This window comes from Falco peregrinus, chromosome 3, assembly GCF_023634155.1.
Source record: "Falco peregrinus isolate bFalPer1 chromosome 3, bFalPer1.pri, whole genome shotgun sequence".
NCBI classification, from domain to species: Eukaryota; Metazoa; Chordata; class Aves; order Falconiformes; family Falconidae; genus Falco; species Falco peregrinus.
Genome location: NC_073723.1, coordinates 37,092,184 through 37,328,290, shown reverse-complemented (window position 1 = coordinate 37,328,290; position 236,107 = coordinate 37,092,184). Strand labels below are relative to the sequence as shown.

Below are 236,107 nucleotides of genomic sequence, written 5' to 3'. Positions count from 1 at the left end.
GTAATATGGCATCACTTAGCTTAACAGAGATATCTCATGATTGTACTACAGCATAATATGCCTCTAATGAAAGTACTGGCTCTGGCTGTAATAATAGCTGTTTACATGTTAATGATTTCCAAGCTTATTAAAAGTTAATGTGCACATTCGCACTCCCTTTGTGTATATGGCTTTCCAACACAGCAGAAGTGTTTCAGATGCTTCTTTGCCTCAAACTATAGCAATCCATTTGTATTTCAAAAAAAGAAGTGTCTCTCTATAAAGACGTATGAGACAATTTGAATGATAAGTATATATGAGCATATGTATCTTCCTCCAGAAGTTCTAGAAAAAGCTGTGAAGGTGAATTACAGTGGCAGCTTTGCGGTTCATCTTGCGTAATTATTGTCTAACTTCTTTCAACAAATCCACTGGGAGCTATGTGTGCACTAGCCACAGAAAAACATCTGGCTTTCTGTGGCACTGCCTTAACTGGTCTATACTGATTAATTTCTGGTGGAGTTTTCTTATGATACATACTTTTCCCAAACATTTTATACGGTCCATCTCTCATTAAGTATTTTCATTTTTAATGTAGTTATTTACTGACCTGTTTGACATTTTGTTCCATTCAGCTTCTGCTACATTATTCTGTGATCCTGACTGCAGGCAAAGTCTGCCTGACATCACATTGGGGAAATAATTCCTTTTGCTTCAAAAAGCAGGGATTCTTCCATAATGCTCAGGGAGGCACTACTCTGTAACCACCTCGCTTGCTGGTCCCAGAACTTCCATCAGGGACGATCAGTCAGTCAGCGATGCAGCTGCCAGCAGCAACAAGCACTAGCAATGGCTAACAAACAGTAGTATGGGTGTGCTTTAGTTTGCCTCACTGGAGCAGGTGGATACATTGCAGCATGCATTTTGCTGGACCACCCCTAATCCTGCCTTGGCTAGCTCTGCTTTCCTTTTTTTTTTTTTTCTTTTTCATTTTTCTCTCCTTTTCTTCTTTTTTTCTGATGTGCCTGCAAGGAAAGAATAAATTTATTGATTTATTTTCTTTAGTCTCTGAATATTTTCCCTCTTGTCCATGAATGCCAGCTTTTTATCACTAGAGGCAAGATCCCCTCTGCCGCTACGTCCTCCCAGACGGATGCTATGCTTCAGTACCTTGCCTTCCAAAAAAGTCTAGCGTCAATAGGAAGCAAAGAAACCCTCAATTTTCTGCACATTTGACCTTCAGAGTTTTTTAAACACAACCTGCTCGAGCGGTTGTTCATTTTTAACTTTTTAGTGTGCAAAAAATATATTTGTTTTAGTATTCAAACCAGCATGTGCATGAACCACGCGTGTGTGTTCCACTTCTCTCATAATCCCAGGCATTTGAGCCCCTGCCAACTTCTTTATTTGGGGACCTGCCTTCTCCACACCCCCTTTGTAAACTTTGCATTTGTTTTGCTTTATAGTGATCATTGAAGTTCTCACTCCAGCTGGGAGGACAGCCAGGCACCTTCAAGAACAAGGGAATGATTGACAATATTAGGCAGAAAATTGTCTACCAGACGCTGCTCAAAAGGAGAGGTGGCAACCTTCCGACCCCCTTCTCAGTAAGCGAAATTGTCGCTTCTGTGACATGCCTCTGCCTCACTCATCAACTGAGTGGGGAGCACAAGGTCACTTCTGCATCTGACTTGTGCAGTGAAATGCCACCCTGCAGACAGGGCTATGCCTTCTGCTTGAAGGAGGTTCCAGCAACAACCATGCATTGGAATGAAGCAGCAAAATTCATCAGTCATTACGCATTACTCTTTTCAGTTACTGCTCTGAAACATTTACTAGTTCTGAATACCCTTACTGGTATGGAAAGGAATTCTGGATAGTTCATCCTTGGACTGTGAGAGAATGAACATCAACCAGAACTGCATGGCTTTTTTAAAACCCCTCCCTAAAGTTTTTGCTGTTGTCAATTATTAATTTCACGCAATTTACATGTTTATGTCTCTTAAAAGGCTTTGTTTCCCAGAAAAAAAGGTCACCTCATTGGACTTTCATGCCAGAACTAATACAAAGATTACAGTTCCCTTTTTTCAAATTAACTAGCTTGAGGAAGACAAAGGGATGAATTTGCAAAAAGTAAGACTAAACTTTTCCTAAAGTGACCACAAAGGGGGAAGGGGGGAAGAGAGAAAACACTTTTTCTTAACAAAAGCAGCACAGGCCAAAAAAAACCCAAACCCAACCAGCCTACACTGAGGGCAGAAACAGAAAACATAGGCCTGTGTAATGCATATGTTTGAGCATATAGTAGAAATAATTATATATACACAGTTGAGGTAATTTTTACACAAAAAACCGTTTGGGGGAGTTTGTGATCACTCATGCATAGTAACAACAATGTGTGTGAATAACAACCCCTAAAATGACACTGGAATTAAAGGGAGGATTTGGAAAAGGAAAGATGATAATTGAAATTATTTTAAGTGTATTCATTCACTGTCTTAATTTAGGTGGAAATTCCCATGTAAGTTAGATTATGCTTATATTAAGAAATCTGCCAGACTGGCATGTCACCTTGCTCTTTCTCAGTGAAGTGTCAAAGAACTCAGCTTGATTCTGAGAGTCAAGGCTGAATTTGCAGAAGTAACAATTACAAAGAAAATAACCAGCTGTTCCTTTCAAAATGAAAAAATCAGATCACACACTCGGGAAAATTATATTTTATAAATATTACAGGACCATATAAAACACTACTTAGAGTCTCACTTTTTACATGCAAACTCCACTGCAAATTTTGTAGAACTGAAATAAAAACAAAAAAACCTGTCAGCCAGCAATGAAATTATATACTCCAATAAATTAAGCAATGGATACAATTTTATTTTGATCATCTTGCTACCAATTATAAGATAGTATAGGTTTATTTACATAAATTCTTGGTGTTGGAGATTAATACCCTGCTTTGAAATGGGCAGTCACATATTTTTGGCTTGCATACCACACGCTGACATTAACCCTAAAGGCACTCGAAGCAAATACCACCGTAACCAAAATTTAAGGGAAACACCAGACAGCCAGATAACTTGGGACCACGCACACCTCACAGGTTCCTTCATTAACCAGCTGAAAGCCAGGCCGCTAGCTTGAGATGTAGGAGCCATTTTCTGTGTTGTACGAGTTCCTATTTTCTAGTGAGTAGAGGGTTCATTAAAGCTGATTTTTGGTTTGGGGTGGGGGGTTTTTTTGTTTTTTTTTTTTTTTTTCTTCAGGGAAGCTCCCTGATGGCAGTTTCTATGGAGGTGCTCCTTCCAGTCAAGTCCTTAGGGGTCTTCAGAAAACCTGAAAGTTTTGATTAGTTTTCGCTAATAGAAAAGGGTGAAAGAGACAACTTATAGACTGTTCATTCCGCTTTTCTGTCCTCCCTCGGGAACGAGCTGCCCTGTTCTCCACAGAAGGAAACGCGGCAGACCCCCTCCCACCTCCCACCCCGCTCTCCTCCATAAAAAATCCCAAAGACACACAGAGGCACAGGCACACGCACGCCCTGGAGCCGGAGAGGCACAAATAAAGCGGCCTCGCTCGGTAAAACAGACGATCCCGCTCCGGGAACATGCCCTTTGCCGTCACACCGAAGACGAGCTGAGGCAGGCGCCGGCGGAGCTGCCCGTCCGCCCTCGCCACGCAGCCCTCCCGCAGCGCGGCCGGGCGGGCTCCCGCCGCGCTCGCTCCATGCTCCCGCCCGCGATCCTGTTCAGCTTTTGCCGCCGATTTCTCCTCCTGCCGGCAGAGCGCGGCCCGTAAACCTGTGCGGCCCTGTCAGCGGGGTCCGCCATGCCCGCCCTCCGCAGCGCGGCCCAGCTGCCGCCGGCGGGGCGCGGGGCGATCGTTACGCAGCAACGCGGGGAGGGATGGGGGGCCCCGCGGTGAGGGGCAGGCGGGGGAACGGCGGCCGCGCTGCCCGGGGCCGCGGGCTGGGGCGGGGGGGAGGGCGGGCAGCGCCCTGTCGCGGGCGCCGGGACGGCCCTGGCGGCGCCCGTACGCTCGAAAGAGGAGGCTGTAGGGCCCGCGCTCCCGGGGGTGCTGTCCCGCCGGTACGCGCCCCTGCGAGCTCCCGGGCGGCGGCGGACGCGGCTGGGGGCCCGAGCTCGGCCCGCCTCTGGTAGGCGCGTTTGCCTTGTGGGGGACGGTCTGTGCTATGATCAGTGTTACAGTGGGTTATAAACAAACATTTCAAAGCCCCGATCACTGAAATCGGAGGATTGTGTAAGACTTCAGCTTCCCTAAAAGAAAAAAAACAACCCACGCCAAAACCCACACATAAAACCTTTATAATCTTCCTCCAGGGGGGAAGGGGTGGGGGGTGGGAAATTACATTTGGAAATGTGAAACAAGTAGGGCAGCTCAGAAATCGGCAAATACATAAACGGACCCAAACGTGGCTCAATCACACCTCATGACTGTTGAGCTAAAATTGATGAACTGGGAGCCTGTGAGTTGGATTACATCGGGGCAGTTTGTGCTCAAGCAGTTACCTGTCGAACAGGCATAACACGCATGCAAGCATGTCATGTAAAACACAGTGTGGGTTTGGGGCAGAACACACAGTACAAAACACAAAGTCACAACTCATTGCTGTGGCACGTTCTGTTCTCCAAGTCAGCACCCCCCAGGAAACAGCAGAAGCTTTTCAAATACTAAACCTGATTTATTTCTCTGGCTGGTGATTAGGGCTTTGCCTTTGTTTTGAAAGGGAAGATCTAGTAAAACTGAAAAACTGCCTTTTGAAGTGGCAGTATTTCAGCCATCTTCTTGTGATTATGTTTTAAAGTGTAATGTTTTGTCTTGACTTTCTAAATTATTTTAATTAAATTTTTGGTTTCTAAATGGTTGGGTTTCCTTTGGAAACAGTAGAGCTTGTTCTGCTTTGCTGGGCTCCTTCAGTAGAAGTGTGTTGTATTTTAATCTGTGGTTTGTGTAAGCAAAATGAAAACCTTGTGGGTACTGAAAATGTTACTAAATACAAAGGGTTCTTTTCCGGTGTTTATAGAACAAACTTACTTGTGTATAAACTTTTTTTTTGTTTTAAATATGAATGAACTTATACAGCAGGCTTTGTTGTGGGAGGAATGGAGCAGCAGGGGAGAGGGGAGCACAGGCAGAAGCCAACCCCAGTCCTCCTGGAGGCTTTCCCTACTCTTGGCGTTAAAGATATTTCGTGAAAAGGTGCTAACACAATGCACAAGTCTGGTGTAGGTGTCGTGATAATGAGTTTCACTTGAACTACAGTTTAATGGAACATCTACTGCCTTGTCTGAGTTAGTCATTTGGAACATGTTACTCAGATAAACACAGTCTCAAAACGGAAAACAAAGGCAGAGTGAAGCAGCTCAGGGAAACACAACACAGAGGAGGAAAAGGCACAGCAGAGGATGGCTATAGTCACAGAGGAAGGACAGCAAAGGAGGTTGGGGGTGGGGGGGCAGGGGGTAGAATGGCAACCCGAGAGTTGCCCCGGAGCTAGTGAATGATAGCAGAGATACTGATGAAACCAAGCATTTTGTTTCCAATATTTATTTCCCCACAGTTTTCCCTTGAATGCAACTCTTCTTCACAGGCAGTTTACTGGAACAGGGGAGAAGAGAAGTAGGTAATCAAACTGACATTACAGCCTTGTGAAAGAGGCTTGGGATAACTACATGATGCAGGTAAGTGTCCTGAAGATACTTGATACAGCTGTTGTTAAAAATTTGGACCATTTTCTTTCTGTGTGTCTGTTCCTGTGATCACATTGCCTCTTGTGCTGCTCACAAGTTTGTCTGTCTGCAAAACCCAAACTTAGGAGACTTGGGACATAGATTACTGTTTTCCGACGTAGTAGGTTATGTAGCATGGAGTTCTTTTTACAGAATAACAGACACCAATTTTAGAGGAGAATTAACCTCTTCTGCCACAGAGCATTATGTGAGCAGCCTGTCACATGAATTATTATTTTGAATATTTTAAGTTTAATAACTAAAGTGTAGCATAGCTTTTTCAAAAAGGAGATTAGTTAACGAACACCATCTATCCCTGCTAGTTATCCACAAGTAGATTACAGAGAATGATACTCCGTTTGAACATGCATTTTGCAAATGTACTCCTCGATTGTACTCTTTTATTTTGCAAATTGCAGACATTGAGATGAAGGGTCTATAATTTCATAGCTTGCCTTTCTCTTGGAACACTGGTGCTGCACTGGCACACATCCACTTTGCTGTGACTTCATTTGAATACAGCGAATTCTTTATTATGATTAACAATGGTTTGCTCTCTGGTCTGCTTGGAATCTCAGTCTGCTCATGGAGATTAGTGGGTTTTGAGCAATGCCAACTCACTAAATATCTCTGCTTCACTGAACTCAAAGACATTTGTGACAATGGATTTAGTAGTCATTTTCATGTGTATTCTTGCCTTCGAATGGATAATACCTTAGTAGTTCTGCTTTCCATTGCTGTTTGATTCTCCATCTCATTCAAAAGGGTTTAAATTCAGAACTTCTCTTTCCTCATGTGTTGCTTCTTTGAAATACATAAACACATTTGTTTGTGGTTTTAATCCTTGAATGCAACTCTCCTTCACCTCTTTGATTTTATTTTGGGTGAATACATTGTAAATGTGTATGTATTATGTCACTGTTCACAGTAGAAATAAAAACCCCCTTCTCTTTCAATGCAAGATTAACAGAAACTGTTCTTCATTTGAGAAGACAGAGGCCAGTGGTGTCCCAGTTACATGTCCTGATGTGGCCATATGTCTAATTTGGCCACAAGAATTAGGGAATGGGCGATAGTAAAACCTTAGGTAACATCAGATCAGCAGCCCCTTTTATTTTTTCACGCCAGTGTCTCCATTAAGCTCTTCACCAGTTAGCAGGTAAACACATACAGACCTCATTTAGCTGTTAAGTCTGACTGAAGTATTTGTGACAAGTATGCTTTTTAAACTGGGATCATTTCTCTTCAAATCATGTTCAGTATTGTTTTCTTGTAAACATTTCTCTCAGTTCCACTGCAACATAACAAAATAATCATCTTCCTGCCCCAGACACTTACCTCACCTTTGTCTGAGTTATTCAGAAAGAGAGCTATTAGAAATAGATGGATATTTATTTTTTATTATGCAATTACAAAATACATGCAGTGAAATCTAGAAATATTAGACATTCATCATCTTAATTTCTAATTTTCCAATTAAGGTCATGGGCATGAGCCACATTGTATGTTGCCACTTACAGAGGCTTTCTCTTGTACTTGTAGTCCCTAGTCTTTTCTAGGGACTCCTGGCCACTACAACATTTGGGTTTAAAAGCTCTTCTTGCCCCTAGGTTTAAGATATATACCTTTTCTAAAATGAAGATACTTAACAGGTAAAGTGCTCTTGTGTAGTCAGAGCTCAGTGGTTCTAAATAGCTTGCATTTAAAAACAAACCATTAGCAAACTCATCCCTGTTCTATACTACTCACTGCAAAACAGCCACACAGGTATGATTTTCTGATGGGTAATGATGGGATGGGATGGGATGGGATGGTGGTATAGGTACAAAAGGTGTTCCATTTGTGTGTTTATCTTACTTCAGCTGGAGCAGGGCATCATCGTTATCATCACCTAAATGATGAAAATGTGTTCATTTAGAGAAATCTCTCATGGAAACAGGGCCTTATGTTGCTCATTTATTTCAATGAATAGAACTAGGCAGTAAACCCAGAAGTTAAGCTTTTTTGAAGGTGTATTTACAATCTGGGTTTTATTTGCATTCATGTTAGTAAGAAATAAAATGTGGCTAAACAATATCTTATGTTTATCACATTACTTCTGTCAATGAATATATTGAACACAACTGCGTATAATAATGCATGATCCTGGAGTAACAAGTTTTAAATTTTTTTCCAAGAGAGGTGATCAGCCTCTTTCTTCTTTCTGAAATTTTATTAAGACAAGGAGCATTATTTTATCTTGATGTATGAGACAAAAAATTTGTTTTAGAAAACAGACCCCAAAAGCCTTGCATTGCTGCCAGCTAGACTTCTCTTTTAATTGCTCCAGGAGAACAGCAATTAATCTCCAAAGCTGGGTTTGATTTCAGAAAATGGATGAGCACAGTGAATTCCTTATTAAACTAAATACATTTACTAAACCAACTTTCTCAAAAGAATAAAAGCAATATTGTTCAGAGCTCCTAGTTCACAGAAAATCCAGATCCACCAACACAGGCAGAAAATAGGTGAGAGAAGTAAAAAGTATTAATGCTGAAAAAACCCCAAATAGGCCTTAATGGTACCTTCTCTATAGGGAAGTTGCTCTCAGTTCAGGATTTGGCTGTTGTACTCCCAATCCATGTGCAGTAAAGGATATAATTTATTTATAGTATTTCAGAGGCTTCTATGCAAATCTGTGAAGATCTGCCCTACTCACTATCTACCTGCATTCCAGAGGCCTGTACTGCCTCCTGAGGTACAATTTCCCACTGATGAGTGCAGTGGATCAGCCAGGGCATTTGCTTCTGTATGTAACGCATGCTCTGACATCAGTACCACAAAACCAAAGGTGGTGGCATAAAAATCTTGCAAGAAAGCTATGTCAGTGCTACACTACACTCGCAGCAATAAGCCACAAATAACATGTTCACAAGTAACAGCCTGTCTGGAAGAATTGCTGTCACTTCTCTCTTGCTCCAAGTGCCAGATCAGCCTGAGCTGTGAGCCACTGATCACTTCCACCTGGTACTCATGATGTTGGGTGGGAAAGATACCATAGCTTTGGGCTGTTAAATCTAGGGCAAGGTTCCACTAAAGACAGTGCCTGAACTGCCACCCAGCTATGTGAGGTTGCCTGTGCATCATTACTTGCTCAGAGATGTAGTAAATCTTGCTCAGAGAGATTGTATCATTATAAAGCGTTAAAAAATTATTGGGTTTTGGTTTTGCACTCAAATAGGCATTTTACTGCAGTGTGACCCTGGTCTTTGCCACTCAAGCAGCCACCTCCAGCTCTTCTTAACAGACCCAGCATTTCTACAAACCTGTTTTGGGCTGTGCTCCACTGGGATCTCACCACCTTTACAGATTTACATAGCTTCTGACACAAGTCACATTGTAGCTAAAACATCTTCTAGCTGTCAGCATTCCCACCCCAGGTAAAAAAAACCACAGACCTCTACTATGCTCCAGCCACCTTGATACTGGTGCGCTGCCCTGGCCTGAAGATTTCAGCAATGGCAAGAAATATAATTATTTTGGTGCATTTGTTCCCTCAAAGCATAATTAAGCCATGAGTCTTGCATGTAGACGTGTACCAACAGGGGCTGGGCCTGTTGAAATTTTTCCATTGATCAAGCTTGAATTCCATTCAGAGTTAAAATCAGGGAAGCAGCTTCCAATCATGTACTGAATATTTGCTTGATAATGAAGGATTTAAAAACCTGTCCATGAGACTTGGTAGCACTAGATGAAGCCAGAAGGATTGTTACTGAATCTGCCCCAAATTCCCACTGTTGAAAAAGAGCAAGGTGATTGAATAAAGGGGACGATTTTCCAGTTTGCCTGTCAGCAATTATGAGGAACAGAAGGTAATGGGGAAGAAACTAAAGGCTTTATTTGGGGGCCAGAGCTAAAAAAACCCAGTGCATGGTTCATCACAGGGCTAATACTGTATAATGATTGATGATTCTGTAATCGAAGCCCACACAGAGAGAAACAGGCTGTAAATTAAATGATGGAGTATTTCACAAATGGCTTGGAATTGTAATGCAATGATCAAGAACTTACAGAGAAAGACTTTATGCCCTTTTCTTAACAAGCTGCAGCATTTCTAACAGAAATAACTAGGGTTCAGACAATGCATTTATTTGAATGAAGGATTGATTTTGACAATATAAAATAGCCTGTAATCTGTGTGTCACATGCAGATTTCTACTGACACACAACCTCATGGTCTAGTGCACCAGCACTGACAGCAAATTAGTCTCAGTTTTACTGGATTCTTTAACCACACCAAGTGGTACTTGGAGAAATAAAGTTCTTTTACAATGTCACTGCTAGATAAGTAGCTATTACAACTGAAAAATTGGAGAATGATTTGGTGGTAGACTTAAAATCAATGTCTCACTGTATTTAAAAGTCTCTTTTTTTTAGACTTAGTAGAAAAGAAAAAGGGAAAGAGGTGGAGGAGTAATCCATTTCTCTTTCCCTTTTGACATCCTCAGTTTGGCAAGCCAATGGCTTCCTTGAGCAATTCACTGCAATTCCATACTGAAAAGCTTTCTCTCTAGAAGAAAAGCATCCCCCTTAGTTTTCCACAGAAGTGGAAAAGTACATATTGAAAGTAAATTACAGCATGCATTTGGGGAGATGAGTAGAATTATGGTTAGGAAACTGGACTAACGTGAGCAAACATGTGCCAGAGAGTCCATGCTGATTTGAGCTAAAGAAAACATCTCTTCTTTTGGTCTGTTAGCTGTATCCAGCACATGGGCAGATCAGCCATGCAGTACACATAATGTCGCTGACACCTCTGGGAAACACAGGGTTTGTTGCAGCCTTCCAGAAAATTTGAGATGTCTGTGAAGTTTTGAATTTTATCTTGCCTGTGTACCACATAGCATATGTACATATTCTGTTTAGGAAATCCCACTGGCAGCAGCCCTAATTCTTTCTAACATTAAGTGTCACAGTGCAGCTGACCTCTTTCTTGAGGCAATCTAAGATGCACTACAACTGTCAGTTCTCAGGGGTTCTGGACATAATTTTTCACCAGCTCATCAGAAAACTGGACAGTGTTATTAACCATCTGTTATGGTTTAACCCTGGCCGGCAACCAAGTACCACACAGCCATTCGCTCACTGCCCCCCTCACCCAGAGGGATGGGGAGGAGAATTGGAAAGGAACGTAAAACTCGAGGGTTCAGATAAGAACAATTTAGTAGGTAAAGCAAAAGCCACTCATGCAAGCAAAGCAAAACAGGGAATTAGTTTACTACTTTGCATCGGCAGGCAGGTGCTCAGCCATCTCCAGGAAAGCCGGGCTCCATCTCACGTAATGATTACTCAGGAAGACAAACACCATAATACCAGATGTCCCCCACTTTCTTCTTCCCCCAGCTTATATACTCAGCATGATGCCATATAGTATGGAATATCCCTTTGGCTAGTTCGGGTCACCTGTCCTGGCTGTGTCCCCTCCCAGTGTCCCGTGCCCCTCCAGTCCTCTTGCTGGCAGGGCCTGGGAAACTGAAAAGTCCTTGACTTAGTATAAACATGACCGAGCAACAACTAACACCACCAGTGTGCTGTCAGCATCGTTCTCATGCCAAATCCAAGACACAGCACTGCACCAGCTAGTAAGAAGAGAATGAACCCTATCCCAGCTGAAACCAGGACACCATCTCTTAAGCAATTGGTAAATAGAAAGGGATCTTCCTTTCTGTGCTGGCTTGCGTGATCATACAGTCTACCAAAACACCATTTCTGAGTTACTTGACCATTTTTGGGGCCAGCCTAATTATTTCAGGTTCAGGGGGAGGTAATTCCAGCAACGACTACTTCTGGGCATTCAGAAACTGCTCTCAAAGAAGTCTGAGTGTGCAAGTTGGGGCAGCTCTTGAGGACAGTGGCATCCATCCTAGTGAGATATGTGCAAGCCTTGTTAATACCTTCCTTTGTCATCCTGTTAATAACGACTTGTAAAAAATTCCCTAGCTCTTAGACCACGTGACAGTGTTCTTGTCTGTGGTGGCATATCTGAGTCAGATTTTTCTCCAACACTGAGAAGAAGGTGCGCATGTTTAGCATTTGGAAGAGATGAGACACCCATTTGCAAGAGCTGTGTTTCTTGCATAACTTACACCAGAGTGGTTATGACAACACATGAAAATGTGTCTGTGCGGTAGCCATCAGTGAGGATTCTGGTGGCTGTCCCCAAGCTTGCAGGGATGAGCATGTGAGAACTGTAACTGTGAAAAGGGGCACACAGGAGAATGACACAAGCTCCTGTCTGCTGGCCCCTGATTTTGGTCACAAAGCCAGTAGGGAGAATTTACAGTATAACTGTATGCTTCAGTGCTCTAAGGATTATTTTTTAAAAATGTTTTGTGCAGTGCAACATTTTTATCTTAAATCTCCCTTGTGTTATACGCTTGCATGCACATACCAGATTTCCTGTTGAGATATCCACTAGATAAGAAGAATTAGAGCTGTCACTGGTCAGGATAACACATCCATTAAGTAGCAGCCCTTTTCATGTAGACTGGTTGAGGCTGTCATCTAGACCACAATCTTCTAACTTGAAGATACTTAGCAGTTCATGTGTGGCCCTCTCATGGACAATTTTTCCTTGCATGCTTGTTTTTATCTTTTTCAGTATTACTATATTCAGCTTTGTTGGACCATACAGACACTCACCAGATAATAAGTATGCCACAGAGTTAGGGAAATAAATGCCATGAATGTTCATGAAACAATCAAATGCTCTAATGCACCCAACAGGGACTTAATCGTTAGGTTTTTATAGCAGGATTTGAGAAGCATGTGGTAAACAAAGGATGGGGCCACATGCTAAACAGCAAGCAAAAAATAAAATACTGACTAGCTTCTCATTAAGTGAGTATTGTCCATTCTGTGCACTGGGTCAAACAAAGGGCTAGTGGTTAAAGACAGCATGTGACTTTAATTAAAGACTTTTATATGATATAGGCACACAAGGAGGCCAGATTACCTCAGGCTTCTCCTGACTTGCCAGTGTCCAGCTTAGAATCACTACAATGCTCTTCTGATACAAGGTTGTATGTGATGCCCTCAGTACATGTGGATACCTCAGCAATGTCCTAGCTGGAGTTTTCTGCTAAGAGTGCTTGTAGTAAACTGTTAGGTTTGCTTTGCCTTGGATTTGTTTGTCTGCTCGCTGGTGGCTGAGTGGCTCACCTGGTTGGAGGATTAGGCTACAAGCCATGGGCATGAGTGGGTGGTGAAGAGATGGGAACGATATATGACCCCCAGCACGGCATGTGCAAATGCATGGGATGTGATGGGCAAACCCATTGAGAAAACAGCAACATTGGCATCAGGTGCAACTCACCCTTCCCTTACAGCCTAGGCAGTAGGTTTTCCCAGCCACAGATTGACCCGCTTTGGTACTGTGGTACACAGATTGTCTGTCTTAATTACAGCACCTTCCAGGAGTCATTTTATGTAATGAAAAATGACTAGCAAGGGATGGTTCTAGCCAAGGAATGGTTCTTGCTGTAATTGACTATCACAATGTGTGTGTGTGTGGGAGCAGGAGCATACAGTAATTTGTATGTGCACATTGTGAATCACTTCATTAAGTGCCCTTGGTCTCATCTTGGTCTTTCTGACGCAAGAAGGCAAAGTTCTTCAGTACAGCTTGCTAAGTTAACAAGCACCAACTTCACTGTACTTTGAAGCCCTGATATCAAGAGCATTCCCCATCACTTCACTCGTTGCTTGTTTCTCCAGAGAATCCATATCACAGTGAGGTGTTGTACTTAGCCCTCTCCCAGAAAAGTTTAATAAAAAAGTCGGCAAACTACTGGATTTGTTCTATGACCATAAGGCACTCCCAGGTGTGCATCAGGTCAGTTCCACTTTTGTGAAAAACATGAAAGCACAGCGGTACAAAGCACTTCTATCCCCTATTAGCTCCCAGATGTGGCCAGCCAGGCGTGGCTGCCCACAAAAACAGTTTCCAGCTACTGCAAAGAAAGTAAAAAATCCAGCTAGTGCAAAGAAAGTACTGCAAAAAATCCTCCAGCGCTGAAATCAGTGGTCACAGTCATGTCAGTGGCAACTACAGCTGTGACCGCAGTGAGCTTGGCAGAGCCAGAGTGAAATCTGGGTAATCACCAGAGCCTATCCTAAAGACACTGAAATTAGAGAAATCTTTTCAATTCTAGATTTGCACAAACAAACCAATCTGTTAACACTGAATCCAAGTAGGCACCTACTGTGCTTTTGACTTGTCAAGAGTGTTTCATGCTCTCACGACAGTTTTAGGGCTAGAGACAATTTTGAGGGGGGTTGAGCCAACACTTTTCACACATACTCCGTTTATTTACACTGCAGCTTGTTTTGTACGTTGCCTACAAAATTATTTTTCACAGAAGAAAAGCCTGGCAACATGAGGGAAATTGTTGTAAACAACCAGAGTGAGCACTCCAGCCTGTGTACAATAGACATGCTAGAACTCAAAATAGCACCAGAGGACAAAAAAAAACCCAAAAAAACACCCACTCTTGACAAACAGTAAGAACATTGTTTGTTTTTAAGAAACACTGAGCATTGTTTTCAGCTTCTAGATTAAGCCCAATTGCCAAAAAAGCCTTTGTTGCTGCCTAAACCAAACGCAAGCTGAGAAGCATAGTCAATAATTATTTCACTTAAGAATGTTCCACCAAAAACCTAGGGGCAAGAATGCAAGAACTGAACAGTTCTTTGAAATGAAGAGCCTCATCCTCTCCCTGTCCTTTGTCTTTTTTTCCAGGTGTAGGAACAGCAGCTCTAATGAACAGCAATAGGAACTGAGTTTGAAATGGAGAGCTTTTGGCAGCAGACCTCCCTGCTCTTTTTGAGATCCTTAACGCATGCCAAAGCTTTCCTCTTAACACTTGCCAGGGCTATTGAATGCTGAAGTCACTATTTTGAACTTAAAACCTCCCAGAACTCTGAGACATCTGTACAGAGGATGCTGCCCTGTGTATCTGCCAGAACCCAAGACTGAAACTTTGATCGTAGATTCAACTTTGGAATTTTAGAAGGGAAAATTAAACCTGACCACATTCTGTCTCTTGTCCTTTTCTCTCCCCTCCTGTCTCTTCCACCTCATAAGACACAAACAATAAGAGTTTCTTGTACCGTGCAGTACCAACCTTCTTCCCATTAGGAACAGAAGACTTGGCAATCTCCCTGGATGGCCATGCTGGTCCAAAATTTTCTCTGGGATGCATGCTTTCTTTTGTGCTCAGTGGAGTGAGTGGTACATCCCTTGAACCACAAATATTGCTCACAATAAAATGAGCAGGACCAGAAGCTGTTCACCAGTGACTGTTATTACAAGCGGATATATGTGGTAGAAACAAGTAAGTACACTAAAGCTGTCCAAGACCATGGACTCTGGGGATTGCCTCTCTTCTCATCCTTTTGCTACAGGACCTTTCGTCAGGTACAGAAATGGGTTAGGGAATTATTGACATCTGAATGGCAAGCGTTTTATTTCTGCCCCAACATGGAATTAAACAGCCAAGGTACCTTTCTAGTGCATGAGGAAAGCTACGTGGGTGCCCCAAACCTACATAACAAGGATGACAGCACCCTCAGGAGTGCATTGAGAAGGGAGAACATTTGAAGTCCTGGACCCTGTGGAGACCATTGATGGATTCAGAGCCAGTCACTCCATGGCCATTCAGCTGTCTAGGAAAGGCAAAACGCTTTTTCAGTGTGGTAAGGAAAGGCAAACATACAACAGCAGTTACTGGTTAGGTCTTTGGTGTCAAATCCACAAACTGGATGCAGTAACAGTGGCCCTGTTTCAACAGGAAGGGTGAAGCATTCTCTCATGTCAGGTTAACACAGTGGTTTGAGATCTCTTCTGGAGGCAGGGAGGTGGGTTTAAAGCCTGTTTGCCTGGGAATAGAGCATACAACCTTGCCTAGCATTTAACCAGAAAATGTCCCACCTTCTCTGAATGCGCCTGTGGCAGTTTGTTTTTATGCTGTACTCCCTGATGTTGAGTTGTGTGCTCAGAACATGTCTGCTGGATCAGTGCCCTCAGAATATGATCTGTATAGGCTCTGGATCCCAATGGCACCTACATAATTAAATCAGACACCTATTTACTTGAATTAGATTACTGCTGGGATGGTCTAGTTGTCATGCAAGCACGTGCTTAAAGGACTTGCAGGTCATACAGGGGAGCATGTATTGAATGTACGTATTTCTAGGGTTAACCAAGCAGCTGCTGAACAGTAGTAGGTCTGCATTGCACTTCCAGGTTTTGAGTGATTTTTGGTGTCTTAAGTTATGCTTTGGCTTTAGCCCCAAGCGTAACATCACTGAAGTCTACCAAACTGGATCTCTCAGGCAAAGAACAGGAGCTGCCAGGTTAGCAGTCCGACTCAGTGGATGTGTACTTAAAAAAACCCAATAAATTAAGCAGATGTAGACAAAGTCTGTCTGAAGAAAATTCCTGTAGTTCAGTCACCCACCTCAAACTGTCCTCTCTAGCCGTGAAGACTAAGTGTAGCAGTAGCAATAACTCCTTGTGATGTGATAGCATTCTCATTCTTTTTCCTCTATTGAAAATGTGCTTTACAGAGGAACAGGTGAATTAATTTCACCATGAATGAACTATACTTCAAATGAAACTTTTTGACTTGCCTGGCTTTCAGTGCTGCAGCTTTCTTTTTCCTGAAGTATGAAGATTGCGTGTGCATCACTGGAGACAAGACCCTCAATATGCAGTTTCTGTTGTTAGTTCTAACACACTGGAGGGAAATCTGGACTTCACTGAAATCAGGGAGGGATGTCCTGGCCTGACCAGATTTTAATCTCAAACGAGTTCAAGCACTGCTCTAAATTGACTCTAAATGCAGTCTGTATAACACTTTGCATTCCTCAGTGTACTATAATGGAGATGATACATAGTTTTAAAGCACTGGATTTATGCGGGTTTGCGAAGAGTGCAAGGGTGCACAAATAGAGACATTTTTAACTAAAAGGACATGAGCTCCCCATACAGATGAAGTCATCGTTTCTTAGTCTCTGAATGAGTTCATAGTTGACTTCTCCAGAAGAGACTATGTGCTAAGTATTTCTTCAGGCTAATTTTTTTCATGCTACAAATAGTAGTTGTCATCATCTCACCCAACACACAGGTTTCAAGACACAAACTGTCAGAACAAACTGGAATGGTTTGTGTCTATGAAAGATGACTACCAGGAAATACCTGCTTATCTTAGGTTGGTCCCTGAAAGGGGCTGGCAAACCCATAATATTGTCCTCTGCATTCCTCAGTGACTACCTCAAGCAGCTTGTTCTTGGTACATTACCTGTCTGAGACTCCTTTGAAGGTCCCTAAATCCATTAGTGGTACAGGGCACCCAGACACTTAACTCTTATTTTGTGTTAAGTATCTAGGGCTATAGTATCCTCACAGGTATCCTCCATGCATGTTAAAGTTGTTTTGGTTTTTTTTTTTGAAAGCAAATGGAAAGTTGCTTGACTTGGGTACAAAAAGGAATAATGCGTATTTTGAAAGTTTTTAGATTAATTTAAAATTACTTAATTTGTTAAGAACATGCCTGTACAGCCACCTCAGGTGCAAGAATAGTCATGTTAATTTTAATTTTGTCATACATGTGTCCGAAAGGTGCAGGATAACCCCCAGGCCATCTTCCCTTCATGAACTGGGTTTCTGTTGCTGTGGCACCTCATGGTGGTGTTGCCTCCAGCTGACACATTTCCAGTGGTAGTGTTCTCTGCTTCCACACTCTCTTCTGTGAACCACGCTAAACTGACCACAAACAACTGGAAATCTCACTCAGGATGGGAGGCTCCTCTTTCATTTTTTTGCTGTCTTCCGTTCTCTGACAATTTTCACTAGGCCATTGCTTGGACAATTCAAAGTGGAAAAGTGCATAAGAAAAGCTTTGAAAAGGGAAGTTACACAATATCAAACTTGTGATTCTCTGTCTTCTCCCCTCCCCCTTGACACACATGCACACACATAACTGAACAAATAAAACCACCTAATTACCTCCCTTATGTGTAGTAATTACCTAGTTTGTGGCCAAACCACAGTGCTGGTGCGGACATACCAGTTCCCTCTGCACAGGCTTGCTTGGCTCCAAGGAGGCTCATTATCTGGGGCTTGGTGCTGGACCTGCAGGACCAAGGCTGGAGCTGTGCTGAGGCAGCTCAGAGGACGTTATGCTATGTGCCAGAGACAATTGTATGTTCTGGTAACTTCGGCTGCAAAAGCAAACTGTGTCTGAGCTAGGAGGCTCTCTAGACACCACATGTATTGGAGAGCACTGTAGGTGAGCCTAGGAGGACCTAGTGGAAATTTGGAAGCCATGCAAAAAAATAATCTGTCTAGAGTATCATAAAGATCCTACTACAATGAACAACAGATAATGGACTTTACTCCCACTTATCTCTTTGCACTCATCTACCCAATGAGTATTTTACTTGCAAATTACAAAGGACAGGATCTTTGTCATCTTACCTTTCCACTTAGCAACCTTCATAGTGTCACCCACAGACCTGTCATAGGCATGTGGCAATCAACACCTTTCAATCATGTACTGCACCTTTAAGTATTACCTAGGCTGCAAATTCTGGAGGGAAAGAAATCTCAGATTTACAAATACCTTCACATATTTCCTACAGTTTCTTGCTATTTTTGTGCTTAAAACTCACTGAGACAGTTTCTGTGGGGAAAAGAATCCACATATGATCAAGCAATTAAAGAGGAAGTTATTGAAAATCGGGTCACAATACTACTTTTCCACAAGAATCCCCTTATTTGGTGAATGAGGTGGATGGATGGGATCTGCTTGAAAGAGTCCAATGGGATAAGGCTCTGGAGGGAAGAGGGGCCCAAGAAAGCTGATTGATATTCAAGCCTCACCTCTGCCAAGGTCAAGAGTGGTCTATCTTAAGGAGCAGGAAGTTGAGCAAAAACACCAGGAGGCCTGGCATGGATGAACGAGGAGCACACAAAAGGTCGAAGCAGGGACAGGTAACCTGTGAGGAATACAGAGACACTGTCCAAGCATGCAGAGACCCAGTTGGGAAAGCCAAAGGCTGACTAGAATTAAATCTGGGAGGGATCTCAAAAGCAACAAGAAGGGCTTCTGTAAGTATATCAGTGGCACAAGGAAGATGAGGGCAAATGTGGGCCTTCTGCTGAAGATAGCAGGGGCCCTGGTGACACAGGACATGGAAAAGGCTGAGGTACTGAATGCTTTCTTCACCTCCGTCTTTACCAGTAAGACCAGCCTGTAGCAACCCAAGGACCTGGAGACAGAGGGGAAGTTTGGAGCAAGGAAGATGCGCCCTTGGTGGAAGAGGCTCAGACTACAGAATGCTTAAGCAAACTAGACATCTGCGAGTCCATGGGTCCCAATAGGGTGCACCCAAAGATGCTGAGGGAGCTGGCTGATACCATTGCAAGGCCACTGTTGAGGTGCATGAAGACAGGGGGAAAGCAAATGTCAGTCCTATCTTCAAAAATAACCTGAAGGAGTACCCAGGGAACTACAGGCTGATCAGCCTCACCTTGATCCCTGGGAAGGTGATGGAACAATTAATCCTGGAAATGTCCCCCAAGCACATGAAGGACAGGAAAGTGATTTGGAGTAGTCTGCAGATGACACAAAACTGGGAGGAGTGGCTGATACACCAGACAGGCAGTCATACTGCCACACGGAGAGACCTCAACAGCCTAGAGAAATGAGCCAACAGGAACCTCATGAAGTTCACCAAGGGGAAATGTGAAGTCTGGCTCCTAGGGAGGCACAATCCCAGGCACCATTGTATCCTGGGGCTGCCCTGCTGGAAAACAGCTTGGCAGAAAAGGCACAGGGATCCCAATGGACACCAAGTTGAGCATGAGCCAGAAATTTGTCCATGAAAGGCAGCAAATGGTAGCCTGGGCTGCATTGGACAAACTATTGCCAGCAGGTGAAAGGAGGTGATCCTTCCCCTCCACTCAGCACTGGTGAGACCACACGTGGAGTGCTGGGTCCAGTTCTGGGATCCCCAGAACAGAAGAGACACGGACATACTGAGAGAGTCCAGTGAAGGGCTGCAAAGGTGATGAAAGCACTGTAGCCTTTGTCTTATGAAGGAAGGCTGAGAGAGCTGGGACTGTTCAGCCTGGAGAAGAGAAGGCTCAGGGGGGATCTCGTCAGTGTCTGTAAGTACTTGAAAGGGAGATGCAAAGAAGACACAACTAGGCTTTTTCACTGTTGCCCAGTGACAGGACCAGAGGCATTGGGCATGTGCTAAAACACAGGAGGTTCCCTCTGAACGTCAGGAAACACTTTTCCACTCTGAGGGTGATGGAGCGCTGCCACATGTTGCCCAGGAAGGTTGTGGAGTCTCCATCCTTGGAAATAATCAAAAGCCACTTGGACATGGTCCTGGGCAGCCAGCTCTGGGTGTCCCTGCTTGAGCAGGGGGTTTGGACAGGATGACCCCCAGAGGTCCCTTCCAATCTCAGCCATTCTGTGAATGCACTGTGGGAAGAATTGAACTTGTATGAGCAACTGGAAATTTAGACTTTCCTCATGTTTTAAGTGCTTGAATTTTTGACTTACAGACCTTTTTCATATCAGTTCCTAGGTATTTTAGAGACAAGCTACCAATAACTCTACTCCAGCCCATGACAGCCTCAGCCCTCTAACCCAGAACAGCACAACGATGGTTCTGCTGCTGGGCTGCAAGACTCACTACATTATTTGGAGCAACAGCTGTTTTCTCCCTTCAGATCCCACCCAGACTTCATTTTGCCCAGATCTTTTTTTCTTAATACTTTGCTGCTGAAAATAAGCTGCAGGTGAGAAAGGAAAAGTTCTCTTAATGCTAGTTTGAGTGCTAGCCTTTGAGTATCTGCTGGACAAGGCTTGGCTCTCTGCCATTTGACTTGAGGCACAAGTGCAACTTTAGAAAGTTCAGGTTCAGGGTATTCTTTTGCAGAGTCCCGTAATTTCCCAGAAAAATCAAAGAAGGAAAACAAGGACTTTCTGGATAATCTGGTTTCTGTTGCTTAGCCAAACCCTTACAGAATTTTATTGAACAAAGGAAAACCCCAGTGCTAGCCTTAGTTTTGTCCTTGCTGGATTTCAAAGATTTACTATGTAAATGTGGAGCATATATCTGGTCCTCAAATCAGGTGATAAAAAGCTTTTATATAATAGAAATTGTTCAGAAATCTAAATATACAGATTGCTACCAGATCTTCTTTAATTTTTCTTCACCTTGTGGCAAACTGTAACCGTAATAATAATGATCCTTGTTATTATATTATCCTAATAATCCTTGATTACATTAACTGATGATGGGATTTACATTTCCGTTTCAGTCACATCTGTAAATATGCAGATCTTGACTACTTTGGTCAATAAGCTCTTTAGCAGGGACTATTTCAGAAGTATCTATTGTAGCTCTAATATGCTTTCTAGCACGACGACACACATGGGATTCCTGTTTTCTGCCTGAACTGGCAGATCTCTGTTCTTGCCTATCAGCCTTCCACAAAGGCTGCATGGAAATTCCAGTTGTGAGTTATATGAAGGGTCAATCTCATTTGTGTAATAACCAGCTGAGAAGAAGTAGAGATAAAGTATCACGTCGGCTACAGTGCTAGGAATAACAGCCATTCATGGAAGATCATGTCACTGCAATTTTGGGCTTTTGAAACAAATCTGTCAGACACATTTTCTACCAACTGATGTCAAGCCACTCTTCAGCTCCAACACTTTCTACTTCAATATAATGCTGTGCTCCACGAACACAGGGTGAACTGTGAGTCTTTGAGTGAATATGTACCCAGTTAAAGGTAAATTGACAGTCACACTTCACAGGGAATAATTCCATTTTAAACACCAGGTGTCACTGCAGTATACTCCCGATTGCATACCAAACTCCCGAGTGGTTAAAGCTTTACTTTTAACAGTGTCAAAGATCAGCGGAGAACAAAGATGCTTGCACTTTCTATTCCCAAGTGCGTGCATGCAGCTAAATGATTAGCCAGAATCTGGCCAAATTGTTCAGTATTTCAATCAGCCACATTTATAGTTCTGTGTAGTTGGCCCCGAACCTGAAGCTATCCATTGTAATAGAAATGTTTTATGGCTGATAGCAACTGTTTGGAACAAAGAATGAAAAAAAAAATTAGCATCTGTGGTACAGTTTTCTTGTTGATGATGATGATGATGATGACGATGATGATGATGATGATGATGATGATAATAATAATGACTGCATTTTCCAGAAAAACATCCTGTGTTGGGTAGCATTTAGCAGTAAATTCATAACAAAATTATATCAAATTACATATTTTGCCGCTTCTTGGTCCATGAACAAATGTTCAGTAAAAAAGCAATCTTTTAAACTGTCAGATCCTGAAGGATTTTTCACATGAAATTTTCCTTATATTTCTACATCCCCTATTTGATCTATAGCTTTATACCTTTAAGTATTGAAATATTCTTACCCAGATTGAACAGTAAAAAGCCATCACCTTGACAGAGAACAGATCCTATCTTCCTGTGCCAGTCTCATTTTTTGGGCCTCCCAGCTCAGCATAACTAATCCATGACTGCACTGTGAATTTTCCAGGAAGCTGTTCATCAGTAACTACTTGGTATTAAATGGGTAAAGCTGCTATTCTCTTCTCTGTAATTAAAGATAATGAGGAGGAAGGTGCAATTCATGGAGAATGCGAGTCCCAGCAGGCGAGGTAAGCATTTGCCTCATGCTCCAGTGTACACAGAAGCCTTGTTCCAGTGGCACGCTTAAAAGATGACATTTCCTTGTATTACATGCAGAATCTGTGAGCATCTTCAGCAAAGAAAAAGGAATCGAATGCCATGGCAATTTCAGAAGATAATCCATAAGGCTGGTAATTGCAGCCCTTTAAAAATGCTGAAAGCTACACATCTTTCAAAGGCTCAAATCCAATATTCTTACCTGCATTAAAGACCATGGTGCCACTATATTCATGTGCGTTCCTGCTTAAAATTGGTGCTGTGGTGTGCATGCTTGAATCTTGACAAGATTGTGGCTTTGGGAGGAGTAAGGTGCTATATAACAGAAGGGAGACTTAATAGTTCTTGTCAGGTAATGAAATCAGCACAAAATGCCCAGAACAAACAAAATTCTATCAAGTAATGCAGACTTCAAGACCTTCAGAAGGAGGTGATTACAAGGACTGAATAAAATATTTGTTAAGAAAATAACAAAAAAGAGGCACAGGTTAAAGAAAACCAAACAAAAGACAAAGCTTATTTATTGTGTTTTATTCTGTCTGGATATCGAATTCATATATAGATTTCAATCCAATGAATTTTGCCAGGATTTTTGAATTAATTAATTTCATTGCAGTGTAACATGTTTCCCATTTGACATCACTTACTTGGATTTCCAATGAATTCAAAAGTTATTTGCAAATATATTAGCCAGAGAAAATGGCAGAGCCTTTTTTAAAAGCTTTCAGAGAATACAGTACGGAATCTTAAGATATTTTCCCGCATATAAACAAGTAAATATTGGGATACTACTGTACATAAATAAAACCTGTGTTTTATATTATTGACCTATGTTCTTAGTTTTAGATAACTGCCTCATATGTTTATGTAGCATTTTCCCCCCTGAAATATTTACATAAGACTTGTCTACATTTACAGTAAATAACCATAATTACCTACTGTGCTTTCAGCAGCCAAAAGCTGAATTGGCTAGAAACATCAGATGAGATTCTCAGAACAATGATATGCCTAAATTACATCAGCTCGTGTATACTACTACAAAATGTTGAGAGGAATTTCATGGCATTTTTCAATTTACATAATGCAACTTAGTGTTGGATCTGAACTGCTCTAACGGTAGGATAAGCCCTGCAATTATAGTCAAGCTACAATTTATGGAACATACAATCTGCAAAACTACAGTATTTCAGTGTCCGCAGTGATATTAATAAAACTATATTGATTTCAAACAGGTAGCAAGCCAAATAACCCATCATGTAGCAAACAAGCCTCAGCTAGTGCCATCTCAGAAGTCTGCATGCACCGACTCCAGGTTTATATAGTACAGTCATTTCTTCAAACTGCCCTCACTGCCTACAGATCTGAACTACACAGTATATTTAACTGTATCCACACTAAGATAGCCAGAGACAGTTCTAATCCTCTCTTTTCAGAAGCTCATACTGGGTTGAGGACGTTTTGCAATTGTGCATCAGTAAGCAGAGAATCAACTGTTGTCCAGAAAATAGTTTCTTGCTAGAACCTTATGTAAGTGAACATTGACGGAAAACCATTCCAATAATAAATATTTTTTTCCATTATAAAAAAAATGATAAAATAAATGAAAATGTCTGTCATGACAAATATTTATCCACTATGTTCTAAGTATTCAATGTTCCATGTATTTTATGCTGAAGCTCCTATAGCACCCAATTTAAAGTGACTCCTACTGAGGCATGATTTTAATATTAGCTATTAAAGATAATTATCCATATACCAGACTTTTTTTGTTGCTCCTATGAAAGTAACAGCAATTTGCTAACACAAAAGAAGGAAAATATATTTCACTGAAAATACAAACAAAAATACCTAGCACCAAACCAAACTTCTAAACTCTGTCTTAGGGTCAAATCCTGCACCCTTGTCTCATGCAAATAATTCTATTTAAATAAAGTAATCCAGTTAGGGGTTGTTTTTTGGGTTTTGCGTGGTAGGTTTTTTTTGCAAAAAAACATCTGTGCAAGTCCAGATCTGCACATGGTACTTACATTAGTGCATCTACCTCTGTGCATTTTGGGTTTATGATAGAACAAACCCATGTATTCAGAAATTAATTATTCATTTCATTTCTGTTGATATGGAGGCTTGATAAAAGATTGGCAAACTGCATCATGGTGGGGCAGAGAGGACTTCCCTCTGCCTCTTTGGGCAGGACTGAGAAGAATAAACAATTCCATCCATCTCTTGTGAGATTATCAGCAAACTGTCTTTTAACGGTAACCTCTTCTACTGTAAAATTCTTTCTAAACAGGTAGTCTGTGACATGGGTGAAGTGCTTAGCTATTGTTCCTTTTACCTTTTTTCCCTAACTGCTGCAGTAGGCTATACCGTCTTGCCCCGACAGTAAATGCTCTTTTTCTGGACTTGCAGGAGGGCTCTTTCTTAGCACACTTTCATCTAGAAAGACTAGTCAGACCGAAGAGAAGCAGCTCATATCCCCCTTTCTTAAGTTAAAGGGGTCAAGACTGGGAAGAAAAGGGTCATTCCTAAGTAGACATCACCACAAAGTAGAGACAGGCCCTGCTGGAAATCGTGCAGGTGGTACATGTGGAAACTTAGGAGCCACCAGAGTGATCCAGATGCTCATTCAAAGACTTGTCTGCTGATATGATGTTCTGAGGAGACTGGTTATGTGACCATTCTCAAATAGCCTCAGAGACAAAGACCAAATTCCAGTATCCTCAGACACGTGAGAAGGAAGGTTCTTGAGGTGTTAGGTGTTTTCTTACTAATACATTTAACCATTGTACTAGTTCACCTCTTTTGTACATACATCTTTCCATATCAGATGAGTGCTTGCAAGCTATAGAACTTCTTGCCTTGAAAGTGAAGACCTTCAAAGAAGTCTGCAAGACAGGATGTCATTTCCCCAAAACATCTGACTTGAGTCCAAGCTCCTAAATCTCACAGGCACCTTAAAAATGTTCAATTGAGAAGTGTTATGGGATGTAGTTTCTGTGCCCTCTGAACAGTTTGCATATTTCATCAAGGACAAAAGAGATAGTCATGGTGATGGCTGAACCTGGCAGGGAGGAGCAGTTCCATAAATAACAGGGTAGTCCAAATCCAACCTGTTCTGAAAGTTAAAATGTAAGAGTCTCTTTGTAGACATTAGGAAGTCAAAAAATCAGCACTGTCATTTTGGTTTTTGCTTTCTTAATAAGATTCATAAGGTTTAACCCCCCTCCCCAGTATTACAAGATTAAAATACCAAGAGTTGGTAACATTGTCTTGTAGTGAACAGGAGGCATTCTGAATCTCAAATGAAGCATGTTGAAGTCAAGTGATACATACATACTTTGTAAATCATCTAAACAGACTGTTGCATTATCATAAACGATAAGAAATAACATAGCTGCCTTCTAAACTGAACAAAGAATCTCATTTTGCATTTTCTGTAATAAACATAAGCTAGTTAAAATTAGACAACGAATCTGCAGACAAACCTTGTCAGACTGTGCTCTTATAATAATAAATGAATATCACAAATGAAAGCCAATATTTAGGAATGTGTATGGCAAGACAGTACCACATACAGTAGACAAGTTGCTGTGCAGTGATGGTGAGCATCTTTACCTTTACAGAAACATCTTTATTTTTAGGCACTTTGCTATCATATTTGTAGCGAGTGTCCTTCTCACCAGTTTGAAACTGAAAACCTCCAGAAACAAAGCCTCACAACTTCAAAAAACAGAACTGTAAGTTTTATATTATCTATAGACTGAGCACAGGCCAATGGGTATGTAACACAAAGACAATTAATGCATTTACTATGGAAACTGGGCTGCTGGAGTTAGCTATGTCAGCAAGTCAGACCAAGTAGGGTTACTACATTGTTCTGGTGATTTTACTTACAACACCTGAGCTGAATCATTTAGCCTTGGCTTAAATATATCTACATTGTGTAGACACTCTTGCTGACCTTTGGCTCACATGTAAAGTAAGTTTTATCAATTAATCAATAGGAATCTTGTATTACAAGTAAGCTTTCATGTTTCTGTTGTCCACAGGAAAAGAACAGTGTCTAGTGTATGTGATACCCTCAGGCACCGCTGGAAAATTATCACATAGACAATTAATTTGTTTAATACTTTTGTTGTTTAATAACTTTTGTAAGCCTGGGTTCTTTCATACTGAGCCGACCAAAGGGGTTTATCTCTCCTTAAAGAAAGGGAACCCTGTGTTTTTATCTCTGTGATGTTCCATCCATAGCATTTACCTTTAGCATAATCCTAAACATACATTGCTAGCTAGCAAGGGATATAAAAATACTTTTTTTTTATTCCCCACCCCCACTCCGTGATCTGCTCTAGCAACGTCGTCAGCCATGACCATCCCAAAAGAGATCCTACCAATCAACTTCAGCACCAGGGTATGAAATCATATTAACAGCAATTATGCTCCCTGATCCCAGGAAGAAACCTGCCCTTGAAAATCTTCAGCACAGCACCACAGAGGCATCTGTCAGGCTGAGCATCTTTCTGCATTCTACCGTTTTGCAGTAGACCACACACCAAGTTGCTTGTGAGGCATGTAACAGCCTTAATCAGGCATGTTCCAACCTAAATAAATAACACTCATCTAAAATAACTGGTAGTTTGCCTAACAGCAGTCCCTTATTGGAGTGTGGCCCAAATTAAAATGTTTGTTGCAGAAACAGATTTCTTACAGTCATATTGCAAACAAACGCATATGCACAATAGGAGACAGAGAAAAGTCCTTAAGCCCAGCTCTGTGAGGTTTCCAATCCCACACCGCACAGATGAAAGTCGTTTCTCTAACAACTTTCAAGCCAAGGCACTTGGCCTGAATGGCTCCTTAAACAGCTGTGGCCCAGCCTAGGCTCGTTGCGTGTGGTGACTCCATTCTGGTTGTGCGTGGGATGAACAAGAGACAGGGCAGCCCTGTCAGCCTTCTGTCGTCAGAGTAACACAGTTACCGCTAAGTTCTTGGAAGGAGACAATACTAGAGAGAGCACTCTGTGTCACAGCTTTACACATCAGCTTTCAGAAAGCACATTGACACCATTTATCCAGCATCTTATAAAAGCACCATTGAAAGGTTGAACAGAGAGCACCGCATATACAGTGGACAGGAGCTGTTCAGGGAGCCACGGAGAAGCGCGCAGCCCAGCAGAATCCCTGCAGGATGGATTCCCTGAAGGCACGGTAGAGGAGGGCTTAAAGGACAAGGCAGCTGATCCTCAGCCAGTTGCTACAGTGGGGATGCTCCAGCTCTGGGTGACTCATGAATATGAATCCCCACACCTACTCATCCCTCACCCCATGAATCCTGCTACATGTAAGCAAGCCTGCAACTGATATTAATAGAAAGACTGAAGCAACTAATTGTTCACAGTTGACATGGACAAAGACCACCATCTCCCTGAACGCTCACTGTTGAAAAAACTTAGGTCCTTCAAAAGAAGACTGATAGATAATTCTTATTGCAAAGCTTAGTCATCATAGCTACATTACTGGGCTTTGTAGAGGATGTTTGTGAGACACTATTGCTATTGTAGTGCTAATTGAGGTCCAATACATTTAATGGGTCTCTATAAAGGTGTGTCTAACTTAAGACAAGTGTGTGCTGGGGTTGTCCCTTTATACTTTCGAGTTAAACACAGTATGGAAAAAGAGTATGGAAGTACTAGCTACTTAGTAAAAAAGGCACTATAACTGATCTAACCATGGTAATTAGGTACACGCCTGTGCTACAGCTATCTGTAAAGAATCTATTTCTCTCTGTGACTGAGAAAGCAGTTTTGCACTCATCATGGTAGAAAGAGGTGACTGGTTTACATATGGGGTTAGCACTGGGTTAGGTATGTGGTGAGAACAACTCTCACAGGAGACACAGATTCATGGAAGAGATGTCCAACTGCATTTCCTATTTCTACTGGTTCCCAGAAGGAAATCGGAAAAGACCTTTTCACTAGTGCAGTTATACACACATTAGAGCTTGTCTTGGCCTTACTGTGGCAATTTATAGTTGTGCCAAAAAATGGAGGCAAAGAAATAGACCGTGAAGCTTCCCCAGAAAAGATCACCAGCTAACAACTACTTCATTTTGGATGTTGACATTTCATTTAGGGATATGGAAAAGAAAGAAAGAGGAAAAAAATAGCAACGAAGAGACAAGCAGAAGCAACTCCTTTTTCTTCACACTCGGATTAATCTATTTGGGGATTATTGTTGGAAAAATCTTTCTATCCAATATATTAATGAAAAGGAAGAACAGCCATAAAGGAGCACATCTTACTTCTGGGAAGCACAAACTAGAACAGAAGCTCAATTCTTTGTCAAGAGATGTAATTATTCACTTAAGAATTGTTCAGGAGGGCAACTCCTTTTTGCAGCGCTCAAGAATCCAATGTGCAGGAGTCTCAATGGCTGAGGGCAGGTACACATCCTGCAAGGAGCAATCCAAAATCTGAGCTCTTTCCCTACCAGGCTGAAGGTCTGGTGGATGACAAAAAAGGTTGTGACCAGCCTGAGAGTCATTTAAATGGGAAGGACTGTGCCAGTGCCGCAGGACTGCATAGTACCAGCTCCCAGTGCAAGGTGGTATGAGGCAGGTTAAAAATAGAAGCAAAAGAAAAAAGAGAGGGGATTTCACTGTGGAAAAGAAAAGTCTGGGGGTCTCAAGGAGCAGCTGTTAGAATGGGGGAAAGGAAGGAAGAAAGGAGCTGACTCTCGTGTCCCTTCCTCCAAACCAACATTCTTGATCCTGCTCTGAAAGACCACGATGAGTGACTAGGCAGCTCTCCTCCTTCCTTTGACTTGCTGATCTTCATTGGGGCACTTCTAGAGTGATGTCTGATTTTCTTCTTATGCACTTTAAAATTTCACAGTCAAGAGTTTAGTATTATTTTTTTTTTGTTATCGTTAACTGGCATTAACTCGTATCTTTAAACTGGTCTTGAAATTGAATCCAGTGAACCTGACAAACCTCATGTTGCTACTGTTTCTCCAAAAGCAGTCATCCATGTAATGAGTAAGACAATCCTTAAGGGATAACTACAGCTTGAGATGTATCTGGGAATTTCAGGAGTTGAGGTATGCCTGCCATTAAGTTGCAGGAGTCAGACTAAGGTCTACATATATAAACCTGTACCCCTGAGCAAGGAACAGACAGCAGAGACATGTTTAAATACTTCAGAAATTCTCCGGACTTAGCACAACAGTACTTCTGAAACATGCTGCATCTTATCTTTGGCCTTGAGCAGTGTGAAGTAGAAGGAGAGAACAGTCAAAGGTGAACTTCACGAATTCACATTCAAGGGAACAGAAACAGAAACTTTTTTTGAGAGAAAAACTCCAGAAAGGAAGACTGACATCAGCTATAGAAAGCACTGCAATGAAATGGAAGCAAAGGGTTTGCTGCAGCTGTGGAAGCATGGCAGCATGGTCAAGAACAAGATGGATGTAGACTGGTCTGAATTGCTTCTCCTCAAAGGAACAGAGTTATATATCAAACGTGCTGCGCTGTTGCATGAAATCACGATCCATGAAGTTTGAATCACCCTGCAGGCAGTTTGACTGCACACTTGCACTGCTCCTCAGAGCCACACTACTTACAGGCAAAGCTCCATAAATCTGTACATTTCTTTCAGTTATGAAGTTATTTCTAATAATTGTGTGTAACCAGATCTGTGTTTTTTCTTTACAGTACCAAGTAACGTTGAGCGCTGGCCAGTGATCTGAGAAGAACTCACTCTGGCATATCAAAACTCAGTACCAACTGAGCTGAAACTAAACCTGTTTTGGCTGCTATGCAATAAGCCAACTTCAGTTTATGTACTGTTTATTTAGGATTAAAAATAAACTACTCTTCAAGCACATGCCAGATATTACATATGTGAATGTATTTGAATGTTACCAAGTTTGGACTATAATTTATACTTGGGTACAAATTACAGGTGTATGCTTATATACATAGGGATATATGCACATGTGTACACATAGCAGTGTACAAATGCCCATCACACAATGCCAGTTCTCTACTGTTGGACTATTGTACTATCATACTATTCATTATACTATTCTTGAAGAAAACATAAGTATCAACCCAGTACCTACTAATTTCATCCAAGCACTGTACTTTTTTTTTTTTTTTTAACAGTAACAGAATAACTTGGTATCTTTGAAAAGCTACTGGCTTTCACATTGCTTGTCAGAGCCCCAAGAAGTTCTTGGTTGTCCTTCTGCTCCTTTTAGCAGAGGAACAAGGAGGACCAGCGGCTATACCAGACTAAATCCCACTGTCTCTTCTGCCTCTTTTTTGCCCTTTGGCAGTGTACTCTTAAACAGACTCCGTTTTTTTGAGCTTAAAACCAGCAAGACGTGTTCCACATCCCTGCCCAAGAAGAAGAAGAAGAAGAAAAAAAAGGCAATTGTTCGTTTACATACTTCTGAAATAAGAATTTTTTTTGAAGGAAAACCAAATAAAGCCCAAAGAAAGAATGGGATTCCTCCTGTTACATAAAACAATAAGTTAATCTACAAAAACTCTGAAGATGAAAAATATGTTGTGAAAATAAAAAACATCATCCACTCAACACAGTACATAAATTTTCCTATATAATAAACCAGGCAAACATATTAAAATATTTTAAGTATTAAAAAAGGGCAAAAATCTTCAAAAAATGACTTAACACTATTAAGGTTAGACTGAACGTTATGCCAATGCATTCATTAGCACAACTTCTTGCAACATGACAACTGTCTGATGTGTGTATGCGTAGGTATATGTGTGTGCAAGTGATGGGAATGGAGCAAGAATGCTAAGGGTGTCACTTGCAATTTTGAAGTGGTTTTTCACAGATAATCAGACAAAACCCCTACAAATACCAGTACACTTCTCAAATATTGCAAGTCACATTCTACAGCCCTTGACATTAAAAAAAAAAAGAAAAAGCCAACAGAATTAATTCAAGTACATCTGGAGTAGGTCCCTTGTGACGTACTGTTTGCACTTTAGTTGCAGCGAATGTGGACAGAGCTCCCCAAAAGATATAGAAGTGAGTATGCCTTCCCCAGCCCTGTGTAAGTCTGAGTTGAGGTACAATGATCCATGATTTGCTCAACGATGTGGATGCCCAAACTTGAATGAATAATGATGCTTGAAAAACACTTTGACGCAAATGACATAAAAAAGTCTCTTAAAATGAAAAGCTAGCTTTGTGTAAAGGCAGTCTTTTTGGTATGTAATCCTATTGGGACAACAAGCATGGCACTTCTTCCCAAATTCTGGTCTTCTTGGAGCTAACAATAAAGAAGCCTTTACGTTGTCCTGGTTGTCATTCTGACCTGACACACCCTTTCCTGTGAGCCTCCATCCATCACCCAGAATAACCTAGTGGGTATCACACCCTGGCTGAAATGCATGCTTCTTCTTCACAGCCTTTGTTCTTTACTTAAGCTTGTTCCTCAAAAGGAGAAGCATTCCCCTCTCCATGCTCCATGTGTTCCTCTGAAAATGCCAGCGGAGAAATCTGCATGCTAGAGTAGTTAAAGTCTGGTGAAATCCCTGTGGTGCTGCAAGTCCCCTATGCTCTCATAGTCGTTCTCCCCTGAAAGAGCAGTGTGGTTTGTGTTAGGCACAGACAAGGTCCTGTCTTCTTGGCTCACTGACTGGATAGCTTCATAGTCAGGCTCCAGCTCCCCGTTTGGTCTGTCCGCTGACTGAGGCACAGTGGTAGTATTTACGGTGTTTTCAAAGTCCTTCACACTTGCATAAAGGCCACTGCAAATAGACGGGGACCTCTGAGATGCAATTTCTTGAATACAGGTGTAAGGAGAATCCAGTGCCTTGATGGCCTGTCCCGGCTTACTCACTGATGAGTACATGGCTGAGATCTAGGAAAAGGAGACACCTGCTGAGTATTTCAGCTTGGCATAAAGCTTGTGTGCCAGTTTGTACCCCTTCCACCACAAGGATGTCTGTTACTTAAGAAAGGGCAGGATCTTTTAGTAAAAACATATCCTTTATTAAAAAAAAAATATTTCTTACAAATTATTTCTTTTCTGGCACACATTTATAAATTGATATTCTTTCAAAAAAGAATGCTTTATAAAATGCTTTAAAAAAGAAGTTTATAAATGTAAAAATTCTTTGAACATAAATACCCTGCAGGCAAATTAGACCCAAGACAAAAGGGAATGGTTTTGTGATCAGGAGCTCTTGCAAGTTTTGCTGTGGTCCTGGAGCCAGCTTGGGCTCAATGGTGAGACAGGCATCAAAGGGATGATCAGGCATCACTGTTGTAATGTTGGAGAATGATGCTCTCTGATCCTTGGGTTCTTAAAAATTATTATTTTTAATGGCAGCAGCTACTTTACTGCTTTTGGACACACCTCAGTAGGACAGTACTTATTTATTGTGTTTATAGGCAGAACCAAGGAGCCACCAAGTCATGTGTAAAGAACATGAAAAATCAGGACATAAATGATCCACACCAGAAAACAGCAAATAGTCAGTGCCCATTTTGATACACAAGGTCTGTTCTGTTGACTAAACTTGCCTACAAAGAGGAGCTGCACTGCAGTCACTGTATCTCAGAACTTAAGACTAGAGACTGAAACCTCTCAGCAACTATAAACACAAGAGAGGGAGCCAAAGCCTCACTCCTAGCTCTAAAAATCCCCTCTGAGGCGGTGGTATGCTTAAACAAATGCATGAAGGTGGCCCTTAATGAAGAGGTGAAGGAGAAGCCCCCATGCACACATGTCCCTCCACTCAGGGCTCACTGCGGGGCTGGCACCAAGCACAGGGAGTCACTCTTGACTCCCTCTCCCAGTCCAAGTGGATACCACTCCTTGCACAGGGTAGACAGCTGAATTTCCCAGCACTGCTTCTCTGGTACCTACTACCCTGATTGCAATATAACTCTTCTGTTACATATAAAGTCTTTCCCAAGCATGCAAGGCCACTCTGGATTTGTATCAATCCAATTAAAATAGTAGATTGACATGAAAATGTCCATTACCATTAAGCAATACTGACTGGTGCAGGTGAACCAGATCGCTTCTGTTAATTCTGTATTTTTTAATTTTTTTTTTTTTAATGAAGAGAGACATCCAGTTGCAGATTGCAATTCTTTGTACTGTTTTCAGCCAACCAAACAGAAAATGGCTTTTCTGCTCATCCATACTTGTACCCTTTCTAGCATTAATTACATTAACCCAGCTCAAGGATCAATTTATTCATTAACGTCTGGGAGAGCTCCTCCCAGAGAAAGCATTAGCTCACTCAGCTCATTGCCAAGTTTGTGTTTACTTTTATGTCCGGAGAACATATTTATAAATTGCACGGGTGTATTGGAGATGATCCCAAGCAACCTTATTTCTGTTTTTCTTTGTTTCAGTCTCCTCAATTTATTTGACTAACAGACATTTTAAAGAACAGTTTATGTTCCAGTGCTTTTATTGTGTTTCTGTTTATTTCCCAGTGCCCCAGACACTTTGCATGGGGAAGGTGGAGCATGTTTCAAAGGGCTGCTGATTATTATTCTTAAGTAGAGCTCAGCATCCAAATCAAGAAGCTGCCCGAATGATCAGCTAATTATGGCCTCCCATTATTTTCTGACACCAATTTTTATTTTTTTAACCTATTGTCCTGATACAGCCATGTGCTAGAACACCTCTGATTTTAGGAATGTGGCAGTACAAACTATGTGAAGAGAAACTTCAGCTTTCATTTTCCCTTCAGAGAAATTTCACCTTTCTTATATCCTGCTTAATCATGCAGAGCTTATGCTAATTTCTGCCTGCAAAAAGGTCTCTAGTTAGCTACTGAATTTCATGCAAGAAACTTACCTCATCTTCTGTAAGAGATGGATCTTCCTCTCGAGACTTGTAAGACATCGAACTAAGCCTCTGTAAAAAACAGAAGAAAGAAAGAAAAAAAAAGGCTCATTACCAGTCAACAGTCCAAAACCTGTAATAAACCCCTACTGTTACAATCATTACATTATATTTTACTGTCATTTGCTCACTAGTTCCATTTTACATAGCTAATATCCCTAATATCAAGAGTACATCTCTGGAGATGGTAGCCCTGAGTAGTGCTTTTTAATGTATCTGCTCTTGTCCTGACCTGAAAAGGGTAAAAATAATGTAACGGTTAAACCAAACTCTGCTCTGCTGTATCCCTGCCTTTCCATTTCTAACAAAGCAAGACAGAGTCTGCAAAGGCCTTTGAACAATTAAAAGTCAGCTGTTGTGACACACTAGTTGGCCTTCCACGTGATTTTCAGATACAGTTTTAGATGACAAAAGACCAAAACTCAGCCGGCACCTTCCCAATGATTGTTACCCTTCGTTCCATGGATCCTGGCAGTGCTGCAAGGGAGGCACCGTGCCCTCCTCCCCCCCCCCAAAAGGCAGCAGCTGTGCAGAGGCGCACGGCAGCGCTGCCTTTCCACCGCTCAGACCACAACCGCGGGGAAGACGTACTGCAACCCACCCTGAGATGGGCAGCTCAACCCGCAAAGGTTTGAGTTTTCGGCTCAAATCAGCTGGGTCCAGTTCACATAGCAAAGTTACTAAAGGATGGAGAGCTTGGTTTGGTATCAAATCTAACTTCAAGCATGTAAAGCGTCTCATAGAAATTAGGTCACGAAACATCGGGGATAAAGCATTTTTCTCTTATGAAAAATATCTTAGGGCCTTACATCAATGAAGACCCCCGGTACCTCACAGCAGCCTTGGGATTCCTCCTCCCTGGGGTGAGGCAGCTGTGCTGGACTCCTGGCCCACAGTGATTCAGCGGGAGCTTTTCAGCACTGTTTGTAATGGGCTGTATTTTGGAGTTTCATGCAAATTCTCACCTAAAATGCTTCAGACCTCCTCCAGTGCAGACCAAGGTGAAGAAGCAGAGCTATTTTTAGCATAGTCAATCAAATACTGCTTCCAGGCACGTACTAGACACACAAGACTTCTTTTTTCCACAGAGGCTCACTACAACAGATTCTTTCCTTACTTCCATTTTTCTTGTTTTTTTTACTTCTGGTAAATACCGTGCTTCAAACCCCTGGGACACTTCTAATGAAGAGCTGGACCCAAAGTGCACTGAAGTCTGCCTGCTGCTGCCCAGGGGGCTTCCCTGTCTCACCATCTGGAGAATGTGCTCTTTGCCCTGTGGTTTGTTTACTCACCAAAACCCAGACATTTTTTTAAAAAAAAAGAAAAACAGAGAAAAAGAAGTTGTTCAAACATACTTTGGCCTTTTATTGGATCCGCTTCACTACAGCAGCTCAGTTTAGTCTTTTCTTATTTGCAGGATATTTTTTGTGCTGTTACTAATTTCATCCTCATGCATTAAAACAAACATATGCTTGCAAAATCTTCAGTGAAATTATTTTCTTTCATCACTGTGTCTATAAGCACCACATCAGGACCCCTTTTACAGTTTCCCACTCAAGTACTGACAAATACCCCAGGATGCTGGCAATCCTGTTCTTGTTTTCCTGGGACCTAAGCGTTCTTCTACATGTAAAACCTGTGACACATCAGTTTTGAAGGATATTTTCATCTTGGAAACTGAAAAAAATAGTTGCTCCTAAACATCTTCTACCCAGCAATATTTTAACTTAGGCTTGAAACCTCAACAGCAAAACAAAGAGCATGTGTCCTTATTTGCCTTTCACTTTCCTTTTGTTCCTCAGTAGCACTTGATTTTTTTGCCCCTGGGCTCAGCTTCTGCTCCTGACTCAGGCACCAGAACAAGACGACCATTCTCCTCTGGTGCATCTGTAAGAGATGCTTTGCCCATCCTCAGGCTGAGCAAGTCTGAAATCAGATGGCAGCAGCCAGATGTACACATGGAAAGCATGTCTACCAGTGCTCACTCTGGAAAGACCTGGATGAAAAATGAGATCTGTACTTCCTTTTTTTTTTTTAATTAAAAAGGAAGATCTAAAAAAAATAATCATTCTGCCTCTCCAGTTTTATTTGAAGAACTATGTCCAAGTTTTTTCAGGTGAAAGAGGCCTGTAAAAAGGTGTCTTTCTTCACCAAAACCTTCAAAGGATTTGGTTGGGTCACAGCCAACAACAAATTTAGATAATTAATTTTAACCCTTTTATTGCACGCCTGGATCTTGAAAGGAGACTTTATCCTTTTCTTGCTATTACATAATGGAACAGTCTCTGGCTTTGTCTACCTATTGCTTTCATCCAAGATGAGCGTGCTTCGGGAGCTGGCATGGGCTGGAGGCCATCCTGGCTGTCTCTTTTACAGGGTGAGACTGAAACAGCTGGGACACGGTCTGTTCTCTCCCTGCTGGCCAGCACAAGTCTCAGTTACACAAGCAGCCTCCCTGCCCATCCCTTCTTTGTGCCCTACCAAAGCCTACTTGTAAATTGTAGTGAGAGAGACTCACATGACTTACGCCCAACCTCTCTCTTCATCCCAGGGTCAGGGCAGAAGGTTGCAAAGTCTGGGATATGGATGTCACATTAAACAAGTAAGTAGGCTCACAAGAGAGGAAGCAGAAGGAGACGCCTATGGAGTCTGTTTGACTGCAAGAGCTGTAGCTCTCAAGGACAGGACAGGTGCACACTCCGATGCATAATGCATGTACCTAGCAGCGAACATGGGAACTATCTGATGCTGCCGAAGCTTTAACTCTGGATGGCTTTAGCGCTGAATAAATTTTAATTAGACAAACACCTTTTTTCTGGCACTTAGGGGACTGCATGTGTCATCTCTTGATTAATCCTTCAAAACCTGAACCATTTTAATCAATTCCCACTCCTTGCAGCTACTGACACTGTATACATGGTGTGCTGGGGAGCTATGGAACAGCAAATGCTTTTCCTTTGTATCGGTGCCTGGGACATGCAATGATTTTCTGCAAGCCTTTTCACACCTGGTAGGAAAAAATGTCACTGTTACAGAAAGCTGTTTCTCTAAAAGTTTAATTAGACGTTACATATGGTCTGAATTTGGGAGGGGGGAAGTGTTGGTGGATTACTGATGACAATCACATCTTAATTTTTTACTTAACAAGCTCATTATTTGTAAGAATGTGCACTGAAGAGTCCAGGTAAAGAATTTTTATATTATGAGTAGTCTTCTTCATTTTATTTATTTGACTCTATTGTGCTTTATAGATTACACAGTCAGTCAGTTATTTAACAAGGTATGTTTCTGCCCTCTGCCCAGATTACTGAAATACTTCAAGTAACAGAATAACCAGAAACAAGGAACAGTACCTCGACTCTGCTACGATTTTTCAGGTAAATGTTTACATTGAAATGTCACATCACATCTTAAGGATTTTTTGGAAATTTTCATCAAACCCTAAAATTATTTGATGACTCAGACACCAAAACTATATTAATCTGCTAAAATCACAGTTCTTTCATTCACAATTAATAATAAGTTCTCTAACTAGTTCTGAAAAATGCAAACTCAAGTTTATGAAAACTCTGCAACGACCTGAGAGCATCCTTACAATTAATTCTGGTGAAAAACTAAAAATGGGAAAATAATTTGTTGAAAATGTCATCATTCTTATTTTTCAAGGAGTTCCCCACTAACTTGTTCTGGCCTGGGAGAAAGAATAAGCTGACAAAAACCCATAACTTTTGGCCAAGATTTCAGCAGGTAGAAATTCATTACTCTGTTTACATGTGACATACAGAATCTGACAAATGTAAAAGCCTACACTTGCAATCCCTCTCTCTTCCTGTCCCTCTGTCTTACAGAGAGACATGAGACACGTGCCTTTGAGCAGATGCGTAACACAGCTAAGTCACGGCAGCTCAGCAAAGGAGGCACATCTCAAGTTAGGGCATCCACCAAGAATGCTCCTCTCTTCTTTTTGTAAGTTGAGGTTTCATTAGGAAAAAAAAGGCAGGGGTAGGGTATGATCAAGATATAGATGCTCACAGAGATAGTGGATACCTATTGTAATAGCTCCCACAAGTATAATACCATTAAACAAAGAAGCAGAGGTCTGCTACGCAATTTCTGGATAATATTTGGGAAAAGTCTTACGAAATGCATACTGCAGCAATCCAAAATATAGGCTGCAATAGAGTAAGTACCAGCCTCTCATGCAAAGACTATACTATACATTTTCATATTTCCATAATTTAGAGTCTTGCATCACCCTGAGTGTTGGGGTTTTATGGCATTTTTTTGTTATTAAAAAAAATAATCCTCTACCACCCATATGTTCTCTATCATTATTTGGCTGTTTGATGTGGTCAAATATTTATAGGATTTACCTTCTCTGGTCTACTTGCTCCTTCTGTCACTTCTTCTTCCACTTCTTTTTCTTGCACATTCTCATTTTCATCAAGAAGTTTCATGGGTACTGGAGGGGGAAGCTCATCCTCTACATCTGGTGTGTTCTCAAGAGGGCTCTCTGAATTAGCACTTTGGCGACTTTTTTTATTTCTGTCAACAGACGCATATTCTGCTGATTCAATTCTGCACTCAGGAATCTGATTCTGACCTTCAGAGGTTGTCAGCAAAGCCTTTGATTTGCTGTTACAGCTTCCTTCCATGCCGGCTGCTGCTCCAACATCTTTGATTTCCTTCACAGTTTCATACAAGCAGTCTTCAACTATGTTCTCCTGAGAGGAGCTGTCTTTCAAGACTTCATAAGGCCCTTCCATTCCAAGACCTTGATCATTTTCTGCATTTCTGGCTGAGATTATGGTTTCCATGGTGTTGTTAGGGGGAATACTGGGTAGTTCACGACTCTGGTGACATTTTATAGACTTTCCAAGACTATCCTGTTGATCTAGCAGATCAGATGTCTGTACTTCTTCATAAGGCTGGATACAGGCAGTTGTACTGTCCTCTGAGACTACTAGAGAAAATGATACAGAAGTATTTAAATCAAAGGTGTAACTATATGTTGAGTACTATTTGATACTCTTTGCATCACTTTGGTTTTGTCTCTCATTGGAAGGGATAAATGATACCAATTCCTGGAAATGTCTATTGGTCATCATGCTTTTTGTTTACCAAAAGGTTTCAGCTACAGAGATTTTTGCACTTCACGGTTAAAATATCTTTCTCACAACATCTTAAATACTCCCAAGTATACCCCATGCACCCCCAAGTGAATGTAACAGCATTCACAGTAAGAACAGCGGATGGGTGGGCAGGTGCGGGTATGCATGGATGTTCAGCTGGCTTGTACTCAGTGGCATTGAATGCTTACAGACTGCTCAATAGTCTCAGATGGGGAACACTGGTGGGAGACCTCGAACCAAGTGCCTTTACAAAAAGCCTTGTTAGATCTTCCTCTTTCCATTTTCCTGTCCTTCGGAATCAAAAAGGAATGTGCTCTTGCTTCCTCCCTACCCAGCCCTCACCTTGTTTAACATGCTGGCCAAAATCTTCTCTGAATCACACTTTGCTCAGCCCTGCCGCAGTCAGCCACACCACGTGCTACACCAGAAGCTCCTCACTGGAAGGCTATGCCATGCTTCTCTTAGTCTCGCAGCACATAATGTAGGTTGACAACCTACTAACGAGCCAGCCATATGCACAAAAGAGAAGACTAGACTTCAGAAAGTAGTGTTAGGCAGAACATGTTATTTTAAGTGGATGACGTGTCACTGTCACTAGAGGGTATTAGGGACTGAAATCTATGGGACTTCTCATCTTGCAGTGCACATGTGTGACGTTTGTCTGCATTCAGGGATGTATACGTGAAACCATACAAGCATGTTTCAGGTAGTAAATGGTATGTAACTTTACGTCACATTATTTCTTTGAAAAGACCCTTCTGAACAGCTTTATTTCTCTTAGTACAGTTTTTATGGTACTCTCTCAGCAAAATCAACCCATTCTTCCATTTCCTTCAGTGTGTTTGACCTGATGACATAAGGACTAGCTGAAGCAATCAGTACCCTTGATTCAGTGGTTGTCATGGATGTTGCTTTCTCTTGTGCTCAGGGCACGCGGACTCATGCAGTCAGCACCCGCAGGGAGCTGTACCCTGACAGCAAAACTCGGGATGGAACTGGAGGTGTGAGACAGTAATAGCTGTCTGAATGGCAAATGGGAGAAGAAAAGGAAAACATCCTTCTCCATTCACTTGGCTCCTGCATACAGCTAGGGAGGAATAGCAGACAGGCAAGGTGTCCTACTCACTCCCCGGGATGCCTGGAGACTTTCTGAAGGACATCAGGAACCATCCTGAAGAAGCTGGAACACATTTTCCCTTTCTGGCCCTTGCTTCCAGGAATTTCTGTGCTGTGCAGAGCATGAGAGCATCCACCCCTTTCAGCCTGGGGGGAGATAAATCAGAAGCAATGAGAGCTCGTGTTTCTGTGCACCTGTGGTTATAGGTAGTAGCACAGAGGGGGTTGCTGCAGATAAGGGTTGACATAGATAAACACAATGCTGGCAGGTTGGGAAAAGGAAAAAAATCAACATTTGATGGTGCTGCTTCCATAGCCCTACCCCTGCTCAAAAGGCTAGTAGAAACAGCAAAAAAAGCACTATTAACAGAAAGAATACATAAAGCATAAAGAAGAAATGAAAGCACATCGGTTCCTGTTATTCAGAAGGGTTGTTATGCAGGGTGTAAGCTGTGTAATATCAGATGGCCTGAAAACTGTCTGCTGGTTGACAGCGCACCTTTAGTAGCGGCTTTGACGGCTGCATGTGTGTCGACTCGTGGCAAAGAGAAATGCTTCCCTTCTGCAGGGCTTTGCTCTGCGCTTTGAGTTCCTCCGTTAGCTACACACCGAAACACACAACAAGACAATGGATGGGAGCAGTGATCAGCTGCAAAACCAAAGTTTAAAAATTCCTTTGGATGCTTGTCTCTGAGGGGTAAAGACTGAATAGCTTGGCCTCTGGCTACACAAGGAGATGAGGAGGTGAGCTCTAAGTTGGGAGCGCAGCCCCCAGTGTCGATGCCTAGTGTGGAGACATCAGCTGGCTCCCAGCGGCTCTGAGCTGAGAGCAAGTTTATTTTTAGGTGCAGCTGAGCAAAATATTTTCCATTGGTACTTCACTGCAAATCATTTTGAGCATTCAGCAAAGCAAAGACTAAGGAAAACAAAGGACGCTTATTTATGTTGCCTGTTTTCTAAAATACAAAAATACAAGCAACAGCCTCGCACAGTGCAGGACTATGGTCCAAAGCTGGAGTCCCTGAAGGAGGCCCTGAAATACTTCCACAGCCTCCTGGAGTGCTTTTGAAGCTTTGAAGGTGCAACTGCATCTTCTGGTCACATCCCAGTTCCGTAGCTGGACAAGATTAGGGAATGTCGCAGTCTTTGCCTGATGGCCTGGTCAATCTGCAGCTGTAGCTTGGTGGCCCCGAGGAGGACCTTAGCACCTTCCTGGTGTTGGCTGGCGTGGAGGACTGGGAGCCGGGGTACAGGGCTGTGCCAGAGCATGCCCAGCATGGAAGTGGAGATGCAGCCTAAATGCCAGCTTCTCCATAGGATGTGTTGCTAAATTCCCAGCAAGGCAAATGTGCTTGCTGCATTTTTAACTGGATTATAAATTTTATGTGAATCGTGTCCTGTGCGAAGAGGAGTGACTGCCCCTCCAGAGTGCTGCATGCCTGGCCACTGCCCTGGGATACAGCAGCTGATCTGGTGTCAGACCTCCGGAGGCGAGCAGAGTGAAACGCAGTGTATTCAGGCAAATGGTGTGACTGTGTGCTTGGAAAGCCGATGGCTAGAAAACCAAGACTTGAGGGATCACCGATGTGCAGCTAATGTGCGTGGGAGGTGTGAGCCAGGGGACAGCGCTGCCCGTTCAGCCCACCTGCAGGGGCTGTGCCACTCACCCTCGCCATTGCTGAGTGCCCCGTTCTGGTCGCTGCTTGGAGGGGGCTCTGTAGCCAAACTTGTAATCGAGTGGCTGAACACCTCCTTGTCGGAAGGCTGCAACACAAATTAGTGAGATCTAATCCCTGTTGGATTGGAATAAATGTTTGCATAAATAGATACATGACGAATTTCATTGTCATCTTGGGAGGTCTGACTCACAGGTATTATTGGCAGGAGTCAAATCATACTGACTATACTCAAAGATTTAGGTGCCTGTGTTTACAGATGTTAAAACAAATAGATGCAAGCATGCCCGGAGTGATCTCCCTTCCAACCTTTGTAGTGACAGACATGGCTTTAACCCATGAGAAGACAGCAGCTGACAAAGGCTACACTGCACTTGTGCTGCAGTTGTTGTGAAAGAAAGGTGGGAGATGTGGAGTGCAACGGGGGCAGAAAGAGCACTGAGAAAGTGCAGATTATCAGGGTCTGCACAAGTTATCCTCCTCTTCCTGTTCTGCAACTGTTAAAGTTTCCCTTGGTCAACCACCTCCAAATTCCTGGGCTATTTTCCAATCTGCAGTATTTTGCAAGGAGCTTGGTATAAACCAACCACAAGACAGACATCAGTTGCCAGAAATAAATACTTACCACATTCATCAGATTTTCATGATCACCATTTTGATGTTTGGCCTTCTTTTCCCTTAATGAAAAAGACATACGAACTGTTACTACAGATTATGCTAATGTACAAACGCCAGTCATTAATAGACCTTAGACACCGCAGGGAACAGAACTGTGATTTACAATAATATTGAAAACAGAGTAATTGAAAATTATTGCAGGGACTGGTATGACCTCTGTGTAAGGTCACCATTGAGGCAAGGTGGTGATAAACATACCTGAAGAGGTACAACAAGCACACACACACCTTTTTCTCGTTCAGTGTAAGATCACAGTAAAAAGTAACTGATGATAATAAAAATATTATTATCCTCAATTTAATCATGTCTGAAATGCTCAGAGATACATGAGATAAATGTTTTGGTGACAGGCTGCCTGGGGAGTTCCTTAAACTGTGTCAGGAAAAGGTGTTTACGCTACAAAGAATTAGAAAAGGCCCACAAAATCCAGCCTACTGCCACTCAGGATGCTTCATCTTGGAATTACAGCTCTTAGTCTGAGATACTGTAATAAACTATGAGCTTAAAATAATAGTGTCCTTCCCCTAGATGAAAAGGCAAGCAAAAATGTGAGAAAATACTGACAACATGCAATCCGTGCTTCTAAAGTCTGCAATGCACCACACCTCCCACATTAGCAACTGTTAAAATCCTACCTAACTGGGAAGTAAGAAAAACAGAGCAAGTAAAGATGCAGTGATGCAGAGCAGAGTTAAAGTTTACAAATACTTAATTTCCTCTCTGGAAATTTTTTTGACTGTGACATTTTGGAAAGAGCAGATTTTGTTCAGTTTTCCATGTTCTCAGCCATTTTTGAACAGTAAGTTAGGAAAAAAAATTACATAATTGCATTTACTTGCAAATAACCTGCCCTACAGAATGACCTGAAATAAAAGATACTGTGTCTAGCAACACAAGAATTAGAGCATCACCACATAGTTTCTGGCAATGTATCTGTGTAACTGCAAAGACATACTCAGTGCTTTGACTCTGTTTTAAACACATCTTTCTACAGAAGTTTCAAAGACTGGAGTGTTACAAGACAAAACAAGGTACCTAAATGCAATGTTTGTGGGCTTAAGGATTTTTAAAATAGGTTTAATACTTTAAAATAAATACACACACACCCCCCCACACACCCACCCACCCATATTTCTACTATTTTAACATAGGTATCACAGGAAATTGTGATGAATAGGAAGATACTGAAATGTCACCTAACAGCTTACGAAAGCATTTCTCCTGAATCACATGAAATTACAAGTTCCAACTTACACTTTTTGGGGTTTCAACTAACTTTTGGGGTCTGGTCTTGCCCACGACTATTTGTTGCAATGTGGGCATTGGAGAAATCCTGCTGAAAAGCAAAGAATTCCACTGTAGATGCACCTTATGCCAATATAGTGTATTTTATGGCTACACAGCCTTCCTCAATGCTCTTAATGCTGAATGGCTGAAAGAACATGCTCCTATAGACATAAGGGTCCAAAACAAACATTTTGCTGCTGTACTGAGTTATGGATAGATTTTTTTCCGCCTATAAACTTGGCTGATTGAGCTATGCTGGCAAAATGTAGTGATACGGGCCACAGCAGTCCCACTCCTCGCTGCGAAGGGTCCAACTGGGCTGCCCAGGTGCACGGGCACCGCGGGCTGAGCGCAGGCTGCCCAGCTCCCCTGTGCTATCCGCACGGATGAGCCCCTGTGTCAGCAAGGGGCCTTGAAATGTGAATAAATAAAGTCAGCAGAAGTGCCTGTACTGGTGAAATTAAACCCTCTTACAGAAAAGAAAATAAGGACAAGGAATGAATACAAGACATTAATTAGTATCACGGATTGATTCTTACTCATTTTGGCTTGAATGGCCGGGCCAATTCCCCAGTCTTCAAGAACGGCCAAAGCAAAGCTGAAATACATAGAAATTGTTTTCCTTTCCCTTTTACCTATGCTTTTTTTGTCCTGTTTGGCCCACCTAATTTTCTCAGTTTCAGGTTAGCAGTGTGACCTGCTAACAGTCAGCATCCATCTGTGCTCCAGGCTTCAGCTTAGGAGAAAGCACTTAGCAAACACAACAGTGCTTTTCCTTCACAGCAAAAGAAAAAAAAAAAAAAGATTTTAGAATGGACAGAATTGTTCAAATTCAGGTTTGCTCCAAAAACAGGTTTTGTACTGTACTTTTAAAATTTCTATACCTAAGTTCTTGGTATTTCTTGCTAACTAGTTATGGGTGAAGCTGTTTCAATCCCCGTGCTATTTGACTCAAGAACTGTTACTGCCTGCTGAGCTCCCAAGCCTTACCTGTTGCAGCTGGAGCAGAGGAAGATGAGGAAGGTGAGGAACAAGAGTGTTGTCATGGCTGCCAAACTTCCCCACAGGATGACGTGGACCTGTCCACTGCCTAAGAAACCACCCTCTGGCCCCATGGTACTAGCGGGAGATGGTGTCACTCGGGGCTGAAGAGGTTACTCCTTGGAGAGGGCTGGCATCTGTGCTGTGTGCACCTTCTGTTTCTGCAGAAAGAAAAACACCATTAAAAGTTAATATAAATTTTGAAGATAATGAATCTGACAGCTACAACTCTGGCAGGAGAGATTTTCACATCCAGATCTTACAAAAAAACAGTTTCATGTACAAGCCAGCCAGCCAAAGAGATTTTCAGCTACATTTCTGACAGTGACACAAAACAAACCTTGTCAAATATTAATGCAAGCTGTTACTCATCTACGGTCTCAACACAGATAAAAGGTAACAGTATCTCTGTACTTGTATTTTGAGGAAGAAGTTCATAAATCCACTTTGAGGGGCAGAGTAGTCTATTTTGCAGTGATATCTGTTAACTCCATTGAAAACTGAGCTTTCAAAACCAACTGCAACTTCGGCAAAGTTAACAAGCCAAACAGAGAGATGCAGCAGGTGCCTGCCTCCTTCCCTCTCAACCTTTCCTGCCTGCACGGGATTCAGTGCTTAAAAATGAGCTTGGTAAGTCGTTGAAAGGAATGCCACAAAAACCTTTCTTGCAGCAGATCAGATCTAGTCTTATTTCTTAATGCTTTTTTTCTTAATAGTAAGCCTGGAGAGTAGTAATACTGAACTTTCTTGTTTTGCTTCTCCCCACCCAAGTCTAAGAAAACAACTAATAAGAAAAGGAGACAGAACAATTTTTAACAACTTGAATAAATGCAACTTTTGCTACAGCACAGCAGCCCCTGGAGACACATCCTGGGCAAATGGTATTTACGATATATAAGTTTTTGGTATACAGTATATTCTAAAATTTTATACATATTTTCAATTTAATACACTGTTAACATGGCAAAAATAAAAAAGAAGTCTTTCATTCTGCACTGCTGAAGACATCAATTTCTCCAAAATTTAGGAATAGGTTATGCAAAGTCTATTACAGGGTTTCAGTCAGACTTCAAGATTGATGAATGCTGAAATAGAATACAATGGCTAAGAAATGAGCAGTTGTCTATTGGGAATGAAAAAGTAGCACAAACATAAGACTGAATAACGTCTAAAGCCACTAAGACTTACTTTAATTTCATGCACATATTTTCATATACATATTTTTATATATGAAATATGTATGTACATTTTTCTTTTTTTCAGCAGAAGCACACTTTGTAATAGCAAATTCTATTAGGTACTAGTGTCATATCTGTATCAAAACCCCACCGTATTACCATTTTGTTACTGAAATCTTATGAAAAAAAGGATTAATTTCCAGAAGAAGGCCATTCACATCAAAGGAAATCTGGTGAGTCAGCCGAAGAAACTTAACAAATAAGCTACGTGACTGGGCAGCTTTTACAAGTAGCAGTTCTGTTCCTACATAAAATGGGCTCATTGGTTTCTACCATGCAGGATCAGGCTTCTGGACACCTTCCAAGAAGAACAAATTCTTCCTAATTTATCCATGGTGGATAAAAGCTTTGTTTTTCTTTTAGGTATTAATGGCATTGCAATAACTTGAAATGGGAAGAAACGAACAAAAGATGGAAAAAGTTTCCGATCCTGTAAAGACAAACTTCAAAGTGTAGTTAAATATTTCTCGTTTGGCCAGCTTATAAGAAAGCCAGATAATCTGTAACTTCTCCAAACCCATAAATACACAGGATGGGAAGAGCAGTGTCGTACACCTTGCCAAAGCACATACATGTCTTAGTGGTAGCCTTGAGTACTGACACCAAAGAGCCAGCGCTCCTTGGGGATGACCACTGCTGAGCAATGTGCCTCTGTGGTTATCTTGGTAGAGCTTGAAAAATTAAACATGTAAAAGCAACAGATGGCCACTCTAAAGATGATGTATATTGCAGATGTGAATCTGATACAGCCCTGCCTCATCCCTATTTTAAAGCAAGACTGGAGTTATTTCTGCACCAAGTCACAGCCACATCACTGCCTGTGAAACGGTGAGACCTTAAGAGAAGTGGAATCAGATTTAGTCAGGAGAAAACTTGGTTTAATTCCTGCAAAGACCTGTCTGATGAGGTGCAGGGGCACCATGCACTGGGATGGATCCCTGTAGAAGTGATGGACTGCCCTAATTTAGAAAACACTACAAAGCGCACTGCACTGGCTGCTTAACTAGCTCCAAAGCTTTGTTAAGTGTTTTGAATAGAAAGTATTTTTCTTTCCAACTTTTATTTCTTGTTAATTTTCAAAGGCATTTTCTGCCCTGTTAAAGCTCATAAAAATTATTCCTGAAAGATTTTTTACCTTCTTTTTTCCTATCTTTTTGCCTTTTAAATATTGATTTTCATAGAATAGTCATAGAATCATTCAGGTTGGAAAACACCTTTGAAGTCCAACTGTTAACCCAGGACTGCCAAATCCATCACCAAACCATGTCCCTAAGCACCGCATCCACATGTTTTTTAATTACCTCCAGGGATGGTGATTCCACCAATTCCCTGGGTAGGCTGTTCCAATGCTTGACCAGTGAAGTGAAGAAATTTTTCCAAATATCCAATCTAAACCTCCCCTGGTGTAACTTGAGGCCTTTTCCTCTTGTCCTGTTGCTTGTTATCTGGGAGAAGAGACCAACCCCCACCTGCCTACAGCCTCCTTTCAGGTAGCTGTAGGGAGCGATAAATTCCCCCTGAGTCTCCTCTTCTCCAGACTAAACAACTTCAGGAATTTTCTTCCTTCCTTGGAAAAAAAACCCACCTTTTTTCAGCATTTTTGTTGTCTTCCTTAGTTTTCCCAAGAAATAAAAAGACAGACTGCAAATGAAAATGAAACCTTTTTTTCCTTCCCCCCCCCCCCCTCCAAATAGTGGGAAAATAAAAATATAAGAAAAAGAATAGGGATTGCAAAATATTTTTCTTTTTTCTTAAAACAGAATCACGTTTATTTGTTTTAAAGCAGATACAAAGTTGTCTTGAAAGATATAATTTAAATTATTTCTACTACTAAGTTCCTGATTTTATACGTACTCTGAAGAACAATACTACATGCCTCTCAGAAGACTAAGTAATGTACCAAAAGCTAACATGGAAGGAAAAGTTATTCTTCTATTCTACACATATATTCTTAAGGCTGCTGGCCTTTAAATAATGATAATATTTGAGCTAAGGAAAGCTAAGGATGCATGGGGAGCAGCTTCATGGAAAAGCTGCATCTTTGAAGACTTCAGTACAGAGTTAGGAAGTATTGGGACAAGCAGGAGCAGATGGAGTTGAGATTGAACTTACAAAGGAGTGAGATCAGAGGGAGAGAGATGAGGGAGACCTACATGTGAATGTCAGGAGTGAAGTGTAAGATTGAAGCTAGACATGAGATATCCTGCCAGGCAGAAGCCAAATGGCGTAAAGAGAATGACCAAGGACAGAAGATACATTTAATCTACAGCAAAAGAGCAAGAATTCACATACCAAAGCTGTGACTGTAAATTGAGGGACAGAGGTCAGAAAAGGTTGGAAAAATACAGTGGCACTTGAACCAGGGGAGGCAACTGCTGGAGACACCAGTTACCTGTGCAGGCAGAACAGAGTAATAAATTGGAACAGACTGACGGCAGATGAAGCCCCACATGAAGGAAGCTGAGCAGGCAAGATGTGACCAGTGACTCTTAGCTCCTTGAACAGTGAGAGTTTGGCAAAAGTGCTAGAGGACCTGAAGGTGCTCAGCACACAGGACAATCAGAAATAAATATAATTATAATACAAAAAAAGCATTCCTACATTCACCCTCTGTGAACCCTTCTCATGAAGTGCCATCAGGGGGCTTACTCCTACTGTTTAATCACACAGTCACAGAATGGCCAGGGTTGGAAGGGACCTCTGGAGATCATCTAGTCCAACCCCCTGCTAAAGCAGGTTCCTCTAGAGCAGGCTGCACCTAGAGCATCCAGGTGGGTTTTGAATGTCTCCAGAGAAGGAGACTCCGCAGCCTCCCTGGGCAGCCTGTGCCAGTGCTACATCACCCTCCAAGTAAAGAAGTTCTTCCTCACATCCAGGTGGAGCTTCCTGAGTTGCAGTTTGTGCCTGTTGCCCCTTGTCCTGTCACTGGGTACCACTGAAAAGAGCCTGGCCCTGTCCTCTTGGCACTCACCCTTAAGATATCTGTAGACACTGACGATATCCCCTCCCAGCCTTCTCTTCTCCAGGCTGAACAGGCCCAGCTCTCTCAGCCTTTCCTCAGAAGGGAGATGCTCCAGTCCCCTCATCATCTTCATAACCCTCTACTGGACCCTCTCCAGCAGTTCCCTGTCCCTCCTGAACTGGGGAGCCCAGCACTGGACACAGCACTCCAGATGTGGCCTCACCAGGGCAGAGCAGAGGGGGGAGGATAATGCCTCCCAAACAAGGAGCTGAAATAGTAGTATTCACTCAGGCTGGTGCTATTAACACAGGAGAGCTTCTGAAATACGTGAGGCTGGGTGAGCACCCATCTGCTTCCCTGACCAGCCCTGGACAGAAACCTGGCAGAGAGATGCACTGAAAACAAAACCATCAGGACTCCTTCTGCTTCCACTTGGTGGATGCCTGGACACTAAAACGCCAAATATAATGGATTTTGGAGCAGCCTCAGAGGCTAGCTTTAAAGAGAAGCTTATCTGCAATCATAACTATGGAACAACAAGCAGATAATTTCAAAAAGCTCTCAGACAGCTGAAAGCGTTAACTCCTGCTTGTACAATAAAAAGTGATATTGTGCTGCCCTCTGGTGAATGTCCCCATGCGGGGACAGGGCTTTGCAGCTCTTGCGAGGGTGCTTCAGGGCTGAATGCAAACCCTGCTGCTAACGATGGAGCTTACACGGGGCCTTTCATCTGCTGGGCTTGAAAAAGTCCTGCCTCCACCGCGAAAGACTGCCAGACTTGAATCATTTAACCTTCAGAGAGACATTGCTGAGACAGAATAACAGTCAACTGAAGCTGGGGTTTTTTGGGGGGTTTTTTTTGTTTGTTTTTTTCCCCACGTGATTTATCTTGCAAGATGATTTCTTTCGTTGTACCCTTCCCACAGAAATCTCCACACAAGTTGGTGGTGATGCTGAACTCTAAGGAAGAGTAGTAGAGACATGCTTGGAACACCTGGATAAGAAAACTGGTTATTTCATCTAAGGCAAAATGTAAACGACACTGCGTTCACATTTCAAAACCACAATCAGTTCAGAAAACTAATCCTTACACTGTACAGAATATAATATCTCCTTCTTGTGGGAATTTTCTCTTGCTTTTTAGACATCAATATTTGCCATAAGTGGAACGTATATGACAAATAATGCCTGTAGCTATTTCCTCAAAATTGCACTTAAGTGCCCAATTATGTTTGCGGTTTCAGAAAGACGGGTATTTCATCGCATGACCTGCACTTTCACGGTGAATAATGTGTTATTTTTCCTTGCAGCTGTTGCAGGGATAAAGCAGAGCTGAGGCAGTTCAGCCCGAGTTGGTGATGAGTGGAGTGTATAATGTGCAAGTGCAAATTTGTTGTCAAACAGAAGAATAAAAAACTGTATCTGGGGTGAAGCAGTTCTGGGCCCAAGATATAGGCTGCAATTTTAGGGAGCACATGGAGTGAACATTTTAACTCGTGGGGAAGCTGCTACAAAAGCTTGGACTGAGACCTGAACTCCTTTGAAGCCTAGGAACTGACAGATCCAGTGTGCTTCAGGTCTAGGATCTGACCTGGGTTTTCTGAGCAAAGGAGCTTGCGGTGAAGCGCGTATGGGGTGGACTTTGGAGAGGCAGACACCATGGCCTGGGGAGGCCTAGCAGAAGATGGCTGTGTCCCTCTCCCACCACCTTCCCCCTGCCTTCTGGGTTTACAGCCATTTCATTCATGTCCTGCTGCAAACCACACGTGGCCCATGCTTTCCAGAGGGGAAAGAGCAGGGGAAGCTGGCAGCTTCACCTCTCTGCGTTTCTTAATGAATTATAGATGGAGCCAAGGCAAGAGAAGAAATTGTTCTGACAACTGAGCGACTTTGAATGCGAGAAGCCAAATGTGACAGGACAGGAGAGATTCGGGGAGGGCTGCGGGATCGCGACTCCCTGTCCTGGGCTGTCAGGCTGGATTCGGCTAACAGGCCAGGAGCTTCACGCACTCGCCTCTGCACCGAGCTTCGGTTACAGGGCTCCTTCCTGAGCTGCTTGGTCTCCTGCTGCTCTCTTCTCCTTCCCACCGCTTCTGCTCCCGGTGCCTTCGGTTACCTGCTGCTAAACCGCAAAAGCGATCAGCGAGTTCCCCCAGTTCGGAAGACCCCCTCCACCCCAACAATGCAGACCTGGGAGGGAGAGGGGACACTGGGGAAGAGGCTCGTAATTTTTAAATTAGATTTTTACTGCTCTGGTAGCAAGTCCCTGGAGAGCTGCATTAAACCAAGAAATGATGAAGTACAAGATAAGTGGAACCACAAACTGAGACAGGGGCTGAGAAGTATGAAACTAATGTCCTCTTGTCTACATCCAGCTGCAAGCACTGTCATTCAAACCCAAAACTAGAACAGAAACCCAGGCTACAACAAACAGGCAGCTGCAGAAACAGTCCTGCAGGTGCAAGTAAAACGCCTGGATGTAGATCCTTTTATCTTCTGTTCCTCCAAATTCTAAAAACAGACTTTCTCTATGAAGCTAGCATCCTACAGGAGACCTAATGAGGTCCTGTTACCTTATTCCCTCTCCAGAAAATTTCCTCTGCAACTTCAGACCCAGCTCAGGCATCAGTGGGTGCAGTGTATCTCCAAGTGCCCCAAGACTGAGAGCATCCCTTGTACGTAAAAATCTCAGGTCACCCTAAAGAAAGCACCCGAATGAAGCTAATCTATTAACACAAATCCTGCACCAACAAGAGTTCACATCAAACTACACACTTGATTTAGAGAGGAGGGAGGACGTGGCAGATGTACTTTACTCAGTCTAGAGCTGTATCCATGCCAGGACTGTTCTCTGCGTGCATGCGAATACCATGTCGTTGGCAGGGAAATGCCATTTGTGCTCCTGATGTGAGCTTATAGGTGTAGCACTATGGTGAATTGGGTTAAAATGATCTTAAAGCACCCTTACTTCACCCAAACATCCCTTCTTTAAACCTCTTGATTTTAAATTGAAACTGTTTTCTGACCTTTTCTACCAGATGGCCTCACCATGCTTTAATGGCAGAGCAGCTGGAGGGCAGCTCCTGCATGTCTCCTTTCTGTAGCTTGCCACCGCTGGTGGATTCCCGACAGCATAACCTCATATGGCATTAGACCCAAATTCTGTGACACCATCAGGGCTGCATTTGCCTCTGTGTGGGCAAAATACTTGGGCCACACTTTTCATAGGCTTCTCCTACTGCAGGTTCTGGTTTGAAGCCTGTCTGCAGAAGCTGGTGGGAGTTGTATTCTGAACATTAAGGTTACATCCATAGCAGTAAATTAAACATGTCGGGGATAACTGTGCTGTACTGCAGCCAGTGGTCATGGTACAGCCCAAGCCCATATTGCTAAACCTTATAAACCACAGAATGGTGGTTGTATCCAAACTGTCTGCCAGGAGTGGTCCCTGACCAGAGCTAACTCCCGAGTTGTGATTGGGATTAGTTTGGGAAGGAGCCTTTTGACTGCAGCCAAAATTATGCTTTGGGCTGTTCTAACTTGGCAAAACCAGATTTTTCATATCTCAGACCGAGCATCTGATAACAGTGGGTCCTTTTGTCCTCGATCCCCCTGTGCTAGAGCTCCTTTCTCCTCTCTCAGTACTCCTCCACCACAGGACATGCCCAGCTTTCTACCCACTCCAGCTCCTCTCAGCAGCTCCTTTCTCTCTGCCAGTTGCCAGTTCCGTTTTCTGCCTCAGGCAATCACCTCTGTTTTAGGTGACAAAACTGTATTAAGCTATTAAAATAGCAACAAGCATGCATGAGCACTTAATAAAGTAAGTACAAAGATGTTTAAGTTTTATCAGAGAAAATTCAGATCATTTTCAGGCACTGCTGCATTAAAATAGATGATACTATGGAACAGCCTGAATACATAAATGTTATTCTTGCTTTAAATTGGTGTTAGGTGGAAAAGAACAATTGTAATTAAATGCCTCTGGAGACAACAGGCAACAGGACTGCTGTTTGGACTGAACAGCTTGGCAGAACCTCTCCCAACACCACAATGCCACTAGAATCAAGATTGTGAAGTTTCTCCAAATGCACTGTAAAAAAGTTGTAAGACCAATTCCTGTTACTATTTCTGCATTTGCTTTGCCTTGTTTTGGCTTCTAGCTGTTTATATGTAGATCCAGTACTGAACTACACAAACCCTCACACCAAGGTCACCTTTCTCATGCAGTACCTCCTGCATTTCACTTTTGGGGTTCCTGTACACTAAATCAGCACAAACCCTTTCCTACAACAGATTAAAGCTCTTCTGGTGCCATCGTGTTTTAAGCTGCTTCCGTGGCAGCACTTGTTTAACGAGAACAGTTAAAGACAGACATGCCATATTCTAAGCAGCGAAGAACTGCTGCAGGAGACCAGATGTGCAGATAATTAAGGCCTGGTCCTGGAAGTCTGATGCTGGAAAGAATTACTGACACGGACTGTGCTGCTGTTGCAGGCTGTCAGATGAGCCTTGCAGAGACTGTGCGTGCCATAAGCCTTCAAAACAGTTCATGTTTCTGCTTTGTGAAGCAGCAGAATAATGAGGTTCTGATCTAATTCCCCACTGTATCTACTTTTACAGAAATCATAGCTGGCTTATCAGAGGACGTGTGTGCTCTGTAATGCAAAAACAGATCTAAGACAAAACTGAACAGTCCCAAAACACTGGTCACTTTTAACCCCTTCTAAGTCTTAGCACCTCCTAAAGAGAAACCAAGTCTCTCTGAACCCATCCATCTGTGGCACTGCAGAAAACCTAAAAATGGCTTTTGCAACAGCAGATGCTCATCTACACCACAATCTGCATTCATATCCTATCAGCTCATTCATGCCTTGTCAGACCACATCACCTCCAGGTCAACATATTCAAAGCTGACCTGACTTCTCATTGCACACTTTCCTCTCTGTTCCTACCAGAATTTTAGCAATTCCATATAAGCCTGCATTGCATACTGCCTCTCCTCCTCAGAAAGACATTTGGGAAAGTAGGAAGAATAAGGGAAGCTGTATGAACAATTAAGCATGGGAATTCAAGTACTTGCTTCAAGGTGGCAGAATAGTTTCTATTAAAATGGTGAAGAATTTTAGAAAATAAGAGATGTCACTAGCAAGGTTTTCTAGCAGACTGCAAAACTGGATTTTCAAAGAAAGGCGAGCACAATTGTGTGTGAACATAATATCCCACTGAAACACAGTCTGCATCCTAGGCTTAAAACATATGCATCATCATGTCCCTAACCTGTCACATAGCTAGGACATTTATTCCCCACGTTCACTTTCTGTGTATAAACCCTGTGCTCACAAATCTCTGCCAAAGGTATCTTCCATTATAAATCAGGTCCTGAGCAAACAGGTTTATAAACTAATAACTTAAAGCTCTCTAATTCATCCCACAGTGAGTAAAAATGTTACCCCCCGTTTCACCACCAGCAGTACAAAGCCCCCCAGCGCAAGCAGGGAAACGTGGAGCGCTGCGGACACAGCTTGCAAATGCAGAGCATCGGCTGGGCTTGGCCAGCTGCTGAGGAAGAAACCTATAATGAAGTCTCTGTGAAACAGCTCCTTAGGAACACCACCACATATTTTCCCCAGGCTTTAGCAGCCAAATAATGACTGTCTCAAATGTGACAGCAGAAAAGCTTATCTGATGAGTGACCATGCCAAAGACTACAACTTAATTGTAGCATATTGTGCTCTTTCCCACACCCCCACAATATCCCATATTGCTTTCTGGCTGCAGTGAGGTAATTAGACCACAATTACTGCATACTTTAGAGCATATAGAAATGAAAGCTGTCTTTGTGAAGTGTTTTTCAGCTCTGGCACAACTACTCCTGATAGCTTTGCTTTTCCTGGAACTAGATGCTATTACATATTAAACACAGCCTGTTTATAATTGCTGTTTATGTAATTCTACCATACCAAGTGCCCTTTCAGTCTTTGCAAGTGCAACAACATTTTGAGCAACCCTTTTGCAAACTCAGGTAATAATAACGGAATTAAAGAAATCCCCCCTAGCCTGGGAGGTGGGCACACACAGAGATTGTCTCTTATCTGACCTAAAAGACCTCTAAAATCTGCGGCAATCGTACTTGTTCTCAAACTGGTGTATGAATCAGGCCCATGAAACACAACAGATAGATAATACTTTCCCAGAGCCTACTTCCAGTTTCCAAAAGACCCTGAACTTACAAAAGTACAGAAGATTGCAAAATACGCAGCAGCAAAACACAATGTTCTGATTGTCCCCAAAGAAATGCTGCTGAAGAAGTGGGACTTTTTTTTTTTTAAAAAAAAAAAAGAATCCAAGACTCCTACTTACAGTGGGATTCAACTTCTACATGTTTACATCTCTAAAAACAGGCTTCTATTCACCCAGATGCTGTCTATGGGATCCCACCTGAGAGATCTCATTACAGGAGAAGGCTAAATGACTTCCACTAATATTTAACTTATAGATTGCTAAAATTTTAGCACTTCCAGTGAGATTAATGCTACCTAAAGTGAGAATTTTTAAAAATGCCTTGTATCCAACTGTTACGACATTAGAGCCTTTTAATGTGCCTTGAGTGAGATCCCGCCCCCCCCCCAAATGAAGCACACCTAAATCATTCTAATTTCGAAAAATCTAAGCAGAATAATTTTAAATATAAAAATCCCAGATTACTGAGTGTTGACGCTAGTATAGAATGTATAGACATGAAAGCCTGGAAGACAGGAGTGTTCCAGGGAAGCTAAGTGATGGTCCTTGGAGGCTGAGCACAAATTACATCAGAAGGGCCTGTTATATTTAAGATTAAATAATCTTGAAGCAAAAGGAATTAGTGAGAATTGAGCTGTATAATATCCCACAGCAAGAGAGGCAGCAGTCAGTCATTTAATTTGGTGACAGACCAATTTTAAGAAAACAGTGTTCACCTTATGATGTGTAAAAGTGAGGAGCTATTTCAAGCTCAAATTTGTTGTTACTCTAATTGATTCAATACAGTGATTTTTGCCTTTTTAGCATTTCTGTTTCATCAGGAATGTCAGCTTTTCTTAAATATTTGGTTCATATATGCAGAACCTTCTTCACTGATGGAGATGGTCCCTGTCCTGAAGAGTTCACATTTTACCTAGGTAAGACCAAGGCAGCACATGAGAGAATCCCTGTATAACTAACTTCCCTGTCATGAAAAAAATGTCCGAGACAAAGAAGGATTTGGCAGTTTTTGAAGAGCCCTTTGGTAGAGATGAGAACTGATCCCTTATACCTCGTGTCCCCAGCCAGTGCCACATCTACATGATCTTCCTTTTCTCCTTTGAGTTGGAGACACAGCCATGTGATTCTTGGGAGAAGGAGCTGCCTTAACTTCAGCCATCTAAAAATAACCAAAACTTGCTGCCTGTATGCTCCAAATGGTCAGTAAAGACTATCTTCTGCCTGTGGAGAGAGGAGTACCTTCATGGGTAGAGGAGACCAGGTATGACCTTTACAGCTGGTCATATGTAGACTTCTCTTATAGACCAGTGAACTTTCAGACACCTAGAATTAGGAAAAGGAGATACCTATAAATCACAGACAAAACCAGCGGAGGTTAACGTGTGGTGACCTACTGGAAAAGGTCTTCAGATGCGCCCCTTTGAGCTGGCTTCCTTGGCTGATGCATCAGAACAGAAAATGTAGCTGAGCCTTCGCGCAGTGGGCACAGCACTGGCACACCAGGTCTTTTCACGGCCCCACACTGTTGCCCCGTTTCATTCATGCAATTTCTCTCCAAGACTAGCACAATGATGTCATTCTGTTCTTTCAACTGGAAGCAGAGCTGAGGCAAATGAAACCACCACTTGCTTGTGACAGTCCAGCAGACCCTGTGGCTTCACCTCCCCACTGAGCGCAGGCACTGTCCTGCCTGCCAGCTGGAGCAGCGTGGGGTAGCGAGGCAAAATAAACCCAGCTGTGTTTCCTGCCCCCACACCAACGTCCAGGCATGTGGTGCATTTTATCTGCATGCTTTCCCGCTGTGGAAAAGGAAATATAAAAACTCTGGGCTTGATCCCGATGGACTGAGGTAGCAGAAGCTAATCATGGATCCTGTGGGAACGGTCTATGAGCTGGTTTGCCCCCACGCACACCCAAACCCCTCACTCCCTCATCATGGCACACAGCAAATACAATTATAAGATCTAATGAACTGCAACTAATGTAATTCTGAAAGTCTTCACAGCTAATGAAAACCAGGTCTTCCCCTTCTGGATCTAATTGAGATGTTTGGTTCATACGCTGTGGAAAAGAAATCCTCCACAAAGCTATGTATGAATACTGCATTTATATATCCAGCGAATGCACTTGCCTGTCACGGCTTTGGGGTCTTTCTCCTGACTGCTGGATGTTTAGGAAACTATCTGTAAGGGAAACGGACTTGACAAAATACTTTCTCACACTGTTTCAAGGGATATCTCCAGTCTGAATGTCATCTACTAACCACCTCTTTGCAGTGTGAACTTGGTATAAACGGAACATTTCCTCAGCGTGAATAAATCAGGACCCCTAATAAAAACACACCCCTCTTGCACCCGAGCAAGAATCAGTAGACAGAATTTGGTCTATAGCTTGTAAACTTGAATCTGATGAATAACAAATGACTCAAAAAAATTCCTTTTTTCCCTTTCCTCCAGTCTGTTCTTCTTGCTGCCTGTTGGCATCAGTTTTTCTGCAATTTAAGCCTCACTAACGCTGTGAGACTTCCCTTGCCTCTGTGCTTTCCCACGTTACTATCATTAGTGTTATTTTTAGCAGGAAGCACTACAATATGGGTAGCACTGCAGAGAGAAGGATAAATACATCATGCCTCCTGCAAACAGTTTTGCTACTGCTTTTGAGTTATGAACAGCCAGAGCATGATGACAGAGAAGCAATTGCTGGTAGGCAGGACAAGCAAAGCATCACATCATCTCACACAATCAATAACCAGCCTGGCTTTTCTTCTCCCAGGTTTGGGTTTTGTGCTGACCCACATCATTACTTTTTCCCCACAGAACCTGGTCTTGTTAAGGTTTTGAAGAAAAGACTGGAGTTTGATGAAAACCCATACTGGATACAGGATAACTGTTCTTCAGGGACAGGAGAGACAGTCAAGACAGACCAGGTAAGAAGAAGAACAGTCTTAAACTGGTGATGGATGATGGGAAGAGCTGACAGCGAGCTCGAAGCCTTTGTATGGCTGGCCAGTACTAAGCACGTCTTTCACACAGCAGCTAAGAAGAGTCCTTCAGCTCTGCAGATGTGCCCACAGCAGGCACATGCACACGCACACGCAGACACACACGCACCAGAGATCCGTGCCCACGTCCATGTGCACACATACCACAAAAGCAGCTCTTGCCATCACTCTTGCATGGCCAGGAAGCCTCCACCTCTGTCATCTTGCCTCCTTCTGCCACCCACCCTCTGCCACCCACGACCTGCCGTCAGTTCTCCACCCACCTCGGGGCTTTGTGCTTCCAGCAGGGCACCGCCACCCTTGCCATCAGCCCAGAGTTTCTCACCCTGAGAAATGTTTTTGTTTTAGCACCTCTTCCCCTGTGAATTATTTTTCTGTAAGAGTACACCAACCAAACGTACTCACACAAACTCCTTATAAAATCACCAGTACTGATATCATCACCTATTGATCACTTTGGTCATGGCCTATTAATATTAGGGTGCCCAAGTGGTGCGAAAAGGTAGGGCATGTCAGAAATACAAAGAGCAGATGACAAGAAATACATGACAACACTCTCTCAGAAAGAGAATGAAATGATAGGAATTAATAGGACTGCTTACCTAAAATGTGATAAATAACATTAAGTAACATACAAGACACAAATATATATGTGATAATGAGAAGTCAGCTCAAGCACACATTCAGCTACAATACACCCCCCACACCCCAGCAATTTCAACAGCTACTTACCTTTTACAATTTACCATTACATCACTGCTATAATGCCCTGTTCAGGTCTGATTTTCCTTCACCAAACGCTCTGGATTTCATCTGTTTTATCTTTACCCTTTGAGAAATTTGATGCGCTGACGCTTGCTGTAATATCCTCCTGAACATGGCTCATTTTAAAGGATAACCTAACACTATATGGTAAACAAACCTTTTTTTAACCTTTTCAGTCACTTGGGGAGACAGTTCTATTGTAAAGCAATCAGATTCTGCAGAAGGAAACAGACCTCAAAGAAACCATTCACAAATCGAGAGGGTGACCCATTAGTTATTGAAAGCTGAAACACACGTTAATTTGATGGCAACAACAGTAAATTAATTTTTCCTTTTGTTGAAAGATTTTCTCAACTAGGATGAACAGCTGGCTAACTGCCTGAAGAGCAGAGGTCATCCAGATCTGCATTTACTTAGACACAACATCAAACTGATGCACTACTTTCAGAAAAACAACCATGCTATCCTTTTAGAGGGTCTTTTCTGAAATTACAGCTGACTTGTAACACATGACTGTAGACCTTAATTTTGGGGCAGCGGCTAAACTACTTGCTTTGCTATGTATTTCTGTGAGTTATTCAGTGAACAGAATAAATGGAAGACTGAGTTTGTTGGAAGAAAGCAAAACCAACAGAAATACTCATCACTCTTTTCACTTTGGTTTCACAAGTCAAAAAATAGCAGAAGGGAGCTAACAGATTATTATGTGGGAATGAATGAGAACCAGATCCGTGAGGTAAAATTTATTCTTAGAAAATCCCTCATTTTGAAATAGTTACGCACAGGCATGCACTGACCCAAATAGATCATGGTTCCTATCGTTCCTAGTGCATGCAAACAGATAAGATGCTGACATGCACCAAAAAGGTTTGGGGCAAAAAAGCTAGCAAAATGTGCATGGAAACTGCCAAAAAGAAGAAAAAGTACATCCCCTGGTACACAACTGCTAATAGGCAAAGGCAGCACTGCTGGTGAATGCAGGTGAAGCAAAGGTAAGGAAAAGGCAAAATGATGATGGAAAATTCTAAGGTCAGCCCAAACAGATGAAGAAAACAAGCCAGTTACCACAGAGTACCTACTGCTGTCTCGGAAGAACAGTCATTTGACAGTCATTGACACCCAGCTTATTCCTCTGTGCTGGTGCTGCCCAGCAATCAAGCCTCAGGTTCACTGATTTCCCCCGGTGCAGCTTCTGACTTGGCTTAACTGCCCATGTTGCCAATCTGTGGCTCTGCAGCTGAGGCTGGAGGATTGGGACACCATGGGTCAAATCCACAGTGCTTCTCATCAGCTGAGTTACAGAGCACAGCAGAGCAGCAACATTGGCAGCAGCTACAGTTTTCTCTCCTGTCTTCCTCCTCTCAGCCCTTCCCTAGTTTTTTCATTTCCTGTCAACAAAGTCCCAGGCAGCACTGCAGGCTCAGTGAAACACCACATGTGTGACATGATGGGGTGAAGTCAGCCATCCTTGACGAGATGCATGAGACACCCAAGTGTGCCTATGTGTGAACGACGTGTACGAGCCTCCTGCACTCCCAGGGACTACCAGGCAATGGAGCCTCACAAGGGATGCAGCTGACCAGCCCACGTGGATGCCATCAGTTGCCTAAACACTGGCAGCTAGGACCACTTGAGTTGTCTGAGGACATCCAAGCTATCTGGGTGTCTATGCAGTTGTCCACTGAGATGGACAACTTGATGCAGGAACTGCAGGCGATTTGCGCCCTCTGGAGTGGCAGCTGGAGGCCAAGGGGCACAGCCTATGCCATTTAAAACAGTATTCAATACCCTTTCTTAAGGTAGATGCAACCCGCGTCTGGATGTGGTTGGCAGACATGGCACAGGACCTACAGAAAACTCTCATGCTTCTCAGATAGCTATTAGAGACTACAAAAAATGTCCCAGATGTTCCAGGGCATCTCAAATGGCACCAGCCGCTTCTGCGTGGGCACCTGAAGGTGACTCGGATCGCCACTGACTACAACACAGCCTGACGGTGCCTTGCAGGTACTTGCTTCAATTTAGGAGTTTTCATTTGCACCTGAATCTCATACCAGTAACATCATGTTTAATTGTTACTCAGATACAAGCATCTTTCTCTACATTAATTTCTTACACAAGGCTGAATGTTCTTAGCGCTAAATCCTTCTCAGAAAGCTGTAAAGATTTATGCAGGGATGAAACATTTTAGTCTAATATCAGAACACTTTTCTCCAAGTAGAACAACGCCAGAGCATCACACTCCTTCCAGCTGGAAGGACAAAAGATGAATGTCCAGATTTTCAGAAACATTCACTACCCCAGACCCTATAATGTTTGATTATCTGATGGTGCCTAGAACTGTGGGTAAAGAAGAAGCAAGTAAACCCACATGAAACTAGTAATTGTATGAATATTTAAGACCCCTCTACTGGAGCATCAATGTGTGGACTCATATCAACATGGTGCTAAACATCCCTATGCGCTACAGAATGCATGTGTAAGCATAGGATTAGCAAACAACTGTCGAAAGACCCATATTCTGAAGAAAAAAAAAAGTTCTTCTAAAGTGCTCATTTCCCTGTAATTCTTCCTCATTGCAATTTTATGTTACTGCAAACAGATAGGTATGCAGGGAACTTCTGGCCTAATTCTGTTCCCAGTTCCTCTCATATCGTAACTGCAGGCAGAACCTTGTCTCCTCTGTGGAATTATGTGCAACTCTAGTTTCTTTTTATTTACTGCAACATTAACATACACATATACACATTAAAACAATAAACCTGCATTACAGGCAACTATTTGCCCAACAAATTTACATGAAAGTAGAGCAAATAATAAATTAAATAATAAAATAATTTTTAAAAAATCCAGTTAAAGAGACCAGCAACATTTATAAAGCTACAAGAAGAAATCAGAGACATTAAGAAAAATACAAAAGTATTCTTGTTGCCATCAAAATTCCAGGAATTTCAAAATTTGTCAGTCATGGACTTCTTTTGTAGGCTACTCTTGCTTTAACACTGGTGTGCTGCTATGAAAAAAACAGCTAAGTGTCCTGCAGTTAGTGCAAAACGTTAATTACTATTTTTTGAAAGTAAGTTGAAACTTAAATGTCAGCCTTCAGTGTAAATCTGCTGAGACTGAGTCTCTTCCCAGAGTAAATCTATTACACTTCAGTAAACAGATGGGATATAAATAAAGTAGGAGCTCTGCAGAGTTTAAAACAGTAATTGTCACTGTATTAACAGGCTTATGGCAATGTTACTTAGAAGTATTTGTTCTAAAGTCTCAGCAGGCTCGTCCTGATGCCTGTTGTGTAAAACCATCTGCTGAACAGACAGAATCGATCTCTAAGTGTGTCCTGCTCGGTTTGTAAATTTACCTACTGTGACTAAGTACATAACTCATTATTAAAAACAGTCAGACTGGTCTTTCCTGAGGGTAAACTAGTGTTTCTCATCATCTTTATAAAACCTACACAACAAGAGATAAGGAATAGGTAAGTCATTTAAGTAAGAGCCATTATTTGAAAGACTTTCTCCTGTGGCCTGAATCAACATGCAAACGTGGACTCCCAATCATCTTCACAAGGTAATTATAATTCATAATTGGCACTTCTAAAGCATTTTCACAGAGCTCTGCAAATATTGACTAATTAGCCATACCAGAATCCTGTGGGGTAGGTGAGCAGGTACACTAACTCCCTTTCATATCTCAGCAAATTGCTGGGGAAAAAAAATCCCCAATCCTTGCCTGCCCAAGGGGCTGAGAAGGTGGTGATGGGGGTTCCAGCCCCTTGCCCCCCGCCTAGCCCGTGTTGCTCCCACCACTGATGTGTTACCCACTCCAGAGAGGGGATGTCATGAGCTGTATGTTAGCAGAGCTCTGGAAATAGTGGCCAAACCTCAGTTTGTTATCCAAAGTCCCATTAAACAAAAGGTCTAGATATACAAATGCCAAAATAAAGCCTGAGGATTTGATATAAGTATATGCAGTATTTACATGAGGATGGTAGCCTCTTCTGCTGAGGAGCACTCAAACAATGATGTACTTCACAATTATGGTTTACTCCCAGAAACAAAATATTACACAGGTACTTGTAACTAAATAGTAGAAAAAGAGCTCTTGTATGGAGTTAAGACACTCCTTTACTTAAAATTCAGTTAAATCTTCCCATCCACTGTGTACCCAAAATGAAGGGTGAAGAAAGTGTGGAAGTCCTGTTAGAGCCTCCAAGAGGCTCTACTTTCATCATGTAGTAAAAAAACCACAAGGCAAGCAATATCATTAAACTAGAAGAAGGGTCTAAATATGGAGTGAAGATCCTTGGAGGCCACAGCATCTAGAAAATCAAATATGCCACTGTACATATTCTCCATTAAATACAGATCTTCAATTAAATTGCCCTTAGGATAGCAATGATTAGTCACTGGTGTCTCAGATTTTCTGCTTTAAACCAGCAAAGACAAATGATGGCTTTATTGCAGAGGTTGTTATTTATCACCACACTGGGGGGGGGGGGGGGGGGGGGCAAACAGGTCTTTTCCAAACAAATTGTATTATCACAAGCTTACAACATACACAATATGCACAGTATGAACCATTTTTATTTGGTGTAATCCTGCTTTGTCTATTGAAGACATTGGTTGTATGCTGTGTCTAATTTCAGCTACAATCTCTTTAGGGCAAAGATTGTGTCCCTGTGGTTTTGTAAAGCCTCACTCAGAGTTATAATGACATATAAATTAAATAAATAAGGAGAAATCATGAACTGTGGGAATTTATTCTACGTTTACCAGGAATTCACAAGTGAGGATTTATGCATTTTTAAAATGGATTTTATTAAGATAGTATCTTCCAAGATTTGTTTCTCTCCTGTTTTTTTAGAAATTGGGAGAGACCTTTTAATTTAACTGCAGCAACTATCTAACTAAAAATAATAACAGGAAAAATCCAGTTAATGTGGTGACTAAATCCAGGGTTATACCACTCCGAAGCTCATTCTTCAGCCTGGTTCATGCTTAACTGCTTCCGAGACAAGCAGTTTTCCATTCCTAGCAAAAAGCATTAACATGATGGTATTTTAACTACTGCATTAGTTATCTACTCTGAGCAAGGCTAGACAAAACAAATAGTAGGAACAGAGCAGAACTGGTTGCTCTAGCGAGCAAATTTCATAAAAAAAAATCCCAAACCATACAGATTAGTTGGCTTGGGCTGCAATACGATCAAACCACAAAAAAGGGCTCCAGAAGGGCTCCAAACCTCAGAAAGTGTGGTGAATCATGAAACAGCCCAACAAAAATGAATGTTTTATAAATTTAGCTCTCCTGGTCACTCGTCCCTCATGAGTCCCCTACATGTTGGAGCTGGGGCCCGGGGATGGCCGTAGCCAGAAACACACTGTCATTAGTAATATTGCAGAGTTATAAGCCAAAGCAAGTCTGTGACAAATCGCTGTATGCTGTACTTCTTTCGTGCACACATTTTTTTTCCTCTTTAGGAAGAAGAGAGGGGAAAAAAAGCAGCAATTTTTATCTCGGTATAGAAATACATTCCGGAAAACAAGCGATCAGCCTCCTCTGAGGCTTTGATGAGCTGCTTTGAGACCTCAGGAGACTGCTGGGCTCTTGCACCTGGAGCTGGCAGGTTAGTGAAAACAAAGGGCAACTTTGGTCTGCAAGAATAAAGGATGAAAACTAGGGTGAGTGCCTCTTTTCAGGTACAGCAGTATTCATCTATAGTAGGTAAAATGCAGCAATACTGGTAAAATGTCACCTGTGTTATTAGAAATGTTAATTGACCTCGCTAGCCTTCTGTCCTTAGAGATCTGCAACACTGCACGTCTGTAAGGTGAGGGGTCTGGTCCCTATGGCCAGAGCATGTAATTGCAGATGGACATTCCTCATCCTTCAAGATGCCAAGCCCCACTCATTGAACTCATAAGTTTTCTCATTTTTCTTTTTGGTTAACAAAACTAAAACCCGTAAAGGGAACAGTATGTGAGGTCAACTCTGTACAAGAGGATGGAAAATGCACCCATTTGCACATAGTTAATAACATGTCCTAGAATGGCCATTCACCCTCAAAAGACATTAGCATGTAATAGCAGCTGCTCATCCTCTGAGCGCAGACGAGTGGTGGAAAGAGGTGCTGAGAGGCTTTGTCCTAGAATTACATGTCACTGTTTAAACATGATGTGAGGAAATTATATTAATTGCCTGTATCAGTCTGGGACTGAAATGGTCCTATGTTGGTAGGAGTGGAGCAAATATCTTTTTCTGGGCAGGGTGCTGTTTGAGAAGAACATGTACATGTCTGAATGTCTAGAAAGTCTCACCATGGAATAAAATGAAAGAAAATCACTTCAATAAAATAGCTTTGCAAAATATTAGCTAGTAGTGATAGTTTTTGACCAAAAGTCTTGCATACAAAGATCTGATTTCCTGTAAGTATGAGCACTGAAAAAGCAAGAACTGTTATTTTTGATCTGTTACAGTTCAAATGTCACAGGCCATATTAAAGGAATTCACAGTTGGCTCTGGGATTTTGAAAGAAAAAAAATCAAGGACTTACACTGTTGTACAAAGGTCGGTGGTGATCACAGTACTAATGACCATGAGAGAAACATGAGGTGGTGGGGTTTTTTAAGCATTATCTAGCGGTCTTGAGTGCTAATCAAAACAAAGACTACAATGCCTGCTTTAATGGGGTTTTTTGTCTCAGTAATGCTCCTAAATGGAATAAACCACATTAGACCCAGACAAGCTAGGAAGAGAGAAAAATGGCAAAACAATCACTGAAAATGTAAAGATTCTTTTAATCTACTATTAACTGAGTTACCATCCATGGCATTCACAGTTAAATGCAGTTTTGTAAGTTTTGCTGAATTGTACAACTGAAATAGAAATGTTGCTGTCCTGTTTAAAACAAAAGACTAAACAAGGCCCAAATAAACCTCCAGAACGGCTGGCTTGGCAAATACTGTACTAGAACAGGCTGCATATCTATTTTTTTCTTTAAAAATAAGAAAAGCAGCTCCCTTGGAGTTTTTTTATTAGAGGGAATCAGACCCCACCGAGGTAGTCCTGCACATAAGCCGGATCACAAGCACACCACAAGAAGGATTCCCTAGCAGACAAAGGACCTCACTCACATACTCCCTCACCAACCACTGCCTTTCCCCATGGCTCCAGTGATACAGGGACAGATGCTAACCAATCTCAGCAGGCTTTGGACTGCTCTCTAAACGTTTATGGGAAGAGGCATTGAATGCCAGGAAGATTAACTCACTGACACTGTCCCTCCTCCTTGTTCCTTTGGCTTTGCTCATCTTTCCTCTGCATATGCTGGCCCAATGCATAGCCATGCTGAATTTCTTCAGCTTGATACCCCAAAAGATCTGATACATTTAAATCCCTCAAAAGAAATTAACTAGGTTTTCTGATACACCTATTTTGCTGTACCTCTCACACTGAGATGGGAGGATCCTCAGCAACTGAGTGGGAATACAGACTATGTTTTGGGCAGATCCTGCAGGAAGAGGTGACAATTTGCAGATAAAATGACAGCCAAGGTATAGAGGTAGTGATACCTTTATGTTCATTTAGAAGCAATAGTGAAACGTTTCCAGAGGTCCAGTCTTGGAAAGATGAATTAGGTCTTTGTTAATGGTGTACACAAAATGTAGGATTATGCACCTTACCTTGAGGAAATTTTCAATAAAGGTCCATACAAACTGAAGCTGTAGCTTAGGGAACATAAAATTCATTCTGTAATTAATGGGTTCCCCCCAGTATTATAGAGAAAAAAATCCTGTGGTTTATATTGCCTTTGCAAAACGGTTGCTCTTCTGCTCTCAAGGGACTGTGAAAGGTCAGTGGTGTTGAATATATAAGATTTATAAAGTACTCTGGAATGAGAGGTGGTGTGTAAATGTAAAATATTATTGGAGCATACTATCCTTACTTCACAGACACTGAAATGGAACTACCTGTCTGTGCCACAAGAGCAAAACTAAGAAACCAAGTTAGTCTGATGACAGTGGGTTGTCTAAGGTTACTGACCGTCTATAACAGTGCAAGTATAAATTAAACTGGCGGGCAGATTTATCTAACGCTGAAAGTTACCGTTGTCGGTCTGGACTAGGTTATATGTAGATATGAATGTGTAGATTGTTACATAGAAATGACTAAGTAGGCAAAGATCATGGACTACTATGTACCATGATGACAAAGCGGCTTCTGAAGCAGCTGTAGGCACAGGAGCTGCCATGCAGCCCATCCACCTTCTGCAGAAACACTGCCTTACACAAGTCAGTTCTCAAGTGTATGCCAGAGATGCTTGGCATGCCATGGTCCTCACGTGCTTTGCACAGCCACCCTCACACAGCACTTTCAGGCTCAAAATATGCATCCTATTTATCCCTGGCTTTGATGGAGGCTTCCAAGTTCCCCTCGCAGATGTGAACCTTGAGATTTGTTCACTTATAACCAAAGAGGCTTCCTAAAAAACAGTCTCTTACCAAACGGAGTGAGAACAAGCTGGAATGGACTAGCGGTCCCATCCCCTCTCAGGGAAGCATAAGTTATGCTTTCACCCCATTTGGGGGGATCAATCCCAATTTCTCTCTTTCTTCTGACCACAACGATCCATAATTTAACACTGCAACAAATAAGCAGTTTGAAGTAGATTGTAAAATATTTTAACAGCTGGGGCAATGGCATTATTACTCCACTTTACTGTAAATGGAAAAACTCCCATTCCCCCTCCTAAACAAAGACAAAGATTGTAGATCATATTCTGAATTCTTTTAAAAACCTAGGCCAAAAGATCTCACCAGCACAGTCTGTTCCCCTTCACATTATTACTCCCACTCTCACAGATTCTTTTATCTAATTCCCTTTCTCCCTGAAGTCTATACTGTCCTTCCAAAAATTTTTCAACTGGCTTCCCTTTCCTTCTTTTAAATTCCCTCTCTCTCATCAGCCATCTAAAACCCTTCTTCAAATAATGCTATTTTATTTTAGAAAAATGACACTATGAATTCAGCACTACAAAGTAATCTGTTCCTACCTTTCTTCCTGTGCTAAAATATGCCATTTTAGATCTTTTTTTCTGGTGGGGGGGAGGGGAAAAGCACACAATACTGCACTTCAGCAAAAGTATATGAGCTTCCTGCTCCTAAAGAGAAAAAATGAAGTTCTTACTTTTGAATGTGTTCATACTTTCCCATAAAAATTGATATATCTCTCTGGGAGGTAAAGAAATTTGGATTATCTATATTTGAGAGAATAGTTACATGAAGTTACTGAGTAAAATGATTGATTTTCTAGCAACAGAACTTTTATTCAAGCATAATGTCAAAATTATTCTCATCTATGCAAAACACTTCTCATCCACACAGAAAAGGCTCTTAATTTCCGCTACAGTGAAAAAAACGCTATTGTATTTTTCTCTTCACTGATGAATTAAGTATTTGGTTTCTTCTGCTGTCTTCAGATAATTTTTACTCTTAATAGATCTGCTCATTTGGCTACAGCTAAATTGCTGTAGTAACAGCAGACAATGACACTCTTAGGCTATGCTATGCATGATTAATCTGTGCTCCAACAGAATGCGTTTATCATCTGGGGGCTGCCCTTCCCATTTGTCTTTTCCCTGTGTTTCCAGTTCTCCTTTCCTCACAAGGAGAATGACAAAAATCAGTGTGGGCTTTTAACCCAGGGAATGACATTTTTAGCTCTGAGGCCTATGTGTAAATGTAAATTTCCAGCTGTTAGAACACAGAAGTAGCAAATGTGAGGCAGATGTTAATATATTACCCAATGTTGGTAACACAAGAAAAAATAAAAAAATCCTCCAGCTACTCCAATAATGAAACCTTACTTGCTTAGGCATCTACATAGGCCCCTGCCGACAGAAATAAGAACTAACTAGTTTCTCGCAATCCATGGAGTCTAGTTAAATCCTCTGTGCCATTTCTTCATTTTCTGATATTAACAATCCATAAGCTAGAACATAAAGCCAATGAAATAATCTCCAGCTGTTTCTTCTGCTCAGGAATCTGATGAACATCCAAAGACCATTTAGGTTCTCTACTGCTTAGCACCTACTGCATGATAAAGTCAGGTGGTATCTGGAGGATTCTGGATCCTATGCTACAGCACTATTCTTCAGGACTATATTCAGCACCAAAAGTTAAACCTCATGTCTCATTTCTACCAAGTACCACTTGAATGTAAGTCTTCAAGCACTTACAAAGCCAGTGTAGGCAGAGCTAATGAGCAACCACTCTGAGCTCCCTAAAAACCCTGCTTTCCTTTGAATCCACCAACTAAAAAATCCACAGCATGCCTGTGAATGAAGTGCTTCTTGTTGTATCTAGTATCCTTGTTGCTTCTACCATCTTCTAAACTTTGGAAACTTCTGAATTAACTGTCCTGACAAGGTGAACACAAGTCACAGCCAGATGCATGTAGCAGCATGGATATTCAGAGCATACTTATGATTTAGATTCTCCTCCAGGCTCTCCAGCCTCTCTCTAGTTCTTACCATTTCACATATTTCATCATCTCATCTTTCTCATTTCACATCATCCCTCCCATGGACCCCAGATCTCCATGAATCCTGAAAGTCCTTCTTTCTAACATTAATACAGCAGCGCCTTCTGATTGTCTTGTGTCAAGCACATTTGTGTTTATAATCCCTTTCACACTAGGCAATTCATTAAGGGCTCTGTTTTGATTACCAAAATGTGTGAACACAATTTTGTATCTCATCTATACAGGGTCAGTCTTATGTCAACTCATTTTTGTCTGTGACAGTCTTTTCCCATCCCATGGCAAAACAATGTTTACATTTGGTTAGCTAAAATATTTGCATTGCACATTCAAATGATGCGTTTTCCCAGTGACAGAGCTCTCTGTGGTATTTCCTCCTGTACCTACTATGCAGCGGAAATAGATGATTAAGATGAATAATCTGTGTGTCTCTCAACAAGGAGATTAAGGAAACAAGCAGCACACGATAGTAACAGTGCTAGACTTTGTAGTATCTGTGCAGGCAGTGTAATCTTCCTAGCACTGCTTAAAGCCTGCCTTTTAGAGCCCCAAATCAGAAGAGCTACACGTTTTTTAGTCATCGTATTTCAAATAGATTCTTCCTTTATTGGCCATTTATTTGTTCATTCAGTGCGTGAGGTAGAGTAAAACACAACACACATAGGTCCTGGGAGAGGAGGTAAGAATGATGCTGTTTCCGGAACATCAGTCTGCCTGCAGATAAAAGCCTCGGGCACACCATGTCTGAGGGGCTGTGGAGGCGATGGGGGCTGCTACCCAGGAGGAGGAGAGAGAAGTGAAGTTGGCGAGGAGAGGGCCACAAGGTGATGGTATTTCTGGGGATCAGAATTTTAAATTCTTAATTTAATACTACAAAGTTGAACAAAACACTGCAAGCAGTGCTGCACAGGGACGTGCTGCACCACGAGCTACACCAGCCACACAGCATGATCCCTTCCCCAAAGGCACTGTCTCAGGCTTGTGGGAGAGAAAAAGTACACATATAAAACTTCACAAGACAGTGAAACTCAACAGCATTTAAGACCTATCATCATCTACACAGTAAACAGTTAATTTTGCTCACATAGTTGTTACTACCAAACAATGCAGGACTACCATACGCAAGTCTTTCTGAGAAGAAATCAGAGGCAGAGTGAAGCAACTTCTCATGCAGGAACCCTGTAGCAATGCAAAGTTAGGAAGAACTTCAAACCCCCAGCTCTCAGGGGGTGTATTCCTTACCTTATACCCCCATCCACACAGGTCTTCATACAGGCTCTCCCAGTGAGGAAGCGAAAGCTTCTGTGCTGAAAAAAAGACGAAGTGAAGTTCAGAAGTTACTGTAAAGGCTCTGCTTGTGCTTACATCCGTCACTAGCTCTGTTGCATCTTTTTGTTTACAGAAACACAGACAACAGATGAAAGTTGACTGTGTAAGCAAAAGCTATTTATTTTAAATTGACCCTTCCCGCTTAGTGTCACATACTCTGGAGGAAATGGGTTATAAAAGTCACTGTATAAATGAGGCACACAGCATCTAGCAAATGAACTTTAAGCAGGGTTATTTTATGTGTGGGAGACATATTTGCTCCACTGTTTTAAAATAACAGCAAATAAAACTTTGTGTTTGCCAGTTAAAACACAGCAGTAAAAGCAATGTAACAGGCTCTACACCAGTATAAGGCAGTGTATGCACAATAATAAATGACCAGTGCTTTTATGCAGTGGAGAGGGACTTTCTAGAAGGGCATGTAGCGACAGGACAAGGGGTTAATGGTTTTAAGCTGAAAGAGGGCAGATTCAGATTAGATACAAGGAAAAAATTCTTCACTATGAGGGTGGTGAGGCACTGGAACAGATTGCTCAGAGAAGCTGTGGATGCCCCATCCCTGGAAGTGTTCACGGCCAGGTTGGATGGGGCTTTGGCACCCTGGTCTAGCGGACCATGTTGCAGGGGAGTTGGAAGTACATGATCTTTAAGGTCCCTTCCAAACCAAACTATTGTATGATTCCATGAATTTTGATTTAATCTCAAACCACATTTATCCACATATATTTTTATTTTCTGATACGAGTGTCTTTAGTAAAGCATCCACTGAAAAACAGTTGCGAATTGCAACCTCTTTATTTATTCTGGTTCCATTTTTTCTCTTGTGCAGACAAGCTCTGATTTGGGATTTCCACACTTACTGGTCCCTGACAAGTGCAAGAAAACCACTGAAAGACACAGAATCTAATCTAGGGTCTCACTTCCTCCTCTCATGGAGGTAATGACCATAAATATATCTCATCTGATAGATAAAATAAATGTTAGGCAGGTTTAAACATGCTTATTACTATTTTAAAATGTTCTTCTTTACTGTAGCTGGTGTTGTTTGGAACACACCTCCATAATGAGAAGGGCACCGTTAAAATGCTGATGTCCACATGGCAGGACGCAGGGTCCAGCATCATCCCTCCATCCCTGCTGACCAGCTGGGGAGCAGGGACCTGGCTCCCCCATGCTGGAGCCCATGGCTTCCCTCTCCCTCAGTAAGGGGGGGGGCACAGGGAAAGCCTGCCTGGAGGGAGGGAACAGGCGCATCACCTGCCTGCCTGGTGCCGGACATGCCAAGCAGCCTGGGGGACTGCGTACGGGTTAGTAGGGTGGACTCTCCTTCACAAAGAGGATGCTGCAAATTCCCAGGCTGAGGGCCAGATAAACTCAGATACTGTGTTTTGAGCAAGCAGTTAGCAGCCTTGCGGTTTTAATTTAACACTTCTAAACGTTACTTCCTTCAACCACCCTCATGGCTACCCAGCTTGCAGCTCCCGGCCTTTGGCTGGCCAGCCAGCAAAGCCCCACCGATTTTGGCAGAGGGATGTGCAGCATGATGGGCAGCGGCTGCCGCTGTCACTAGCAGGATGTTTTGTGGAGTTTCTCCTACAAGGCAATGTGTTTATTCTTCGAAACAGTTGCTCCCTAAAGATTAAAACCAAACAACAGCACAAAAGCAGCATGTGTCCTCCGGGGCTGCTACGTGCCATCGGGTAAACAGGAGGTACAAGCTGCATTCTCCTGAATGACACGCAACGAATGGTGCCCCACTTTCAGAAAAGAGTAAAGTCCTTCAGAAAACAAATTATACTCTCCTCTTTTTTACACACATACACACACAACCTCACTTAGAAAAAAAAAATCAACAAAAAAATCCCCCAGTATCTTTCAGATGCCACTTGTGACATTAAAAGCTCCAGTGTTGGGGCTGTGTTGGGGGGTCCCCACCACAGCTGAGCCCATTCAGCCTAAAAGCACATCAACCTGGGCACACAAAATGAACAACAGCCACAGCTCCAAGGCATGCACTTTTAAGAACACGCTCCTTATCATCCCCAAATAGCAGTACACACTCTCAAAAATATAGTTAACAATTACAAGGGACAGACAGCAATAAGAACAGCAAAGAGACCTGAAGAAGCGCTCAGACAAAATATATCTTTACTTTTAAACTAGAAAAATAATAGTAATTTAAAAACTACTAAAAATATCATAAAAGTAGTCATAACACAGGAGAGGTATCCGCATCACAACATCAAATCTGTTTAGCACAGTCTGCGTAATCACAGTTATTACAAACTGGCTGAAAAAATAAATGCGACAACGATTTTTCTTTCTGCTGAGGTATGTGGAACAAATGTTAATTTTTTGCTGCTGTACAGGGTGTTTTATACCCCAGGGAGTAGTACCTGCGGGGGGGAGTGAGGAACTGCCTCTGGTAATAGGAAGAAGTATTTATCTTGCCTAATGGCTATAAGTTAATGTATTTCTATTAGCAAAATCAATTTAATATTGCATATACATAGTAGCTTCTGGCTTAAAAAGTAAGAAAGCTGGAGAAGGAGACTAAATGATCTTTTCTTCCTCTGATAAGAACACACAGAGATTTTCTCATTACTGTAATGCAAACTAAGCCCACATAAAGGGGATCAGGCAAACTTCAATAACCCTCAGCGGCAGCACAATGCCACCATGAAGCTCTATCCCCCTAAGGAGTACGGTGGACTTCACAACTTTTCCCCCTGTCGTATATCCACATTGTAATTAATAACCCAATAGCAGCAATCACTCCCGTGCTGCTATAAAGATAAAAACATTACCTTTGATTAACAAGGATTCCTCATCCTGGACCCTGTTTGCATTGTGCAGAAGACACCAGGAGAAGTTATGTGTGATGCTCGGAAACTCCCTCTTGCTGTTAATGCAGCTCTAGGAATTTCCTGACCCCTGTCCTCAGCCCCTTGCCGATTCCGTATTCGCGGCGCAGATCCCCACCTTCTCTGGCTGCCAAGCCGGCCACAGCCTGCGAACAATGCTGCCTCTGTCAACCCGCCGAACCAACAGTGGCACAAAGGCACACTCATGTACAGCCCCGGACGTTTTTTTTTCCTTCTTCTTGGAGTACAGGCTGATGAGAATGGATGGGAGAAAATGCTTATGTATTTGTGATTAGCCAAAGCTTTGTTACATTCAGGAGGGGTAAGATGGTGTCGGCGCACGACGGGCACCCTGGCACCTAGGGGGCAGATGAAATCTGCGCTGGTGAGAGTGCTCCCTGCCTCACTTTGCACATTTTTGTGTTGGATCTGTGGGTGGCTGTGTGAGCAAGCAGCTGAAATAGGGGAGGAGCTACACAAAATGCAATTTATGACTTGAAGCCTTGTCTGCCTTTCCAAGAGCAGGACAGAGAGGCAAAATTGCAGCACGATGACACGGCACCGTGCCTTACACACCCCACCTGCCACCGACTGCCTCTCCAAACTGGCTGGGAAAGCTCCCCCCCCTGCTGAAGTGCAATGTGCACGACAGAGCATGGATGCAGCAGCTGCTCTTGCACCGCTCAGGAACCACACTCCAGAGAGCCTCTGAGCACGCTGGCTGCTCGCTCCCTCCCCACAGCATTATCAGTTTAATTTTCAAGAAGGCACGATGCTTCACGAACTTAACAAGTGACTGTAGGATGAGACGATAACATCCTCAGCAGATGTATACAGCTGTCACTAGGAAGAGGGGAAGACAGCATCTTAAATCCAAGTTTTCTGCAAAGCTCCCCTTGGAAATCAGAGAGACAAAGCAGAAAGACCTTTTAAAATCAGACGTCTGTATTTTTCTTGTTTTGAAAGGACTATTATGTGCATGTTGCACATATTTTGTGTAAGTTCAGCTTTGTTTTCTTTCCTATAAGAAAATGAGAAGCCATCTGGCCCGGCTCCAGAGGAGTCGGAGATGATTCCTTCTGAAACCAATTGGAATTTTACAGTTTAACTCAAATATTCCCAAGCCAACCTCCATGATAGATGCTAGCTGTTTCACATTCTTTCACAGTAATTTTAGTTCAGATCTTAAAGCACTGCAACTGAACAGAGCAGCCAGCAACAACGCATTTTCTTCTAGAAGCAAAAACCAAGGGACACACAACGCCAGGGTGCAGCACAGCTATGGACTCATTCCAGGTCCCTGATGAACCATCGCAGTGTTACAATAATTTCCCATGCAATCAGTATTAATTGGTGACTTGCTGGCAAACACCCAGGGGCCCTATCTCATCCTTTTAGCAGGTCCTACCAGGTCAGGCTTGAGGATCGCCAGTGGGGTCAGGCAGCCATCACTGGTGCCCCAGCTCTCGGGGCTTTTTTGCTGTTAAATTTTTGGAGAACTGGCAAGGGGTATCTTGAGTAACGAGCAATCACAGATATGCCACTTCCAAATTAACACTTATGAGTTTGTAACACGAGACAGCAAAATAAGAGGGAGATTTCTGGAGGGACTTTATAAACTTTTTTTGAAAATAACTCATTTCAAAGCATTTCACTGAGGCCAAACTCCAACATCATCTTCAGGAGAACTGAATGGCAGCGCCAGTGGGTAGTAACAGCCCAGTAAGACTCTTCATCTTGTACGCAAAATTAAGTTGAGAAAGGAGAGCTGAAATGAGTAACCACCTTGTCTAATTTTATCTTTTAATAACAATTCTTAAGGATTTTTTTTTCAATTTATCTATTAGGAAGATCAAGTTACCTGTCTTAAGGATGTTGCCAAATGGACTTAAGCAGTATCAGGATTGGTTCATATCAGCAGAGCCCTATGACTCCATGGCAATAAACAAAATCAGATGTTCTTCAACAGAATATCTTAAATATTTAAAACATATTTCAGAGTTGCTTCCAGGGTGAGCATCACAGCTGATGAGTCTCAAATGGGATCTTTTTTTGCTCTGTAGAATTATGTAAGTAATCTCAAAAATGCATGTACTTCTATCCTTAAAAAAAAGGGCTGAGGCAGTTATTTAGAATCAAAAGGATGCCCTAACTGATGACTGCATGAGGCCAGTCTACACAACACCTAATGGTAAAATACATTAGGAAACACTTGTTGCTACAGGCAAGCAGAATTACTTCAACTAAACCAGGTCAAGTATAATCAAGAGCAATGTCCTACAGGCCAGCTTTATTCCACCTCCCTTTTCTGCTTTTCCTAAGTTTCTTAGTCAACATGGATCAGTGCTCCTTAGCATTATTCTGCTCATAACATTTTCCTTTTTTACTGTGCAACACTTGGGAACCGCAACATAGCATCAATAGGTTGCCTAATACAAAATGTCTAATGGTATACTTCGGCTTGGAGGTAGTCAAGAACATTAATGATGATTCCTTCTCTTGGAAATCTTGGGTGGAGAGGAGGAGAGTGCGACAGCCTGCCTGTGCCATCTCACGTCATCTCTAAGAAATTGCACCTCCAGGTTTTACTTAAGGGCTCATGTTGTACTTAGTGTACACAAACTCAAATGTGAAAACAAAAATTCATAGTATTTACATTGGTCAGCAGATATATAGAATCATAGAACAGAATCATAGAATCATTTAGGAGATATTTATCATTTACCTATGTGGTTCATATGACATAATTTATCATTTTTTTCCTTGGAGATCCTTCTTTCTCTGGTTCTTCGTGGTCCTATTTGATTTTGATTTTTTAAAGGCCTTACTTTTTCTTTCTTCCTATCTATGGCATGTAAAGATCCAACCATTATATCTTAGTGTCATGTGAAAAATGAATACTTTCAGACTATTCTCACATTTTAGAAGTACAGCAAATGACCTAATTTTCACTGGTGTAACCACACAGTAACTCCATTAACTTCCAGTGTGTTTGGATTGCCCACCATCCACCTGAGATGTCCCTCACCTCTATCTCACACATCCTTAGCTCAGAAAGAGTGTAAACCCACAAAGATATTGTTCAGGGCAATTTAGGCGGCCAAAGAGTTTTGTCATTCAGTGGAGGGATGGATTAAGGAAGCGCAGAATGAAAGTTTCAGAGATCTTTTCTGTAAAAAAATGCAAGAGGAAGGAGCACAGTGCGCACTCTGGCAGGGACAGCAAGTGCAGTATGTGCTTTTGGAGCTGCAGAAGGATTATTAGACATCTTAGTACACTGCTACTCTGAAAAATCTGGTTTGCTCACAGGCTTTTACCACACATACGTTCACACTCCCACTTTACATCTACAACTAAGAGACAGTGGGATACAACATTCAGTTTTCAGAAAACACATGACCAAGAGTTTCTTTCTCCAATGAAGTATGCCGAGGCTTAGTCACTGCCGCTTTGATACCCGATATCAAATTCAATCTTTGCAAATATAAAGCAAACATCTTTAAGCGACTTATGAACATCTCTGTCTATACAGATAAGAATTACACTTGTAAATTACTTCCCTAAATAGGTGTTACATCAAATCTTCAACTAGTCAAAGACAGTTGTGTTCAGCCTGCATCAGGCGATAATGAAGCCTTAACCCTAGAGATCTTCGTTAAATTTGGATTAGCTGTTGATGAAAACCAATTTGATAACACTGCTTATTCTAGACTTCCCTTGCAATTTTTCCAGTCAAACTCATCACTGCTGTCCCTTCCTGCATTAACTTTCTAAGAGCGTTACTTCCAGTGACAGTTTTACTTGTAGAACTGCACAGCATCAGTATGTGCCCCTCATCAGGTCCTTCTACCCACTGAGACCAGTGCAGGATTGTACCAGGTTCTCTCCATCTATGGAAGATCCAGGGACTAAACACATGATTACACTTTTTCAAGCATCACCTTTTGCTCCGTCTGGGAGCTTGTCAGTCCTGGGAAGTACCTGCATGTTTCCTATGCTTGCCAAAGACACACACATGCCAGACTGCCTCCACTGCTGCAGAGGGCTGTATTTCATTTTGAGCTGTCTTATTGAAGTATTTTACTTGGACACAGATCATTTGTGTCTATGGTCTGTTCTCTGTTAAAAGCTCTTGACTAACTCAGGTGAATACATCATCTATACAAGTTACACATGGCTTATGGCCACGTGGATTTTAATTTGGCATGTTTAGCATGTGTCTAAAGCCCCTTCTTCAAGCAGTCAAGTCAAAGCCTTATGAAGATTTAAAGTGTACCAATATGATCTCAGTTTAATATTCTGTATTACAAGAATGCAAAACATTTTGTTAAATCTTTTTTTTATAGAAGTTAGTTTGCAGCATTAGTGTAATTATGAACTACTATACGTTCAGTGAAGCATTGCTTTAAGAACACCTGATGTCTTGCAAATTTATTTCTCCTCTTTCCACCTGTCTGATTAGCACCGGTAATGGAATTGAAACTTTCACCTCATCTGCTTTCAGTATTTATCAAGCATTTGAGCATGGCGCTTTGGTTTCCATTTGTAGTAACCAGAATTTCCAACTGTTTTTTTCAGCCAAATACTTGATAGATTTGGGCTTGCTTTGTCCAGACAAGACCAAATGTACTCACTCTGCTACAGTCAAAACTAAATACTTATATATGTTTTTTTAAAGCTACTCATTAGGACATGGATAGCGACAAATGTGCTTCCTTCAACTTCAGCTTACCTTTTATTCTCCCCTGCAGCTTGCTCAAATTTATTAAAAACAAAGAAAGAAATCACATTACTAAGTTTTCATATTCCACTCTTCTTAATTTTCAAATTTCAGTCATCTATAAGGCCCAACTATTCTATGACAAGAGCTTTTTAGACCATTTAACAGGACTAAAGTCTTGAATGACCAGGGATTTTCTTTTTTCGTTTAATCCTCTCCTGCATCCTCCCATTTTTCCTATTTTCCACTCCTTAATTAAATTTCAGGTCAAAGCTCTTTCTGACTCATGACATTCAAATGTTTTCAGATTTGGTTAAAAAATTGTGCAAATCCATTATCCTATATTGTCATAGCTAACCAGAAGAAACTCTCTTGAATTATTTGGATATATGGACAAGATCTGATTATCTAAATCAAATTGCTAAACTAATGCACAAGGGAATATAATTATTTTTTTTTTTAAAAAAAAGTCAAATCTTATTAAAGTGTGCTCAAAATAATTGGCCAGACTATAGGAAACTAGTGGGCAGAGGTTCTGGAAATGGAAGTGACACCATGCTAATTGGCAAAACACCCACCAGAAGATAAAAATCTATTTACAATTTAAGGATTTAATTTTGAGATTATAAATGCAAGAGACAAAGAATGACATCCTCCTGTCATTTGCTGACAAGCTGTGATAAAGCATCTGAGGATACCTGTGTCACTACCTCATCACCAGCCACGACTGCTCTGCATCCTGCCTCCTACAACTGACTTGCATATCCAAGTCCTGATCCTGTCAGACCTGTCCGAATTATCCCAGATTTGCTGCCAGAAGTGGTGGCATCATACTAAGCAAAAACATAACAGATAAAACTGTTTCTGTTCAGGGAATTGCATTTATATGGAATGTAATTATTAAGGTTTAATTTTCTCTGCACAAGCATTTACACAAACTATATAAGTCCTCTTACCAGAGCTACTGCTCTATAGAAACTGTTGAAGTGCATTTGAGTACTGAATCAGTACTAAAGATGTCTGTAGCATTTATGTAATTTAAAATATTATTTAATATACAAAAAATTAAAAGAAACCACTTTTAGAAACTTTTGTTTAACCACAGTAAATTGGGATAACGACCAATATGGGAAGACTCATTTCAGGAAAACCAGGATGGGATGTACACTGTCAGCTAACAGTTCTTGGTCTCTGATTAGTACTATATCCTTCACAGTGAAACCTGGTTTAAAAAGCAGGAAAAACAAGATGGACAACCTTAACCCTCTTCAAAACATTAATATGAAGCTGGATAATTATGTCAAACATTACTTAACATAACCAAGGCTATTCGTGCTGTCCTCCTAAGTACCCACAGGACAGAGCAGAGAGCTGGCTGCCCGTCCATCTGCTTCAGGTGGCCCTAGACTGAAATCCAGCAATACTGCCTGAAGTTTGACCTATGTTACTGGTATAAAAGAAAAAAAAAAGCCAAAACAACAAACCAGCCCAAAGAAGCTGCTGGCACCTCAGATTCGTAATGCTCCTGATGCAGATGAACAACAGAGCAGTAACAGAAAGTGTTTGCAGCTTTTTTCTGCCATTGCTGTCCTGGGATTTTATGCTTTTTGCTTGGACTCCACACTACCTGTGAGAGATCAGACCTGTTTTTTTATCTAACATTATATTGTCCTTCAGTACTTTGTTCTCCTTTAGCAATACTTGCCATGGATGGATCGGCATGTATCTGAAAGCCTCACTCAAACTTGATTCAGAAGGCTGGAATGAAAGAATGTAGAGAGTAATTCAAATGGAAACTTAAAAAAGCAAAACTCCCAAGTGTCTGATAAAGTCACACTTACACAAGCGTGTTGAGAAACTGGGCCCTGCCCTGACTGTCACGTATACTTTCAACAAACACTTCTGAGAGTGAAGCGGCCAGGTAAGCCACCGGTGTCCGACCACCAGCGGAGCTCTCTAAAGGCTCTGAAGGTACCTGTTCATAAAGGTTTTGCCCTGATCACACAGCGTGGCCATGACAGAAGCTGGTTGTTCTGTTTGATTATTTTTTTTTTTTAAACTAACATCATCATCACGAAAATTAGCTCGAGCATCAAGAATCATCACAGTCAGCAAGCAGAGGCTCAGCCTTCAGTGCACCTCCACTCCACCAGCCTTTGATATATGAAAGCCAGTATCTGCAACAGAGACTTCAGCCTGTAATTATTAAATATGTCTCTACAGGACCACGGCTCAATAAAGCAGGTGATGCCAAACTGAAGCTGCTGAGACAGCACCAAAAAGCCTTCGTCTACCATGATGCCTTCATTCCAGTGGATGAATTTTGCAGCTAACTGCCATTTGCGTGCCATCACCTACCACCTTCCTCTTCTGTGTGGGAGGTGGCAGACAGAGTGGACTGAAAGTGATTTTGATGCAGAGCATCACCACTCTGACTGGCATGCAGACAAGGAGGATTTCCAAGAACATTTGCATGTCTCTGTCTTTACAAAACAACCGTTTAAATCAGTCTGCCAGTGGGAACTGAACGCGATGCTTAAGGAATCCTGCATTAACTTGTAAATGATAAGATTTCAAGCATTGGAACAGGCTGCCCAGGCATGTGGTGGAATCATTGTCCCTGGAGGTGTTTAAAAAATGCATAGGTGTGGTGGTTAGGGACATAGTTTAGTGGTGGACTTGGCAGTCCTGTGTTAACAGTTGGACTTGATGATCTGAAAGGTCTTTTCCAACCTAAATGATTCTATGATTCCAAGGTGGGTTGTTTTTTTACTTCATGTGATCTCTGTCATCTTTACCTAAGTTGCTGAGAAAGCCAGTGGGTTAGCAGAAGCCTATTCACCACCTCGAGACACTGTACTGGATAAAATACACTGGACAAGACAGTAAACAGTACTGCCTATCCCTACCTATTGAACTGAGAGAGATGCTAGCATAAAACCCTAAAACAGAGATCAGAGATGGGATTTGCTTAATCAAGCAAGCTTTGCCAGAAGATGTAATTACATACCGCAGAGGATCACAAGAGCCTACTTTTAGAAAAAAACCCACACAACCAAATCTTGAAATTCTTCTTCAGTATTTGCATTAAATCCACGGGAACTATATGGGCTTCAGCATGTGTTTTCTCCCACACCAAAGCAGACAGATGGACAGACAGGGATGTGAGAAAAACATTTTCTGTTAAGCCTGAGGGGAGATGAACAAGTAAAGAAGGCACCATGTGCTTTCCCCCTGCCCAAAGCATAACCCCCCCTGCTGTACTGACAGCCTGGCCTTCACAGAGCTCCCTTCCCTTGACAGCAGAGAAAGCAGTGGCCAGGCAGCCAGCAGGGCAGTACTCCTGCCAGCACCTCTCCCACAGCCAGGAAGCATTCCTGGGGTGCTCTGTGCCCTGTTGGAGCAGGGAGCAAGGCTGGGGCTCCCCACCTCCATTGTCCTGCCACCCAGCATGGCCCTGGGAAGAGAGGTCACCCTGTTTCACAGCCATCAGTTATTGCAACACAGAAGCTGCCTTTGTATAAATAGTTTTCGTTCTACTAAAATTCATCTACCCTAGCTTGTTTCCTTCCTAACAGTTGCTAATGGATTTCATTACAGTTTTTCTCCTTTTTCATGTGCATTCCTCTCCTCGCAAGGAAGGCGTCGGAGCAGCCGCAGCCAGCTGTGAACTTCCCCACAGGGACCCTGGCTGCTGCCTCTGAGGCACCAGTGACAGTCCCGTGATGATGGAAAGCATCTTAATTTCAGACAAGATCACTTGCTGCTGCTGTGGGAATGCAGGCAGCAAAGTCTGCTCACTTTACAGCCAGGGAGATGAGTCTTGCACCCACTGCAAGAAGGAGAAACAATTCGTTTGGAATCAGCAGGGCAGAGGAAACAAATTAATCATGCAGTATGTTTAGGAAAGCCTCGCCTTCTCTGAAGTGTTTCAGCAATGATGTTCAACAAACGGCAATTGTACCCTCTCCACCTTTGCTTTTATTGTCTGATGAAGGCAAAGTCAAAATATTAGTTCTCTTTTTCCAGCGCTTTTAAAATCAGATTTCTGGGGTAGCTGTTAGCATTCTCTCTGTATTAGACACCAGAAGTCATAGTGAGTCAAAGCCTGAGTCTTTGCTCAGACAAATCCAGGAACATCAGCTTGGAAAACATGCCTTAGGAAACCAGCTTCTGTTCCCTGCCACTGGAAGCATCACAGCCGACAATCCCAATCAGGCCAACTAATACAGGTTTCCTGATATTTTTTACTTTCCCAATTTTATAGAATGTAGAGAAAATAAACTCAAATAAGGGTGGGTTATCTCACATGTGTAACCTCTTCAAAACTAAAACACAGACATTAAGAATGTGAAATACCAGCCATATACAGATCTTGTCTAAGAGATCCTGTTAGCACAGATATACCTGGGCTGGCAGGCACACTTTCAAAAATTACAGGTCTTGTACACGCAGAGAAATCTCTTTGCCTCTATGAAGCAGCTTTTTTTTTTTTCCTTTTAAGTGCAGTCTTTCCATTCATATCAAATCCTGATAAAACAAAACTTACTTTGCTTGTGTTTTATGAGCTTATGACCAAGACGAGCCTCACGCAAAAAAAGTAAGTTAGGCAGCCATTTAGATATTTGCTCATTTAAATAGGTGGCCATACTTTGCATGAATTTAACATTGTCAATAAGTACAGGAGGTGTCAAATACTCAGGCTATTATGTTGCTTCTTACTGATACAATAATAATTACCAATGGCTCCTCTTTTAAGAAGTAAAACACTCACAGTGCTATTTGGTTTTTTTATAACAATATTTAACATGGGAGAGGTCATAAAAGGATAAGCAGCTGAAGCCTCCGGACAAACTGATGCCTCCAGAGAAACTAAGTATTTACCACACAGTATAATTACATGTACAAAACCACTGTTCACAGATATAAAGACAAAACCAATTAAGGTCTGCTGTTACCTGTGACCTACCATCTCTGACTTCTGCTCTGCGCTTCCATTCTTCAGCCAGCCCTTTGCTGCAGCCACATCCCTGTTCTTCCCCCGCTGCCTGCTCCTGTCCCTCTCCTCTAACAGTGTCAGCAGTACCACCCACAGCACTGGACATTGCCTACTTGATTTGCCACTGCATCAACACAACATAAATCCCCCAGGCACACCAAAGCAACACTACATTAATGCTTCATATATGCTGCAACAGCATCTCTCAAAATGCCTAGAAAATCTTTTCAGATGACCACGGCTTTGTTCCCACTGCACTCTGGCAAGGAAGTGGTTAAAACAGACAGGGAAAACCACTGCAAATAATCTGAAAGATTGTATTCCCATTTTATTTGCCACTTTTAATCCTATTCTTGCCTATAAAAGTCTTCATGCAATACTGCTCTGTTGAAATAATTAGAAATGCTTTGGCTCCGTGCAAGCAGAAAAGCCCAGAACCTGATCCAGCGTGCAGGAGCACCACTGCCTCGCCCGCCACGAGCCTGCAGTGCCATGTCAGGCATTGATTTCTCCGGACATCTGCCTGCTTAGGAAGAAGCTTTTATAGGAATTGTTTTAACGACATTCTGTCCCATGCAAGTGTGCAGCCAAAAAAATTTAAACCCCGCTCTTGACATAGTCTTTTTCAATACAGATGAAGTTCATAGGAACCATTTATTTTTCACGTTTGTGTTTCCAGCTTTATCATTTCCATTTGCTCAAGACCCCTTGTCATGTCTCATTCTTATTTTAGTACTAGTCTTAAAAGTCTTACAGACATGATTATTTTGACTTAGCACCATCTTGCTATCCTCAATTCTGCCTTCACATAAAAAAAGACAAAAGCAAAAGCCCTACCCCTCTATATTATTGTATATTCTTACTAATAGTGTCCAAAGGGCACATGAATGTATGAAAACAAAACAGAGCTGCACAGATGAAGGATTCGTATCACTTAGGAATGTAAAAACCTTATCTTCTGTGTTTTCCTGACTCTGCAGTAAAGAAAAGACACTCCCAGGTGGTGAGAACTAGCAAGGAAGTTTGCTTTGTGAACAATTCCCTCAGAAAAGCCTTGCAAGGAACTATTTTATAATGTTAAAGCTCTTGTCTCTTAAAAATGCAATTCTCTACTGGAAGTGGATAATGTGAAGTAAAGTACCAGAAAATGAAGTGGCTTAAGTTTATACACAGTCAGCTGGGCTTTCTCTAAAGAAACATTACACGGACCCTTTACAGCTTGTGAAGCTGTATTTCTAGAAGCCAAAAGAAGCATGGAGTAACTGAAGGCTCATGTCAAAGGACAGAAGCAAACAGGGTCCTGCACAATGGGTCTGCATTGCAACTGCACTAATACTCTCATCGTGTAAAAGGGCAGCAGTGATAAACAGGAATGAAAAGGAAGATTAATCCCTGACGGCTGTTACAGCTGACAGCCATATCATTGGGGCAGCAACTCCAGCCAGGAAGTTCTGTTCCCCATGGCTAGGTTGGTCCCTGCTCTGAGCTGGGACCTTGACTTTGCAGCATCACAAACAAGATACTTCGTGAACGCTACAGATGAGGATGCTTCGGAGAGTTGAATGTGGAAAATATGTAAGGTTGAAGCACTCTCCTTGTTGCCTAATGATACTTGATTCTGGCCATTGGATAAGCCCATCACTCCTCCATCACCAGTGTGATGTGTGATTTAGTATCTTTCACTGGAATAAAGTTCAGAAACCTCAAGCTAACCTTGCACCTGTTCCCTTTCTCCAGTGAGGCCCAGCTTCTGTCTGGTACACGTGCAGGAGCTCCAGAAGATCAAAGCTTTTCCCATGGAGTGTGTGTTGGGAATCTTAAAACAGAGCATGCCTAGTTCAAATAATCTCATTCATGGCTTTAGCTTTTGAAAGAAGCAAAAATAAAAGCAAAGAAATGACACTAGGGATGCTTGCAATCACTGCCAAGAAGTGGAATCTACCATATGAGCTGAAAAATTAAAAATATGTGAGTGTAAAAGTGCAGGAAAAGCTAGCTGAAATCAGAGCAAAGATGTGTCTTGCAACAAAGCTATGAAGAGTAATACGTAGAAGTGGCAAAAATACTGGTGTACTTCAAAAAATAAAACGAAGAAAAATATTTAAATCATCAAGTTCAAATTAAAACCACTTAGACTTAGCTACAGGTATGAAAAGAAATACATCTGTAAGGAAGAAAATAAAGCAACGCAGACTTGACAAGAAATGTAACTATGCTAAAATGAAGCCTTATGAAATTGTGTGCAAGTTGAAAGACTGCCTTTTTCCTCTCACCTCCCAACAGTACAGCTTCCCATCTGCTTGTGGAACACAAACAAGAGTCCCAAGGCCCTGAGGAGATCTGTACCAGAAACCTCCACACTCGCTCTGGTGTCTCATAACACAGCCGCATCACGTTCAGCTTTCCACACCTTGCTGAAAATGTTTCCATTGAAAAATTCCAATAAGCAAACCATGCAGCTCTGCGTGGAGAGCTGCTGAACCCTTAAACGAGTTCACAAGTCTCTATAGACAACAGTGGTCTTCAGAAGCATCACTGCCCAAGGAAAACATCCTTTCATTTTGGCACTAGGCTTATCTAGGGGCTTAGCACAACTGCCCACACTGGCCTGCAGAAATTAATTTCTCTCCTGGGCATGACGATCCAGTGTGGTGCATCGTGGACAGGTGGTGGCATTGCCTGGCACTGCCTCAGGAGCCAGGCTACCTTCCCTGGCAGGTGCTCAGGGCTGACCACCAGGGAGGGCTTGCCAGAGGGGAAATGACAAGAAGTACAGAGAAACTGAGACAAAAGCATTGCAACAGGCTCCCCAGGCACGTAGTGCAATCACCATCCCTGGAATTGTTGAAAAAACGCATAGATGTGGTGCTTAGAGACATGGTTTAGTGGTGGACTTGGCAGTGCTGGGTTACCAGTTGGACTTGATATTCTTAAAGGTCTTTTCCAACATAAATGATTCTATGATTCCATTCTTTGAAAAGTTCTCTGCTTGTTCTCCCCCCATACAAGGACCTGGACCTTCAGCTTTTGAGCCAAATTGTCACTTTTTAATTTTTTATCCTTTCCACCCCAAGTGCCGATACTGTGGCTCTTCCAGGCTGAGGAGACCCCTGCCACATCAATATTCATAGCAGAGATTCTGAAGAAAGTTCATTTATTTTTCAGAATTATTACAGTTAATTGGAAACATCTGCTACAAATATCTGTATGCCAGAAGCATCCCAATCTACTAGGCAGTCTCTGCAGGAATACTCACTCTGTCTTTTCTGGATAGGTTTTGCCAACGGCATCTTTATTGTCAAAGAAAAGACACCATAAGAGTAATCAGCCAAATGCAGTTTATATTGTCTCTGCTCATTTTCACACAAAGTAGTAACATATGCTGTGCTGTCACAGCTGTGAAAGATATTTTCATCTCCTTGTTTGGCTTCTAGATGCTGTCTTGCAGGGAACCAGGTCAAGGAGTTTTGGGAACACTGCTCACCTCTGATACCTGGTAGAATCCTTAACCTAATACAGTGCTGCAGCAAGAATATTCAAGCACATGCAATTAACATTTTACAATTGTATTGAGATTAATGTCAACATATTACATTAAGTACATTATTTAACATAATGTGAGTGTTACATATTTATCTAAGTATTTATGTGACTAAAGCATCGTTATTTGAATGTCCGGTGGAAAAAAGTTCCCATGAGGATAGAATACAGCCTAAGTACAAAGTATTTGCAATAAATATACATATTGAGACCTACTGAAAATCTAAGCTGGAACTTACAAACATAGAATTTCTAAACAGGTTGTCAAAGATAATGAAAAATTCAAGTGCAGACTGGACTTTCTAAGTATTATTAGCCCTCTCTCTGACTCTTATAAATTTTTTTCGATAGGCTGAAATGTGAGGCATGATCATTTTTAGTAGAAAGAGTATGTCAAATCTGTGAATAATGAAAGAAAAGCACAATGTCAATTCTTTTGTTTTAGGGAAAAAGATGAACGAAGACATTCGTATTAAGGAGTGAAGTGTGGTTACATCTCTAATGAAGTCAGATGAAACTAGACAATGCAGAGCTTGCCCACAACATGCTGGAGACTTCTAACTGGCTGTACAAGGCAGCATGATGGAAAAACTTGTTTAAAAACGTAAAGAGTAATAAATCAGAACCTCCAAAGACATCTTTGAAGCAGATGCTTTTCCCTGAGATGCCAGACTAGGAAACTTTATCCAGGGAGAAAAAAAAAAAAAAAAAAAAAAGAAGAAAAAAAGAGCTGAGATTTTCAGCCAGACTTTTTTACAATTAAATTACTATGGGTAAAATTTTCATTTTTCAGCAGATGGTCACTATGAATTCTTATCTCAAACTAGATTAGAAACAGATTTTCATTTTACATGAAGAGCAGAAATCAGTCTTCTGTAATATAATCTTCTTAGATTCTCTCCCACCCCAAGGGTAAGAAGAGCCACAAATTACTTATCTAACAGTGTGGGAATGGACATTTCTTTGTTGACACCATTAAGAAGTTCCAAATCATGCTGAAAGAACTTGCACTCATTGACAGACAGAAAAAAATGAAGTGTGAAAAGCAAAAGACCACGTAATGTCTGGATAAATATATTCATTTGGCAGAATCCTGATGCAGATAGTAATAATACAAAAATAATGTCTCTGACTGGAATAGCAAGTATTCCCTTATTCCCTGAAACATAATAGTTTCCACACTACAACTGCAGCAATAATTAGGATGTGAACTTTTGGGCCATTTTTCTTCATTTTGTGCAACGAGTTTATGAGGACCATCGTCACTTCACCTCTCATGTTTGAACAAGCTAGTCTGTATTTCCTTCTGCTTTCCTCAAGAAGAGGCAATGAAAAGGCTGGAAGTGATCATCACCTGTACTAAATTCAAGAGGTATTAAGTGACCCATGATCCTCAGTTTTCAAGTTAAAGTTGAAAATACCGGTTAAGTAGTACTCTTGAACCCCTGTGTATCCCTGAATACTGCTGTGTAAAAATTAATAAAACTGCCCTACAATTTTAAGGCATGATGAACCAGAGAATTATACAGTGAGGTGTATAGCTCCTGAGCATGTTCATAGGTCTTTATGCCATGAAAAATAAAATCACGCCCTTTCCCTCATTTGGACTGTGAAGGAACTTTCTCTCAGAGAAGTGGTGGGTTTGGTGGACAGTGTCACAGCTTCCTCTGTCCTCTGGAGAAAGGCCTGAGCCAGCTTTTCTGGATTCACTGTAGAAATGCAGAAGCTGTACTCACACGAAGGTGGGAGATGTGTCATTTCTGTTGGTATTAAACAGAACTAGATGAACGAAAGAAAATCACACATTCTTGTTTGTAACATCAAGTCACTCTTGGTTCTCACATTTGTTGGCTTGCCATGCTGCATGTCTGACACAAAAGGCAATCTTACTCTCAAAGCAGAGTAAATCAGCAAGTAAAATTCTTGGAATAACAACAGTTAAATCTGTCCAATACTTTCCTAAAAATGCATATTAAACCTGCTTCAGCCATAAAAACTTGATAAATATGTTTAATATATTTGCAAGAAATAGTCATTCATGTCAAGAGTAAACAATGTAAGCATGGAAACTGGTCGAGAATAATCTTAAGAAAAAAAATGGAGTAGATGCTTCAGGATACAACCCTGCTACTGATAACTATTGTTATGGCTAATCCAAAAAGCAAGCTTTATGTGCCCTAAGTGGAAAAAACTGTCATCTCCACTCCTTCCTTGTGTAGCAGTTAGGAAAGCATGAGCATTAGCATATGAATGAACAAAACAAACGTCTCTCTTTCCTGAGAAATCAAGATTAGGGAGAACAGAAATTGTGACACATGATTTCTCCCAGAATCTACAGAGCCCTATGGACTGCCAAGGACCACAATGCAAGGAGGCAAGACAAGCAGTGACAAGAGTGGAGGAGAAGTGGCACCAGCTCTGACCTGAGCATCAAAAGCATGGGCCTGGCACTGAGCTGCCACCCTCTGGGCCTGCCCATATAGCTGCGGGCAGACCCTGGGACCCAGCAAACCACCCGCTACGTCCTCCTCTCACATTCAGCTCCCTCCTTTGGGTGTCCAAGGTCCTCTCCCAAGGGCAGTATTTAAGCAGCAGAGAAGCCATGCTTTGCTCAGGGCACTGATGGCACAATGACAGTATCTAAGGGTACCTGTACGCCTGCTTCCGGCAGCACGTGCTGCTGGAAAGCGGCACAGCAGAGCTGGTACTTACCTACACTGTGCCTGGTGTTGAAAGTCAGCTTGACCAAAGAGTCCGTTTAAGAGCTCCAGCCTGCCTTTGGGAACTATGTAAACTGGGATGTGGTACTGACCATGCACACAATCAGGACTCGGTGCTCTCTAACCTCCAGTGTCTTAGCTAACTAAATCCCACCCCAATCCCAAACCTTGCTGCAACTTCTAGGCATCTTCCCACCTAATGTCTGTCTGCATGATTTCAACCCACTCCCACAGGGGAACTTCTACAGGTAGTGGAGTCTCCACCCTTGGAGATATTAAAAAGCCTGGGCGACTGGCTCTAGGTGGCTGGCTGAGTGAGGGGTTGGATCAGATGACCTCCAGAGGTCCCTTCCCACCTCAGCCCTCCTATGCTGCTGTGAAACTGCTGAAGTTTCCTTCGCAGCACAAATAGTCTTCCAAGAGGGAAACCTATGTGGTGTAGAAAGGGAGCTTTCCTATTTCTCTGCAAGCAGGCAGTCTTTAGGTTGTGCTCATGAGCAGTGATCATTGATCATCCAAAGAGGAGCAGAAACTCAACACATTCCCACAGCAGCAAAGGACCTAGAACAAGCGGATGTGACTGACAACTGTCCCTCCAGGAGATGCAGCGTTTGCTGTCACTTAAGTGTCCCCCTTTCCTGCTGCGCTGCAGCAGTGTGCACAAGAACACATCTTCTTTCATGCTGCCTGCAGCACAGACACATACGCCACTGGGGAATGCTTCAAACACATAGAAGCCGCTAGCAATTTAATTAAAACATCCGCAGGCAGACAAGCACATGCACATCCCATTCCTCAAAGGAAACACCTTAAATATATACAAGAGCACAGGACTGCAAGAAAAGTCCCAAGTCCCTTCCACCAATTGAAGAAACTCCATCCTAGAGCTGCTCTTTATTTTTACCTTTGCTGCACCAAGAAGGGGCTGTTCATGAACCTCAGAGATAACCAGGGACTGCCTTCTACTGCCTGGCCTCACTTCACCCATGGTCCGTTTACCTTCTGGGCACACACTGTCATTTAACCCAAAATTTAGTTCGTCTCCCCCCTTGTGTTTACTCTCTTCCCTGTATATTTAACCTCCTGAAGACAGCAGGATCTCAGCCTCTGCTTTTACAGCCAAGGTTTTTACAGTGCTTTCTGGTACAACATGCAATCCATCGTCCCCCCCGATTGCCCTGACAGCCCCTCTGTGTGCCTGCCCCAGGTTGAACTCATCGTTCTTTTAAGTGAATTGTGCACACTGTTCCCACTGTGCTTTGTCAACATTTTGAAATATGTCATTAATACTTTCTTTCCCTGCTAGAAATACCTCACCCACTACACTCTTGCCATGCATGTATCTTATTAACAGCAGCAGCATACTGGTAGCTTGATCCTAGACAGAATAGGTCCTAGGACCCTAGATCTACAACAGGCCGTAGATCTAAGATCCTGGTCCTATACTACCTCATATAGCTATAGCTGTATTTATTTTTTCCTGGTTTTCAGCTGATGAGTTCCCAGCTCACAGACTAAATTCAGATGCTTATTCTCTGAAAGCATGGCCTTGCACTTTGCACAATTACATTTCATGCCATACCTATTACACCAAATTGGAAGAAAACCTAACCCTTCTCATATGATATGATCCTCTTCTGAAATGTCAGTGACTCGTACCTTTGAGTCATCTGTAAATTCAGAAGCGTACTACTGCTTATTTCTGACAATGATACGAAGATATTAAACGTTTCATCTCCTTTGAAGAACTTAATTGGCAGCCTCCCTTTGACCCAGCACTCATGCTTCAAGACTGATGTTGCAATCTCCCCTTTATTCAATTTTCTATCTATTTCAAATTTCTTCTATAAATCTCATTCTCTTACCATACTGATAAATCTCCATGTGTGTACCATATTCAAATTCTTTACCAAAACTGAGATGGATTACATCTATTACTTTTCCTCAGCAACAGACCTGAAAAAGATGAAACAGCTACCCTTGGCACAAAATATTTATTTTTATTTTATTTTATCCCATTTTCTGATTGCTTCCCTGACTTTATTACCTTGTTCAAAATTTGCTTTAAAATATTATATGCTTTAGAGGTTGGCCTAACAGGCTGTCATTTACCCAAATCCACTTCCCCTGGCTCTATCTCATAATTTGAAGTATAGATTTTATACTTCTCATTCTTACACCTCATTCTTCAATATGTTCCTTAGAAACTCTGCAATCTCATATAACAATAAATTACTTTCCAGGGAGGAGCAGAAATGTTTTTAAAAGTAAAATTTGATGACATCTCACTGCTAGTCCCTGGAAAAGAAGTGCTGGATATTATGTTTCTCTAACTTGTCCCTGAAACTGCATGGCTGTTCTTAATGTCACACTGTACTGTGTGGGGGGTTGTGGTTTTTTTTTTTAATAGCTAATATGGGAAACACATGGTTCCTCTTTAAAGAGGCCTCCCAAATCAAACCTAAAATCAAATACCTCCCCATAACTTAATTTAAAAGGTTAAAAAGGTCAAAAGTCTCTTCATCACCAAAGTACTTGTCCAATTCTCAATAAGAAATTTAATTTCTCTCATCTGGAGCAAATGTGTATAATGCAAATGGCATCCAGAAACTCTACTGCACTTTGGAATTAAACCCACTCTTTGCAGCTGCTGCTTTAAACATCATGAGTCTGGAAATGAAATAAAGCTTTGTCTCATTGGCATATCCCTGCATTAAACTCATTTGTTGAAGTTAATGTTAAGTGGTTTTGGCCACCAACTGCGTAACTCCGCTGTACATTCCACTGTACAACAGCCCACAACCTAATGAGCAGCACTGCAAATATTCCAGATATCTGCTAATATTATGCACAAAGATGTAATTAGAAGTGTGTGCGAACACAGATATGTTTGAAAAAAAGAGAACAAACATACAGCTCCAACTGATACCTTTATTAACTTGTTCTCAGTGGTAGTATCATATACAGGGTTAGTGTGAGGTTAATGTATACCCCACACTGTGACCTTTCAGACTGAATTTAATTGCATCCCTACCAAGAACACAGAAAAATGGAAAGGTGCACGCTGATTGATTTTCTTCCTTGCAGACCACAAGAGCTCATTTCAAAAAACCCTGCCATTAAATTTACAGCACAACTGAAAAAGAGTTTTAAATGATATACACCCTAATCTGATTTTTGAAACTGGTATATCAAAGACTCTCCATCATAAGCCGCAAAATCCCCATTTACCTCTTCTGTAAACTCTCTGTAGTGCATACAGCACTATCCTTCAATTGTTAGCATGCTTAAAGTGTGTGTATTACACTGTCAGAGCCCTTCAGTCAAGTGTTAGAGAGCACTTTTAGGCATTTGCCCCTGTAATCTTTGGAGACTTCTGTAACTGCAAGTCAGGGAAAAATCAAAGTAAAAAGAAAAGACAGGTCAGCATGAACCTAAATGCAATGTAATCTAACGACAGATATTTCTACTACACATACACAACATATTTAGGTTCTAAAAGAATGTTTCTGTCCTTACTTTAGTAAAGCTGGGATGAGTATCTTTGTGAGCATACCACTGCAGAGTGAACTATGTGAATTGGGAAATTTTACCAGAATATTTTATACACTGTGATCGCTGTATAAAATATGATATGACTCATTATAGAGGGTTTTATTCTAAGACATGTTTATTTTCTTTGATACCAATATTTTTTGCTAATTTTTGATTATTCATCTAAATAAAATTTTTGTGGTATCTTCAGATATTCAATAGTAACACTATATTCTGTAATAAAAATGCCCACAGGGAACTTTGAAATAGGTGTTTGTTTAAAGCATTTTCCACTTGCAGTGGATGAAAGCAACAGCCAACCACACTGGGGTTTCAGTGTTTTTTCAAGGAGGTGATGGCAGGCACATTTTGTTATTAATGTATTAGGGTTTTAGCTATTGCACTCATCATCGCGGTCAGAATGACTCTTCTGCACTAAAGTACCAAAGAGCACTGTGCACAGCTGAACCATCATTTGGATCAGTTGCATTTAGAGGGATGGAAACTTGGATGAGCCCCAAATTATGGTAGACCTAACGTCTCATTTGCCAGCAAATCATTTGTATCAGAAATGACTTTTGACAACACTAAAATTAAATTTCTACCATGTTCAACATGCCCATTAAAAAGAAATCCTTCAATGCCATTCACTGATGCTCAGATGCGGACAGTCAGAATGACCATGTGGTTGGCCACAGCCCACCTTCAGCAATAACCCTGATTTAGATAACCTGCAAATGCTGTGGAGTCAAGGATAAACTCTCCCACTCAAAAATTCACCTTTACAGCTACTCCATTTCCACAAGTCTCTGATGCACAAAGGTACTGGGAGTGCCATGGGGAGCCTCAGAGAACAAAACTCTGGGTAGACTAGGATAGTCTGACGCACGTCAGTTTTTGTCGCTTTACCAAGACTTGATTTTAATTTCACAGTAAGGCTGCATCCAAAGCAGTGCTGGAGCCTCCTGAAGCCTTCAGCCACCCCTAACTTCCCTTGGATGTTCCTCAAGGAACGGAGTGCAGTGGCAGCAGCAGGCTGGGGTGGACTTAGGGCTGGATGAGTTTCAAAGAACTTTGAGAAAGGAGTCAGTGCTGTAACAAAGCAACCTCCTGAGAGCCCACTGTGAAACTAAATTCATAATTTCTCATTGAATTCATCAGAATGGAAGCTCAGTGTGAATGACTCCATTAAGGCAAAGACAGAATTAGCCTCATCACACATGCGGCAGCATATGTCTCTTTCAACATGCACTTCAAAATAGATACCGAATAGAAAACAGATGATTTTTAACTTCCTATTAAGTCTACTGGTAAAGAAAACGTTCTCAAACCCCTGCATATCTTCATGCAAATTACTCTATTGCAAAGATAAATATCAAAGTTACATGAGATTCTAGATAAGTAGCAAAAAAGGCTTGAAAGAACAAGGAAGAAATAAAAACACCTACAAAATCTCCGAAGACGAAAAATAAACAGGAGTTTATTTGTGTTCTCAGGAAAGCTCAAAGCCAAACATTAGCATTTTCTTTTGGAGGCATCTTTTTGCATATTGAGAGCCAGCTTAAATAAACGGCTGGCTTTTCTTCTTAGAATATTTGGGAAGTCTGCAATTTTTTTTTCTCCTTCAAGAAAATAAACATGAAAACCAATGCAGGAAGAACTCCACACAGAAGTAGTGCAGAAGAAATTCAAATACCTTGTTATAATTATAAATGAGATCTTGGCCAGGCAGAAATGCATATGAAATGCTGTCAGGTGGAGTGTTTGCCAGCCATCCTTCAGGAGCAACAATCACAGAAATCCACCCTTGTCATCTTCTTGTGGATCTCCTTTCCCCACCCCTCATGAATTTTAAATAGCTTTTATTTTATTCCTATACTTCTCTCATAACCTTGCCCTAGCTTGTTCCCTGTTAGTCCCCAGGGTTCTTCTTTTGTATCCCAAAAATCTCAGTTGAGGATTTGCTGGTATCTAACATGAGAGGTTCAGGGACTCCAGTCAGCTTTAAGCTGCAGTAATTTTTTCTGCTTAGTAAAGCCTGGAGGGAAAGCACTTTTCCTTCCTTGCTAGATAGTAAACATTCCTCTTCCACGGGGCAAACAAATTATCTTCTGTTATTTGTAAAGACACTCAACTAATATTCTTGTTTACATCTATAGACGTCTTTGTGCTATCCCTAGTCTAGCTCAGGGAACTGAGCCGAAGGTGTTGCAGCTAACATCTGGTGGAGTAAAAGCCTGAATGCTGGCGAGCAGCACCCGGAGAAATCCATGCACAGCAAAAGACAGAAACAGTCACTCTCAAGTTCGAGTTCAGGCTAAGACAGCATCAGCAAAACGGATCTCAAGACAGTAAGTATCTTTGGTGAGCAATCTTGTTATACCCAGCAACTCAGCAGAAACATGGTTTTCTGCCTCCAGGGAAGGGTGCAACATGTACTCACTAATGACTGTTCATACAGATCAACACTACCTCTGTATGGCTTCCCACCCTCCTTACACGAGGTATTTCATGATCAAAGTACTGAAATCGACACTGCCAAAGCAACATTATTTGAACAGTCAAGTTAAACACATGCACATTTGAAGGATCAGAACTTTAATGAGTTTTTCTGGTGGTTTTTTGGCATGAATACAACAAACACTTCAACACAAATATAACTCTGCCTATGCAAAGTGAAGAGCTCTGCTCATGTAATTAGTATCTACAAGCACAAATATTTGTTTATAAGAATTGAACAAATCATTAAATATTTATTAGATTATTTCATAAATAGACTAATTAGTTCCGAAATAGCTGCTTTCTTAAACTACGTGACCAGTATGAATCTGTTACCCTTCATTTAACGGTTTTCATTGAAACGAATCCTCTGAATTGACAGAACTTCATTAAAACCAACAGACTGTTGTTCTAATCTTTGCAGGTGGTACCTGAAACTCAACACCTCCAAACAAAAACCAGTCTACTGCTATTCCAGTCAATAAGGCTGTAGGCAAACCTGTTACTTTTAACTTAGTCATCACAACCTCAACTGTTTGATGCTCATCAACACACACCTTAGAGAACGTAAAGCCTGTTAACAAACAGGGTTCTTCCAAAAATGTGAACACATCCACTGCTTGCTCAGGTTAGTTTAAATCACCAAAGATGGCTCCACATTTTTAAATTTGGTTTGAAATTGAAGGTGACTGAAATGTCCCGCAGTAATATGTCACCGCTTAAGAAAGCTGAAGTTAGAAATATCTCCCAGACGTGGGTTAAGATTTCCAGATGAATAGAGAGAGTAGGAGAAAGTGGGAAATACATGTTCCTGTCCAAAAGCTGCTGACTGCGTTATACAGCACTTGTCCAGGATGTGTCAGACAAGATTGCTGAGGCTGGGTTCTTGGTGCTACAGGAAAATGCCTGGCCAAAATACACTTGGCTGCTCTGGGATGAATTTCTCTCTATATTGTTTCATTACTGTTTTCAAAAGGCCCAGTTTAGCTGCTGTATGAAAAAAAGGAAGTTTCTAATCTAGCATTTTGCACCAAAATAAATTCGGGGGGTTGACCAGTCGCAGACACAAGAAACCAGGGTTCCAGCACACCTCTTGAACTAGCAATGCACAACAGAAGCTTAATATGAACTTTTCATAATATTAAATACAAAAGCTTACCTAAATATCTCCTTCAAACTCCTATTAATCTGCCATATAGCTTACCTAAGTATCTCCTTCAAACTCCTATTATTCTGCCATATCTCAGACTACTTTTTTCTTTTTCTGTGCATTTTCTACATCCAGAAGCATTTTAAACTTACTCATGGCATCACTAAGTTACACGAGGAACAAGGCAACTGACATGGCAAAACCAAACCTAACACAAAAGGTATATGCTGCAATGCTGTCAGAAACAGATAATAAGTACAGAAGCATCATGGAAATAATACAGGCAATAAATAGAAGCTATGTGAATATTTTTATTTTCAAGACCACTCCTGAAATTGTAAGATCAATTTGGCTTTGTTTTTCTCTCACCCCTTTTCCATCTTGTCAGAAAATAGTGCAAAACCACTGCAATCAATACTCTCTTGCTAGCTTGGATTAATGATTTATGTTAATTGCAGACATCTACATAAAAATACTCCTTAGTACTCCTCTTCCATAGGACCTTTGCCAAGGATGAAGTTCTGAACACACAAATAAAGTAAAAAGAAACTATTGTTTTAAAGAGAAAGCTTACCTTGTAGCACACTTTCAGCAGATGTCATCAAGAGGTCTGATTGCTTCCAGTGGCTTTGATCTTGCTATTGTGCAGCAGCTCCTGACTGAAACAAGTGACCTCAGGGGGACAAGGAGAGAACAGGGATCACTCCGCTCAGAAAGGGTCTCCACACATCAGACATGCTTTTTCATACTCTATTTACCTTCAGGCTGGACTCTGAAATACCAAAGCTCTGCAGCTCCAGCTAATGGGATGGGAGTTATCAGCTCCTCAAAGGTTCATGCCTGTCAGCTCCAGACAGGACAGCGAGACACCTGCTCCCACCAAGACCCTGCTGCTTCTGGTGAGGTGATGCTGAACTTCACCTCGGTTCTGTGGACACCCAACAGCGAAATAACAGAAAGACAACTCGTCAGCATATGTCACCTACAGCTTCCAGATGGGGAGAAAACCAGATGAAAAGCCTTAGCCAACATATGGGGGTTTTGTGGCATTTGCCATTTCTTTCAACAGCATGAACTAAGCCCCCGTGAGCATCAAGTAATGAATAAGTCACTTGTCCTGGCTAAGCACTAAGCTTCGATTGTGGGATAGAAGCTAACAAGAAAAATCATTGACAATGCAGCACCTGTTGACATTTTCCAGTATGCACTGACCTTTCCAGTACCATTACATTTGGCTTCACAGCACAATTACATTCTTTCAGGTCTATGTATTGGTAAGATCTTCATTATCTGAATCTTACCAAAATCTTCACACTTCTAGTGAGAGCACAAAAAAAGACATTACTGGAAAAGGCCTGTCTGAAACAATATTCAGTTCAGTGACACCAGACAGACCCCCACTTTGCTGCTGGCATTAATTGTTCACACCACCACACTGTAACCTAGCCAGGCAAGTACCGTGTAGAGGCTGACGACCAGCGTAAGGATGATGCCTGGTGACAGTGACAGGAGTAGGCAGCTAAAAAGCACCAAATGCAATATTAAAGGACAGAGTATAGCAAATGAACCTTGCAATCACAAGCGCACCTGCAAACCAGAAATTATTTCATGACATGTGAGAGGAGGCCAAGTTAATTTATCACTCAGAACACAAAACCCCACATTCTCCCTTGTTTAATTCATCTTAGGAAGTTACAATGATTAGTTTTATTTCTAGCAAACCTACAAATTTGCTTTCCATCACTTCCCTTCCTCCATTTACATTTGCTTAATATGCAAAGGTAATGCATTTTATTGAAGAAATAAGGAAGATCGGCATTAAGTCACGTCTGCTATAGAACTCAGTTGACTCCCCACCAGCTGGAATCTATCATTTGATTAAAAATGCTGTTGTGCCAGCTGCCATGCACCACGTTCCACTACCCTGATTCCTGGTGGAATTAAATCCATACTGAAAATGTAGTCCAGCATGAATCAGCCTCTTCTAAATATTAATGCATACCTGATAAATAAAAGCACTAAAAAAAGAATCCAGCCCTCCTAGACCTGGCCACCCCAATCTCTAATGCAGAAGGTGCTCAGTGGGGAAGAAATCCAAATTTAATGTATTATAAGGTAGTAATTTCATAAAGTAGCGCCCCTATTATACTCTCAGGTTTGCTTTCAAGAGTGATCTCTTTTACTATAAAAACAAACCAAACTCCTCTTCCAACAGAACCAGTCCTGAAATGAAAGACGGTTGCTGAGTTTAAAGAATTAAAAGCTCCTGTATCTCACTCATACAATGAAATATTTACTAGTTCAGGGTAATTATTAGGGAATGTGCACAGAGTAAAAAATAATTTATAGTTAAGTCTGTTACTGCTAGTTTAGTTAGAATGAGAGACTGTGTCAGGCAAAAAGCCCATTTCATTTGAGAGGGATTTCTGCCTGATGTGGACTGCAGGAATATATGCCAAGAGTACATGCTGTGAATAAGCACTGAAAAAGTTGCTCAGCTTCTTGCAGTGCAAGAACATTAAAAGCTTTAAGGCATCATTTGCAAAGGCAGGCTTAAAAGGCCTCTAAATAGAAGCATAGCGATGGTATATTGATAGGACCGATGCTTCCCATTTTTTTTCAGTTACCTCGAAGCAAGTTGCAGGCTACAGCTTCACTAGCTCTGAAGAAAAGTCCATCAGTAGCTCTGAAGAAAATTTATATTCAATGGCATGTTTGCAGCTTGCTTTGTTCAATGGATGGCCGTAAAGTTTAAAAGTTAAAAGGTTTTGATGGCTTCAGACAAGATACAGTCTCTTAATAAAACAGATATAAGAACACTCAGAGGTAAGGCTGAAAGCCCAAGCCCACATCCATTCCTGGTGTTGTCAAGGCAGAGAGTGCTCAATACTTTCTTTAGAAGAACTAGGTATTATGTGGATATTTCACTGATTAAACTGCTAACAATAGTCAACCTAAATTCCCAAGTGGCAATTAAGTTACACCATGTAAAAAATAGCTGGAAGAGAATATAGTAGGTTTTAGTCACAGTGATGAACATAACTGAGGGGTCAAGACACTACTAAGCCAAGCTGCTACAATGTGATAGTTGCTTAAACTGAATTGATGGTCCGAGAGTGGCAGAGAGTAGCCCAGCATGTGCATGACAGAAAGTGCTATCGTAACGGGCAGCTTGGCTGACTGTCCGCAGGGAGGGAAGTCCCTGCACCTGGAGTCCCAAGAGTGCTGAACTGTTCCTCAACCCTGAACACAGAGGTCCAGTTCAGACTTTCTGGAGAAACAAAAATAAACTAACTCTGCTGCATCTTAGAGATCTTCCTTTCAAATATATTTTAATTCAGTTTGGAAAAGCTTGATCTAATACTTCTGATTTTGTGGTTTTAAATCTTTTCAATTTCTGGATCCATTACATGACTTCCTCAATAAGCAAGAAATGTATTATTTCACGTATTTTTAGAGACTGAACTTTGTATATTTTAACTTTTCACACCACGACCTCTTTCACACCAGTAAAAAGTGTTGTAGTGTAGCCCTGCCTATGTTTATTCAAGCACCAATTAGAAATGCATTACACATGCACATACTGACAAACATCCTGCAAATACAGAAGACATGTAAATAATGTCTTCTCCTATTCAGTAACTTTTCTGCCAACCTATGCCAGCAACCTCAATCCACCATCGTCAACTCAGTCAACCTGACATGGATGCATTCCTCTTAGTCTATCATGCAAAATGAAGATACTCTCCATGCCAAAGATGCAAAGTACCTGGAAGTCCAAGAGTATCTGCTTTATTGAGAGAGCATAACAGCTCATCTAAAGGCATCACAAAGAGGATTTACACCACTGAAAAGGAAGTTTAGTTTCTCCTTGGTATATGTTACTTATCTCAAAAAGTGTCAGTGATAGTGACATTTAAAATCGTGATGTTCCTATACACCAAAACCCCATATATTGAGATTTAGCATGATTTCAGGAAGGGAATACTGTCAATCCCTGTATAAGAATTCAACCCCCATATTTGCCAATAGAGATATTAAAAAATAGATTCAATGGCAATTACAATATTCCTATCCCAAATGGTAGCTAAAACTTTATCCCACCCTACACTGGCATGTGTTCTGTGTGGGCCCTACATTTCAATAAAAGGAAGCAAATGCTTTTAACAGCACTCGGGAGATTTTTTATGAGATATGAGATCTACAGGAAGACTATTGTCCCTCAAATATTTCTTGACTTGAATGTACTATTCCAATTAATGTAACCCTTTTAGAAATGATAGAAGACAATGAAGTTTAACTCAAATGTTAAGAAAACTACAGCATAGCAACACCAGTAAGGTATTTTATGTAAAAATGATTATTTTATATTCATTATAATATTTTTATTTCAATAGTACTGGTGTAAAAATCTTCCGTACGTGATGCAGGTGCAGAGGAACCCTTTGTGGTCCCAGCACAAACCCACCCGAATCTGCCGAGGCTGATGCTCTCCCAAGAGGAGCAGCCACCTGGGCTCAGCTGAGTGCTGCAGCAGCATGCAGAGCCTGTGACGCTGCCACATGCATGTGCCTGCTGTGGCAAAACACATGCTTCCCTGAAAGCACAGCTCCTAACACCTGCTGTCCTGCCTCAGCCTGTCCTTGTGGCCCAGGCACGCAGCATGCCCTCATGTGAAAGCTGGTGGTCTAGACAGTAGGGGTATATGAACAAAGGTGTAGGGGAAGGCTCCTATATTACTGATTTTCTGAGTACTGCCAGCTCATAGGATTATGTTCCCTTTGTTCCGTAATCCCGAAGGCATAAAGTCATTGTGGCAGGAGACCTGAGGAAGTGTTATGATTAAATTAAGGACATAGGTTCTGGTAAAGAGCTCCTATGGATGCTTGGGAAAACAGTAAGCAAATGTCCCATCCATACTCAAATCTCCCATTTCCCACAGTCCTCATCTGCAGCAGTGCTGAACATACACCTGCAAACAGAAGTGTTGGGAGATCTGATATCAAATACTGAGAATGCCACAAGCCCTTAAGAAAAAAAGTGTCTGTATTCCAGCTCATTCAAAATAAACAGAAATAATGTAAGAACATTTCTTATTAATGTTCATTTTTCACCTTTGAAAGTTTGATGGAATTCAGCTTCAGACTGAGACACACACATTGAGTTACTTCTTTCCAAATTTCTTTAATTTCCAAGTTACTTTACCAAATTTCACCTGCCATACGATAACAACATTCATTTTCCTACATGGTGCTATGAAAAAAACCCATACAAGCTGTGAAACACTGAGCTGTTATTTTCTCTTCCTTGCATTACGGTAGCATCCAGGAGTCCCATACATGGCATGCTGGAGGCTGGCTCAGAGAGAACAAAAAACGTGGTTCTTGCCTCAGACAGTCACATTTAAGCATAAAAACACTCCAATAAGTGGATGGTTGACAAGGAAGTAGGAGGAAACAAAGAAACAGCATCAGTCAACATAAGAAGCAGTGGCTGTAACACATTGTTAACCTAGGGTTTTTTTTTTCCCCAGGGATTATAGCAGAGGGGATTAGAAGAAGGGATTTAAAAGGAGAAAATGAGGTTAAGTGTGTTGATGTCTGCCCACAGCTCATCCTTAATTTTGGCAACAGCAGTGAATAAAACCCACGGATACCGGTTTGAATACATGGCAGGTCAGTGATGAAGCTGATATTGCAGGTGAACTGGGGGATATGTGGAGGGGTGGGCCAGAAGGGCTTTGGATATGAAATGAGGCTGATTCTTACTACCATTATTATAAAAGCAATAGATACCTATTACAGAAATGCTCAAGCAAACAAATTTCTTTGTACAGCAGGTTTGAACAAGGTAAAAGCTACACAAGCCACACGTAGACCATGCTGAGACTGAGGTGTGGCATTGCTTCATGACCACAGGCATCCTGAGGGCTGGCTCCTAAACACCTTTCAGTCCACTGACATCTCTGGAGGGAGAAGCATGCCTTATTCAGCATCCTTCATGGTTGATTTTTCAATCCCAAGACATTAGCTAAATTGGTTTTCATGAGTTACTACCTTCTAATGGCTCCTAAAATATCTGTATGCAATGGTTGGAAACTTCTGTGTTCTACAGCTAATTTGGTCTTTTAAAATTGATTTACATATGATTACATATGATTACATATGATTTGCTATTTAATTCTGTTAGAAAATATTTCAGATAATATTTTTTGTCCTCTCCTTAGCTCAGCCATTTTACAAAGTTAAGACAGCAGAGACATCTGGGGTCCATTTAAGCTCAATAACAAACCCTGGCCTCAAAACACATTTGCCTTTCAGCAGATGACAATATCAACAACAGTGCTGCCTTTTATCCAACTGACCTGTGAGGAGGGCCTAGTATCCCCCAGCCTCTCATTACGCCTCTGAAAATATCTGTTTGGTGAGGCAAGGTGTTTCACCAAAGACATGTTGACATCAGATGAATTATTGTTTAGGGGAAAAAAGGCAACAGACACCTTCTTCCCATACATGACCTTTTTAATGTTGGTTTCCAAATCAACCATGTCTCATCAAAAGTTCCAGCAAAGCATCAGAAGAAAAAAATTTTAGGAACACAACACCATTGCAAAATTAAGGAAACCCTTTTTGCTGTACTGTATTCAGATAAACCTTAACAATGAAATGCTTGTTTAAAATATGGCTTACCTTTCTTTTTTTTTTTTCTTTTTTTGCTTTGTGCTCTTCACTATGTTGTTTAAAAGCTAGTAAGAATCAACATCCAAAGGGAAGCCAACAGGTAACACACCAGCTTGTTAATATATCACTGTCCTAAGTAACTGTAGGTTGGAAGAGCACACTGAGCCCCAGAACACTGTGTCCCATCCAGCCCTGTTGGTCATTTGTAGCAAGAGATCCCACAGAGCAGCACCTGGCTCAGGGAGAGTGGCACTGCTTTCCAGGCTCCACCAGCTGCAGGGATGACACCTCCACTTGATGGAGGGTGTCTTGACTTGAACAGAGATGCTGCATCCACATGAAGACCCAGCTGCTCAGAAGTAACTCTATGTGTGTGTCAGTCTGAAGCTGAATTCCATCCCACAGCTGGGCACATACACTCCTGTCAGCATCCCCTACAGCATCCTGATAAGGCTCTTATAAGATGCAACTCACCATACAATAAAATAAGCCTTCAAAAGATGCTAAATGGACCATGTCCTAAAAGTAGCTACTTCCCTCCCCTGACTAGAGCGGGACCTCAGGTGACCAGCTCTGGTGAAGGCTTCCTCTGCCTGAGGGTCCCAAAGAGCACTCCAGGCTGGTGAAGCAGAAAATGCGTATATTCATGTTTTAGTGCTTTATCTGGGGGTGGATATTCTGCTGTCAAAAGCAAAGAGTTGTGTTCCTGACAACAGTAATGACAGAACTAAATTAAGAAAACAGATCAGAGAGGCAGAGAGATGCAGTTGAGCTTTGGATGAACAAACCTCATCAATCGACTGGCTATCAGCTATCTAAATAGATTAAAAGAATTATTATTACAGCTGTAGTTTAACAGTTTGGAAAAGTGACATTTAAAGTTGCTACTTAACATTCAGACGTTCTTAACGCTATGCAGTAAATTTGTTATTTAAAACCTACTTGCAAATACATGGTAACTCTTGCAAGTTAACAGCAGCATTCAAAAGCATTGGCAAGAGCAAATCAAAGTGCATCCATTTTTGAGAAATGAAGTATTTTCATGACTTCAAGTTCTCATCAGATAGCAACTGTAAAAAATGGGCCCATTGCAACATGTACAATAGCCCAGAAAAATGTCATTTTTGCTACACTTCCTTCAGATATAGTCAAATGAAATTAGATTTTCAAATCCATGGAAGACAGGCATATGAAAACACTGTAGTGCCTCCCCAATGCCATCTTCATATGTCAGAACACTAAATGCGAAAGTTCATACGTTTGATTTCCTAGAAGATACCTAGATTTCCTAGATTCGATACCAAGAGGTATCGAATTTTTCCCCTCTTTTTAAAACCATACCACTTCCTGGGGAAAAAATAAAATAAAAATATGTGCACGCCTCAGGCACTCTTACTTATTCTGGACGGACGCAGATTATGCTGTCCCAGTTGAGTGATTTAAAATTGCATTTATTGTGATGTTTCAGGATTGAAGAGGTCAAAGCCTTCCCTGGGGGAAATGACTATAAGGTGTTCTGCAGACCTTAAATCTAAGGAATACATGTTAACTTCTTAGTTCCGCGAGGTTAATGCGTGCGTTGATTTCACTGTAAATAACATGACCTTCTTATTAACCAAGAGAAAAGCAGTAACTTTCATGCATATAGAGTTGAAATTACTTCTTTTCTTATATTTCCCCTCCCCCTCAAAATATGCAAAGCAAATTTTGAAATTCCCAACCCCATATATCAATGAACATTGAGGTTCAAAGTCAAGTACTAGAAAGTCAAGAAACACCAGAACAAATTTAGTTCAGCTCCCTTGTGTTTATACATTAAAATGAAATATTTAATTACATGATGTTGTGCTATTTTTTGACTTTTCAGCATTATCAGTATTTTAAATAACAGGAAACAAATTCCATAGTGGCCTGATTTGAAAAGATATTCAGATGTCTACCTCATTTCAAATATAATACTCCAACAAAGTTATTTATCTTGCTGAGAAAACTATAAGGTCAGCTAAAAATTTTCCTAAGATTACCTGTGAGCTTGATTTTTTTTTTTCAGTGGACAAAACACTTTTGGAAATAAAATTATCTCTTCCGCCAGCAAATACTGCTTGATAGTATGCTGTGATCTAATTTTGAATGAACAAAATCAGAACAAATCTCCTTTTGCCTAATTTTTTTCAAACAGGTCTATCACAATGACTAGCTTATCAAAATATTTCAACTCACATTCTAAAAATACCAGCTATTTATTATTTTAATCTGCTGTACAGACATCAGTCTAACAATCAATTAGAGTAAGTGGCTATGAATCATGCAGATTTTAGGAATATCTTGGCTCTCTGAACAATGTTCGGGTTTTAAATCTTTATTGATAAAAATATCTTACTTCCAACAGAAATCTACATACAAATGTGCAAATTAGGGCTAGAGCAGCAAGCCTGCTTTATGGCTGAAAGGTGTCTGGGCTTGGCGAGCTGCCTTCAGTCCTACTTCCACCTTGGCTCGAATAATTGGAATAAAGATGAATGAAAATTTAGGCCTGCAGTTTTAATAGTAACTATTTGTTATTTAAATTTCTTTTTCCACACTGAATGATTGCAAGAATGTGTGCTCAGAATTAAAAGGCTGCTCTTTAGCATCACCACATTGATTTCTTGGGGTCCTTGCAAAGGTTTTCACATTGTTTCTGGACTACAGCTCTACACCCTTCTAACTGCCTGTCAGACATCATTTCTACTTATGAATAAATAATATGATGCCCAGGGGAAACGTTGGGCCAAGACAATAAAATCAATATGTGTCTAGCACGTGTTAGATAGTTGTTCAGCTGAAGTCTGTCTCAAATATGTGGAGTAATTTTAACATCAAAACAAATGATTTCTAAACTGAGCTTAAAGGAGAGCTATTGAGAAAGCACTACCACTATGTCACTGCATATCTTCTTTGAAGAATAACATTATCCTCCTAAAATGTGAATAGATACTCTGATTGCGAAGTATTTGGCAATTACTTGTCTACAAATTTCAAATATTCATGCTACAGATATGGTAGCAACTGATTTTTTATTCTGTTCCTCTTGGAGTAGTTTTGGTGCACATCTGCGTAGTCAAGCTGTTATTACAACACTTATTTTTTATTTTAAAAACAACTTCTTCCAAAATTGCTTTTTTTGTTGTTTTTGGGTTGCTTTGGTTTTTTTAAGAGGGCCTGGGATCAAAAGTAAAACAAAAGCAGGGTAAATTAATCATTCATGCAGCTCTGTAATTGCCTTAGTCATTCCTGCAACGTAAGCCTATTTTTGCAGTCAGCGCAGTTCATGGTTCAGACACCCACCGCTGTAGCCCTGCAGATGCAAACGCGCCGCAAGAATATTTGAATCGCTCCACTTCTATACAATATCTATACACAAGTATTTATCTATAGATAAATAAAACAACCTTAACTCCTCTTGTGAGGTGGTTCTTTAATTCCTTTACATTACATCTGAGAAGGCGTGTTATGTTAAGCACACCACATCGTGAGCAGCATCCTAGCAATCGATTGCTCACTTGTTTTCCCACACCTGACTTAAGGTGGACCTGCACAAGCTTGACTCCGGCACCTCCTTCTTTCCACCTAGGCATCCTCCAGGCACCATGAAAGCTTGGGCTGTGCCACTCAGCAGCACTCAGGCCCTGCTGATGGCGTATCACCTCCCTTCCCAGCTCACCAGGGTCAGGGGGCTGAAATCTCACAGATCCTCACCTCCTCAAAAATGTCACCTGCCACCATGTTCCTCACAAACATCAACCTAATGCTGGAATTCCGTGAGGAGGTGGCTGGGTTATTTTGGGACAGGGGGCAAGCTGCTGGTGCTCACTGCCAGCAGCCCTCAGAACAGCCACAGGCACCCAGGCTCAGCAACATGCCCATGCAAACAGCAAAGGAGGCAGGAAACAGGTAAGGGCAAGACAGCAAATACAGTCAGACCCACGGATGAACTCTGAGATCACTGACTGCAAGTCACCAACACCCAGCCCAGGGACATTGCTCTCAAAAGGTTTTTTTCAACCCCCTGCTGTTGTGCAGATCCTCCCCTTGGGAGCATGCTGACATGGCAGCTCCTCCTGTTACGTTCAGTGTAATGAAAAGCACAAACTTCACGTATTTATGACCCTTTCAGATTGAGGAGCTGCAGCTGAGTGCCCTTGCCCGGGGGTTCTTACTCCTGCAGGAGAGCTGGCCATCTGGAAGGGCAATCTAAAGAAAGCATAGGGAAAACCTGACATCTTGGGGAAGGAAACCTGCAGACATGCAGAAGCTACCGCTGATGGCAGCAGAGATAAGAGATGTCTTGAGGCTCATGCTAGCCAACACAGCGGAGCCCATTAACATCAACACAGAGAGAAAATGCTTTTACCAACTCAAAGTAAAATGCTAAAAGACAAGGAGAGAGGGCTTCCCAGAAAAAAAAGACATAAAAAACCCCCACCAAGAAAAAAAAAAGAACCACAAAGAAACAAAAACCAAAACCCTGACCCCCCCCCCCCCCAAAAAAAAAAAAAAAAAAACAACCCACACAAGCAAAACAGAGGTGGCTCAGGCTGAGGCTTGTGTGTTTCTTTATTAATGCTGTATATATACAAACCCCAGCCTGGGCGCAGTGGTGGGCTGTTTGCACGTGGATGTTATTAGGGAAAGGGGTAAGATGGGAACCGAAAGCAGAGCAGCTATTCCTGAGTAACTTCCAACACAGGTGAGCTATAAATGTTAAGCAGCGAACCATGTGTCCCATGCACCAGCCACTCTGAGAGAAGCACCTCCTCATCCCCTCTTGCTGCCTTTCTGGTGGTGGGCACGGCCAGGCTCCTGACCCTGCTCCCTCAGTCTTGATCAGAGCTCAGATGCCAGCAAGCCCTCTCCTGCTGGCACTGAGCTCACTGCCTCACACATCTTCCTTCAGCCACACGCCTTGTGCCTCCACCATGCCAGTGCCAGGCCAGACAACCAACAGCAGAGACACAGGGAACAGGGCAAACCTCTGCGAAGCCCAGCAATGGCCACCATGCACATCAAAACAGGCCTCTGTGTCCTCCATGAGATGTAAGTTTGCCAGGGGGAGCCTGCAAACACAGCTGTCCTCCTACAGAGACCAACCCAAGAGACCCTGCCCTGCTCATCACCCCTCCCGCATCCCTCACCCCATGGCACCTATCACAGGAAACCGCCATTCCTCCACTTCTAACGGAACAACTGCACAGCGCATACTTCTGCCAGCCCTCGGCTGACAGGATCGCTTGACCTTGGACACTTGACCAGTGACCACTTGATTCGCACTTTCTTATGCTTTTGATACTATTTAAATAAAGAGCTATGCTTCCTAAAACTGACACTGGCTGTAACCTCTTGGCCTTGATGTGGCAGAGCCATACTAACTCTGGGGAGGAACCCCTCAGTGAAATACCCAGACCCTTCTGTGCGTGCCGTGCCTGGAGATGTGGTTCCACACTGAGACCCTCAGCAGCCTGACTGGCTGAAACAAGTCCTCAGTTCACCAGCCTCCTTCATCACAGGCCACACCTGCCTTCCCCACCTCCATCTGAAGGTACTTCCTTCAGTCTCACTTTGAACCAGTCAGCTCACCCATGGCGGGGTTGTTTGTGTATTACACAGTCAAAAATCCCAAGCCGCCAGGCTAAAGTTTAATACTATGTCTCCACCAACACAGCCAGTTGAAAGGATCCTGTCCTCACCTTCCAGCCTCAGTCAAGGCCAAACAGCTGTTTCTGGCAGTATTATAAATGGGATCAGAGAACTACATCCAGATTTTTAAAAGGCTCTAGAACCCAAATAAAACTTTTTTTTTTCTTTCCCCAGCTCTAAGATTCACAGCTTTTTTGAGCTGGAAGGATAACTTGCTGGACCTGCAGCTGTGCTCAGATGGCACTGTGTTGCTGCCTAATGCTGATGGAGGATTACATGGCATGATAGCCTGTTCATCGTTTCTCATTTCCTGTGCAAGAGTTCAGGTTATCCAGGTCATTTAGGCACACATCAGAGTCACCAATGCATTTTTATTGCAAAAAGATTGCAAAATATTTACAAAATGATGAGCTAGTCAAAAGGGAAGAGAGAAAGCCCCCTCACCTTTCAGAGGTGGTTCATCTCCAGATCTGAGTAGCTTTTACAGAGAATGACAGTTCAGGATTAAAACACTTTATCTTTGAGAGATTTAAAAACAATCATCACAGTCCTCTGGCTTCCACAAGCTAAGACTCCAGAAGCATGAGTAGTACTGAATTCATTTTACACTCATTTTATCTCCAAGGTGTCTGGCCAAGCTCGTGGACTTCTACGTTCACTTTAAAGACAAATATTACCAAGAAGCAATGTTTCTATGAATCATACGTCAGTTACATTCATGCATTTCTCATGGGCCCAAGATCTGTCATTGAAGCATCTCTGTGCTACGTACAGATAGAAAAGGAGAGTGAGAGAAAGACTCGGAGTATATCCACACAAACTCATACAACCAATCACTGTAGCTAAGGAGGTACCTGGTCAGACAAGCTGTAGCTGAGTATATTAAGAGAGATGCACTCTGTTTCTGCAAAGGAAAAGTTAAACCAGTTAGCTTGTCTGAGCAAACCAACTTTCCTTTAGGAAAAGCTAGGGACATGCACCAGGTCAGTTATTGCAATGTGGTTACCTTGAAAGTTTTTTGCTTGTGATATTATCACTATCCTGTAAGTAATGACCACCTGCTCGGTATGCAGTAGCAAAGCACCAGTTCCCTGGAAAGTTTCAAGGCTATCACTGTGCTAAGAAAGGGACTTCAGATCTTCCCAGTCAACTCAGCCACAATCTGAGTGCATTACATACAACCAAATCTGGTGTGGTACCATATCATCACTTATTGCTCTTTACAACTACCTGACAGGAGGCTGTAGACAGGTGTGTGTTGGTCTCTTCTCCCAGGTACCAAGTGACAGGACAAGAGGAAACGGCCTCAAGTTGCCCCAGGGGAGGTTTATATTAGATATTAGGAAAAGTTTCTTCACTGAAAGGGTGGTCAAGCATTGGAACAGGCTGACCAGGAACATGGTGGAATCCCCATCCCTGGAAGTGCTTAAAAAACTTGTAGATGCATCGCTTAGAGGCATGGTTTAGTAGTAGACTTGGTAGTCCTGAGTTAACAGTGGGACTTTACGTACTTAAAGGTCTTTTCCAACCTAAATGATTCTATGATTCTATGATCACTTAGAAACAGCCACCCAGCAAAGGCCAGGATACTTGGAATAAAAAATAACTGCAGTGTTTGAAAATGAACTATCTGCCAGGTGTTGGGAGATGTTAAGTATTCAAGTGACAACCCAATATAAATTTGGCATTGCTCAAATCTCATCAGACCTTCCGTTAATGAACACAAGCGACACCAAGACCACACAGTGAAGACTGGATCTCACTGGTCTCCACACAAATGTACCAGATACGCTTTGCAGAATGCATACCTAGACTAACTTCCTGACCACAGTATTGTCTTCTGTACCCTCCGCAGCGGGCTTTTTGTAATTTGAACATGAAATATGAACCTCCACCTGTCTATTTTGTTATTTAATTTCTGTCCATACCCATGGAGACCACACAGACCTTTCAAAACAAGCTTTGAAACAACCAAATGCAATGTATAGATCTGCGGCACCTACAGCAATTGCAACAGCAGAAACAGCTTTTCAGTTGGCAAAGTGAGCAAAGATGATGATTTCTAATGAGGCAGCCATTGCTTTGCTTGACCTAAACAGATCCACTGATGATAATTCCCATCACCTGGGGCAGGAAAGCCTGTGCCAGCACTGCAGAGCATGTGATGCCTCTTGCACAGCTCCAGGAAGACAACCAGCTATGAGACTGGGATGCTGAGGGGTAAAGGAAGGACTTTCTGAATGGTCATATACAAGCCCACATCCAGCTGATTTTACCTTTCAGCTGGCACTGGTACTGCTGCTTTTTAACACATGGAAACAGCAACTGCATTTTCAAAATGTATCACGTCTTTATTTTATACATATGCACACACACTGGCAATTTCACACAGCACATCATGGATCATGAAGTGTAAGCTACAGCTTCTGTAAAAGCTACCTGTAATGTTGCTGCTACCCAGTTTAATTGCTTAGCACCGGCATGTTCATAAATTACAGTGGTCTACAGAAAACTGAACTAAAGCCAAGCTGACCACCACAGGAAATAAAAAGCAGTTGCATATATAATTACCTTCAAGTCTCTGCAGAGCTTGATGTTCAAGTGATACACAATATCGACAAATGTTTCCTCCTAGGCAAAAAAAAAAAAGTTCACAATTCTGAATTCAATTATGCCACACTATAAGAACATAACAGACAATACACATTATCCTCTATTTCTTCAGATTTTAAATCATATCCGGAGAAAAGTACTTTAGAAAAAGGTTTCCTTCCTGTATTTAAGTAACACAAGAAACTAATACAGTTTTAAAAACCCTTTTTATTATTTTTCTCTGTTTACTACCTTCTGACTTTCAGAGATCTGATAAAGAAGTTAGGTTGAGAATTAGGACAATTTTATTCTCTCAGCTATGTAATGTTGCCAATAATATGGCTTTCGTAGACCAAAACAGAATTAAAGGCTCCTATATGTAAACTCAGGGTATTTTATAGCCATGCATTGATTGTATCTTCAGAGAGATTTCTGCAACTGCTTGGGTTTTATGAGCAGAAACTCAGTGTTACTTAGTAATTGTATTGGTTTGTTATCTAAAGAAAGAGCATCCAGGTCAGTGATGAGAGATTTACCAGGAACAGAGAGAGGTAAAGAGGTTGCAAACCTTCCATTAGCACCAGCCTTCCAACACATACTTTCAGTTATGGGATAATGGAGTGGCCATGTGGCTGCAATCAATCCTGCAATGCCTATATAATAAAAATGTCAAACTTCTCAGACTGATTTTCTTTCCATTGCCTACATGAAAAATTAAACTAACTTGGTTTGTAAATTGACTTAGCTAGAAGAAAGTACTTTCCTCTCCCTGAATGCGTATTTCAGATTTAAAGGGTCTTAGACCGTTAACTTTGTAAGGAACTAGCTTGCTATAGTATTTTAAGGCTAGTTTAAACCAAAGTTAGAGCAATAAGTAAATAAGGCTGTACAGTGCTAACCAGTAAGATTAGGAAATGTAATTGCTGCCAAAGTAAGCAGAAACAGATATAAAATAAGACTATTTCTGAAGGAATATGCCATTTCTTCTACACCATTAATTTTCAGAAGAGACTCAAGTCTGTAAAGCAGCTTAAGAAATCAGAGATACTGTCAGACTATCTGCTTGTTCAGACCACAGAAGGATACACTGATTCAATTACTTTCGTCTGATGAAAACCCAAATTAGAATCGGTATAAGTGCATATTACAACTCAAACTTTTTGCACAAAGACAGAAACAATTTCTTTTTTGTAAGCATTAACAGTCGCTTTGCTCATTCAACTCCTCCTTTCCCCCCCCCCCCCCCCCGCCCTTTACTGGTGTAGTCGACTAAAAATAAAGCAGTGCAAGCTCCTGGAGAACTGTTGCTTAGCTACATTCTCAATTATCACAATGCTGGCCTTACTCATTCAGTGTCAAGGTCAAAGCAATTGTTTCTTTACTTTAATGATGAAGTATCCTGTTTATAAAAACCTTATCTGTTTCCTACTTTGTAAAATATTGCACATTTCAGTCAATCATTCCTGGCTAGTCCTCCAGAGAGACAAAGTGTGAGAACATACCGGTAGTGTTAATTTTTGCCCTTAATGGAGAGCTTTTTTCCCAACTCCACCCAGAACACCAACTGCCTCACACAGGCAATGAATTACACCAACATTTTTTCCCCTTCTTTGCTGTAGCCAAGCAAGTATGGCAGAAATGCAGTAGTTGTATATTTACTCTTATTCTTCCCCTTGTCCAATGACAAGCACAAGTAGAGCAACAATTTTTAATTAGCATGTACTTCTAGTCAGCGTTGTGGGAAAGCTACAGCGAAGAAGGAATTTCCCCATCAATTTTAAACATGAGAAGTTTTTGGTTCCTCTTTGCCTTTGAGGGCAGGTGTTTGGCTGCAAAGCCTGCAATTCTCCCCAGGCTAGTCTGGGCTGCTGAATATTTCATAGCCCCTGAGAAACGCAGCTGTAATCAACTTGCAAATAATGAAATGGGCAGTGATAATAGAGCAGAGGTAAAGTGCACCATTAGAAAGGATCAGTGCTTTGGCTGCTGCTGCAGTCTTGCTGTAACAATTTATCAGGTTATTTGATAAAATAATGCTATCAACTACAAAATCAAAATGTATGTTATGCCAAAAAAATCAGAAAGTGTCTCAGGTGGCCAACATGAATTGCACAGAGAAAAAAATCAGGAAAAGTGCCAAAGGTATTGCATTCAAGACCAAAACTCCATTAAATGTATTAATCACATGCCGATTACAGACAGCCATGTTAGGGTATTAATAGAAAAATAAGTTTACAAAAGTTACTTAAGGTAGGAAAAGTTTTATAAAAATTAAAATAAAACAAAGAAAATATTTAAGAGGCAGTAAACAAGTTCATTTTAATCAAAGCTTGTAGAGTAACCCAGTTGCTGTCCTAATTTCTTTGTAACAGGATCTTGAGGTTTGACAGTTGGAAGCTCAGTGTTACAGTGTCCCCTCTGTATTGTTTGGTGCTGACGAGTACCAAAAGACAGCAAAAGACAAACACTGAGATTACTATCATGGCATTTCCTGAAGAAAGGACATGAACTATGATTAAGAATTTCACATTGAAAACCAGGATTGAGCAAGAGGTGAAACTAAACAGGCAGTGATCGGCTGGGTAGCAAGTTGTACCTGTGAATTATGCAGGGAAGCTCCACAGAAATAATTCTTGTCACTTCAGAAACCCCACACAAAACCTGACTGCTCCTGATCTGCTCCAGGTTTCTGAGGAACAAAGCACTGACTGTACAAACACAAGTTAATGTCACAGATGAGGCTACAGTGGCTATGCAGTAAAATGGGCAAGTTCATACATGATGACCCATCTGGATGGACAGTGAGACACCCTATATGAGTATTTCCTAATAACAAAGATGACCTCTACGCATCTTTATGAATGTGGACAGAGCTGTGACTCAGACGCTAGCTCTTCACCCTGATCTGCAATGGTAAGCACAGATAAGTTGCAAGAGGCACAGTCTGCATGCAGGGAAGGGCTACCTCAAACGACTTTCTCCTAACCTCCTGCAGAGCAAGGGTAGTGGTGGCTGAGGCAAATATGCTCTCACAGGCACAGCTTTTGTTACCTCATGGTCTGCTGTATATCATTAGCACAGGTGAATTCCACTGCATAGCCAGTGTAAAATACTAAAATAGAATATTTCAGTTGGAAAGGACCTACAATGATCATCTAGTCCAATGTCTGACCAAAAGTTAAAGCATGTTGTTAAGGTAAATGCCGACAGGCTCAGGGCACCAACCACCTTTCTAGGAAGCCCGTTCCAGTGTTTGACCACCCTCTCTGTAAAGAAATGTTTCCTGATGTCAAGTCTGAACGTCTCCTGATGCAGCTTTGAACCATTCCCACACATCCCATTGCTGGATATCGGGAGAAGAGATCATCATCCACCTCCACTTCCCTTCCTCAGGAAGCTGTACAGAGCAATGAGGTTGCCCCTCAGCCTCCTTTTCTCCAAACCAGACAAGCCCAAAGTCCTTAGCTGCTCCTCATACGGCATTCCTTCCAGTCCTTTCACCAGCAAGCAGCTGGTGAAAACAGCTGTATTTCAAGCGACTCTACGTGATGTGTGATTGTGGGGAAAAACAGATGAGAAACAAGTACAGGATGAAGAATAAACATAGTGCTCCAGTCACACCTGTTAGAAACACAGCAATCCCCAAAAAGTGCTATGTGGTAGGTGGACCCCCCTCCACATGGACCAGAACATGCTTCACTGCAGAAAAGATTAGTCTGTCTTCCCCAGCAGACATTTCCCCAGGCACCTGAGGAAACTCTGCTGAACCACAGCTCCCATGGCTGCAGTCCTTTCTCATCCTCTCTCCAAGCAAGGACTGACACTAATAGCTGCCTTCTGATAGATACAGGGAGAAGGTAACAGGCCAAAGTGGTAGGCAATTCACAGAAAGCTGATGTTGGCTCCATTAGTTAACTCCTCATATCCACAAGAATAAGCTGAATGTCATTCCTAGAAATTAAAGGAAGATCTGGATGCAGGACTGCTGGTAGGTTCACATGCAATACTGCATATTGCAAAGTCTTGAGAGAAGTGTGAGTTGCTCAATGGGATACTGCAAACGTGTGCAAGCAGAAAGCCAACTGTAATGGGAAATAAAAAATGCTATGCTCTTTGAGAAAGAACTTCTCCACTCAGGAAAAACCTCAATTAATGTCTATCTAATCATCTTTTACATGTTTCAAAAAATAGTTCATAGAAACTCCAAGAATCCAAGCAGACTGTAAAAGAAATATTAATGAAGTTGATAAACATATCTTCTTCCTTCAGTCCCTTTGTACTTGCTATGTTCTCCGCACAGACACTCTGTATTTTCATTTCTTTCCTCATCAGTAACAGATACAGAAGGTGGATAGGTTTAATATTGCTAAAGAAAATCTGGTGTACACATGTTCAGTGCAGCAGGGGAAAATGAGCTCTCCAACATCCCAAAAACATCACCTGTCACTAAAAGAAAGTGGTGTCTCAGGGTGATACTGCACTAGAGTAATTCCCATGCTTTGATAATCAAAGGACTCCTCCTAGTGCTGTCTTCCATCTGCTGGAGAAAAGATCACACAGATAGACCTTCCAGCCAGATGGAGCCACCAAAAATTCTCTTTATCTATCAGAAAGCTCAGACATAACTGAGATGCACTCATTCATATTCTCCTGCTCTTGCTCCTGCAAATACCCAAAGATAAATTACTCAGACAAACTCAGATTTAGACTTTAAATGTCACAGGCAAATCTTACGCAGCTCATTTTTCCTTTCATTTTTTTTTTCCTGGCATGGAAGAAATACTCTTATTAACTCACTGGGGATCATGTCTTCCTTCTACTATCTGGGAAAAAGTACAATGTGACAGAGAGACATTGCACAATATGAGGCTGGTGGAACTGCTCTTCAACTTTATCCATTAAAAAGCCCCAAATCTATTTCAACAGTTGTGAATCTTCTGCAGTATTGCCAACCCTCTTCTGGATACCAGCATCCCAGCCTGACCCTTCTATAAAATGGGAAGGCTATGGTGATACAAGCTCCTGTAATTTGTGAGGTGTCTTCTTTTTTTTATTATTTATATTTTTTTTATTTATGTATATAGAACTATTCTTGGAGCAAGGAAGATTAGGAGGTAGACACACACACACTCCCAAACAGTACTGAACTCAAAAGTGGGGCTCTCACTCCTCAGCTAACTCTCACAAATCCGCAAGGTAGGCAGCAGTTCACTGCTCACGCACCTCCTCCTTGGACAACTGATTCTACTGGGAGCCTTGTAAAAATTGCAGCATCATATTAAATCTTCCCAAGACTATGTATTTGTCAGCATCCTGAGAAAACGGACTTTGATAACTGTAATGGCATATCCTGATGATAAGTACCAGAGGTGAGGCTGGCAGCAGTGCTGCTTATTACAGCTGATGGCACTTCCCCATTTCCAGAACAATTTTCAACTTAAAAAAAGGCAGCCTCACGCTAAATGTAATTTTGAGTATCTCCACTAAAATGATATGTACTTCTGAAAACAACGCTGAAAAAAAGTACTTCTCACTTCCCAAGTTAGAAGGTCTTGGCAAAAGGTCTTTTTCTTTGAGAAGGGTGAGTATCACTACTTTTTGAAGCAAGGGACTTGACATTACCTAGGAAAAAGCTTTATGTCAGAGAGATGCTTTTTACTGCCTTCTGAAATGGGAAAGGCATAAACCTGTGAAAAAGGCGTAGAAGTGAGGCAACAGGAGAAGAGTAAGGAGAAGTGGGAAAAATTGGGACCAAGAGATATGCGGGGAAGGTGATGGTTAGGGATAGGCAAGGAAATCTGGCTGAGAAGTCAGGGAGAAAAGCAGAATGCAGGAGGGCAAGAGTGTAGGAAGGAAGGAGGGTGAGAGAGTAAGTCAATCTAGGCAAAAGCTAAGGAGAAAAAAAATGGGTGAAAAAGGAGAGTGAGATCAGGAACTGTTTGGATGAAAACAAGGTGAGCTGAGACCCATCTCACATGCAGCTGGTACAAGGGGAGAGTGGCACTGGCTTGGCAGAGACAGGAAGACACAGAGCTAAGGAGGCACTAGCAGAGACCTGAGATGATGGATGGGAGACTGGCAACAACAGGGAGTCAAGCAAACAACAAAGTAAGGGAAGTCCTTCTGGGCAAAAAGAGAAAATGTACAGACTGCTAAAATGGCAAGTGTGGTTGCGGAGGGAAATACACCTAGGGGAGCTGTGAGTGAGGGAAAGAGGCAAGAATAAGGCTTAGGAAAAGAGAAGCAACACAGAAGTAGAAAGAAACAGGTCTAGTCAAAAGCAGAGGGTGTACATATGCAGTCACAATAAAATACACACTTCAGGGACAACTGGGCTAGAACATATCTTTTGCTTTATCTCATTTCTCAGTTCTGCTGGCACCAGTAGCATAAAGCAGTAGGTAATAAAAATGGACCGGTATTACAGGACAGTTCTTTCAAAATATGAAACAATAATGCTCTGTGCCTCTTAAGGGCGTCATACCAATTTACCACGTGAGCTGTGGGTTTTGTTCAAACTGTCTTCTTGAGCCACACCAACAGCTTGAGGGTCCGCCATAGGGAGTCCGTACTCCCCATGGAAAACTAGACTTGCCTGCCCTGTAATCTCTCACACCCAGCATCTGTGGGAGGCTGTGAGCAGTCAGCTACAGCTCTGCAGGGTGTTGATGCCTCCCATCCTTGCACTGCCTGTAGCACAGCTAGTGCTCTCCAGATACAGCCACGGGGGTGGAATAAATGACCCTCAGCTTCTGCTGGACAAGAAAGGGACAAGGCTCCCAAACCGTACCAGAGGCAAGCAACATGGGTGGCCAGACCTTTTTCGTGCTTGTGACTGAAAGTGAAAAAAACACCTTTCTAAGTAAACAAAGGTCCAAAACCTGCCAGAAACACTCTGGTCTTTTTGCCACTAGAGCCCTCCCCAGGTTTCCAGAGGCTGCCAGGTGAAGCAGGAGTGTGGGGGACTCCCTTTGAAACCCATATCCAGGTGCTGCTCCTGCAGAAACCACACTGCAAAGGAGGGAGAGAGACAAGAAGAGGGGGGACACACCTGCCCCAGTCCCACCTTGATGGGTCACATGCAGTGTATACCCAGATCTGAGTGCTCCTGGGTCCCACTAGTCTAAGCATGCCCTTAATGACTTCTATGGTAGCTGGCAGGTACACCCCCCACCCCCTATTACTGTATTCTCTTTGTGCATTTTAATTCACTGAACTGGTGTGCAGAGCCCAGGAAAAATGACAGTGAGATTTATTTCTCTGTTGAAAAAGCTGCAGAAGTGATGCTGCTGATGGCTGCTGCTAGAGTTATAGATGCATCAGGGTAAAATACAGTGCTGAAAACCTGTCCCATGACCCAGTACAGAAGTAATTTTTAAAGCAACTCAGCAATACACTCAGATGTCAACAGCAGCCTCTTAGCTACTGGAAAGAAGTATGTGTGGGAGACTTTGCTGCTCCTGCAGTCATTCCAATGAAGTCCAATTTCATATAATCAGCTCGAGCAAGTTCAAGGGAAGACCCAGGGTGGGGGAGAGAAAGGAAAGGCATGAGAATAAGCAGCAGTCATCCAAAACCATAAAGGTCTATTTCCTGGTATTCTAGCTACCCATGAACTGAGGGTTCTGTGCCCAAATCACTCTTAAAGCCTCAGACAATGTTTTTTTCCGTCCTCACCTTAGCTAGAGAAATCCAGCTGCAAGATATGAAGATATCCAGCAAGAGTTTACTATATGCACCTTGAAACAAGTGCAGCAGAACTTGAGCCTCACCTCCTCTAACACTGACCAGTATAAAACACACACTATTAACAGTGGTATCTAATGTATGGATTTTCAAAATAAATAGAATGGAACAAGCTTACAGAAGCTTTCTCCCAGAATTTCCCCATGTCCTGCAGAGTACTCTCCAACAACGTGTGATCTGTTTCACAGTTCTTGAGCCAAAAAAAGAGGTGAAGTTAGTGTCTCCTATCTCCAGAGACCTTTCTGTAGCTATATCCCAGTAAATCCATGCCATTCCTTGCCTTGGGGCTGCATCCCTCACTTCTGAAACGAAGAAACCAATTTCAAAAGCTCTGGTGATTTTAGGAGTGGTTTATATTAACTAGGGATTAGATGATTTCTTGCACATTCAGGAATATTGTTGCTGCAGCTTCTACCACTTTTTGATTTCTTTTTCTTCTTCATCCAAAGGCTTACCTGCTACCTCAGACTCCTCCTTTGCCCACACCATCCCAATGCGATGGCACTAAGTATGGAAGACTGAAAGTCTCCATGCTCCTCTGTAGTAATCTCCCATACTGACTGCGTTTTAGAAGAAAGTAAATACTGGAAAGAAGTCCCTTCATCACAGAGGTATTAGTGGGCTTCAGATCTTTCCTTGAAAAGTGAGATACAGCAAGATGCAACCTCATAAAATGGCTAGTGGCACAACAGCCAAAGTGCTCCCTTCCCCATTAGTTAAGACCCAACTGCAAGGCACTGAGAGTATGTGATATATTTAAGAATATTACCCAAACACAGTCCTCTCTACCTTTCTCCTAATGGCCCAGCACAGAGCAGCGCTAAATTTCCTGTGGAACAGAGCACAGCAGATGATCATGGCATGCTTCGATCCTAGCAGACTTGCCTTTAATCAGGCAGCACAGTTCAGAGCCAGTTCAAAAAAGGACTGTCTATAAGAAAATACCCCACATCTCAGCCACTGAGAGCTTGCTTCAGGAAATCTGCAGACGAAGCTGAAAAATGTAGCAATTTAAAAGAAGCAAAATTGGACAGTATGAGCATTTACCTTTTACCTGAAAATGATTCATGAGACACCCCCACAAAGTGTCAGACAACAGCAGAGCAGTTCATCTGCTCTTGATAACCCAGCATTCCCAAGCCATCAATAGCCATTCGAGTACTCCTAAAGTAAATTTAGCTTCATCTTCATTATTTTCTATATTGAAAGATCAAGGATGTAATCATGGATGTTTATGCAATGGCAAGAGGGCACAGTATTGTATGTTTTATTACACTACCAAAGCAGAATCTCGTTCAGACACTGCTAGTGTATAATTTCTGTCTCTCTAAAAGCTGGAAGGCAATCATTAGCGCGTTGGATCTGGCAAGTTCATATTATCTATCTGATAATTATAGAAAGATGGAGAAGCCTTCAAAAAAAAAAATACCCTCCAACTTCTGCATTTACAACACACCTGATCAAAACACTATTAACATTACCTAAATTACTAGATCTTTCCCATAAACCATTATTTAGAACACATCAACATTTGTATAAAAAGCATTAAATAATTATTAGAGGCTGTACCAACTCTGTTTTATCTTCCTTTACAACTTCAAAAACATAAAACTATGCAATGACAACCTGAATGCAGGAAAACATTGTATTGATGATGACTACAAGCTAGGCTACATGGCAATTTGTTAGGCATTACTAGCTCAAATGAACACTACAACACAGCTCTAGTTTTTCAAAATATGTATACCATTAGCCAATGCTACTCATACTGCAGCTAAATACACACCAAAAGATAATCTCATCCTCCAGTAGAAAAGGACAGAAAGATGAGAGAAAAGGGAGTGGGTGAGGGCATACATATGCATACAAATACAAAGTAATAGGGATGACTGGCCTGTGTCTCATTATCTGATTTATTCATGCTTCAGGTAAAGGGGAGACAAGGAAGAGCCAGGAAGATCACAGACGCTGGGACAAGATGGCTACTAAAGGAGCTGGAAGAACAGAAAGAGAAATCACACTGAGCAAGGAAAGCAAAGCCTGAGAGATGATGGCTCTTCAAGAATGAAGTTCAGCCAAAACCAGTGATTTGGGTTAAAAAAAACCCAAACCACAACTGCAAGGCTAAGCCTGCTGGGAGCAGCGAGGTGCAGGAAGAGTCCGTGAGGTGCTTTAATTGCTCTGTTCTCAGGCAGAGACTTCACACACCCTGGCATCTCACAGACCCCCAGCAAGCCTCACATCGCAGCCTGAATGACACCAACCAGAACTGCAGGGTTCCTTATCTCTCCAGCTTATGCACCGTTTTAATTATGCTGGTTGTCTTGGCCCTGGGCAAGTTGTCCCCACAGGGGCCCTGGCTGCCTGGCTCAGGACCAGCGCAGATAACCAGGGGGTCCCTGGGGAGCCTACTTCAGCCCCTGGCTCCCACCCCGGCCTCTGCACGAGCTGCAGCACTGCCGACCCCCACCTCAACCCTCACCTCTTGGTTTTTTTCAAAGAAGCCTTAGGATAAGGTAAGACTATGAAAGCTGCAGTAAAAGCACACCAGTACATGCATCCTGCTCCCTGTTAATTCCCAAAACTATAGCAACAAACAAATAGATTCAATTAGTGAGGTGGATGCTAGCGCAATTCAATGGGATTGGTACACACGTTATAACAAGATGCTGGAGCTGCAGCCCAATCACATTTACATGAAGAAATCATTTTATGCAAATCTCTTATCCATGAGTGAAAGCCGTACAGGAGAGGAGAAACAGCACTGTATGGAGATTCACGATGCATGGCAGATGGGCAATTTAAGGTAAATCATACAATTCAGTTATACAAGACACATAACCTGGGGAGAAAGCGTGTAGTTTCAAAGTCATAAATAATTTATAAATAATACAGCCTTCTCGTGAAATATCCAAAAGGCCAAGCACCCATTTTTCCCATTATTTTTCTCCACTTTCACAAACCAGAGGGATGCTGAAGATTAGTATCTTATCAAGAATGAGTTAGTTTTGGGGGAGGACAGACTTAGATGGTGGAGTCAGGGGCTTGCAGGCAGGATGGCAGGAACTGAAGGTGGCAGGAACCGAAGGCAGCAGGACTGCTGAGCCCACCCACCTGGGAGCAAAGCAGCAGAAGTCAAAAGGAAGGGGCTGGAGGGGGCTGAGGAGAGAAACTGTCCCCCTGGGAGTTCATACCCTGCCAGGACTGTCGCTGCCAGCCTGTTCAAAATCACTATTTGTTTTCTGCCAAAAATTTCAGGTTTTTTTAAGTGAAATCTAGTGCTCAGATTCACAAATCACAGCTGCAGCATCCCCACACATGGCCTGTTTTCTGTCAGCAGTGGTGCCTCTTCAGAGTGCTGGCTATGCACTGTACAACCCACAGTGACACCTCTGTATGCGGTTCTCCAGCTTCTTTCAGCAATTCTGTTGTGATACCTCAGCAGTCTGACACCTTCTTATCTTTGTTACTCAATGCAATACCTGCCCAAATTCCCCTGCAACAACCAATTAAACTAATTTCTCATTTTTCCAATGTCCTGCCCGGTGACCCTGCATGCCCATCAGTGTTCCTACAGGTACCTACCTACTGATAGATATATACATAGTTCATCATTTACTTTTATGTTGCAGACTCTTTGCTCTTCAAAGTCCTTTTCAGATCTGCATGCTCAGTTTGCATTCAATTCAACACAATCTGGCTGGTTTGTTGTTCGGGTTTTTTTTAATCCTTAGGGGCAGATATCCATATGCTCGAGGATATCTTTATAGTCTGAGTAACTCCTAACATTTGTTCTTTCACCAGACCCCTGTTTCTGCTTGCTTATATACAGATGTAGATGCCTTATATGACTTTTACAATGTGTTTAAGCAGTCTCCCATGCTCAGCCTGAGGGTACTAATTTTCTTCCTCCTGACTTTCTCCTGTTTTCAACTAGTCTGCTGTTATTCAGGTGTGGGAAAGGTACTTCAGTGCCTAAAAAGCCCTAAAAGTTAAAAGATAGATATGTACACACACAATTCAGACCTTTTCTGAAACTCTTTGAAGTCTTGGTGTGTATTTTCTTTGTATTACAAGTGGTAAGTTTGTCTAAATGCAACAGGAGTGTAATTCTCGAGTTCACTGCTCGTGCCGCATGTGCAGTATAAGGCAAATGATATAAAACAGAAAAAAGCCCCTGATTTATTTTCTTACTAGCCTGACAGATATTAGCATCACTGCCTCATATCAATTAGCTGCAATAAAAAGATGAAAATACTAACTACAATATTTCTTCTCAGTTTTAGGAGTGTTGCACTTTTTACATGAGCAAAACTAAAAATAAACATAGCTTTTGTATAATAAAGAGCAAGAGTAGCACCAAGTGTCACTTTATCCATGCAGTCACCTCTCTGCACCAGGGGTTTGCATGTATAATCACTCTGAAGCCACAAAGGCGTATGAACGTGCAAATTCCAAAGTGATCTACAAAAAAATCTACATTTTTCAGTTATCATGGAAATCTTCTCAACAGCTATTGCTCATGTACCCTTTGGCCTGTCAGACTTTGCAACTTTTTGGTTAACAATGAAGTTTGTTTCTGAAGTTTTCTAGATATGTTAAAATTAATTAAAATGCCATACGAACTCAAATCCTCCCAAGCATTTCTTCTTCGCACACCACAGACTTTAGGTACCAAAATCAAAGACCAAAATATATTTTCTATAGGAAGGAATATCTTTCTTGATTAAACTTATTCCTACCTAAGTCTACCTCCATTTCCCAGTTCAGATTTTAAAAGAAGAAATTTTCACTCATTTTGCAGGTCACTGACAACTTAGTCACTCTATCACACGTGCACCTGTTTCTCTTTCAAAGACTCTGATATTGCAAATAAATTCAAAACTTAAACAGTACCTAAGCTCTTATGCATGCCTTTAATTGGGGAGGACCTGTGTAAAGGCTTGGATTTCATCCTCTCCTAAAATGAGAATGTTCCTTTTCCTCTGGGAAAATCAAACCACTTATGCTAAGACCACTCCTATTTCTTTCACCTCAAAAAACTTTATTCCTGACCTGGAAAGCCTCCTACAGTCTCCAAGGATTGCACTAGAGCAATAGTAGTTACACTGAGAAGGCAGCACAGTATATCTAAGATCAGGCTCTTTGTGAATTTTAAAAATCATGAATAGGAAATAAATTTATATGAAAAATGCTTCAGTCCTTGTTTTGCAGAGAGTCAGGGGATAAAACCAAATTGGACATCAATAGTCAAAGGATAACTCTACTGTTGCTGTCCTGTTGACAAAGATTAAAGCTATGCCTGTAATTAATACAAAATTAGCTTTCAAGCCAAAATGAGAAGGCTAAGGTCACAGATAACAGTTACATTGCTCCCATGTGCACAAAAAGCAGCACGTTTGGTGGGCTTTGTTTCCAGGCGTCTGTTAAGTTGCCAGGAGGAGGAAACACACGGTGGCACACCACACCATTGTGGTTTACAACAAAAGCCCTCTCTAGGCTTGCGTTGATAAAAGTCTCCTGCCTTGAGTCTTGCATATGATACTGCTTAAGGCCTATCAGTATGACAGCTAAACTCAGCACCTCGTCTGCTATTCCATGGAGGCACATGGGACATGACGCCAGCTACAAATTGCCTGGAAACAGAGCTACTAAGAACCTGGCTTTAAAGGAAGGGAAATACTTAGAAAAAGCAAGACAAGAGGCTTGCACAATAAGTGTTATTTGTCCAACATTTACAGGCTCCAGTCACTGCAAAGAGTGAGATTTTTGCTTATTTTTCACATACACGGTCAGAACAGGGATGAAATAACTGCTCTTTGGCACACATCCTACAGGATCAGAAGATGATGACAGATACTGCATCCCTGCTGTACAATCTAGGGAGCATATAAGAGATTTTTTGTTTTAAAACCTGAAGGTTAAAACAGTGAAAATGAACTGAGAAGCAGACACAAAGTACCAAGAATATGTCGATACCCTTTCTTTGGTCAGAATGGAAAATCTTTTTCAAATTTTTTAAGAACTAGAGAACTCTTATTTTAGAACACACTCTCTTAAAAAAAGACTGCCTGCTAAGAAGGTGGCACAGAGGTGGTCCTACTGCCAGCCAGCACAGCTGCTTAAGAGTGTACTTGGTGGAATTACAGAATGGTTGATGTTGGAAGGCACCTCTGGCGGTCATCTGGTCTCCCCCACTCAAGCAGGGCCACCTACAGCTGGCTGCCCAGGACCACGTCCTGCTGGCTTTTGAGTATCTCCAAGGATGGAGACTCCACCTCCTCCCTGGGCAACCTGTGCCAGTGCTTGGTCATTCCCACATTGAACAAGTGTTTCCTGATGTTCAGAGGGAACCTCCTGGGTTTCAGTGTGTGCCCAGGTCCTGTCACTGGGCTCCACTGAAAAGAGCCTGCTTCGTCCTCTTTGTACCCTTCAGGCATAATGAAAAGACATTAAACATGTCTATAAATATGTCTATAAAGACATTTATGAGATTCTCCCTGAGCCTTCTCTTCTCCAGGCTCAACTGCCCCAGCTCTCTCAGCCTCTCTTCATAGAAGAGATGCTCCAGTGCCTTATATAATTTCATGTTTCTTTTGGAGGACTCCCTCCAGTATGTCCATGCCTCTGGTGCACTGGGGAACCCATAACTAGACCCAGCACTCCAGGTGTGGCCTCATTAGTGCTGAACAGAGGAGCAGGATCATCTCCTTCCACCTGCTGTCAATGCTTTGCCTAATGCAGCCCAGGACACCATTCACTTTCTTTGCCACAAGGGCACACTGCTGGCTCAAGGCTAACTTGGTGTCCACCAGGACCCCAGGTCCTTTCCTGCCAAGCTGCTTTCGAACTGGCCAGCCCCTAGCACATACTGGTGCCTGGGGTTGCTCCTCCTGAGGGGCAGAACTTCACACTTCCCCTTGCTCCTGGTAGCTATACCACTTACCAGTTCCAGTTTTGGATGTGGGATAATTCCTAGCCACTCTCTGCAGCGGAGCAGAAGGTGACATCCCCTGGACACAGCGCTGCTCAGCTGGGGCCAGCCACAGGTACAGCTGCCCCCCTGGAAGCCAGACTCCTGTCAGCATGTAAACGACCCGTGTTGGTTACATCCTGCTGCAAGCTCCACTTTACAATCTGCACTGTATCAGCATCCCCTAATTTAAAGCTCCATATGTACCAAAGGGCCAGACCATGCTTTTGGATGGTAACCCTTTCCCGTATCAAACACCCACCACTGCCAGGGCTGAGGGACAAAAATCCACTAGAGAGGGTAACGCAGGAGAGGGAGAAGTTTAAGCTTGCAGTGCACGCCCTCAGCCACAACACTCCCCTACCGCCTAACTGAAACACCAGTTTCAGGAAGAGAAAGCAGCTCTGCATTTCTCCCTGCCACCGAAAGAAACCTCACTCTTTAGCACGCAACTCACTTAATAGGACTAATTTTTTATTTTTTGTTTGCGAGAGCTTGCTCCTTATCTGCATAAAATAAGGCTGATACAGACACACACCACAGTGTTAATAAAACCAGGTGGCAAGGTGTTTAAAAGGTATAAATCTGTCAGCTCTGGACATTCACCTACAGCAATCTTCAGACTTATTTTTTTCTGAATTCAATCTTTCTAAGTGCCAGCTGCTGATGAACTGCAGGGAGCATGATTTTTCTTAAATGATGAACACTAACACTTCAGAGTTACACCTCAGAAAATCAATTGCTACCTATTGACAGATAGCTTAGGCACAGAAATTCTGGAGGGTTGTTTGTTTGTTTGTTTGTTTTAATTCCTCTAGACTCCAGTGAAAGGAAGCCTTTTCTGTTTAAAGCTGTTGCTTTTTTGGAGCATCAGTGTAATTAACTATACATGCTAATACTTAATACAGAAAATGCAACTGCTCTGTGGAGCAGGGCACATATCGTGCTGGGTGGAACACAGAAACTGCAAAGACTTGGAAATTCTCTTTCCCAGGGAACCACAGCACTGCAACGTATGATTCCTGCCTAGTTCAGAAAACCAAGTGAAAACAAATTTTCTTGGTTATTGTGTTTTCTGAATAAAAAGGTACTTACTGCTGATTAAAACTGACAACTCCTGGCAATTTCACCACTGTCCAAGAACTAACATTTCAGTAATTCCCACATCTGGGAGAAGCAAAGAAGTGACAAAAATCAACCAAGGGTTTCCAGGTTCCCAGACTGCCAACCATGGGGTCTAAACCTCCAGAGCTTTGTTGTCCTGGGGTATCTACAACTCGCTTCTTGGTCCACCTTGCTTCTGCACAGAGCCACATCCCATGGTGCTGGATGACTCCAGCACTTCCAGGTTCCATGGTCTACAGCTGGAGATGAAACCCCCAGGTTGCCTGCCTCCAAAAAACCCCTAAGAGAAGATTCCCGCTGCTCCATTATCTGCCACCTTACCTACCCTGTCAAGACCCCTGCAGCTGCTAGAAATGAGGACATGGCCAGGCAGGTCTGTCAAGGCCACCCCTGCAGGAGTTCAGGGGTCCCATCACTGGTTTCACAGACCAGGCTTCTCCTCCCAGGGCAGCTGTGGGTGTTGATGTGCCTTTTGGGAACCAACTGCACCATGCTACTTGTGCACGCTATGCCTGAGCCCTAAATAAATGGGAAACAAATGCTGAGTTGCTGGCTACCTCCCTGCCAAGTAAATAATTCAGCTAATTTCCTCATGATAATGACATCCCATTTTGGTGGGAAATCAATCCTCTGCTTCTGGGCTAGTTAGCTTTCTCCAGTACTTCTCTAGGGCTGTTTTTAAACCAAACCTGTTGAGGAATGATAGACTCATAGAATCGTTTAGGTTGGAAAAGACCTTTAAGATCATCAAGTCCAACCGTTAACCCAGCACTCCCAAGTCCAACACTACACCATGTCCCCAAATGCTGCATCTACATGTCTTTTAAATATCTCCAGAGATGGTGAATCAACCACTGCCCTGGGCAGCCTGTTACAATGCTTGACCACCCTTTTGGTGAAGACCTTTTTCCTAATATCCAATCTAAACCTCCCCTGGGAGGATGGTAACAGAATCACCTGGAAGCAAGCATCTATCAATTCATCATAACTGTTCAGGCCCCACACCAGACCCAGACATCACTTCTTTCCCTACCATCCACCTGACTGTTAATGCTAATCAATTCCTGGTGCGTGTGCTTTCCAGAAATGAGATGAACTTGATAGGCAAAATTAAAGACGGAGTCACAATTGAGTAAGGGCTTCAGGGTTCACTCACACAAATTAAAACACACAAATGATACTGAAATGTAAATTAAGACTATGAAATTAAATCTTCACTTTAAGAATGGAAAAGAAGATTAATTCTTGCTTTCACCTCAGTCAATATAATTGACTGTAACAACAAATTAAAAGATTTGACAGACTGTCCACCAAGATACCCTGGGAAACTGAACTGTTGTACCTCTATGTAACTAGCATAAAAACATTTCCCAACGCATTGGCAAATTTCATGTACCAAATTGCCAGGGATATTTTTTTCCAAATTCAGCTACACTGGCAACACCAGGTGACTATATGTATGCAACCCATTTGACTATCAAGTATATAGTTAAGAAAACAGATAAATAGGAAAGCAAATTACATTAGAAAAATCAAACCACATTAACAGAGAGTATTTGAAGTACAGACTCATTATATATGGTCTATAGGTAACTTTACCTCAGGACCACATGCATAATGTCACATGCTACTACTCCCTTGAGTGATTTATTAATCCACACAGAAAAGCTCTGCGACAAGTCACAGCACAAGAGTCACGAAATGGAGGTCGCTGTGCCAGCTAGCAAATGACACATTAAAAAGGGGGAAAAAAAGACAGAAAATGCTCTTTATACCTTCCACTTCACTATGAAGATGAGGGATTTATTTCACTAATCCATGGCTGGCAGTGTCGGGGCTACTTGGAGCTGCAGAGATGGAGAGAAATATCCAATTTTCAAATCCCCTCCAGCTACATAAAGGTAAGATATAAGAGCATTCCTGCCCCCACTGAGCTGTTATTCCACCACCTGCCTGTATTGGGCCAACACCATTTTCTGAAAAGGCTAAATTAGAGAAAGTCGCAAGCCAAACCCCACTTCCTCCTGTAAACAGGACAGTCAATTCAGATGGCCAGGATAGTGCCAAAACGTACTTTTTTATGACATGTTCATTTGCAGTTTATTTTGCTTGCCCAATTACAACATTATACCTCTATGTGAAGAGTGTGAGGGGGAGGAACTGCACAAAGGACTTTGCCTATCCAAATATAAGACTATTTAAGCATTAGGGTACTATTTACCCTTCTGGGGGAAAAGCAGTGTCCTTTCTTACAAAGTGTACTAAAAATGAGGCAATACTTGACAGTACCTAGAAGTGTGAGACAGAATATACAAATCTATTTTGGCCTTTCAATATTTTCTTCTTCTTTTTCCTTAGGCAAGCAAATCTATAAAGCCTCTCATCTAGTGTGTTAGATTAATAAATGATGAAGCTACAAACAAGAGAGCCCCAACCTTTCATGATGTATTCTCAATTATTTTGCATTTAAAAGTAAAGGGAAAGGAAATTAATTTAATCGCTGTAATTGCCAAACTAAATGACACAATCTTGCCTATCATAACAGATCAAAACAATATATTCACATTTACCAAATAATTGTAAAAAGTGTAAATTTCACTCTGAATAGCTTTTTGTGATGTATTAGCTTCCAGCCCTGGAAAAGTACCTACCAAACATTGGAGCAGAGGTCATGGAGATCATGCTTTTCTCCACAACTAGGCTCTGGATCAGAGCTACTTCTAAGCTAAGCTCTATGACAGTCTTTCAGAAGAAAGTGAAATTTTATTTTGGAATGTGCTTGGTGAACATTCCTCATTAAAGTAAGTCTGGTGGAACCACAGGGTTTTTTATAGTTCGCAGGCTCTGACAGTCTGTTTGTTGGTCTTACGCCCTCTACTAGAACAAAAAGTAGGTATTATTTATTAAAGGAAGAAACTTCTGCAGGCAATGCAGAATGTTAGGACACCACCCTCAACACCACCATTAGCAAATTCTTCAGCAATAGCTTCAGGAATTTCTTCAGGCATCTCCCTTACACTCCAGTTTCTTAAACCAATCTGCCTGGGTGGCAGCCCGAGTAGCATCAGGTAAGAGAGCATGATGTAAGCACCCGTGCTCCCCTGCACCCCTCACCCCCAAATCTGTGCCATCTTCCACTGCTCCTCCGAACTCCTCCTACCATTGCAAGCCTGACCTCTTCATTAACTCTCTCCCACCATGGCACAAACCCTAGAAGAGGACTGACTTCAGGTCATCTTTCTCTGTGTACCTCTTCCACTTTGAAATCATCTTGCTTGGACGTAACAACTCAGGACCAGCGGCACTCCAGGTAAAGCTTCTCTGCAGCCCTGCACAGCAGCACTAGCCCTTTCATGCATGTCTGGAAATAGCCTGCCTGGGGTAAACTAAGATTTTTCTATCCCATTTTTTGTGGCCACACGCCCGTGGTGGCTCACAGCCACATGGCAACAAGCATATCCATGCCTTTCTCTCCTTCAGTCACTTCCAAATGAGGAGTCTCTAATCCCTTTGGCTTCAGCTGCAAAATTCCCATTGATTGATAATGGATTTTCCACTGATGTAGAATCAGGCACTTTGACTACACCACTACGAATTGACAGAAGAGAGCTCTGTTAATCCTTTATAAGCAAGCTTAATCTTCTTGGTTTATAGAAGCAGGACAGAAGGCCCTGTTTTCTCCAATATCAGCCAGAACGTGATTACTATTTCTCCTTTTATTTGATTGAAACCAGTATTTTTTCAGAAGACACAAACCCAGGCAACACCACAGATGCACACTTCTGCCAGGTGAAAAAGGAAGAGTTTGAGCTATGAATCCTGCCGCTGAAAGCTGGGATCAGTGCTCTGGGACTTACAGTTACTCCATAGAAAGTGCCATCATCTGGAAACAACAGACTGACAAAGCCTTTATAGCATTCACCTTCCAATTAAACATGAGTAACATCTGAAACCTCACATTAAAATAGCTGTAAGATTTGTTAGGGTTCTCTCTCAATGATGTGATTTGAACATTTCCTGTACATTAGCCATAGTTAGTGCTATTAAACCGCAAGCAAGTATTAGCACCTTTAAAGACTGCTACAGAATTTGGCTAATAACTCTAAAGCAATCAAGTCATCAGAAAGATGAACTGATCTTACATTAAGACACTTTTTCCATTAAGATTAGATTCTGTTAGATCAACTCAAATACACTTTATTAAGTCAGTGGTTTATTAAGTCAGTGGACAGCAGAACGGCTCTTTTTGCAGGAGAGGAAATTCATCACTACAATGTCTGGTAAACAGGAGCTCAATCATGCAAACTCTTGCTCAAAAGAGAAACCACAGCTCACAAAGACTTGTCCCATTGCAGTCAACAGTCTGAGCAAGGATACTCAGCAGCACTAAAATCCTGAAAGATCAAGACCAAATATTACAATTGTAATTGGCACTGCATATCAAACAGCCCTTTAATTTGATGTCCTGTCCTGCGGTGCGGTAGACACAAACACTTCATTGATTTAGTAATTCATCATAAGCACTGCTTCTATGCTAGGATGAAAAGAAGTCTTAAATACAGCAGCTAAGTGGTTCCTCTAAAACACTGGAATGCCACATATCTCCGTAGGACAATAAAATGTTTAGCTTTTGTCAAGCATTTCATTGCCGCTGTTTAGTTGGATGACCTTTTGAAAGGAGCAGTGGAGGCTGACGTACACCTTCATTAAAGCAGCACCTCCTTCTTTCCCCCGCCTGGGAGAACAATGAGCATGGGAAGGAAGAGGTGAGCAATCCATGGAGTAATGAAGAGATTTTGTTTCAGAGGGTTATCAATTATTTATGAGTAAATCCCCAGATGAACACATCCAAAGCTGAACAGTTTTTAATACGTTTCACTTCTGTACACATGGCACAACACAACCAGACACGAGCTAAATTGGATGTCTGACTATTTGAGGTGTCAAAGAGTGAGTTGAATCCAGACGTTAGTAAATCACTGTTACGTTTTTAAAAGTACAACAGTCTCCTAGATTTAAAGCTCCTTCACAGAATTCCTCCAACACTCACAGAAATCATTCTTTATAATATTTCCCACTCATCAAGATCTCAGCAAAGAAAAATCTCATACTGAAGAATTTCTGTAATTATGCTGACATAGTTGTCTAAATAGTCTAATACTCAAACTCTTATAAGCATATTGCACGGCTTTGAATGGAATTTTATTCCACAATGGAATGAAATGGACCTGAACTTTTCCTATTAATAAAAGGTAAGACCAAGTTATGGTCTTTTTCTTCAAAACAGGGTTTATGCTTTTCAAAACAAAGCTGTTGTCCTTATAGTAAAATTGTTTTATAACTGTGCTTTTTAAAGAGCAGATCTAAAGACTCTTTCTGTGATACGAGAAATACAAACTGTACACATCGGTCTTCTCAATGAAGCAAGGCCAGTGACACCAAACGGTTGTATTTGCTAGGCACGCTTTCCACAGTAAGTCATTAATTTATTTACAAATGCTGTCATTGAAAACAGTCATCCTGCAAGTTCTGAAATGAAATCAAACCCACTGCCACACAGTGAACGTCCAGATCTGCAGAACTGTTCTTTGAGCTCCTTTTTCCCACAGCTCCCAACCAACAAGATGCTGCCAAAGTCAACACAGCCACCACTGTCATACTTCAGTGCCTGTGTCTACAGCAGCTGTCACAGTGGCCCTGGGGCCACCTTTAACACCAAATTCTGGTACTCCTTGAACCCAGGAACCAGGCCGGAGCCCTGCCAGGACGTGTCCTGCAGAGCAAGCCCCCCAGGCTGGTTAGTGCCTGGCCAAGCGGTGGCGAACTGCATGCAGGCTGCCCCAGAGGCAGAGCAGACAGCAGCCTCTGCAGGTTCCGCTGCCCCTCGAAGCCTGCCTTCCAAAGGGATGAGTGTGGGGAGAAGCTCATCAAATAACATGTTTTAAACCACACGTGGAACAAGCACTTTCTGGCTTTTTTGCAGAACAACCACTGGAGAAGAGCCAAGTATCTCAAGCACTCTCTGCCCCATCCCATTTAGGACAGTGCTCAACCCAGCATCTCCAAGCTCCAAGAAGCATGCTCCACTCCCATCCTAACCTGGCTAGACTAAACTAACTGCGCCAGTACCAACCAAAAAAAAAAAAAGCCACTTAAAAATCCATTTTAGATTTGTTTGCATTACTTTAGACAGTTTGTTATGTATTGGGATGAAAGGAGCCCATTAAGTACATCTATATTTACTTCATTACAGTGTGGCTCTTGAAGTTAGATGAAAAGATTTACTCTGGCCAAGTTTGTTTATTCATCAACATCAGCTAAGATATGTTTTCAAAGGCTCATCCTCATGGTATTTACATGAAAGCGCACAGATTTTTTTCAAGGGTTGTATCACATTCTGAGAACTGGAAAAGGGACAAAAGAAACTTTTGTGAGAGTTATGAAATCAAGGATCAGTAGAGGAAGAATTCCTATAATTTCCAGTTATTTGGGGGGGGGGGGGGGGGGGGGGGCGGGAAGGAAACCACTCTTTCCCATCTGGAGTCATTCTTTCTCATCCTGCAGATGCATCAACAGCCACAAACTGTAAGTGGATGATCATCATCATGCCCCAGCCTAGATAAGGTCAACTGGCACACTGCTCACCGAGGAGCACCAGAAGTGAAGAGTTCATCCCACCTGAAGCACAAGAGTTTAAGCATATGTAGTCTCCCAAGTCTCTAATCTTTTTATCTGCACTTTGACATGAACAATTAGACCTTTTTTCACAGGTGGTATTGAAGAAAAGCTCTTCATTACTGCTAGCAAAGCATTACGTAGAAATACATACAGCCCACCACTGACCAACCCCAGCTGTGCACAAGTCCTAGTTATCTCCGACAGGAACCCAAACAAGACTTGATACTTGCATGCCTTCTAATACCAAAATTTTATCCTCAAATTATCTAAATATTTAAATGACATTTATGGACACTGTCTTTCCTCATGAGTTTACATTTTCCCACGGAAGACTTCCAGAGTGATTAACAATGCTGATCTTTATCCTTCACACTGACTATTCATTCATCCTTTCTAAAAGGAATACTGCTTACATATGACCCAAGAGGGCTGTAACAAGGCAGTATTTATCTGCCCTAATAATCTATCGCTGCTGCTTTGATTAAAACTTGGTTATATCACATGCACAAAGCACAGGAACGCCTCCTGTCACTCATCATCTTCACGTGACAGCTCTGCTTGGTGCACCTCTGCAGAAGCAGCCTTTGGAGGTCCCACCACCTGCAGCTCACCCTCCCCAGCGCAGGAACAGCAGGCCCAGCGCTGTAAAAAACTGCTTCACCATGGAAGAAAAGCAGAGTGAAACTGCAGAGGGGGTTGCAGCTTGAGGCCTCGAGTGAGTCACCAGACGCCTGCAGGTTGGCATTTACCCTGGTTCACGAGCAGGGCAGCGCTGCTGCTCGGCACACAGGGTTTCCAGGAGGTGAGGGGCCAGGGGGAAGGTGAGCCAGATGCAGCACACACACCTCTGAGAGACCTACAGAGAACCTGCAGGATGGCATGACAATTCAGAGCGTGAGGCATACCAGGATGGAGATGGGGAAACAGCAACCAAGAACATCTCAACTCCCTTCAGGAAACCGGCAGCCAAATCTTCAGGCTTCAGCTTCCTCATCTGTTAACAGGATTTACAGGGCCTCCAAGAGCCTGCACAAATGCACAGTGGTTTCTAGAGAGTTTATTACTGGCAGTGTGACACAAATGAGTGTGCACTGCTTGCCCTTTCCATGTTTTAATCAATGTAAGCGATATCTGATTATACGAACATTTAGAAAGACACCATTTTCCCAAAGAAGCCATCCTGAACTTCCACCCTCACCAGAATGTTAGTTTTTTGGTGTCATTATACACAGTGTAAGACCTGCAACCGACAGCATCTGTGTGACACAGGGCTGGGCAGCAAGCAGCCAGGGCACCCTGCATCCAAGCTACAGGCTGTACCACCAGGGCCTCATCCAGTGCATCTTCCCTGCTGGCTCCATGCAGGGCCTGAGCCAGCCGTTGCCATTCATTCAGCACTCAAACCTGGGAGGGGGTTCTCTCAGCTCCAGTCTGGCAACCCGTGGATAAGGGCAAGTCTCAGCGTTCCATGCCCTTTCACCCTGCCTGAGTTCCCTCCCGGCCGCAGCGCGGCCCCCAGCCCGCAACACCTCTGGGGCTGAGCGACCCTCACGCCCCATGCCTGAAATCTGCTCCATTCCCAACACCTGGAAGCACAAGCATTACTATAGGAGCCTGGGTTATGTTATTTGAATGATTTATTGTTTCAATTAAGTGCTAAATAATGTTTCCAAGCCTTCTTTGTCTATTAATCTTACTCTTAAATTATATTTTGCAGTTGCAGATGATACAGTGTTGCAACTACTTTGAAAAAGACCCTCCCTCCTCCATCCCTCCATCTTCCACAAGGAAGAAAATTGTGTCCCGTTCCAATCATTGAACTCTACAGCACTTTACCATGGACATCGATGAGCTGATAAACAGATTTAAATCCTTTGTGCGTTAAGGAGGTCCGCACTGCCCCAGGAACAAGCGCTTCTTAACTAAATGCCATTAACAGCCAGTAAGAATTTCTTGTGAGATCCACATTCCTTGTGGATTCCTCAGAACTGTGCTTCTTAAAATATGAATCAGCCCTAGATTACTGAGCATTTCTTATTTAGGACTTGAAATCCAGTTGCCAGTTTCAGATCAATATAACTTTAATAGTAGAATAAATTTAAAGCTTATCTAGTAGCAGTCATTTGTATATAATACATGAGCTAAAGCCACATTCACATCGAAGTGCCTGGCAATGAGGCTCATGAGGAGCACTGTGGCTTAAAATGCAATGGAATACCTGTTTCTTTTCCTCATTAAATGATATTTCATAAAAGGAACTGAACAAAAGATAGGTGAGCTTGCTGAGTGGTATATCCCACCACCTTCGCTCACATGAGCAATGTGTTGCCTTCAGATCTGCTTCTCATTTGAAAGTTGCAGATCCCCATTGCTGACCTGAACGATGATTTTATGTTAATAAAATCCTGTGTTGAAATACTGGTTAAACATAAAATTGCTCTTGTACTTCAGGCCTGCAGGACGTTGCACATAATGTATTCACTGCTTTTGTTTTCAACGAGGGCAAAGGACACTTACCCCTTACAGGATATGCTCCACAGGCTGCAGGATTTGGCCCTTGTTAAATAAGCTAACCCCTGAACTAATGACTTTTCCAGGAAGGGGAGGCACTTGCACTACACTGACGCCGTGCACCTCACATACAGGTACATTTATCAGGGCAAAATTTTTAAAGATGTAGAATAACAAACCCTGGAATTTGAAATTTCTAATTCTGTATTGCTGAAGAGAAACAAAGACAACGAAAACGTCCTTCTGTTTACCTACTGGGTACCTTTAGCAATGCTTGCTTCTGCAAATGCTCTTACCAGACACTACTCCGATCATCGTTTAACTGCAACACAGACAGACTTCAAGAGGACTAAGGAAGACTCGCTTCATGTTCACACAGCGCTCTTGTTTTATTCAAGTTGAATAAAGCAAGAACTCCAGATAAAAGTTAATCAAGCACGGCTGCTAGGAAGGGGGAAAATATTGTCTGCCATAATTTGATCTTTGCTCCTTCTCTCACTCTTTTTCTGCATTTATTGCTTAATGGCTCGGTATTATTTCAGAGGCCATTCCTTTTACAAATGTTATCAACTCCAGTATTCAGCACCACGGATGATACATTACTCTCCTTAACCCCAAATCTCTGAGGGACAGATTTGAAAGAAAGGTTAAAGACCTCCATCCTTCAAAGCATTACAGTTCAGACACCTAGAAATCCCGATGTTTGTTTATTTAGATAACCGGATCCATTAGCCTAGGTAACACTTCAAGCTACACAACTTTTTGCTATGACCGCTTGCCTGTTTTTCCTTTGCCCTCTTAGAATCACTAAGGGCAACGAAGGCTCCGAGCAGCAAACGGTGCGTTAGGGCTAAGCTGTGCTTGCGGCTCTCACCGCGCCGGGAGAAGCAGCCCTGCTCTCCCCCAGCGATCCCTGCCTCTTCAAGAGTTTCCGAGACCCAGCGCTGATGCCGCCGTGAAACAAACCGGAGTCTGTCAGCACCTAACAGGATCTGAATGAAAACAGAGTTGCGAGGCTGACCCGCAGCACCCCGAGCCGGGCGGCGCGCTGAGCCCCGCCGCCGCGCTGCGCCCGGGAAGCCGCCCCGCAAGCGCAGCCCTGCCCGCCCCGCACCGTGCCCCGCACCGTGCCCCGCACCTGCCGCCGCTCCCGGCCCAGGGCCCCCCCGCCCCCGGCAGCCAAATGGCCGCCGCGCCCGCAGCACTGCCCGCGGCCGGGCAGGGCAGCCCTGCGGAGCGCGCCGAGCCCCGCAGCCCTGCGGTGGCCCCGCCACCAGCCGCCCGCAGCCGCGCCGCGACCCGCGCCCTCAGCGACGGCACCCACCAGCCCCCCAAAACACGGACGCGGCAACTTCGCGCACCGTCCCCAACTCACCGGGAGGCGCCGGCCCCGCGGAGAGGCGCGCCCGGGAACGCCGCCTCCCGCGGAGCGCTGCCCGCGGAGCGCAGCCCGCAGGGGCCGGGCAGCGGCGCGGCGAGGGGAGGGGAGGGGAGGGAGGAGCAGCAGCAAGTTGCGGCGCGTCTCTCTCCTCGCCTCTCCCCCCTCCCCCTCGCCCTCCCCCTCCTCCCTCTCCGCGCAGCAGCAGGGTCGGGGGAAGGCGGCGGAGGGGGACGCAGCGCGGCCGCGGAGCGCAGCGCGGGCAGGAGCGCGGCAGTGCGCATGTCCCCGCGCCTAGCGCCGAAAGGCGACCGATGCGGCGGCGGCGGCAGCGCCGTGGGCGGGCAGCGCAGGCCCGCCGCCCCCCGCCGCCCCCCCGCGCCCCGCAGCGCGCCTTTGCGGAGACTGCGCGGGCGCGGCTGCCGCCGCATCGCCTTGCTGCGCGCAGGCAGGCTGCTCGGGGGCAGGCGGGCGCGCCAGCCGGCGCCGGGGTGCCTACCGGGGCGGGGGTGCCTACCGGGGCGGGGGTGCCTCGGCCGCCCCCAGCAGCGGGGAGCGGGGGCGGGCTGCCGGCAGCGCGGGGGCCCGGGGCCGCAGGGCTTGCTGGAGCGGGCGCCCCCGGGTGCCGCAGACGGGCGCGCTGCCTCCAGGCTGCGCGGCCGGAGGGTGCACCGGTGGTCGGCCTACACAAGGAGGAAAAAAGGAATCCGGGCGTCCTGTTTATTTTTTTTTCCTCTGTAAAGTGAGCATGTCTAATGAAGACGGGTATTACGACAAAAGGGACCTCCGCGTACTTATTGGTGGCTTTTTAATGTTGTACCAAGGTCCTTAAGTGAAATAACCATATTTACATGATACAGGGAAGTGCAAGGACTGTGAGTGAAAAGCACTGTAAGTGCAAAGGCAGGAAACGAAAAACGCCTAACTTAGATCTGTGGGGATTTTTTAGGGAAATTGCACAACTACTATTAAGTTTCCACCCAGATGTAAGGACTGACCTAACACCCAATGAGTTTCTTGCTTCCCGAGAACAAGTTCAAGCCTCATATTGCATTCTGCACTAACACCGATACCGCACCTGTGGCTGGCTCAGGGTTTGAGCCTGAATCTGCATTTACCAAGCAAGGCTTTGCCTGTGCAGGAAAGCGTTGCAGGGGGGTGGGAGTGGGTGTTTGTTTTTCAATAATCCAAATACAGTGGTACCATCAGCATTTTCATCTTCACCTCATCTTTGGCAAGATTACAGCTCAGTTTATTATCTCCATGCGTATCCATGCAATGAATCCTCAGAGCTGCTCCTTTCTTCATATTGTCTTTCAGTATTGCCAGCTGTTGGGTTCCGCTGTTGATTTGTTTGCTTTTTTTCTTCTGGGCCTCCTTTAAGCTCTTCATCCAACCACTTCTGTTCTCATTGGGCAACGTAGTCCATGTCTAGCAGAGTATAGCCCATCTAGACACCATGTGCGTCCACATGGCCCCTGCAACAAAATGTGTATTATTCTAGTTTGTAGTCTGCCAGCTCTTGTAATATCCAGCTGATGCATGTGATTTTACCAATCTGGTGTTGCTTTTCTCCTCTGTTCCTAACATGCCACGTTATAGCTGACTTAATGATGTTTTCTTAGACTTCGTTCTCTGGTTTCCCTTGCCCATCCTTCTTGCAGAGAGTTCCCATCAAATCCTTCCATTAGTAACATGCAGGCCTTGTGAAACCCCTAACATCTGCATCCACATCCCACATGGTAACTGCAATGAACCCGACTACCTAAGAGACTTTAACTCTTTCCCCTCCAATTGTGTTGGTTTCTTGTTGTTACGGTCAGTGAAGATTTGCATATGCGGAGTCTTCAATCAGCACCTCAGTCCTCCCTCATTCTAGACCAGTGGTTCCCCAGCTCTGCTTGAGGATCACAGAAGTCATATAAAGCAGTGGTAACCCATCGTAGCCCTTTGGTGTCTCCATAGTGTTTTCAATTTAAAGTATGAAATCACACTGTGATTTGTAAGAAATTTTGGAGGCTAACAGTAGCGTGTAGGTCCAAAAAGACTAGGAACCAGTGTTCTAGCAGCTACTCCCCTTCTGCTGTGTCTCTTGGCACAGTTTGATGTCATCAGCAAAATGCAGTTTTCCTCAAGTCTTTACAAGGGATGCACAAAACATGCCAGCACACCAAAACCCACAGGAAATTTCCATCTCCTTAAACTTACTGTAGACATTCCCAGTCCTCCGGATACTTAGTTTATTTGGATTTAATTAGTGGAAGAACCTTCCAAAAACCATAAGCTAAATCAAAACCATATACTTGCTTTTGAACAAGAGTCATTACTTGTGGTATAAAAAGGGTACTACCGTAACAATTTATATTCTCATCTTAACCTATACCCCTGTTAAAATGTAAACAAAGCCTAAGACAGCTCCAAAGGAGAGGGGCGGCTCTCCTTTGCCTCTTCCTTTCTTCTCTCCCACCTCCTCTCTCCTCTTTGCCCTCCAACTCCAAATACCATTTGGTTTAATTTATCTTCCTCTGTATTTAGGAAAAAAAACCACCAATTGTATGTTTCTCTTTTAAATCTAGGGAAGTGGGGTTTGCTCATTAACTAACCTTTATTTGCAGCCCTATTCAGCACACAGGCAAAGATCAGGAAGGAAAGAGGAGATGCAGAGAGAATAAAGGAGAGGCAGCCTGTGATCTCTCAACAAAAGGAAAAGATCAGCCATGGAGTCAAAATGGAGGGGTAGGTGGGAGTTGTAAAGGCAATGGGTGGCTGGCAGAGATGGAGGGAAAGGAACTGGGTAGGTGAGAGGCAAAGATGAAGTCCTTCAAAAGGGCTAGGAAAAATCAAGCACTCTTAGACATGATTAATTCTGTACCCCACAAGAGTGAGACTATTCCCTCCTGTCATTTCTGTGACAGGCGCTCCCAAAGGCCCCTGTCACTGCTAGAGCTCCGTTATCCGAGGCATTGTGCGGATACATAAATGATGTGGTCCCTGCCACAAGGGCCTTACAGTTTAGCACAAGCCAAAATGCAACAAAGGAATGTAAAAAACAGCATGAGGGACCAGGAGAGGAAGGACAGCTGAAACCTTGCAAGCCTACATTGCAGCCTGTGTTATGCAACTTCACGGTTATAGTCATATGCAAATAATATAAGAGTAATGTACATAGGTAGTAGCAACCCACCCTCCATCTCAGGCACTTTCATTGGTTTTTTTTCCCCTTCAAGAACCAGAAGTCAAGCACCTGATTTAACCTTTTGCCCAAACAGCTGTTGGTAGTAGCTAGGGCAGCAGACTAACACAGAAATAGCTGAAGGAAAAGGCATGCGAGCAGCTGGAGGTCACAGCCCTTGGCTTGTAACATTTCGGGAGAGCAGTGGCAAGGAGCAGCTGGACATGTACAAGCTTTGCTGTGACCCAGGCTGGAATAACCCATGTCTGTCCCTTGTTCAGCCCCTGCACTGCCCCGAGTTGTACTGGCACAACTCTTTGGGAGTGGGCTGGATACAGAAGCTACTTTTTCAGCCGGATCAGTCCCCATCCCAGCTGCTGGTGAAGGCACACACAGACACCCTGGCTGCCCAGCCAGCCAGCGTGGGAGGGAGCGGTGGGGGCAGGCAGAGGGGCAGTGGGGCTTGCACAAGCTGCTGGAGGCGTTGTGTTCCAGGTGCACGGTATTGGCCTCAGCTGTGCTTGTGCAAGGCAGGTGGTTTTACTATACTGCATTTTGAGATGTCTGAAATGGATGTAGGTGTTCAAATTTAGACACGTTATGTTTCCGTTGCGTAGGATGGTATGTGCTAAGCCAGCAGGCCTCTTCCACCCATATGAGGAAGCCCTGTTCCCAGCTGTGCAATCCCATCATCTCTCTTTTATCAGCTCTGCTACCTGCGAATGAAAGAAGAAGCCTTTCACTCACCAGTTCTGTTCACTAACCAAGCAGAAAAGTGACCTGGAAAGAAGTGGTTGCCTAGTTTTCTGCTGGGTCAGTGAGTTGAATCAGCTCACAGGCAAGTCATATAAGCTCCAGAGCCACCAGAAATGGGGAGGCAGGGTCTTTGGCTGGGAAGAGGTCTGGGTCAGAGGAGACAGAAAAGGCGGAGAAGGAACAAGACTTCCCCCTTATGGCAGGAGAAAGCCATTGGTTATGTTTAGATGCCCACAGATGCAGATTTAAAGGTCAATTTATGCGTGTTAACCCAGGAATGCACAAGCTCTGCAGGAGCAGGCAGCTCTGCAGTTCCATGTAATCTCTAAATTAATTCCTATTTTATATAATATGAGTGTGGTCCTAGTTCCACATCTTTTATTCCTGTAGAAATACTCATTAAAGAAGTTTTAGTAAGTAATTTGGGGGAAATCTGAGTTCTCAGCCTGCAGGGTTCTGTAGTTTGGGGAAACTGAAGTATCTTTTGAAAGTACAGTATATCCCCTATATTATCATTTCTTTATAGTACAAGCAAACCTGTTATAAAGAGAAGACAACTTCAAACTACACAAGTGTAAATTTCCCATGGGTGACTACTGCAGAGAAGTACCGTGGGTTTAAACGAGCTCTTCCAGTGTCCCTCACCCATGCTAGTTTGTGTGATTTAATGTTCTCTATCTGCATTAAGACAGGGGAGAGGCTTATCCTTGCTCAGCTCCCTCTCCCTGCATTCTGGGAGAAAAAAATTGGAATAGACTGATGTGTGTTTCTTTCTTCATACTAGCCCTGCATCACTCCTAGCCTCTCATCCATCTAGTGTGGACTGTATCCTCACTTAACAAAGCGTACTATGACATTGCCCAGAGCTGCCCAGAAAGACAACAGTTACTTCTCTATACATACGTTGTTGGCCTGGTTTTCAAGAGGTCTGAGCAGTCTCACTTCTTTAAGGAGAAAAAGCACCTGAGGGTACCATCACTTCTGGAAATCAAGCCATTAGGGATAGAAAGGGGACTTCAAAGGAGGCACGGGGGCTGGTAGGAAGGCATTGCTTCTATTCAAGGGGGCACATCAGTAAGAAAATGCCACCATCAAGAGGACAAAATAAATAGCCTAACAGAGCTTCCTTACAGGCCAAAAGAATCCTGTGAAAGCCTGGATGTCTACATGCTGCATCTCTGAAATCAATGACAAATTGCATTATGGTTGAGGCATGTAAAATAGTTCGGTCAAAGGAGCAGTTCCTCGTGCGGCCAATTTATCTGAGACCATCATTGTTAGTTCTGCCGGCCTTGCGAGCAAGTAAGCTATCTTCTGACAGGAGCATTGGGCCTAGGCTTTCTCCAAAAGAGAGAAATCTATTAAATGAATTAATTTTTTCTTTGTGATGCCACCATTGAGGAAGCCCACTTCCCTGCTTCTCACCAAGGGGGAAGGAGAGAAGCCCAATGGAGCTGTGTGTCTGCTGAGCAGCGCCTGGACCCACTTTCAGCCTTAGCAAATAGCCATTCTTCCCCACCACGGGGTGGGCTCTGGGGGCCTGGCTGTGGCTTCTGCCTCACCTTGCCAGCCTTGGAGTGCCTTGACTTGGCTGCAATCACACTTCAGCAGCACAGCTACAGGGGAGCAGAGCAAGGTGCATCTGCCCAGTGCTTTTCCACATACAGCTTTCCACCCAGGAATCCTATTGTCACGAGACATTAGGGTTTTTAGGCTCATCAGTTCTGGTGTCACAATCCAGCAATTTATTTTTAGAGGGAGTGAGCAGGTGTCCATGGCAGCATTTTAGCTGACAGTGCTGCAGTATTGCTATTCAGGAGCACTTGGTTGTTCTTTGTATCTTGACTTGTTACTGGAAAAGAAGTTTATTTTTACTGCTTTACGTGTTTTTAGCTTTAGGAATGGCCTGAATGAGACAAAGGAAAACACTGGCACCCTTAAGCTGAATTTCATCCATCAGACTTTCAGTGTGCTGATAGGAAGCTGGAGAAGTGGTACTAATGATTCATCTGCAGCATTGATTGTAGATGATGGTTGGGAAAGGGAATGCAAATAATAAATTAAAACTAATGACCGCAACTGATTCAGAAAATATTTTGGTTCAGAAAATCACATCAAAATCAGGTTTTTTTCCACAAGTATTAGAAATCTGCATATGGATTATTGAGTCAGAAAATTGGTTGCTAGTATTGAAAATAATGACAATCTACATTCACAGTTGCAAACTATTTTTTTTTTTGCATAGCTACCTTAAATAAAATCTTTAACGCTGATGTGATATAATCTTCCATCAATATTTTTAAAATGCCACTCAAGAACATGTAGGATCACAGTGTTCATTTTCTAGGAGAAACAAGGTAGTTTGAGTCTCAGTTTTACCCAAACCCTTCTGAATGTAATTACTAGCATGGCAAACTGGTTCTAATCACAGTCACAAGCATCATGCTTGAGTCTACAAATTGCTCTGTCTGAGCTCCCACTCTTTGTATTAAAAATGTGGTAACTACGCAATTTCAGTTTGCTGCAGCAATGCTCAGGACATATTGCTGGCTTTGGGGAATAAAGGACAAATTTCCCATTGCTCCATATGAACAGAGATGCTGCTGCATTGTGTATAAAGAGGCTGAAGTGATCCTTAAAAACACACTGAAAAACCCTGTCAAGAAACCCAAGCCATTACCATAGAGGAGCCCATTATGAATGTCTAGCCTGACCACAGAGCAAGTATTTGGAAGCAAATCAAAACCTGCCTGAGGAACTGAGTAAAAAAGATTTTCCGAATTCACTAATGTTCATTTTAATTAATAGCCCACCTGCCAAGTGTAATGAACCTGAATATATTGTGGCCATTTATGCTTAAAGGTAGCTTCCCCCCCACTTCCCCCCTAAAAAAAAAAAAACAAAAAACCAAAAAAACCAAAAAACACAAATTAGTGAAAGGAAAATCAGTACTATTGCCACTCTGTCACACACTGAGGTAGAAGGCTGATTCTAGCGAAGGCCCAAAAATTTCCTTGCCTTTAGGCTAAGAATGATTAATTATTACTCACAGAAAAATACAGAGAGCATGAAGGAGAAGGACTGAAGTCATAGTCCAGAGCAAGAGCTGTGGTGGTTGCAGGAGGTGAATTACATTTCTCCAGGTGAAAATCATCCTGCTCTGAGATCAGAAATTGGTGGATGAAGCACTGCAGCCCATTCCCACCCCGAAACGACAAAGTACAGGGTCTGTCTGCCTGGTTCATGGTTTGAGCCAGAGAGGTCTCAGGTCCTGGGGGGTGGAAGGAGTCCAGGCGAATGCTCAATTGGAATGACAAATGCTTCACCAATGTATGACTCCTTTTCACAGCTGACTGCATTTAGGAAGAGGAAGAAAGATTACAGCCTAAAGCGGTTGACCTTTCCCACCTCCCTTACCAGGAAGGTGGAGGTCAAATCAAAGGTTCAGAGCTACATGGCTCAGTAAACACCATGCCATGCATGGGGTCAGGCTTGCGGCTCTCTGCCTTACAAGAAGTACCATTGCAAGGGCTATAAGTTGGGGGGATCACCACAGGGGCATCAGCTCCTTCAAAAGCAGCAACAGCCCAAGGGAGGTGAGCTGACCCAGTCCTGGTGCACAGCTTGACACCAAGGAGTCCAGCTCCCATACAGGCTTTTACCTTTTACTTCTGTAATAGTTTTTCTTTCAGGCTTCTCTGGATGGCTTAGAGTTGTCAGGCAGTCAGAAGAGAAGCCTGGAAGACCTGAAAAAAATGAATAAATCTATTCTGAACCTCAAGAATTATTTATATGGCTATGTATATCTCTCCTCTCCGTTGGTATCTTACAAATAAGAAAACAAGATTTTAAAAATAACCTTCAAGTTCATTTTTAATACAGGCATCATAATTAATTAAAACCGCAGAAATTAATTTTGAGCAAAATGCGTACTTCAGGTGCCCCAAGACAGGGATGTATTTAAAATGAGAAGCAAACAGCATCCATTACATAGAGAAAAATTACAGACAGAATAAAATTTAAACAAGTCATTATTTGAAATGCAAAAATGTAATATATGTGTTTTAAAATAAGTTAGATGAAAGATTTCCCTACTTTCTTTACCCACCTTTTCAAATCTTGTGGAAGGAAACATGCCCCAGGCAAACTCAGGAACTATCTTTTCTTTGATAAAAAGGCCTTTCTGTTTCAAAGGCTCGCTGCTCAGTAATATAGTTAAATCTATTTCAGATTCAGGAAGAGTAAAGCTTTTGATTTAGTACAGGCTAATGTTAAGAAAGACATTTAATCCTCAATTTTCTGAAGTATTTTTAAACTACTGGCAGATACTTCCCTATATCACCATGCAACATTCACTCTCAAAAATGTCTGCTACTTTCTTTTTTTCTTTTTTCTCCCCCCCCCCCCCCCTTTTTTTTTTTTTTTTGATATGTTATCCTTTTTTGTAACAGGGCAAATATAACAGAAAATACGCCAAATTAATATCTTGGTTGGAAGCATTAACTCACTTCCAAGGGACCTGTTAGAGGGGGGTCGGTTGACCTGTGTGGGCTGGAACAATCCTGGGATGAAAACCCCCTTTTAGACATCTTCAGACACTGTTTTCTTCCAGGTTTTACAAGCAGTAGGCTGCATAGCCTGCTCCTGCCTTTGCAACCTTGCATGCTTCACAGCGAGTTATCCTCTGGGATATCAGGTGGGTGTTTCAACTCTAGTAGAATCTGATCTCCCTGTCTTTAGCTTATATAGTAGGGTAGTAGAAGGAAAATTAATAAAAACTCATAAAACCAGGTGATATGGTTGGCATCTGCTGTGGTTGGCCCCCTCTGTCTTGTCTGCCTAACACCTCTCCTATGCCAGCAGATGCATTCCCATGCAGCCATAGCCTGGACAGGGCCTAGGAATGATGGTGCAGGGCACAGGGGCAAGAACCCTTCCCTCCATGTAACTGGTGGTCCCAACCTCAGCAACGGGGGGACACAGACGGAGGCTTTCCTTCTGGCCACAGCAAGCCACTGCAGTACCAAAATGCTTGGCTCCCTCACTCAGTGTCGTGCTGGTGCCACTACTTTTTGACTTATCATAGCATTTATATCAATTATCACCCAACATTATTTATAAAAATGCAGATTACTTTAAATACTGTTCTCAGTTCCTTGAGCTGGTGACCAGGTCTGAAGAGCTGATGAAGAAACAACATGCAATTCCCTGTGTATCCTTCCAGCTACAGTGTAACAGCTAAATTGCTGACTTGTGTCCTTTTTTCCTTCACCAGATCCTTTTCCTTCTCTTCCCCACTGGCTATACTGTGTAACCATACCGCAGAGATATTAATGTAATTACTGGGCAAGACAAATCAATGTTGGTTTTGAGCTGCCTGGGTGTTTTGTTCATGCCCTCTTTTCTGGGGCAGCCCTTTTGCAGCTGGTGCAGGGAAGCAGAAACGTGCTCTCTAATAACCCCACCAAATCCTCAGGACTACAGCCACGCAGGCGATCTTTTTACCATTATAGTGGTAGCGATACAGCAGTTACAATGTCTGTCCAAGCTTCTGCTATAAAATTACATATTTCAGGAGTTCCTAACACAGCTACGGAAAACATTGCTCCACTTCTGACTGAGGCTGATACTATAAAATCAGAGGCAAATCCTTAAAGACCTTAAGATAATAATCTGGTTGGGTTTAATTTATGAGAAGCCTTTCTTGTATTTAAGAGTGATTAAGGATTTGCTCTACATAAGCTCACACATCTCTGTCTGCTGGCTTCGAAGTTGGGCATTCCTTTGTCTGTGTTTTAGGGTGAAAAGTCTGTGTTTCCAGGCCTGATGCTGTATACCACCTCATTTGGCAGCATCCGTCTACCATGTGCATAGCTCGAGGAGCACGAATACAAGCAGTGGTGGAAGGTGATGAATACGCCTGTCCTGGGCCTTCACCATCTCCCTCTTGGGTTAGTAAATATTCCAAAACTGCCTTCCCAAGAAACTGCCTTAGCAGGGAGCAAGAGCTATGGAGAAAGCTGGTGTTATTTTAACCTCAAGAATTAGTATATTCGACTGAGATATACTATGCCGAGCAGCACAGAGCTGGCATAATTCTTACGTACACATAAGCCTGGTTTTAGTAAAGCTGCTATTTTGCATGAAGGAAGCAAAAAATAAATGGGGGGTGGGAGTGGGGGTGGGGAGGGGAAACTGCCCAGGGTCTTCCAGTAACTTCCTTACAAAAAAGGAGAAGAGCAGAAGGTGGTGGTCATCAAAGATTAGGACATCTCTGGGGATGCAGAGACTGCGCCTTGAGGCAGATTCCTGTACGGAATTTTAGTAGGGGCCTTCCATGGCTGGTTGCTCTTTGGGTGTGCTCGTTACAAAAACTGTCATCATTTTCCCAACATTAAGATTCCAAATTCTACTTTGTGACTTACTTTTGTATTGCTTGCCATTACAGGAAGATGCTGTATTGCTGTAAAACATCACAATTTTATGGTGCTGAAATACCAGAAGGATTTGGAGTGACTTTCCCCAAGCCACCTGAAAAGTAGGTCAGTGGCTATACATTTTCAAGAGAACTGCAAGGCTACAGCAGAAACTGAGTTAATCCTGATGTGTATGATGAATATGCCCCCTAACCTCACTGCAAGGGACAGTGTGGATGTAAATATATCGTCATTAATCTTTTCTCAGCTGATTATTTCAAAAGGGAAAGGCCTCATGACATTTTCTTTTTCATTAAATACCATGGGGCAAAATCTGTTGAGTTTGTTTGAACAGAGGCATCTAAATCCAGATTTAGCCTGCAAAATCTTGGGGTGAGAGAATAAAATTTTGTGAAAACAGAAGAATATGTAATAAAACCTAGTTTAAATTAATTTATATCTGGAATGCCTCTTCCCAAAGAAAATCTGCAATTAGCTATACTTAGGTGAAGGACAGACTTCTCATAGTCATGGTTCAGCTAATGAAATGTATAGATTTAGGTTTACACAGCTACACAAAGTCACTGTTAAAACCCTGCAGGAAAGCCCTGTTGCATTCTAACTTACTCAGTTTCCCTAGAACAGTTCTTCCATGCTGTATTTCATTTCAGCCCTGGTTTCTTGCTTTTAAATAGCTATTTTTAAAATTAGGAAATCTCTTTGTAGCTGGCAGGCAGAAAGCGTAGGCTGCAGGCAGAGAGCTGGGTAGGGAAAAGGAGGGAAGGAGGGAGAGCAAATCTGAAGTATGTCAGAACAAATGTAAACATTGCATTACATAATGTAATGTGTAAACTCTTTTTAAAACAATGTTAAAGCCCTTTTGGACAGAGCAGACACCAGAGGACAGAACAGGGATAAATGCAGTAACTCAGCATATATATATTGCATGGAGGTACTCTCAGGACAGTGTTATAAATCCTTGGACTTATGTGACAAAAAAAAAAAAAAAAAAGACAAATTATGTGTCAATAACTAAAAATAAAGATAGAATCATCTAAGTAACTATAGGTTGCCTAAGATGGAGATTGATGTGGGGAGCTCAGGGATTGTGCAAAAAATTTAGGTGGCCCCCTAGGTGATGAGTGAACGCAAGCTCCTGGTGGGACATGTGGCTTCAGAGGACTAACAGGGGGCTCAGAGGAGCAGGAGATGGACAGAAAGAAACACAAAAGTGACAGAACCATTGCTCGAATAACAGCCAGGCTTTGAAGGCTGCAGGTCAGAAAGGCTACAGGAAAATGGCAGCAGCAACCAGTGCCATTGCTGGTGCTGTTGGGGCAATCGGCAGAGCGTGCGATGGTGAGGGCAAAGACATGTGATGGCCCAAAAGGTTTTGCCCTGGTGAGGAGGGGACTGTGCTGGTGAGGAGCAGCTTCTGTGCAGATCAAGAGACTGCTGAGCGGTAGAGGCATGAGCAAGAGGACCAAGGCTGTTCTCCAGGGCTTTTCTTTTTGTGTAAGAGAGAGAAATATCTATAAAAAAATCTAATTAGCTTGTAAGTGAGATTTCTGAAGTGATCTGTCACAGGCTATAAATAACACTATTCAGAAAACAAAGTCCTAACAAAGATTCAGTGGCTGGAAGCTGGAGCTGGGTAAGTTCGAGCTAAAAATAAAATTTAGATCTTGACCAGTGAAACGGCTTATGACAGGATGCAGTTAGCTTCTCTCGCAAGGTAAATCTTTAAATCAGGATTAAATTTCCTTCTTTAAAAACTAATTCAGTCAGCAGAGAGGTGTTCAGCACTGTGTTCGCAGGGTAAAGGATAATATCCTAGGGAGTTATGCTGAAGCCTGCAATGATGCACCGTGGACTTAAAATCTGTGACTCTAGAATAACCACCCTCGAGCAATATGTGATTAGAAGGGTTGAAAATGTGTATTAATTAACACTGAAAAGCTAATCAAAGTGGGTTGGTAAATCAGGCAAGCATAAAGGACAACCATTGAAACAATTTAAACTACAGCACTATGAAAATCTGTAGAAGTGTTTCCAGAGAGTAACATTTCTCCTTTGAAACATCCTTGTGTAGAAGGATTAATTTATTGTAGGCTTTTTGTGGCTAATGCATACTTAAATGTTCCTTACTTGTGCAAAATGTCTACATAGTGTAGGGCTACGTAGGATTACAGAATTGCCTTTAGGTTGTATGCTTTGAGCACAGCCTCACAATGAAAGCAGAGATGGGACTTGGATCCTTCTCCTTCACAGCAAGATTATTTCTCTGAGTGGAGGGTGTCAGCTGCTGTGAGACACAGCTGAATGGCTCCAGCTTTGCCCAACTGAGAAAGTCTATAGAAATTTGCTATAGAAAAGTAAACCTTAGAAGCATGTAGATGCTTGTGAAATTCTCTTGGGATTTCACCCCTAGTGTATTAATGAGTCTGGTTAATTGTCAAGTGCCAACTCTACATTCATCAATTAAATGAGAATCATTACAAACTGTCTCACCCATTGTCACAGAGGCAAAGGTTCCTTTCAACTCTAATAAATTAAATTAAACTGGCTCAAACCCTGCAACCATAGACAGATTGGCTTTGTGTTGAGAGGCATTAGTTTGATTGACACCTGTCTGGTTGACCAGGAATGGTTACCAGAATGAATGGCATCAGACAAAGGGATTTTGTGTGTTGTGGGAGGGATTTTACATGTACAGTCGCACCATCAGCTGATGGATGCAGCACTTGGGAGCAGCATCTGACCAGTTATGTAGCATTACTGGCTTTAGGTTAGAACATAGGAGTCTTCTTATGGAGCTCTGAAGATGTGGCTAAATGTGTGTAAATGTTAATGCTATTGCTTTTTCATCCATCTCTTCTCAAGGTATTGAGCAGGAAACAATATGTGTCTGCACAGAGCAGCAATTCAGTAAGCAAATGTATCTCACATAGGAGATTTTCTCCACGTTTCTTCCCAGTCAGCAAATGCACTGGTGGCTGCCAACACCTACAGTTTGCCTTTGTTGCCAGGAAGTAGATCTAGCTGATCTTCATGTTGTCTGTGTGTTTTAAAAATGTCTTTTTTACCGTAACAGCTGCCTGCTCACCAGAGCTTCCTGTTTTTTAACAGTTTCATCAGACCACTGCCTGCAGATAGAAGCCTCTACATGGTGCCACTGGTAATTCACCTTTGCTAAATCTTGTCTGTCTTGAATATATTCTGAGCAACTGCTGCAGACATGCATTTGGTATGAGGAAGTTGTGTTGCCACACCAGCTGCCACATGGTTGTGTTCTGGCAGCAGACAGTTGCATGTGAATCGAGTAGTTGGCTGGGGACAGTTCAGGATTGGTGCCGACAGTTCGGCTTCGAAGCTGGTGCATATCAAGGCAGTTTTACTTAAGCCATTGAGCATACTTCCACCTGAGGTTCTGGCACATGGGCTTACTGAGAAGAATGGGAAAAGCTGGAAAGAAGATGTGTACATTTGTAAAATTCAGTCAACTATTTTAAAGGTGTCCTTTGCTAACATGTTGTGTAGTTGAACTACACAGCTGCGGCTACTTCAAAATACATTTGAACAGGCTGCAATTTTGCAAACATTTGAAATCGAGAAGAAATAGCAAGGGAACTGGATGGTTATGGTTATATGCAAATCAGTATCCTATGTTCTGTCTTGCTCTTACGAATTTAGGTACAAAAGAATTCAAAGCGATGATGATCAAAAACTTGATTACTGAAGAGGAATATGCCAATAATTTCACCATGTAAATTAACTGATTGTCAGCTAAATACATTTATTGCTGAGTTTTCTGGGCTAGTTCTTGTAGGATAACTCATCTTGAGAAATGTTCAGTCACATTTAAATGCATCATTGTCTTCTGGTCTCTGTTACTAGAATCCCTGGTCTAGAAGCAGCGGTGTCACTTCTGCCTTCCTTTTAATGCTTTTGGGGTGATTCTCGTAACAGAGACACAGGTGGCTGTAACCACAAACACACACCTCCAGCGAAGCAACAGAAGCGGTCTGCACAGGCAGTTTCGTCATGGGTGGTGGCAGAGCAGATAGGAGTGGCGGCTGATAATCTTGCACTTGGGAACTTGGTGCTTGTGGTTTTTCTCAGTGCTCCAAAGAGAAGGGCTCTTTCTAATCTATTTCCCTTTCTACTTACAGTCGTTTCAGCACAGCAGATTTTAGTGGTTTGCTGCTGACTTCTCCATGTGCTATAAACTGTCATACCAACCAGTAAAAGTGATTTGTATAGCAAAGCGGCTGGTGCTGGAGACCCCATGTCCATGCCATACTAGGAAGCTGTATTTGTACAGGGTTTCTGATATGATTATTTAATGGCACCATCTTTCAGGGGGTGCTTCTGGACCAGGTCTAGTCTGATGCTATAGTTTGAATGCCCATTTGTGGCTGGAGCACATTAGGGGTCATCCATTTTCATTTCATCTAAAAGGAGTTCATCTCGTGTCCTCCAAGACCACTCCTGGATGACTACCAAATGCACTGGCTGAGTGCAATCAGAAGATTCATTTCTGAACTGAAATGGTAATGTAGATGTGCAGACACCACCATTATAAAATACTTTCTAGTACAGTTGTGGAGAAGGTTATTTTTTAAGGACTGAAAAAAAAGTTAATCTCCTTCTGAGCCTAACAAATCTACAGTTAGGGAGATGAAGAGGGTACAATATTTCATCTGTTAATGAAAATGGAGGTAAGTCTAACAAGTATAATACCACGATTCACAGCTCCTGGCTGGCACTTCTTCCCACAGGATGGACCTTTCCAGGGACTTACCTCCTCCTTGCTTATAAAAGAAGAGCAGCCAAAAAGCAATTCTTGCTTTTCATAGAACTGGGATAGAATCCAGTGAGCCAGGAGTAACTAAGCTGCTGTCCTAAAATCTTCTCGCAGAGATGGAAGCAGAAGAACACTGTGACCCCAGCCTGGGCCTGGGTCCTTGAGATACTGCCACTTGGATGAGGTGTGCTCAAAGCCCTGAGCCGCCACTGCCCACAACAGAAGCCCCCTCCAGCGCATTGCCACTACCAAACCCACCCACAGACTAAGCTCAGGATGGAAATGATGTAAATCAGACCCAGACTGAATGTCAGTATCAGTGTGATGATGGGGGGTGGGGAAGCTTCTCTACAGCCGTAGAGAAACCTGAAGAAGGTGAAGTGGCTGCAGTCTTTGTGGTGTTTGCACAGATCCCTGTGCAAAACTGCAGTAAACCTAGGAAAATCGTACTGCGGAATGACCATTCATAGTTCAGTGTGATATCCGTGTGTCCAGGTTAATGCTTAACTGTCAGCTTTGACAAATACTTAATTGGTCATTCAAGAGACCCAAAGGAAAGTCACAGGCAGGGAATTCATGCTGATGGCACTGCTGGGCCTGCAGAGGAGATTACTTACACAAGAGGTCAACAAAATCGGTTTATAGTAGCTTTTCCAAAAAACAGAACCAGTGGATGCATCAAAGAGTTCAATACGTTAAGAAGAGTAAACACTTCTTTGATCAAGGCAAATCATCTCTCCAAAATGTACTAGAGCATGAGAAGGTGTCAACAAGCATGTGGACAATTCACCGTGTCAATATATTCTGCTTAGACTTTCAAAAGCTATTTGAAAGAGCTTTTCAGCAAAAGCTCCTAAAAACAAAGCTATTACAGGATGAAAAAAGGTTGGGTCTTACCTGGATAGATGACTATTTTAAAGATAACAAGCAAAGCGAAGAAATAAGTGATTTGTTTTCACAGAAGGGAGAGGTTACTCTGGGGAGATAAGAGCCCTGAAGATATCTCTGTGAGAGCTTGTGCTGTTCAAGATATTCATAATCGATGTGAGATCAGTGATGAATCTCACACACAATGATAATCTCATTAGGATTATCATTGTGTGATAATCCTAAAGTATTCATGTAGGAAAGGAAGAGGCCAGCTCTGGATGGTTACAGAATGAATAAGCTAGGTAATGAAATGGAAGATGAGGTTCAATGTAGATAAATGTAAAATAATGAACATGGGAAAAACCAACTCTGTATAGGCAGTGATGGGTTCTGGGTGAGTTGAACAACACAGGAATAAGATTTAAAAATAAATAATTCTCTAAAATTGTCAGTTTAATACACAGTAGTGATCAAAACCCAAGTCTAATATTAGGAATTGCTAGGGAAAGGATGAAGAACAAAGCAGAAATTATTATTATTATTATTTATTATTATTTATTATTATTATTATTATCATTCAGAATATTAATTTGCATTTTGAATGCTGTATGCGGTTCTGGTCTCTCTATCTCAATATGTATAAAGTAGAACTAAAAAAAAGTGTATGGAGGGAGAAAGGGAAGATAAAAAGAAAAAAGAAAGAACTGAGAGGTAACATAATGAAGTCTACAGAGTCATGAGTGACCCAGAGAAAGTGAATAGGGAATGATCATTCTTTGTCTCAGTATAAGAAGAAACAACAAATGCAACTAGCAGGCAGCAAATTAAAAACTAACGCACAGGGTACATGAGAAGCTAAAAATGTACAAGGGTTAAAAAAGCAGCTGGGGTAAATTAATGGAAGAATAATCTATTGTGGGCTATTAAGTGCATGCTACATGTTAAGTACCCACCATTGAGTGCATTTAATAGCCTATTAAATACCACCTCTAGCTAATGAAGTCCCTGAGCCACATCACACTGGAAGCTGGGAGAGACTTTCAGAGAAATATCATTATGTGCCGGTCCTTGTCTCGTGTCCCTCCTTTGGCATTTGCTCTTGGCCCCTGATGAAGAGAAGAAACTGGGTTAGACAGACTTTTTTTCTGGCCCAGCATGGTCACTCTTATGTTCAGGGTGATGTTTGGAAGATGCTACTTTCAAATTTTTCTTTTGAGGCTGAAAGATGACAAAACCAGTGAAGACAGAAGTGGCTTGGTCCCAGCCTACATGTCACCGAGGAAAAGCAGTGTCCTAATGGCTGGTAAGATTTTGAATGGGGAGGACATGTCTACTCAGACAAGGGCATGTATTTTGGCATCTCAATAGTAGGGGTTCTTTCTTTTGGGGGGCACAGCTCACAGAGAACTAGTGACTTTTCACCTTCCCAAACCAAGCCATGGATAGGAACACTGAATTTTATGCTTTTCTTATTATATTAGCAAAGGCATGGCTCTCTCATAGGTGAAATTGTGTAACAACATATTATTTCTCACATATAAAGTTTGTGCCTGCAAGGATGAAAGAGTAACTCCTGACAGTGCCGCTACTTATATGCAAAGACATGATCAAAAATGTTCTTTTAATTTTCAATATCTGGTATGCTTTACACATTGCTATTCAATACTGCATTCCAGCTGTCATTCATAAATTACTTCAGCTGTATTCCTTCCTTTAATGATAGAAGCACACTCCTTAACAAAAGCTGGCTGTCAGAACAGTGTGTTCCATTTTGAATCAATTACTTTTATGTGTACATCTAGACCTGCAATAAAATATATGTGGAATAATTGTCTGCTGGAGTAGAGTTTATACCTAACACCCAAAGTAATTAAAACTACATGAGGACAATTTTGACAGTGTACTTTATCATTGGGACTTATTTTCCCACCACGCCCTCAGAGGGCAATTTGATGGCCATGTAAACAATTAATCACCTATGAATGAACAATGAAAGCTTTCTCAACAGTCCAGAGATCTCATTTCCTTAGCAAGCCCATCAGTACCTAGCAACAGCAGCATTAGTACTAGTGCCACAGACATAATGTGGGAGGTGCTGGTTGGTGCAGAGCAGAGGAATTTGGCTCCCTTTGCTCTCAAAAAAAAACCCCAAGCCTGCTTTGCTCTGGCCATCTGAATTGAGAGCAAGAGTGGTGATTTATACCATGCAACACAAGTTACCAACACCCATGTAATGAAGACATGTTTTTAATCTGTCAGACCATCATTATTTGATGACGTGAATACTAGAAGTAGCTGATACGCAGCATCCACCTTGATACGATGATGCATGTGCACTTGACTTGGATTCACTGAGGGAACTAGGTGGAATTCCCCTCCTTGTCCTTCTGCCAGCCCCTGTCCCATGTCACATGCTGTGCTCTTAATCCTGCAATGTGGTAGCAACCTCCTCCTTCTCCATGTCCTCATCTGGCCCTGAGTGCTGGGTGTTTTCACAAAAAGATAAAGAAAGCAGTGGCCCTTTTCAGTTGTTACACAAGGTGCCTGCTCTCCAGAAGGACTTCTCTCAAGACCACATGTAGTGAGAAATATAGGAGGAGGAAAAGCTATTCAAACAAATAGAATACTGAATGCAGAGCTGACCTCTGCTTATGGCATCCTGAAGATTTGTGCTTGTAGGATCAACATACTTGTGTCTTGTATCTCCATGGATGTTGGGAAGACACCAAATGCATTAAAGGTTAATGCACATGAGTCAGGACAGCGATGCACTGTGGGCAGAGGTTGTGCTGCATGTCCTGTGCCACACCTGCAGCATTGTGTTGTGGTGGTGAAGTTCAGCATGCAATAAATCTGCCAGAGATGTAAAGCAGTATGTAGGAACCTGATCCTCCACTGAACAAATATGTGTGGGTTTTCCCACTGCAATAAGGGAAGTCTGTCTCTAGTATATTGCAGACAGAGCACAGAGGCTTTGGTCCTGGATTGTCTAAGCTTGATCAAAACTTGTCCTGACTTTGGGGTAGCAAATCCCAATTCCCTCCCTTGAATTTGGCCCATTCCTGCCACTGTCAGACAAGCATTGTAGGGAGTAAAATAAGGACAAGGTCCCTGGAAAGCCTGGGATAAAAAAAGCCATAACAACAAAGAGAGTCCTTGGAGAGAGCTGTGTACAAATTCACCTTTATCCTTGAAAGTAGATACTGGAAACTGTTGAGTATGAATAGGAAGAAGATTGGCAAGCTTTGTTTTGTTTAGAAAAATGTATTTGAGCAGCAATAAGCAGAAAGCCAGTCTTTATCATGGGAATGTAATTGCCAGGTATAATTATTACCTTTTCAAAAACAGAAATTCATAAAATTGTATTGGTCTTCACACACACACACACACACAGTAGATGCCCAAATACCTCATCTAAATAAATGACTGATCCTTTGAATTCCTGGGTGCTCAGCCCCATTGAAATACCATGGACCTTGACTTTCAAAAGTTCTGACTAATTTTACTACGAGTAGTTTAAAAAACAAAGCCATACACAAATCTGCTGAAGCAGAATTTGTAACAGGGCTTTTTGCTGCTACAGCAGGAGTTAGCAGATGAGTGAGCTTAACCCGGCCTGGCAGTGTTTCTGTGAACAGTGACTGCAATGCAGGCATACTCAGAAGGAACAGGACAAGGAGGAGTGGCTGTGGATGATGAAGAGTAGTTAGGGACTGTCCCACATGCCAAAGATTTGCTGTGATGCTAGGCAATTGCTTAAACCCCAGTATTTTCAGAGGTGTTTCCCAAATGTGTTGCTCATTTTTAAGCACTACAGGCAGCTGGCTTTTCCATCCCTTTCTGAGCTAGACAGCAGCAGAGGGGCTTTGGCTGTGTACAGCCTGTCCCAGCTGGGTGCACCTAATCCAGCCTGGAGAGGGGCCAAGCAGAAGTGATAGCTGAGGGCTCAGGGAGCTCGAGTGGAAAGAGTGCCACGAGTTGAGAAGGCAGGTTTCTGTGTCTGGCTGGGTCTCTGCAGGCTTCACTGCTGTTTTATTAATTGCCTGTGTAAAGGCGTGCCTTGTTTGGAAAGGCTTGAAGGAGGCCTAGGGTGATCTTAGTCTGCCTTAGGATGCTCAACTACTTTAAAGTGCCTGCCTTGTTGTCCTGATTTCAGCTGGGATAGAGTTAATTTTCTTCCTAGTAGCATTCTAGGATGAGAATAATGTTGATAACACACTGATGTTTTAGCTGGTGCTTACACTAAGTCAAAGACCTTTCAGTTTCTCAGGCCCTGCCAGCAAGGAGGCTGGGGGTGCACAAGGAGCTGGGAGAGGACACAGCCAGGACAGCTGTCTCCAGGTGACCAAAGGGATATTCCTTACCACATGACATGTGGGAGTTGGCTGGGGGGTGACAGCCCACTGCTTGGGGGCTGGCTGGGCATCAGTCAGTGGGTGGTGAGCAACTGCACTGTGCATCACTTGTTTTGTATATTCCTTTATCATTATTATTTCCCCTTCCTTTTTTTTTGTCCTATTAAATTGTATCTCAACCCATAAATGTTACCTTTTTTGCCGATTCTTTCCCCCATCCTGCTGGGGCAGTGTAAGCAAATGACTGTCCTGTATCATGTTTAGCTGCCTGCCAAGTTAACCCACAACACTTGTAAACCACCATAAATGAGCAAAATAGAGCAGGGGAGCAAAGCCCTTCCTCTCCGTCCCTGCTGATGTGAGCACTGGGGTCAGAAACGAACTGCCTGAAAGAGAACTGTACCAGACAGGGAAATCTGAGGAGGTTTGTATGTATAAAAAGAAATACGCTGATTTATATTGTTAAAATTCTAATGTGCACAAATAAGAGATCAGGATGCTCTCTAGCTGTGAAGGCTTTTTTTGTCTTTTAGGGCAGAAGCCCCAGCGAGTTGTTTAGAATAATAAAACAGAAAAGCAAAGAAGATCCAGAAATTAATTATTTCTTTATGAGGACTTGTTAATTAATTCTTAATTAAGATGCGGTGTAAAGAGTTTACTCTGTAGCCACATCATTTATTAACCAAAGACTGCTTCCCTAGTTAGAAATAGCAGAGCAAAGCCATTTATGTAGTCGCAGTTTTTTAACCTCTTACGCGTAGCATGCTTTGGCTGGCAGGATCACTATAACTTATCCAAACAATACGAAACCAGTTCATCACCTCTTGGAAGATGGAGCTTCCTTTTCTTTAAAGGCAACCATTCTGAGTAGAAAAAGAAAAGCTCATTGTAATTTATAAATAAAAGCCAGATATTTTATGCATGGATCATTGTATTTAGATGCAAATTCTAATCGTGCTCCATTAGATGCACAGGGTAGTGCTTCTGAAAGGACATTGCTGATTTCTCAATATTCAATTTATATAATATGAATTAAAAAGACAACCCTACAACACTCAACTACTATTGCAGTGTTATTGGCATTTAAACCCACTGCTAGATGTCTTCTTTTGAATTCAGTTTGTTTACTCCACTGGCTCCCTAGAATGGGCAGATCTACAGTATGTGAGTATAGTAGAGTCATACTATTCACTTTGTGTAGATGTCTTTGAATCATAGCAGAAATTAATTTCTTACTTATTTAGAATTGTAAGGCTCAGTCTCTTTGCCAGTTAATTGCTACACTAGCTTATGCTTCACACCATATGGAAACACCCTCTTAAATATGCAAAGAAAAAAAGCTAAAAATAAATCACAGCTGCTGTTAGATGGGGGTCTAAAGGTACAGCCAAGGCAGGGAAAAAAAAAAAAAAAGAAACTGTCTTGATTTAAATACAGCTAAACTGCTTTTAAAATTGAGAAGTTCTTTTTCTGTTCTCCAAATCAATATTCATTAGTAGTATCCAGAACAGAGAACTCTGCATATAAAACACTGAGATAACACCAGTAATTACAACATGCAGTTTCATAGCTGTAATATTTTCATGCTCTCAGTTATTTCAGTGTTTGCTGTAATAATTTGCATTTGGCTTATAAGGACTGATTTATATCAACACATGTTTCTTACTGGTATGTTCAATTTAAGTCCAAACCATGATCTTAACTTACAACAACAGAGCTCTGTAGGTGGAAATGAGTTTTATTTTTGCAGCAGTAATTACCAATAGCTTGACTTGACCCACACAAGATCAAGTGAATATATGGAGCGCTGATACGTTATCTCTGATTTCCTACAACCAGCAAAGTACAAATCTGAAAAACACTTTACTATGTTGTGCATGTTATCCAGAACAGATCTATGGTGGAAATCTCTCATTTACAGCATGGTCCCAGCTGTTCTGCATAATGTCTGCCACACCCAAAATGATATTTTTTTCCTGTGCCAGATTTGTGGGTACAGGAGTGTCAGTGAGCAAGGGGAAAGGGAACCCTTTTCACTCTTGCCTTCCATCTGAAACTGCTGAAAAGTCGCAGTATTTTCCTCACCCGAGGAGTCTAAACTCAACACCTGCACAACCTCTATTTCACTTGTGGCCTTTGCCACAACTTCCCATCCTCGTTTGCAAGAATGGAATCCTTCCCAGGGCTGGCAGTGGGGCTGGCCCAGCCCAGCACCTGCCACCCATCACTCCCCTGCTGGAGGGAAGGGGTGAGGATGCAGGGCTGGCTGGCACAGCTGCTGGGGACAGCAGGGCAGGCACGTGTGGCCGTGCACTGACGGCAAAGGCATGCCACTCACAGCTCATGAACTCCCACGCTGGTGATGCTGGGGGGGGCGTCACTGAAAACAAACGACAGAGACTGGCCTGATACCCCTGCCTGGGAGGCTCAACCCTTTGCCTGTTGATAAATGCAAAGGCATTTGACATGAGTATTTCACTGAACTCAAGGGAGTCTTTTAACAGGTATACCTTTGCACATTTGTGTGTATATATATCCCTATATACCTATTTCCCTTATGCTTGTATGTGTGTGAATCGATTTAGATACCTCATCACAAATATTATAATCTTAAACCAGTAGTTAGCTTATCCTTGTGATTTAAACAATTTCTATTGATTCATTTTTGAGGTATTAAAAAAATTCATAAATGAAATGCTGCTAAAATCCTATGAACAGTCTTGAGTTCTGAACAAATCCTTTCTCTCTCTCTCTCTCTCCCCTTTAGATACAAGCTGTTGTTCAAGTCTGAGAGTAAGATTGAACATAGCCACACCTACTTTCTGTTAGGGTTTAGAGAACAAGGGGGTCTATTCTAAACCTCGTGACTCAGTAGTAGAATTCCCCTTAGTCTTCATATTTTTTTAGATCTAAACCCATTGTCCAAGTCTGAGACTAAGAGTATATCTAGCTGCACCTAAACTCTACTGAAGGTTTAGAAAGCAAGGGGGTCCACTGCAAACCTTGTGACTCAACAAGATAATTCCCTTACCCTATTACATCTTTGATCTCTATCAATCATTTCTAGCTCTCTTCTGATTAATTTTTGATTTTTTTATCTCTGTGCTCAATCCATGTAATAAGTAATAGAGTAAACCTTACCATGGAATTTTGTGAAGTTGCATTTTCACAAATTCATATTAAACCTATTTCACTCATACCTTTGATGATGACTCTTTAAGTGACCTAACCTAAACCACTCATTTTCTGACACCTTAGTATCAGATTTCCCTGTCATAGTGAAGAGTGGAATTATATATATATATATATATATATATATATATATACACACACACATATACTTGGGCAGTATTTTGTCCCTTGTGAACAGACACCTATGAATACAGCTGGCTGCCTGCTGAGTTCAGGGCTTCAAAACCTTCATTTTTTCAGCTGTTGCAAGGACTGATTTTCCAAAGTAGTCTCTATCCTATATTCTTCCTTACTTAGCAAGTCCTTAGCAAGTCTCATCTCTTTGTAGTGAGGAGTAGGATTATTCTGGATGGTTGCACCCTGCACTGCAGAAGGTGAGCCCATATCACCCCATGTCACTTCACTCTTCACTCCCAACTCCCTTACTGATTCCTGACATGAAACAGGGCTGCAAGCAAGTGCTGTCCTGGAGACAGGAACTGAGGCAGGCAGTTCAGAAACTGCTGACAAAATTTTTCTGCTTCTGCTATTTTCCTATTCTAAACCCGGAATTTCTGCCTTGAACAAAAGATGCAGGTCACCATTTGTGGGAAAGCTGAATTCTTGATGTTCATTTTGGGCTCCCCTTGTGGGTGTCAGGAGTGCATGTGCAGCTAGAGCAGCCTTCCTCTGCATCCCTGAGTGATCCTTCCCCTGCATCCCTGAGTGGTACAAGCCTTATACCTGAGCTGAGGTGTGCCTGTGCTCAGCCCTCTACCTGGCGTGACTTCCTCGCTTGCCCCAGACCTGCCTCAAAACAGATGTGTCTGGTGACCCCTGGACTGCATCTGAGCTCATCACCATCACTGGCCATGCCCTGCTTTCCTGGCCGGGCACAGGGGGACAGCAGCCCATCAGAGCAGCACTGCCTAGCTGGCTGAGCTGTCACCCCCAGCTCCCTCCTCCTGGGCAGTACCATTCCTTCTCTTTCTCTGCAGGACTGTTGTGGACACTGCCCTTCGGAAAAACCTGTGTTGCTATCAATTTCAGAGGTTTTCAATAAATGCACCCCTGATTCTGCTGCTAGAGCTCTTTGTATCCTTCCCAGCCAGAACTGGCATCATTTACCAACTGTGACGGTTGCTCATTTCAGATCCCTACTAGTACAGAAAATGAATGATAAAAGTCTTGCTCTGGCAGCATCAAGCAGAGCTAGAAAGCATATGTGCGGCTTGTTCCAGAGACTCCTCCACAACTACAGCAAATCATTTTTCTATCTTTAAGGATTTTCTTCATCCAAGGCACTGTTCAAGCCATGACAAATGAGTCACTCCTTAACAAACAATTTGTATCAATTAATAATACTTCACGTCATACTGACAAGCCTCGGGGCTTCTCTGGTTATGTGATGTTTTTTAATTATGCCTTCAGACCTACATGGTCTTTTCTGATGGGGATAGATGACCACTGGGGGAGGTGTTTTTCCCACTTGCTTTTCTTGTAGTGATTCCACCCAATGATGGCATCAGCCTGACTGCCAGCAGAGTCTCCTCACAGGTACCCTGTAGGCTCTTCACTGGTCCCTGCAGCCAAGTTAGCCAAACAGCCTGCAAAAGTCCCTACTCCTGACCATTACCAACCCTCATGTCCAAACTGGTGCTACCATAGTGCAGGCCAGGCATGTCGGATTTTGGGGATCATATTCTCGTGTCCCTATTCCTGTGGTGCACATCGCAGTCAATGCAGTTATGCCTGTTACTTCTTAGCACCCCGACATGGTAAACTAATGCACTCCTGCTATGCAGTCTCCTCACTGGTGTCCTTTTCCGCCACTCAATTTAATAATACGGGACAGTAAACTGATTTTTTTTTCTCAATTATGCAAAAACGAATGCAAATGAAGGTTATGAAACTTGGGAAAAGATCCTTAGAGGGCAGCAGAAGCTGGGGCAGGCCATGACATGGAGACCATCCAGGAGAGTGCATGGAGAGAGCTGATGCAGGCTGCAGCCTCTCCATGCTCCCCAGGTCATGGGGACAAGGACGTACTAAAGCACAGACCGCTGCTTCTTCATTGTAGGACAAAACGACTGCAGTGGAAATACAGGTTGGCAGGCCCTGTTCCCTGTCCTCAACAGGTGAGCATGTCATGCTGTTCTTCTTTTGAATTTAATAAGCACCGCCTAAAATTCTCTTCCTTTATGTCATTCTTGCTCTGCTTGAATAGCTGCTCCAGAGAGGACTGGTTTAGAGAAGAGGAACATCTTTTAATTCCCAGCCTATTTATATCTGGCGTGCAAATGTCAGCTTGTGCAGACATTGTCCTTCCTGTGAAGTGTTCCGGCTCCACCTCCATTGTGCAACTGTAGGCAACAAGTGTACTGTCCCTCCTACCCTCTCCTGTTATTAAGATGACCAAGTTAAGAGTCACCAGCCTTCTCTCATAAAAGAGACTGCCCGTTGCCCTGCCCCCTCCTGCCTGTTTCTCTCGCTTTCACAAGCAGCAACTGGTCCAGTAGGCAGAGCTCTTCGTGAGGCCCCATTCCCAAAAACACTTCCTGCAACCTCTTTTGCTTTCTATAGATTGCCTTCCATGGTGTATCATAGTCATTCTCCAGTCGATTGGCAATCTCATGCTTTCCTCTCTGGCTGGCAACAATAAGGTCCTTGTTGTCACATGGGTTTTGTTTTACTCAAATATACAGTAATTCTAATAGGCTATCTAAGCCTCCTCCCTTTTCATGTTACCACCCAGCTTTATGACATTAACACATCTCAACAACATTGCAGTTATTTATTGTGCTGAAATCACTAATGGAATTATTAAAGTTGATGGGTCTAAAGATTGAGGAATTTTCACTGTCAGCATCTCCCTGATTTTCATGCTTTGCAGTGACCCTTGTTCTGTTTACTCAGCAGACCCTAGATGGCAAGGACTGACTGAAGAGCTTGTGCATGCAGAGCAGTATCTTCATGGAGCTGTGCAAAGAAGGCAGCACCAGCCCAGGCAGACTGCAACTGAGATGTGACAGGCCGTGACTTTGTTACAAGCCAGCCTCAAGTCAGTCTGATGCCAACCAGTGAACAATTGATACAGTGGTGGTGGAAGTTGGTGAGATGATTACCAATGTGTTGTGGCTGCAAAATGGTTGATTTCCCTATCATTTTCCTATCAACCCTGCAGTGACAGCCAGCTTGAGGTTAGGACAGTCCAAAAGTGCCACTGATGGTATGTGTAAATGTTCCTTTCCTACACACACAGCAGTTGTGCTACAGAGACTCTGTGGACATGTCAGTGTGAAAGAGTAACACCACTGAGGATGGCCTATTTGACCAGGAGGGCAGATATGACTGCTCCTGTGCTAGCAGATTCAGGCATGCCCAGCACGCCTCCAAGTATCTGTTCTAGTAAACCATTAGACCCATCCCTGGCCCACGCTTGTCCCATCGCAGCAAGTGTGCTTCCTGGGTAATGCCTGGGCACAGTTGGAGCGGTGTAGACGGTTTGTGTGCAGCAACCCTGCTTTGGAGGATGAGACAATTTATTAGCATAGATGTAAGCCATTCAATGCCAGTTGGCCGCAGCACCTGGGAGCGTTCCTAGGCACATCTGATTTATTATTATAGATGCAGCCTTTGTGAATACCACTGTGGGATACCTTGGCAGTGTGCACAGTGCTCTGTGGCCCAGATCTATTTGAATATGAAAGCATCTTTTTGCTTTTAAAAAATATGAGTATGTGCTGTTATTTCAGGAAAGCTCAATGTACCCTCTACTAGCCTGGTTGATGAGGCTCTTCCCTGCTATGAGAGCACCTGGCAGGAGATGGTTCAGTTGTGGACTGAGCTGCGACTTAATGGACACAGAACTAGTATTAGGCAAACTGAAAGCAAAATGGCACTGTCTGTAACCTGGCTGAGGTGCCAGGAAGCCCAGTGTTCTTCAGAGTAGTGGGGTGGGAGGTAAATGGCACAACATTTACAAGGATCACGCAAAGAGCTTTTGCTGGCGAGGGCTTAGGACATCATCACTTTACAGGTCTGGCACAGGCAACTAAAAAAGCTCATCTGTCATCACTGGGAGCAGTCCAAAAGAGGCAGGCATTGCAAGGGCTTTCTGGGCCTGGAGCTTTGTGTAGCAAGTGGCTGTGCACAGGGTAACAGGGTGAGGAAATGTGTTGCTGTGTTAACTTTGTCACATCTATGCCAACTGGCAACTGCTTTATGTAATTCTGAAATCTATTAAAAGTTTGGATTAGCCTGCCTGTTTCTTGTGTTTCCTTTAAGTACTTTTCTACCAATGGACTGTGGAACTAAGGTCTTTATTAAAGCAGATAGAAGGTGTTTAGAAAGAATAAATACAGCTTTGTTAAGAAATAAGTAGACAGTAAACAAAATTTGCAAATGGCAGCAAAATGCCTGCCATGCTACCTGTGGAGAGGATCCCACCTCATGCAGCGTCACCACTCCAGTGACAGGGTTACATGTTATCAGTCTTTCTGCTCTTTTCCCCACTGTTGCAGTGGACAGAAGAGGAAGAAGCCCAAGCCTCTGCCGATACCAATGTCCTGACCAATCCCCTGCCCACAACAGCATTCTGCAGGAGTTTTCTCAGGTCTGGAGTGCAGTAGTACAGAAATGGCGCTGGAGATGGAGAGATCTGCAGAGTCCCCTCTGCTCATGCTTTCGCACCCGCTAGCTACAAGTGTGGCATTCTGATACCACCTTACCTTCCCTGCCCATCAGCAGTCTGTCCCCCATCTCCTCTAGTTCCTTGCTCAAGGAGGTGGCTAAGATCAGACTCAACCTGTATGTCATCGTAGCTGTTTTTACTTCCTCCTCTCCACTGGTGGATGAAGTTCCCTTCCCCAAAGCCCTCAATGGCTGTTGTAGTCTAGAAAAAGTGCGAGTCCTGATATACAATGAGAGAATCACAATATTTTATTTGTCCTAGGAAAGTAATAAAAGAAAATACCTTTTCATATTCTTTTCTATAGCAAGGTCACAGCTAGATACCTCTGAGAGTTCATTAAGCCTTCATTTTAATGTATGTCTACCAGAAGCATTTGCCTCCTAGGTTATTAGCTTCTAGAAACAATAGCAACAGCTTAAGATTTCCTTATTTTTACAGAAATCAAGAAAATAATTTTTGACTCGGCAGAAGGCCTGGACAAACTTCAAATACTTTTTTTACCAGTTATGACCTTCGTATCATAGCCTGTCCATGTTAATTTATTGCAGATGCTAAATTGGAAAAGGCAGTATTTTCTCAGCTCTCATGAAAGTGTTTCTTTGCTAAAAAACCTTTTGTCACTTGGTGGTGGAGCAGTAAATCAATGGATGAAGGACTGCAAGTTATAAGAGGGAGTAAGAATTGCAGAGACATTGGGCTTCATCAGCCAAGAATCAAAAGATGTAGGTGAACACAAACAAGATTCTGGAGTGTGATAAAGAAGCCTGTTCACAAAATTCTGTCTTCCTGTTTCAACCCTTATGCTCAGGGAGCACATGGAAGGAACAGGTACCTCTCCAGTGACTTTTCCAATCAACATAGCCAAGAGACTTCATAACAGAGACCACCCAGGACACTGCCTGAATGCTAACATTAGTGTCCTAAACTCAATATATGCTATGTGTAGGTACAGTGCAGATATGCAGTCTCTTCTGTTAAGTCTGCCATTGTAAATACTTAAAAAGCAGTATTCTGTTAAAGCCTAGCAGAAAAAATCTCTAGCTGCAGGCTCAGATATTAGCTCTCCATCTGGGATCACAAATGCTAGTGATGGCAGAGGAACACACCTCTTCTCCCCTTGACTGAGACAAAAGCCATCCCATAGCAAACAGTAGCTACCAAAATAATTTCAATCACTGGTCGTGAGATTACACGGAATTTTTCTCCAGGCAGCATCAGCTTGGCATCAGCTGTGTCTCAAGTGCTGATGATGTTCCTTCCTTCTCTGGTTTGTTCTTAAGTTTTACCCTAATGGCCCTGCAGACACTTGTTTGCATGCTTGCTTCCAGGATCCGCCCCAAGGCTGGGGTCCAATCCTGCTTCCTCTGCTTTCAGAGCTTTCTCTAAGACCGCTACTAGTCTCATCCTCAGTTAAAAATGCATTTGGTAGGCTACAATAGCCATGAAAATGGCTTTTGGGCCCATGCTGCGTGAAGCCCTTGTCAACTTCATATTAGGGAAATTATCACTGATGTCTTTAGCTTGCAGCCAGGGTCCAAACCAGCAATCTGGAACAAAGTTTATGTTTATAGACAGATGGTGTAGTACAGTGTGGGTAAAAGCCAAACAAAACCCCATATTAATACTACAAATAACCCAGCGTGGACAGGGAAGCTTCAGTCAAAACTCTTTCACAAGGTTTTAGGTCTATTTTCCCACGTAGCATCCTTCTGTCTCGCAGTCCTTCTGGGCCTACCACACCAGTGCAGTAAGGTGCAGGGCTCTGAGGAAGGCTTGTGTTGTGGGGAGTGAAAGACATCTGCAGAACTTACATCATGCATGCTTACAAATGGCTGTGGTCCAACAGGGTGTTTCTGCCACAGGAAGAGAGGAACAAGGTGCCTGTTTATACTCCCATGCAAATATAATAAAATCATTGAACACTGAGGAAAAGAGACGTCTTTCTCAATGTGACATGGGGAGCAGAGACAGCAGGGAATCCTATATTTAAGATAGGAACTTATTGTAGGATACATAAGCATCAAGCTGATCATGCCCCGCACAGTATGTTTTGTCTTAACATGGCTGGGAGACCAAGGTCAGCCTTTTAATACTCTAGTAACATCACCAGGTTTTGTGAGCTTTTGTAAAGTAGGGGGAACTTCACTACCAGTATGGATGAAATGGTTCTGATTCTCCTCTGCCTGCCTACATTTAGGTAAGAAGCTGTTCTTTGAGGAAGAAACAGGATTGCACTAGTAGGTGTGAGAGCTTAAGAATCAGACTCGTAGGGCTTGGTGCCATGGGGAATTGGCTGTGGTAGTACAGTGGAACAATCAGTAATGGGTGTAAGCTGTTACATGAGCACAGACCACACTGGCATTTCAAGCATGAGGATGGATGAACAAGCTTTATACTAGGATTTCTCAATTTGCCTAGGAGAATATCTACATTGCTATTTTGACCAGTACATATCACTGCAATACTGTAAGTATACCAGCATAGCTCTGTGCATGGCTTAGCATTCCAGAGTAAAACTGGCTTTGCTTCTAAGCAATGAGTATGTTTCCCTGATCAATTTACACTTAAGCATGGAAAATCAAGAAAAGTTTTTCTGGCTGGTAGTAGCCAACACCTTCTCTGCTTTACACTTAATGGCCTGGGAGGAATGGTTTTACTACCATTGAACCACAAGGGGAAGAGAGGAAAAGTAAAGAACAGCTGGGTTTAATGAGCTGGAACAGATGTAGGTATTAAAGCAACGTGTACACTTGTCACGCAAAGAGTACCTACATGTATATAAATGACGAGCAATTTAAATCAGTACTTCAGTTACAGAATTTACAATGGACATTATACACTGAAAAAGGTTCAAAACTTGGTAGCTTAAATTATTTTGCCACAAACAAGTCCAAAGCAACTTAATTTATGGGGGTGTGAACTATTAGTCTGTATTTCAATATGGGATGGACTTTTCATTCTGGACTATAGTATAGTGGTTTCCTTTTAAAGCTGTCTGATCCTCATCTCTCACATTTTTTGTCAGGCTATATGAGTGCTTTCAAGGCAGATTCCTAGAATGCCAGTTAAGTAGTCATTTATTCTTTTGAAGACTGCTCCAGAGGTGATGCATCAACAGCTTTGAGTCTTTGTGCAGTGCTCCTGTGTAGCTGGAAAGGAACAAGCTCAAACCCATTGAAGAGAAATGTGATAGTTTTATAATTTCAGTGAAAGCATTAGAAATAAATCATATGTTAAGAGGATCTCCATACTTCAACACCAATACAGTCTTAAGTGACAGGATCTGGTACTGGGAATACAGAATTTTCTCTGCGGGATTAAAGATGCCAATTTATATTTATGCAGATAAATTTAACTGCTTAATTTTAGATTGAGATTAACTATTTTTCATGCTGATAGCTTGACAGTTTTCAGTATTTAAGTGAGACAGGGATGAAATCATGATGGAAAAACTTTTAATCAGTGGCTTATTCTCTAAATCAATGCTAATAGCTAGTCCTAGGGCTAGAAATCTAATAAAAACATAATGATTATTAAAGATGGCTTAGAGGAAATTAAATGCCCCAAGAAGGTGTCACTTTTGCAATAACAACAGTATCTGTGTTTAAAATTCAAAACAGCTTTTCCAAATTACCCATGAAAAATCACTATTTCACTTACATGGATTCAGTCCATAAAAGTCTTCCCCTACCTTCAGACAGTCACCTGGAGACATGTGGGCTGCAAGCATAACTAGTAACTGCCCCCAGGTTGATGAAATTACTCATCTCTGGAGAGGATTCAGCCTGTGAGAATTTGGATGGTCCACTTTGTCAAGGGGCTGGTGCTTGGCAGGCATTTGTGAGGTGCCTTATGCCAAGAGCACTTTCCAGCAGATGCTAACAGCTGGGTTATGCCCAACTTCAGAAAAGTACAGAAGGAGCCATTATCAAAGGCCCATTGTGTTATCCCAAAGGCTTTTTCTTGCAAGTGAGCTTTTGTTATATCAGGGCATAATTCACTCAGGCCATTGGGGAGGACATGTGTTGAGGGATCTGCCTTGCTACAGCAGAATATTGGTCTGGGTCCTGCATTACAGGAGAAGACCCAGTGACTCAAATGGAATCTGATGTTTGTGAATGTGAAATATATTCCTTAAAGTAACAGAGGTCTTTTCTTAGTGCTGATGTTGAAAATACTTGTGGCACTGGATATTTTTAATTACTCTAGGAGTGGCCATTCAAACACTGTAAGGCTATTTAAGGAAAAACAGAAGAGTGCCTCAGCTCTTTGTGGTCGTCTTTTTATTAATGGGTGGACCTATGCCACACAATGCTCTGTACAACAGATGACTATGTACATTGCTGATCTTACTCCATATGTATATTCTAAATAATCAGTTTATGCTAAAATTGCACAAAAATATGCATTTGATTAGATGCATCAATAAATTATGTTTCATTGTTTTGCTTTGCTAGCAATAGTCTTATTTTACTCGTACTATGCTGTCAAATCATTCCTTGAAGCTGCTCTGGAGTAACCAGGAGCCTAATTAGCAGGCCTGCAATGGCTCAGAAAGCTACATTTTCAAATTCTGATAGACATCCAATACTCAAGAATCCAAATTTAATTCAAAGATTTTTTTCCAGACTGCACCTCTAACACGTGTCAGAGCTGTAACACATGCCAGTTTCCATGCAGTTTAAAAAATGCCAGAAAAACAACAACGTAGGGAGCAACTGGCCTGTGGTCAGATCCTGAATTTTTGGGGCAGTTCTGGTGCTCACATACAACAGCCAAAATGCAGTTCTTGTTAGGTGACATTATTAGCTTGCTTTCATTTAGAAATGTGGTTCTGGTGCTCCTGTTGTCTTCATGTGGGGACTCTGCCTGTAATCCCCCATCTTTTTTTTTTTTTAATACAGTGTCAAGTTGGAAACCCATTGACAGATAATGATTTAAACCCATACAAGTTTCATGGAGATAAGCAGCTGGATGGAAGGTACAAACTGGTTTTAAAGTCTACACAAACAGAGGCATTATGTCTGCCTCGAGACCAGAAAATACTTGGATAAGTATTTTTATATCTTCTTAAACATGAAGGAATCTTTTTGGAAATTAATGCCATTTGTTCTGCTGCTCAAAGAACTATTTGCTTAGATGTGCATGCTACAAAAAATTCACCAGTCCAACCTATCAGTGACTTAAGACAAATTCTTCATATTGCTTGGAACTTGTGCTGCTGCCTGTAAAATACCAGGTAAAGATCTACCTCCAAAACCAAGACCTTCAAGTGTCAATGTGACTGAATTTTAGTGTTCAGGCCAAGAACAGTATTGTCACATCTCACAGAAGGGCACAGCTTTTCATCAGCTGTTGCTAAAAACCTCAACCAAAGTCCAAAATCAATTAGATAACTAGAGGGAAAAGATAGGTTCAGATTTTGCTGTAGCCTATACTACAGTAAATCAGGAAGAACTCCTTTCATACACAGTGGGATTAAACTAGATTTACAGCAGTGTTACCAGAAGGACACAGGCCTGGGGTCTTGAGGTGTCCTGACACAGTGATTTAATTAGTTGTGGGCATTATCTTCAGATAGGTTGTGGCTGCACAGAAGAATAACACAATCATCTTTAATTTATTACTGTTCCACTAGTACTAACATCCGCCAATTAGTGCTTTGTTACTGTCCAGATCCCAAGTGGACCCTGCCCAGTACAGCCCCACCATGGTCCTGGCAGGGCCCAAATTCAGCCATGGCCAGGCAGCAACACCAGGCAGCTTCCACATGAGAAGATATTATGCCATCAGTTAAAGCCTGGCTAAAGTACTGCAGCCCTCCTAATCAAGCTTTTAAGTTGTTTTTATCTCTGGTTGTTTATATCTCCCTGCATATTGTCTTTGGCTGTGTCTGGAAGAAAATATAAGGAAATATATTTTTGCAAAATGCAAATGAACTTCCGGCTTCATGGCTGCTGCTGTTGTGAGGGTTTTGGCTTTTATGACAATGAGGCATTCTTAGATTAGTATAGCCTGTTAGGGAGGGATGGGATCCACATGTGTAGAAGAGGCAAGGGAATCTTTGGCAGCAGGCTGGCCAACTTGGTGAGCTGGGCTTTAAACGGAAGGACTCAGGGGCAGGGTCCAAAGTGGCAAAGCTCACACCATCACATCCAACTGGGGAATAATCCAGGCCATCCAGAGCAGTGAGAAATATTCCTTAGCTGCCTCCTAAGGTAAGAACCAGAAGGCCAACCACTTCAAGTGTATGTATACCAATGCATGCAGCCTGGGGGAAAAAAAAAAGACAAACTGGAGCTTTGTGTCAGTCAAAAAGCTGTGATATCATAGGAATAACTGAAATGTGGTGGGACAACTCACATGACCAAAAGTTTGCAGTGGATGGCTATAGGCTGTTCTGTAAGGACAGGCAGGGAAGAAGAGGAGGAGCCATCAGGGTTTATGTTAAGGAGAACCTTGAATGTACAGAAGACAACTACAGTGACTGTGGAAGCCCTATCAAATGCCTCTGGGTCAAGATCAGAGGAGCTGCCTCCAAGGGGAATCTTACAGTAGGCTTCTACTACCAACCTCCAAACCAAGATGATAAGACCAATGAAGCAATATTTGGGTCACTTAAGCAAGCTTCAGGTCAACAGAACCTGGTTCTTACAGGTGACTTCAACTACACAGACATTTGTTGGAAGAACAAAACAGCAGCTCATATGTCATCCATCAAGTTCCTGGAATGTATAGAGGACTGCTTCCTCGTACAACTGTTAGATGTGCCAACCAGGAATGAAGCACTGCTAAACTTGGTACACACAAACCAAGAAAACCTGCTTTGCAATACCTCAGTTAGTGATAGCCTTGGCTGCAGTGATCACAATATTGTGGAATTTCAGGTCCTGCTGAGAAGTAGTAACCCTGAGAAGGTTAGTAGTAAGACAAAGGGTTTAGATTTTAGAAGAGCAAACTTCAGCTCACTCAGAGCTCAGTTGGGAGGGATTCTGTGGGAAGATTCCATGGAAGATAAGGAAACTAGTGAGTGCTGGGAGTTTTTCAAGAATGCTCTCCTGGAAGCACAAAACCAGTTCATCCCCTTTAAAGGTAAGGGAAGCAGGCAAAGCAAGAGACCCCCTTGGTTTAACTGTGAGATTCTGAGTCTGCTCAAAACCAAAATAGAAGTGTACCACAGATAGAAGAGTGGACAAATGCCTCGTAAGAACTACAAGGGCATTGCCAGGGTGTGCAGAGATACAGTTAGAAAAGCAAAAGCTCAGCTCAAATTGAGATTGGCCAGAGATGTCAAAAACTACAAAAAAGGGTGCTTCAGATGTGTAAACAACAAGCAGTAACAGAAGGAAAATACTGGCCTGCTGTTAAACAGGAGAGGTGAATTAGTCACCAACAATGCTGACAAGGCAGAGGTTCTCAACACTTTCTTCACCTCTGTCTTTACCAGCACTCCTGGACCCCAGACCTTGGGAACAAAAATTTAGGTTGATGCAAACACAGACCCATGGTCAGTGAAGGAAGAGTTGGTAAGTGAACTGTTACAGGAGCTTGACCCCTAGAGATCAATGGGCCCTGACATTATCCACGCAAGGGTGTTAAGAGAGCTAGCTGATGTTGTTATAAGGCTGCTCTCCAAAACCTTTGAGAAGTCATGGAGACTGGGGGATCTCCTAGAAGACTGGAAGAAGGTGAACGTCACTCCTGTCTACAAGAAGGGCTCAAAGGAGGATCCAGGAAATTACAGGCCCATCAGTCTTACTTCAGTCCCTGGGAAAGTTATGGAACGAATCCTCCTGGGGGCTCTCAAAAGTTGAATGAAGCACATGATAAGGAAAAGCCAGCACAGATTCACCAAGGGCAAATTGTGCTTGACAAACCTGATTGCCTTCTACAACAAAGTAACTTGCTTGGTTGATGTGGGTGGAGCAGTGGACATTGTCTACCTGGATTTCTCCGAGGCTTTCAATATGGTTTCCCACTGCCTCCTCCTAGAGAAGGTGATGGGATGAGGTGTACCCTGATGAAGTCTGCTGATGATACCAAATTGAGTGGGGAAGTAGACACTTTGGAAGGGGAGCCACCCTGCAGGAAGACCTGGATAAGCTGGAAGAGTGGGCTAACAAGAAGCTTATGAAGTTCAACAAGGACAACAGTAAGGTCTTGCACCTGGGAAAACATAACCCAGGACTACAGCACAGACTGGGATCTACCCAGCTGGGGAGCAGCTCTGTGGAAAGGGACCTGGGGGTCCTGGTGGACAACAAGCTCAGTATGAGTGAGCAGTGTGCTGCTGCAGCAAAGAAAGCCAACAGAATGCTGAGTTGTATAAACAAGAGCATCACCAGCAGAGATAAAGAAGTCATTATCCCATTCTACCCAGAGCTTGTCAAGCCACACCTGGAATACTGTGTTCAGTTTTGGTCCCTGCTATGCAAAAAATACGTGGATGGGCTGGAGAGAGTCCAGAGAAGGGCCACAAAGATGATCAAAGGACTGGGAAACCTGCCATATGAAGAAAGGCTGAGAGAACAGGGTTTGTTCATCCTTAAGAAAAGAAGGCGTAGTGGAGACCTTATCACCACATTCCAGTATTTAAAGAGTGGCTACAAAGAAGACGAAGACTCCCTTTCTACAAGAGTCACATGGAAAAGACAAGAGGTAATGTGGAGATTCCAACTGGACACAAGAGAAAATTTCACAATAAGAACAATCAGCCACTGGTATAATCTCCCCAGGGAAGTGGTGGATTCCTCAACATTGGACACTTCTAAGATTCAGCTGGACAGAGTGCTGGGCCATCTTGTCTAAACTGTGATTTTGACAAGAAAGGTTTGACCAGATCATCCTTGAGGTCCCTTCCAACCTGGTATTCTATGATTCTGATTCTATGAAATACAAGGAAGCCACAAATACTGAGGGAACCCTCTTGTGCGCTCCTTCATTCCAGGAATCAAGAGCTTAGGGAGCTGACCTGAAGTGGAGCTGCTGTACTTATTGGTGCCTGATAAACCTATTCTTCATGATTTCTTCTGATACCATTTCTAAGCCATTTATACTTTTAAGCCCTGTTTTCATCCTGTTAAACTTTGGAAAAAAACCCCCATATATATCTATCTGGCTGGCAGAGACATTCAGAGTGTATTTGAAAGCTACTGGGACAAGAATGTATGTAATGGAAAATTTGTGTTCGTACCTAGTCACCCAGCCAGGGAATACCTTAGGACAAATCTGATCAATTAGAACAAAATCTTATCACTCAAATTTCAACAGTTCAGCACTAAAGACCTTGTTACATAAATTTAAGGAAATATGAACATTCTGTGAACAGAAAAGAGCCAATTGCATTCAGCCAAAGTCACTTGGGTTTCTTTAGACATGTTCCATTCAAATACTGATCAATCTCTTAGAAGTTTTTCTTATGGGAGCCGGAAAGATTAAACCCATGTATTTTTGCCTTTGTCTACAGACACACACACAGACACACACATGCACACAGACACTCAGACGCACTCAGACACACATAGAAACACACACAGAGACACACAGAGACACACACACAGAAACACAAAGACACACAGACACACAGACACACACAAACAGTAACAGCCACACACAGAGACACACACAGACACACACAGAGACACACACAGACACACGGAGATACACACAGACAAACACACAGACACACACAGACACAGGCATACACACACACACAGACACACAGACACACACAGACACAAACACAGACACGCACACAGACATACACACAGACTCACTCAGGCACACAATCTTTCAGGCATTCTCATAGGCACACACTCACTCAGATAAACACTCAGGCATAAACTCACGCAGGCACACGCACAGGCACTCACTCAGGCACACACTCACTCAGGGATGCACTCATTCAGGGACACACCCACTCAGGTATACACTAAATCAGGCAGATATACACACGCACAGGCACTCACTCAGGCACACACTCAGGCACACTATCACTCAGGCACACACTCAGGCACACTATCACTCAGGCACACTATCACTCAGGCACACAAACACTCAGGCACTAACTCAGGCACAAACTCACTCAGGCACTCTGTCACTCAGGCACTCACTCAGGCACACATTCAGGCAAGCAGTCACTCACTCAGGCACACACTAACTCAGGCACACTCTCAAGCACACACAGTAACTCAGGCACGCACTGAGGCACACAATCACTCAGGCACAACGCATTCAGGCACACACTAACTGTCCCTGAGTGAGTGCCTGAATGAGTGTGTGCCTGATTGAGTGTGTACCTGAGTGGCTAAGTGAGTGTGTGCCTGAGCGAGTGTGTGCCTGAATGAGTGTGTGCTTGAGTGATTGCATGGCTGAATGTGTGCCTGAGTACAGTGTGTGCCTGAATGAGTATGAGTCTGAGTGAGTTTATGTCTGAGTGCGTGTGTGTGCCTGAGTGAGTACCTGAGTGAGTGTGTTCTTGAGTGAGTGTGTGCCTGTGTACCTGAGTGACTGTGAGCCTTAGTAAGTGTGTACCTGAGTGCGTGTGTGCCTAAATGTGTGCCTGAGTGAATGCCTGAGTGTGTGCGTGAGTGAGTGTGTGCCTAGAGTGACTGTGTGCCTGAGTGAGTCTGTATTTGAGTGAGTGTGTGGCTGAGTGTATGTGTGGAAAAACTGGAAAGGAAAGAAAGAAAAAAAGATAGAAAGCAAGAAAAAAAGGATAGAAGGAAAAAATAAAAAGAAAATAAAAAAGAAAGAAAGAAAGAAAGTAGAAAGGAAAAACCCCAGAAAATAAGAAAAAAAGAAAGACAAAAGAAAGAAAGAAAGGAAGGAAGGAATGAATAAATAAAACAGAAAATAAAAGAGAAAGAAAGGAAGAAAGGAAAAATAAAAAAAGAAAAAAATTAGAAAGAAAGAAGGGAAAAATAATAATAAACAAACAAATAAATAAATGAAAAAAGTAAGAAAGAAAGGAAGGAAAAAAGAAAATAAGAAAGAAATAAAGAGAAAGAAAGAAAAAAGAAAGAAAGGAAGGAAAAAATAAAACAGAAAAGAAAAGAGAAAGAAATAAAGGAAAAAAATAAGAAGAAAGAAAGAAAGGAAAAATACAAAAGAAAAGAAGAAAGAAAGACAAAAGAACGAAGGGAAAAAATAAAAGAAGAAAGAAAGAAAGGGAAAAAGAAAGAAAGGAGAGAAAGTAAGAAAGAAAGAGACAAAGAAAGAAAGAAAGACAGAAAAAGGAAAAAATAAAAAAAATAAGAAAGAAAAAAGACAAAAAATCAGCTAAGAAAGTAAGAAAGAAAGGAAGGAAAGACAAAAAAGAAAATAAAGAAAGAATGAAAGTAAGAGAGAAAGAAAGAAAAAACATGAAAAAGGAAAAAGAAAAAAGATTGAAAAAAGAAAAAATAAAAAAGAAAAGAAGGAAGAAACAAAGAAAGAAAAAAGGAAAAAATATAGAAAGAATAAATAAAAACAAAGCAAGAAAGGAAAAAAGAAAAATAAGAAAATAAGAAAGAATGAAAGAAAGAAAGAAAGGAAAAAAGGAAAAGAAGCAAAGAAAGAAAGAAGGAAAAGAAAAACTAAAAAATAAAATAAGAAAGAAAGAAAGCAAGCAAAAAAAAGAAAGATAGGAAAAAAATTAAATAAGAGAAAGAAAGACAGAGAAAGACAGAGAAAAAGAAAAGAAGGAAAGAAAGGAAAAAAATACAAAATAAGAAAGAATGAACAAGAAAGAAAGAAAAAAATAAGGAAAGAAAGGAAGGAAAAAACAAACCCCAGAAAATAGAAGGGAAAGAAAGAAAGAAAGAAGGGAAGGAAGGAAGGAAGAAAGAAAGAAAGAAAGGAAAAAATAGAAAATTAAAAAAAAGGAAAAGAAAGGAAAATATGAAAAAGAAAATAAGAAAGAAAGAAAGAGAGAAAAAGAAAGAAAGAAAGAATAGAAAACATAAAAAAGAAAGAAAGGAAGAAAGACAGAAAGGAAAAAATAAAAATAAAAGAAAAAAGAAAGAAAGAAAGAAAGAAATGAAAAAAGAAAGAAAGAAAAAAGGAAAGTAAGAAAGAAAGAAAAAAGATAAAGAAAGAATAAAAGAAAAAAGAAAAGAAAAAATAAAACTAAAAATAAGAGAAATAAGGAAAGAAAGGAAAAAATAAAAAAGAAAATAGGAAAAATAGAAGAAAGAATGAAAGAAAGAATAAAAAATAAAGAAAAGAAAGAAAAAAGAAAGAAAAAAGAAAATATGAAAGAAAGAAAAAAGAAACAAGGAAAGCATGAAAGAAGGAAAAAACTAAGAAAGAATGAAAATAAAAAATAAAATAAGAAAGAAAGAAAAAAGAAAGAGAATGAAATGAAAAAATAAAAAAGAAAATAGGAAAGAAAGAGATAAAGAAAGAAAAAATAAAAAGGAAAATGAAAGAAACAAAGAAAAAATAAAAAAGAAAATAAAAAAGAACAAACGAAAGAAAAGAAAGAAAAAAGGAAAGATTACAAAATAAAAGAAGAAAGAAAAAGAAAGAAAGGAAGGAAAGAAAAATAAAAAAGAAAATAAGAAAGAAGAAATAAAGAAAGATAAAAGAAAGAAGGTAAATATAAGAAAGAAATTAATAAAGAAAGAATGAAACAAAGGAAGAAGAAAGAAATGAAAACATACAAAAAAAGAAAGAAAGAGAGAGAAATAACGTAAGGAAAAAATTAAAAAAAGGAAGAAAGACAGAAAGAAACAGAAAGAAAGGAAGGAAGGAAGAAAGAAAGGAAGGAAAAATACAGAATAAAATAAGAAAGAAAGTATTAAATAACAAAGAAAAATAAATGAATTAAAGAAAAGAAATAGAAAAGAAGAAAGAAAGAATTAATGAAGAAAGGAAAAATAAAAAAGAAAAAATAAAAAAAGGGAAAAAAGAAAAAATAAAAGAAGGGAAAAAAGAAAAAAGAATATAAGAAAGAAAGAAAGGAAGAAAGAAAAGAAAAAATAAATAAGAAAATAAAGAAAGGAAGAAAGAAGAAAATGAATAACCTTGGAAATCAAGAAAAAAGAATAGGAAAATTAAAAAATAAAGTAAGACAGGAAAAAAAGAAAGAAAGAAAGAAAAAATATAAGAAAGAAAGGCAAAAACAAAGAAAGAAAGAAAAAAGAAAATAGAAAGAAAGAAGAAAAGAAAGGAGAAAATAAAAAAATTAAACAGTTAAAAACATAACATAACGTAACGTAACATAACAAACCATAACATAACATAACCTAGCATCAAGTAACATAACGTAACGTAACATAACATACCATTCATACCATACCATAACATGCCATACCATAACACAGATTACCATAAATTAACATACCATAAAATACCGTACCGTACCATAACATACTGTACCATTACATAACGTAATGTAACGTAACATAACTTAACAAACCATACCATACAATATTACACCATACCATACCATAATATACCATACCACAACATACCAAAACATACCATACTATACCATACCATAATACAAAATAACGCAACATATCATATCATAACATAATGTACCTTAGCATAAAATCACATACCATGCCATACCATGCCATACCATGCCATAACTCAACACACCATACTATACTATAACATACCATAACATACTATACCATATCGTAACATACCATACTATACCATACCACCTTACATAAAATAACATAAAATATCATAACATACCATAAATACCATAGTATACCATACCATACCATACCATACCATACCATACCATACCATACCATATCACAACTTACCATACCATACCATAACACAGATTACCATAGATTACCATAAATTAACATACCATAAAATACCATACCATACCATACCATTACATAACGTAACGTAACGTAACAACCCATACCATACAATATTACACCGTACCATACCCTACCATAAAATAACATATCATAACATATCAGATCATAACATAACGTACCTTAGCATAAAATCACATACCATACCATACCGTAACATACCAAAACATACCATAACATACCATACCGTACCATACCATAACATACTATACCATACCATACCATACCATACCATACTATACTATACTATACCATACCACATTACATAAAATAACATAAAATATCATAAAATACCCTAAATACCATAGTATAACGTACCATAACATGTCATAACAAACCATTCCATAATATAACGTAACATAATGTAATGTAAACATAACGTAATGTAACACAGCACAACTAACCATACCATAAAATACCATACCGTAACGTACCATACCGTAACCTAATGTACCATAACCTAACGTACCGTACCGTAACTTAACCTAATGTACTGTAACCTAACGTACCGTAACTGAACGTACCGTAACCTACCGTACCGTACCGTACCATACCGTACCGTACCATACCATACCATACCATACCTTTACCATAACATAACATAACGTGACGTACCATGCCATAAATAAACATAAGGTAAATAAACATAACGTAATGTAACATACTATACCATACCATACCGTAGCATAACATACCATACCGTACCGTACCGTACCATGGAATACCATACCATATCATAGAATACCGTACCATACCATACCATACCATACCATTCCATACATACTTTACCATACCAAAACATACCATAACATACCATAACGTAACGTACCATAACGTAATGTACCATACCATACAATAGCATACCATACTGTACCATAAAATGTCATACCATAAATACCATATCATACCATACCATGCCAAAACATAACATAACATACCACAACATACCATAACACACCATTTCATACCATACCGTACTGTACCATACAATACCACACCATTCCATACCATACCACACAAAACATACCATACCATATAATAACATACCATAACATACGATACCATAATACCATAACATGCCATAACATAGCATACTATAACATACCATAACATACCATAAAATATACCATAAGGTAAAATAACATAACATAACATAACATGACATAACGTACCATACCATACTATCACGCCACATAACATCACATCAGCTCACATATTATAACATCACATATTATCACATCTCATATTATCACTTAAAACATATTATCACATCACATATTATCACATCTTATCACAAACCATATCAAAACATATTATTACAGCTTATCACATATTATCACGTTATCACAATACATCTTATCACATATTACCACATCACATCTTATTCCATCTTATTATCATATATTATCAAAACACATATTAAATATCACATCTTATCACATCACATATTATCACACCTTATCACATCACATATTATCACATCTTATCACATCTTATCACACATCACATCACATACTATCACATCACATATTATCACATCACATCACATACTATCACATATCACATACTATCACATCTTATCACATACTATCATATATTATCACATATCATCACATATTATCACATATCATCACATATTATCACATATCATCATATATCATCATATATTATGACATCGCATCTTATCACATATCATCACATCACATATTACCACACAATATCAGAAATTATCACATATTATCACATATGATCACATATTATCACGTATTATCAAATATCAACACTTCACATCAAATATTATCACAAAATATCACATCTTATCACATATCATCACATATTATCACGTATTATCACATATTTTCATATCTTACCGCATCACATTATCACATCACATATTACCACGTATTATCACATCACATTTTATTACATATTATATTATCTCATCACATATTATCAGATATTATCACATCTTATCACATCACATATTATCTCATGACATCACATCTTATCACATCTTATCACATCACATATTATCAGATATTATAACTTATCATATCACATATTATCACATCACATATAATCACATCACATATTATTACATCTTATCACATTGTATCACATCACATCAAATCTTATCACATTTTATCACATATTATCACATCATATATTATCATATATTATCACTTATCGCCTCACATCACATATCACGTATTTTCACAACTTATCACATATTATCATATATTATCACATCACATATCAAATATCAATGCTTCACATCAATTATTATCACATATTACCACACAGTATCACATCAAGTCACATATCACAATAAATCACATATTATCACATCAAATCACATATTATCACATTTTATTGCATCACATATCACATATCACATATTATGACATCACATCACATATGATCACATATTATGACATCACATCACATCTTATCACATCATATATTATCACATCACATATTATCACATCACATATTACCACATATTATCACATCACATATTATTACATATTATATTATTTCATCACATATTATCAGATATTATCAGATATTATCACATCTTTTCCACATCACATCTTACCACATATTATCAGATATTATCACATCACATCTTATCAAATCTTATCACATATTAACACATCACATCTTATCACATATTATGACATCACATATCACATATATCACTTATTTTCACCTCACCTCACATATCACAGATTATCACAGATTATCACATCACATATTATCAGATATTATAACATATTATCACATCACATAACATCACATCACATATTAATACATCACATAATCATCACATCACATATTAATCATAACATCAAATGACATCACATATTATCACGTCACATCACATCACATATTATAACATCACAAGACATCACATCACGTATTACAACATGACATCACATATTATCACATCATATATTATCACATCACATATTATCACATCACATAGTAGCACATCACATATTATCACATCACACATTAGCACATATCATATTATCACATTACCGCATCACATCTCATATTATCACATATTATCACATATCACATCAAATCACATATTATAACATTACATCACATATTATCACATCACATCACACATTATAACATCACATAACATCACATCAAATCACATATCACATATTATCACATCGCATCACGTACTATCACGTCACATCACATATTATCGATTATTATAACATCACATCACATATTATCAATTATTATAACATCACATCACATATTATCACATATTATCACACCACATCTCATATATCATATATTATCCCATCACATCTCATATTATCATATATTATCTTTACTGAAGAGAATGACAATGTTTGTGACATCAGTCAGAATTTATTCCCAGCTCCAATTAATTACTTTACAATATTTGTTATGTTTACAGAATCCAGCAATGTGAATGCACTTCTTCAGACAACCTTTGGAGGTACTCTGGAAATTCCAAGTCATCTGCACAGGCTGGCAGTTATGACATGGGACTTACGGGAATAGCTTCACCTTCCCGCAAGGTGGGCAGCTGGAGGCCAGGCAGGATGCACCCACCGTCTAAAATAACAGCAAGCACCCATGCACAGACAGTTGAATCTTGTTCAGGAATGGAGCACTACCACTTCTTTTTTTCACTTGGATCCTTTTGAATATCTGCATAAGTTCAGCAAAAAGAGAGATGAACCCATTCTTAAAAAGAAAGGGTAGAGAGGAGGATGTCACTGTGGCCATTGAGAATTTTCTCCTGCCATCATTCTTCACCTTCCACCAAAGAAATCCAAAGTCAGCAGTCTCGTCAAGACTGTTTCCAGGCTGCCTGTGGCTGTAAGGAACAGGGAAATCAGGAGGCAGTAGGGAAGTCCTGCGTCCTTTAAATACACAGCAATGGTTGTTACTAGCTTGCCACATTTAAGTCTTCGAGGAGTTTCTGGAGTTCAGATCAACGTTCCCCCAAAGCAAAACACCCAGCACCCAGTAGAAAAAGCAAGAAATACAGCAAAGAAAAAAAATATGGAGTTCCTTTTACTTACATTTGCTTATCTTTGTCACATGTTTAAGACACCGGGAAAAGAAATCAGGGTAGCACAAGTCTTACAAATGGGGTAATAATGTAGAAAAAGCAGAGACATTTGGATGGATGGGACCAATTAGGCAATGTATACCTGCCAGGAAAGGAATATTCTTACAACAGCAATGACTGCAATAAAAGCACATAAAGGATTGATTCTTTCTTCTTCAAATGTAAATAAGACTTGGAGCACGTTGTGGCATGTGGCACACATGGCAGGGAAGTGACAGGCATCTGATATTTGCTTAGCTTCCAACAAGAGAGTAGCATTTTGGCACAGCCTAAGTGGCATAGAAACGCAGGTGTGAGGTATGAATTTCACATTACCTGCTTCTATTGCCAACATTACATGCTCTGTTACTTTGGTTGGAATCTCACGTTTAGAGGGCCAAAAAATGACATTGTGAAACATCCAAGAGAAGAATTACACAAACTCCGGTTGTTCAGCTGTGCACCAGTTTGAGAAAACGCTTTCTGTGAAAATCCATTAAAGCAAATATGGTATGACTTGTCTAGCTGCAAATCTAAGTGAGCTCCGCATAGTGCTGGCACAATTAGACACAGTCATCATTTCTTTGGCACTCAGTGTTTTTTAAGGAATTCATACTAAACTGATATTAGTTAGAAGCATGTTCTGGCATGAAAGAGGTTTTATTTAGTTGTATTCAGACATTTCAACAAGAATTTTCACCCAATGTCACCTGGATAAATTTAATGGCAACTAACCATTGACTCAAACTGAACACAGGTTTTGTAGTCGACCCATAAACAAGCACAGAGAGACAGGTTAACATGCCTAAACATCTTTAATATGCAGGGAAAGTTTTTGATTAATCTCTCCTCCCTTATTTGCATATAAAAATCACTCCCTAAGCACAGGAAAGCAGAAGAGGAATGGACCAAAATGCACTTGCTGAACAAAACGGTGACCCTATGACGTCAGCTCCCATGGACTCAAAGAAGCTCACCCAGGGAGTCACTGCCCGATGGGCCACCTCATGCAGGGCTGCGTTTTGTTGCAGAATACCAGTGGATTCAATGGATGCACTCCAGCATAAACCTGGATCCCCGTTACAAGGAAATATTAGCAACAGAGAGCATCAGATCCTTGTGCACAAATTCTGGTGCAATATACAGGTGGGTGCCTATGGCCACCTAGGGCAATTCCAAGGCACCATCAGCCTGATATACTTCCAAGTTTGTTGTGGTTACTTATCTTTTATTATCAAACTGCTGAAAATCATATAGATTATATTGACTTATTATTTTGGGAGGCTTTTTTGGTTCCTATGCTATCATTACTGATTACCTGACTTAAGTAGTTTCTAGATCACAACTCAAGAATTAGCTTGGCAGCTTATCCTTTCTTTCTCTCTTCTGTGCCAGTATTAACTTTTACCATTAATCAGCAGTTTTTAAGCAACTTACATCTTCGTTTTGATTCTGTGATTGATACAGCATGTAAAGACTTCAAAGCATACTTATTTAACTAAGACATCTCTTTACTGAATGTCACCTGGAATGAAATGTCTTTTCCAGCACACTGCATCCAGTTTTTCTCTGGAATGGTTAACAAAAAAATGGATCATGAGCCTTTTCAGACCGGGTTTCAAGCACTGGCTGACCAGCGTTGCTCAGATCTCATGAGGCTCCCAAAGGGGCAGAGCAATCCCTTTAACATCTCAACAAGCCAAAGGGATTGATACCACCTTTGTGTTTCATCTAGATGTTATGTATTTTCATGCATACTCTTGTGCTGCGTAAATCCTAGGAAAAACACATATATGAAAACATAGTAAGACTGCTTCACATTTGACTGCTTTTCCTAAATGAAAAGTTTCATAAATAAACAATCCATGGCACGTGTCTTTATATAGCTTCCTGGTTTTTGCTCCAAGAACTTGATCATTCTCAACTAATGTTCAACTTACTCAGCAAGTTTGCTGATGACACCAAACTGGGAGGAGTGGCTGACACACCAGCAGGCTGCGCTGCCATTCAGCGAGACCTGGGCAGGCTGGAGGGCTGGGCAGAGGGGAACCTCATGAAGTTCAACAAAGGCAAGTGTAGGGTCCTGCACCTGGGGAGGAACAGCCCCACGCACCAGCACAGGCTGGGGGCTGATCTCCTCAAAGGCAGCTCTGTGGGGAAGGGACCTGGGAGTGCTGGTGGGCAGCAAGCTGGCCATGAGCCAGCAGTGTGTCCCTGTGACCCAGAAGGCCAATGGGATCCTGGGGGGCACTGGGAGGACTGTGGCCAGCAGGTTGAGGGAGGTGATCCTGCCCCTCTGCTCTGCCCTGGTGAGGCCACATCTGGAGCGCTGTGTCCAGTGCTGGGCTCCCCAGTTCCAGAGAGACAGGGAACTGCTGGGGAGGGTCCAGTGGAGGGTTACGAAGATGATGAGGGGACTGGAGCATCTCCCTTCTGAGGAAAGGCTGAGAGAGCTGGGCCTGTTTAGCCTGGAGAAGAGAAGGCTGGGAGGGGATCTTATCAACATCTACTAATACCTTAAAAGTGAGCACCAGGAGGACAGGGCTGGGCTCCTTTCAGTGGTGCCCAGCGACAGGACAAGGGGCAATGGGCACAAACTGCAGCTCAGGAGGTTCCACCTGAACGTGAGGAAGAACTTCTTTACTCTGAGGGTGCCAGAGCACTGGCACAGGCTGCCCAGAGAGGCTGTGGAGTCTCCTCTGGTGACATTCATATCCCACCTAGATGTGACTCTGTGCAACCTGCTGTAGGTGAACCTGCTTTAGCAGGGGGGTTGGACTACATGATCTCCAGAGGTCCCTTCCAACCCTGACCATTCTGTGATTCTGTGATTCTGTAATGTGGAGCCAGTTATGCATAAATTTAAACCTGATATTGATAGAAAGAGCTTTTTTATGCAAGAATGTGCGGTGTCACTCAAAAATTAGCAGTGTTAGTGACTTTGTTAGTGGCTTCAGGAAATTTCTGGTGAGGGTCGGAATCCTGATCAGCCATTTCTCTTTGTAAAGTGAAATTTTAGCCACACAGAGAATGAAGAATGGTTTAGACTTGTATTTCTTTGTGTACAACTTTTTTCTGGCTCCATCTGCCTTTGTGAGACTCCTTTCAGTTTATTTTCCTCCTTTTATTTGCCCTCCCCGCATTTCTAGGATAAGAAGGCAGCAGTCTAATTTCTTTAGATGGGAAAAATGATAAATGTTTGTAGTTACTAGCTCCAAGGACTTACAACAAATTTGGAAACTGCTGGCTGCTGTTAGATGGTGGATGGTAGTTTGGGGGCTCTTTAGCAACCTGCAGCTTTCAAGCTGTTCAGGTGGAATTTGTTATGCCGGGGCTGCATCCATGAGCAGAGGGAGTCTGTGCTAAATGGTGCCAACTGGTTGATATAAATGCAGCAGGAGATCCAGGAGAGACTGCTGAAGCCAGAAGTGCTGGCTTGCAAAGGAGCAATGAGATGCCCTGCAAACCTACTGTCATCTCATGTCCACAATGTCTCAACACTTTTAAGTATGTGGACTCTGAAGCATTGTAGGGTTAGGAAGCTGGGTAGCTGTTCCTTCATTTGTATTTTTATTTTATGACCCCCTTTCAACCTCTTGGAGGTGCTCTAAGAGGGAGAAAGAAGATGAATCATAACCTAGTTTCCAGAAACCTTAGCAACATGACACAGTCAGAACCACAGGTGTGATAAGGACAGTGGAAAAAAACCCCAACAGCTATGATATTCCTAAAGATATTTGGTCTTTACTGAGGAATTGTACCATTAAAGAGTAAAAAATTGCATTATTGATGTAAGTACAGTGAAAAATATGGTAGAGAAGCAGTGTCTGAAAGCAATATAAGTAATTTCCTCAGAACCTGATTTTCTAGAAGAATGGTTTTACTCACTGAGCTATTGCAGTGATCTATAAACAGGTGAGAATGCTTTTATAGCAAATGAGGTGTATAACATAAAGCCAAAATCCCCAAATGAGTCCTGTGATGTACTTGAGTACATTCCTCAGGGGCATGCAATATGTTGGTGAGACAACACCCATATTAAAGGTCAGAAATTGTGAACAAAAATCACAAGAGGGAATACAGAAATTTCCGCTCGTGGAGCACTTTAATGAGATGAAACTTCCTGCACATCTTTAGAGTTTATAGATATCAACTGTCCTAAAAGCTCCTGGAGAGGGTGAGGCAGGAGCACCTTATTAAGACAGCAAGAAGCAGAGGATTTAAAATTTAAATGTGTCACTATCAAATACCACAAATCAATAACCAAAATAGATTATATATATATTTGTATAAGACTGGGAGAAGAAATCTGTTCCTCTGAACAGGTTACCTCTGCTTGATTATAGACAGTTTCATGAAAGCCCCACAAAAGGCACAGCAGCAGTGTTAGCTACTACGGGCAGTAGAAGGTAAGGAGGCAGAGACCTTTGTCTCATCACAGTTATTCCACTGGAGCTGTCTACTGTCGTAAACATATTGGGAGAATCTGCAGGCGGTTGCCTCTGCTGTGCGCTGAAGCAGAACAATGTCTTCAAAAGGTTAGTCAGGATGAGTTTGGTACAATGCTGTGGGTGATGCTCTGTTTGTGTTGAGAAAGGAATGTACTCTGAATAATTAGAAAAGGTTCCACTGAATGTACTCTGAATAATTAGAAAAGATAAGGTGGGCACCTGAAGGAGATAAGAAGACCATCAAGTTAGGAAATCATTGAACAAAGAAAAATGAGAGTCTACCCCTCCTAGATCCCACCTATTGTGAATGGAATGATTAGGTGTCAAAATCAAATGAGTATGTATTTAAAGATGTTGTGCAACCTCTCGCTAAAAACTGTATAAAATACCTGACTTTTCACTGAAAACTTTGGAGCTAGTTTGTCCGGTGTGAATCGGCTAGCTCCCCAACGCTGCGCGAAATGAATACCTTTGCTGCTTAAAGACAAAATTGGTCTCTGAGCAGTTACTCTTGCCGTTTTGGCATCAGCGCTGCTGCCTTTCTCAAATGGTGTGCTCTTCTGTGCAGTCATGGCAAAAACTTCTTATTAGTGTGGACAATGGAGTGTCTGCAGAGACAAGCCTGGTTTGTGCCTGTAGCATGGTTATGAGTGGTCAGACATCACCTTAGTTCTAATATTGCCAGTAAATTCAGCTATCATTGTACAAGGGACACATATACAAGGACAGCTTGTATCATCTAATCCTCATTAATTGTTACTGTACTTGGAGGTAACACAGTACTGATGCATTTTGCAACACAAAACTGCTTTCAGAAAGGCTGTTTTACTGTTTCTTTAGTGATATGGACTTGTTGGGAGGGACTGCAGTAGACAGTAAATGAATGTATTCCCTCATTGCAGGCATGACGGAGATTGACTAAACAGGCTAACTTCACAGTTTCTCTGCCTTCATTTTGAAGTGCATATCGTTTGAATATTTGCTTGAATCTCTGTAGAGCTATTTTAGTATGGCAATACCTGGTCACAAATGCTTGATTTTCACTAAGTTTCTCAATGGGGCTTTGATAAGCAGAGACGAATTTGCTTACTACTAGAAATGATCTTTGGAAAATAAATTATATTTATAAATTAATTTATGAATTAATCTTTTATCTTTATACACTGCTAATACATACAAAAATAGAAAAACAGCATAAAAATAAATGTATTGTAAATATTTCTAGTTTTACAGTGTTGGTTCATCTGTATAATCTTTATTAATCAATACTAAAGAGGAAAATGTGACTGAACTAAATGAAATTTGATCCAGCAACTTCAATATGTGAACAAAAGCATTATATGCATGAAACTAAACATAAGTGTTTGAAATGTCTGACTCACACATTCTCTGTTTAATATGTATATACTTCACACAAGAAAGTGAATAAAGGTAAGAATTAAATTGGTTATCCTAAGGGCCCTGAGATGTTAAACTTACCTAATGTAGTTAACAAGGGATGAAATGTGGATATGCTGTCAGTAATTCAAGACCAAGCAAAAATTGCCATGATTCTTCTGGTTTGAGTGGTGTAGAGAAGAATCTCTGATATTTTAAAAACATTAAGAAACCCTGTCTGGAAAATCTGACCATTTGGAACTAGCTTAGTAACCAATGCACATTGTCAGGGCTGAACAGTGACCATTTACACTGTGGAGATTAATCTTTACTGATCTGTGGATCCTCACAGTTTTCAAGTGGAGACTGAGACTCCTTCATTCTGACTGGAAGCCTACCAACAATAAGAATTAAATTTTTTAAATAATCCTTCATGAACCCACTACAAATAGTCCGCAGATGACTAAGGGTCCACAGGTTGAAAACCACCGCTTTAAGAAATGATACTTGCTTAATTCCTGTATACTGGTAATATATGCTTAAATAAAATTCACCAGTTTTTCTATTTATGTGGCATTCCATATTCCTAATTCCATCTGTGTAACATAATTTCCCTGGGATACCTATCTAAATTGTCATCTGCTGCCTATTGTTTATGCAATACAGCTTAATGTACAATGCAATACAATGTAGCTTCTGTACGTGTAACAACTCCTGCATTATCTTATTTGTTCTCCTCTATCTTCTGGCGTGCTTACTTCAATTAGTACAGAATAATGTCACTATGACACTATGACTATAATCACATAAAGAGAAATCTGACAAGTACTTCAAAATGGCTCAGATCTTTATTCCCCTAATTGCTCCAGTAAGTCTGTGCATATCATTGACTGTATTACATCTGGAATTCTTGTGCAATACCAACTGAATCATACTCTTCCAGTGCTATGCAGGCTGTTAATCAAGCAGACCTCTGTTATTCTAGTATAATGTAAGACAACAGATTCATGATCCAGTTGCTAGGGGGTTTTTTGTGGGTTTTTTTCATAACTGAGCAGAAGACTGCAAACAGAATGAGTTTCATGTGAAGGATGTTGTGGCATATTTAAATTTACAATAGAGAATATTTTTATCATGGCCTCTCAGTAATGCAAACTACCTTTATTTTGGAATTACAATACTAAATTTAGTAGCATGTCACTGATGTTGATACGTTTTCAAGTTTAAAGAAATATGGTCTTCTAGTCGCATAGGTGGTAAGAATTCTTTACAATGACTCTCTTGAGGAGGTATCTTTTACTTATGTTAATAAATAGATAAGATTAAATTAGTTACAGAAAATGGTTAGGTAAAAACCCCCTAATTTCATATATAGTTCCTTTATGTCTGCTGACTAGACATTTTATGTTTCAACTTCTATCTGTATTAAGTAGGTGTTCTATGGCTTACATTCATGCAATGCCTACATAGCTTCGTGAAGTCTATAAAAATAGAAGTTAAAACTGGTGCATAAATAAGCTTGTAGAATATCAAGTGAAAGTTCTTGTCATAGAAATAATTCAAGTGTATAGAAAGACTATCTTGGCTGGTCACAACATTCAGTTGAGCACTATTATTATAGTTTACTGACAATACTAATAACTTAAGACATCAATCTACAGGCATGGCTATTCTTAGTAGAAGACAGTAAAAACAAACTGCTTAGCTTACAATATTCACAACACTGAAGCATGCCCTTAGCAGAGTGGTACAAATGGCAATATGCTGCTGAGCTCCTCAAAATCTGTAACAAGTTATCCAAAGCACAGACAAACCTTCAGGAAGTCTTTGAAAATATAGATCAAATTCCAGTACAAATTCTTTCTCCAAATTCTGCACTTCTGGAAATCTGCTCCCTCTTAAATTATGATAAAGTCTCTGTTACAGTTAGGTCTGTCAAATGGGAACATGCCCATGACCTGTGAGTCACTGTGTGCAAGGCCCTTTAAAGTAAAAATATACACATTTAATCTACCTGGACTTTCAAGCACTGATTCCAGACCTTAAGGACGTGGGTGCCAACCTTGGATAGCTGCCATTCATTTCAACTCATCTTTGTGCCTTGTGCTATTATGATAATGAACTTTGCCGGAAGCAACCGCATATTTTAAATCAAGAAAACAATTCAAATGCCAGCTGCATGTGTTCAATGTGGTATTTATTAGGGAAGAAAAACCGATGAAGTAAAGCTTTTGCTCTATCACATATGAAGGTGTACTTTGAAAAACTTCAGTATTATCCTCAAGAAATTAAGTTACAAAAGTCAGGAACTGGCACAGTATGTTCTCAGCCAGTTAAATGCTGCATATTATTTTGGCAAACATTTCTGCTGGCAGTTGTTAACCTCAGGCAACAGAAATACATGTTTGCAGAGTAGTAAAGAGCAACTAGGGAATTTATTTATTCACCCCCATAAAAGCTTTTCTTAACTGATATGCAGAGTTACTACTTCAGAATTAATTATAAACCAAGCTAATTTTAAGTGGCAGCTTTGCTGGTTGACTTTAGTTTTATTTCTGAAAACCACATTAACAGCATGCAGCTAATAGTGCGTTTATAAATTATATGCAAAATTAGTAGTGCTATTAGTATAAAACTATGCTTGACTTCTATAATTTTCAGAGAATAAAGGACCTTTACTGTCTCTTCTTTTTGGGAAATAATTTTTAAAATTCAGTAACTGACATCAGGTGAAAGAATATTCAGTTCAAAGGAAGAAACAAAACCAGACAAAAAACACAGACTGGTTTATATTTTTATGACTATAAGCAATGTTCCTCCAGTCTGGTAAGGGATTCATCCCAACATGTCCTTCAATGTGGCACTAGTATTTTATAATGACTTCCTACAAGTCCTTTGTGATCTTGACTGTCTCTGTCCATTGCTCTTATGAAGATATGCTCCATGATACTGCGCTTGTCAGAGTGGTTTTCTGTTCCAAGAAATAATTTGTTTCTCCTGTCAGGCCCAGCACATCGTCTTTCTCAAAGAGAATTTTCTGGATGGCCATCTGGAAGCATCACCTCAGCGCAAAACAGGCAGGCTGCTGGATTTGTGTTGGCTCACTTCTCCTCAGTACTGGCTATTGCCTGAAGGCATCATTACATTTTACTCCTGAACTACACAGCATTATAACTAGATATGCAGGTAGGATATTTTGATTGCTGAATTCTGGGCTCTTTATGTTTGTGACAAGACTCAGAGAAAGACCCAGGAAAAAAATAAATGTGCAGAGGAAGGAAGCAGCTGAGGACAAGCAGAAATAATGATCCAAGACTTCAGAACTGAGTAAGCGCATGGAGGTGTAATACCATACCTGAAATGCAGCACTGAGAGCCCTCCCTCAATGCAGTGTTTTGGAAGAAGAATTGGAAAGACCACCAAAAGAAATGAGCAGAAAAGCAATCAAAAGCCAGAGCCAAGGTGCTAAAAGCAGGCATGCCCAAACTATGGAGAAGTTAGATTTCAAGAGTTCTGAAATTTGGGTCTTTCTATAGTCAGAAAACGTTATAGAAAACGAAAGTAGTAACTAAGAAATGCAGGATAAAGCAGATGAATCCTCCCTGGATCTAGAGAAAGCTGGGAGGATCAATGAGAAAAGAGGAAAACTGACTTACTTTTATTAATATTATAGTATTTTTCTGCCTGTCTTCATAATTAAAGTCTAAAACATGGCTGCATTTTTTCCATGCCATGTATGGTGCTTACATTTAAATCATCTATGGGCTCATGTCTACACTTCAGTGAAACTAATGCCATGAAAGTCTGTAGACTTGGGATGAGTCAGCATTTATAATAAAGATCAGCTTGGTGAAAAGAATGCTAAAATAGTTTATATTATAGTATTATAACTTTTATGCTTCTTCAGTTAATATGCTTTAGGAATGTGTATGATTATCACCAGACAGAAGAATCATGAATCATTCAGTTTCCAAGGGATGCCCACAGAGAACAGTCTCAAATGCAGACATTTGAGAGTTCCCAGATTACCTGCTGGAGCTGGAGAGATCGATTCAAGGTCTTTCATGGCTAAGTTATCAGCTTTCCTCAAATGGCATTCAAATATTGTGCTTCAGAGGTCAGCTGGAGTTACTCTGGTATAAACTGAGGGTAGTCCAACATGCTGGGGTTAACCACCACCTGGGTTTAAAGGCAGATGAAGAAACGTGGGTTTTTTTCAAAATACCTGTGTCACTGTTCATATGTCTAATTTAGTAACTGTAAAAGTTAGCACTCTCACCAGAATTATCATCAGCTAAAACTATTGCATCAGACCTGTCATGAGGTGTGAGTGCTGAGAAAGACTTGGTGGTCAACAAGTAGGGTAGCATCCAAGGACAGGATATTTCTACACATAGGGATGAGTAGGAACCCTTGGTTTCATTTACCACATACAGTCTGTTCTTTGAAGGGAGGAAAAGAACACAGAGCCTTTCAGTGACCAGACACCTGCTCTTCCACATTACTGCGAATCACTCAGATTTCAAAAAATTAAGTTAGCTTGAAAAAGCAGACATGGAGTGTGGAAAGGAGTAAATACTGTTTTCTCTTCATTTCATGGTGCAACGTAAGCTAAACATTCTTCATGAAATTACTAGCAAAATGTGGTAAGCATAAATATAAAACTGTTTTTGCCATGTATAGTTTTCAGTCAGTAAGTGCCATCATAGCAACAGTGTAGAGAATGGAGCCCTTACAAAAAATCAGCGATCATTCTTTTTTCCCCATTCTTTTGCTAATGTTATTCCTTCAGTGCTGCCATAGAAGCCAATGGAAATTTTGCTACAGGTTTTAAATGGAATACGTCAAGATTTTTGTGTTATAATGAAGAAAGATATGTTGAAATTTTGAAAGTTATTTTTGCCTTCTAAATGTAAAATAGTCTATTTACCTGGTACTGTATCTGATCCTATTAAATAGGAAAAATTCCTATTTATATCAGCTGTTTATTAGTTACAGTGGAGTCTTGCAAAAGATATCTCACGGAAATGTGTTTTTTCCCATAAGGGAAGATTATGATACATATACACACATATAAAAGACAATAAAAACGTTAAACATTAAAACTACATTGACACCTCTGTCTTTAGTTTTGCTACTTAATTTCCCTTGGCTACATTTCAGCGAAGAGGATGATTTTTCCCGATGACTGTGATTTATTTTTTTTTAAAAGAGGCTTTCCAATAAGCAAAGGTAAGCTTCTCGAAACAGGTTGCCCATTACGAGGGGTGCTAGATATTTCATGCGGGTCCTGTAGATTGGAAACACGGGTCCGTACTGAATATTCGGTAGAGATTGACGGCGTGCGTTTAAACGCCATCGCTGCTGGGTTTGTTCCACCCCGGCCCCGGACCTCGCTCGGTCCCGGTGCGGCGGCGCACGGCCGGGCCGCGGGGCCGCAGCAGCGGCTGCCCGGGGAGCTGCTGCCACCTAGCGGGGCATGGCCGCCCGCACCGCGCCGGGCCCCCGTCCGGGCGAGGCGTGCAGCTAACCCCGCGCTGCCCGCCAGACCTCCCCCGACACGCAGCCGGGTCCCTTCCAACAGCGCTGCCTCTTACAATCTCCCTTCTGCTCGATATACGGCAAAGAATCGCCTCTTAACGTACCCTTAGCTGTACTGGCTACTCCTCACCGGTCCTCATTAATATCCTTATCTGTTCTATTGTGGAAAATATCAAAAGCTGCCACATAATAGGGGTAGATTTACCATAAAGAAAGCAAGCCCCACCTTGCTTCTGAAGTTTATGGATACTATACACTATAGCTTCCCATCAGTGCTACCCCAGGCCCTCAGCCTCCTGCGCACAAGTCCTACGGGCACAAGGGCCTGCTGCTTGTACTGCAGGGCTCAGCGGAGGTCTTTCGTGTCGGTTTCATGCCAACAGCATGCCTTTTTCCCCCGAACCGTATCTACCCTGCTACAGTCACAGGAGGGGCTGGGACAGGTTAGTTGTTCCCCCGCTCCCCACAGCATGACTCGAGCGCCTCAGGTTACGAAGTGACGGCCGCAGGGCAGCAGCCGCCGCCCCGCCGCCAGCAGAGAGCGGTGCCGCGGGGCCCGGCCGCCGCCCCGCCGCCCCCGGGTGCCGCCCCGCCGCCCCCGGGTGCCGGCCTTGCCCGCCTACACCTCCCAGGCGGCTGCGGGAGCCCCTTTTCCCGCCTCCGCCCGGGGCTGCTGGGAGCTGTAGTAGCGGGCAGAAGGAAGATGGCGTCCAAGATCCGGGTGGTGCTGCGGCCGGTGAAGAGTATCGTGGTCCGCTTCTGCCCCTTCGAGTCCAACGTGGAGAGCACGAGGTGAGGGGGCCGCGGGGGCAGCCGGCTCCGGCCCCGCGGCGGCGGCCTGGGCGTGCGGTGGCCTTCGGGCCCACGGCCGGCGGGGAGGCTACCCCGCGGCTACCCAACCTGTGAAGCACGCAGCGCCCTTCCTGCGCCAGGGCGTGGGGTCAGTACGCTCCACGGCCGTTGTGAGGGCTGAGCCTTTTGCCTTTAATTTTATTTTTCTGGGGTGGTGGGGTGGTGTAGAAGCAGGGGCTACGTGTGCCCGTAGTGTGGCCTGTGCCCCAGGCCCTGCCGCAGAGCCCAGGCGTGGCGAAGGGCACAGGCCTGCTTCTCTCCTGGCGGGGAAATGGCAGCATCTGTTGTACCTCTCGGGAGGAGAACCTTCTTTCCCCAAACGTCTGCTTTACTGTGCATTGACTTGCGTGATCTTGGCCCTTGAAAGCTTGTATTTATCAGGGCTTTGTAACTTAGTCTAGGCAGAACCTTAACGCTGCTGAATGAGAAGACGCTGGGTTTGTCATAAGGGCTCTGTTTATGGCGTTACCAATATGCACACAGCATTCATTCGGTGCTGATTTTTGGAGCGTCTCTGCGTTTAAGGGTGGACCTTTGCTTACGGGCAAGTGCATTTAGCTTTACCAAACTACCCAGGGAGATGCCCCTCAGCTGCAGAGCATGCAGCTCTGTAAGCACTAGTCCAAATGCTGATAATGGGAAAGAGAGTGAGCAACAGCTGCTGCTCTATCTTGGTAGTTAACTGTTGGAGAAATCTAAGTAATTATGCCTCTTGAGTGATGTAAGTTCTTCACCAAACAATTGTAAAATGTCATTTTGCAAGAGCTTTACAGACATACCTACTTTTGAAATGAGCTAAATAACTTAACTTAGAATGTCTTTAAGCTGCTGGAATGTCAATTTGCTGTCATGCGTTTCAGAAATCTACAGGAGACCGAATGTTAAATAAATAAATAATGACTCTGAGCCAAACAATAAAGCGTTGGCAAGTAACTGGTGTATAAAGAAAAATTTACATTACTTTGCTGATTTTTTTTCCAAAAAATTATTGTTACAAACCCAGCTAAGAGAAATGCACAAAGTGCATACTTTGGTATGCTTTTTACATATTAGCATATAAGGGCTATCTATTTGTATTTTTAAGACTCATCTCGTAATAAGTACCTGTCTGAAATTATTTAAATATTTCATAATAAGTAAATAATACAAATATTAAATACAAATCCTGTTTTGTTTATACTTTTGTTGCCTGGCAACATCAAGATATTTAGATTAGTTTTAGAAATATACTTACTATAATTTCTATCTACCACCTACTTTAATGTATTTTTCAAATGTATTTTCAGAAAATTTCTTAGATGCATAAACCACAAAAAAATCCAGGCCACTAATAGAAACTGTGAAGTGACTGCTGATGTGAGACATGATGGATCTGAACCGCTTGTAGATGTTATGTTTGGTAAGGAGCTCATTTTTAATCTTGGAAAAAAAAAAGAAAATATTCCAGGTTTCTGTTGTTATGAAGTTACTGTCTTCTCTATGATTTTTTTTTTTTATTTTTAATTTGGCTACTTTTATTTTTTTGGTTCTGGTCCATAGCTAGGTGTTGTGCAGCTGGGAGGAAAAAAGGGAGTCACAAACATCCTGATGTCTAGATAAATGTGTATTTATGCCTTTGTACTACAGTAGGATCTGGTGGATCTTAGATCAAAGAAATTACTTAACTTCAGGGTTGAGCCTACATTTGTAGGGACGTGTTTGTGTGACCTTGCAGTCCAGTTCCAGGGAAGTGTAGCTCTGTTTTGATGTAAGAATCTGTTCACTTTCTGTAATTTTTTAATGTTATCTGTGGTGGAGGCACCTCAGTCTTGAGAACAGAAAAGTTGAATACCTTTAGTTGCTTATGTAACTTACTGTGCAGTTTGAAGGAACTGCTCATATGGCTAAGACCATACGTGTGCAGATGGACTTGCAGAATGAGGTCAACTGATGTACAACAAATTTCTTCGTTCCTTTGAGGCTATAGTGAGCAAGCAGGGAATTGATGGTGGAAATTTCATCAGTTCTGGAAGCCGCCCAGATTCTAGGCTCTGAACAGATGGCTTTAATCTGCTTTTGTCCTTTTCTCTGGCAGCATCTTCTTTCCTGCTGTGCTGTAATGGACCAATATGTCATGTAGTCCATTAGAACTTTCATTATTATTGATTCATGCTACCCCCTTTTCTTTAAACTTCCATACATTTTGTGAATCTGTAGAAATATCGAGAGTATTGAATATACTTAATTTTGCTTAGGAAAGTCCAGTTATTTCAGTGTTGACATTGCTTGTTTCTCCTTCCCCTATGTCTCTGTCTTTCCCATCCTTGTTTATAACTGTGATGTATTAAGACTTAAGCAGTAAAGCTTAATGTTTTTCACAGCATAAAACCAAAACAATTTATTCCACTAATGCCAAGAGCTATAGTTCTGAACTCTTTGTTCTCTAAGAGCTGGTTATTTTCCAAGGGAAGACTTTGCAACCCTTGTAGTTGGCAAACATGGGGCTAGAACTTGGATGCCATGCATGGTATTGCATTATATGGGTTTGAGTAAGGCTATTGTATTTGCACATCTTGCAAAAATAAATAACTAACTTGGGTACAATACTTCTACTGCCTCCTCCCTGTTCTAAAATAATTTATTTCAGAATTTTAGACATCCTAGTGCTTTCTGGTTTTTTACATTATAATCACCAGATTGTGTTAACCGATTCATCATTTTGGCTAAAGAAGTAAGTTAAACAGACCGTAGACAACATACTGCTAAAATGCTGAGCCATGTTAGAAATTATGCCTTCCAGTGCCTTCTGTGCCTTCTGTTAGATGACTTTGAGGGCATATTATGAGCCATTTTTATCCGATATGTTCTTACTATAGGTATATATATAGGCAAATGTTTCAAATTTTTCAATAATGCAATACATAACTGAAAAATACATGTGTACTGTGTGCAGTTAACATACTTGTTTGTTGGTGGTGCATAATCAGATTCCTTGGTAAGCGGAGTACTTTCTAATCAGATGAGATGAACAGGGTATTTGGATTTACATATACAAAACAGAACTGCACACTAAAGGGATTGTGACTTTGACTTTGTGACTTCTTAAATTTTTGTCCCTTTCCAGCTGATGGAGACCGATTAATAATGAAGGGAGCCAACCTGACGACAATAGAAATGTTGACAGCATTGGGGTCCAGATGTAATGCAAAAGAGCTTAAGGAACAACAGAAAAGCAAGAAGAAGAGTCCCTGAAGAACAGAAGAACAGCTGTGTTTACCTTTACATGTGTTAAAAACAGCGGGCTGCACAGAAGGCTTTTCTCCTATGCAACAAGATCTGGAAGAGAGATGGCCAAAACAGTGAGCAGTTTAACATGTAGCAGAAAGAACCATTTAAATGTTCCCTGTCTCCCCCTGAAGGAAAACATAGTGGATCAACAACAGATCTTCTAACACTAGTGGGACAGAGTGGCTTAAGATGCCTGAATGCATCTTTTAAAGCAGCTGCCTTTCAGTTGCCTGCATGTTGAGAGTAATATCACATGTATTTGCATATAAATGAATTATGCATATTGGCTATTAAATTAATATTGAACTGAAGACAGATCTCTTTGGACATTATTTTCTACAAAATTTCTGTACAGTAGAATGCAAAATACTATTAGAGTGGTTATTATTTTTGAACATCAAGTGCAAATATTTGAACAAAACTTTGAAAGTATTCATCATCGACTTAGCTGAGGGACAGTGCACTGCAAATTCAGAGTGCATTTTGTAATACTATGTTTATAATACATCAGTTGCGAAGTCCTTGCCATTTTTTTTCTCTTTCAAGAAAGCGTGAAATTTGCTAAATGTAAATTTAGCTCAGCAATTAAAATAACAAGGTAATGGGACTGTGAACACACAGTAGAGCTACTCATGCTGCTTGAAAGTAGCCAAGTTTAGCTCAAAGGGAAAGGTAAGTTAGTTTTTTTGATAATTGGAGAAAAGTGCTATCTTTGAAGTTCAGTTTTGTAATATTTTTGTTGCTTGCTTTTGGGAGATTTAGTGAAATATTTTATAAAGATCAAAGGGAGAAATTTATTTGGTGTTTATGGCCCTGTGTCCAGCCCTGTTTACTAACATAAGTGCTTAAGTGTCTCGTCTGTATTGCAAAGCTCTGTGGGTTTGGGAGGGTTGATCTCTCCTCAGGCTGTGCAGGTGAAGGTGTCAACTACACATGTACTCCATGTCCATCGGTTTTGTTCTAGTTCAATTCATAATGAAAATAACTGAAATTACAGTTTTGAGAATTGTGAGTGCAGTACATTGAGAGGCATCGGTTCTACCTGTTGTTAATCATATGCCTGACTTATATGAAATTATAGTACATGTGTTTTCAAATTTAATTTGGCAGCAGATTTAGGGTACAATCTGAAATTGGTTTTACCTTAACTTTTGCCAAGATTTGTAAATGACGCTGTCCTTTCTGAAAGCATCAGTGTTTTAAATAGCACTGTCAAGGTAGTTCTTAGCAACTTCTTCACCAGGATACTGAGGTCGGGGTGGTATCTTTCACTGGAGAAGCAGAACTGTGCTAAAGACATTTGGTAATATGCTATGGTGGCCTCCTCTGCAACAAACGGGAGAGAGTGGGATAAGATGATTGGGGCAGATGAGTCAATGAAATTTAGATGTGGGAGCAATGTAAGTGAATGACTTCGTCTGGGATAAATACCTTCTCTGCAGTCTGTTATTTTTATTATTTTTAATTTTTTATTAGGCCACCAGCTCTTCTAAGTGGTTTCATAGTGCTGAGCTCCCAAACCTGCTACTGATCTCCCTTCTAGTCATGAGAACGTCTGAAACCGAGAGGATTTTAAATCCTGTGAATCTAGAAGAGGATCATAGAAAGTGGACCAAATAGAAATAAGGCTGTTCAAAGGACAGTTTGGGTATTTTTTTATTTTATTTTTTTCCCCTTCCAGTTTAGAAGAACATTGTACAGCATGACTTTACCTGAAGAAACCCGACACGAAAGTCACAATTGTTCCAAGTAGAAGAACACTGCAGAATTTTTTATTTTGTAATTAATCATGTATTCATATGCTCAAAAGCCCTCTTACTGTAATATATCAGTGATTTTTGTGTTGGGTTTTTGTCCTTTACAGTTTGTACAACAATGTCAGTGTGCAAAACGTGTGTTTAAATGTGAAACACTTGCATCTTAAATAATTAGCCATCTTTAAGTACTTAAAAAACATGTTAAACACTATAGAAATTTAGTATTATATTGGCCCAAGATTGGGGTCTATATTTATGAAGAGAAAAGGGAGAAGAATGAAGATCACAGTTCAGGCTTTTTACAGCCAAAAACAATCCTCTCCACTGTTGAAAAAAGATGAGTATTTTTTGTTGTTTCTTTACTCGCATGGATAGGCATCCTGCTGTGTAAAGACATGCTCTTACTGGGTGCTTTCACTTTAACCCAGAGATGCCCAACCTTTTTGCTTAAGTTAAGCCAAAGGCATGTAACATAGACGCTGAGAGATGACTGACAATTCAGTGGGTGAGGTGTTAGGTGACGCTACTTTTGCTGTATGTGCTAGTCACTGCAATTTGCAGTGGTAAAACTCTAGTATGTTTTGTGCATGAAAAAGTAATGACTAGGATTTGAATATGTAAGGTATAAATGAAAACATACAGGACAGAAAAAATAAAGCTAAAAATGTGCATTTTCAAGGCTACAAGATATTGAAGTGATACAAACAAGCAACATGGGCAAGGAGGAACTCATCTGGTGATTATTATGCTAATATGTAGAAAATTGCTTTTCCTGTACCATGTAGATAAAGGTACAGATTTATTTTTGAAGTATGCTGAAGATAATCTTTAATGAATTTCTTCTCTAAGCATTTAGATAACTTTGCTGCAAGCTGTTCACGCAGTATCGATTTCTGCTGCTGTCTGACTGACTGAAACAAAGCCAAGTGACCTGCTACTCTGACATCTTCCTGACATGCACAGTCTAGGGCTGTGGATGTAGGTGGTATTAAGGTCAGTCATGCAGAACAAAGCGTGGCTGGGTGAGCACTGATTTTGCATGTTGTTATTCTTTAACCCACTAATCTTGATTAGTGTACCACACCAAAAATATGAGTGCTTGCCTAAGTATAAAAGGAACTGGAACAGGCCCTAAAAACACTGGGGTTAATTAAATGCAAACACCATGTCCATGTAAGGTGTCTGATGACAGGTGATAACATTAAAATGCTTAGATCTCTTAATACCTGGCAATTTAAAAAAATTATTAGAATCATCTTAGACCTGTGTATTGGACAAGTACCTATTTATTTAGAAGTTCTTGTCAATGTGTAGGGAGAATAGTCCTGAAGTAGATGAATGTGCCACTCAGGTAGCACTCGCTGGGCAGGGTGCTTTCTTTTTAAGTATCTGCAGCATTGTTTTTAGAAAAAGAAAATGGTATCTTCATTGAAGATTTCAGCAGGGAGCAGCAATGTTAGTGAACATTTCCACAGCAAGTTTTAACTACTAGCTGGCCCAAGTAAGTACAAAAACGCAACATCCCAAGGCCTTTTTTGCAAGGTAGAAAGAAGTAGAAACATGGTATCAGATGTAGTTCATGCATGCTAGTGCAAATTCTGTTTTTTGTTATTTGTGGAAATCTCAATTTGGGCAATTTTGTAGGAGAAGATTGTAGGAGAAACTCTACAATGCAGTATTGCTGTGTGAACCCCACTTGAGTGGAAAATGCTTTACATCTCAAGTATTTTGAAAGTGTTGCAATCTAATACATTTTTGCAGTCTGTGACCGTGCAGAAGATACCATCTACTAATTTCAGAAAATTGTCAACAACTATTTGCCCTGTAGGATGTGGAAGAATGCATTAATTTTGGCTGGCTTTTCCTAGTTCTTCCCTTTTACTACATATGAATTTTGGATGACGAAGGAGTTTATATGGTGTAAGGAAGAGCAAAAAACCCCCAAACCCTAAATATCCTTGGATTATGTTTTGACAGTTCTCAAAACTTTTGCTCCCGTATGTATCATCTGCATGTCTACTCTGTGCAGGTGTACACGCCCCTTGCAGTTTTAAGAGCTGCTGGCTTACTGCTCACTTCAGCTTGGTGTGACCAGTTTCCCTGGATGATGGACCCTGCTTCTCCCCTGGGTGGTTTGGAATCACCTTCAGACTGACAGGTCACCTGTCAGTGGTGCCTCTCCCAACTGCACTGCCCTCCCCTCCCTTCTCCTCGAGTAATAATTGCCTTTTTCCTTCCTGGTGCTATTTGATCTCATCCAGTCTCACCTTTTCCCTGTGGAAGGCCTGAGCCTTCCAGAGGGAGGACTCTTCTGAGCCTTTTTTATTGTCTGCTAAGAGCAGACTTGTCTGCAGTAGCTTCAAGCAGCCAGGGTGCTTTGGTCCGGGTAAACCACTACTTTTCTTCCCGCTCAGCCTCACTCTGTATGCTGAGGAATGTAGGGATAGAGCAGCATGAATGGTTGGAGGGGGTACTTTGTTTCTGATTGTCTTTAACTTAACAAATCATCTTTACATTGAGCTGGCCTTCTCAAGATTTTAGAAGACTGTGCCCAGGGATAGATGTTAGAGATGTGAGGACAAAGGAGCTGCTGATGTGTTTTGATCGTGTCTTGTTAAGTTTCAAAGTGGTACTTGAAAGCAGCGTTAAGGTAAGCATAGAGACTCTGCTTGACTTGAGGCGGTCTCCTACATGCTGACAGGGTTGCCAGCAGAGGTTAATAGCATATCAGAGGAGGTCTCCGCATTGTGCTTCCCTGGATGAGGTGAGTTTGATTTGCCTACATATAGAAAGAACATTTATTTTAAGACAAAATAGCTGGAAAAGTGGACCAGCAGACCTGTTTCTGGAGGGAATGCTTGGTCAATAGGCGCAAAGCCTGGGAAAAGCGACTTAGTGGACAGGTTTTCACCAACTCTGGCAATCCCTGGAGGAAGTTCAGTGGACAGGCAGGAGGCAAAGCAGCAGGTTCCTTCCATACTCAGGCACTACTTTTCTATTTCTTTTGAGCCCTCCACCCTTTTTCAGTGAGGAGTCAATGGTCAGCCTTACTGTAGAAATAGTATGGTCAGTATGCAAAGCCAGCAAATTTGTCATCTCAAACACAGTTCTTGCACAGATTCACTGAATTGTCTTTTCATTACTGGTGAACCTGAGTGGTTCAAATCACTTGCACAAATAAAAGAAACGGTAATTATTTTCATGGAGTTTATAAAGTCTCTTTTTCTTGGTGGGGCTTTGTAGAACTTGTCTTCAAATTCCACCTCTCAAATGAATCTCAAAGTATTTACTGGAAATAGCAAATCTAAGAATCAGATGGTTAATTCTTCCTTTCCTTCACGTAGCCTAGTCAGTATCAAGTTAAGCTGCACATAGAAGTGCCAGAATCAGTACCAGAAAGTATCTTGTGGCAGAAGCACAGGAAAAAATCGGGGAACTGCAATGTAATTTTTTACCTCCTTATAGATTTTCTCTAGCCTAGATTAGCTAAGTAAGATTGTAAAAAGGAATCAAGGACATAAACCCAAATACCATGAGGCTTTTCAAGTCTGGAAGAGTGAAGTGGAGAATACCTACCAGTCCTGCATGGTTGCCTGAGATGCCAGAGGCAAGAATTTTCTTAGAAGGTCTTTTGAACACAAGTCACGTAGTTGACACACTTGGCAAACGTGTGTTAGCAATGGGAATGGGATAATCATAAAAACTAGCTTTAGCTTCTAAATGGTATTTCTCTAGGTTCCTCTACGGTTCGTGAAAGAGCAGGGCTTTTCTGAAAGGCAAGTCAGAGCCGGAAGCTAGTGCTTGAGCGACATCGCGGAGAGCCTGTCTCTTCCCACTGCGTGCAGGTGTGAGGAGACTTGTGCTTTTTGGCGAAACCTAGCCTTGTTGCCCCAAGATGAAGTCCTTTGGGAGCCCTGATCTGGTAGATGGGCTACAGATATTCCTAATACCATATGACAGGATTTTGCCTAACACGAAGAGCAGCAGTTGCAGTCCCTCTCACTCCAATACTGCTGGGAAAGGCATTGGTATCTACATCACACTGAGAAAACCCTTCATCTGTAGAGGACAAGTGTCATGCTCTGCCCGCCAGATTTCTGTAGCTGTGATGCTCTCTGGTGACATCCTGAGAATGAAAAGTAGTGCAATTGTTATAACTATAAATTAATTTTTTTTTCTGAGGTTACCTTCACAGTGGTGAATTAACATACTTGGTAATAAAACTCTACTTATAATATGCAACCAAAAAATCATACTAAAACTTTATATACCCCTTCCAAAATCCAATGGGCAATCTGTAATTTGTGATTCTGAATTCCATAGGCCAATTACTCAGCGTTGGTAGAAATATTTCTTTTATCATTTATTTATTCCAAGTTATTTTGCCATTCCTTGTCCTTATTGTTCCAGACCACACAGAAAGGACAAAGTTGCGGGGTTTATTTGGTTTTCTTGATAGAGCTTTGAGATAGTTCTTTGTACACCTGAGGTTTCTAAAAAGCCATGTCAGAGTATTATCTTTCTGAAATTCTCCATGAGCAGGTATCCCCTGCTAATATGTTTTTGGTTTATGTGGATCAAAGACCTTTTCAGTGTTAAAACTACAGCAATGGACAATTCGTAGTTATCCTGATCTTAATTTTTTTAACATTGTAATGGCTATACAGATTATAAAATTCTGAAGATAAATAAAAATATTTCTACAGTAATGTGTGAGTGTTTGCTATTCAACATAGATATTGCTGCTAAATAAAGAGATTTTTTTTTAAAGCTTCCAAAATTAGACACAAGCTTGTACATCTGCAGTCACTGTGAGCTGGGCTGGAACTGACAGGTCATTTTTGTCTGGAATGAGGAAAATGAAGCCTGGAATACTCTTTCTGGTCACTGCAGTCTCTGGAGCTTTCTCTCCGGTCATTGAGGCAGGATACAACCAGTGAGCTGTCACACCATTGCCACAGTAATCTTTGCCCTCAATGTAAGCATTTCCCTTTAAACTTGCTTTGAACATGCTGCTGACAGCATACAGGACATATGCTGAGGTTGCTGGCATGTTAATTGCATTATAGTAATGCTCTGTGGCATCAGCAGGGATCAGGGCTCTGGTTGGCTCGGCACTGAACGCGAGCACGTGTGAGCCTGCCCGTCCCCAACAGCCAGCCACCCAGAGCAGATGCAGCAGTGGCCGGATCCACAGCAAGCACTCCTTGGGCCTATGCTCCTTAGACTAAGCTGTTCTGGAGAGCAAGGTGGCTTTGTTTTGACTTGAAAACTAAGATGTACCGTGCAAAGCTCATTGACAAAATGCAGGCTATGCCCAACTCTTTAGCTCAGAGGTAAGGAAATGCCCATATGCTAGAAGATCTTGTGCATATTGACATACAGATGGAAACTTGCAGGTTCATGCGTTGCTTCATAATCCCTGGTTTAGTATTGCCCAAGCAAATAGCTTCTGAGCTGGAGTAAAGCTTACCTAGGCCAGCTATGCAACCATAGCATGTGTTTCATCATGTCTGCCCAGTGATGACATGGCTGGGAAGGGAAAACCACACTTGTACAACAAGGAAACAAACACAAAGCTGTGCTACCTATGCAATTTATCTCATCCATGCCTTGGGGCTGAGTAACTATTATTCATGGATTGCTTTATTCTTTTTTCATAGCTAGGGATAGGCTGAAGAGTAAAATTTGGGCTGTGGTGTCCAATTTCCCTGACAATTTTTGAAGACAATTTTTCACAGGAGGTAGGTAATCTTGTCTAGAAGAAGCTTACCACTTGGAGAAGGTACTGTATATAAAAAAATACGTCTGTGTACTAGAAGGAAGGCAAGGTCCTCCCTTTTACACAGTAAAGCAAAGTATAGCACTATCAGATCGGGTTCCTTCCAAGTAAAACATATGGGCAGTATAATGAGTGAAGGTCTAGGGAAAAAGTTACACCTCCTATGCAACCTGATCAGCGATATGTTGCAGACAAGGAGGTGGTGCTCTGCCCTGCCCAAGCAGCAGGTATTGTGAGTCTGAAAGGCAAAATATGGCTTGGCTTGCATGCAGAGGGTAATGCTATGGCTATGTGAGCCTCAAACACTGCTGGCCACATCTTCCCAGCTCTCATGTCAGATGAAGCATCACTGCACAATGCACACTTGCCTGGAGGAGTAGAATGAAGGTCTCTGTGCACTCTTTTGCCTTGGTCCTTTTCTTTGTGCTTGGTAATGAAGGCCCATAATATCCTCCTCTCGCACGAGGTGCAAGGGCTTGACTACCTCAGGAAAACATTCACCCTGGCAGGCCCACGCTGCCAAGGTGGCGGTTGCTCCTAAATGTGGCTACGTGCTTTCCGTGCAGTTAATTGCCACGGAAGAATTTACACTTCTCATTGTAAATTTGATTCTTCTTCTCTTCAACAATGTGTAGTCTAACATGGAAACAAGCAAAACTTCAGAGAACTTCAGATGTCTGTGCTGAAACAGTAATATGTGGCATAGCAATTCAACGGTGCCCATACGGATATATGTATTCACTGCTTCCCCTTGGGCATATCTAGAGAAAAGAGGAGGCTACACACACAAAACATCTCTGACCGTGACGCCAGTCTCAAACCAGGCAGGAACTGGGATTTACAGAGACAGATCCCTGTGGCCCAAGCGTCTCTGGATATCTGGCTGTTTTATTTTGGCTCCCAAAGTAAGAGCCATTATGACCAATACATACACTGTACCATTATAATTAAAAATAATGTATATTTTGTAGCCCAGTCCACTTGTACCTTACCCAGTAGAATATGTCTCTGGTCTCTCTAGTTACTCTATTTGCTATGTGAGATACCACAAATTTCAGCTCTATCCAGTTTCAAAGAAGTTTTGAGATGTGGCATTGACAATATCACAGCCAGTAATCTGTATGGCCAGATTAATTTGCAAAACATTAGATTTTTGTAAAAATTGAGAGAGATTTTTCACTGTATCCTAACAGTCTGCATTTCAGAAAAGAGTGATAAGATTCTCTTTTTTTCTTTACATCTTCTATGAACTTACATGTCTAGACCTGAAAAATTTGTAAGGAGAATAAATCAAACCAAGTGACTTGTGGGAGGATTCAAAAAAGTAACACATCCTGCGCAGGTACGTAGCTGGATCTCCATGGACTTCAGATCCAGGAATACTGTCTCACCACTAGATGGAAATAGTGAATTTTACATCTGCTGCATTATCAGCACTTACATGCTGATGTATAGCTATTGTCACGTATAAATGAATGCTATTTACATATCGTAAGCCATCTGCAGGCAGCACTACAGAAATGTGGATCCAAAATTCTTTGCTAGCGTACATGAAGCAAAGCCAAGATTTCTATTTCTAGAAATTGTCCCTGTTTTATGAGACTGAAGACTTCCTCGTTTCTGAAGGATGATTCTGTTCTATCTCTAATCTGATTGCTTTTCTATTATCCTTTCTGTAAGCAAGCAGAAAAGAACTACATGATGGACAGCAGTTTGGTTCCGCTACCATGAGTTAGGTAGTAAACATCAACCTAATCTGAAATTTTCTATGAAGTCTCTTGTGCAAGACCAGAAAAAAAAAAAAAAAAAAAAAAAAAAAAAAGTGGAAGGAAGCTGAAAGTCTTGTGTTTCAATGTACATACCTGATGACAAAAAAAGCAACGTGACTTGCTGCTTTATGAGCAGACGCTATAGTGGTGTTTGCATATTAAAAGCAAGCATATAGTCAGAGAAGTGAAAGGTAATTAAAGGCAGCTCAGTAGGGAAGGATAGTTAAACAGAAGGATTTTTTAAAAATCTCAGTTGAAAAATGCTCTGATTACTTAGCGTATGACAAATCTGACCTTTTCTAGAAAGTACTGAACCTTCAAACTGATTCAGTTTAGCTCTAAGTTGTATCACTGCAGAGCATAAAGGGAAACGTCCTCCTTGCACCAACAACATTTGGATTCACAGCACCTTCTCATGTTGTGAAATGCTGGAACCAGCTCAGAGACCTTGCTGTCGTCTTTGGTTTTGACACCTCAGTCTCAAACTCCTCCACAAAAGTACTAGCAGACAAACATAGCCATGGCTGCTCCATCAAAAAACTCCAGGCACTAGGCATATCTTTAGATTTTTATTTTTCTGGTCAGGAGAAAGTAGCTATGGAGAAAGAGCTATGGGTCTCATCCAGTCTGATAGAAGGCCAAAAGAAGCAGAGATCGGTATAACCCTGATGGTGGAAACAGATTTTGGGGATACTTTGGAATCAGGATTTTTGTTGTAACTTAGAAATAACAGCTTTCTCACAGGATACGACAGTAAATCCGTCTGCTCACCCGACAGGATGTGACAGAAGATTGACCCAAACCCCAAGGGGTCTGGTAACAGTGTATATTTTATGGGGGTACTTCTGCGCCGGCAGTACAGTAGTGACAGCTGCTGTGTTTTCTTTTAAAAAGCAGGAATTAGGATATCACAGTTCAATACAGACTAAAACCAAAGTACCAAATCTGCATTTTTCTAGTGCTAAAGCATGAGGTTGCATCCAGGCTTTGATTTTTCCTGTGTACCGCAAGTACCTGCGTTAGCTCTGTATTTTGATGGACCTTGTTTGATAGCTGATCGCTGCGAGTATGTAATGGCTGCTCCCGGGCTGCAGCATGCTGTAGATCGCTGTAGTTCAGTATGATGGGATGTACTGGTGGGGCCTGGGGGGATGCCGGGAAAGCCTATGATCGAACCCAATAAACTTCTTTGGGATGCTGACTCCTTAGTGCTCTGTCTCTGTGCCATATGATGCCCTGTGCTTTTTTATTCCTGAATTACCTGTAAAAAGTGTATGTAGTAAATGGTGTAATTTAGGATTAGTGTGCCAGAAGAAAAATTTCCCTGGAGCTCAAATCCTGGAGACTGGGTTGGACCCCACAGGTGCTAGAGCACAGCACACTGGACTCCTTGGCTGAGGTAGGTGTCGGGGTGGTGTTCGTGCCTGAAGAAGCATTAAGGCCATGACATCCCTGGGTGGGATGCTACGGCGGTGTCCCACCATTTCTGGTGCAGCTTGCAGTCCAGAGGAGCTGCAGGCCCGGGGGGCAGACAGGGTGTGTGTGTGCGCAGGTGTGTGTGGGTGTGTGTGTGCGCGGGTGTGCGTGTGCAGGGGGGTGTGTGCGCGGATGTGTGTGCACAGGTTTGTGTGTGTGTGCGTGGGGGTGTGTGTGTGTGTGCTGGGGGTGTGTGTGAGCGGGTGTGTGCGCGCGGGTATGTGTGTGCGGGGGTGCGTGTGTGTGCATGTGTGCGTGCATGTGTGTGTGTGCTGGGGGGGTGTGCGTGTGTACGGGGGTGTGTGCACACGCCAGTGTGTGTGTGCATGTGTGTGTGTGCAGGTGTGTGCGGGTGTGCGTGTGCGGGTGGGTGGGTGTGCGGGTGTGTGTGTGCGCGCCGGTGTGTGTATGCAGGTGTGTGTGCATGATCGTGTGCGGGTGGGTGCGTGTGCGGGTGTGTGCACGGGTGTGTGTGTGTGTGCACGGGTGGGTGTGTGTGCACGGGTGTGTGTGTGTGTGTGCGCGCCAGTGTGTGTATGCGGGTGTGTGTGCGGGTGCGGGTGTGCACGGGTGTGTGCGTGTGCGGGTGTGCGTGTGCGGGTGCGGGCGGAGGGCAGGCAGCGGCCCGGCGTGCCCGCTCTTGCCGCCGCCGCCGCGGGCGGGACTCGCCGGGCGGGGGCTCGGCGGGGAAGGGGCCGGGGCGCGGCGGCCGCCCCATTGGCTCTCCCCGGCGGCACATGTGGCCGGCCCCGCTATAAAGGCGGCCGCGGCCGCGCTGCAGCCCATCCTCCTGCCTCCGCGCTTCCCCAGGGACACCTCCAGCCCCAGCGCCGCCGCCATGGCCATCGACGCGTTTTTAGGCAAATGGTGCCTCATCTCCAGCGAGGGCTTCGAGGAGTATATGAAGGAGCTGGGTAAGGAGCCGGCGACTCCCCGCCCCGGGAGGGAGGGATGCCGCCCCGGGGACGTGTCGTCGCCGCCGGCCGGCGAGGCTCTGTCCAAGGTGCGCGGCGGGCGCGGCACCGGGACTGGTGCGCCGTCCCGGGGCCGGGCCAGAGGGCGCGGGCGGCCCGGCCGTGAGCTGCGGCGGGGCGGCGGCCGGGGGGGTGATGCCGGGATGCGGCACCGGGGTCTCCGCGCCCTCCCGGTGCCTGGGGGAGCGTCGGCCGGGAGCAGCCCCTTCCTCCCGGGGTAGCTGCCGCCTCCGTCTCCGCGTCCTAAAGATGTCGGCAAGCCTTTTTGCACCGTAATGGCTGGGAGGCAGGTGCCGGTGCCAGCAGACGCGTTCCCGCCGCCCCGTGCTGCGCCTTCCCTGCTGCCCAGCCGCCCCCTCCCGCCGGCAGCGCCCCGGATTATCCACCGGTGCCAGCAGCCCGGCTGCCATTAGGCCAGCTCGCTCCTCCCTCCCCGGTTAATGCCCCGGGGCGGGCAGCCGGGGCGGTGGGACCCGAGCGATGCCCCGGGCGGGGGGCGGGGGGGCGGCTCCGCGCTGCCCTCGGCGGGGAGCGGGGTGGCGGGCAGGGCAGCGCTGCTGCCAGGGCAGGGCCGGGCTCCCACCGCCCGGGGTGGCCACACACAGCCCTGCCGAGCCTGGGCTGCCTTCCCGTGAAGTCACCTTGGGTGTCTCCGCATGAGAAAGCCAAACTGGATCAACTGCCTGTGGGTACCCGGCAGCTGACTGCATTGCCAGGGGCAGTTTGCAGTCTTCTGTGGGTAGCGGCCTTAACGGTGGGGGTGGGGTGGGGGGGGTGGTCGTCCCGACTTGTTATCCTCACTTCCAAGTTGCCCTACATTTTGTAACACAAAGTTATCGAAGCAAGAACGGACCTAACACCAGGAGCCTCCTCTGCAAGTTCAGATTCACCACTTCCTGTGAGCATCCTGGCCAACAGGTGATGGACACCTTGCAGTGTCTGCATAGCCTGGGAGCTGTTGTTTTCTGCAATTTATTCACTGTTGCAAGCTAAGATATTTTCTCAAGAGGCAGAAGATGTGGCCTTGAATGTCTTTGGAGGGAGGAGAGGAAGGAATTTAGGTCTTGCGCTCTTCATGTAAAATGCAGAAGGCATCGCTGCATTTACGCTCTGCAGACAGTGGCAGCTAATTGTATTTTGTGGGAAGCCTTTCAATATGTGATAGCTGTGGTGTGAGAAAGCCTGCTGGACTGAGCCCTTTGGGAGACTTTGGAAGAAATTCAAGAATTTTAAGCTCAGCTCAGTTCAGCCATGGATTAGGATGCTGTGGAGCTCATGTCTAACTGCCAGGGCTAGGAATGTGCCAAGTTGCAACTTCAAAGTAGAAATTAACTGCTGCAATGGCAGAGCACCTCCCATGTGTGGGCAGTGACTGAGTGTTGTTTGTTTGTTTTTACACTGCAGTCTTAAACCAGTCACTTTTCCTTTTTACAATTACAATTTAGCCGATTAAATTACTCCAAGTCACACTTTAAGAGCCAGTTCTTTATTGGATTTCACCCTCGCTGACTACTTAGGAAACTCTCTACCTTTGATCCTATTGACGCACCATAAATGAGATTCTGCAGATTCCACTCAGCTTGTATAAAAGAACATTCAAGGATAAAGAAGTTTGGATTTCACTCCTTGCCCTACCAAAAACATACATGGCTCATCTCTGTTTAGCTGGATCCCAAGGTGTAGCTGATCAGATAACTCACTGACTGCTCTGGACTGGATGGCAGCAGAGGGGTGGTGGTGGTGGTGGGGTGTCACTGGCAATAATTTCCAGTTCTGGTCAGAAAAGCCAGACTGAGGAGGAATGGTTTTTGCTCTGCAGGCTCAAGCTTAAGGCTCAAGTCCTGGAATCTCAGTTGAGTCTGGAGAAGCAGTGGCTGGGAAGTATTTTGTTATTTCCACCTCCGAAGGAAACTGTAATCTTTGCTTTGTGGACTCAGCCCTCACCTAAGCATCCTGTACACTCTGGGGGAATGCTGTGCTGTTATGTGACAACATTTTCTAACTACATCAGCGTAGAATCCAGACACTCATGGACTTGGTGGCCTTTTCTGCTCCATTTGATTCTTATCAATTTTTGGTTCAGATCTGCACTTCCCAGTTTGATGGATTCACATTTGTTGCCTGACTACCCTCTTATCTGTTTTTTCATCCATCAGATAAAGACTCAAGCAAACCCCTCCAACAGTGCACACAGGGGCTGAGGCAGGGTCAGTCTTTTTGCTGAAGAATTTTGAGGGCTGCCGTCTCCAGATGATGAATTTTCAGTCATTTGTAAAGCTTATTTTTCTCATGGTCCTTTTTTTGGGGTGTGTGTGCATGAGCACTATATTGCTTTTCTAATTCTCAAGTCCATACTTTGGGTAGACTTTGTGATTGTATACAGAGTGATGGAAGAGAATTTCTTGAGTAAGTTAAAATTAATATGCAGGTGGATTAATCTGTCAAAAATCATCTGCAGAATTTTTAAAGTGTTCAAACTTGAAGGAAATAATTTTATGTTAGTTTAAACGTTCATGTTTGTTTCCCTGTCTATTGTTTATTTCTGTTTGTAATCCAGTGTAGTTTTGGGACATCTGCAAGTCCTCTAGAGGGCAAAATAGATTTAACTTTAGCTCTTTGAGGAAGCAAAAGAATAATCCTGTGAATAAGCTTTTTTCCTTCCTCATCAGTGTATAATTTAAAACATCCTCTTTCTTTGTGGCTCTTGAGCTTTGATTCTCAAGTGTACTTAAGTGTCTAATTAAATGGGAATTAAGTATTTGAATTCTTGTGTGGCCCTAAGTCTTAGGATTTAACTGACTTTGTGATACTCTGTGCCTCTCACCTTGCAGGTGTGGGTATGGCCATGAGAAAAATGGGAAGCATGGCCAAACCAGATGTTTACATTATTAAGGATGGGGACACAATCACCGTAAAAACAGAAAGCACCTTCAAAACTTCACAGTTCAGCTTCAAGCTTGGTGAGAAATTTGAGGAAAATACATTAGATGGCAGGAAAACTCAGGTCAGTATACTAGATTTTATTGCAAAACGAGAATTCTTTGTTTCACAGATAAAAATCAGTTTTGACATCCACACTAACAATACTTTTTTGGATGAGCAGTTGTCTCTGAGAGTCTCATTGAAATAAATTCCTCTCTTTTTTTTTTTTTTTTTTTGTGGATTAAGCAACTTCCAAAGAAGGAAAATGCTGAAGCCAATAATGTCTTGTGTATTTTGTTGTTTTCCATTTGTAGCAGAAGCATTGTGTTAGTAAAACTAACAGACCTCTAAATCCCTGTTAAAGCCAAATGCCACTTCATTTGAAGCCTGTGGAAAAAATCCCATTGATGTTTAATCAGAGCCAATGCAGCCTTTGGGTTAACCTTTCCGCTGAGTCTCGTATTTGCGTAACGAGAGAGTGGTTCAGTGTGCAGTGGGATAACTGACACACAGGCATACATGTGAATCACAGTCTCTAATCTCCAGTTTTAGAAGGCAAAGAGCTTCTCCCTGCACCAAATAGGGAGAATATTAATCCAAAAGGAGGTTAAACACAAAGAAGCCCTCAAATAAGATTCTCTCTCATCCCTGTGTGAGTGCTGAGTACCAACCCCCTACCTCCAGCCCCACACTGGCAATTCAACTATTATTGCAAGATCAGATAAATGTTACACAAAAGCCCAAGTACAAAAAGATGAACAGAGAACATCGTCTGCTCCTGTTAGTTGAAATTGTGCATGCTGTCAAAGGTCTGTCTGATGCAGGAATGTGTCAGAGCAGTGAGTGAACAAGCAGTGAGCTGCTGGAAGAAGAGGATCAATAAAACATTTAATATAATTTCCTGATATCAATTACAAAATTACTATTGGGTGAACTGGGGTAGGAACTTTTCCTTTGGAATAAGGTGTTGGAAAGCCTTGGTCTCCATCAAATGTCATGTGTAAAGTATTGTTGTCTGGGTTCTTCTTTCAGACCCTTGTAAGCTTAAAAGATGATGGGTCACTGATTCAGGAGCAGGAATGGGATGGCAAGAAGACCATAATAACACGAAAGCTAGTGGATGGACAATTGGTGGTGGTGAGTTCAGTCCTGCTTTCTGACCCCTGAGCTCTGCTGGCCAGTAGCCTGAAAAGTAACTCTAAAAGATCTTTTTCCTTATGGCAAATGAATAAATCCATCTCTTTATCTTCTAGGAATGTGACATGAATGGTGTCAAGTGTGTTAGAGTCTACCAGAAAGCATGAGGACCTCTTCATGTTCAGTAGCAACTTGCTACAAACAACTCAGTTCAGTGGACAGAGCTCCTTTACACTCCGTATTTTCCTTTTCCCTGTTTTCTAGTATTTTAATGGACTGAGTAGCTGAGTGCAATCCTTTTTAAAAGTTGTGATGTAACTATTATGTAACTATTCTGAACTTATGAGGCTATTAAATAAAATTGTCAAATATATGAAGTGGAAATGTTGTTACTACAGTGGAATTTTAAAGTGAGGTTTTATAAAAAATCAGTTTGGCTTTAGGCCCTACTACAAACTGCCTTCAGTTCAAGGTAGTGCAACACATGGCAACAAACAGTTAATAGCAAGCTGAATTTTGACCAGCATCCTCAATTGCTGAGATAGTAAAAGCTGCAACTGAGAAAAGCATGAAGAGTTTGGGCTCTAGAGTTGTTTTCTAACTTGCATGTTACAAAGTAAATAGAACTGGGTGGGTATAAGTAAGACAGAAACTTTGGTGTTTGAGGGATGTATTTTCAGGGGTTAGTTTGTTTTTTTCATGTCTCAAACTCACAAATTTCTTGTCAGAAAAAATACATGCTGGTGAGCCAATGAATGTGATAAATTTAGGCAAACACATCCATGCTTTACTGAAAGGAAGCCTTATTTTGAGAAGACTGTTTTCCTAGGAAAAGTCATATTTCCTCTCTAGTAACATTCTAAAAATTCTTAATCAAAATCTACTGAAATACTGCCTAAAACTTAAAGCCTCATTTTATTTTATTTTATTTTTAAACCAGCTTGAAACACCTGGCAATGGAGTTTATATGCTTTAAAACACTGTAATAAATAATCAGAAATGTCAGTGTCTTGAGTATTACTTTTACACTGATTGGGAAACAGCGCCTATGTTGCTACTATTCTTCCAAAGAGATGTCAGATTAGGCAAAAGTAAAAGGTTTAGGTGAGTTTCTGCCACACCAGACACACGTCCTAAAAATGAAACTGTTTGGTGACAGGTGATGGGGAGATTTCTATCAGATTCAGAAGCCTGGGCAATCATGTAATTGCACATTTCCAGTTTGCAGCATCAGCCATTGCAGAATCCATTGCTGCTTCAACCTTATCAACGTTATAGCTGCTCAGTGCACAGATCATATTCCTGAGCTTACACTAGGAGCAGAAAAGTCTTCTGTTATGTTCTGTCATGGTTAACCCCCACCAGCAACTAAGTACCACGTGGCTGCTCACTCACTCCCTGTCCCGCCCTTAGTGGGATGGGGAGGAGAATCGGAAAGAAGGTAAAATGTGTGGGTTGAGATAAGAACAGTTTAATAACTGAAGTAAAATAAAACGTAAGAATAATGGTAATGAAAAGGGAGACAAGAAAAAGAGAGAAATACACCACCCCCACCGCCCAAAGAAAACCCAAAAAATCCCAACAAGTGATGCACAACACAATTGCTCACCACCTGCTGACCGATGCCCAGCCAGTCCCCCAGCAGTTATCAGCCCCTCCTGGCCAGCTCCCCCCAGTTTATATACTGAGCATTATGTTCCATGGGATGGAATATCCCTTGGGCTAGTTCAGGTCAGCTGTCCTGGCTCTACACCTCCTCACTGGCAGAGCACGAGAAACAGAAAAGTCCTTGATTGAGAGTAAGCACTACTTAGCAACAACTAAAACATCAGCGTGTTATCAACATTATTCTCATTCTAAATCCAAAGCACAGCACCGTACCAACTAATAGGAAGAAAATTAACTATCCCAGCCAAACCCAGGACATGTTCATCCTATAAACCATGGAAAATTACTTTTCTCATAATTTTGGACCATTTATCCTTTTCATTGTTTCCTGACTATTTATGAATCATTCTCCTTTACCTACGTAATCTGAAAGAATTTATAGCTGGAGCATTTCTTGCAAAAATTTTATCATGATCTGTATAAAAGTAAATATTTTTCCTGGTGCCCTGGTGTCCCCTTTTTGAGATGGCCAGTCTTCGTATCACCTTCGTTCAGCATTTTTCCTGACTTTAATGTGAACCCTTAAGATCTAGGCTGTATTTTTATGTGGGACATTAGAAACAGATTTTTTTGTTATTAGGGGAAGGAATCTCCAATAGAAACGAAAAGCAAATTGATCTGATAAAGAACCTGATAAGTTTATGATCAGAAATACACTAAATAGCAGGAGAATGGGTGCAGCAATTCATGGCATGATATGAAAATACTGCCTCCCTTCCAAAAGAAACAACATTACTGCTTTAAGGGGAACATTATGCCTTTTTTTTGGTCACTGATCTATCACTTACTGCTGCTTGTTTACTCTTCTGATACTGGGTAGTGTTAATTGTTTATCTTTCATTTGAAAATGTCTTTTATAGGACATCCGTTTTGATTACAATGAGATCACTTCTTGTAAAACAAAAGGCAGAAGAGTATCTTTTTAAAGCAATTTCCTTTGGAAACAAGGCCTATAAAGTCAGTGTTTGTGTGCGTGTGCTCCCTGATTTCAGCCACATGTGAAGTAGAGGCTCCGGGTTGCAAAGATAATTATTCTTCCGCAAATGTCATGAAAATAGGCAGCTTGATGAAGGAGATAGACCATTAAAGCCTTGATGGAAAGACAGCACATGGAAGCGACACTTTGTTTGACATTACATGGAAGAAAAACATTATAAGCCCTCTTGGCACACGTAAGAAGTTATCTTAAACACAAAAGTTGGCCAATGGTAAGATGTAGATCAACAGGAAACTGGAATTCTTCAGAGCTAATTCTCCAGAACTACTTGGGCTCGCATATTTATTTGCTTTATTTTGATGTTAACTTCAGCCTGTGTTGCTGGTAACTTCAATGTAAGTGTACCGTGACTCAGGGCTACCATATATACAACATGTTTGTGTTAGATTAGACCACATACTTAAAATGACAATTGTTTCATAGTACTGCAAGCCAAGATTTATAATACTCAAGACCTGAAATTAGAATTAATTTCCAAATTCCTTCTGTTTGTTGTTATACAAACTGAAAGTTTTACTCTCCATGAAGTGTGTATACACAATGTTGTCATCAGTTTAAAATAACCAGTTGTCCTGAGACTTGAATAACTCTCTGTAGTTCACTGTATCACATAAGATGGTAAAAAATAAGACTTTTGAGAACAACTGAAAGAGAAAAAAAATTATGCATTAACCACCCAGGACTACTTTATAATGCTACAGAATTATGAAATAAGGAGGCAGGTTTTGTTGTGACATTTTGGTGCATGCTTTTGAAAATGTTTTGGAGGGTTAAAGAAACACGTTCAGCAAACTGAAGCTGCAAGTTAAACTTGCTCAAAGTAAAACATATCCACTCCAACATATGTTCATTTAAAGTCATGAGCAGTGTCCAGTTTATATCTTTATATCTCACTGTCTTCTCAAATTGGTGTAGTTCTCCTGTTTCCATAGAAGTGGGTTTGGGGCTTTTGTTTGGTTGTTTTTTGGAGTTCTTTGGGGTGTTTTTTTGCTGGGGGTGTGGGGGACGTCTTGGTGGTGAACTCAGGTAAAGAAGAAGAAAATGAAGTTGTTTAGCAATTTAAATCTGATATTTTACCACATTAGGGAAATCTCTTGTCTGAGCTTTCCAGGAACACTATGAAATGGCACTGTGTTTTGGGGAGAGCTTACTGGCTTCATACAATGCTCAGACTATCAAAGATTTTCCTGTTATGGTTTGGTTATATGATTTATTTCAAAATTGTTATCCTACTCTGCCTGCAATCTCTGCAATTAATACAGGTCTTTCCTTTTCCTCTCCCCTCCCTACCTCACACATGCACTTCAGATCAAAGTTTTTAAAAAAACAAAGTAAACGATGGGAAAGCTCTCAGCTTTCTGAGGTTATGATTCCACTGTTAGCTGTCAGCTGTCCGAAAAAAAGGCAGTGACTATTTCCTCAAGCTTGGAGGTCAAGTGTAGGAAGGTAGTTTTGCTCTGCCAATGGCTACTTGAGCAATATTAACTGTGAGACTCAAACATCCAAAATAGTCACTCTATTTTTTTTCTCAGGTTAGAACCTAAAAATCTAGTATTGTTGATTCTATTGAGTATAAACAATAAACAACCTCTTCTATATAATACTTCAAATGTATCCTGTTGTTCATAAAGCACTCCATTAAATGTAACTCTTACTGAAGTCAGATGTTGAAAATAAATGCCCTGTAAATATTTTTCAGGGCCCCAAGGGGTCTTGACCACAGGACATCCCCTGACCCCTGCCCATGAGTCCAGGAGCCCCATTTCAGCTCAGCCTGGGTGCCAGCCCATGTTTGAACTAGCTGTCAGCAGGTCAGTCTCCACCTCAGATACCTGCAGATTTTACACAAAAAATTCCTGCATAAAATTCAGTTCTATGAAGGAACTGCCTTATAAAGGGCTTGTATTGTACTTAAAATTGTTTTACAAAAATAAAAGCAGTAATGCAGGCCAACTCCAATCAAACCTTTTGTTGGTGACTCCCTCCATGCCTAAGTATATATATCACAACAAATGGATTAGAAACCCTTTGCACTATGCTGATTATTTGTGCTTGTAGAGGAAAAAAAATTCCATGCAGTGTGATAGTGTGTGGGAGCAAGTTAATATATATTAATTATTTTTGATGCCTCATTTCAGTCCCATTGTTCAGCCCTGGGAGGACTTAGTACTATTTTCATAGGTTTTGGAGGCAATCCAGCATCTGTGTAAACACACTTTGTCCCATGGTTCTTCTAGCTTTGGCTTTTCAGCCCATTGTACATCAAATTAAGATTTTGTTGACACTTCCCAGAATGGTTTTATTTCATACCATTATTTCAGAGGAAAAGGAAACACTATTAGAGACCCTGCTCCCAAGAGCGAATTTGGCTTTCTTTCCAGCAAAAATGTTTCCAAACTCAATTCCCTCTACCAGGTGGTCTTACTTGTATTCTGGAGATATTTACAGGTGAAGTCCATTATAGTTTCAGAAGAAATGTAAAGTTTCAGCAGTAAGTGCAATCTACAATCAGTTTCAGATATCATCCTGCAAAAATCTACTGAATCCAAAATATTATTCTTGAAACGTTAAAATAAATAACACATCTATCATTAATCATGGATTTATGCGCTGAAATTAAACACCAGAAGACAAATATCCCACTCTGAGGACGATGCATACTACTTATCTAATACTGGACATTTGCTTTTACACATATAGCATCTGGTTCCTTCAGAAATTCCTGCTTGAAATCAGTGAGACCACCTTCAGAAAAGGCATTAGCTAAGGATGCAGCTCAGCTCATTGTGCAGTGCAAGTGTCCAATAGAAAATCAAGGGACTGAGTAAATTTTCAGGCTGGGCTGGTGGTGCATTCTGCCACACACCCCAGGGCGTTCTCGCTTTGTGGCTTGATGTCTTCTGGGCCATGTGATATAGTCCTGTATGGTGAACAGCAAGTATGAAATCATAGAGTAGCCTGCATCTCTTGCCCTCCACAGCAACCTTGAATTGAGACCAGGGAGTCCATGACAGGGAGTTTCTGTAAACAGTACAAGGTTTTTTTGGGTACATGGAAAGTTGAGCTGAAGGCAACTCATACAGACTCCTTGCTCTAGAAATTATGATTAGGCCTTGTTATGGCTTTGCAATTTAATTCTATAAGTAGCCCAGTGAAGCAGATGAGTAGGAATTACTCCTTTTTTATTGCAGAGTGTAGTTAAGGCAAAATAGCATTAATACTTTTCCTTTCCAAAATGTGTAAAGCAGTAAGTGACAGTAAGTGATTCTGGGATTTGCTCTGAGTGCTTTCTATTGGCTCATGTCCACTCATTCTCCTAAACCACCTTGCTTTGTACAGATTTAATTGCATATAAATAAAGTTCAGAATGTAAGATGTTTCCTTTCACATTTATATTTTTTCTCTTGGTGAGAATCTGAATGAATATGCAAGCAGCACATCTTTAGTGGTGGTATTGTTTGAATAACCATATTCTTTTTGCACATTTCATGGAATATGGTCGTTCTGTTTAACCAGCTTAACTGATAGCTGCTTTTCTGAAACTGTGACAGAAGAAAGGAAGCCAGCTGTTTAAAACAGAAATCACAGATGCCTCAGCGCCTTAATATCCTCAGTCCTCTTTCCCCTTGTCATTTACACAAGACAATTTGTGCTTACCTGAGCCTACATATTATCCCTCTGGATGTTCATTTTCTTCATGAAGATTTTTTTTTTCCTATTATGTTTAAGATTATCAGGTCTCTTGGATTCAGATTTTGAGCATCCAGCTGGTGTGATTACCAGAATAGGGATTAAGAAAGATAAGAATAAATATAGCTGCATCTTGTCTGGTCTCTCTCCCACACCCCATCCCCTCTTTTTTTCTTCTCTTTTTCACTCTTTGTTTTTCAGCACCAAGAGAATGAAGAAAACTAAGTGCACAGCTTTTTCCTCTACCTCCATGCAATGTTATCCATGTCAGTCACCTTGAAATTCTGATTTTAAAGTAATATATGTCTCAGCAATACTAGCCCCAGATTTAACTTGCTCCACATTCTTATGCTTGTGCTGAAATTGTTTTAAGCACAATTTTCTCCAGTATTTAATCAGTATAGTCCTGACCTAGGAAAGTAGATAGATATGTGCTTTCCCAAAAAGCAATTCTCTGTTTTGTGTGGGTTTTTTAAAGTTTTTTAAACTGATTTTTTAAAATAGTGGCAGCGTTATTATTTTCTGAACATGAATTATGACAAGCAAATTAAGTCAACAATTTATTTGAAAAGATCTGGTTCCATTATTAATCTGTCAGCTAGAGCTCTACAGACCTGGAAAGTGTTTGATCATATCTAGGTGGAACTGGAACTCAGGTTTCAAGCTGGAACCTGAAAATGTGTAGCTCACTTTTTGCTGGGTCTGTCTATTTTAATTTACAGGTTTCTGAGATTTTCCCGCATAATTTATATCTTTTCCCATTAAGTTACTCATGTCTGTCATACATACATTGCTCTGAGAAGTTGCTCAATGATATTCTTCCCTTGTGGTCAATGTTCAAGACACATTCTACAGAAGTTTCTCAACTTATTTTTCCTCATTGGGTCTGTAGAAGAGGGGGACGTAACTATTCAGTTTAAATATACTTTGATATAATATGTCCAAAATAGTAAGTAGGAAGAAAGGTGTCTCCAGAGACTGTTCTCGGTTAAGCAAAACACACATCTGAAACATTACCTATGCTTGGAAAACAAAGTGTACCAAACACTTCTGAATATTTAAAAAATTTTAGATATAGCTCTGCAAACTCAGGTCATCAGACATAGCTCTAATTCATGTAGATGATGACTTATTTGGGACTGGCTGGACATGCCTTCTTGTGAGTAAAAGCACAGTTTGTGTGAGAGGCTGTCCAGACATCTACTGGAATTTCCCTTTTTCTCAGCTGATAATATTTTTGTCAGTTGTGCCTTCGTTCCACTGTGAACAATTATTTTACTAAAGATAAAATCCAATATTTTGTTCCATTGAGTGAGATTTCTCTGATCCTGTGGTATTCATAGCTTTAAATTTCAGGAGACACTTGGCACTTTTCCATAATTTCTTCTATAGCTTTTACTAAAGAGCTGCTTTTGGGGCTGAAGCATACTGAGCTGGATTCCCGCTATGATCAAGAGCTAAGCATGTTTATTGTAGAAGCACTGACGGTATCTTATGAAGTGACAGCCTTCTGTATCAACGTAAAGCCTTGCCTTACTTCAGTAAGATCGGATTAATCTTTACTAACTGAAAGCTAATATTCAAGATCAAAAATGAATGATTAATTTCAAGACACATTACTGTCTTTTTAAAATAAGGTTATAAGATTTTCCTCGATGTTTGTAATACTTACAATGATAATGGAGTTCATTGGGAAAACAATTTGAACAGCAAGGAAGGTTTGATAGATTCATATATTCACTTATTTATCCTGATCCATTGACAAAGCTAATAGGTACAACAGAAATGAGAGATTGCTGTTGCTGGTGTGGTTTTATTATGCTTTCACTGTCTTATTCTTGAATAAAACCTAAGAGTAATGTGTGGTTTTGAATAGAGAATGAAATATATTGTATTCTCTTGGTGTTATTCTTATTTAATTACATTATCACAGAAAAAAACATCTCCCTTACATGGTTTATTGGTCTTGAATAGTATCAACATCTTTTAGTAGGAAGAATATTCTGTTGTGTCTTACAATAACATTTCACTGTTAACTTCAGTAATGTGATGATGACTTATAATCACGGATATAAGCATTTAGGATCCAATGTAATCTTTTTTAGTTTAATGCTTATTGGAACATCTTTTAAAGAAAACACTGATAAAACACATTGTACAATACTTTCAATTATGACTGTACAGTTGTTTCATATTGTTGAAAAGAAGGCTGCAATTAATTTTTGACTACCCGATAGAATGGCATGTTGTCTTTCAAGCCTTTAAATTAATTTCATGCAATACAATGCCAGCTACTTACTAAGTGGAGCAACTTTCTTTGCATATTAAGTTCTATTAGTAACATCAGAGAGAAAAAGAAAAATTGGATGCTGTTTTATTACTGAGTCCAAATCTAGAAAAGCCAGATTAATGTTTTCCATAGCTCTCACATTACCAGAAAAATTATGAATTATTTTATACAAGATAACTCTCATGACTTCACCTGTTGTTTTTGAAAGATGATCTTGGATGTAATATGATGTAATTTTGGATGTCTTTCGAGAATAATAGGTTACATGAATAAAAGCATGATCTTATTAACACAATTGCTCTTAATGCTCAAGCCAAGAAGAATCCGTGCAGGTTTCCTCATGTGATTTGCATTTAATAGGTGCATTTCACAGACACACTTCTTCTAGGTCAGAGCAGCATAACCTCTATTTTTATGTTTGCAATTCTACCAAATAAAACTGTGCTCCAGGAGTTCGGATGTACCTTAGAAGTTATTGGCTCCTCTAATGACTGGTGTCTGATTTGGTGAGCCAAATAGTACTCCTTCAGATACAGACTCCAAAATACTCAAAGCCCCCTGGAAGTAAAAGAACCCATATACTGTTCAAAGCTTTTACTTCTGCAAAAAAAAACAATTGTAAAGAACTGGTAAGCAACCACGACATAGTTTTCTGTCCTCTTTATCCTTTGGTGAGGCTGGGTCTAGCCTTTCACATAGTAAAAGGCCTTTTCAAAAGGAAAGTTTGAACATATTACTGATTTTGCTCATGTTTTTATTACGAGGTTTAGAAGGCTTTTGCTTATTTCCCTTCTATGACAAGATGAATTTTGTGGAATTCATTCAACTTTCCTTTTTTATGAGTCCTTTAGCAGTTTATATTCCCACTTAAGTAAAAGGGGAATTTCTACAGTGTTCTTTATGGGTATTTTCTGTCCTAGTTCTGTGTACTGGATTTATTCTAGATATTGAAACAGAAGTTAAAAGATTAATGGACTCAAGATGCTGAGCTCCAGCATAACAGTGCAAATAAAGTTTGATTCTACTCAAGATAGATATAAAATTTAACTCTTTTCTGGGATGATCCTGAACTAACCAGTTCCCTAGTTTCTTGTCTGCTTTGCAATAGCTGTTTCTTACTTTCTTTCTCATTCTCCCCTTTCCCTTTCCCTTTCCCTTTCCCTTTCCCTTTCCCTTTCCCTTATCCTTCCCTTTTTTCTTTTTCTTTTTCTTTTTCTTTTTCTTTTTCTTTTTCTTTTTCTTTTTCTTTTTCTTTTTCTTTTTTCTTTTTCTCTTTCTTTTTCTTTTTTCCTTTTATTTTTTCTTCCTCTTTCTTTATCTCTTCTTTCTCCTTTCTCTTTCCCTTTCCTTTCTTCTTTCTTTTCTCTTTCTTTCTTTCTTTTTTCTTTCTTTCTTTTTTCTTTCTTTCTTTCTTTCTTTTTCTTTCTTTCTTTCTTTTTCTTTCTTTTTGTCTTTCTTTCTTTCTTTCTTTCTTTCTTTCTTTCTTTCTTTCTTTCTTTCCTTCTTTCATTCTTTCTTTCTCTCTTTCTCTCTTTCTCCCTATCTCCCTTTCTTTCATTTTCAAAATAAATATTTGAGATTGCAAGGGAGAGATGACGGTGTTAATGTAAGCACTCTTCTTCATTACTGTTCCAGTTATATCTCAAAGAAATGTACTGTAGAAAAAAACTACAAATTAGAGCAGGAAAGATCTTTCACAGGTAATTTAATTCCTTCTTCTATCCCAAAACTTAATCAATGATGTCTGTGTTGTCCTTGAGAAATAACAGTTGAAATATTATTATAACTTTCCATTAGTGGAGATTTCACATCCTTCCTTAGCAATATTTCTGAAATATTGAAGAAAAATGTTAGGTCCCTTCCTTTCTTTGTCCCTGCCCTCTATCTCATAAGTTGATGTAGGTGCCAACACCCACCCTGATTATGGTCTTTTTCTTATTATCATTCTTCCCAAGTAGACAATTGCTTTCTTGGCAACACCATCTCTCAAGAGTTTTTCACTTCGTGTCTTTGCTTCCACCTTTCTTACAGGCTCTGCCTACACATGCAAGACAACTCTGTATGACATCCTGCTATCTGCATTGTTGACAATGAGCAGGGACTGATGAAGTCTTACTAACAAACTGATTGTTTCTCCAGGTTCTATTTACTCTGGGTTTATATAAGGCAAAGTCTAGGCAGTCTTGGGAAATATCGCAGCAGCATGCTGAGGCTGCCCTGGTCACTGGTGGTGCTGTGCCCTGCAAAGTGACTCTACTTCTCTGCTGACCCAACAGGTCATGATTTCTTGGCTTCCCTGAAAGCCTGAGGGTTCACATGGGAAAATGGGAGCATGGTACTTAGTGGAATGAATCAATCCAGTTTCCATTTTTAACTGCAGCTATGCTATTTGGGGATGGGATGAAGAAACAGAGATTATTCTTTAGCAAATCCTGAATAGTTTCACTCTCACCATCTAATGCATTACCTTTTTAATATAAGAAGAATTTACTCCTATCTCTGATGGCATGCAGCTTACACCTTGGTTACTAAGGGAGATCAGTTTTATTCCTTCCATTGTAGTAGCAGCACTCTCACAAAACACACTTAGAACAATCTACAAAGGGACACCCTTACAATGGTCCCTTAGACAAGCAACTACAACTAAGCAGTCCAAGCAAAATGACCACGTGCAAATTTGAGAGCAGCTTTGGAAGTGACACGGGATCTTTTCTTCACATACTTCTTCTAGACACTTAAATCACACAGTTACTGTGATTTGAGCTCTATCTTTTCATTGGAAAAACCTAGTAATAGCATCTGACAGGAGTTATAACAACTGTGGCACACTGTGGGGTGACACTCATCTCACCTAACCCGAAGCACCTTGCTGAGATGCTTTGCTCCTACCAAGTCAGCAAAGAAGAGCAGATGTGACCTGGAAATGCCCGATGGCAGAGTTTGGGGAGTAAACTGCCAAGTCCACTGCAAACATACTTTGTTGTCTTCCAGAGATACAGCGGTGCACTATAACTCTAGAAGCCATGATAGAGTAGGAGGTACACAGCATACTCATTGCCCAACAGATCTTACAGGAGTTGTGTGAGTCACACCACGTACTCCAGTTCATGAGTCACACTAAGTATATATAAACCATGCATATGCACGTGGCTGTAACTGCATGCTTACAAGCTGTGTTTCAATAGATCTGTTATCTAGCTGGGCAAAATTGTTTAGTTATGAAGTAAATTGGTTTTGGTTTATGTTACCCCTGCTAAAGATCTTCCTATGGGTATTTTGTGTTAATGGACATCTGCACAGGAATAGGCACTATCGTTAATTAGTTTGTCTTTGAGGGAGTTTTGCATTATGCTGCACTGCATTGTTTCGATTTCTTTTAGACACTGCTAAAAGCCATTCGGATGTTGTTATCTCTACCATCAAAAGTGGTTTTCTCCCAAGAGCCTCCAACATGGGATGTTCTTGAGATTTTGCACACTTAGGTCACTAGCTTGGGTAGCTGATGAAGAGCTATGCCTTTCAACAGCAAACAGGTTGTGTCTTTCTAGGTGCAGGCTCCCAGCCAGCCAGCACAGTTTATGCTGCCTAGTCACTGCATCTGACCATGACTCCCGATTGGCTTGCTGGGCATCAGGTGGGTGCTTGCTGTTGATCTTGTCTTTTTACAAAGTTCATACAAGTCAAGGGATCTTGTTAGGCTATTGAAAAATGCTTCTTCACAGAGCAGTTCTGTCCACTTATGGCTTGGGAAACATCCACATTTTTCTGTCGAATATATGGAAAGCCTTGAGTGATGGAACATTGCTGACGTGTCACATTTGAAGGACAACTTTATAAAGAGCCAACAATGAAATGGTTATAACCATTTCCTTGTTTTTCTTCATGTGGAATTACCTGAATCAATAGTCTTGCTCCATATCAGGTGTGCTTTTATGTTATTGTTTCGATGCTGGGTTGATGCCATCACACACAGCTCCTGTGTTCACCTCCTGTTTCACAACGAGGATTTGGGCAAATGCCTGGACCACCTTACCAAATGTCTACAATCACCAAGTCCCACCCCACCTCAGAAGTAGTTCATATAGCTGAACTTTTCTATTGCTTATGTGATGGGTTACAAAGAGTGATTGCCTCAGACAGGTATGCCACATCCCTAGGGAAAGAATTTGCTCAGCCATGTGCTTTCTCAGGTTATTATAGTAAGTATCTTCCAGTAGGTGATATAGAATCCCTCCTTCCTCTCCTCGACCCACCCCTTATTTCCTCTTCCTCTAAAATATTTGCATTTTTCTGGCAGAACCACTAGATGTCATAAGTACTCACATCTAAACTAAAATCCTCTAAAATATTGTCCTGGAGATCTTGGTATTTTCCTTATTCTTACCAAGGAGGCCAAGAATTGGGGCATAAACTGAATGTAGATGTGGGAGCTGCTGGATGTAATAAAAAAAGTCAGATGCATCAAGCTGGTGCTTACAGAGCAGGGCCATAGTGTTTCATGGCAAACAGTTTGGCATACAAAGGAGTTATGTCTGTCATCAAAGGGCTTTAATTCAGCTAACCATAGAAAACTAATAAATTGGATGTGATCTGAAAGATCAACAGACTATATGTAACACAAGGAAATATGCTGGTGAAACGAGGTGTGTAAAAGTAGAATGCAAAAAGAGCTCCACCCTAAAAAAAGCTTATGGTTAAGAAACAGAACAATCCTCAGGTTAAACTTAGATGATTTTTGAACAAAAACTGAGTAATCCATGCCACTAAAATGAGGCATATCTTCCTCTTCTTCCCACTCTTGTTCCCATCTGTCTGTTTATAAACTCATCAATCATTCTTGCCTAGCAGTATGAGTTTTACACTAGCTGGGAGGATATATTCTCAGCTTCCCAATGGAGTACATCACTAGTTGACTCTGTGCACCCTGAGACACGGATCTTTTCTGAAGTTAACATTTTAGTTTTTCAAATGTTACAAAATGTATTTTTAGATTTTTTTTCCTTAACCCTGCAGTAACAAAAAAAAAAAAATTTGTGGGTTTTTTTTTTATTTATTTATTGTAGGGAGGCACTTCCATTTCCAAGTGTACTTTTCTTCAAAAAAACCCAATCCTCCAGCCCTCCACCACCATGCAGTACATACACTACATGTACACTATCTGTTCTTTTGCTGCTCTTCAAGGCATGGCTCAGTGCACCATCATACTGTGCACTGAACAAGAAGCACAAAAGAATACTTTCTGTCTAAAAGGAGGGAAACAAATCTTCCCATCTGGGGTCTCAATTCAGCTGAATCCCATGGAAGCCACAGGCCTTTGCACCTTCCCAGTGACACCTGCTTACATCAGCTAGGTCTTCAGCTGGAGTAAGGCACAAGAGTGGAAGAAGATTAGCACAGGTGATGGGAACTACAAGGCAAAATTAATATTAGTTTAGTGATAATCCTGCTGCTGGTATAAATGACAAGATCACCCAGTATCTTGTAACAGGAGCCTGAAGGTACTGAAAAGGACCTGACTTCCTTGTTTGCTCCCTCCCCAATTCCTGTAATACCCTTCCCATTCATTTCAAAAATTCTCTGTGAACTGTGTGCCAATGGCTCTGTATCTGGTGTCTGCCACATCATGGACATCAACTCTTTTAGCATTGTAATTGGTTTGAGGGTATGAAGAGAGAGACAGGCTTGATTAAAGGTTTTAATGTTTCCATGGATCTGCTCTGAGCATACTTGGAAATATATATTTCCTCTTTTTCCATCTTTTAAAATGTTTTCCTCAAAATTAGTACAGTTTTATACACAGAAATCTAAAAAATTGCATGCAGTTAGGAGCTTGATCAAATATGGTATTACTGCATGACATTCAAACAGACAGACAGTGTTACAGATCTGAAGTGGCTGATTATACTGTCATTTTAAACTGGCAAGATGAGAACATAATGGCTTTGGGCTATACCAGATGGTGAATTTAGGCACTGGAAAAGTACTGCACCACTCCTGGAACAGACTACATTACCCTGAAAGAAGCAAAGACCATTCACTCCTTTTTTAAAATAGTATTTCAAAGATAAAGATTGACACCACTGTGTAGCAGTGAGTTATTGCTTAATAAAACTGCATAATGCTTATTAGTCATGCTGTACAGTGCAGTATCAGTCAAATCATTCATGCAAGACAGCTATTTTAGTCGTAAATGCACTATTTAGAATGAATGCTGAATGTTACTAACTGTTACTAAGTAGCCACGTGCTGCACATTTATGACATTGTATTTGGTATAGAGCTGCAATAATCAACAGTGCTTAAAGGTAGAATTAAATTCCAGATAATGTTTTGTTAATAACGTACCATGTAAACAAATACAATCAATTACGGCTAGAGGTAATTATGGTGTTGAATCATTTGCTTACAACACTTAAATAAAAAATCAGATTAATTTAGAAAGATTTTGAACTTTACTTGTATTTAAATGAAGGTGTGTCCCAAACCATAATAAGTGCAATTACAAAGATAAGATTAAGGAGGTGCCAGCTTTCTTCTGTTTTTATATATGTTTTCAGTGTAACTTTGTAGCAAGGAAAGATTTTTGTAGGCCAGCTGTCTGTGCCGAACAGGAATTTCCCAGGCAGAAATCTCTGTCTGTCTGTCTGTCTGTCTGTCTGTCTGTCTATCTATCTATCTATCTATCTATCTATCTATCTATCTATCTATGCATCCATCCATCTCCCTTTATGTGGCCTGGCCTTTTTAGGGATGTTTCCTCTATTTACCAACCAGAAACACTAACTGGGGGGGGGAATGTTACATTTTGTTACCACTGGGGTGTGCCACTTAAAAGCATTATGTTTTCTGCCCAGTAATTCCTTCTCTTGCGGCTTCATGCTGGACCAGTGCCCTTTCCATTCATCTGGCACTTTTCATATGTGAAAATCAAGCTGCTTGGCAAAACACTCAGATCAGTCATCTAAGAGATGAAATGAAGAACGAAGAGGTGCTGTTTCATGGCCAGTGCCATACAAACATAGCAAAGACCAGAAGAAAGTGTGTTCCTACCAGCAAGATTCACTGCACCTGAAGTTTGCCATTTGGATAGTCCTCTGCTTTTAGCTAGGTAGTTAGGCTCTTTGTCTCTCTTTGTCTTGTCAACAAGAAATCTCTGACATTTCCAGAGGCAAGTTCATCCTGCCTCTCTTGCACACCTATTTTATAAGAGGATATTCCCCTAAGAACATGTCTCTCTCTGCTGGTGAGGCTACCCTAGACAACAAACCTATCTGAGATACCCAAGTTTTAGAAGATGACATTTAAAAGTGAGTTGAATCCCACAGCTAGTGCACTTCCCAGCCCACTGGAGCATGTTTAGCTTGGAGAAGAGAAGGTTTAGTGAGCACCTAAGTGCAGCCTTACAACACTTACAGGGAGATTACCAAGAAAAAGGAGCCAGGTTCAATCCTAGTTTACATGGTGGGATACTGAGATGCAATAGCCATAAGCTGGAATAGGGGAGTGTCTGACTGGATATAAAGAAAAAAGTTTTCCCCTGAGGACAGCCATGCAGTGTGAGAGATTGCCCAGAGAGCAATGGGATCTCTGAGCCTGGAGATTTTGGTGGCAAGATGGGGCAAAGCCCTGAGCCATCTGGTCTGAACACAGAGCTGCCCCTACTTTGAGCACAGAATTGGCAGTTACCTCCCAAAGTCTCTTCAGGTCTCAGTTGTTGATGATTCTGTGTTGGCTTTCATGCTAAAACATCACACATGGGATATTATACCCATACTTCGGAGGCAGTTTGTGAAGGTAATGTTGAGACGGACATTAATGCAGGGTATAGACAAGGTTTAACACAGAGGATATATCAGCTGTTAATCAGGCATCAAGGTCAAATTTAAGTTCAACTAGTGCCTCCAGTAACTGCGTTTTCAGAAGTGTGTCTGTTCTTATAAGAACTTGTGACAGCACAGTTGTGGTGGCTCTTGTTTTGGTGTGTGGGGAAAATAGAAGAAGTAAAATCTGTTTTGTAATATGAATGAGAGTGAAATAAAGAAAATGGCACAACGAAAAGAAAGTGTGCACAGGTATATGGAAGCATAGATGAAGGAGGCTCAGAAAGAATGGCTGATTGATGAATTGATAGATTATTTAAATATACCACATTTTATTAGTTTTAAAATACAATATTTCCTCTGAGGACAGTTGTTAAATGATTATTTTTTTTTAAGACTTAATTTGAAAAAAGTAAATCAGTATCTGCAATTAAGAATGAAAATTAAATTGTATTGTAGGTTGAAAATGGAAAGATGTTTTAGTAAGACAGCCAGTCAGGGAAACGTTAGGCAAATCCTTGAGCCTGCTGGAAATAGATGATGAAAACTGGTATAAAGAGAACCTAAGCTATGGATCACTTAAATTCTGTACAATTTGAGAAATATTTAGTCTGTGCCCTAAATTCTGCAGAGTTCCAGTCTGGAGCACTGTTGGGTTTTGCCTTGGGGAATGATACAGTGTAAAGTTTGTGCGCAGGTTTCCCATTGGCTTTTAGAACAGAATTATGCACTAGGAAAAGAGCCAAGTTAATGTTAGATATTGATTTCTTAATGCATTGCTAGCATATTTCCTATTGCAAGTAAATTGCACAAAAATGAAAAATTACTATAAATGGAACAACAGAGCACACAGGAGCAATATTACATTCCATGCCCAGCGATGTTAATGTTTTTGACTGATTAAGTTGAAAAGTACAGGGGAAGTTACTTTCCTTATTAAACCACACATTTCTGTCAACCCATTTTCTCTGTCTACTGGATAATAGAAATAGGTATGATCATGTTAGAACCTGCCTCTCTTATTTAGAAATCAGTTATATCTCAGCGAGTTTTGTCTGGTTGAAAATTGAAATTATATTTTCATAAATCTTGATGTGAGGCAGTTTAACATGTTTTAGTCTGTAAACATGGAAAACATCTATGCTGGAGCATTCTTATTTACTATAATATTAATCTCAGAATAAATGAGAGGGCTATGGCACACGACTTTGACGGGACTAAATTATTATTACTATCTTAACAGACAAATGAGCAAGGGCTTTTAACTGTTGAGGGTCATCTAATTGCACTCATTTGTTGAGCAATAAATAACAGAGAAGAACTCTATTAGAGTGGTTAGTGAGCAGGACTACAAGACATTGACACTAATCTTGCATATTGCTTTGAGCAAATACAATTACTTATGCATAGAACTTCAAAGCCATGAACTTCTGTGTCTTTTAACATCTGACTGTAGCCTCTGTGCTTTTCTTTCTCATCTGAAAGATATCATTATAATACTTCTCTATGTCACAGGCATTTATTGGAATACTCAACACACTACAATAATGGAGTCATAAAATTAATTGAGGGAAGACCCTTTGAGAAGGCAACAACTCACTAAAACATTTATAGAAACTATGCTAATCACTTCCACTAATTTGGGTTAAAATCATGCAAAAAACCCCACACCACCAGGCCCACCATAAATTTTATTCTTTGCTCCCCCCCCCCCCCCCCCTCACTAAAATATTAATGTGGCATGCACAGAAATAGGTATGGTCTGCTTTTTGGTCCTTAGATTCAGATCCTGAAAAATAAGGGAGTTTTATCTTTACAACTTTTCTCTTCAGCTTTTCTGGAAATTTCCATTGCTCAGCACCACCTCACAGGTGCTGCTGACACAACACCCTCAAAGGACGGGGCCCTTTGAGCCCCAAAACTGCTCTGAAAATGCCCAATGTGAAAAGAATCTTGACTTTGCCATTTTTCCCCTCTCCATCTTGATCAGGCTGTTGCCATTTTTAATAGTTCAGAGGGAACAATCCCCCACATGTGAAAATAATCAAAACATAATGGATGTGTTACAGTTCTTCCAGACTTTAAAACGTTTTCATCCAATGGAATAAAGAAGGCTACTTAATCTGTATTTAGTAATTATTTTGCTCTCTTTTGAAAGCTTTGTGGTGTTTGCAAGATACTGAAGTTCCTCTTCCAGGCTTTAATCACTGCCAGCAGCTCCTGTGATACCATGACCCTCTGTTTTCAGGTCAGGGCAGTGACTGAAGCTAATTGCATCCCTCTTGCATGGGATGGGCCATATTGACTTGTTGATGTTCCATTTTCTTATTTTGAAATCAAGACCTCTGCAATCCATGGAATGGATAGGCAAGCTACACAAGTACGATGTGTAACATTATGTGTCATCAGAAGTCCTGGGCATGCTAATGGCATAGCACCGACTTCATTAAATACAGCCTTCTTGGTTCAATTGCAAAACAATTGCAACTCATGCAAAACCAGCATGTTCTAAGCATCTAAGGCTTTTATACTTCATAGCTTCATACAAGCACTCGATACACTTCTGGATGTCATTTAGTCCAACCTCTTGCTTAAAGCAGGAGTACCAGTAGTTCAGCATCAAGTTAGCCATAGCTTTGTTCTAGCTGGGTCTTGAAAAGTCCAAGGTGGTGACTCCTTTTGCATACATCCAGATTTGATTTCTTGTTATTCTGGGCAGCAGATAGAATGCTGTGTAAGAAATGTCTTCATTTGCATTGGCTAGGCACGAGACAAACCCAGAAGCAACAACTTCTCACTCTTCCCTCCAGAGAACATTTTTACCCAGAGAGGAGTGGAGGTTTTGTAGTTAGGAATAATTACGTTGGAAGTGATATGTCAGGAGAGCTTATCAAGAACAGTTTGCCCAATGCTCCTCTAAGCATAATAAAATTCGATAGCCTTTTGTTGTCAGGATCTGTACAAGAGGCACAGCTGTCCCTAGGTAGCATGCACACCCCAGCTATTGCTTTCTGGTAAGTACTGGTAAAGGCTCTTTTTTCCATTGGAGAACAACATACATTTATGATAAACACCATCCCCAAAACTGTATTAAATGCCATTAACTGGGCCCAGAAGGAAACAACTTACTATTATCATCCAGACAGCCCACTAGGAACCACAGTTCCTGGTTTCTGAGAATGTGCACTTTTGGATGAATGGACAAGTAATGCTGGCTTCTAATATGTTATGGTGGAGGGGGCTGAATTACTGAATTGTGTATTCCTCTGTGAAGGAAGAATGTAATTTACAATGTAGGTGTGTCACGTGTAAAAATTTCAGTAGGTTTCTTCAAAGTCCAGTTTT

At 41.6% G+C, this 236,107-nt stretch overlaps 3 protein-coding genes across 16 annotated transcripts; 2 read left to right on the top strand and 1 right to left on the bottom strand.

Annotated features, from left to right (window-relative positions):
• Positions 1 to 23,034: 23,034 nt before the first annotated feature.
• Positions 23,035 to 139,236, bottom strand: PAG1 (phosphoprotein membrane anchor with glycosphingolipid microdomains 1). 14 transcript variants are annotated; one of them, XM_055799683.1, is made up of 11 exons: positions 138,817 to 139,232; positions 112,388 to 112,447; positions 110,671 to 110,720; positions 98,035 to 98,133; positions 71,348 to 71,412; positions 45,305 to 45,516; positions 42,975 to 43,026; positions 42,341 to 42,437; positions 38,799 to 39,388; positions 34,378 to 34,437; positions 23,035 to 32,418 (listed from the first exon to the last, which is right to left on the bottom strand). In XM_055799683.1, the coding sequence occupies exons 6-11, from the start codon at positions 45,427 to 45,429 to the stop codon at positions 32,071 to 32,073; spliced, it is 1,272 nt and encodes a 423-aa protein (XP_055655658.1). In that variant the 5' UTR covers positions 45,430 to 45,516; positions 71,348 to 71,412; positions 98,035 to 98,133; positions 110,671 to 110,720; positions 112,388 to 112,447; positions 138,817 to 139,232; the 3' UTR covers positions 23,035 to 32,070. The 14 variants fall into 14 exon arrangements, with proteins under 14 accessions (XP_055655658.1, XP_055655666.1, XP_055655661.1 ...); XM_055799691.1 differs by lacking the exon at positions 110,671 to 110,720 and having other exon boundaries at positions 38,799 to 39,385; positions 138,817 to 139,236; XM_055799686.1 differs by lacking the exon at positions 98,035 to 98,133.
• Positions 139,237 to 196,996: 57,760 nt separating this feature from the next.
• Positions 196,997 to 200,792, top strand: MRPL53 (mitochondrial ribosomal protein L53). The gene is made up of 3 exons (XM_055800264.1): positions 196,997 to 197,154; positions 198,501 to 198,613; positions 200,318 to 200,792. Exons 1-3 carry the CDS (start codon positions 197,066 to 197,068, stop codon positions 200,443 to 200,445), a joined length of 330 nt encoding a protein of 109 aa, XP_055656239.1. The 5' UTR covers positions 196,997 to 197,065; the 3' UTR covers positions 200,446 to 200,792.
• Positions 200,793 to 211,881: 11,089 nt separating this feature from the next.
• Positions 211,882 to 217,303, top strand: LOC101921408 (fatty acid-binding protein 5). Its single transcript, XM_055800674.1, has 4 exons — positions 211,882 to 212,179; positions 215,071 to 215,243; positions 216,194 to 216,298; positions 216,415 to 217,303. The coding sequence occupies exons 1-4, from the start codon at positions 212,104 to 212,106 to the stop codon at positions 216,463 to 216,465; spliced, it is 405 nt and encodes a 134-aa protein (XP_055656649.1). The 5' UTR covers positions 211,882 to 212,103; the 3' UTR covers positions 216,466 to 217,303.
• Positions 217,304 to 236,107: the final 18,804 nt, after the last annotated feature.

What these genes read in the sequence shown, in the direction of transcription:
- PAG1 (XM_055799689.1), bottom strand. Translation starts at nt 45,429, where the DNA reads ATGGGGCCAGAGGGTGGTTTCTTAGGCAGTGGACAGGTCCACGTCATC. An exon ending in GGCACTCAGCAATGGCGAGG is followed by an intron (nt 39,389 to 42,340) that starts GTGAGTGGCACA and finishes CATTTTCTCTAG; the next exon opens with TAGTCTCAGAGGACAGTACA. An exon ending in CATCTCTTACAGAAGATGAG is followed by an intron (nt 32,419 to 34,377) that starts GTAAGTTTCTTG and finishes TCCTTTTCCTAG; the next exon opens with ATCTCAGCCATGTACTCATC.
- MRPL53 (XM_055800264.1), top strand. Translation starts at nt 197,066, where the DNA reads ATGGCGTCCAAGATCCGGGTGGTGCTGCGGCCGGTGAAGAGTATCGTG. An exon ending in TCCAACGTGGAGAGCACGAG is followed by an intron (nt 197,155 to 198,500) that starts GTGAGGGGGCCG and finishes ATGTATTTTCAG; the next exon opens with AAAATTTCTTAGATGCATAA. An exon ending in GCTTGTAGATGTTATGTTTG is followed by an intron (nt 198,614 to 200,317) that starts GTAAGGAGCTCA and finishes GTCCCTTTCCAG; the next exon opens with CTGATGGAGACCGATTAATA.
- LOC101921408 (XM_055800674.1), top strand. Translation starts at nt 212,104, where the DNA reads ATGGCCATCGACGCGTTTTTAGGCAAATGGTGCCTCATCTCCAGCGAG. An exon ending in GGAGTATATGAAGGAGCTGG is followed by an intron (nt 212,180 to 215,070) that starts GTAAGGAGCCGG and finishes CTCACCTTGCAG; the next exon opens with GTGTGGGTATGGCCATGAGA. An exon ending in TGGATGGACAATTGGTGGTG is followed by an intron (nt 216,299 to 216,414) that starts GTGAGTTCAGTC and finishes TTTATCTTCTAG; the next exon opens with GAATGTGACATGAATGGTGT.